The sequence below is a fragment of the Python bivittatus genome, unplaced genomic scaffold, assembly GCF_059951505.1.
Source record: "Python bivittatus isolate LINGU-HERP-01145 unplaced genomic scaffold, Pbiv_v1 ctg000480_np1212, whole genome shotgun sequence".
Lineage (NCBI taxonomy): Eukaryota > Metazoa > Chordata > Lepidosauria > Squamata > Pythonidae > Python > Python bivittatus.
In genome coordinates this window covers 60,864,927-61,153,284 of record NW_028277075.1, presented here as the reverse complement: position 1 = coordinate 61,153,284, position 288,358 = coordinate 60,864,927, and the positions used below count along the sequence as shown (strand labels likewise).

General features: G+C 39.5%; 5 protein-coding genes and 1 long non-coding RNA gene across 12 annotated transcripts; 3 read left to right on the top strand and 3 right to left on the bottom strand.

The window, feature by feature from the left end:
- Positions 1–55,378: 55,378 nt before the first annotated feature.
- ASCL2 (achaete-scute family bHLH transcription factor 2) lies at positions 55,379–58,489 on the bottom strand. Of its 2 annotated transcripts, none has more exons than XM_088146052.1 (2): positions 57,392–58,489; positions 55,379–56,265 (listed from the first exon to the last, which is right to left on the bottom strand). In XM_088146052.1, the coding sequence occupies exon 1, from the start codon at positions 58,142–58,144 to the stop codon at positions 57,401–57,403; it is 744 nt and encodes a 247-aa protein (XP_088002178.1). In that variant the 5' UTR covers positions 58,145–58,489; the 3' UTR covers positions 55,379–56,265; positions 57,392–57,400. The 2 variants fall into 2 exon arrangements, with proteins under 2 accessions (XP_088002178.1, XP_088002179.1); XM_088146053.1 differs by having other exon boundaries at positions 55,379–56,262.
- Positions 58,490–82,022: 23,533 nt separating this feature from the next.
- Positions 82,023–123,672, top strand: TSPAN32 (tetraspanin 32). Of its 2 annotated transcripts, none has more exons than XM_088145137.1 (8): positions 82,023–82,137; positions 86,667–86,784; positions 88,590–88,687; positions 99,867–99,941; positions 114,113–114,214; positions 117,336–117,428; positions 119,699–119,782; positions 122,915–123,672. In XM_088145137.1, exons 1-8 carry the CDS (start codon positions 82,045–82,047, stop codon positions 123,023–123,025), a joined length of 774 nt encoding a protein of 257 aa, XP_088001263.1. In that variant the 5' UTR covers positions 82,023–82,044; the 3' UTR covers positions 123,026–123,672. The 2 variants fall into 2 exon arrangements, with proteins under 2 accessions (XP_088001263.1, XP_007424297.2); XM_007424235.3 differs by having other exon boundaries at positions 82,039–82,110.
- A 4,856-nt stretch (positions 123,673–128,528) lies between these two features.
- On the bottom strand, positions 128,529–138,268 carry LOC148214989 (uncharacterized). The gene is made up of 3 exons (XR_015796901.1): positions 137,931–138,268; positions 134,729–134,924; positions 128,529–129,726 (listed from the first exon to the last, which is right to left on the bottom strand). It is a non-coding gene; the product is annotated as an uncharacterized LOC148214989 (long non-coding RNA).
- A 745-nt stretch (positions 138,269–139,013) lies between these two features.
- CD81 (CD81 molecule) lies at positions 139,014–217,305 on the top strand. The gene is made up of 8 exons (XM_088146051.1): positions 139,014–139,235; positions 173,199–173,313; positions 194,686–194,783; positions 198,833–198,907; positions 204,449–204,559; positions 207,966–208,037; positions 210,716–210,805; positions 212,666–217,305. Exons 1-8 carry the CDS (start codon positions 139,170–139,172, stop codon positions 212,726–212,728), a joined length of 690 nt encoding a protein of 229 aa, XP_088002177.1. The 5' UTR covers positions 139,014–139,169; the 3' UTR covers positions 212,729–217,305.
- An 8,363-nt stretch (positions 217,306–225,668) lies between these two features.
- Positions 225,669–231,202, top strand: TSSC4 (tumor suppressing subtransferable candidate 4). Of its 5 annotated transcripts, XM_007422228.4 has the most exons (4): positions 225,669–225,805; positions 226,877–226,988; positions 227,518–227,588; positions 228,780–231,202. In XM_007422228.4, the coding sequence occupies exon 4, from the start codon at positions 228,871–228,873 to the stop codon at positions 229,921–229,923; it is 1,053 nt and encodes a 350-aa protein (XP_007422290.2). In that variant the 5' UTR covers positions 225,669–225,805; positions 226,877–226,988; positions 227,518–227,588; positions 228,780–228,870; the 3' UTR covers positions 229,924–231,202. The 5 variants fall into 5 exon arrangements, with proteins under 5 accessions (XP_007422290.2, XP_015746477.2, XP_015746478.2 ...); XM_015890991.3 differs by lacking the exon at positions 227,518–227,588; XM_088146050.1 differs by lacking the exon at positions 227,518–227,588 and having other exon boundaries at positions 225,748–225,769.
- Positions 231,203–231,793: 591 nt separating this feature from the next.
- On the bottom strand, positions 231,794–287,484 carry TRPM5 (transient receptor potential cation channel subfamily M member 5). The gene is made up of 25 exons (XM_007422230.3): positions 287,458–287,484; positions 273,237–273,341; positions 272,328–272,508; positions 269,246–269,412; positions 268,882–269,053; positions 267,138–267,202; positions 266,232–266,423; positions 265,160–265,262; positions 264,114–264,232; positions 262,799–263,146; positions 261,146–261,256; positions 258,239–258,362; positions 254,671–254,816; positions 251,716–251,828; positions 246,824–246,895; positions 243,572–243,851; positions 242,388–242,506; positions 241,361–241,493; positions 239,975–240,149; positions 238,905–239,073; positions 237,197–237,375; positions 235,992–236,124; positions 235,118–235,190; positions 234,271–234,361; positions 231,794–231,951 (listed from the first exon to the last, which is right to left on the bottom strand). The coding sequence occupies exons 1-25, from the start codon at positions 287,482–287,484 to the stop codon at positions 231,869–231,871; spliced, it is 3,480 nt and encodes a 1,159-aa protein (XP_007422292.1). The 3' UTR covers positions 231,794–231,868.
- Between the last annotated feature and the right edge of the window lie 874 nt (positions 287,485–288,358).

Here is a 288,358-nt window from a genome sequence, read left to right as displayed (position 1 = left end):
CCTTTGTACATGTATGTGATGTTGATGACAGCAATTCTGCTGCCATGATTTCCTTCTTGTCTATTTTTACACATATGCACACATACTGTGTACAGCAGTAAAAGGGCCATTTTTTTCTCTAACTTTCTTTGTTTTATTGTTATGGGCTCTTGTAAGGTTTGTTTGTTTATTTATTTATTTAAAAGATTTGTATGGCTGCCCATCTTAGAGCACAATTCTGAGCAGCTCACAACAACAATTAATGCTTCTTGGGTCCCACTAAATGCCAGTATTTAAAGGGGACCTGGAGCGTGCCGACTCTATCCAACCTGATGGGGTGGGCAGATACTCTCAGGGTGAGGTGATCCCACAAATAACCTGACCCCATGCCATGTAGGGCTTTAAATGTAATAACTAGCACCTTGAACTGCACCCAGAAAGAGACTGAGACCCAGTGCAGCTCGCAGAACAGTGGGCTGACACAGGCCAATGGAGGGGCACCCAACAGTGGATGTGCCACTGCATTCTGGACCAGTTTTAATTTCTGGGTGGTCTTCAAGGGTAGCCCCATGTAGAGCACATTCCAGTAGTCCAACCAAGGATCCAAGAGTTAGATACCAGGCTTAGATATCTATCCAAGGATTACCTATCCAAGGGTTAGATACCAGAGGCATGACTTCTGACAGAGAAACATGGAATTTCACCTGTCATCTGCTGGTATTACAGAGACAAAGCTAGGAGCTATATCCTAATAGGTGGTCATAACTGTAACCCCCGCCCCTTTCAGAGGCCTGTTTGCCAGACACGCAAAAAAGGGCCTTTTCCTGCATTACTTCCAATTTATGGCATAGAAAATGTGTGTGTATTAGGAATAGTGTGTCCAAATGCATACAGCTGGATCAATGTATACTGTATGAAGATATAGTACAGTGGAACCTCGGTTTACGAACTTAATTCGTTCCATGACTCTGGTCGTGACCCGAATTGGTCGCAACCCAAAGCAAATTTCCCCATAAGGTTCAATGTAATTACCGTTAATCCGTTCTGGCGTGGAGGACAGGGAGGCGGCTATTGCTTGGAGGGAGAGTCCCCCTCCCTACGACCATGTGTCAGGGGCGGAAAAATGGCCGCGGACCATGTGTCAGGGGTGGAAAATGGCTGCGGACCACGTGTCAGGGGCTGAAAAATGGCCGCGGACTGGGTCACGGGAGGGAAAATGGCTGCGTATCCTGTTCGTACCCCGAGGCGGAGTTCGCAAACCGAAGCAAAATTTTGCGGCCGGAGCTGGTCGTAACCCGAAAAGTTTGTTAACAGAAGCGTTCGTAACCCAAGGTTCCACTGTATATGTAAATATTTTGTTCCTGCCTAATAAGGAAACTATTGTGTTGAGTACAATAAGAATATTCATGAAGAACATTAGCGATAGAATTTCATTTTCCTACTGTAACATTACTGGAGGGCTATAAGAATTATGAATCATAAAACCACAGTTTAAACAATTAACAAATACTAAATTCAATGCTAAAAAAAGCAAACAGGATGTACTTTATCAAATGATACCTATAAGATAGCAAGTTATGCCCAAAGAGCATTCTTGTTTCCATCTTGCTTGCCCTCATGACAATATTTGGGCCTGAGGAAGTGGACAAGTTTCTCACAGTTGTTAGCTCAACCACCTCTGTATTAAATCCATGTCCCTCCTGGTTGATTAAGGCTTCCTGGGAGCCTTGGGATTCAGAGTGGGTAATACAGTGTTGTGCTGGTTCTCCTCCTTCCTCCAGGACCAGTTCCATTCATTGTTGATAGGGAAGGAGAGGTCCATCTCCTCCCCTATCAACAATGAATCTACATGAAGCTGCTGGATGAGTTCGCTGTCAGTTCAGGGTGAGGTATCATCAGCATATAGGAGTAGGAATTCATCTGTTGACCTGACGGCTAAAATGGGTCTCAGTTGTTCATACCCTGCCCTATACCTGCAAGATTGCATAGCACGTCACTGTTTATGCATTTCACAGGACTTCTCCTGGGAAGCACTACACTACCTAAATCTAGACAGTTCTTACTTGATTTAAGAGATTAAGTTATATGTGATGAATGGGCAAGTATGGGCCATGAACCATATGCAAACATAATATCCAATTTGCACTCCCAGCACCCTAAGTTTTTGCTGCTGGAATTTGGCAACAAAATGGCTAATCATTGGCAGAACAATGTTGGCTGATTATTCAGAAAGTGGGTGGTTTTAAGGATGAGAATCGGAGTGGTTTGTCTCCTAGAGGCGTACTGCTCCCATCCCTCACTCTTAACATTCTTCCTAAAAGAGAAAAATGAGCCAAAAATCTTGGCCACAGTTCTTTTGTCACAAGAGCGTCACTGGCGCCCTTCAGAAGCTCAAGAGGCTGACTAACAGCCTTAATGCTTCAAATATTGTCCATCCCTGCTGCTTTGAGTCACTGTATACAACAGAATTTTGGTTTTCATTATATGAAATTAGCTCTTTATAAGAAAAATTAGTCTGTAGCCTCCACAGAGAAACAGAAGACTGTCTTGCATATGAGAGCAAGCCCATTCTACTTAACAAAATACTGTAGCTTATTTAGAAGAAATAAGGCTATAGTTCAAAACACAAAATGTAAAATGAACCCATCAGAAAAAGAAGATACTCAGATATGAATGGCTGATCTTTTATCTAGGTGCCTAGACCAAAACTATAATCAATCCTAAATTACTGTTGAGGATTTTTCAGCAATCTCTTTTGAAAACATTTTTTTTCCCCCTGCTTTTCAAGAGTCTTTGGTCAAGTGAATCATTTGTCATGTTCTTCCCAGGCAGGTGTCTTCATATATGCTTCTCCTGTTACCCTGTACATGTTCTTGTTGAAGTGTCAAGATGGGAAGGCGGGGTGGGGGGGGCTCATTTCCAGTAATGTAATAGAGACATGGTGTTGTGATTCAGCACTGCAGGGAGTGGCTATTTCCAAACAAAAGGAATAGTTCAAACCAAGTTAAAAGTCACAAAGGCTTATTATTAATACATATATTTGCACATGTTACAAAAGAGAAAATAATGCTTCCTAGTATGCTACCATAGCATAGAGGCTGGTGTACAATTTCTAATAGCCCTTGCACAGAATGGAAGAAAGCCTAATAAAAATGACAAAATGGGGCCTGCTGGGTGCTAGGAAAACTTGAGTGCTGGTGAAAAGTGCTGGGGATTAGTCTGAGTGTTGAGGGTAAATCTGAGAAATAAAGAAAAGAAAGGGAGAATAAACCACTATAATGACTTTATTCCAGAGTTAAAGTAACCACAACAGAGCTCTATTAGTGGTTACAGGTACTTGGAAATGGTTAAAGGTACTTAGAGAGCCAGTTTGGTGTAGTGGTTAAGGCATCAGGCTAGAAACTGGGAAACCATGAGTACTAGTCCCCTTTAGCCACAAAGCCAGCTGGGTGACCTTGGGCTAGTCACTATCTCTCAGCCCTAGGACGGAGGCCAGGGTAAACCACTTCTGAAATCTTGCCAAGAAAACTGCAGGGACTTGTCCAGGCAGTCACAGGAGTCAAGAATGACTCAAAGCCCCCCCCCCCCAAAAAAAACTTTGGAAAAACGGTACAGGTATAAGCTACTCTTGAATCTCCCAGGTTTTGATTATGAATTTTTAAAAAATGAAATGTAATATTAAAAGCTTTAGCACAGGAAAAGTTAATGAGCCTTGTGGAAAAGAGGCAAGAGAGTGCAAATAGCTAACAACTGATCCAGGAGGTTGGTAATTTGGCCATATCCTATGCTTGGCTCAAGACCTTTTGTAGCCATTTCCCATCTTGCTGTAGATTCTCTGACTGAGCCACAGCTGGCTTCTGAAACAGCAAATCACACTTAGTGTAGCTCTTCCAACGTGATGGAAGGCTTGCCCCTTCCATCACGTTGTATAAGGAGCCAGGGTTTAGATTCAGCAAATGCTTCATCAGAGGGCAAAGCTTTCTCTCTGGGTGTGCCCGGCAAAGTTTTCCTTCAGCTAAGTTGGCAGCAGGAAAAGAAATGGAGCCCAACGAGGACTAAAAATCATTAGCGAAAAAAGTTTTGGTGACGAAGCAAATTGGAGGTTTGGCTTCCCTTACAGAGAAGGAAGGAAAGAAGGCTAGGCACACTGCAAAGGAGTTAAGAGAAAGAGGCTTCTGAACAAAGATGAGAAAGAACCTAGTACTTTAAAAGCTGATTCTAGGTGCAGCCGGCCAAAAAAAAAAAAAATCAGTAAACTGCTTTTATAAAATGAAGAGAGATTCCAGGCTACTTGAAGAATTAAGCTAAATGAAAAATGTAAAAGCCATGCTTATTGAAGGAAGCAGTTGCCAGGAGATAAAGTAAAGCATACTTCCAGAAAAATGTCCAACGTATGTTTTAACCCACAGATCTTTTGGAAGAGTAGGTGTCAGGATTGGACTGGATTGTTTTTTTGGCAGCAGTTGGCTCAGCTGACCAATTTGCAGGTATCTTCATGAGTTAGCTGGCTGAACAGTGACTTGGCAATTGGGTAAATATGTGTATGTATCCATAGTTCCATGGGAGCATAAATAAAGGAAGCATATACTATAAGTAATTGGGCTCTGATCCCTCTGCAACTACTGGAAATTTATTCCCATCCCTGGAAGCCACCCAAGCATCTATTGTGTGTTTTGTTTTGTTTTATTTTTTGTTTTGTTTTGTTTCTGGAACAATATAAGATTACTGAGCCAAGGAGCCAGGGAAAAATGCAAGGCCTGCTTACATGCAAACAGAGATCCAGCACGATGAGAGCTGCTATCTTTCAAAGAGTCATGTATATTCTTGTTATTGCTTTTTAAATTTGAGGTAGCATTTGTTTCCTCTTCTGTCTGGAAATTAACATCACTAGAACTAATTTCCAGACTTATGCCTATATAAGCAATTATTACCAATGCAAGCTCTGAAATAGGAAAGCGATAGGAAGTGATAATAGGATCGATTATTTCCATCAGCAATTCATCCATGAAAACTTCTAACTGACAAAAAACAAGATCCTAGCAGGAAATAGATATTTAGAATAGAGGAAAAGAAATCAAAGGACAGAAAACTATTTTCTATAAACAGATTGGTCTATCAAGATTTCATGGACACACTCTTTGTAGTTTTCTCAGCAACAGGTTTGCCACCGCCTTCTTCCAGATCCTCCTCCTCCTCCTCCTTCCCCCATCCCGGTCTAACCAACCACCCTGGGATTTCCTGATGGTCTTTATCCAAATACTAATCAGGCCCAACCCGGCTTAGTCCTTCAGGCTGGCTAGACGCTGCAGTAACATATTTAGCTGCAGTGCAGGCATGCAAAAAAGTATCTGGATCAGGCTTATATAATCTCATCCTACATGTGTTTAAATCACCATAACAGCAGCACTACTACTATACCCCATAACTCACACCAAGGCATGTGCACATAGGATCACAATCTTAGTTTCCAAGTGGCCTGATAAGAATATGCTCACTCTGCAAATTTTGTCTCACACAAGCATTTGTTTAGGAATCTTTGGGGACGCTCACATTTTGCAACACACATGAGCAACAGCAAGCTTTGCCAGGGTAGCAGGGCTTCCCGGTTAGACATAAGTCCAGACAAATTATTATCACAATGATACAACCTGTTTGAATGGGACCCAATATAGATTAACAGATTTTTCGCCTGTCATCATCTCCCTCCTCCTCATTCAGTGAAGCCCATCTCTTTCCGGAGCCAGGTCCTGTTCTGAGGAATCATCAATACCTCCTTTGGGCCGTTTTTGGCTTCATGTATTTGCTGAAGTCCTTGGAATGCAAGGTTACTGACCTCCACGTGGGCCCACACCTACATTCCAGCACACAGAGTGTGCCCTCCAGCAAGCTGGATAAAAGAACCTGCTTGCAATTGGGCGTTTCCATTATACTAAGTGTTTGGATACATAGCTGGAGGCTTCATTTAAAAGAAGAAGAAAAGAAAAGCAAAGAAAAAGTACACACACCGATGACACCACTTTAGTTCTTATAAGCCATTGTGAAATATTTAACCCTCCAAGGCAAGGCATAGTGGCAAGAAGAGCAGAGCCATTAATTTTCTGTGGGATTTTCCTGCAGTCATTCCCTAATTATTGATTTTGCCATACAGAATATGCCATTCCAAACCACTTGTATAATTTGGTTTCTGAAATTATGTTTAAAAGCAGGGCTCAAATAAATGCCCATTTGCAGATAATGGATGCTCAGAAGTTATTTTTCCCATCCTAATGCCTTAGTCTGGATTTTGCATTCCCTGATCTTGGCATCTCAAAGACTAATGGCACAGAAGTGGAAATGGAACTTTTGCTGGCATTCAGTTTAGCATCTAGTCCCCAATTTCTGAAGATTGACAATGGAATGGTGATTCCTCTCTCAATTCTTTGGAAGGAATTGATGATTCATTTGGGAATCAAGATAAGCCCCACTGAATATCCATGGACTGAATGGTCAGACCCCTAAACCTTAGCCCCAGAAGCTGCTAATGATTGCATCAAAGAATCTTTGCCTACCAGATTTCAGTAAATTAAAGTATGACTATAAACTTTCAGTAGTTGTAACAAGCTAGTGCTGAGACGACTTACTCTTGCTTTCAGGATTGCTGTCCATGGCCCTGAAGCATATTGCCCTTGAACTTCAATTTACTGTAGAGTTCTAAGATCTGTCCAGGGTCCTGACCTCTTTCCATCAATGTGTGCTTAGGCAATCCTGGCCTTATTTCCCACCATCTTCTTTGGACTGGTGTCAAACAATATGTGTTATTCTCTATAGTTGCAATCCTAATCTCATTTACATGGGAATACACCCTCCCCTCCCCTGGATTATGTGATGTTCATTCTCTTGAATAAACCTGACTTTGATTAACACACACGCGCACACATCAGTGAAAATGTATGGGTGTGCATGTTCAGTTTTGACCGAACATTGTTTCTGCTCTAACCAGTTCCAACACATCTCTTCTAGAATTATTCATTAGATACTAGACTCATCCCAATCCTTTTTTGCACTTGAAATGAAAAGGCAAAATAATGCAAGACATATTCCACATTTGATTCAAATTAACCGCTCAGGGTCACTTCCTCGTGAGATGGGCAGTGGCTAAATTTGAAATATAAATAATGCTTAGGAACTGATAGTGATGGCATGCTTCTGTGTCGGCCCTCCTTTGCCACTATGCTGGAATCTCCACTATGCTCATAGAGTTTGCCTTGAGCAATTCAAAACAGAGCTGTGGTCACATCTGTTTTGCTATCATTTTCAGGCAATCTACCCTGTACTAGTTCTCTGGCTGCTATAAACTTGGTCATCAGTGCAGGCATTTTCACAACATTTCAGGCAAACATTTCTAGTCCATTCAACAAAGCATCCAACCCAGCAGAACATCCTTGCTACATATTATTCCACTGATAATGGAAGATGCATAAACTAAAGTGATGGAGTGTATTTTGCACAGTCATATTTGAAGTTCAGTTTGGAAGCAGTCATAATATGACCTTCTAATGATGGAAGAGCTATTCTGGAATGTTGAGCCATGTTCTTAACATTTGCAATGAATTGTTATACATTGTTTTCCCCAACATTCTTGACAAATTCATGGTTGTATTGCTGTATTTCTTTTTCTTTCTTTCTTTTTTACCAATAAAGCTGTAAATGGTTTGGTCTCTGAATGATTTAGAGACATGGGTCTTCAGGATGACATGGCTTTTGGATAGTATAATCTATTTTCAAGCAGCAGGTCAACACAATATGGAGAATGGTAGAGGAATTTTATTTTATTTTATTTTGTTTTGTTTTGTTTATATTTTATATTTTATTTTATATTTCAAACTTGTTGCTGCCCATCTCACTGTGGAGTGACTCTGGGTGGTTTACAGTAAATTTTACTTGGTTTTTTGTTGCAGAAGTAGGTAAGAATATTACACACATTAGTGCATGCTTTATTTTTGTTGCTGGTCTGTTTGGAATTTTTTGAAACCCAACACTTCTAGAATAGAAAGGAAAAGAAAAAGATACAAATCATAGAGTTGGAAGGCATATTCCAGTTACATAAAAGCAAGGACATGAAAATGATTCAAGAAAACAGCAGAGTATGTAGTATTTCCTATGGGATTAATCAAACTGTTTTGTAGAGAAATACTTGTATGTAATAAGGAATATCTGTACAGCTGCAAAAATAATAATTGTAATTGCCTAGGATTATGGCGGGTGGTTATATATGTGTGCAGATGTGCTTTATGAAATACTGCACAGCAATCTGGGCACAATCCAGGGACAGCAGAACTGAAATTTCTCCAAATACACCAAGACATATCCTGATGGAAATTGCATATGCTCCAAGAAGAGGGCCATGTACTGTAGCATCAGTGCAGTCCATACTTTGCAGGTCAAGCATCCCAGATTCAGTTCCTGGTACCTCCAAGCCAGAAGGATCAGGTGATGAACAGGAGCTAGAGAACCACCAACACAGCCTATAAGGTAATACTAAGCTAAGTAGACACATTCTATATTCCCATATGTGAAAGAAGAGCAAGGGAAGAGAAAGGGAAGCACCTAATCTACTTTTTTGTGGCCCATGGAGCCTGCTCCAACCCCTGCTGAATTTCAATAGTACAATTGCCCCAAATCAGTAGCACTTTCCTGCTGTTTTTAAAGTGAACAAAACACAATTAAAAAGCTGTGGAAGGCCTAGAATAGATTTAATTTTCTTGTAACAAAATAATCCCCCCATCCCAAAAATGTAAAACTCTATACAGATGATATGGCATTTTTCAGTCTGGGTCATCCTGACATTTGCTCACTCACCAAGATAATCAAAAGAGGGTCTCAATCATCAAACGTTCCTCCCCTTTGAGATGCTGACAACGGGAACCATCGAGACAGACTACATAATGGGGTCTAATCTGCATATATATCACTGCTATCTGTGAAGTTGGACTGGAAACCAGCACAAAGTAAAGCAGCCCTCATCCATGTGCTGAAGGATGGCTAGAGATAGATCAGCAGGAGCTCTGATCCCCTAGCAAATGATGGAGGCCAACTTTCTTATTTGGGAGCAGGCCTTGTATCCTCTACACCTCCCACAAACATATAAGGGCAGGGTTTCAAAGGACTTATCTGCCAGTGACTTATCCAGACCTTTCGTACCTTTGAATGTACAGCCACCTATCATTAAACCATAATTGTCGATTAAGATAAATACCAGCCTGTCATAAACCTATGTGTTGCAAATGAAGGAGGAGCACATGCATGTTTTCTTCAACCAGTTTTCTTTAAAAAAAGGAGGAGGAGGAGGAAAATAAATGTTCGTACCTTTTTATAGCCCTGAAGATAAAAACTGTTTTATGAAAATCTTGTTCGTTCTGAATCATACAGGCTCCAACCAGTAAAATTCATTCTGTACTGAGGATCTCTATTTGTATAGTCTTATATATATGTGTGGGTACATATACACACACACACACATGCACACCAAAAATGACTCTCTTAAGAATCAGAGAGAGAACTATACAAAAAGCCATGCAAGAAAACAATCCTTTAGTTTGGATATGAACTGAGCAGAATTTGCAGCCAGCATCTTTAATTGCCAAGCTGAACAGCAAACTTGAGATTCCAGTGAGCAGCCAGAGAACATGCAAATACTGATAGCCAAAATTTTTTTTAAAAAAAATGGAGGAAAATAAGCAGCAAGCTGGTTCTCTCCAGAAGTCAAATTCTAAGAAATTTGGGCAGATGAATTTAGTGATATTTTGCCAGTCAGATTAGGCAAGTATTAACTTCTTTGTGGTTTGGAATGACATTCTTAGAATCATTTGGTCTTGTCTTGTTAAACCTGCCATTACCTCTCTACAGAAAACATCGTGTTTTCTTTGTTAACTTGGTATCAGGGCTGAGCCAAGGGACAATCAGAGAGACAGAGTTGAGATTTGCATTGAAACATATCCAATCCTCAAGGCTTTGTGTTATAGGCCTTGACCAGGAGGGCTCAAAGGCCATTTAGGGTGAAGGGGGCCAGTCCCGGCCTGAAAGGGTTTTACTATCAGAAGACTGTTTCAGTCTAAACAACTGGCAGCTAACTACAGGGGGCAAATGTACTGCCTCTAAAGCTTTCAGCACCAGATGCTTACTGCTGTAATAATGACAGTGATGGTGGTGTCTTTCCCATTACTGGTGATCCTATTTTGTAACTGGAACTCCCACAGATTGAATGGGGAATGTCTGCATTCAAAGCATGGTTCTTCAAATGGGTCACAACTGGGTCACATATAATGGTATGCTATAAACTATGGTTCATACACCACAATGGCTGGCTTCATATAGTGTACCAACCCAGAATCACTGAAACCATGTTTCTATTAGTTATATTCCAAGTGAATCATCTGCCGTTGCAAAAAACAGGCACCCCAAACGAACAAATCACTAATGTGGGGAAGGGTGCAGATGTTTACTCCCAGCTTCCCTCTATGGGCTAAACTCCATTGATAAGACTGGTACTTTTGACTGCATAGATTCAACTTGTTAAACACAAGCTGGAACAAAAGATAATTTGCCCCTTGAAATGCAACCTTTAGCTTTTAATTAGAAAGACAAACAATTTTGGAAAGTAGTATTACCACTTAAACTGCTGGCATGAAGTAGGAACTCCACCAGAGAAAATGCAGATGACCCAAGCTCAGCATGATAAGATTTTTCATCATGTTCCTCTATGTTTATCCAATACAAACAGTTGTAAAACTCATAGCCTCTTTATCATGTCATGCACTTGCCTGAGCAAGAAGACCCCTTACATTTCCCAGATGCTCTAGCAGATATCTCACTACTCCTGCTCTGTAAAAGTGCCCAACTTACATTTCCCTACAATTCCCCTTCAGTATACTTCAGCATAAATGGAGTGTGGACTTAACCTAGGCCTCCTGCAGTTGTAGTATAAGGACTCTGAAGAGGAAGGAAGGAAGGAAGGAAGGAAGGAAGGAAGGAACCGTGCACACAGAGATCCATATTTTGTGTCTTATAGAATGAGCTGATTGATTTCAAGTGTTTACAAATGCTTTTGCAGTTTTAGAAAAGCAAAAACAAATACACAAAACAAACCATACAGCAAACAGGAATGAATCATAAGCAAACTGTAATAAACTTGCATGAAACATTAAGGAGCCTGATCTACAAAACAATGTGAAATTACGCTTCCTCCCTCCCTCTTTCTGCTTAAGGTGCTAGTCTCCAAAATGGGATGCTTTTATGTTCCAAATGAAAATCAGCAGAATGAACATTTGGCTAAATGAAATCATTAGGGGAACTAGGCAGTGTAGGTTTTAAATTAACTAGAACTCCCGTGATTTCCTGTGTTTCATTTTCATCTTGTTTTATTTATCACCACTTTTGCTTATTTCACAAATGGCCTAACCCTCCATGGGGAAATCTGCTGTATGCTTTCAGAATGGGAGCCACCATCAGATCCTGATCAAAGGGGTCTCAGTAAAGAAAAGGGAAGGGGGCTTTGATAATTGGCATGGAGAAAAATCTTTCCCAGTGTGGAATGGAGAGGAGCTCTGGTTTTGGAGGTCCTGGGGCAGCTGCTCCTTTATGAGGAACAGAGAGGGATTTGGAGGGAAAGGTTGTTGGAAAAAGCAAAATTCCTTTAAACGGGAGACAGCTGAAAGGGGAAAGGGAAGCACAAAGTGGCCAAACAATAGGAAGGTCAGAGCTAATGAGTTAAAAATATACATGCTCTCTCTGCAGTTTGAATCTGTTTCCTGGAAGAAGTTTTATTTTATTGCTGCTGAAAGGCTGAAAACTCTATGAAGCCCTTGCCAGCTGGAATAGCCTCTTTGCACCTGTCTTTTTGTTTACACAAATCCCTTCTCTAATAGAGCTAATCACTGAGCTTTGATAAATTTGCCAGAACCCCTGATAGGAACTCCATTCTCGTCCTGAGCACTAAACAAACAGACCATTGTCTCCACCCGGCTAGCCAGCCTGTTAATAGTTAAACTGGGGAGAGTGGGAGAGGGAATAGGGGGCACCCCACACAGGATGAAGCATCAGACAGTTGGACTGTGAACGGGCAGCTTGTTTATGCAATTTTATGATAATGCACCGAAGCTTGGATATTTGGGACATCTGCTTGCATCTTGCACAGGACAGAATGTGGCGCAAAATTTGGTTTCCTGCGAATTGGATTTTTCCTTTCTTTCTAACATAACGAACAACCAACAAGCACAAAAAGGGAGACAAGATTCTTGCCCTTCTGGCTGCCAAAGGAAAATACAGAAATGTTTAGGCAGGGTCTGTAGAGGTCTCAAGAGCAAGAGACAAAGCTTCCAGTGTGCTAAAGCTGAGCTTTGCCACCGCGTGCAGCTGCCCCTGGCTTACGTCCCTGTTCCCTGCAGCAAACCTCAGCCCATGCCTTTTCTCCTTCCTTGCCTTGAAGCAACCCCAGCCTTTGGCTAAAGGTACTGAATTAACCAAGATTGCGTGCCAACCTAGAAATGCAGTAGGCCAAATAAGCTGGGCCCTGCAAACGGCAAGATTGGCAGAAGGTGCTTACATAGTTCCTCTTTAAATTAAACTAATGAAGGGTACAGAGATACCATATAATTTTGAGAGAAGGAAAATGTCAGAAAAGTGATGCTAAGGCTGTCAGCGAGCCCTGTTTTCTCCCTGTTTTCCTCCCTAATTGGCAGGGCTGGCAGTTCAATGAGAAACTGAGCTACCTACCCACTAATAATGAAGCAGTTAGTCTGCCTTCTCTAGCAACATGCTGAGCCAGTTTCCCCAACCTGGGCACCCTATGCAGAAGTCTGGACTTCAACTCCCACAATTCTCAACAACAACTAGGTTCGATGGAGAATTTTGGGCATTGAAGATGATAAATGTGGAGAATACATGTACCTGGGTCATAAGCAGGTCTGCTTGGAAGGGAAAGATGAAGCTGGCCACTTATTAGCACATCTCCACCACCAAATCTTTCCATGATTTGCACTCCAGGCTGCCTCTAAAATTGGCAGGCTGAGGGATTGGATGAATTTTGAGGACATTCAACTATCCAGGATTGCTAGAGATGATATTTATATGGAATATTCAGGTTAAAAGGTAGAGTTTGGATCTGTGGCAGAAGGCAGGTTTAATCCTTTCCCTCTGTGCTACTTTCCCAAAAGAAAGTCCCTTTCTCCATTCTTTCTCCTATTTAAGTATATAGGTTTATATAGATGTACCATACAATATCTGCTTATATAATCCCCATGGCTCAAATATCCACAAGGAAGGATGTTTTAAACCAGAAAAATCATGTCAGGAAAAGTTAATGCATTCATTTTGCCATATGCAAAGTGGCCCCTAGAAATTTTTAAAATGGAAAATCCAGTTGTGGGTCATGCTTATTTTAGCCCTTTCAACAGGCTTTTTATCCCTACATAAGGGGGAAATGACAGCATGTTTTTTCTACCCACCACGTCTTTAAAAAATGCATTTAAATAAATCTGCTACCCACTTTATTGAGTCAATTTTTTAACTGTTTATCATAATCACAATGAAATATTATATATAGCTTTCAATAAGGACACTAACTTTATGGTGGACAACTGTTGTGTGCAAAACTGCCTGTGGGAGGAAGCCCTCATAACATGGCCAGCAGGAAAGGCAGCCTCTTTGCAATTCTTTGCGAGAGGCATGAATTTCTCAAACCCTCCACATTTAGATCTTTGCATGAATTTTGCCCCTTCCAGAGCAAGGAGTTACAGGTAACAAGAGTCTAAGATAGTGGTTCTCCACTGTCAAGTCATCCTTTCTCCCATTCTATCAAACTTCTTGGCAAAGCAGCTGTTATTTTTCTATTCTCCTTTTATTTGACAAAAAAGTTCATTTCAACTTCATCTGAAATATGTCCAAAGCAGCTTACAATTATATTTTTAAAAACATAAAAATCCACATCGCATAACATATCAACAGCAGCTGAAGTAATAAAAAATATATGATCAGAACAATTAAATCCAACTACCAACTAACCACCAAGTTTGCTTCAGTCAGATTCCACCTTGAGTATTGGGTCCAGTTCAGGATTCAGAGAAATTAGAACAGGTTCAAAGAAGGGCAATGAAGGTAATTGGGGACTAGAAATTTATGAAGAGAGTTAACAGAGTTAGGCGTGTTTAAATTACAAGAGTATGCTTCAAATACCTGAAAGAATTTCACATAGAAGGTAAAAGCTTGTTCTTTCTCACTCCAGAGTACAAGATATGGAATAAGGGATTTTAAGTTATGGGAAGGCAGATGCCACTTGAATGTTACAAGAAAATTCCTAAGAGTAAGAGTTCAGCAATGGAACCAATTACCCAGACAGATGGTAAATTCTCCTTCATGGGATGTGTTTGAGCGGAGACTGGACAATCACCTGTCTAAAATTCTTCAGTTGGGATGCTTACACTGAGCAGCGGGTTGAGCTGGAGGACTTAAACTGCTTCTTCCAACAATAATAACGAAGGAAGGAAGGAAGGAAGGAAGGAAGGAAGGAAGGAAGGAAGGAAGGAAGGAAGGAAGGAAGGAAGGAAGGAAGGAAGGAAGGAAGGATTTCTGACTCTCCCTGCCAGCTTCCCACAAGCAAAGTCAATGGGGAAGCTGGCAGCAAGTCACAAGTTGCTCACACTCTCACCGCTTTTTTGCCCCTAGTCATTCTCTTTCTCTGTTTACATTAGGAAATATCTCTGAAACAATGACCCAACGGGCCATGGGTTGTCTAGTAATAACATAAAATGCCTCATTGACCCAAAAGGCAACAAAGTAAAAGAAATCAGCATCGTAGTGTTATACAATAGCTGGAAATATGCCAGCCATAGTCATTCAACTCCTGTGGAAATTCTGGAGGGTGGATGGAGATGTTGCCACTCAATATCTGTAGAGCACAAAACTGAAGACACTGCAGCAGGAAGATCTGTTGAATACAAATCAGGGTTGGGGGAAGAGGAATATATAAAGAGAAAATGGTCAGTTTTATTAATAATTAATAATTAGAGAGCCAGCTTGGTGTAGTGGTGAAGGTGCTGGCCTAGAAAGCAGGAGACTGTGAATTCTAGTCCTGCCTTAGGCATGGAAGCTGGCTGGGGGACCTTGGGCCAGTCACTCTCTCTCAGCCCAACCCACCTCACAGGGTTGTTGTTGTGGTAAAATTGGGAGGTGGAAGTATTAGGTATGGTTGCCACCTTGAGTTATATATATAAAAATCTGGCTGACTGTGTGACCAATAACAACAACAACCACAACCACAAATATGTCTGGAGAGTAGACATTACAATACCTGGAGACAGCAGAATAGAAGAGAAAGAATTGGAGAAAATCACAAGATACAAAGACCTGCAAACAGAAGTAGAACGACTGTGGCAAAAGAAAGCAAAGATGGTACCAATAGTAATAGGTGCCTTGGGTGCAATCCCAAAACATCTGGAGTGCCACTTGAACACCATCGGCATTGACAAAATCATCATCAGTCAATTGCAAAAGCCAGCTTTACTTGGAACAGCTGATATCTTGCAACGATACCTTTAACACCATCAAATAACAACATCTGCCTATCCCAGGTCCTTGGGAAAGACTCGATAGGTGGGTAAAAATGCCAAATCCAGTCTAAACATCTGGCTGACTGTGAGATCAACAATAATAAATGACAGTTGTCACCAGGACTCTTCAGGGGCAACCTTCAATAACCCAAATAAGTCACTTACCCCATCTCACCTGTTTGTGACCTTAATTCAGGGGTTGGCGAATGACTGCCCTAGGAATATATGTGGCCCCATGCTCACTTCTTGCTGTCCTTAGAGATAGCTCTAGCCGTGATGGTTAAAAACTAATGGCATAATTTTTTGCTGTTTTGAGCCGAGAAGCACAAAAAACTCTAATGGAAATCCTGAAAACAACTATTTCAGAGTTAAAAAGCAAATAAAACCCCAAACTTTCCTCATAAACTAAATTCTGCTCACCCACTTTCCAGTCCCCAGGCTTCCCAAAATGTTAAATGCTGCCCTTTGTCATCAATCAATTGTCCAGACCTTCTCTAGTGGATCCTCATGGGAAAAGAAAGAAGTAAGAAACTCAGAAGGAGAAGGAGGAGGAGGAGGAGGAGAAGGAGGAGGAGGAGGAGGAGGAGGAGGAGGAGGAGGAGGAGAAGAAGAAGAAGAAGAAGAAGAAGAAGAAGAAGAAGAAGAAGAAGAAGAAGAAGAAGAAGAAGAAGAAGAAGAAGAAGAAGAAGAAGAAGCAGCAGCAGCAGCAGCAGCAGCAGCGGTGAAATGCAGCAATAGAGGAGGCTGGCAATACGGCTTTCTAAAAACACTTCAAACATGTATAGAGTGCAGCCTTGTTCTGATGGATGGTTTTTGATGGATGGTGATAAAAAGGCATTTTTGCCATCCATAAGTTATGACAATAGTCTGTACTTAGCACTGTTCTAACCTTACCACTAAATGGTACAGTGTACAAAAATATTCAGTTTGAGATTTACTATTAAATCTCTCAATGGAATTGGCTTTCTGACTTGAATCACTAATTCAAATTGAATTATTAAATCAAATTGGATCTATCAATTCAATTTGAATTACCTGAGACTGTTCAATCCAGTAATCAAAATCAAATCAATTCACAGTCCGAATTGACTTGAACAAATGGGGTTGACAATCTAAACTGAATCATTGATCAGACCGAGGCCAATTCATATAGCCATAGTAGATGATCCAGATTATAAAAGCAGAAATGAATGGGATTTTGCAGGTTCATCTTTTGTACAATTGCAGTGTATGCCCACTTTCTTTCTGTTTCTAATCTAGATAGAAATCTGTATAGTATTATCCTACTAACCTAGATCCCCAAAGTCATAGCTGGGGATGCCAATATTCCTGCAGACACTTCCCTTGGTATCCACAAAGTGCCATGTCTCTCCTAGGAAGTTAGCATGCAATAGTGCCAACATCTGATTTATTTCCAAGAATGCCTCTAGATCCCAGATAGACTCCATATGGACTCTTCGGCCATCTGTATCACTACCAAAACAAAAAAGGCAAAGGGAAGTTGAGGCAGTCAGAAAATATTGGGTGTGGGGATGGTTGTGTAGAGAAGATGGCAGGGATTAACCCTATCACTTTGACTTCTGCGTGTCGTAACTGTCCACACCCTCCATGGAAGCCATTCTGTGAGCATTTCTATTGAGTGTTCTTAAATTATATATACATGAACACATAAATAGGAAGCTTGTCTGCCTTGTGGAATCTTCTCCCCCCAGAAGTGAGATTAGCTCCATCCCTCTTAACATTCTGCAAGTCCCTCAAGACCTGGCTATGTGATCAGACCTGGGGGCCCCAGGGGACTGGGGAGATTTTGCGATGGCTCCCTTATTAATATTATCCCCTCCTGTTTTGTGTGATTTTATGGTTTTTTACTTGTAATTGTTTTTATGTATGTATTCTTTTAAATTGTTGTACAGGGCGGCTATTTTAATTGTTGAGATGGGCGGCTATATAAATACAATAAATAAACAAATCAATAACTTGCACCACGAAGTACCATGCTCCATCTTCATCTTCATCTTTTCTTGTCTTGGATCTCCTAAAATCCCCTAGGCATTCTTTCAAAACAAAGGCAGTAGATGGCTGTAGCCCAGAGCTTTGATTTGAAGTGTCTCCTCCTGCTCAGAAAGCAAGATAAGCTGGAGTGGCAGAGTGCATCCTGGGGGCAGCAGGCTAGAGGAGCAACTTCCCCTGTTTGCCTTCTGATAAATGTCTGATTTGCAACTGGCCACTCCTCCTGTTTTCTGAGCTCTCCTCATGTCCTCCCCTCAACACGTTCTCAAGATTTCCAGTGGCCTTGAAGGCTTGTCTGCCCTGACCTAGATCAGCCTTCTATCCACTGTTGTTCCGACTCAGAATTTCCAGGCACTGACCAAATGAAGCTGACCAAGTGAAATGCATACCAGCCAGGATGAGAGGACTAACTATAGCAACCAAGACATTTTTCCTTTGCTCCCCATTAAAACAGCCAGGCGGAGATATTGCATTTTTTGGCCCACACTTTTCTTTTCTCTTTGTGGGTTTTGTTTTATTTACAAATTGCTCCTAAAAAATGACTTGTGTTGAAATTCTTTCTTTCTTTCCCCACCCCCAATCTTATTAACATTCTTTGAACTGATTTTAGTACCTCAAGGGCTTTCCATGACAGGCCCAACTTGTGCAGGCTGCAAACTGAGCTGGTGTCTGAACCAGAGAGAGAAAGAGGCCTCCTCCTCTTCCTCTTCCTCTTCCTCTTCCTCCTCTTCCGCCTCCTCCTCCTCCTCTCCCTCCCCCTTATAGGTTCCTTGGGGGGTGAACAACTGCAGAAACATAGTCAACCTCACAGTGTTGAATGGGGACTCTCCCAGCAAATATCTGAAAGAAACCCTCACTCTTTGGCTTTTTCCTTTGAGCAGAGCTGACTGCCCCATTGTCTAAGGGCTGTGTCAAATGATCCCATCATTTCCATTTGAGTAGTAGGCTGAATGCAAGAGTCATCCTTAATTCTTCATCTTCATAATTCATGTCCTTCTGCAGCTCTTCCTGTATTTTTTGTGCTTCAATCTTCGTTTTTCATTTTACTTCATTTAGTAAATGGACTTTACTAGACTTTACTAGAGAGTTTAGATCTATCTATTGTGCCCTGCTTTGTACCAAATCTTTGTACCAAGTTTACTCATACTTTCAGAACCACCTTGCATCTTGTGAATTAATTGTTTCTTTCTAGCAACTTTAAACGTGCCTTTCTCAGAGACAGTTTTGAGAGTAAGCAGCAAAAATGGAAGATCTAACCAACCTATCTCTATGGTCTTGGAAAGCTAGATATGGAATGCTGATATCCAGAGCTCAGAATCCTAAAGTAAATAGCATGGGAGGGGTTCAGCTTGTTAGGGAAGTGCTGATTCATGTAATGTAAAGTATCTGTTGCACAGTGGCAAGTGTGTGATCCCTGGTTTTGTGACGGACCTATTTCTGCATGTATGACTTTATTCAAAACCAAGGCCAGTTTTCAAGTCACAGTAACAGAGTTGTTGTTTAGAACTGAACATGTATAGCCATCACCCTCTTTTAAAAAATATGGCTAATCAGATGCCTTCAGGAATAAAAGAGGGCCACCATTTGGAAAGCAGTTAAGAGGAATGGGCCACTGAAGATCTTATTTGCAACATATATTGAGCTACAGTGTTACATGAAGACTTTCAGTACCCACTGCTTGTACAATCTGGGAACCTGGAAGTAGCAATTATGGCAACAAATCAAAGGGATGAAAGTGGCTTATACTAAGCTGGATCATTCCATCAGGTCCAGGGGTCTCAAACTCATGACTTGCTAACCTCCAGCTCAGTTTGTAGGATCTGCACCTGACTCCCACACAGAGGAAAGTGACACAAGGAGTGGAGCAGCCACTTCTTATCCTCATATGACATGATATGAAAACATGCACCTAAGTCCTCAAACTTGTAGCTCCAGGCAGAGCAAGCCAAGAGGCAAGCTGAGGAGGGGGCAAGCCCAGGGTCAGCTGCACTTCCACCACCACAGCTGAGCATCTGCTTGCTGCCGTTTGAGAGAGAGAAGCATGGCTCCATGCCTGGGGTGGCAAGCTGAGGGGTGGCTGCCCTCCCAGCTCTGTACTGAGGTGCTGCCACAGCCAGGGCCGGGGCCTGGGGTGTCAGCTAACTGCCCGAGGGCAAAGCCACACCGCTCACCCTGAAACTGTAGCAAAGAGGAGCTTCAAGAGCACTAATGGCCCTGGCCTTGTGATGGCTGTGCTCCTTCATCCTCCCAAGGTGCCTCAAGAGGAAGGAGGTCCCACTGAACAAGCCCAGTGCAGAATAACAACCTAAGACTGGCTCTGGTATGGCAGGGAGAAGTTGACTTCGCTGCTCCTAGTTGCTTTCCACACGAGAGCCATCTACTGCCTCTCCACTTCAGTATAAATAGAAACCTTCAACCATCCCTATGCAGCCATCCACATGGGTACTTGGATTTGCTACCGCACATGTGTGACTTACTTTATCTTGCATCTTGCTGAACTCTGTGGGAATGAGTAGGTTCTGTTGGCATTGCATCCTGCATAGGTCTCAGTTGAGGTTAGTGCTGCTATTCGGAAAAGTACAGAGGCCGCCTTGTTGCTATTAGTTAGTCAGCAGTAGCCCTGAAAAATTGCAGCAATAGAGAGGAATAGCTGTATAATTCTGTACAGCATTCTTTTTGGTGCACATCACAAAAGTTTAGAGAATTTCATATTGATATATGAAGAGGCTTCATTGCTACAGCCCTCAGGCTAATGAATCCTCCTGTGGCCCTTGTGAATATTTGAGTCTAAGACCTCTCATCTACAGTATGTATTATTCTAACTGGAAATGAGTCTAAGAGATGGTCTTTCCTCAGCCTTCTCAAATCATACTCCTTGTGCTCAGAGTGAACATTCTTTTTCCTAGCAAACAGGGACCTGTGATAGATCATGCATAGAACCAACATCTCAGCTCACAGTGAGAGATAATTTTGTAGGAAACAGTTCTGAACATCCAATTCACAGTATGATCCTCCTTTTTAAAAAAAAAAAAACAGGTAAATATATGCCTTAAGGAATTACACAGTGAACAGAATTCATATTAATATAAAAAGAGGGATATCATCCTGAAAAAACGACCAGCCTTGGATTTTTTCACTCATTTAAAGGTGGTATTGTGTGTGTGTGTGTGTGTGTGTGTGTGTGTGACTGGCCCATGGTCACCCAGCTGGCTTTGGGCCTGAAGAGGGGCTAGAACTCACAGTCTCCTGGTTTCTAGCCTCTATTGGGCTAATGGAACCCAAATACGTCCTGCTGTGAATGTATTCCAGTTAGAAGCATAAGCCAAGGATGTTGGGATGTTAACCTTAGAGAGACAGTGCAGTGGACTGAATGTTGAACATAATATTTGGGGAGATATAGGCTGATTCCTATTCAGTCATTAAGCTCTGGGTTATCATTGGCTATTGCTAAGCTGTACCTACTTGGCAGAACATGGTGCCAGCTGCCTTGGGAAAATGGCAAAATTAGAACAACAGAGTGAAAAGCTTATGGTCCAATGAGCTTTCTCATCAAGATGCCTCTACTCCCAATCTTGAAATCACACTGATGATGCTATTCCCTGGAGACCAATGCAGAGGCATACCTCAAAGACTGATTCATTTAATAAAATTAACATTTATGTTGGCATGTGGTAGGAAGAAAAGCCACCATGACTTTATTAAGTTTGTGACAGTTATGATTTTATTGGCAAGTACTGGGAAATTAAAAAAAAAAAGCATCCAACTGAGCAAATGCATATTAAACTGGGAGACTGACTACTGAGTAAAACATGCTTGTACAGTTTAGATGGCTCTGTTCCACACTGAGTCATCTGGTCTGTCGGGCTTAATATTGTCTCTAATTTGGTGGCTTACCAGAGTTTGAAGAAAGAAAGCTTCATGTCTCCCTGCCCTGAGAGGTTGAGAATCAAACTTAAGACCTTTTGCACGTAAAGCACGTGCTATGCCACTGAACCTCTGCTCTTCCCACTTAAAAGAATTCCACGCAGACTTTCCTGTACTCATTATTTTTGAGAATGAAAGGTAGTGTCTAATCTTTATCAGAATGCTAGGCCAAATACATTATTTGGCACGCAGAATCATGGTCTTATTATTCAAAAGATATTTGTTTTTTGTCATTTGTTCCGTGTTATGAGGCTCTGTGCCTTTACAGACATGCATAGGTATGACTTGTTGAAAGAAAGAGGAGAAGAAGATGCACAGAATCAAAAATGATGTGACTCAATTAAGACTGTGCCTGTGAGGATAATAAAGTGTGGTCAAGAGGAAAAAAAAAAACTAGCAAAAAGAAAGGGGAAGGACAAGAGTGAAAATGAAGCTATTGAACCTGTCCTCAATAGGAGCACAATGGGGCCATTAGGCCTCTCCACAGTGCCCCATCCTGAGTTCCCAGCTCCTCTTCAACCAACTGGCTCCTATGATGTATCTGGACAGTAGTTTCTCCCATCTTCTCTCTTCATCCCTCCCCCCCGCCCACTTCTTGGCAGTTGTGATAGAGACACCTGACAGAAGGTTCCTCCTTGATTCCTCCTTTTCTTACTTCTTTGGCCTCTTGGATGCTGAAAATGAAGGCACTCAAGTCCTAATGGGGTATAGTGGACAGAGGGAAGGGCTTTGAAGGACAAGAGGAAGAGCCGCTACCAAGGCAACGGTCAGCTAAGCGGGCCTTGAAACTGGGCCAAGAAAATAACTTGAGAAAATGTCTCAGACAACGTCTCTGCTCTTGTGTTTGTTTTCCTTTGCAGTGTTCCTCATTTGTCCTTTTGGAAATGGGTGGGACTACATTTGCAGCATTCCAGAGTAGTAGAATATTTAAACACTAATAAAAAGTAATTTGAAATAAGTAATAAATTGTGCACTCAGGATGAGGTGGTTGATTTTAATCTTCATTACAGGCCCAAGCCAAAGTTAATTGAAAATAATTATTTACAATCCAGTCCTCTGTTCATGAAGTCCTGATTCATCATTTAGAAATGTTTTGGGTTCTTATGGTGTCACATGTACTACAAATAATTACAGGAGTAATCAACATTTTAGAAGTACTATCTATACATTTTTCTTTGCCTAGGTCCCTTAGCCTGAAGTAAAGACCAAGAATGTTTCTATATGTGAAGTAGATCAACCTCCATCCTGAGAAATCAGAAAGACCTACTTTAAATGCCATATATGGTTGGAGGTTGGTGTGTATAGGTTCCTCTCAGTTCCTTGCATATATGAGAAAATGCCTTGTGTAAACCTATTAATTGTTAATGGAACATTTAGAATAATAACTAAGGAAAACAAAATGATTGATAAGTTCAAGAAGCATTGTTCAATGGCAAAATGCCATTTTTGTCCTGAACTCTGTTTAAGTAACTCAATTACTACTCACCTTTATCTATTTTTATCATTGTGGGAATATTTTTGTTAGCCTAAACCTGCTAATGTCCACCCTCAAACATGTTCTCCAAAGGAATCTGTTATAGAATACTTTCTGAATATATGGGTGCATATTAGCATACTAATCAACTTCAAATTTTAAGATTATATAAATCATAGCATTTATGAATTAGAACTCTCTAACACACTGGAAAATATACAGATCATATCATAAATGTAAATAAAGTAACACTACTAAGAAATATATATATATTTATATAAATATAAATATATATATATATATACATATATAATACAATATACACACACACACATATTATATGTATAATATAATATACATATACATATATATGAATATAAACATATATATATTTTTCAAATTTGGTCACCAACCATCTCACAAGGAAGTGACTCTGGGCGACATGATTGAAGAACAATTGTTTCAACTGTATTTAAGTTTAAATCAGTTTAAATGTCATTGAAATGACATGACATGAACTTTAGGTTTGGGTCATTTCTATAATAGCAACTTATAGCATCTTCACAACATCCAACCGTCATTGAAGTAACATAAAGCCTGTCCATATATCTGTTATTTTGGTACAACGATGGTTGGGTCACTTTAGAAGACACTCAATCATTAGTATGGCAACAACCATTGGTCAGGCTCCATTAGAGAGTGGCCTCTGGGGTGCAGCTCAAAAGCCTGGTGTGGCTCCAGCCCAGAAAAAGCTTTGCACTCCTGCTGTAGAAGGTTATCTGTTGTAACATCCTGCTGATACTATGCTTTTGTAGATCTCTAAAATGCAATGAAAAGGTCATGCCTTGGTAGCTCTCCCCCTACAACTACAACTCCACATGTTGAGAAATCATCAGACAAATGAACCCAACATGAATAAAAATGTGGTAGGAATGAGATGAGGCCCTGCTTGAATGCTCTTTTTTTGGGGTGGGGGGAGGCAGTTCCTGATTGATCAGCTGAAGGGACCACTGTTTGGTGCAGGATTTAGTCTTTAGTGTTTCAAGAGTCAGAGGCAGTAAAGACCATCACAGGTCAGCTTTAAACTGCTTCTGAGGAATTAGGGAAGAGAAACAGTGGCAGGTAGGGAAATGCCTGTCCTTTAGATCAAATCTGTAAGATCTGTTTATTCCCACTGTTTGCATAGAATCTCTAAGAAGCACTATGCTATTGTTGAGTAGCATAAATAATTTTGTTTTACAAATCTCGGACTCATCATCTTTCCCAACTGGTGGATCTTCAGATGCTGCTGCCTTACCACCATTTTCAGACAGAATTCCTAATGCTCAGAAGGAATGAGAATTGCACCAACCCAGTTAAGCCAAGAAGAAAGGCTATGTGAGATTTGAGTCAGGAGGCTTGAGATCCTAGAGCACCAAGTCAAGGATTAGGTGCAAATCAGGACTGACAAAACTGGACTGATCATTGATTTTACTCAATCTATTCCTTACTCTCAGGTTTTTTCTGATGCAATGCTATATCTACTTACCTGGAAGAAGGTCCCACTGAATTTGATGGGATTTATTTCTGAGCAGACGTGGGCAGGATTATACTGTTAAATAATACCCTCTCCTTTTGCACCATTGTGAGCTGAATATTCAGGGGAAATTGTAGATCCACACACACATACACACACACACTAATAAAGGCCAAATACCTGTAAGGAAACAATAGAGATTTTAGGACAATGCTAGCTGAGCATTTCAAGGGGGAAAAAAGGCAGCTTTCCAAAGCACTTTGTAACTTGCGTCGCAATAATCCTTCTATGGGAAAGGCTGCCAGGCTTGTCACAACCTGTTTCAGGTGTATAAGCAATGCCCTGCCTTATGCATTTCACAGCTCAAAGCTTGAAGCCTAAGGGCAAGAGAAAAGAAGCTGGGGAGGGGGGAGAATGAGAGAGAGAGAGAGAGAGAGAGAGAGAGAGAGAGAGAGAGAGAGAGAGAGAGAGAAGATAGCATGTTCAGAACTAAATGGAGCAGAAAGAGAAATCTGGAATCTGCACTGCCTCCACCTGCCCATGCCGAACAGGTTCAACCTGATACAAGGGGAGCAAATGCATTGAGAGATTCAGACAGATAGTCTCTCCCCACCCCCCAACCCATCACCCACACGTCTGGGCTGTGGAGTTGTGATGGCATTCTTGAACAAGTCAGCCAATCAGCCAAGAAGTAAGCACAAAAACCAAGAGGAAATTGGAGGCAAGGAGTAATCTTCTGAGAAAACGGTTTCTTTCCTCAACAGTCCATCTGCAACTTTGATGACAGGGATCAGGCATTATCATGCAGTCCTGCCTGCCTTTCTCTGCCCCTCTTTCCTGGGGGTGTGGCTATAATCTCCCTTCTCCCTGCATCCACTTTGGGAACTGCATGGGAAAGGAAGGAAAAGGCAGCCTGTGGTTCCTGGCCGTGCTCAGCTCTGGCATAACTCAAACTTTGGAAAGTGTATTTGGTTTACTTGATTGCAGGTGAGGCAAGTGATATCAAGGCTGGCCTCAGGATTTCAGTGAGTGAGAAGTGCCAACACTGAGCACGCCTTTGGATCAAATGCTATGCGCTTAAAGAACTTGGAGTTTCTTGTGCATTCTTTGTACACTGTAAAAACTTGCTGTAAAGGGGGAGGGAAACAAATCTCAGACTCCACCCAGAGAATATTATTAACTCCTGAACCAAATCTGGAAGTCTCTGTCCTCTCTATTCATCTTCCAAATCAACCTGTATAGGAGATGAAAAGGGATCATATAAAGCTTGAAGAAGCACCTGCTGTGGCTCAGTGCCTGAAGGTGTGACTATTAAAGAACTGTTAAGTCCCTGCAAAAGTCCTGCTTGTGGCTGGAACCTAGATGATTGGAGAGAGAGGCTAGAAGTTAGTTGACTTCATCAAGAAATAAACTTATTTTTGAGTAGTTAAACAAAGGGGGTAACTAAATTGACAGTAAAGGTAAAGTCTCCTACTGGAAGTCAGCTTCAGATGACTTTTTGCACTCATCCATGTATTTTCTTGGCAGTCGTGTGAAATTGCTTTGCCACTGCCTTCTTCAGAATTTTTTTTTTAATTTCCCAGTCCTGCCTAGAGCCCTGAGTTACCTGATGACCCTCTGTTCAAGCACTAATCAAGTCCAACTTTGTTTAGCTCTTTGAAATCAGTCAAGGTCAGGTAGCCACTGCCATCGAGCTGGCTAAACTGTTTCATTATCTTTTCCTAACTGCTTTGGCTCACAGAGTCTCAAGGTTTACTATGACTGAGTAAATCAGCTGGTCCCATTTAGCTCCCCTTGGCCACTCCTAAATCCTACCCCCAGCCATCTAAGAAACACTTGCCACTTTACAGATTTTTTTCAACTTTGGAGTAGTAGACCTGGGGCACCATAACACCCATAATCCTGGTGTTGGTCTTGCTGGACAGGAATGATGGGATGTGCAGTATGGGAATGGTTGATGCATGTATAAAAGGTGCAGAGTTTCAATCAGATAGTCTTAACCATCTTAACATTTTTATCTCCTCCTGAGGACAGCCATGTCTGAGAACCCAGCCATGGAAAATTGCCCTTAAACCCCTTGGTATATAAGGGAGGAAGACAGCATAGAACTATGTTAAAGAAAGAAATAGCATTCATGTAGATTCAGGCGTGGCACGCTGTGATGCCCCTTCATTCCCAAGCATCTTTGAAGTGAGTCAAGGAGACAAGCAACATCCAAAGCAAAATCAATGAGCTCCTGTACAAGGCTTGCCAGATAAACAAGGGCCTGGTCAATCCCAGCCTCATACTTGTCAAAAGGTTCCTATTGTGGGTGTCAATAATAGTAACCTCTGTCTGTAGATCATCTCTTAATCTATTAGCTCTCAACATTGACCCTCTCTTGTGAGGTCATAATTGGCATGGCAAAAAGACTTGGAAGGGGTGCTGAACAGCATGTGGAATGATCGAATGCAAGGACAACTGGACAGGGTGGAGAGAGAGGATAATAGGGCCTCCCCTGCCCCAACGCTTCCTCATTGTGCTTGTGAAATTCAGTAGCCTTTAATTAATAATAAATTGCATTCATTCAGTCCAGTATGATCTATTTAGCAAGAAGCAACTTATATTTAAAAGTCAGCTGACCCGTTTTCCTAGTCCTCTAACTTTCTGCAACTTCTTAAACCTATTAGTCTTTTTTCTTTAAAAAAAACAATATCCATACCATTTGACCAGAATGGAAAGTAAACGCTAGCTGGCCAAGATAAAACTTTTCTGCCCAAAGCACAGCCCAAATTGCATTCTCCCAAGTCACTGCCACACTCAAATTATCACTTTAATAAAGTCTTCCTGTGTGGATATTAATCCTTGATTTCATCTTTCCCATCCTGGGGTCCTTCAGATGTGTTGCAACTTCAGCTTTCAGAATCCCCATTCAGCTGAGACCCAAGAGTAAAGCAATGGCAACTGTGAAGTACGATAGAGTTACAGCTAACTGGCTATTGATGAGGTTCACCTGGTGGTGTAATAGAAGTGTGAGTGAGCCCCCCAAGAAACAGGCGATACAGGTATGTGAAATAGAGAGCCATAATGAATAGCCACCTTTTTCCCTCCTCAAAAAAGAAAGTCAGAAGTCATTAACTGGCATACAGGCTTTGCATGGAGCATCTATAATGACATACAAACCAGGTCGTCATGAGCCAGGCATCATCCATGCATCCAGGAGGATCCCATTCTTTTTTGCTCTGTTTTGTGCAAGTGAAGTTTGGGACACTATTAAGACTGCATACTGTGACTTATGAGTGTTCCCTTCTTGAGGGAGAGGGTATTTGCTTAAATCAATGGAATTTACTTAACTAGGGTTGGGTTATATCCTGGTATTACTTAGAGGTTTATAACATGGCATGAGTCCAGTATCTTACCCTCAGCGTATATTTTAATATGTAGTCAGTGTAGAATGATGTATCACAACACAATTGTAGGAGGTCAGTTTTGCTATGCAACATTTATAATCTATCCAAAATTCTTGTTAGCGTATGGACATTAAATACTACCATTTCTGACTACTTGAGGAAGTAATCAGAATTGGTATAGATGATGCCACAATGGAGGGAGAGGTATATCAAATCATTAGCTCTATGTATCTGAAGTGACAAGTTAAGCATTTCTCATGATATGACATTCAGTGTGGTATTATGGTTAGGTGTAGTGGGATGAAGACCAGAGAGATCCCGATTCATCTATCTTTACTTATGGGAATTCACTGGGTGGCTTTGGGACAGCCCAACATACCTCACAGGGTTGCTGTTGTGGGATAAGGAGAAGAAAGGTCCCTATGTAAGCTACCTTGAAGTTCTGGAGAAAATACAGAAAGTGAATCTAAGAAATGAGCAAATGTTCAAAGAAAAAGAAATCCTGATATGGCTTCCATGAGTTTTATAATGCTATGCCTACTAGTAACCCTAGTGCACAGAGTTATTGCTGAACAGTTAATTAGTTAATTTGTTAAAACTGAACAGTTAATTTGTGTGGATTGCACTGACTCCCACATTAAGGAACATCATTCTGAGAAGAGTGTCAAATTTGCAATCCTAAACATTATGCTTGGTTCACAGGTCCATTGAAGTGTCTGCCAGATGTCTACCTGCAATAATTTGTTTTTCTGCATTGTGTGGAAGAGAATGTGTGCATTCATAACTGGATAGGATGAATGAATCGCTCAGTTTCAGGCCAATATCACTTTCTGATGTGTTCATCTCTAAGTTGTTCGGTCTCATCTCTACATTCATCTATGACTGAAAATGGAACCATATTTGCATGAATAATTAATGCATGTTATGAACACACTTTATATTAAAATGCATACAGACATTTAAAAATATATCTTAGTTTTTAAAATATATATTTAAGGAGCATCTCAAGTGCAAATTATCAATCAACATTTTTGCCTCAGAAAAGATCCAGTGATTAATATTGGGATCTGCAAAGATCTGATTTTTCCAGCTGTCCTCTCCTTGCTACTGTATACCTCTGAATCTTTTTTTTAATGTTGTAGGTTCTTTAGCTGCATGTCAGCACAGCATCCATTCACAGAATGTTGATTTCCTTTTCAAAGGAGGAACATGGTGTTGGGCAGATGAACAAAGTTCAGTTTTACCTGTTGCTTCATAAACTTCCATCTGGTTAACAACTCCTTCCTAGCATATTTATTGAATGTATAAAGGCTCAATCCTTGACCTCACTTAGCAGATAGAGAGAGTTCAGAAATGAAAACTTTTCTCTAAGTTGTTTGCATGAGAAATATGGGTGCTCTTTTTCTTCAGGGTACAACCTCTGTCACTTTAAAGAAATGCAGTTATAATCTTCACAAGGTCTTGGTGATATAGGCTCTTTGGGTACACAAAACCTAACTCTGTCTGGTATAGCTGCAATATTTTTCCATGCCAAGCCCCACCCTCTCTAAAGTAGCGAACTTATAGTAAAGCAAATGAATAAAGCTATTTGATTCACAGAAGAGACCTGAACCACGATGTCATTTGGAGCCAGCCAGGTAACTTCAGGGTTTTTTGGATCCTCCCAGCATAATATTCCCCAATGGCACTACAGTGAATTTATTGTTGTCACAGTAGCTGATCTCTCTCCCCAAAGGCACTTTATGCAATGTTCAACACTTCACCCTACAAGAAGCAAAGGATTTGAACATATCATTTAAAAGAGTCATTTTAAAGGAGAACCAGCTGGAATTCTAAAATCAAGATCAAATTCAACCTAGTAGTATCTCTCACAAATCCTCCTTAATCAAATACAGAAATAAGAAGCTTTGCTTCAGGATAATGATAGTATGTATAACTGCCAAAAATTGTTCTGGGCCTTCAACTCAGCTCTTTTTTCTGTGATTTCCTTCTTTCCCTAACCTTAGCATCCTTCAGATGTGTTGGATTATAAACCCCATGTTCCCCATTCAGTTTTGTGTAGCTGTAAGGTTGGTCTCCACAAGTGAACTTGTCTGGGCATGAAAGCTAAGTGGGCTCAGGCTAATAGATTGATAGATGACCACCAGAGAATCCCAGATCTATAGGCTGGATTGGAAAGTTCCTGGAAGATGGTAATGGCAAGGGAGTTGCATGGATATGCTCACAAAGTCACAAGAATTGAGCTCAATTTGAAGAAGACATCATTAACTTTCTTTAATCCAGATTAGAGAAATACACTCGTGCTAGAAGCACATGATACCAGGCAGAACAGACAGAATGGGAAGAAATATTTCATAAACCCTTATTAGTGAATCTGTAATATTCCCATTGTTTTTGGATTCCATCTACTTGGCAAGCATAGCCAATGATTGGAGATGAAGGAATCTGCAATGAAAAACTTCTGGGTGACCCACATTCGCACTTGAAAACAATAGTGGAAACATGTTGCTTAAAATGGCATGATCTCAGAGCCTAAATACTAGGTACGAACATACCCTTAATGCACTTAGGATCCAGATTCATTTCCATTTTCATTGTTGCTACTGTAGCAAGAGATTTCAATGTAGGAGTCTCAGAAAACAAAATATTTGTTTTTGGCAAACAAAATATTCAGATGGTTGCAGCTCTTCCGTATTGGGAATATTGTGATGGAGATTAGCTTTAGAAGAAAAGGTGACTTATAGAGGGATGTAGTAGTGATGCTTAATAGAGTGCATGCTATGGGGAAAAAGTAGGTAGATGAAGGCTGGTGTGGGTCTTCCGAGCTGTGTGGCCGTGTTCTGGAAGTTTTGTTTCCTAACGTTTCGCCAGCACCTGTGACTGGCATCTTCAGAGTGCAGGAGGGCAGACAGGAGCAGTTCTCTCTGTGCCCAGTACAGACACTGCTCCTGCCTGTGCTCCTGCACTCTGAAGATGCCAGTCACAGGTGCTGGTGAAACGTTAGGAAACAAAACTTCCAGAACACGGCCACACAGCCCGGAAGACCCACACCAGCCATCGTATGCCGGCTGTGAAAGCCTTCAACAATACATAGGTAGATGAAGGTTTTTCACCTCTTACATAACACTAGAAGCTGGGGCCATCCAATGAAAGTGATTGGCAGGAGATTTAGGACAGGCAAAGGAATATACTACTTCATACTGTGTGTAATCTGTGGTACATGTTAGTACAAGATGCAGTGACAACCACTAAGTTTAATTTCATTAGATGAGAATACATATTTCAATAGCTATTAGTTACAGAGGTTATAGGTGGTTAGACTCAAGTATCTCAGTGGCTTCAAATATCTCGCTTTGTCATAAAGGCAAAATAGAATCATAGAATCATTGGGTTTGAAGAGACCTTGAAGGTCTTCTAGCCCAACTCCTTGCCCAGGGCAGGAATCATACCTTTCCAGACAGATAGCTTCCCAATCTTTTCTTGAAAGCGTCCAGTGATGGAACACTTGTGAATTCCGGAGGGAGGCTGTTCCACTGCTTAAATGGCTTTCTCAGTCAGGAAATTCCTCCTTATTTCAAGTTTGGATCTCTCTTTATTAAGTTTTCATCCATTGTCTTACCCCTAGGTGCTATGGACAATAAATCTACACCCTCTGTCCTGTGACCTCCCTTCATGTATTGGAAGACTGCTATTATGTCTCCTCTTAGCTTTCTCTTCTTTAGGCTAAACATGCCAAATTCTTTTAACCACTCTTCATAGGATTTATCCTCTAAGCCACTTACCATTCTTGTTGCTCTTCTTTGCACCCTTTCTAGTTCCTCAGAGTCCTTTTTGCATTGTGGCAACCGGAACTGGTTACAGTATTCCAGGTGTGGTCTAATCAGTACAGCTTAGAGTGGCACTATCATTTTCCATGATCCTGACACTGTACCATCATTGATGCAGCTCAAAATTGCTGGGGCATATTCCTGGCTCAAGTTTAATCTGTGGTCTACCAAGATCCTTCTCACAAGTACTATTGCTAAGCCAGATACTACCTATCTCGGACCTCTGTATCTGGATTTTCCTGCCAAAGTGAGAACCTGACATTTCTCACCATTGAACATTTTGTTGGATAGGGCTCAATGTTCAAGTATATCAAGATCCTTTTCAATCTTGTGTCTGTCTTCTGGGGTGGTAGTGATCCACCCCTCCCCACCCCAGCTTTGTGTCATCACAAAGCAAATTTTATGAGCAAAGGCAAATTTTATGAGCATCCCTTCCATTCCCTCATCTAAGTTATTTATGAAGATATTGAAAAGTACTGGGCTCAGGACAGAACCCTAAGTTACTCCACTGCATACCTCTCTCCAAGTGGATACAGATCCATTAAGGACCACGTCTTGGCTATGGTTGCTCCAGCCAACTGTATGTAGTATATAAAGTTAGAGGTTGCTTGCAATGTGGGTAGGAAGCTCTACTAATACAGTAAGCTATTGCTCTGAATACATTTCTATTTACTTTTCTATCCCACCTTTTCATTCAGAAGCTCAAAGCAGAGTCACCTTGTGTGAGATGGGCAGCTGTATAAATATGATAAATAAATAAATAATAAATAAATCACACTTTCCTATTTTTCCCCACAACATCAACCCCATGAGGTAGATTGGGCTGAGAGAAAGGGACTGGTACAGAATTACCCAGTGAGCTTCCATGGTTGAGAATGGACTAAGACCTGGATCTCCCTAGTGTCCATCCAAACCCTATTTCTGATTTCTTATATTTATTCATCAGCTTGCCAACCTAGGAACTGAAAAAAAAGGCAGAGTTGTCTGAACTTCAGATACGGTCAAAAGTCCTCAGAAGGCCAACACAAGAAAAATTCTTGCTTCTTCTTTCCAACACTTCCTTTCCACCTGGAGCCAGATAAGAAGACTGAGGCTTGCAGTTTGAGCATTTTGTTTCTGAGATAATTGGTAACACCCCAATCTTCCTCCTAAGCTTGGAGTCAGAAAGATGGACAGGGTAATCTATTTTGCTGGCCCTACTGGCCCCAATGTCAGCAAGGGTGACCATCTATTAAAGAAATTTTCACTGGCTGCAGCATTCCCAGATCCATCACCACGACCACCATCACCTTTCAGTGATGAAAATTGATGGTGAAGATTCTCTTCCTCCTCCTCTACCTTGTCCACCTAGCCAAACTACCTAACCTTTGTCACCAGCCATTGAAAAGGCTGAAAATTATTATCATGATGAATGGGATGAGAACTGGCAAACTGCTGCTATGTTGTAGTGCTCCAATGTGTCGGTATGATCTTCCTTGTTTAATATTTTGGCTCCAGCCCCACCCACCACTTGCAGTGTAGCTTTAACAGATTACTCCTACAAAACTGTGGACCTCAGCAGAATAAAGGTTGCTTACTCCTGATTCAGTGTCTTTCAGAAACTGCTCTCGGATTTTCTGCAACTGTTACACCATATAACACGTCAGAATATAGTGGAATTTATTAACTTCCATGAAGATGTGCAAGCTCCAGGTTCAAGGGTGGCAATTTTAGTCCTGGGTGAACAATTATGTGAGACAGTTATTGCCTTTTTTGCCTCACCAGTGGGCCTTCCAAAGGTATCAGACTGGTCACTGTGGGAAGCAGAGGTTTAACTCACTAGGTCTGATCCAGGACAGCTCTTTTTTTATGTCTTCATTCTTTTAGACTTATTCAAGATTTCAAGGGAGACACATGCCTGAATAAGAAGGCATGTCTCCGTCTAATCACTATCAGGATGGTACCTACAGTGGGGCAAAAAAGTATTTAGTCAGCCACCAATTGTGCAAGTTCTCCCACTTAAAAAGATGAGAGAGGCCTGTAATTTTCATCATAGGTATACCTCAACTATGAGAGACAAGAATTTATTTGCAAATCATGGTGGAAAATAAGTATCTGGTCAATATCAAAAGTTCATCTCAATACTTTGGTATATATCCTTTGTTGGCAATGACAGAAGTCAAACGTTTTCTGTAAGTCTTCACAAGGTTTTCACAAACTGTTGCTGGTATTTTGGCCCATTCCTCCATGCAGATCTCCTCTACAGCAGTGATGTTTTGGGGCTGTCGCAGGGCAACACGGACTCTCAACTCCCTCCAAAGGTTTTCCATAGGGTTGAGATCTGGAGACTGGCTAGGCCACTCCAGGACCTTGAAATGCTTCTTACGAAGCCACTCCTTCATTGCCCGGGCAGTGTGTTTGGGATCATTGTCATGCTGAAAGACCCAGCCACGTTTCATCTTCAATGCCCTTGCTGATGGAAGGAGGTGTTCACTCAAAATCTCATGATACATGGCCCCATTCATTCTTTCTTTTACACGGATCAGTCGTCCCGGTCCCTTTGCAGAAAAACAGCCCCAAAGCATGATGTTTCCACCCCATGCTTCACAGTAGGTATGGTGTTCTTTGGATGCAACTCAGCATTCTCTCTCCTCCAAACACGACGAGTTGAGTTTAGACCAAAACATTCTACTTTGGTTTCATCTGACCATATGACATTCTCCCAGTCCTCTTCTGGATCATCCAAATGCTCTCTAGCAAACTTCAGACGGGCCCGGACATGTACTAGCTTAAGCAGGGGGGCACGTCTGGCACTGCAGGATTTGAGTCCCTGGCGGCATAGTGTGTTACTGATGGTAGCCTTTGTTACTTTGGTCCCAGCTCTCTGCAGGTTATTCACTAGGTCCCCCCATGTGGTTCTGGGATTTTTGCTCACCGTTCTTGTGATCATTTTGACCCCACAGGGTGAGATCTTGCATGGAGCCCCAGATCAAGGGAGATTATCAGTGGTCTTGTATGTCTTCCATTTTCTAATTATTGCTCCCACAGTTGATTTCTTCACACCAAGCTGCTTGCCTATTGCAGATTCAGTCTTCCCAGCCTGGTGCAGGTCTACAATTTTGTTTCTGGTGTCCTTCAACAGCTCTTTGGTCTTAGCCATAGTGGAGTTTGCAGTGTGACTGTTTGAGGTTGTGGACAGGTGTCTTTTATACTGATAACAAGGTCAAACAGGTGCCATTACTACAGGTAACGAGTGGAGGACAGAGGAGCCTCTTAAAGAAGTAGTTACAGGTCTGTGAGAGCCAGACATCTTGCTTGTTTGTAGGTGACCAAATACTTATTTTCCACCATGATTTGCAAATAAATTCTTTAAAAATCAGACAATGTGATGTTCTGGATTTTTTTCCCCATTTTGTCTCTCATAGTTGAGGTATACCTATGATAAAAATTACAGGCCTCTCTCATCTTTTTAAGTAGGAGAACTTGCACAATTGGTGGCTGACTAAATACTTTTTTGGTCCACTGTATCTGAACTCATATCCGATCGCAGAAAACCATCCTCTCTTTAATTTCTAGCCCATAGCTTAAACGTTTTTCTCCAGCTTAGTTTCTGCTGGACCCTGACAAAATTGTGCATATGCTCAGCTAACAGTGAAAGAATCATAGTGAAGGTGCAAAAGCCCTTCTGAAGATGAATTCTGGATGTATAAAGCACTCTAGTGTATAGATGCTGGAGCCAGGATTAATTCAATATATTGCAGTGGTCTACGTAAAGAAATAGAGCCATTCCATACCATTCCATGGCTCTGTTATAGTACTTACCCAATGAAATCCCCACGTCTGATGCCCTGCAAAAGCAAGGATATAAAGGAAGATTTCAAGCCAGACTTTGCTTGCTTTTCATTGCATCCAACAGCAACCCCATCAGTTTATTTGAAAGTTTCTGTGCAGATATTTTTGAGCTGTGTGTTACTTGCCTCACCAGAAGCCTTACAGTAAACTGTATGTTACATTACTGATGCCCATCTTTTCTCCAAAATTTAACTTTTTTAAACTGACAAACAGCTGCCAGTGGGGCAGATTTCAGCAGAAGAACTGTAGTAGGGTGAGGCTGCTGGTGCTTAATCTTTTCTTTAGGGCAATTCACCCGTCCCAAGCTGTTTTTTTCCTTTAAGAAAAATGAAGTAGAAATACCAGGGCTATGAGCTTGATTCAACAGGAATTCAACAACAGCAACAACAAAGGACCTGGAGGAAAGCAGTGGCAAACTCCTTCATATCTTGCTAAGAAAACTGCATAGATACCTCCTTTTATAACACCAGAAGTCAAGCCAAATTTTAAGATTTTACTATTTCTCACTAATTAAAAGAAAAGAAACCCAGTTTTGCTAAGATTCTGCATGATATAAGAGCCTAATAGTTCTGTGAGTGTCTCCTTTTTTCCTTTCCTAGCACAACTGATTCTTTTTTCAGTGTGATCCAAGTGCACTTATGTCTCATCACACCCATAATGATAAAGATGGAAGGAAGGAAGGAAGGAAGGAGCCTCCAAAGTAAAGGCTCAGCAGCTCACTATTTTCTGCAGAAACTGAATGGCCCTTCGTCACTGATTTTCTTAATTGATATTGAAAGAGATGCAAATATCAGAATCATTGCCTTTCTGTGAGAGGAAGAAGAATGAAGATGGAGATTTTGAGTGAAAGAGAGGAATGGCAGAGAGGAGAGAAAGGCTAGGCACTCTCTTCCCCATGTTCTTCCACTCAAAATGTATGCCTCAGAAAATCACTTTTTTTTTTTTTGCTTTAATATGATGCACTTGATAACATGGACTTTGACCTACAAAGGCTAACAAAACGCCATGCCACAGTTCATTATACTAAAGCCAGAAGTTACTTGAGTTTAGCTGGTTTTGGTTTAATGAAATGTGTGCTCCTGGCCTTTGTGGTTTAGCGTGTGTGAAACTGGCCTATATGCTTTAATCTTTAAAATGACATCAGATGCTTTTGCCTTTTCTCTGTGTAAAAGGAAGATAGAGGAGGAAGAAAAGAAGAATAAGTACTGACAGAAATTCCATGACAGATCCAAAACCTCATATAAGTGGCTTTAAAAACCACAAATGAATTTCCTAATTTTGCTGCACAGCCACTTCCAAGAGGTTTATCTTCCTCATGCCAGACAGTCTAGAGTGACTTGAGGCAAACTCATTGACCTGACTCCTGAAAGTATTGTGCTCAAAGGAGTGTTGTAGTTGCTGTAAATACATAATTATAGTCCACAGGCTGTTTCAGAAAGAAAAAAGAGCCACTGAGTTTATTGAGGGTAAAAGATGAAAGCTTTTTAGCTTAACTGAAGCTGGGTGAGCAATGCAAAAACTATCTCGAGTTATGCAAGGTTCCTTCTGACATCTCCAGACATCAAATCTCTAAGTTGGGATGATGACAATACCTGAATATCAGAAATGCTTTGGCATCAAAAGATGGCAAATGGTAATTTGAGGCAATTGTTTAGAACAAAACTATGCTGGTGGAAGGAGGGGTTTTCCACCTCTGTTTGGATTTTCTTTCTTTCTTTCTTTCTTTCTTTCTTTCTTTCTTTCTTTCTTTCTTTCTTTCTCCTTTTGTTTACAGCAAATGGAAGAGAAAAGTAGCTGGTATCATCGATTCAACTTTCCTTTCTGCCCCCCAAATATCCTGCAGTTTAATTTGACTTTACTCTGTCACCATACATAAAAACAAATATCAAATCCTAGATTATGAAAATGCTGTCCTCCTCCCTCCCCCTCCCTTGTTGTGCTTTCTCACTTTTTTATCTGCTGGACTATTTTGCCTTGCAAGCAATGAAGATATATTGGAAGAACAATAGCCCACCCTACATTGCATTTGCCTGACCAATCTGGTGTCAGTAACTATCTACCACTACTAGAATGTTCCTCTGCAATTATTTAAAAAGAGGTCCATATTCAGACTGATCTAATAACTATTTTCTGCTTCACACTGAGAGATAGATTAAAACTTCCTTGTAATTTACTCCAACCATTTCTACAACTTACAATTGTATCAGTTACATAAGACCTACCCTCACTCCACTTTAATTTTTAGTTCCTCTAATCATTTCCCACATAAGATCTGTTGATTTCAGTTGTATTTCTGCATTTCTTCCAACAATTTCTCCCAATATCCCCACTTCCATATTTATGCAAGGGATGTACTCTTAATCAGGTCTATATTATCTTCTTCATGCCAGACAATGCTCATAAGAGAGAAGGGTCAACAATCCTTGAGTGGATATGCATACATTCCATGGTAGAGAAAGCAGAACCTCCAATGCATTCCTGGTTCATTGTCATGGTGGGAAATGAAGGATTCCCCCACCTTTTTCCTTTTTTATGTTTCTCTGTAGAGACAAGGGAAATGGTTTTAGGAAAAATATCATCTCCAGATCTAGACCCCTGGAAGTCCTTCAAGATACATATTAGAGCAACTATGGGGCTTTGGATCCTGCTTATCAAAGGGTAGCTTGCCCTTCTCTTGACATGCTTCATTTTGGTTCCTGTTACTGCCAAATTTTCACTGGAGGTATGCCTGTGCTCTCCCCTACCTCTGTAGGCTTACTGCAAGATTCTTTGGGGCTTTCTATTGGCAGGAGGGAGTTGCTGCTTCCTAAAACCCTTAGCTGATAATTCCAAACAAAAGCAACATCAAAAAGTCCCAGGAAGCATTGATTTCAGTAGTTACTGGGCAGTCCAAAGAAAGGAGGGAGTGGTCAGTAGACAAGGAGCATCAAACACATAATACAGGAATCAAAACAAGGCGTAATTATACATATGGCACAAGTTGCTAACTGAATGTGCATTTTGACTTACCAAACTGATTATCTGAAGTCCTTAGTCAATGGCCAGTTTCTCATTCTGGATTGTTCTAGCACCATGAAGCTTATTTAGAGAATAGCATATGCCTTTAAAATAAAGATCAAAATATATTTATTATATTTGTCCTCTTTATTTCAAAGGCTCTGCTCTTATTGTTCCTAGCATTTATTTATTTCTAATTCCTCAAAACCTAAGCAGGCAGAACACCCCCATTTTTACCTATGATACTGAGTGCCACTTGCCTTGGGTGAGGTCAACAGGGTGGGTAACAGGTGATTGTAAAAGCAAATGTAGTCCTCAGCCTAATTTCAAAAGCCTGTTACCAGTGCAGAGAAAGGGAGGAAGGGGGAGGTCCAAAAGAGAGAGCGGGTTAGCTGTGGCTCAACAACAGCTGGCATCAAACACCCAACACACAGCCAACAAGAAAATGCGATCCTTGACCCCCAAAATATCACTGCTCCTGAATGTTTTGGGCCAAATACAGCTTATACTTTGCAGGCAAGTGATGGAAAAATATCACTGCTCCTGAATGTTTTTGGCCAAATACAGCTTACACGTTGCAGGCAAGCGATGGGAAAACTATCTGGGCATTATTTTGTGTAAGTAGGCAATGTCTGTGACCCAGGAGCACATTTGGGATGTGGAGGCCATGTGGTGAGAACACTCACACAATGGCTGCCATCAGAGATTTGCCAGTGCAACTCTTGTAGAGCCCAAAGGTATGGATGGAAATAAATATGATGCCAGAGGTTAGTGGCTGGTTTTTTAGCATCCCAGTTTCCTGGTTTTTCAGTGGCTAAATACTGTCCTATATGAGATGCTTAGACATCATCTCTGCAACCCCCACACAAACACTACACACAGCATTTATGCGAAATACTAAAAATACACATATCAATATGTATACAATGTGCATTCGTGTTGGAGATTTTAAGTTCTTATTTACTCCATCAGTATTTTTACATATTGTTTTAATCTTTTGGAAAATTCACATGTCTTTGCCATTTCTAACTTAATACATTGGAGGTCCTAGGGAACTGGAGATGTCCTTAGATGGCTCCATTGCAGTTGAACTTATACCCTCTCCATGTAGTTTGTATATTTTCAATTTTATAGTGGTTTTTTTTCCATTTTTAATAATGATTTTTATATTTTACAAAGATTGTTTTTATTTATTTGTTTTTATTTATTGTTGTATGCTGCCCAGAGTCACTTCTTGTGAGATGGGCGGCCATATAAATATGATTTAATAAATAATTAATAATTAATAATACATGGATCTTTGTATGTAATTTTCCTTAACATATGGCGATCTGCACCAGCGCTTCCAATGGACTCTTTATTGACATAAATGTCATCAATGTGCTCTTTTTAAAAGTGGGATTCTTTTGTATGCAATTTCTCTAAACGTAATCTTTCAGAGAGGGCATATTTTAGACAGGTAAAAGCTTTTTCACGTTGATCATTAGGAATCAAGTTCAACTTAAAGGAGGCTTTACTTTTTACCTGTTTGGAGAATAATGAATACAAAAGGTCCCATCCTTTGCTTCATTCATGCTTCTGTAAGGCTGGTTTTGGTGAATCATATCAATTTGCTTCCATAATTAGGTAGGATGGATTTTTTTTACATTTCTAATGGGAGATACCAAGTTTTACATGAGTCTCCTTTATCTCAATTTCTGAATTAAATAATATATATTTTAAAACCCTACTTGGTCTTCACAGCTATGAACATTTAGTAGATAGACCAACTGTGCTCATGAGGATGATTTCAGAGACAGCTCCATCTGATTTAATAGGAAATATTTGCTCAGGAGAGAATGAAATGCCTCCACTGTGCAGAGAATGCCCTTCAGTCATTCAAACCATATCCATGACTGTACATTGTGTGTACTACAAAAACTTCTTCATGCCAGCACAGCATTGGCATAGTACTAGGAACAGTAATATCTTAGTGAATATCTAGGATCTCAGAGACCAGATATCAACATGTCACATGTTTACTTTTTAGAATATGCATTTGTCATGGAAACTGTTATATAGTAATTAGATCACCACTGGTGACCGTATGGTATTAAGTTCTAAATGCTAAACTGACTGCAAGTGATGTGTGCCTCTCAGTCCAGGCCTAACTAGAGCATTTAGATACAGCGCACTGTGCTTTTAAAAACAGCAGTGCACAAAGGACATGCAAATAAGAGATAAATATTTGAGATTGATAAAAGATCACTCCAGAAATGAAACTCGGCAGGTATTGGGATGGTGCATTGAACTTATTTGAATATTAATTGGATTTTGTTTAATCATTTGCATGCTTATCAATGGAGGTACAAGCTTTTAAAATGTTCAGGAGGCTTGCAGGCACGTAATACCAGCCCATAAAACTTTGTTCCATTGTGAGTCAAAATATTTATTTGATTATAGGCAAACTGAAAGGCAGAGAGGAGGAGCAAGACTGAACATAGTAAAAAGTTATAAAAATACACATCCATTTCCCTCTACAGCCAAGCTTGATTGTATTCTTGAAAGAGTCCTAAAAGACGCTTCACTTCTCTTTAGCACCTAAAGAGATAATGGGGAGAGTTAAAGGAGGAGGAAGAGGAAGAGGAAGAGGAAGAGGAAGAGGAAGAGGAAGAGGAAGAGGAAGAAGAGGTGGTGGTGGAGGAGACTGCACAAAATAAAAAGAAATAGTGACTGAGTTGAACAGCATGGTAAAGATACGTTTAAACGTATGGCCATTTCACTGTCATACCTCCAGACCTCCAGACAATATCGTGAACGTACGTAGCAGGGAGAGAACCAATCAAGATATTTAATCAGGGCCATATGTAGGGGTGGATCAGCTCTGCTCAGACCCTTTAGCAAGGCAGGGCACCTTAATGCCTTACTAAACTGAAGCATCTCTGAGGCAAACTGGCTCTCTGTATTGAGGCAAAGCATCTTGCCAAAGCAATGACACACATTATTTCTGAACTAGCATCAGTTCAGAACAAACAACTGGGATCCTACTGTTACTTTCCTTCAATTGTTCCTGCATTGTCCTTCCTAATATCCTACTATAACAGGGTCTTTCTTTTTGTCCTGTTACTGTTGATTTTACTAAGAAGGCCTAAGTGAGAGCCTTTGTCAAAAGCTTCTAGAAGCCCACAAGGGACATAATTGTAGAACTAGACATTCTGAGTATCCTATTTCTCAAGATTGCTTAGCCATAAAGAAAGGCACCTTATTTCATAATTGTTATGAATCAGCTTGGGATTCCCACCTAATCCAATGCAAAGCACTTGGAAATTAGCCCCGCTTATTTCTTTCCCAGGCCACTTTTGGATCTACTTTGGCTCTAAAGGTAGCTTTAATCAATACAATAATCTACAAAATAAATGTAACTTAAAGATTAACAGAATAATGACCAACAAAATCAAACACATTAAAGCTTATATACAACAAAACAAATAAATATACATTGAAGCAGCAAATACAAAACACATATGGAGAAATCAAAGATGAAAATGTGCTAATGCCTAAGACTTCGACCTGTTCTCCTCCTCGCCTCTCTCATTTCACTCTACCACAGAAACCTTCTCTCGAGGATGTTTCCTGCAGACCAGATTTTGAGGGTACATAGGAGGCAGTTGAGGAAGAGGAAATAACTCCTTCACATTTTGCTGATAGAAGCAGCTCCATAATCAGAAGAAGGACATAATTAGATTTCAAAGCTATATTTTAAAACTACATGATGCCGTGATGTAAGGCCTATATAGGGCATTTCAGATGACAAGTTAGTGGCTGCTAATTGGTAGACTTTAAGAACAGCATAGGAAGGAAGGAAGGAAGGAAGGAAGGAAGGAAGGAAGATTAAGTCCTGAGTCTTCCTGAAAATCTCTCCTCAAAATAAATTCCTGTTGTTTTCTTTTTCTTTTTATATCTAATATTAAATTATACCTATCTAACCCCCCCCCCTTTCCTGCTTTAAGGAGAGGGCCAATAATCCAGTACTGAAGATCTGTGCATTTGGTCCAGCTGTGCAGGACTAAACCTCCATGTTGAGGCAATGCCTTAGGAAGAAATCAGAAGGGACGGTGTTCCCTGCAATTAGTCCCTCTGCACAAAGTTTCTTCAACATAACTTTCCTTGACATCCCCATTCGGTTTATTTATACAAGGCAGCATGCACAACATGCTATGGAATGGCATAGCCCTTGTTTACATTCTAAAGAGCTGAGCAATGGAAGACATGCAAAACAGCTTTCCTCTTGAACTGAGTGGCTCGGCTGGTGAAAGAGGCTGAGTGAGCCAATCTAATTAAAGTGAGTTGACTCAGATGAAATGAGCATGCAGTAGGCTTTGACATGCAGACCCACATATCACGAAGATCTTGTTTGGGGGTTCTAACATTGTCACACTACTATTACTGAAGTAAAAACGATTCCTTCTGAAAGTCCACTGGGAAGGTTCAAGAATGAGTGTCCTGTTCTAGGGCTAAGCAACTTTTCAACATGTTCCTTAGTAAGAGAACAGTTTCCTTTTCTCCCTTGACTTGCCATACTGGTTACTGGAGACTCTGCAACACACTTCAAAGAAGCTTTTGATACCCCTCTATTTCAATATGAAAAGAAGAAACCTGTTCTCTAGAGACCCTGAATGGGACTTGTTTTATTTCATGTGATAATCTTAGCATGAGGCTTAACAGGGGAAGGAGCAAGGGTTTTTAAAGGTTAATCGCAAACCAACTGCTGCATTCATTGCAGGAATGGCAGATTGATGATCATCATTAATCATTGACCACAGAGTGCAGGATAATATTGAACCACTGGGGTGGGAGATTGCGTAAGGATAAAGGAAGAAGGGCAAGGGTATCCAGACACGAGCCAAGATCCAATCGGTGAAGACTCCAAGCAGTAGGTGATGGAGAGACATGTGATTTAAACACCTGCTTGCTGCTGGAAGGGCAGAACACTTTTCTGATCTATTATACTGTGAAGTACCAGGTATTCTAGAGCAGCAACATGAGTTTGTGTCTGAATCATGGAAGGAAGGAAGGAAGGAAGGAAGGAAGGAAGGAAGGAAGGAAGGAAGGAAGGAAGGAAGGAAGGAAGGAAGGAAGGAAGGAAACTTTTACAAAGATGTTGCATGCATATAGTATTAGTACTGTTGTTTGTTTAAAATATTTGTACATGGCTTCCTATTCAAGGAATCTCAAAGCAGTTGTTCTTATTGTTGCTTGTACATAATAATTCAAGTGAAAGGCTTTATTCAGCAAATATAGAGCTTTGCTACAAGAAATAGAAGAAGCAAGAGGCCATTCTTGTTTTATTCTGTCAACATTTACAGTAGATGATTTCTCATTACTAAATAAACTGGTTTGGAATTTTATTTACATGGAGACAGAGTAGTAAACACATTCCCAAGCTAGCTTTCTGTAGAACGTTCAACATTTCCAAATGTGCTAATTACACATTTTCCACCAGAATCTTTGGTCTCTATGTCACATATACTGTATATTAGGTCACATTCCATTTTTATATTTTTATATTTATCTTTACTCCTCTCATTTTCTTGAACTTTGATTTTAGAGATGCATGATCATGAGAAATACTTATTTAGATCTAATTTCTTAAGTATTAAATGAAATATGGCACATTTTATGTACAAAATCTTAAGGCATTCTACATTTCATGTACATTGACCCCAACACCATTTTTGTGGCATCCAAATTCCTGTGATTGCACCACTGAAATTCAGCAGTCAACCATTTACTAAGGGCAACATGTTTTTGTGTATGTGTGTTTTCTTCAAAATTAGTAGTAACATTGGTTTGTTTTTAATTGGGGCTGCCCTTGAAGACCATCCAGAAGCTATAGCTGGTTGAAAATGCAGTGGTGCAAGCAGTAACAAGCGCTTGTCATTATACCTATGTGTCATCACTGACACACAAGCTGCAATGGTTGCCAGTCAGCTTCCGGGTGCAATTCAAGGTGTCGGTCATCCCCTATAAAGCTATTTATGACATAGGGCCTGGTTATCTGCAGGACTATCTATCTCCAATCATTTTTGCCCACCTGGTATGTTCAAGCAGAGTGTGTGCACTCCAGGCCCCTCAATTACACTGTCATCTGGTGGGACCAAGGAAGTGTGCCTTCTCTGATGCTACCCCGCCCTCTGGAACAGCATCCCCCCAGAGATATATATGGCACCCACTCTCCTGAGGCTCTGAAAGGTCCTTAAGACCCAGCTCTATTTCCAGGCCTGGGGCTAGTGTGCTGTGAACCCCCTGTTTTTTTTTTTATGGTTATAGTTGTTTTTTAGCCCAGAATATTACATTTTGCTGCCATGTTTTTAACCTCTTTTAATTGCATATTTTGTTGTTGTAAGCCACCCAGTCTTTGGAGTGGCTGGCCAAATTCAGTTTAAATAATAATAACAGCTTATTGAATGTAAGCTGTTCCTACACACAAGTTGCTATAAGTTCCTTCCCTCTGCAATCATCCCAATACACTGGACAAGCATACACAACAGTGATTCAAATGGTTGATTCAATAATCCAATTTCTCCTTTGTACATCACACACACTAACCAATCATGCTATGGGTACAAGAGCTTCTGCTGAAAACTGGAAGAACTGATCTCCTCCAATCTACGTCATGGATAAATAACTGCACTGTATGCAGCGTGCAACTGTGCAGGACCTGGACTGCCCAAACACTATCTTTCAATATGAACAATTTTGTAATTTGTGTACTTGTGTATTTGTATTTATTAACAATACAGTGGAGTATATATAGAAGGAAAACACATATACAGGTAGTCCTTACTTAATGACCATTCATTCAGTGACCGTTTGAAGTTACAATAGTGCTGAACAAATGGTACTTACACCCGGTCCTTGAAGTTACGGTCATTGTAGCACCCCTGTGCTCACATGATCAAACTTTGGCACTTGGCAACACCCCCCATTTACAACCGCAGGATGTGCTTCAACTTCCCCCCACCCACCTATCTCCCCTCCCATCTCTGCCCTTTTGGCTGCCCTGCACTCCACTGCCCCTGCTGCCCTGCCACCCTGTGCTCCACTACCCCTGCCACCCCAGCTAACCATCATCTTCTTCCTTCTGCTGCTGACAAGGTGTGCCTGGCCTGGCTCTTTGTGAGCATGTGGCCTTGGGAAGAAGGCATGGCGTGGCCAGCAGCCGCTTCACAAAAGGCCAGGTAGAGTGCGCCTCATCAGCAGCAGGAGGAAGAAGACGGCAAAGGTAAGTTGGGGATGGCAGGGCCGGTGGAGCACAGGGCAGCTTGCACACCTCCTCACCCCTGGCAGCAGCTACCCCTGGCCTGGCTGCGCCTGGGTTGGGCAGCGGCTTGTGTGCCCTCCCACCCTGGTAGCAGCCAACTTCGGCCTGGCTGTGCCCGTGCCAGATCACAGCAGCCACTTACCTGCCTGCTGGCCTGCTTGCAAGCCACCCAGGACTTGTAACTTCCCCATTGACTTTGCTTGTTGGAAGCCAGGAGGAAGTTGCAAGGATGTCCTCACTTAACGACCTGCGATTCTCACTTAATGATGGCAATATGGACTGCCAGGATTGCCGTCACTAAGGTTGTGGTCACATGATGTTGCACTTTACAACCGCATCACTTAGCGATGGGAATTCAGGTCCCAATTACTGTCGTTAACAGAGGACCACCTGTAATTTTATTTAATTAGATTACCTAGGAATCAGAACTTGGATAGTAGACATATGCCTTTTTTACACATAATTAATATATTTAAATCAGGTGACATTAAAAAAAATCATTTTATGTATTATAATAATATTGTCATCTTGACCATCTTAACCCTTTTTGAGGGGGGTCAATTTTTCCATTTGAGAGATTTTGCAACATATTTGCCATCATGTGGAAATATTCAAATCCTTTCCTGTTTTCCAGGATCTTGCCCCTACCTGTCCGGCTGCAACCAATTTGTTAAGTTTCAAAGTATTGTTTGAATTATCAAAGAATTTAGCAAAGCCAGCTTAGGATCTACTATAATAAAATTTTGGTCCAGAAGGATTTAACAACTTTATAGGACCACCACATACGATAATACAAACTTATTTCTTTACATTGCCTTTTACACAACTGAAAATGAGATTATGATATTATATAAGCAGCAATGATGATAGTGAAATGTTATGTCCTAGGTAAAGCTATGAAGAAATTCAGAATAAATTGAATTTGGCAAAAGACTATAAGAACAGAAAAGGTTTATTCAGATATGTTCAAAATAAAAGGAAGAGAAAGGAATCATATATCAACTGCTCATGGAAGACAACAAAATATTAACAGATAATAAAGAAATCACACTGCTGTATTCAACTATTTTGGGGCAGTCTTCTTGAAGAACAGGCTATGTATGAGGCTGACCAGGCAACTGTGACGAATAGAATGAAGGGCCAACACTAACACTGGAGATTGACAGAAATGTGGTCAAGGAATGCCTATTTATTTTGAATGAGTTTAAGTCTCCAGATCCATTGAATTGCAACCTAGGAACTGAAGGAAACTGCTGATGGTCTGGCTGAATGTTTATGTAGTATTGCTGAGAAAATTTGGAGAAGTAATGAAGGGCCAAATGACTGTTGTCCCTACTTTCAGAAAGGAGAGAACAGAGAATCTGGAGAACTACAGAATACTCAGCTTGGTACTGATGGTAGAATGTTCTAGAACAGATCATAAAGCCATCAATCTGTAAGCACCTTAAAGACAATGTAGTAATTATCAAAACTCAATCTGGGTTTCTGTCTTATCTCCTGTTTTGCTCAGGTAACTTCTTCAGTATATTGTCAAAATGCATCAGAAGGGGAAGGGGAATTTGACAATACTTTTTCTAGTATCTGAATGAAGGTTACAGAGAAGGGCAGGACCTGGTCTCTATCATTCCAGACTGCAGGACATGGACTGCAGGCCAGATTCTACTAGAAAGTTGGACGGTTGGAAAAAAAGAAACTTCCTAAGAGTAAAAGCGGCTGGACAATGGAACCCATAACTCAGAGAGTTGGTGGGTTCCCTTTCATTGGACGTGTTCAAGTGGAAACTAGACAGTTGTCTACCTACGTATTCCTCCACTGAGCAAATGGTTTGACTTAATGGCCTGAATTGTCATTTCCATCTCAGTAATATTATCAGATGGCAACTATTTCCTTATGAACATGAATATGTTGCTTTTTAAAGTTGTGGATATTTCATAAAGCTGTTGATTTATATACAAAGTGCAATCTTTGAATGGCAACAATACAAGATTGTTCTTTAATCATTTGCATATTAATTCTACACATAAATCATTGCAAACTGCTTTTGGCTTTTGAAGTGATTTATAGGCTGCGCTCACAGCCAGATCACACTGAACCACACATAAACTAGCTAATTATATTTAGCCTAGCACGTTGTGTGAACCAAGCCCAGTTTATGGTCCAGGTATATGACGCCGAAAAGTAGATTTAGTAAACTATAACTTAGTTACCTAGAGATAAGCATGTCTTGCAAACACAGCCTACAGGTTCAGCTATAGAGTAAGAATATATTTCACTTCTTATATCTGATCGAACTTTGTTCTTTTTTGAAGATGTCAGTACATGCAGACACACATTGGATATAGCCAGATTCAAGGGCTGGGGAAGGAATAACTTCCCCCCCTGCTTCATGAAAAATAAGCTGTTCAAAAATCTGATTCAGAGAACTGGAGGATATCCTAGAACAATAGCAGGAATGGTGCCAGGATATATAAGAAGAAAAATAGGCAAAATACTTGTACAAAATGTCTGAATAAACCTCCACTGGTAAAATAAAAGCCACAGTTTTGTGTACAGGTTTTCTTCCAATTTATACACATCATACAAGTTTTTAATTATTTCAAATAATTAAATAAACTTATGTTACAAGATACAAGTTTTTTTAAAAAAAAAGACATTGCCATGCATTTCATAAGTCCAGTGTAGTTGGACTTGTAATCAGGAAGGAAGGAAGGAAGGGAGGGAGGAAGGAAGGAAGGAAGGAAGGAAGGAAGGAAGGAAGGAAGGAAGGAAGGAAGGAAGGAAGGAAGGAAGGAAGGAAGGGTCTTTTTTCTACCTTAATGGCACAGAGTCATGTGGACTTTTATTTTCTGCATGTTACCCAGGATATTTATTTATTTATGAAATATTATAGATTTAATGTAAAGGCTAGACACCTTACTGATGACAAATACACTTGGGGCTTTGGTTCAGTCCTCCTATTCATGCACACATGCTTTGTAACTCATACAGTGAACAGCATATAAAAATCAATGCAACAAAGTCTCTCCCATCTATGTTTCTGATTGTCTTCTCAAGTTCCAGACCAGGAGGGCAAGTTCAAAGAGGTCCTCCACTGTTGTTTGTTTCGTTCTTAACAATAAGAGTTTTGCAAATGTCTACACAGGGGTTCTGAAGGAAAGGGAGCACTAACTCATATTTTTATTACCACTTAAAGATTAATGAAATGATCTGGTATTACTTAGATTTTTTTTTTCTGTATTAGATGCATGCCTTGTTTGTTCCATTATTGCGGAAAAATTGCTTTGATTGTGTGCTCAAAAGATAAAAATCAGCATTGACATGCAAATGAATGGATTTCAAAAGGCAACTATGAATAAAACCAGAGTTATTGTATAACTAGAAGTGTCTATAAAAAGGGAATTCTGCTGTCCTAAATTCAACAGATTATGAAACTCCTGATTTGTGGATTCTTATTACAGTAGTTGTGTTCACGCAGCATGCTCAACCAAGCCAGTTAAAGACTTAGCAGCCACATGAGCAAACATACTAAGGTTGTTAGTTTTAACCCTGGTTTGTTTCTGGGGCTTAGCATGTTATGCAAGCCTGGTCTGTTTGGTTAATCTATGGTTCCACGTATTATTCAAACCCAGCAAAGAGGTTCCAAGTTAAGTGTGTGTCTAATCAGCATCCACAAATGACAAGGATTGTACATTGTTCCCTGAGTCACTCTTTTGGGTGATGGTGTAATTCAGCACATCTACTCGTATTAAGAAATTATTGAGCATTGTCCGATGCACGGTACTTTCAAGCTTTTATGATTTTAATTCTGGCAACAAATCTGCAAGGCAAGCAACCATTTTAAAGCAATGAAATAAAATCTGAAAAACACGATCCATCTAGCTCAGTGCTGCCTCTTCTCATTTTGCAGCCTTTCCAAAAGTTTTACACAATTTCATCATTCAATTTAGTCTTCAAAACCCCCTAAAATTGTGAGTAAAAGTTATGGTACCAATTGTGCAATCATGATTAAAGATATGGTTCAAATTGTAAAAAACAATAAAGAATACTTTATCAGTTAGATTATTGGGGAGTAGGAGGTGCTCAGTTTACCTTCTCAAGTCATCAGTAACAATTATAGTATCGATAAACAGCTTAGATTAGCTGCAAATCTGAACCAACATCTGAGTTAGATGCTTGCATAGCCTAACCAGGACTAAACCAGCTTGCCAGCTTCTTTCTTTTCAGAGGAAATAGTGGCCCACTCAAATAATATCTTAGCAAGCAGCCTACCTATCTTGTAACTAAATGTGTGCAAGAGCATCTTATTTTGCCCAGGAGATTACTCTGAAATTCTCTTTGCCCTGAAAGCAATTTTTTTTTCATCCAGTTGAATGAGAACTGGCTGGAAAAAAATGCAGAAGAATGTCTTTACCCAGCACAAGCTGATTTGCAAATGAGGACTTTATATATTATGTCCTCCAATGACGGCTGATTATCCTGTGCAACTATCCCCCTGTTGCGGTTCAAATTCACCAAGGGACAGGTGAAAGGGAAAAAAGATTCTCCTCCTCCCCATTTGAACAGCCTCTCCTCTCCCTCTGCTCCCTTTCACATCTCTCTACCCATTCCCATTCTTCACTCTACAGATTTCATTTACAAGGAGTGGGTGAGGATAATGGGGCAACACAATGGGGATAATGAGGTGCAAACAGCCTTCACAAAAGGCTGCATTGAGCTAGCTCCAGAGAGGGAGGGGAGGAGAGCAAGAGGACCACTTGGATTAGAGAAGGAGAGCCAAAGGGGAGGGGAGGTGGGGCAAACAGGAAGGAGGGGCCAAAAACAAAACAAGAAAAGAAAACCTCTCCCAGCTGGGATACCAGTCAGAACCTTCCCTTTATTTAGATGGACAGACCCTGGCACAGTGGACAGGCTGAACCATTTCCATTGTTCCAAAAGCTGCTCTAGACAATTTTAGGTCCTCCCTCTCTCTCAAAAGGATATTTTCCTGCCCTTCATTTTGCTTTTTTCCCCTTTTAAATTTTTTTTCCATCTGTGAAGAAGGAAGGAAGGAAGGAAGGAAGGAAGGAAGGAAGGAAGGAAGGAAGGAAGGAAGGAAGGAAGGAAGGAAGGAAGGAAGGAAGGAAGGAAGGAAGGAAGGAAGGAAGGAAGTTCAAAGTGATACATGACATGAAAAGAGGAGATGGAAAGTGATGGTAATATAAATGGAAAGTGAGAAGGATATAGCAAAAGGACTCTCACTGCACAGTGGTCTTGTTTGGGAGGGTATCTGTAAAGAATGGTCTTGATCACCTGAAAGAAGGCCTAATTCTCATCACAGTCAAATGTGATGCCCCTTGTGCTAGTTTGCTGGTTTTGGTTGAACCCCAATGCACATACACTTATTAACATCTATTTTATAGCCAAAGCAGTGCCATATACTGAGTTTTTGTTGACTGTAGTAGTAATTGACCCATGTATGGATGTACACATTTGATTTATATGTCAGCCAGATGGAGAAAATACTCAACTGAGAATTTCCATCTGGGAAAGCAGCAGCTTGTTCAATAAGCTGAATGCCATGAATGGAATCAATTATGTGCCTTTCTGCATTCTGGATGTAGATGTCCAGTCAACTACATACTCATATTCAAATTGTGGAAAGATAGCCATTCATACACGCGCCACTGACTATCCTGTAAGAGGATAGCCAATTAATTGCTGGAAAGATGGGGACATAAATCGATATCCAAGGCACTTAAAATCGAAAGAACTGGGACCTCCAACTAGATGAGAGAGAGATGCTTTGATCATGGTCACCAGACTGACCCAGAAACTGGAATTTTATGGATCTAGGTAATATTCCCTCTGAAAACCCAGCTTTGTAGTTTGAGTTCTGTCTCAGATCTCAACTTGATCTTGACCTGGGAAGCCCAAGCTGAGGCAACCTCTGGCCAGGATTAAAAAAAGAAATGTTCCATCTGAATATCTGTTCCAATTAATCCAGCTCGTACTTCTGGAACCTACCTCTCAACTGAGTCTCCTTTGAATCAGGTTTGAGTACTGGTGACTTCAGAGACATGCCTGTGTTGTTTTCATTGCAATCATATAAAGCTAGTTGACAATTGTCTTCTTCTGGAATGCCTTTTCAACTTCTCAGTGTAGCTTGGCTTTCCTTAGCAGTCTTCCATCCAAAAATGAATTAATTCCATGCCTGCTTAGTTTTTTGAGATCACCAGGGTCAGCTGTCACCATTAGCTGCTGCCTATTGTAGATCCTGATCAGGATGCATATCCATCCTGCAATTGCCAAATTCATGGGAAAACAGAGTCAAAATGAATTTGCAGACAATGAGAAACTGACTGAAAATGACATTGACAGATTTACCCATCACCAGCTGGCCCAATAGTCCCTTTCTGATAGTCCATTTGAATTTAGCTGCCCTCATTTTTCCCCAAGTGAACCCATAACTGCCATGCGCACGTGACGTTTTTATGTTCAACAACGCATACAAATGAGTCGGATTTCTTTCCTTCCAATAGCATTGTCCCTAGATCAGGGGATGACATGCATTTGGTAACTGGGGACTGCAGTTAAAACTTGAGGGGCAGGTATGCAAAGGGCTGGACCAAACCAAGAAAAAAGGAAAGTCTAGGCCTTGCTCATGTGTGAACCATAGACCTATAGCTTATATACAAGCAGGCCTAAATTCTTTCTTCCCCATGTTTCATAGGGTTCATGTTCTGCTCTGTTAACATCAATTGAGAGGTAGGGCTCATGCTGATGTTTGCACACTTTCCCCATGTCAACATGGCAGGAAATTGCACCACCAAAATTGATATGGTAAAAAAAAAAAAGGGTGGCAAGTTCAAAGGAATGAACTATACATTGTCTACCCTTGCACTAGAAGAAAACTCCATTTAAGACACCGCTCAGTGCATGCCTTTTTACATTGCCATGCGGATCCCTTATCAAAAGAAAACATGTCCTCAATTTTTGCATGTTACTAGACCATGTCAGTAAGATAGTCATCAACATAGTGTTTATGGAGTTAATGATGAACTATGCCTCCACTTTTTCCCCGAAGGACAGGGAGGCTCAAGAAAATGGCAATACATAAAACTTTGTTCATCCTCTTTATAATCCCCTTTCTGTTGGCTAAAGGCATTTTCTCTGCAGATTTTTTTTCCTGTCAGTTGTAATAAAAGTCAGTAAAAGTAACAACAGTATTAATGAGTTGTTGCTGTTTGCTTTCAGCAAAGGCTGTGTTGTAAGACAACTTCCTGAGCAAGGCATTAGTAATTTTAGTGGCACCATTCAAAGCTTTCTGTCTCCTCTTCCATCCTTTGGATTTGGACATTGGCCACTCTTTTTCATGACTGGATTCACACTTTCCACTGAACTGTGATTTGTGTGATACTGTGATTTGTTTGGTTGAGCTAAGCACATAGTCTAGTCAGTAAATTATGATCCAGTCTATTTATTTAACAAATTTCTATACTGAAGTTTAATTTTAAATCACAGTTAAACCAGGACTTAGCACAAGTGAAACTGGCCCATGAATTGTGTGTGGTGCAACATCAGTTAAAACAGAAAAATAGCAGCAACTTGAAAAAAGAGACAGACTAATCCATACATTCTTAGATAATTCCGCCTTTGAGCAGGAATCTCACAGCCCTAACTCTTACCAATATGGTAAAAGGTTGGTTTTAATTTCTAAAGTTCCCAACAAAATATGTAGATGAGAGAGAAGCCTCATTTTCTCTTCCTCCCTCGCAGATATTTTTTCTTTTTATTGTATATTTGACCCACAGAATGAATGAAAGCTTGTTCTGTTCCTACCTGCAAACCTGATCAATGTCTGCCTTCTGTTTTACAGTAGATATTTCACAAGCATTCTTAAGAAGCTGCTTTTTAGGCAGACTTACCAGTAAACCAAATAACTAATGTTCTCATCCAAGACTCAAGACATGTAGGCTGGATTCACATATTATACAAAATCAAAGTGGCCAGCATTACAATTTGAACTGTGCATACATTAAATATGTATACATTACATTTTTAAAAACATTCTCTACTCCTCACATCATTGTCTTATTTTTGTGAGCATGAACCATCTATGTTCAAATTAGTGAGGCCCAGCTACTTAGGAAGATTCACCAAATAACACCTTACCGAGTTTCCTGAAGCCCATGGGGCATTTCCACAACTATTCTGGTTTACAAATGGTAAATTAAAAAGTTGCTGGCTAGAAAGGGGAGCTCAGGATTTTGAAAAAGAACGAACCTGTGCTACTTCCTCATTCTGCACACAAAACATGATTCAAACTTTTGTTTCCAGAGGCATTTGCAGGATCAAAGGCTCTTGCCAGAACAACTAAGTCAGCATCATACTGTCACGATACAAGCTCTACCCCTTTCGTACATATAATATCACAATGCACACAGAAGCTTTATCACAATGGTGCTATGTTGCTTTCATCCTACCTCCCCCCCCCCCCCGGGAACACCTTGTTTCCAAACAAGAAACAAATTATCTGTTAAAATTGTTCAGCAAACTTTTCCCATCAGGATTTTTCTTTTTTTTGGGGGGGGGGCAGAGGGAGAAGAGACATTTTATACACTGAAAAACATACTCAAAAGGAACCCAAAGAAAGACACTTCTCACACAGGGTGTCTAGATATATCTTTGATACTTATTCATTTGAAATAGTTCTAAATAACCTATGGATATATATGGAACAGATTGTTCATCTTTATGCTTTTCTCTGGTTAAGAATGAAGCAAATTCTGACACCCTTGGTTAATTTCAATTTTAATAAAAATTACACTGAGCATACCACAACAGCAAAATAGCATGTTATGACCACATGAAGAGATCACATCCGTTTTTACATTATTGCCAATCAGGACCTCAACTATTATTTTGGCAGTTCCCTGTAGTTTAATTCAAAATAAAGAAGATGATCTCATTCAGTTACAATCTAGATTCTGTTCTACCCAAGATTGAAAGTAAACCCTAAACTATCTTTGGTTAACCAAATGGCTCTTGTAAGTGTCTCTATTGTTGGATTCCTTTTGATAACTCAATGGATGGGATTACATTATACACCAAGCCATAGTTTGTTTTAATCAGGTTTTGAAGACAAAGCATAACGGCCTGGTTCACACATGCTAAGCCATAAACCTTGATTCACAAATAGCAAGGGCCTGATTTATATGTAACCTTAACCCAAAATGTAGCAAATCACATTATAGTTTTGTGCAATGTCATTACTAGTAGTTTAAATAATATACTGTGAAATGAAACGATTCATTCTATTGATAACATTTAAATCCTAGATTGTGAAAAGGCTGTCCATATTCAGTACTTTTCCTTTATCCCTTCGATATCTGCAATAGTTTGCCTTGTAAACATTGAAAATACCTAACAGTATAACAGTATAAACAATCTTGCTTCCTATTCAGCAATTATATTAACTGAAATGTAGAAAGAAACTTTCTCTGTGGCCTTACCTTTCCCACAAACCATGAAAACAGAAGTTGACATTTATGGAAACAAAGGCTATTATAAATAGATTTTATTTATAAAGTTGATTTACATAAAATAGGATACTCTTTAAAAACTGCATATACACAAGTCAACAAATCTAGCAAGTGCATACAAAAATACCTTCAATACATTAAAAAATAAAACTTCAGGGTTTTCTTTTTCTTAGATAAATGAACCTTCACACCAGACCCAAAACAAACAAACAAAATCCTCAACACCACATTTAAAATAAACAGCTCTATGCTTCCTTAGTACAAAATGTTAAGAAACTTGTCTAGGTTGTGTAAGTTCTCAAACGTCCTAGCTGATAGGGTTAAGAAGCCATTTCTATAAATCTTTCCTCTTGCATTATCTAAAGGTTGTTTTTTTTTTTTGCACAAAAATAAGTCTTCATATTAAGTGTTCCCACAGGCAGCTCAAGTTACACAAATAAAGTCTACTTTTGACGTTCAAATAGTCCCCTTCCCATTCAGAAAAAGGAAGCATCAAGTTTTAATTATTTCACCCCTGCCCGTATAAAAAGTAGACAGACATTATGTTGGAAGCCCAACAGATCTCCATCTGCCACTAGATTCAGAGAAAAAGCCTTTTCATTGGTTGTTCAAGAGTCAGAGGGCACCATAAACTGCTGTACAACAGCAGATAAAAACTTTGGCCCCTAGAATCTATTTACATAATTGCACTTTTTAAAAAAAGAAAAAGAATCAAAACCACCAGTCTTTTGTTTCATAAACGAACACTGAAAGAACGTGGTTAGAACGATCTGACTATCCAACATCCTTTGCAATGAGGCTTGAAGAGAGTAGGTGCATGCTAAATTAGAAGTTCCTGTTGCTCTTCTGCTGCATTGGACGGAGCCTGGGACAATGAGGTACTGAGGTTCTACACAGTGTTGCTTCAGTACTGCTGCAAAAGAAAAGAGAAAAGCCATCAGAAGCACGTGACTGACAGATCCAGAAAAGCTCCACAGAGCTGCGCAAGGCTTCTCCCTCATCCCAAAGCCAGACGAATCAGGGCATTGTGCCCACTACCAAGCTCTGTTAAAGAAATTTATTGTCCTTCATGCCTACGTATTCCAAAGCAGTGTTTTCTCCATATGTTGTTTCAGTATGTACCCCCATTTCTGTATGGCAAGCAGGTCTATAAATCTACCTTCCTTCTGCTTTCTTTCAGAAGAGTGGACGGGGTTGGTGATAGAAAGGGGAAACAATAGCAGCATTTTGGTGAAAATTCCCTTTTGTGTAAGTTGCAATGAAGTGAACAACATTCAAATGAAACCCATAGACCTTGCTTAATTCCTTGCTCTGCATTCAAAGTAAGGTTTGGTTTGTAAACATTAAGTATTAATTCTTATCCGCATTGTTCCTTCCACATAATACGTTACACGGAAGTGGGGGGGGGGGGACAAAAACTCTGCAACTGAAAACTCAGAATGTGAAATAGTTTCACATCATACAGTATTTTACTTGAGACCGCAAGAACTAAATTTATGCCGTCAATTAGGTATACAGTCTTAAAGTCACTTAGACACTGTGGCTTCCTCTTCACCGTCAGAAACATAACACCACCCAACATAAAAAGCCTCCGGTTCTCCTGTTCTCTAAGCCCACTGACCTAGTAACCTTTGCGTTTGAAAGGAATTTCGTTTTGCGAAGTTGGGGCGAGGGAAAGCCCACTGCATTTTAGCCCTCTGTGGCCGGACGCTATCCTCAATCTTCGCCGAGCAGAATTCCCACCATTTGTGGTTTCCAATCAGTGACGCTCCCTTTCAATTGCATCTGCTGGTGCTGAGCCAGTCGCGTGCGCAACGCCACCCGAAACGAAACCCAGCCCAAAGGAGACTCGGATCACTTGGCTATCTTTCTTTTCAAACAGACAGCTTCACATGAGAGTATGGGATTTCCCGCTCCCCCCCCCTTTTTTTTTTCTTTTGCAGTGGGATAGCATAAAAACGTAATAGGAAGATTCTGGGAAACTCAAGAGAGCGCAATCCTAGGGTGTTTAATCAGAAATCAGCTGGCCGGCGCCTTACCCTTGCAGCTCAGCAGCTCCCGAACCAACTGGTGAAATCGAGCAGCTCCTGTTCCTCCGGGCTGAGCGCCCCCTCGTAGCCACTCTCGTCCGAAGAATAAGCCGAGTGCGGGGAGCCTGGCACAGAACTGCCTTCGCGGCCGTCAAAAGAGGGCGAGGCGGAGGAATACGAACTGGAGCTGCTGCCTGCGCAGGCGGCGGAGACGGCGTCACGGGCAGGCGGCAGGAGACCGTCCTGGAAGGCGGCGCTGACGGCGTCGTGCTCGTCCAGCAGCTGTTGCAGGGCTCGAATGTATTCCACGGCGGAGCGGAGGGTCTCCACTTTGCTCATCTTCTTGGCGGCGGCGCCGTTGGGCACGTGCTGGCGCAAGGTCTGGAAGCCCAGGTTCACCAACTTGACGCGGTTCCTCTCCCGCTCGTTGCGCCGAGCCACAGCGGCCGCACCGCCGCCTTGCTGCGCTGTCAGGCCCGGGAATGCTAAGCGTCTCTTGCAGCGCAGCAGCTCTGGCGAGCTCGAGCGCCGCTTGGAGCCTCTGCAGCGCGTGGCCGAGTTAGACGGCTGAACTTGGCCGGGACAGCCCGTAGCAGCGCCCCATTGCTGGGGCATCCCGGACGAAGAGGAGCCCGCGCTCTGTCCTGCCTGCACCTTGATCCCCAAGGAGCCGCTGCTGCTATTGCAACTGTGCAGCGAGTAACTTTTGCAAACCGCGTGGGCTGTTGGTTGCATGGTTGTTCCTATAGCCCCGCTGTTCATCGTGGGGCATTTACCCCGGTGTTGGTCTTAGTGTAGATGCAGTTTGCGAAAAGCCAAAGTTTGCTGCACAAAATCAGTTGCAGTAAAAAAAAAAAAAAAATGTGACTGGAAGATGGATACTCCGCTCCTTAAGATGTCAAAGTTAGGTGCGCAACCTGCGCAAGAACTCCTTGCTGCGGTTGGGAGGAATGTCGGTTCCCTTCTCCTTTCTTGCAATCTTGTTCCTTGCGCTCTGTCAAGGCGCCTCTGCTGCGAGCTCCTCACCGCCGGCCCCTTATCAACACGCGCTGCTGCTGCCGCCGCTCGCGGGCCCCCGGCAGCAGCACGCGACGCACCGTGCGCCACACACACAATCCCCCGCCGCCCGCTTGGCTCCCGAGTCGCCTCCCACCCAATGGGAAGCTCGCTTGGCAACTTCGTGCGCCCGGCGCGTGGCTCTGGCGGAGGTTCCATAAACAATCCCTCTTCCTTGCGAGGAGCACGCGCTCCAGCTCATTTGCATCCCAATGCAACCTGGTCGGGGTCTGGGCGTGCTCCTTTCCTGCTTTCTAGCACCTGAAAAGTGTGCTGGAAAGGAGGCAACCTCTGCTTTGTCCTAATCGTGGCTTTCTTTGCCACAAGAACTTGAAACACTTTGCCCTATACTCCTAAATTAGGCTCTTCGGGTTGTATTTTAAAAAGAGAAGTACAGAAACGATCCTGTCTGTGGGTCTGGAGAGCTGCCTTATTTTGAAAAGGATGAGTCATTTCAACCCCATTGTCCACCTTGAGTGATAGAAGCCCGGGGCTTGCAATGCTTGTGAAGTCGATGCCACTGTTCACGGGGGCAACAGGTAAGATTACATGCAGCGTCCCTTTTCCCACCTTTTGTATACTCATTGCAGTGGCTGGAGGACTGGGTATATGGGGGTGGGGGCTCTTTTCTTGCAGCTAGATGCCCAAGTTGTGCAGATATTGACATGTGTTCAGCTGAATGCACCAAAGCTGTGTGGACACTTGAGAGAACACAGACTCATAAAACCCTAGCATTGGAAAGGGCCATTTAGGCCTTCGAGGCCAACCTCCTTCTCAATATGGGAATCTGAATTAAAGGATCTTTGACAGGTGAACACTTGGTGGTGGAGAGTAGAGGCAGGGTATGATACTGCTTTTTTGCACCCCATTCCTCTTTTTTTAAATTATTTTTATTGCTTTTTAACTAATTACCCCCATTCCTCCTAATGTCTGTATAGAATTCCCCAAATCCACTTAAAATGACTGAACTTGAAAATGTGTATTCATAAAGAAAGGGCTTCATATCTAAGTATACTGTGCACACATGGGGAAGGGGAAAGGGGGGTGGAGTTGTTGGAAACACTGAAAAGTATTGGAACAAAAACTGGTGAACTTTCAAACTGAAGCCAACAAGGAGGGAAGAAATTCTCTGTGAACACCAGAATTATTTTGCACCTATTACCAAATCCCATGCTTGCACAATAGTGCTGACAGAATACATGCATGTTCTGAATCGGACCACTTGGTCCACCATCTGATCTGCTGGGACTGGAAACAGTTTTAAAAAGAATCATATTCTGTGTGAGAGATTTGCAACCTGAGATCCTTTTTCCAACATTATATAGGAATTGGGAGGGACCAAGAAGAATGTTGTGCTGCTAAGATATAAGGCCAGTCTGCATTGCAGTTTTTAGCACCTTGACCCCTGTACATAAATTAGTTGGAAGTGAAGTAATCTTAAGAAATCCCTTTCTAGGTCCAACCCTTTCCTCCACTTCGACTACAGGGATAACCTGGTGTTGAGGTGTGCTTCTCAAGGTGGTGAATGCTCTGGTTTCTCTATCCCACTCACTGGTGCCAGAAAAGAAGCACCAACCACTTTCCTTTCAATGGGCAGGTTGAGGAGATGGGTTTCCATTGACAGACATTTTCTATTATTTCTATTGCTGATTCTCCATCTGGTACATCCAGCATAGGGCGGGGGAAAGAAAAAGAAAGAATTGTTTCAGCATTCTCCTGTCATTTGACTAGAAAGAGAAAGAGACAGAAGTCTTGTCAATTTTATCTAATTAAAGGAGGGAGGGAGGGAGGGAGGGAGGGAGGGAGGAAGGAAGGAAGGAAGGAAGGAAGGAAGGAAGGAAGGAAGGAAGGAAGGAAGGAAGGAAGGAAGGAAGGAAGGAAGGAAGGAAGGAAGGAAGGAAGGTCCAACTTTCCCCTCCACCAATGAAACTGTAAAAAAATTAAAAGAGTTTCAATCGCTTGGGCTGGAAGGGAAAATTGGCAGAACTCTTGTCAATTTCACATGGTGTAAAAAATTAAAGTCTGCATTGTTCCATCAATGAACTTGTCCAAAAATTTTTTTTTTAAACTGTATTTAATTTGTTTTTTTAAGAAAAAGTTTAAAACTTAGAAAAAACAAATTAAATGCAGTTAAAAAAATTTTTTTTTGGACAAGTTCATTGATGGAACAATGCAGACTTTAATTTTTTACACCATGTGAAATTGACAAGAGTTCTGCCAATTTTCCCTTCCAGCCCAAGCGATTGAAACTCTTTTAATTTTTTTACAGTTTCATTGGTGGAGGGGAAAGTTGGACCTTCCTCTCTCCCTCCCTCCCTCCCTCCCTCCCTCCCTCCCTTTTTTAATTAGATAAAATTGACAAGACTTCTGTCTCTTTCTCTTTCTAGTCAAATGACAGGAGAATGCTGAAACAATTCTTTCTTTTTCGAGCATTGCACTGGTTCACTTATGTAATGAAGGGAGAAACAAGCCCAGGTTCAGCAGCCCAGGCCCCTTAAGAAGGGGGCAGGTAGCACAGAAGCTCAGAATAAAGTAACCATGGACAGTAGTGGCCAGTGGGAAAAAGGGATGGTGTTCCAGCCACAGTGCACAGGAACTGATTGCACTGGAGACACGTGCTTACAATGAAATGAAATGCAGTAGGTGAACTGGACAGCATCATTTGTACTGGTGTGAGCTGGAAAAGGCTACTTTGGATGTGTAGCAGGAAAAGGCCACCAGAGGTTGCCTTCCCAGAGGGCTGAGGGCAGGTACAGAATGCTGTGGAGCATCCCAGCCTTTGAGAAATGATCAGTGGCTGTGCTCTGGGGTTACCTGGTCATGCAGTTTTGCCTATATCCAGTTCCTGCACCTTAACTCCCCCCCCCCCACACACACACACCCTAGTTGAAATAATGGAACAGCTTCTTGCACTACTGTGTATTTCACCACAGTCCTATTGCCTGAGTTCCCATATAGCATCAAGCTGTAGTTAGCAATGGGTGGTTGAATAAAGCACAGTTGATTGGCTACAGGCAGACTTGCTAAACCAAACCCAAACAGACTAGATGATGTGTTCAGATATACAGTAGTATAAATTCAGTAATTCACACCATATAAGGGGCAAAGTGGTTTCAGCTTAGCGTGTTGTATGAACTGAGCCACTGTGGCTTGTAAGCCATAGTTAATGATTTTGTGTTTTATGTGAACAAAATGCAGGCACTGTGAAGTAGAGGTTAAAGGTCAATGTGATTCGAGCTAACTGCAGGAATTGGGACCAATCTATTTCAACAACAACAAAAAAAACCCCAACATTTGTTAAGCATGGTTATTCAGAAGAAAATCCCATTAGTTTAGAGCAGTGTTTCTCAACCTTGTCAACTTTAAGATGTGTGGACTTCGACTCCCAGAATTCCCCAGTGGGAGTTGAAGTCCACACATCTTAAAGTTGACAAGGTTGAGAAACACTGGTTTAGAGGGTCTTATTTTTGAATAGGTGAACATAACACGGTGGTCTTCTCTTCTAAAGGTTTTCATACTACCTTGTTCATTTTTATTACATTGCCAACTCCTATTGGCATGAGTCGTCATTTGAACAGGAATAATTAAATAAATAATGCAACTGATACGCTTGGACTCTGCCTTTGAAAGGACTGGGCATTACTTCTCAGATTGTCCTTGCATTTCATATTATTTTCAAGAAATCATACTTGCATTATTGGATCCATTTGCAACTCAAAAACTATAAGTTGCCCCTTGGTTTCTTGAGAAATGTTTTCTCAAAGGAGGATTGGGGGAGAGAGAGAGGGAGAGAGGAAGAGAGAAGGAATTGTGACATTGCTATATAGAAAAAGAAACACTGTTGAATACCATTTTAAAGGTACTGTTGACTGCATCAACCCCCCACTCAAGTATATCCCACCCCCTCCTCTTCTGTTTTAAATGAAAGGGAGGCATGAAAAAGAGGAGACACCTGTTCCCTCAGGTTCATTTTCTCTTTGCACAGTAGAACCTTGTCTACTTGTTCTTTGCAAACATTGTAAATTCTCAATGTTACTGCACGGTCTAGATTTGTTTATACAATAACAAACCCTCTGTGCAACATTTAGTTAATTGCATATTCAGTTCTTTCATCATCTTTGGGCTGAGTTGCAGTTTTAAAGGAATAATCAAAATAATGTTTAAATACCATTTGTTGCCAAAACACACTGCTTTGTGTTGTAGAGTTTAAATAAATGTTCAAGATCAGGCTAAAGGAAGAAAGGAAAAAATGTCTCCATAGTTTTGTCTATGGCTTCACTTGTTTAATCTGGATCGGAACTGATACTGTGCCAAACCCAGTCTTCCAAACCTGATTTCCCCCTCACCCCCATAGAGACGTACGTTTTTCTAGGTCATCCTTAAACAGTTTTAGAAGGCTGCTGTTTAGGAATTTTTAGTCGGTATTTTTGAATTTATTCCTGCAGGTTGGATGAGGGTACTGCTGTTGTTTCCATATTCCAGAACTCTAGATCACTTTGCACTCTCTGTGGCTGCTCCTGCTTCTTGATCTCAAAAGGTCCCTTGTCATCTTTCTTTGGGGTGTAATTGATATGGGAGAAGCCAGGGAAGAAGCTATAGATTGTGGGGGAGCATTATGGGCTTTATAGACATGTACTAATTTATATAAACATTTGCATACCATTCCTTCACCAGACCCAAGGTGGTTTACAGGAATACAATTTAAAAAATAATAATAAATACAAAAAAATAAAATAAATAGATAATAAATATCTAACTAAAAGCCGCTCTGTGATCATGAGCACTCAAATGCTCTTTGAAATAAAGAGGTTAAAGGCACCACATACCTCAGGAAGCAAGTTATTCTGTCCTTGGGCCCCAATCACTTTACCTCACATGGGCAGGAGACCCTCAGCATACCCTCCCATTCAGGCACAGTCAAAACTTGCCAAGAGAAATTATCCTGTCCTGTAAGTACCTGGCAGTTGAGTCATGTAGGGCTATATAGGTGATATCAAGCACTTTCATCCCAGACACAGATTGGTAACTAGGGCAACAACCCCAGCACCAGTGCAACTTTGCCCCCAGTTACCAGATGGACTGCCACATCTTGGACCACTAGTAGCCGTTCATCTCAAATTTGAAGCAATCATGGAGTATTTCCTGAACAGGTAATCTTTATCTTTATCAATTTCAGTAGGTATCATCAATGGGTAATATCTATACAATCTAAAGGCAATATAGAGGTGCTGCCTGCAGAAAGCAAGGTTTGTGGTCTTGAAGGTATGTTTCTTTATAATGTGATGTTTTAAAACACAGATAAGCCAGTCACTTATTTTTTAATAGAATTGTATGACTTTTGCTATAGGCTAAGGGCTCAAAGCACTCTGATTCAGTAGCCATAATGAACTCTCCTCTGAGATTAGAAAGGAGGTGTACAGATTCTTTTCCCTTTCATTTTTCTTCTCCCTATAATTTTGTAGAGAAATCTGAATATTGTACCATTGTTTTTCCAGATACAAAATATGTGTACTGTGGTAGATCATTTAAGACCTTTCCTCATTCTCTTCGTTCTCTGAAATAAACATAGCTTCTGAATTCTTTTTGAGCTCTTCAGCTTCCAACCAAGGAGTTATAAAGCTTCAGTCTGCGGTGCAGACCTTGGTCTAATTTCTTACAACCCAGTGTCCAACTCAGGTGCATCCTGCCAGCTCTATAAAGAGAGGGAGAGGAAGGGAGGGTAGTCAAAGAAGGAGAGGAAAAAATTGGAGAAAAGAAATGGGGAGAAAATGGGTGTGTGCTGAAAGAGAGGTTAGGATTTTTACTATGGGCTCAGCCATTACTTGCTTCAGCCTCACCCCATCATTGGCACCAATCCCCAAATAGATTGCACCTAGGAGAATACCATCCTCAACAGAAAAAGGGTTTTTTACTCCCAACTCATTTGTTTTTATTGCTAGGAGATGAGAAATAATAGAGGTCTAAGAGCTAATAAAAGATAAATAGTCATTATTTTGTTTGTGTTAACAGCAAGGTTGTGCTGACCTTCCTTTATGGACACAGAATCTCTGCATTCTGTAATTATACAATAAATTGAAGTTCACCAAATTCGACTTTGACTAGGAAAAGCTGCTCCCACTGAATTTCTGCCTGCCATACTCTTGGTCAGCTCTGGAGAAAGAAAAGGAAGCAGAGCAGAAGCAGATTAGAATGTAATAATCTCCATCTGAATTTATAAGCAATTAAATATGTTTTATTCCTGTACAAATGTCATAGAGGAAAGTGTGACTGACATTTGGCAAGAAGTGAGAGTTTTTTTCATACATCCCACTCCTACAGTTTTTGTAGAGGAATCCAATCTTCATATGTAAACTATCCAAAGTAAATATTTTAATTCTTTGATATCAAATTAGCATTGATAATTATATTGGATTATTGATGCTAAATTTTGAAAAGTACAGAATGTACCAGTGTATAAGAAACTTTTCTATAGAATGGGGCTACCATTTTGGGGGTGTATATATCCAGATGATCATTAGCAGCAGAGTGAAAGTTTTTCTGTATCTTTTTGCTTCTCTCTAGTGGCCACCCACATTTTTGCAGCCTTCATTTGGTCCTCTGGTATGGAATCTCTCTAATATGTCTGGGCTTATTTATTTATTATGTACTAAGTGCCAGTTTTTCTCCAAGTTGTTCAGGACAGCACTTACTATTTTCTTTCCCCTCACTTCCATTTTTGTCTTCAAAATACTATATGAGGTAAGCTAACTGAGTTAGGATTTGAACCTGAACCTCCCGAACCTTCATTTGATGCTCTAACCCAGGATCACTGAACATTTATAATAAAAGTGAATTCACCATATTTCCATTAAAATGCCTCTAAATGTTCTTTGCTTTCTAAGCCATTCATAGGCATAAGTAGAAATTAATGCTAATAATTCCATCCTGGTTTATGTGAGTTCTCACTGGAAATTTGGGGGGTGAGGAGGTAAGTTTTCGGTACATCTGCACTCCTTGCTTTGAAAGAGAAATGGATTATTTTCTACAGTTTTAAATTTATTATCAGTGTGCTATGGGATAATAAGGGCACTATGAGTCCCAATATGGACTGACTGAGTCATTGGATTTATATGCCAGAGACACATCGTGCAAAGGTAAAGAAGCATTTGCTTTTTTAAAAAAAATATTAAATTTATATCCTGTGTTTCCACTCTAATTCCACATTTTTTACAAAATTACTTGAGCAATTCTACCTTTTGCAACACCAATGATTTATGTTATTATTTCTTAACTTTAAATTGCTTGAATTTTCTTTAACATCTATTTTTTTTCTCTATCAGATAAAATATCATCTGTCTGTCGAGAATTTAAAAAATCAGAAGAGGAAAAAAAGAAGACGACTTTATTTTCTGCTATATTAGTAGGCAACATTTTCTAAAGTTGAGTGGGTTTTTTCAAGCCATTTTCCTTGGCATCCTATTCACTCACTTTAAACTGTTTTGAAACTGTCTGGACACATTCCAAAAACCTTTTTTTTATTACCTCCCCTCTCAGCTTCCCCCACTGCCTTATTGAAGATGTGTCTGTATGTGTGTAGAGGGGACATTTCTCTTAGTTTAGTCTCTTTTAGGCTAGCCACAGTCAAACTTTGTTTCCATTCACTGTGGAGTCCCATCATGAATGTTAATCCTGGCAACCTCCAACAGTCTCTCTCCCTCCCTCCACAACCTCTTCCGCTTCTTCTCTTCTTGCAAAGGAGACGGGCCTGGGTTTAAAAGTTTATTTTAGCTTTGATTGTGCGAAGCTGCTAATGCATGTTAATCAGCGTTCACAATGCATCCTTGTGAGGCACCAGAGAATGCAGACTTGAGTTGTGGGGACTTTTTGTTCTCAAGTAATTGTGATTGTGAAGGGGAGCTTAGTCTAATTAATTTAGTTAGTGTATGTTCTGCTGAGGAAAAAGGAACTTGATGATTTATAGTGAATCACTTTTATTCTTTTTAGAAGGCAAACTCTAAAGTGCATATAACCATATTATAGCCAGTAGGTGAAAGACTGAATGCAAGGAGCCAGAGGAACACCCCCTGTAATGTTCTGCTCTATTCTGGGACTGGTTTCTGCAGGAAAAGAGGAGTTTTTTCAACCCTTGACTTCCTTAGCTGTCTACAATGAATGTCTGGCCATGAAATTATCTCCCTTCTTGTTTCATCTCAATTCCAGAAGAATTCCCCAAAGATTCAAGTCCTTAGTAATGTTGCCCAAGAAATGCAAGCTCCCATCAAATGGAAGAGGACATCTCCAGAAGAAAATGTTTACTCAGCTATGATTTTCTTAAAAAATTAAAGGCTAAGCCTTTAACGCAAAGGTAAGTATCACATCAGTTGTAACTTTGGTAACAAGAAATAGAATGTTTTCGGGCAGGGAAGGATTAAAAGACACGGAGCTTACTTTTTCAGGATAGCCTACATCTTTTATAGAGGGTAATCTTGATTTCTAGATACAATGGAAAGCATAAATCTTATTCTATTCCTATTCTGATATAGGAGGTTAGGGATTGACCCCTACCCCTACATTTTAAAACTAAATATTATAAATAGCCTTTTCTATAAAAGCCTTTTCTGGAAGACCAGGTTAGGGATAGATTGTTATGGAGAAATCTGTCTATGTGGTTGCTAGGAGTTGAAAACAACCTGATGGCATATAATCAATCAATCAATTTCTATAAACACTGTAAAATGGAATGCACAAACATAAATTGCTTGTCAACAATTATGTATTTATCATATAGTTGCTGCAGTTGCAAAACTCTCAGCAATTTACAGTAGTTACAAGCACAAAAATAAAAGGTCAATGGTAGGAACTAAAATATATAACATTCTAAAATCCTTATTAAAACCAAAAACATAACACCCACAGTCAAACTGGGCATCATATAATGCATCATATCTCAATTTTCAGGAGTTTTCTGAAAGCCAGGATGGGGGAGGGACTAATTTCTGAGGGGAATTAAGAGGACATTAGCCCTTTTTTCCCTTCATTTTTGACAGAATAATAAAGAGAACTTTGATTAAATATGTTAAAGTTATTTTGGTTTTAACATAACTTTCCAGTATTTTTCTTTCTCCTTTTTTTCCCCTTTTAAATTTAAAGTAATCTCACATTGCTTAGACTGTTATAAGTATGCACTTTTTTTGCTAGTTGGTTTGATGCAATAAAATATCGGCTACCAAGATTCCTGAAGAAGCATCTTGGAACCTTTTCAGTCAATTCTCAGCAAGGCTTCAGATATTGATCAGCCCATCAGTGAACTGAGGCAAGCCTAGAAAGAGGGATCACAATCCTCCTGGTCCTGCTCAGAGGCCTTCAGTGCCATTGACCTTGGTATCTCTTTAGATAATGTGCAAGGATTGGAGGGTTGCTGGGGGGAGGGGGGGAGTGCCATTTTATTATAGTTACAGTCTTTCCTGAGTGGACAATTCTCCCAAGTGAATGGGAAAGGAGGACTCTTGGGGCACCCCAGTATAAGGTACCCCAGGGCTCAACCCTCTACCCTATCTTATTTAACATCAACATGGAACTGGTGGGGAATGTCCTTTGATGGTACAATGGTACAGTACCTTGATGATATCTGATTATACGTGTCTTTAATCTAGACCAGTCAGGAGATGCACTTGAATCCTTGATCTGGTATCTGGAGGCTGTAAGGGTCTAGAGGGGGGGAAACAAGTTGACACTCAACCCTAGCAAGACAGAATGACTGCTAGTTCAGACATCAGCTGACTCCGGGACAATATCAACTTTAGCCCTTGATGGTATTGTGCCCCTCGAGAATGAACTGGTATACAATTTGGAGATTCTTCTGTGGTCTCAGCTTCTACTGAGAGGTGGAAGCTGTAGCTAGGGCAGCCTTTGCCCAGCTATAACCAATGCATCAGTTATAGCCATTGTAGGAACAGGAGATGCTGGCAATGGTCACAAGCCCACATCATCTGACATATGGAGTACTGTACTGCATTCTACAAGGGACTGCCTCTGAAGACCATTCAGAAACTTCAGTTAGTAGAAGATGAGATTGTGTGCTCATTAGAACTACAAGATACAGATAAATAACACAAATATTGTAGGAGCTACATTGGCTGCTGATTGGATTCTAGGCTTGATTCAAGGTACAGGTTCAGTGTGCCTATAGAGAGTACTTGCTCTGAATCCCCCTGCCCTCATCTTGAGGAATAGTGGGGAGAGGGAGGATTTTCTACACAAGCACTCCCTTTGTGGAATTTTTTACTACTGCAAATAAGATCTGGGTACTGGGCTGTCAAACATCACATTTAGAAAGCAATTAAAAACTGGGCTTTTACGAAGAGGCTTCAGGAAAGTGGAGGAGGAACAGATATATCTGAGACGTACATTAGTGCTATCAGTACAGAAGTTAGGTATTGGTATTTGCTTACTTATTTCCTGGGCTTATATTCTGCTCCAATTAATACTGACTTTGAACAGCTTATATATTCTATTTTCATAAACAAGGTAAAATAAAAATTAGTAACAACATAACACAAATTATTATTATTATTATATTTGTTAAATGGATTTAAGTTGGAGATGTTATAAGATTATGGCTTTGTTTATGTTGTTGACTATTTTTTAAATATTATTGTATTTGTTGTATTTTTTATGGTTTGCTATAAGCTGCTTAAATTCAAAAGGATTGAGGGAGCATAAAAGTACTTGAAACAAGTTCATAGCGGAAAATCAGCAATGCATATACTTTCATCAGACAGACGTGCATATACGGGAAATGCAGCCTTGATTGTGCTGTCTGAAATGTTTGGTGTTGCTATTGTTTTTTTTAAAACAACAACAACAACAACTCAGTTTCATATGTTTCAGTACCTCAGATCTAAAACAGGTGGCCTAGGCCTCTGAGCTGTGTTACTACTATGTAACTGCCTTTACAGACTTCAGATTGAGTCATATGGTACCATGTTACAGAATATGAATTCCAGGCAGGCTTCCATTTTTACTTACTTACTTACTTACTGTAGAAGGTGTTTTTGTCCAACATATTTCTCACCCTGTCAGTCACACTTGAGATGTATGGAAGGTTTCCATACTGCTCATAATCCTTTTCTGGTGGTTCTGAATTTTTCTTGCTCTTGTTACATCCTTTATAGCATATCCCTTGCCTAGAAGAGCATTAGTCAGATGCTGGATTTTGCTAGTTGCATCACTTATTTCGTCAGTCTTATTCATTAGTGACCTTTTAATGTTGCGGCATTAAGGTGATGGTCTGTATGCATCTCCTTTCTACTGTATATAATCCATTCTTTAAATATCCATCATTACCTCACTTCATAGAACACCCAAGAACAACTGTTCTCAACTTTCATGGTGAATTTTATGGTGTTATGCTATTGCTTTGGGTGAGCTAGAAATTTTATCATCTGCTATTGGAACTTGGTAACAGAGGTCAATAATAGTTGTCAAAATGATAGCTTGATTGACTCTCAAACTAATAAATATACAGGTAGTCCCTGGGTTAAGAACCCCGGGTTACAGACAACGCACAGTTAAGAACAGAGACTATTGTAGCAAAATTCGAGTTAAATACACAATGATTCAAGTTAATACACAATGGTTCGAGTTAATTACACAATACAACTTATACAGTATTATACAATAATACTGTTCTGGATTACATACAATTCAGTTTAAGGACAGACCTTGGAAACAAAACTCATTCTTAAACTGAGGACTACCTGTACATCTCTATTATTCATATCCAAGGCTTTAAGAATCTCTGAAATTGTTTTGAGGTGATGAAAAGGACTGTATTTCTCTTTAAGAAAAGGAAAGAGACAATAAGATATTGTGAGAAATATTTCAAAGGAAGAATCAATCTGAAAGGCTCTGATGAACCTCCGCTTTCCTTGCTGCTGTTTTATTTAAAGACAGAACAGATTTAGCAAGTAGATAGTTTTGCATATACCAGTGGGTATGACTGATTACGGGTATGAGTATTGCTTTCATTAGGTTTATTCTACTTCCTCCTACAGAATCAAAATGAAAATATGGAACTGTAAATAAAGCCAAATATATTGGGATGTAGAGTGCGGAAGGGGGGGGGGGAACGTATTGAGCTTCTTTGGGCAACAGCCTATCTGGTTTTAAGGTTTTTGTCTCCCCTTCCCTATATCACAAAGGGAGAGAAGAGGATAAGGAAACACAGCCAGAAGGCAAAGTTACTTGTAGGTAATTATATTATTTTATCTTCTCACCCCAGGAAACCTCCCACTTCATACGCCTAAGGTTTGTTCTCAGAGTTCTGCAGCTGTACGTTCTTTATTGTCTTAAGAAGATTACTTACTCCAAGGTACTACCGTAGCTTCCCACCCAGCTTGATACTGAACAAGGTTTTAGGATCATAACCTGCTCAGGAGCACAGACCAAGAGAATGCTTTTGAAATTATTCTTCAGCTTTTCTAATGGAACTCACCAATGAGGGCTCTAATTTAGAGATCTTTCAGAGTTAGATAATACTGCAGGTTTCTGAGTTGACTGGCATTCCCTCAAAGCAAGGGATGGTTTTTTGGATTGGATTTAAAGCAGGGGTGGGCAACCTATGACTCATGGATACACAGAATGTCCCAGCCCCATTCTTTTGGCCTGTAGAGCCATCCAAGATTATGTTGCTGAAATTTGTTGGCAGAAATTACAAGGGGTAATTTGGTGGATGAATTAAAGCACATTAAGCTTCTGGCAGGAATAGTGTAGGAATGGACAATGTGTAGAGCCAGTCTGCGTGTGGACTCCGAGTCCCCTCTTGTGACCTTCAGAGAACCTTCTGACCGTACTTGTTGAAAATTGACAGCACATTTCTAACCCTCTTCTGATGGAAACTACAACAAAAGCTATAAAAGTTTGTCTAAAGTTTCCTTTCAAATTCAGCCTCATCCACATTTATGACGAAGTCCCATCTGCTGTGAGGTCTTTAGCACCTCTCAAGCTGTTAACTGAAATTAATTGGCTACTAAAAGCTTGCCCATCCCTGACAAAGGGCAGTTACATTGAGTTTTAAAAACAAAACATTCAAAAAGCAAATTTCAGCTTCACTCCTTCCATGAGGTCACTGGGCCATCACCTTACTTCCTACATCCCTCAGAAGCCAAAAGGAAAAAGAATAATACAGGAAAGTACAGTGCCCCAATTTTTAAAAAAGTTTCTTAAAGCATCAGCTCCTTCCTTCCTTCCTTCCTTCCTTCCCTCCCTCCCTCCTTCCTTCCCTCCCTCCCTCCCTCTCCCCCTCCCTCTTTTTCTTTCTCTTCCCCAGGGTGGACAACAGAAACGTGTAACTAAATAAGTAAATACATAAATTGGGAGAAAAAAAATTTCAAAATGTAATAAACACAGATTTCTTTACAATATTTTTTAAATATTCACATATTAGTATAGGAGAGAATGGTGAATAAAATATAACAGTATTATGTAGTCTAGATACAGTAAAGGAGGGTTGTCCATCTCGTATCAAAATATTTTTGGAAATTGCAACTTCTAAAATACCTGCAACATACAGTAATGTTATGACAATCCTCTTTTATACACATATTAATAGTTAAGAAGCAAAGGCTCACTTACCACAAACATGATATGTTTTACAGTTTACTATTTTATACAGGAGTGCACTAGGTATCAAAGACCGTCTGCAGCAATTCTATAAATTTATTTGCTGCTTCTGGAGCAGCACATGAACATAATCTCCGAGGACCTCTAGTGGAAATACTCTGAAGTTTACTTTGTTACAGTTACTGGAAGGAAAAAAAGAGGTTAACTTATTTATCATCACTCAGTAACAGTAATTTAATAAGTTGTAATATTAGTATTAATACTGGACTGGTTCATTGAGAAAATATAAGAGGGTAAGGGATAAACATTTTTCTAATTTGACTTCTTAGTGAGACGGTTGTCAAATTCATTTCATAACCAAGATTTGTTTTTCTAGGTTTACATTCATATATAATTTACAAAGGTGGGGAATGCAAAGGTGAAAATTGTGTAAACCATTTTTTCATATTTGGAGCCCTTAATGGTTCAGTCTGTTGTCAGCTTATACCATACAATACTCCCTTCCTTCCTTCCATTCATTCATTCACTCATTTCTCCCTAGTAACTCTTTACCTCATATATACGGTTTTCAACACTCTCATTTTTTGTGCCTAGTCCTTTATTATTTCAGTCTCTTTTCCATCTATTTGCATTGGGTTGGGATTGCCTATTGCTATTATCTTAGGGGAGAACTATCTATCTATCATCATCTATATCCATCCATCTTTCTATCATCTTTCTTTCTATCCCTCTATCTTATCTATCATCTATGTCTTTCCATCCATCCAGCTATCATCTATCTATCATATCTATCTATCTATCTATCTATCTTATCTATCTACCATCTCAGCAAAGCAGCAGCTTTTACCTTCAACAAGAGACTCCTTAAGTCTTCCTCATTTCCAGGAATTATCATCATATTGGTTGTTCATGTTTCTCCCAGCAATTTTAATTCTAATTTCTGCTTATTTGCTTTAATTTTCTTTTGTGGGTTCAGTTGACTTAGGAAGGAAACCTGAACAGGTTTATTGTATTCAAATTATTACATCTCATTGCAAAATCACCCCAAAATAAAATGTACGTTTATAGGGCAATTGAGTATGCAAATAACATTGACCAAAGGGAAGCTGGGCCTCTGTAGTTGGACTTAATAAAAATCACCAAGAACCATCAAGGTTGTAACAGGCAGAGATAAGTGTGGTGGGAATCTGAGGATGGGCTGCACTCAGGAGGAGGAGGAGGATAAGAAGAAGGAGGACAAGAACAAAAGAACAGGAAGCAGCAGCACTGGAGAAAATCACAAAATATAAAGTGCAAATAGAAGTAGAACAACTATGGCAAAAGAAAGCAAAGATAGTACCAATAGTTATAGGTGCCTTAGGTACACTCCCAAAACATCTGGAGCAGCACATGAACACCATTGGCATTGACAAAATCACCATCAGTCAAATGCAAAAGGCAGCTTTACTTGGAACAGCTTATATCCTGAGATGATATCTTTAACACCATCAAACCATCAAACAGCATTTGCCTATCCCAGGTCCTTGAGAAGGACCTGATAGGTGGATAAAAATGTCAAATCCAGTCTAAACATCTGGCTGACTCTGTGACCAACCATCATAATGATAATAATATATCCCCCAGTGAGGCACTACCTTGATGTGGCTGTGTGGCTTGAGTGCTCCAAGGAGGATGAGAGCTATGCCAAAGTTTCAACCATACTGGACAGGTCTCATCAGAGGAGCCAGTTGAAGAGTGTCTCTTCCATAAACAATATGGTGAGACATAACTTACAGAAACCTATACCAGATCGGTCGTCACCTGGGTCAATAAGGGCCGTGCTAGGTGTTCTAGTTCCTGGACATCTGGCTACAGGACGCGGGACTGTTGGCTGAGCAGCCAGGGCCAGTAGTGTAGGACTACTGAAAGAAAAGTTGCTTATCACAAATATACGAAGACAGAAAACAAAGAAATAATGATTTGCTATTACAAATCAAGTCCAAAGAGAAGAGGATATCTGAAAAGAATGCACCAGTTCTGGAAAGAACAACATCCAGAATCGGAAATAACAGAACAGAGGCTAGCAGATCAACTTTGATTTATAATACAAAATAAAGTATTCACAGAAGTAGAATTGGAAGAACTACAAAGGTCTACCCAGGAGAAAGAAATCAAAGCCCTGCCAGAAGTAGCTCAGACACTAGAGACCAACCAGGTGGAGTCAGTAGTAGAGGAAGTCAGCATCGCTATTGAACTGTTTTCATTCCCAAACCAGGCACCCTCTCCTCTACCTTCTCCTCAGAAAGAACAAAGTCCTCTAACTGAAAAACAAGAACTGAAATGAAGAATAACTAAGCATCTAGAACAGCACAAAAACAATAGAATAAGGTTGCCTGCATTGAAGCTTGTTACAAAGAAACAGCTAGCACAAGTATTAAAAGATGCTAATACTGTAATATCAAATATAAGCACCAACTCACTGCAAGAAACAAACCAACTGATATACAGCACAGCTGCAGTTATAACTGAAGATCTTGGATGCAAAATCAACAAACAAGGAAGAAAGCCAAACAGTGCGTCATCAAAATAGAAGATCAGGTTGGAAAATAAGATCAGCATGCTAAGATCAGATGCAAGCAAGCTAGAACAGATGAAAGAAAAGAAGCTGAAGAACAAGAAGACCAAAGAATACCTGATCAAGAAATATCACTAGAGACAAGGAAAATCAAGGAAGCACTGGAAATAATAAAGCAGCAAATAACAGCCATAGTCAAGAAAATCAGCAGATACAAAGCTCAAATTGCACCCTACAGTCAGAATTTCCAATTGCAGTCAAATCAGAAATGTTTCTATCAATCCACCAATGGAGAGACTGCAACAAACCACCCAACACCTGACAAATACCATCAAGGCAATTAACACCTGGGGAATTCCAGTCATTAGATATATAGCTGGAATAGTGGACTGAACTCAAGCTGAACTAGAAGCCCTGGATGGGAAGACCAGAAAAATAATGAAATGAATCAAGCCATTCATCCACGCAGCGATATTGTCAGACTCTATTTACCAAGGAGCATAGGTGGGTGTGGAATGTTGTAAGTACACCAGACAGTTGAAGGGGAAAAAAGGGGCATTGGAAGAATATCTGAAGGACAGTGAAGAAGATGCACTGAAGCTAGTACATCATGAAGGCTTACTGAAGACCAAAGAGACCAAACTGGCCTACAAGAAAGACCAAATGAAGAACACAAAAAAGACATGGCAAGGCAAAGGATTACATGGCCAGTACATAAAAAAAACTACCAGGCAAAGCAGATAATAACAAGACTTGGCAATGGCTAAGAGCCGGAAAGTTGAAGAAAGAGACAGAGGGGCTAATTCTGGCTGCAGGGAAGATGCCAGTATGCTTATAATAAAGGTTTATTAAAATGGTCCCTATACTTACAGTGTTGGATATTCAGCCCCTCAGCATACCATGGTGAGTCTGGATTGTGATGACATAGGTAGTCTATGGACATGGCTCACAAATAGGGTCAGCATCTGGGGTAGTTCTTATAGTCCCCAACTCACTCTCCCACCCTTGGTATGTTCACTGCGACCTGGGAGATTAATAGGAAAGAAAATTATTATTAACCTTTACCTACTTTCACTGAAAGACAAAGAAGGAAGGAACACAAAAACAGAAAAGGGAGACAGCCCCATTGGAAGGAACACAATAGCGCAGGCTGATTCCCTTGCTAACCAGTAGTGGCAAGGCACAAGCCCACCAGAGGTGAAAGTAGTAATCAATTAACTGATTAGGGTCAGAGCAGAGAGCCTGTTGTAACAGACAGTGGTGTGGTGAGGCTCAAGCTGCTCCCGAGGTGAAAGCGGTAACCAGTTAACTTATTAAGGTCAAGACAGGGAGCTTTTAGTTTTGGTTTGTGCCTGTTAAGCAAGCTGCACACCACAGAAAAAAAACCACTCAGGAAGAGAGAGCTTGTTTAAGCAACCTCTCTTCCCAGCATGAAGGAAAAGAATAGGTCACTCGCAGGACAGAGAGGCATACCTTCTTGGACTTGCAGCTCCTGCTTGAAAAGCTGGTGACAGCTATGGCCAAGAAGGCCTTTGCAAGATCCATCTTGGGCACCAGTTGCACCCATTCCTACATTGAGAGGTTCTTCAGACAGTCGCTCATGCCCTAGTGACCTCATTTGCCTTGAAGACCAATCAGAAGCTATAGCTGGTCAAAGATGCAGTGGCACGGGCAGTTATGGGTGTGCTTTGGTATAGTTATGTATACATCACTGCTCCCTAATCTGCACTGGTTGCCCTTTGGTTTCAAGATGCAATTCAAGATGCTGATTACCCTCTATAAAGTCCTTTATGACATAGAGCCTGACTTTTTAGAGATTGTCCATCTCTGATACTTTCTATCTGTCCTGTTTGATTAGGCATAGTAGGTGCACCCTGGGTCTCTTTGATTAAACAATGTCATCTATTGGGACCCAGGAAGCATGTCTTCTCTGTCATGGCACCTGCCCTCCAGAATACATCCCCTCCCCCCTCCCCGCTCCCCCTGGATTGCTATGGCTTCTGATGTTCAAGAAGTCTTTGAAAACCTGTCTGTTCTCCCAGGCCTTGAGTTAGGATAGATACCAAATCGGTGTAGAATTTTATTTGGTTGAAGACCTGTTGTTTCTAGATGTGTGTTTCTGTTTTTATTATTATTTTATTGTTTTTAATATTTAAGCTGCCCAGAATCTTATGGAAATGGGTGGCATCTAAACCTCATAAGTAAATATTATTTTATTCTTAAGCATGTACTTATTTCTCATATTTCATGTTCACATTTGGAACAATAAAAGCTCAAATTACTCCAAGAAGGACTGAAGAAACGATTTCTGAATAAAATCCACTGAAAAGGTGTGTATGCTATGGTAATTTAATTCATACTAGCATTAACTGATTCCATTTATTTTTAGATGGAAGTTACAGCCTTTCTAGAAAAGTAGACAACTTTTTCAGAAGAATTCTATTTTTCTTTTATCATTAGAGGTCATTATCAGTTTATAGAGATATACATTGGAATATTTGGATATATGTTCAGGAGCACTGACAAAACATTTATATTTTTATTCTTAATTTTGTTTCTCAAGTGACCAATTCCATGGAATATATTACTATTTTTTTTAAAAAAAATCCTAGCTAAAAGGAGCATACCAAAAGCTTTGGATTAAAAGATTATTTTGATTTAACACTATAATAAAAACATAAAAGGTTTTGTTTTAGATTTTATAATCTACCTATATACAAAGGGTATCGCAACAATGCTTGCATTCAAATACCAACATTCTGTTAATATTGTTTACATTGTTCTTTTTAGTCTACATTTAATACTGATTTGTTCTATCATCCGTCTATCTATCTATCTATCTATCTATCTATCTATCTATCTATCTATCATCCATCCATCCATCCAGTTTGGTGTAGTGGTTAAGGCATCAGGCTAGAAACCAGGAGTCCCACCTTAGGCATGAAGCCAAGTGGGTGACCTTGCGCCAGTCACTCTCTCTCAGCCCTAGGGAGAAGGCAATGGCAAACTACTTCCGAAAAACCTTGCCAAGAAAACTAGTCCAGGCAATCAGCAGGAGTCAACACTGACTTGAAGACACAGTATGTGTGTGTGTTATGTGTGGGCACACATGTTTGTGTACACACACACACACATACATCAGTATATTAAACAATGAACAGCAAGGTGATTAAGTGCTCATATACAACAAATCTAAATTGGCTGATACTTTGAAACTCTGCCTTCTATACAAGAAGGCACCCGGGGAAGCTGCATCTCCTCAAATATTGTAATGCATTTTATTCTCTTTGAAGTTGGTTTTTGTTGTTTACACCAGAATCTTTCAGTCAATTAGACTACCCCGGAGGCTTCTGAAATACTTGGGCTGTGCTCAGCATGTACAGGGCTAAACAGATCATATGTCCGTTCCATGCATAAAAACAAACAATAATTGGTCCTCCTGTAATAGAGGATACAGTATTCTATACTATATAGAATACCAGGGAAATACTGCAGAGACTAGAACCCCTACCTCGCTTAAACAAATAATCCCCATTAGTTTTTCTTAGATAAAAATTATGTTGTTTCATTTTGCCAAAAATATTTTGTTAATTTCATGCAGAATCCTTTCTTGTTTTCTTTAATTTTCTCTCCTTTGTTTTATGAAGGGTAAGTAGGGTACTTGAAAGCAAATATATTTTACCCTGAATATGAAGTCAACATCTCTTAGCAGTCAACATCTCTTAGCACAGAGCTTGAGCAAAGAAACATGACCTGCCTTGGTGCCAAAAGTGAAGCACTGGAGGCAACCACTTTCCTTTGCAGACCAAGTACAGGGATGGTATACCTTGACCAGCTGCTTTGCTTTGAGGCATATGGCTGTGTGGATGCACAGAATATCATTTTCAACCAAATCACCTTCAAATAGATCATCCAGTTGAAGATTTGCACAACTCAATTGCTTAGGTTATGAATGCAGCTGCTCTTCTATTCACTGGGAGGCCTGACTCTTACCCCGAATCGACCAATACCTGGCATCATTATGAGGTGAAATGTGATCCAAGTTCCTTGCTGGTGACAGATCTGACCAGGGATATATGACACTATATTTACTTCACTTATGCAAGATACGTATAAGAACTTATGCATTACCAGCTGCATGTTCCTTTTTCAATATTTCATTCTGTGTCAGTCCAGGAAAGGGAATAGACTAGTCCCTGGTCAGAGAAAAACATAATCAACTCTCTCTCTCCCCCTTCCTCCCTCCCTCCCTCAATAAAGAAGCCAAACAGCTAGCACCCTTAAGTAGAATATAGAGCTTGGAGCTTGTGATCAGAGCAAGGCAACAGGAACAAGGGATTTTGTGTGAGAGATGATGAGTTCTGCCACTGATCTGCTGAGTTTTGGGTAGGGAGATTTGGTTGATTGTGTAGAGCTTTGGGGTTTCCTGGTTGAGGGTCTGTGTGTTTGCTGGAGTACATGGTTGAAGGGGAACATGTTTACAGTCGCCACTGATCTAATAATCAGGGCAGCAGCCAGTAGGTGGAGCCACATTGCTAAGCTACCCATTCAGTCTTAGCCAGCACTCTTTAGAAAGCGGACAGGAAGCTGAATGCTCAGAAGCAAAGAAAGTAAACAGGATTAAGACTATATGTGGAAAATAAAAACTAATACAAACTAATATAAAGGAAGAAGAAAAAAGAAAAAGAAAGAAACCAAAGGGAAAGCTAAAAGTGCAAGAAAGGAAAATAAAGAAAAAGAAAAAAGATACAAAGAAGTGGCTTCTTTCTTTACAGCAGTTATAAGTAGAATTACAAATTTACCTCTTACTCTATGGTTCCAACATGATTCTCTTCTTTCTATAATCTATCCTATCTAATCGTCAAAACCATAAATCATAAGTTCATTTTTTTTCTTTTTTACACAAAAAGTCCATAAGGGGTTTCCAAAAACATAGATATTGTCTTTTCTCTGATCAAAGAAGTCAATTTAGCCATCTCAGCAAGTTCCATCATCTTCACCAACCATTCCTCCATGGTGGATAATGCCAAATCTTCCATCTTTGTGCATACAATAATCTCGCTGCAGTAGGATTAAGAGTTTTTGAGGAAATTTAGTGCAAGGCAGAATAGAATGACCTAGTTCCTTCCAAAAAGATAGATACTGAGGGAGCAGCAGTGGTGACTCGTCAGGTTTGTGCTATGTTTGTGAATATGCTAATTACACCCATTGTAAGTACAGGCCTGTCTGCTTGCTGGAAGAGGAGGTAATGAAAGCCAGAGAGTTTAAGACACATTGGAAAAGGTTTTGCACAAAAAGCTCTCCAATAAGGCCAGCAGAATAAGACCTCTGAGGAAGAACTTGTTCAGAAATGAGACAGAGGGGTCCCAAAGAGAAGGAAGACATTTCCATGGGAGTAGTAAGTACTTAGAGGCATGTGGCAGAAGAGGGTGGACAAACCAGGAGGAGATCCATGCCACTGGAGCTGACCAAACAGCTAGAAGCTCTGAACATGGTAGGCAAGCTCCAATCACCTGAGAGAGTCCTATCATCCTTACTTCTGCCAAACAGTAGAATGAACACTTAAGCCTGCAGAGATTAAGAAAACCTAAGTTCTCCCCTGAGAAAAAAAGAAGAGTGGTGAGAGAAGACTCTTTAGTGAGAGGGACAGAAGTAGCTGCGTGGATCAGTTAAAGTATTGCAAGATCTATTTTTCTTGCACGTATCCAGGACATGGTAGAAAGACTACCAAGGCTTATCAAACAGACTGACAGGTATCCATTCCTGCTTACCCACACAGAGACAAAGGACACTGCTCAAAGAAGATAAATACTTCAGAGAATTTAAAAAACCCTAGTTTGGAAGGGGAAAGATTGGGGGCACAAATAATGTTATCATCCATTCTCCCCACTGGTGGTCAAAGGACAAGAACAGAAAGCAAGATCCTTGGCATGAACAACTGGCTAAGAAGATAATTGAGAATTGCTGATCATTAGGAACATGGGCCCACATAATAATAGAGAAGAGGATGAGGCAGGAAAGAGTTAGGGTTACTTTAAATCCTCAACACATGATAATAGGGATTATAGACACACACAGAGACCATTATTTCACTGCCTATCCAAATCACTGTGATTGGGCCATTTTGAGTTGAGTCCAGACCCATCTATAATTGTTTCCAACTTTCCTTCTTCTTTTCAAGGCACTTTAAGCGAGCCCGTTGGCTACGACATGCCTATTTGTAACACATTAGAATGAACAATTGGGCAGGTCCATCCCACCATCAGGTGAATTAAGAACTATTCCAGATTGTTTCAATCTGTACCATGTTATAGCTTTTCTCTGAGTCAGAGCATAGTTTCAGTAGTTTTGTTATGGGCCCCAAATTTATAGTTGAATATGCTCTTATAAGCGTTACACTGACCCAATTGTTTAGGCTATCACTGATGTAATTGTGTAAAAAGAGAAGATGCAAATAAGATGTAATATTCTAATATTCACATGTATCTGGAGGCCTAATATACTAATATCTGCCTACAGATACAGGGGTCATTTGTATTAAAGTAATATTTTCTGGGCAAATCAGTGAGTTTGTCTCTGCCTTTGGATTAAGGCTGCAATGCCTCATGGACTTTTCCAAATACATTTCATATGACAAGTATTTATTTACTAATGCACATTTATTGCACTTACACCCCACCACAGAGCAATGATTCTTGACAACTTATGCAATGTGTAATGGGGAAAACTATTTAAAACATCCACAGTATGATTAAAATGACTAATTTGATTTTTTTTTTATCCTAGTGTTTTTCCCACATGTGCACAGCCCACTTCTTTGTTTTTTCGGATCAACCAAATGTGATTAAAACAAGTAATTTGAATAACAGTCATAAAACCCCAAATAGAGAAACCACAAGCCTCTGGTTGAAAAAAAACAAAACATGTTGTGGAGTACTGATGAGATCCTTAGCACTGCTGAAGTTTAAGTAGAGACTCCCTATAACCACCTAAACATTCAGTACCATTAATAATTGTAGGTGGATATGAATATATTAGGGAACCAGATACTCACAGTTTGACATCGGCAAAGATAAGCTAAAAAGCCTTTTAAAATATATTTAGAGAAGTACATGCTGGTTAATTGTCCAGATAACTCTGTTATTCAATCAATGCCTATAGGGCCCTTATGCCTTGACAAAGACAGGTATTTGCCTATAGATACCACAGTAATTTCTATTGTGGAATGAATGCTATATGCACAGTAATTTGGGGGGGGGGGCGGGGTAGGCCCCTCTGGGATTTTTTTTTTCTAGGTTATTAAAATAAAACAGTCACATGAAAGTACCCAAAAAAAAAAAAAACACACACATTTCGTCATTATGCCATTTCCCAAGATGCAATGATGCGACTTTTTTCTGGCAGTTCCTTTAGCAACTTCTCTAGCAGTCAGTGGTAAGAAGAGGAAGGCATGGGAATGAGATCCTGGGTTCGAGCTATGAAATGCCAGCTGCTGGTGACCAGCCTCTTCATTATGGTAATAAAATGGAAAGCTGGGCAGAATGTAGGTTGAACTGTATTGATTGGTGCGATTTTAATAAGGTGGTCATTTCATTAGAAACGTTATTAGTGGTGCTGAACATTTAGGTAATTTTAGAGAGTCTTAACTTAAACTGAAGGATATTGCAGTGCTGGGGGTCTTATCAGGACTGCACAGCACTACATTGTTTTAACCAGAGGCTTGCGGTTTCTCTCTTTATCAGTTGAAATGTAGTTAGAAAAGATCTTGACATTGCAGCCTTCATGCAAAGGCAGATAAAGACTCACTCCTTATTTTTTTATGTGTGAGAAACATTTAAAGGCTTTAAAAAACTGGAAAGCGATGGAGCACCAGTTTTTAAAACAACTTTGCTCACTAATCTGTCTTGAGAGATGTAGCTTTGGATGACTTTTAGAATAACTTAGGTAGGGGAAGCAGCACATGGCTTCTGGAAGTCTTTCCAAGCCCTTTCTCATCAGTGGCCATAGGAAGCATCTATTCTGTGTAATGAAGTAACATGTATTACTTATAACATGTGGTATCTGTGCATGAGCGTGTGCACTTTCTCCCTAGAGACTAATCTGGATGTGCACATGTGAGTCGCGCATGTGTGTTCTGGCCCTCCCCTTGTGTTGCATCATTGTGTGTTCCCTCTGGGTCATGTGACCAGGAGGGAGGGAGCCTTAGAATGGAGCAATTGGCAGCATTCCATGCTACTATCCTCCTGCCTCTCCCACAGGGGTTCGTTGAGTGTATTTATTCAGCAATATTTTCTCTGCAGTCCTGGTTGGGTCAAGCTCATGAGCCCAAGCTAAGGGGCAGCCCTGGCCAGTAGGCGTGTAATGCATGTGACAGACCTGATGAGATCCCCAGCATGGAGCCCATGGGCCCCACTACACCTGTGGACATCTCCCCCAACCCCTGCTCAGCCCCCTGATGCATCTGACAATTCTAAAAATACTTAATGTTTGTTTTGAAAAAGCAAAATAGGATACTAGCATGTTGTGCATGAGGCTCACAGGCATTCTTAGAAAATGGGAGATGGAGACAGCCTAGTGCTTTGTTTCCAATGGTGCCCACATGCCAGGAAAAAAGACAGAACTATGCTTTGGTGGCAGAGTATCCTGCAAGACTAAAGGGAATGGCAGGGAACAACCTCAGCATTTTGCCTTCTAAGAAATGACTATGTGGTGGCTGGCTGAAGCCCATACGTAGCAGCCATCTGGTTAGCACACTCTCAAAACTCCTGATGTGCCCACCATCTTAAAATAGCTGTCCCCTGATCATGGACATACACAGGGGGCAAGAGAGGGGGCACACATATGCAACAAGACCTTTAAACAAATAGCTTGACTTACATACTTGTTTCAAATGTTGGGGCTGTGGTAGAAGGAAAACACCAGCCTCCTTGGGAGGAAGCCTTATTATCAAGGAGTGAGTATTCTCAGGGCTTGATGAGCATAAAAGCTGCGAGAGAGGACTTCTGAGTGGGGAGGTATCAGGCGGTCCTTGAATAAGGACCACCAGGTGTAAAGGATTATGGAGAGAACCCTGAAGAAAGAATACAAGAACCATTAAGTTAATGTCAACTTAACTCTGGAAGGGAGGTGAGAGTGAGAAAGAAACTCAAGACTGCCCTGCCTTGATTCTGTTTGGTATAAGCACTGGGAAACTCTGGCAGGCTTTTGAGATTTGATTATCATGCCCTACCACAATAAATAGTCCTTGAGGTATCTATTTCCTGACCTGGCCTAACTCAAGTGAAGTGGATGAAAGCCCCATTGCTTTCATGAGTAAAAAATTATGACCTTGAGAAATAGGCTATGCCACAACAGAATGAGAGTATTTGGCCAGTAAATGGCTAGCTCAAATCCCTACATTATTACCTGATAGAAAAGCAAGTGTGTAACAATGGTGTTTACATAATGATGTCATTGCCAACATGCCATCACTGTGGTGTCATTGCAGTTTGCTGTAGACACCGCTGCCCCCGATGTAGACTTTTCAAGAGATCTAAGAGTGGTGGATGCTGTTCATCGGGAATGGCGGGTAGCTAATGGAAGGTTAAGCTAAGTGATTCTTAGAATATAATAGAAAATAAGAAGATTCTTCTTCTATTGCACTGAGAAATTTTCTGGAGCCTGTGTAGAGCACCCTGAATAGATAATGTTTTCATGATACTGCTTCTGGCCCAAGCTTTCCATCAGAACTGAAAGACTAAGTTGAGGAACTGGCTTTTTGTCCTGGAAATTTGCTTCTTGAGATAAATAGTCATAGCAACTTCTTTCCCTGTAGACTTCATCTCCTTGTGATGGCCTGGCTTTTCTGTAGAGTCCATCCCATTCTGTGAAGTGCAAAAAAGGTTGCAGACTTCTGGATTCAGTCCTGGAAGCAGATTGGGAAGTTTCTTTACAGCCCTATTAAAAACTACCCCTCAGTATTTCCCAAGGCAAGTTTCTCTTAGCCCACAGCCCTGAACATCCCATGAAATAAAACTAAGCACATGCTTATTCCATCATAATCTTTCAGAAACAGCAGCAGCACTATTGCAAACAAAAATCAACTATATTATTTACTGAAATCAAAAAGTATTAGCAGAATGGTACTAGTTGGACCATTTCATACCTATCAATCCAGCTCAGGTACCAGTGTGATACAGGTGACCCTTGGGTAACAACCACTCGTTCAGCGACCATTTGAACTTGTGACAGCGTATCGCTAAACAACTGATACTTATGACCAGTCCTCAGAGTTCCAGCTGTTGCAGCATCCCAGTGTCATGTGATTGGGATCCGGGTGCTCGGCACCCAGCTTGCAATTATGAAACTGCAGCATCTCACAGTCACATGGTTGCCATTTGCAACTTTCTTTGCTGTCTTTCAACAAGCAAAGTCAGTGGGGAAGCCAGCAGGAGGTTGCAAATGGCGATTACGTGAGGTCCTCGTTTAACAATCTGCGGTGATTCACTTAACGATGGCAACCAGAAGTGCCAGAATTGATGTTGCAAAGTGTAACATTGTACTTTATGACCATGTCACTCAGTGACAGCAATCCTGGTCCCAACTGCCATCATTAACTGAGGACTACCTGTAGTTCAAAGGATTGTGTTGCCCTTCTGAATCATGTGTTGACTTTTTTTCCCATCTTGCTCTATTATTTTGTTAGGGGCAGAGATAAACTTTGCTCATTCTTCTCTGCCTTTAAGTGGGGGTTGGGAATAGGGAGATCCCTGTGAATCTACAGGGAAGAACTTTTTTGCTGAGTTCCACTGAGGCAAACTAAGAAAGAGGCAAGCAGCCAAACCCATTTTGTGAATTAGCTGTAAGTCTAACTTATAATCTGTATGTGAGGAGGCTGGTTAGAGGATGCTGCTTGACAGTTGATGAGTCAGTGCCAAGCCAAACACTGTTTATATTTCCTGTTTTGTTGAGTAACATCAATCTGGGGGAAGATTTGCTAAACTTCTTTAGAATTCTGAGAAGAGGACAGATCAGGGCTGCAATCATTCAAATGACCACTAGATGACAGCAAAGAACTTTCTGCATCTCTTTGCTGCCATACAGTGGTTATCTGGAGTTTTGTAGCTCTGATATGCTGACCCTAACTTAGTCCTACTTGCCTCTTGCTGCCAGCCATATAGCTAATACCAATAGAAGAGAATGTATGTAGCTCAGGGTTGCACTGTGGAGTCCTTGGGGTTCTCTGAGCTTGGTTGTTTTCTTTTTTTCTTTTCTTTTCTTGGTAGTTCCTTTATTAGGGTATTGTTTACTGCTTAATTGTTTGTCTGGTGTTAATCTTGGTGTTAATTTCTGCTTATCTGGGTGATGACTGCTGGCAAGGAGATGTTCTGGTCTTTTTTGCTTCCTTTTTATTGTCTCTTTTGAATAGTGTGTAGATGTTGTTTATGTGCCTGCTAATGGCTGACTTGTCTGGATACCAAGCTTCCAGGAATTCCCTCACATTTTTGGATTTAGGTTGGTCTAAGATGCTAACAGTTTCCCAGTTGAAATTCCCAGTCTTTCCATGAGTTGTGAGATTAAGGAGTTTTCATCATGTCTTCTGACTGCTAGTTGGTGTTCGTGGATGTGCTCTGCAAGCCTTCTGCCTTCTGTCCTACATAGTGATTGTTACAGTTCTTACACTGTATGTTGTAGATGACCCCTGTTTTTTCTTCTCAGGCTACTGGGTCTTTTGGTTTGCTTAAGATGTTTTGGAGGGCTTTAGTTGGCTTGTGTGCTACAGAGATGCCATGTGGTTGTAATAGTCTTTTGGTTGTTTCTGAACCTCCCTCCCCTACCCCCACCCCCGGCAGGACAAGCTACTGTATATAAACAGAGAGCAAACCCCGTTCCATTCTAGCACTGAAGATGTTACCTAGCCAGGTAACAAAACATTTGTAAGAAAACAACCAAGCTTAGAGAATTAGCCAGTTCTAGCCAATTTTTAATGACTTCATTATGTCATGATAAGTTTCCATGGCTGAGTATTAACTTGAGCCTGGGTTTTTCTAGTCCTCATCCAACTGTGTAAACATGCTTCTTTTCTCTTCTCAGCTACTCGGAGTATCAGTTGGCATATTGGCTATTATCACCTACAATGGAAAACACTTCACTGTCATAAATTCTGCCTCTTCAGAGACAAACTCCTATTATAGAAATTTCCACAATATTGGTAAGTGTTGGGAAATTCAAGGTTCATACTACAGTGCAAAATTAAAAGTAATCTATTCAGCTGATGAGATAGGAATTTGTTCTGTTTGGTATTTATTTATTTTAAAGCTTGATCATGATCTAAATTCCTATGCTTTATGTTCCTTATATGGAAGAAATTATACAGACTATTTCAACTTTTTATCATGTTACAGGTTTCAATTGGTTTAATCATAGATTGTTCAGCTAATGAATTGTTTGGTTAATGAACAAATGATATCCCTGAGGATAAGTTTAATTAGTGGAGTTAGTTAAGATGTTAAACTTTGCCTGGGGAGACCCACATTCAGAATGCTCCCCAACTTCAGAGCACATTGAATTCCTCTGAGCCCATTACACTCTCTGAATCCAAACCTAGGTTACAGAGAAGTTGTTGTAAGGATAAAATTAAAGTGATCTTCTCATATGCTGCCTCAAGAGGAAAGGCAGGATGTGAATGCAGTAAATCCATGTGTTAAGAATTATTAAAAGAAATGGCAGTTCTAAGGAGAGGTAACTTTGCAAGACAGAATACTTGATAAAGCCACCTATAACTGAATTTTAAAATTGAAGTTAAACCATTAAAAGATTAACAGTCAACTGTAATGATTTAATCTATGGAATCATATAGAGTTGGAAGGGCCCTTTTACCCATCCAGTCCAACCTCTTACTTACAGTTATAAGGGCACTAAGCAGCAGAAAATAAAATATAATGAAATGTAGACTTGAGAATTCAATCACCCACATGCAGAGAGAATTGAGAAGAGACTCCTAATTTCTGAAACGGAGATCAAGTATTCCACATATCCTGGTGGATGTTTAGTGTTCAGGGATCTCCTCTGTTAAAGAACAAATAACACTAATTTTCCACAACTTCACTAGAAAACGAATCTAAAAAAATTCATTAATAGCCTTATTGCTTCCTCATATACTATAAGTTTATTATGTGAGCCACTGAGGTCCTAGCTCAGGACCTCAAAAACAAAACATTTTCATATAATCCCTCTATTTACTAGTAGAATTCAACTCATTAGGAATTACCTTGGAATTAAAAAGTGAAACAAAGATACAAAAGTTGCTAGCAACAAATTAGCTTTGGTTATAACACAGATAATTAAGCATATGTCAGCATCTAGCTGAACTTGGCTGATCTCAAAAACCCAGGTAGGTCAGATTTGCTTAGTCCTTGAATGGGAGACACTGTCAGGAAGTTCTAGGTCTGTAGATTAGACTGGGAAGTTGAAGAAGAAGACAGTAGCAAATCTTCCATATTTCTTCAGACTTGAGGCAGGAACCAGCATTTCCCAGATCAGAGATAGCTGTTATATCAACCTAAAATAACCACACAGTGTCAAGGCCATCAAATGCCACACTTACAAATCCATTAATTCAGAAAGGAAGAAGGCAATAATTTCATCCCCAACAAAGTTATTTACATGCTCTCACGAGCAACAGCCAATCACCTCTTGGGTATAGCTTCATTCTTGGCTACCATAAAGATTCTAATCTAGCCAAGCCATGTCTGTGAATCTTTTACCAAGCCTAGCTAAGGAGACAGGCTAAGCCCTAAAATGTCAGGAGATCTGTAATTTACTACCAAGTCCTGGTCAGAGGACTCTGACGATGTTATTGCCAAGAAAAAAATATGGGCGTGACTTTACTTACTCTGATGTAGTTACTCTGATGCATAACTATCCTAACTGCTGCAGGATAGTTATCACAGAATTGCAGACACCTTAATACGACAGAGTTTGGATACCTTTTCCTGTATTACCTCCATTCTACAGTTTTCTACGTCGGGATATGTCTGAGCATCATTCTGGCCATGGCTGCTCTGATGAGCATTGTCGCCACAATAAAAGAATTGGAGGGCGCTATGGCAACTGTAAGTAGGCTCAGTAGTTGAATAATTTAAACATCGGTTAGAAATGCTGGACAGACCTTTCTAAAAGCCATTCTTGAAATATTTTTGTATTTAAAATGGGAATGACTTCCCAGGAAGGTTCTGAATCCCACAAGTGATTCCATCTTGGGGTACTTTCTTGAAATTATTATAAATATCATGATATATTAGAAAGTGCCTATGTCTGACATCTTGTACAATCTATATTGCAAAAGAAAATAATACACATGAAAATATATGTTAAAATCAATGTAATGCAACAGAAAGACATAACTGAATTAATATGGGAAGATTTTTTTTTCTTCCTCAGTGTTCCAAATCTAAATTATCTAAAACAAAATCTTATCTAACCTCATACGTTATTAGAAATTTACATACTGGGCGCTAAAAATAGCTTCCTTACTGTTAGCTTACATTTTGCTTACAATAATGCTTTCCTGTATGTGATAAACTTGAGATGATAAATTAGATTTCTGAGACTTGACTGTGTAAAGATTGTCCTTCAAGTTAAACGAATAGTCTCCAGTTCTGTTTCATAATGCCTTGTTTTTAGAATTTGCCCAGATTTTCTGAACCAAATTCTTCAGTTTCACTCATTGGTTCCACATATATATTATTTTTTCATTGTACTCTAAACTAGCCGTACCCTTTATAAGTATAGTATTATCACAACCAATGTGACTGATTGAAATGTTATCAATAACATTAGATAACTTGGGAAATGCTTGTTATATATTTTCACACAAGGTTAATCTGATATCAACTTTATATTTAGGATCAACTAGACAGCCCTGTGACCCGTTGGATCATTCTTTAAGAGAAAGGTAGTGCAGTCTGATGTGACCAGAATGAACATTAAATTGTAGGCTGACCAATCACGGATGCAGCATGCAGGAATGCCATGTCGTCTACAACGCTCCCAAAGGGCTCCTAGCCCAACAAACTATCAATCTTTTTTTTTTTTTATGGCTAAAATCTCATACTTCATCAAATTGCATGTGATTTCTATTTCTGCCTTAAATTTCATGAGATTGGGTGTGCAAGTATCCAGCCAGAGATCAGGTGAGAATACCACAATCTCATGGGAATTCATGCAAGAATGATGAAATCTTATGAGATTTGATGTTTTGGTGAGATTCTGGCATTTAAACACACTTCATTTATTTTTGGCACCCATGTTATCACTCAAAATCACATGATGGCTAAGGACTTGGACATATTGTGTCCAGTCCCAAGCATCATGTTTTAAGAAGAATTTGGAAAAATTAGAAAGCATTCAGAGAAGGATCAGGGGACTAGGAATTAAGACCAGTAAAGAGAGACTGAAGGAGCTGAGTATGGTTAGCTCTTAGACAAGACAACGGAAGGGGCCAAGAATATGTTCAACTACCTGAAAGAATGTTACTGGGAAGCAGGTCAAGGCCTATTCTCTCTCATTCCCAAAGTGCAGAACACACCCACACACACCCACACACACAACAATTGATTTAAGATGCAGGAAAGCAGACTACTATTGAATGTTAGAAAAAACTTCCTAACGATAAGAGCAATTGGCATTGGAATCAGTTACCCTGAGAGGTGGGAGATTCACCTTCATTGGATGCATTCAAGTAGCAGCTAAACAGTAATTTTTCTGGAATGATTTAATGTGGATTCCTGCACTGAGCAGATGGTTGGGCCTGATAACCTAAACGGCCTTTTCCAATTCTATGATTCTTTACTACAACAATATTAAATCCTTCCATAGCAACAGCAACAGGTTCTGGTTGGATTCAAGCATTCTTATCATGCATTGATGCCTATTTTTCTGGAAGCCATCTTAAACACTGGACTACATAGTACAGTTATTGTGTAGCTGTTTTTGGAAAATGGCTACCTATATAATTCATAAGGAGACATTAAAGCTCATGTAATGAAGAGTGAGTTGCAAATAAATGCACATGTTAGTATTACAAAGCAAGCAGTCGCAGCTTACAAGTAGGTATGCTAGTGTCACTTTTGTGTATGCCAGCTTTAACACAAGAATCAATGGGCTAAATGATCTCAAGAACGTGAATTTTGAGTATGGAACAATATTAAATTCAATATATTCCAGTCACTATGAAAAAGTAAGGAACAATATTCTATTCTAATGAGCTGCAGTACTGGTAGAACTGAACTGTGCTTGGGACTTTTTTTTTCCTGTCAGGGGATTAGTTAGTGGATTCTGTATCCAGTCTGAGGACTGGTAATTATAATTATGACTGCTAAAAGCTTCTTGCAAAAGAAAGGTAAACATCTCTGTTTAGCTATCTTTGTATGCACACCAAAAGTGTTTGCTACAGTATATGTACCAAAGAAAAATTAATCACATGCAAACATACACATACTGAATTTCCTACTGAATCCTATGATTCTGGCGAGCTAACGTGCATGTGCTTGGAACTGATAGCCTTCCTAGCAACGGCCACAGTTTTTTTTTTTTTTGGTAATAATTTTATTAAAGTTTACAAATACAAAGATAAAGGAGTAATACAAACTAAGAGAAATATAAAAAATGAGGAAAAGAAAAAGTACAAAGAGAGAGAAAGAGAAGAAAAAACACAAGGAGAAAAGAAAAAAATATAAAAGCAACTCCCCCTCCCTCCAAACAAGTAGAAACAACTCTCATAACTTAAGACTTTCTCTAGTATTTCAATAATAATAAAAAAAATCTCTTTTTCCCATAACTCATCTCTTACCAATAAACAAATTATAAAAAATCATCATTCAGTTCTGTTCAGCAAAACTCTATTAAGAGCTACCAGAAATTATATATGTGTGTGTGTGTGTGTGTGTGTGTGTGTGTATATATATATATATTATTAATATAATTATTAATATATATATTAACCTTAATGAAATAAATCCATTTTGTGCTCCAATCTATCACTTTCTCTACAGATAAAGCAAAAGAAATCTCTCCCCAGTTTTAAACAAATCTTTAAAGCATCGTCATTCAGTCCTGGTCATTAAAAAAAAAAAAAAATCCATTAACAGCTACCAGTAACCACAATATATATATATATTAACCCTGATCAAATAAGTTCACTTTGTAGCCCTTCCATTTACTTTTTAAAAGCTTGGTCTTTAATCCCAACAAATAGTGTCCACTAGTTGTTTTCTTATCTTTTTCTCTTTGTCTCCTCTCAGGAACAGTTTCAGTAGTTTAATAGCCCCCTATTATAAGTCCAAAATGAAAACGCTATGCAAGTCACTCTTCTGATTTATTATTTGTATGTCCTCTTTAGTTATTAAATCATCAGCCAGTTTCATTTGTAAATCCACTGTAGCATCTTTTTATTTATTTATTTATTTTATTTATTTATTGGATTTCTCCCCTGCCCATCTCCCCCACAATAGGGGACTCTTTTCCATGTTACTCTTACAGTCTGTCATTTTTAAATCTGCTTTCAAATCCACATCATCTTCTTCCATATCATTCTTGTAGTTTGTTTTTTTTTTAAATCTGTTTTGAAATCCACATTCAAATCAGCCTCAGTCTCTATTTTATCCTTTAAAGTCTGTTCCTCTTCTGTAACCTCTGTTCCATCCATTTCTATAATGGCAGACAATCTTCTGCCATTCAGTAATTACTGAGTATATTGTTCCCAGACAGCTTTCATTTCTTCTATACTCAAATAATATTGCTCCATTGTATTAGTAGGTCTCTTCTCCTTTAATTGTAATCTTTAGTTTTCTCTGGTTCCCTCTAGTCAACCTTCAAAGTCCCCTCTTATCATATGTTTATCCTCCAGTCGGCAGAACTTTCCCACAGGAAGTTTTCTTACAGTTAATTTCAAAATTTTCATATATACTGTTATAAAGTTTTAATCAACCCACAGGAAATCTTTCAAGTTCATCTGCTCCCATTCTTTTACAGAAGAAAAATACTAGTGACTTTCGCTTTTTGTTCTTGGTAACAAAATGGGATGAACTGAATCCCCTTTTGCACGATCATGTCCAAGTATTAGTCATCCCCACTACATAAATGCATTATGGTGGAACCATCTGCATCGCTGTTCCATTGTGAGGGGAATCCAGATTTGGTCTGATAAACATTGATGGTTCAAAACTTTCCAATCCATACAACTCCCTGCCTCCCCTCTGCTAGTAGTGTCATTCACCCACTATGCAAGCACTCAACTCTTCCCATCCTCCTTCATAATCCACTGTACCCCAACTGGCAGTTTTCCAAAGAAAGCTACTCAGTTGGGTGACTGTCTGAAGAAAAAACCTACTTATGTCCCTCACAATCTGTTAGCGGTAAACACATCACAGTCACAAGTGACGGCAAGAAGGAATCTTTAACATTACAGCATTCTTTAATCACTTTCTCACCTCTGCTGGGAAAGGGATTGTGCAATGACACAATGACAGCAGAAGTCCTTCCAAACAAAAGACAGTTAAAACTGGCAGAGGTTAACTGGGAGGATACATCTCATGGTCCAAAGTGGTTTGAGGGCCATGTCAGGTAAATAGTGTATAAATTTGAGGTTAATAAAGCACCTTCAGGACTGATGGATAGATGTATTTACTTACTAACTATATTTTTATATCACTGTACTTCTCAAGGACTCAGTGCACAATTAAAATCAAAATATGCCACAACAATTAAAATAAATCAACATAATTAATCAAACCCAATAGAATCACATATCAATAATAAAGTAAAACTAATATAAATAGACATCCAATAACCAGAAGTTAACACCCAAATGCACTCCTTGAATAGCCCCATTTTCAAAGCCTTCCTGAAGATCAGGAGTTGTGAAGGAATGGTTTGATGAAGGCCGCGCTCGGGGAGATAAGCATTCCCTTAGCCCCCAACAGGAGCCTGGGAAGGTTAAGAAGATGAGACTGGCACCACCCTAAGGAATTCGCAGTGTTTGCTTGCTGGCTTGGGAAGTTTAGATTCAGTCTGGAGAGATTTCTGTGTTTGAGGAAGAAGCTAACAAAGGGAACAGAACTGTATCTGCACTGTCTCGTGGAGTTCTTTGGGCTGAACCTGACAGAAGTAAAGGTATTTTCTGGATTTCTGGTAAGAGGTTGTCCCAAAGGGTGCCAGAAAAAAACTCATTTCTCACTCAGCCCCAAATCTCCTACAGGGGAGGTGCCCGCAACATGCCCACCCAGGGTGAATGTACCAGACAGGTAGACTAATCCAGTGTTATAATGAGTACTCATTCAGAAAACTCCAAGTCAGATTTCCAAATCACCATCTGATTTTATAGCCTAAATAGAGATTGCAAAAGTTTCCATTTTCATTTTTTGTAACGCTTGAACTGGCTTAAGAAGGATATTGCTGAAATAGGGATTTTGGAATGTCTTGTGGCAATGTAATGCACGTAATTCTGTAGCACAGTAGATTGCTTCATCTCTGTGATTTCACAATTCATGATGTCAGCTGGTTGTCATGGATACTTAAATCAGATTTTTTTTCAAGCGCTCCCTTTTTTCCATGCATGTACTAGGTTGTATAAACAAACTATGGCCTGAACAAACTGGCCAGGCTCTCATTCTGAAAAAGAGTTTTAAGAGCTTGGAAGTCAGCTGGATACCCCTCTGTTGGGTTTCCTACATAGAGATAATGATTTCATATTTATTTGAGAAACTGCCCTGGTTTTCCTTCAGTAGTTTTCACATTTTTACTTACTATTATTTTCCACATCTATTATAAGAAACCAAGTGCATCACAAGAAACTAAAGTGAATGCATTCCTTTATTCAGAAAACCATGACCTAATCCACTGAAATGGAGCCCTGCACAAAACCACTGAAATAAAAAATGAAGATTATTCTGAGGAACAGAAAATAGGAAAGCACCTAGGAAGAGCATGCTTAGAAATTGTTTGCAGGGCTGAAAGCTGTTATCACTGCACTTTACTTAATTAAAAGCATTAGCTGATTAAAACTTGCTCTCAGTTGTCACTCAGTGGGATTCAGGCTGGTATGTGGTTGCTTTGGGGGCTATTTTTGTTCAAATACATAAGCATCTGAGGAAATAAAAAATAAAATATTAAAAAAGTGTTTCCTTCTAATAACAGGCTGCTTGCGTTCCTTTTATATTATCAGATTTCTGCTTGCTTTAATGTATAAAATATAGAGGGGGGAAAAAAACAGAGCCAGTGTGTTGTTTTGAACCACAGAAGACCCAGGTTCAAGTCCCACTTCAGCCATGGAGGTTCCCTGGGTGACTTTGAGCCAATCGCTCTCTTTCGGCACAACCTACCTCATAGGGTTGTTGTTGTTGTTGTTGTGGGGAACAGTGGTAGGGGGGAGCTCTCTGCAAGCCATCTTGAGCCCCTGAAAAAAAGGTGGGATAAACAAATAAAATGATTTTAAAAAAAGAAAGCAAAATACATCCAAAAACACCTAACTTTGTAAAGACATCAATCATTTACCTCCCAGAGTAATATTGGGCAGTCCTTCAGTTATGTCAATACAGAGCCAATTCATAAGCAGAAAGCAAGCACATATCATAAATTGAGCACTCCAAGTGCAGAGTAGCACAATCTTTCCATCGTAATCAAATAAACTTCTTTGCTATGCCCCATGCTTGATAAATGCATTGTTGTTGACATAATGATAAATTCCATATTTTCAGTATATAAGTCAACACCACGTTGACATCTTCCTCTTCCCAAAACTGTATTAACAAACTTATGGATATTAAACCAAAATGGGAAGGTAGTGAGACAAGCCTCTGTCATATACCTAACTATTCCCACCAACATTTTATATTTCCAGCAAAATGAAGTTGACAACCAATCCTTTCTAAACTTATTATGAGGTGTCCAAAAAACTTGAAAAAATATTAATCTCATTGGAAGGTCATAAGAAACACATTTAATGTTCTTAAAATCCTTAACTATTTATTTGTTTATATATATATATATATATATATATATATATAAACAAATTTACAAACAAACAAATTTACAAATATACAAGTAAATGTTTATATGTGTGTGTATATATATATATATTTGTTTATATATAAACAAATGTATACATTTTGATATATACATTTTGATCAATTGCTGATGAATCCATATGGTATATTAACTAAAAAAGTTTCATTTATTGTCCTAATGATTTGGCATGTGATTAATCTGATCAGATAAACAGTCTTGTATTGTCTCTTGCAAAGCCTCATCATATCTAGCAGGCCCGGAGAATTTTGAGAACATTTGGATTTTCCCAGCTAATATCCCAGGAGCGACTTCGTATGCCCCCTGTCAGTCCTTTGAGGTAGCCCAGATAAGAAGCACAAACCATGAGTACTAATGCTACCTTTATTATAAGGTTACAATAACAGTCTCGCAAGTCTGAAAGTATTCCTCCCCTCCTTTACTTTTACTTTCCAGCAAACTAAGGAGGGTTCCATCTGAGATGCTTCCCATGGCCCTTCTGCTTCTGTGGGTTGAGATACCTTTTGCATGATAGTTGTGTAGTCTATGGCTCTTCCTCCTGTCTCCCCAGGACACTCCCACATACCATTGCCCGCCCAAAATATTGCAAGAAATAAATAAGGTGCTTAGCTTTGCTGTATGAATCTGAATATGGAGGAGGAGAGAACGGAAAAGGGATAGACAGTATGGGAAAAAATGGTGGGATATAGAGGAAGGTAAAAGTTGGGAAACTTAAAGAGATGGGTGAATAATATGGGTTGATGAGAAAGAAGAAGGGACTGAAAACTTAGGCCAAAAGAACAGTTGTTTCATACATATGTTGGAATTTATACGAGGAGTCCCCAGTTTAAGAACGAGTTCCATTCCCAAGGTCTGTCCTTAAGTCGGATTTGTATGTAAGCCGGAACAGTATTATTGTATAATACTATATATGTAGTATTGTGTGATGAACTTGAACCATTGTGTATTTAACTTGAATTGTTGTGCATTTAATTCGAATTTTGCTTCAGTAGGCTTCGTTCTTAACTATGGGTCATCTGTAACCCAGGCATTCGTAAGCCGGGGACTACCTGTATCAACTATATGTTGATATTATTTGTGTTGCACAGCTGGCAGCAGGCTAAGCACTTGCTTTTAACTTTGCATAATTTAGCTGGTGTGGGTCTTCCGGGCTGTGTGGCTGTGTTCTGGAAGTTTTGTTTCCTAACGTTTCGCCAGCATCTGTGACCGGCATCTTCAGAGAGCAGGAGCACAGACAGGAGCAGTTCTCTCTGTGCCCAGGATGATGTGACCCTTTTGTGGGTATTTATAGAGATCTGAAGGGGGAGGGGATGGGTGTGTGTATGGTAGGGGGGTTAGGGTGTGTGGGGGGGATGTGGGGGTGTGTGAAAACAGATGAATACAAAGACAAAGTTAGAGAACTACTAGACCCCACCACATACAGAAAACTAAAATGGGATCCGACCAGCAAAATCATGAAACAAACCAACACCCTGACGAGGAGCTCCTCCCTTCACCCCAACGTACTTCAACACATATGCAAGACAGAAGCCCTTACACCCAGACTATACGGACTCCCCAAAATCCACAAAGACTCGATCCCACTCAGACCCATTGTAAGCGCCATTGGCTCCCCGACATATGAATTATCCAAACATCTGGCCACCCTTCTACAGACCCACGTTGGACAGACTCCAGCCCACATCAGAGACTCAGGACATTTCATCAACAAAATCAGCACCCTAAAACTCAACCCCACAGACAAACTGGTCAGCTTTGATGTGGTCTCCCTGTTCACCAAGGTACCAGTGAGGGACACCCTGGCACTCATCAAACAGATCTTCCCAGAAGACATCACAGCTTTATTTCAGCACTGCCTAACAACCAGTTACTTCCAATGGGATAATGAGTTCTATGAACAGATGGATGGCATCGCCATGGGAAGCCCCCTGAGCCCAGTCGTAGCAAATTTTTACATGGAACACTTTGAAAAATGGGCTTTAGAAACTGCACCCGTTACCCCAACAGTCTGGTTCCAGTTTGTGGATGACACCTTCGCAATTTGGCATCAGGATGAAGAAGAACTAGAGAAGTTCCTGAACCATCTAAACAGCATCCACCCCAATATACAATTCACCATGGAAAAAGAAATGGACGGCAAATTTCCATTTCTAGACACGTTGGTCATACGCAAACCAGACCTCAAATTAGGACACAAAGTTTACAGAAAACCCACCCACGCAGACCGGTACCTACACAAAAACTCCAACCACCACCCACGTCAGAAAAGAGGCATTATCAAAACCCTGATGGATCGGGCCAATCGGATCTGTGAAACCCAATTCCTAAACTCTGAACTTAACCACCTTAATTGGGTCCTACAAGCGAATGGCTACTCCAAGAATGAAATAAAAAGAGCCATCAAACCAAGAAAACAACATGCGACTGAAGAAGAAAAACAGCCACCCACCAACAAAGTATTTCTGCCCTACATCAAAGGGGTCACAGACCGCATGGGAAAACTGCTGGAAAAACACAATTTCCAAACAATCTTCAGACCCACCAGAAAAATACAACAAGTGCTAAAATCAGCAAAAGACAAAAGGGATTCCCTCACCGCCGCAGGAGTATACCGCATACCATGCAGCTGCGGGCAAGTATACATCGGGACCACAAAACGCAGCATCCAGACCAGGATAAAAGAACACAAAAGACACTGCAGACTACAGCAACCAGAAAAATCTGCAGTAGCTGAACATGCTGTCGAGCACACTGGACACAAAATCCTATTTGAAAACACAGAGATACTGGACAACACCAACAGCCACTATACCAGGCTATACCGGGAAGCCATTGAGATTCACAAACACCAGCACAGCTTCAATAAAAAAGAGGAGAGTCTAAAAATCAACAAAACCTGGCTACCAATCCTGAAAAATACAGCCTGCAAAAGGTCAACGAACTCAGCTCAACCACCAGGACGTGTGAACAGTTCACACAATGAACATACTAATCACCCCCAGCAGCCACTCGTTAACAACTCAATAGAAGAAAAAACCCTGCCTAATCCACAGGAAGATACACACAGATGCTGACACCAAAACAAGCAGCCATTCGTTAACCCAAACCTCACCCCCCCCACATCCTCCACACACACCCTAACCCCCCCACCACACACAAACCCATCCCCCCCTTCAGATCTCTATTGTTGTTGTTTAGTCGTTAAGTCGTGTCCGATTCTTCGTGACCTCATGAACCATATTGCGCCAGGCCTTCCTGTCCTTCACTGCCTCCCTGAGTTTGCTCAGTTTCATGCTCATTGCTTCAGTGATGCTATCTAACCATCTCATCCTCTGCCGTCCTCTTCTCCTTTTGCCTTCAATCTTTCCCAGCATCAGGGTCTTCTCCAAAGAGATCTCTCTTCGCATTAGGTGACCAAAGTATCTGAGCTTGAGCTTCATTATCAATCCTTCCAATGAGCAATCAGGGTTGATTTCCTTTAAGATTGACTGGTTTGACCTCCTAGCAGTCCAGGGGACTCTCAAGAGTCTTCTCCAGCACCACAGTTCAAAGGCATCAATTCTTCGGCACTCAGCCTTCTTTATGGTCCAGCTCTCACAGCCATACATTACTACTGGATCAGATCTCTATAAATACCCACAAAAGGGTCACATCATCCTGGGCACAGAGAGAACTGGTCCTGTCTGTGCTCCTGCCCTCTGAATATGCCGGTCACAGATCCTGGCAAAACGTTAAGAAACAAAACTTCCAGAGCACGGCCACACAGCCCGGAAGACCCACACCAGCCATCGTATTCTGGCCATGAAAGCCTTCGACAATACACTTTGCATAATTTACATGCTCTAAAACCAACAGAAATGTTGGAGTACTTACAAACCCAAATAGGAGGGAGCAGGTATACACACACACACACACACATGCACACACACAAAGAGGCAGAAAAATCCATTTGCTCTTTGAGGAAAAAAAATACTCTATGGCTCAGTGTCTTTCAGTTTAAGTCAATTAACTACACTAAGTCTGAAATTAATTTAGGGAAATAGAAGAAATACTGTTTTTCATCAATAAGTAGATTTTTGTTCTGTTATGGCTGGGAACAGCAACCTTTCTATTTCTTAAAATTTGTATGTTAAAAGTATATATAAATCAGATACTTGAAGTAGCACTTACTAAGGTACTTATTTTGATGTTGTCTTTTGTTTATTGTAGTGTTTTTTCTGCTTTGCTGTGGTTCTCTGTGCTTCAGGACTGGCCACATATTGGACCATTACCAACAGTATTGTGGTAAGTGAACAATCTGAAAAGGTAAATAGTTACATATTGCACCATCCATCAACTGCCAACATTGTTTTGCATTTTCAGATATACAGTACTAATGATAACACTCTCATTAATGTAAATGTAGAACCATAAAACATTTCAAGGCATTCAAGTTTTCTTCATGCATTTCTTGTTTGTTTTTGTTAATTTACAACATTAACATTTGCAGCAGAATAAGCAAACTCTATGATCCTCAAGTAAAATATGCTTCTGAAATCTATTGCATGGTATTATCCCATGAGAAAATCCCACTGGAGCTTAAAGGATATTTGGAAGGCTAATTTCCTGGATTATGTGTGACATTGGTAGGATTGTTATCCTGAAAGGCAGAATATAAATAACAGGAACGAAGAGAAAGGATAAAGTTATAGAGCAATTCCCCTTGAGTTTTGCATGCTACTCCTGGCTTGGTTAACTGGAGGGAATACTGGTACTCTGAGGACAGCTCAAAAATGTTTCTAAGGTTTGGGGAGTGAAAATCATACCTGTGTGTAAGTCCTTCTACATGGGGAAAGTTCTAGAATTGGAAAGATTTGGAGCAAAGCCAGAAAGAACAGAAAGCATATTACCCCTGAAATGTACTTTGAGAAATAGCTGTGCTATTTGTGTGCATGGTTCCAGCCCACATGGTTTCTGTCTAGGCTCTTCTGTCAGCCCTTCTTTGCACAAAATATGACCTGCATAAAAGGCACTTGCATCTATCTTCTCTTCACCAGTCCTCCTTTACAGAATCCTAAACATATTCGTACATAAATAACTTCTGGGTTGTTGTGTGAACTGGATTGCTGAGCTCAGTGGGATAAAGTAAGTACAGTTTACTCATCTTACAAAGACTGGGTTTGAAGCTGCAGTTTTAACCCCAACAGGTAGCTTATTGCCCCTATCCTCTGGCAACCAGCAGCACTGGAAAGATACAGAAGCCATTGACCACATCTTGGTAGAATTTTTTTGGCATATCATAAGGTGGGGCTACGGGTATATTTAAATACACGTGATTCCTGTTTAAACACAATTGCCATATTGTTTACCAACAAATGCATAAAGTTATACAATCCTTGACATCCCAGTTTTATATTCCCAGCAATATATTCAGTTCAATATATTACGTCAAAATATAATCCCAAGAATGATTTCACTAAGCTGGACTTATTTGCACTATTGGGTTGCTGACTTCAATGGGAAAAAAAAGGAAAAGGTACCTTTACTTGGAATGTAATGAGAAGAAAGTGGGAATGGGTTCAGATGAACATTCTACCTCCTGGATTCTCAAAATCTTAAAAAGACTGTGGTTTAGAATCACTATTAATGGAAGAATTTGAAATTTCATGAGTAAGAATCTGGTTATCTTTGTGATGTCCTGCTCCCAGTGCTATCTACCCATCCAGTAAGATGGGGGAGGGAGATCTCTCTTCAGGTCCCTGTATTGAGACAATGACATCATCAGGGACATCAAAACCAGACCTTCTCTGTTTCCACCACTACCACAAATTCCCCCTGTGATTAGAGTAGCCCCAACCCTTTAGCAATTCAGATCCATTTGCTCCAAGAAACCTTCAGGGAGTGAAATGGGGATAGGCCCACCATCAGGTTGTGTCAGCCTTCCCAGGTAGAGGAGACAGGAAACATGACCAGATGAGCTAATTCTACTTTATTGTAAGGTTACATTGACAGAATCTTTCAAGTATGAAAGTATGAATCTCCTGCCATCTCTTTTACAACCTGATAAGTTAGGGAGATTCCTTTCTGAGTTTCTTTCCCTGCCCATTATGCAGGTATGGGCTATGCCCATTCTTATCTGATTGTTCCCTAGGCAGCTTCTCTTCCCCGTCTCCCAAGGTCATTCCCACATACCATTACAGGTTGTGACTGTCCTTTGAGAAGTAAAAATGATATTCTGATTTCATGCTTTTTAAAAAAGAACAACTCTAGCCCCATAGAATCCAAAATGTGAATACGTAATTTTATTAAAATAATCCAAAGCACCACTAAAACAGGTTATGCTGTTAAGCAGTTCAACAGATAACTAGTAACTAGAATTTGCAATCATCCCTCTAAAACTAATATGGAACTGGCAATATACGTCCCAGTGTCACTAGATCAGTTTTAGTTGACAAGAACCTTAAAACCTAATATTATTAATTATGAATTTTAGGAGCTGCTAAAATGCAAGCCAAGCTTATAAGCAGTCTGCTAGGCCATCAGTATTTACACTGCATCTGAATGAATAACAGCACAAGGGCATATATGGTCATAACAGCAGACAAACCCCCACAAATATCTGTATACAACCTATCATTGCATAATTGAAAACTGGGCTAGAATAAAAAGGTTTTATTAGAAGCGTTCATAAGCACAGGTTGTGTCTGTGCAGGCAAAATTTGAATAAAGTAAAATCAGTGAGTTGGAAAATACTGTAAATATCATCTTAACTATCAGTGAAGAAAATCCATATTGTCCCATATTGACAGACAGCTATCTAGTCTCTACTTATGCAGTCTGATGATGGGAAGTCTGCCACTTTCTAAGTCAGTCTATTCCTCAATCATTTAATTCATGTTTTTTGAAAGTTACATGTAGTCCTCATTTAGAGACCACAATCAGGACCAGCAACCTGATCATTAAGCAAAGTGGTCGCTAAGTGAAACTGCAACTATGCTTATAATCTTACTTCAGCTTTCCTTTGCTTTACAGACCTGCAAAGGTTGTAAATGCGAGGATTGGTTGCAAAGTTACTTTTTCATCACTATCGTAACTGCGAATGGTCATTAAACAGGCAGTCACTAAAGGAGGACTACCTGTATATACTAAGAGAGTTTATCCAGAGCTTAAGAAGGTGGTCTTACCAAAATTCTGCTTCCATGGACCCAATGTCATCTATCCATGATGCTTCAGTTTAAGTTCCAAAAACTGAATTTGTTGGGATGAGGAAAGCTAACAAGCATGAAGCTTAGCAAAAAATGAGAAACTTCATGATGTTTTGCACAGTCTTTGGCAAGTGAGTTTGTCTATGTCTGTTGGAAAAATGGAAGAGAGCATTGCTATTCAGGATATGAAACCAATTTTATTCATTTTTGTAGAATCAAAAGCCACGGCCGTGTTGTTTAAATCTAATAAACTGTCTGAACTGACTATTCAATATATTCTTTGTAAGCCACCCATGGTAAATCCAAAGCAGATATAGACAACTTTCAATGAAGATAAATATACTCCTAAACAAAGTACTGATGGGACAGATCAATAGTGAACCAGTCAGATCACTCTACTCAAGCAGACCTATGAAGGAACAGGGCTGCCCCTGTTCCTAAAAGCAATGCAAATACTTGCATTCTCATTCCTGCATTTCAATTAGCTGGGAGAAGCTTCTGGGCATGCTCTGCAGGCTCCATTGAAGTTTCTTGTCTGCTACTGAAAGTCAGATTAAGTCAGCCATTGGAAGTGAAGAAGAGGTTCCAGTGATGTGCAGAACATGTATGGAAGACTTTCCTGACCATTGGAGTGCCAGACAGAAGTGGAGAAGGCACCTTCTCAAGGCAAATTGCATTTCCTCTTCAGTTGGGTGGGAATTATATTGCCTCCATGGCATTAAGTCATGCCTCACAGCAATCCTAAATTATCTCTCACAGGCCTGCAAATTTCAGAGAATAATGATATTATTGCACTGTTTCCCAATTAGCTTCCAAGGATTCTGTTAATTGCCTTTAAATCCTGAAATGAGTAATTCCAAACTTTGTGCCAGGAGAAATTAGTATGTCACAAGAAATGCATTCATTTGTATTATGAAGTATCAGCCTTCAAGTTAGGCCAGGTCAGGAAATAGACACTGCAAAGATTCCAGGAACAGTACTTTATAGTTGTAAGGTATAATAACAAAATCTTGAAAGCCTCTCAGATTTCCTTTATGTCCCCTCTTATAAGAAACAGAATTAAGGCTGGATTACTTTGAGTTTCTTTCTCATGCTTTTTACCTTCTCAGGACTGCGTTGCTGTTTTTCCTCCCTTAATAGCTCATCCTTTCCTTCACTGGGTTATCTCCACATTCCTTTGCATGAAGTGAATATAAATAATGAAGTGTTGAACAGAAGAGGTTGCTTGTTGAAACCCTGCATGATTTAATGCTCTGATCTTTAACCTTTCAAATCTGCCTCCACTAGAAGCAGACAATACTTCCTGCTACCATTTTTGTGGATACTGTAGGAGCATCCAGTCATCCCCAACACAGAGTCCCAATTCAGAGAAGGCTGCATGTCCACAAACCAGCCACTCACACTTCAGCCTAATATATTGTGCAAACCCCACCAGTATGGTTGGTTTGCAATTTGATGCATCCTGCAAACCCAGAAAATTGGATTGCATAAACCATGGTTAGGCTAACTATGGATATGTGTGTCGTATAAACACAGCCACTACCTTCATGACTATGTGTTTATCCTGTGCAGAACAAAATTGTCAAGTCTAGACTATGCACAGTAGTTTGGGATGAACAAAGCGCTATAGAGCTGGACTGCAGTTAGGACTAAAAGAGTGAGCTTTTAGGACAAACCAGGATATGGAATCAAATAGTTAGGGATTACAAGGACACACCCAAGAAGTCCTTGGAATGTTCGACTGACAAAGGAAGTCCTTCTTGTCTTTATAGGGCGATGCAAAGTTTTGAAGAGGGGCTTCCCTTTGGCGATGCTTTGAGTGAAGCTCTCTTTCAAAGCTGTTTCCAATACAATATGCTTTTCCCACTCCAACTTCTAAAAAGCAAGTGAGGCTGCTATATTGCTTTCTTCCAATGGTTTATGGTTATTACAGTGAGCTACTGGAAGTGTAAGAAGATGGTTAAAAGTATACTCAGAAGCCACTTCTCATTGAACATGCCATAGAAAGTCATCAGAGCAATGCAAAGCATGAACTGAATTAACAAGGCTTCACAAGATGATTAGGGTCACCTCTGAAGTGTGGCCTTGACAAAATGAATTTCCCCTCATGCTGCCCCCTTATGCAGATTATTAAATGATCCAGTAACCAAACTGAGCTAATGAAGAAGCCACCACTTACAGCTGAAAAAATTATCAAAGGGATAGCTACAGACAAATTCAACAGTTCTTGAAAAACACCTCACTATAGCTGTAAAGGAAAGAATATCTGAGTCGGGACCTTTGCTCCAGCACTCAATCCTCTGGACTGCTACTGTGGAAACTAGGAATTATGGCCGTAATATGCATGCGTGTATATGGGAGAACCTGCAGTACGTTTAATTTCCTTTTCCTTTCTGAAGTCCTTTCTCCTTTGGTGCTTGGGAAGTGAGCCATGTTGCATGAGATTCTTCAGAGGATGTTTTCTCTTCAGGTGTCAGTATAGTAATGATGATAAAAGAATCTTTTGTGAAGCTGCCTTGGCCTGCAGTATTTTGATTGGAGAGGGGAGCTGGTAAACTCACCCTGTTTATTACATTGAAGGGCCCCCAGAATAGGATTTTAGTTTGCTATGTCTGACTGGCACCAGGTTGGGGAAATCTGACTTAATATAGTGTGGTCTAATGGATTGTCTGCCATTGCTCAGTGACATTTGTTAAAAGACTTCTGGAACGCTGTAATAAGAAACAACTAAATTTGATTCCAATGACAGCCCAGACTGAAAACACATGGTGCTGCTGTATTTTGAAAACCCACGGCATTGCTGTTTTAAAGCCAAGGAAACAGATAATCTGGCATTCTAGCTAATAGCCATATTTCATAGGCATTAATATGGGGTGTTCTTTTAGAACTCTTAGTTGAGGATCTAATTATAGCTGTTTTGAGCTATACAAGCACTATTTTACCACAAGTAGATTCATTATCAGAAAGAACTCTAGCTTAATAGGTTTTGAAATGCTCCCTATATCAGGGGAAGGTAGTCCTTAAAGCAGCTATATTCAGTACTGCTTGTTGTGACATGCCCAACCAGCTAGCCCACATCCCAGACACAATCCACACGTACAAATGAGACATGGCTCTTGGTCACATATGGAGTCATATTATCCTTGTTCCTCCCTCTGCTGGAGAAAGAGATTTTGGAGTCCTTTAAAATCAAAATGCAGAATTTGAGAAGGAATTCTGGCAGATTTAATCTCAGTGTATCCTTCTCCCTCCTCCATTTCTTAACTCCATTTTCAGCCATCCTTGCCTTTTCCTTCTCACTCAAATGACATTTGTTCCCCTTAAAGATGTTTTGGGCACCCACACATTTTAGGATTATCCCAACTCACTTGATATCTCTCTCTTACTCCTCAGTAGTGCTGCTTTGGCTACGTAAAAATGGGATTACTCAAACCCTTACAAGAGTATAATTGAGACCTGTGCCAAAATGTTACTGCGTGCTGTGCTTTTTTCCAGGCAGGCTTCCAGCCCGTCCTCACTTCCCAGTTTCCTGTTTTTCCCAACATATTCCACTTCTACAAAGCATGCTCAGTTTTTATTGTCCTACATGCCAACCAGTCATGCTTATGTGTTTTGCACTGAGCACTTGAAAAAGGAATATATCTGAAACACATTGACTGTGATTCATAAAGTTTTCCCCACTACTGCTTAGGGTTCCCTTCCCTTCCCTTCCCCACCCCCATCCCCTTTGGATTTTAGTGCCTATCTTCTTTTCCAGTTTTGATTTTTATTGCCCATTTTGGGGGGGGGGGTTAAATTAATGGTATTGACGCATAACATAATGAACACATTAATTTAATATATTTAGCTGACTTTTATTAGTTATTGGATCCAAAAGAATTTGAATGCAAGTCAACATAACTTTTAAAAAACATGGTTAGGATCACTTGTATTGAAGGAGTTAAAAAAGAAAGAATGGCTAAATAAAGGGCTGAGGGGGGAGGGAAAAGAGAGATAGGACTGATCTTTTTTGGTCTTCTCCTGGAAGTTTATCTCAACAATTATTCTGTCTGGCCGATTCTGGAGGAGTCCAGAAATGTGAAAACAGGCAACCCTTAAGGAGTTTGCCTTCATGATTCATTTTCAAAGGTTCCTCTCAGTCTTCTTTCTCTGGGACTATGGCAAGAGTAAGCAGCAATCCATTTTACCCAACTATTGATCATCTGAATGTACTGAAAGGGGAAATCAGTACGTTCATGGGAGAGTAAGCTTTCTCCTTCCACAATCCTTGCTAACAAATGTTTCTGGCATTTCATCCAGTCCATCTTGTTGGAAAGGGTAGGAAAGAGTAGCCTATTCTATTACAGAACATTTTACTGCTTGATTAGTAGGGAGGTGTCCCTGGATGCATCCCTTACCATTCTGTGATGCTTCTCTGCCAATAGCTTCCTTCCTGGCATTTCACTAAGCTGCCTGAATTAGGAGGATCTTGCTTGCTTTTCAGATTTTCCCCGTGAGAGGAGAAAGGCCTCGCTTTTAGAAATGGTAGCCAAATATTTCAAGCAAATATTGAAGGGAGCTAACAGAGTATGTAGAACTGGCTGCCCATTAATGGAAAATAAATCTGCACCACAGCTTTTATGAAACAGAAGTAAAAGGGCTAACCTGTTAATGTCAATAGTAAAGACAGCTCTTTCAAAAAGAACCCAGAGCCTATTTCTCTATTTAACAAATTTACACAAAGCATCATGCCTTGTTTGACATCCAGAGTGGATCAGCCCTTGAAATGTTCTTGCTGCCCAAGGTCATTTTTCACTGCGTTTGGTTTCTGCTTTACAAGTTCAATTTCTAACGTTATTCATCTCTCATTTTATTTTGATGTAAACTCAATTTTCTACCAGTTTTTGTCCCCCTTTTTGTATCTTTTGGTTGAATGTTCCCTTATGCACATTCATTTTAAGAACTGTATCAGAATATGCCATTAAGTATAATTTAATCATGAAACATATGTAACCTTATTTTATATTAGAGTTGTTTATTTAATAAATGCCCCTAAATCAGCCCTCAAATATAATACATTTTATATATGCATTATAATACAACTTACATTTCTAATAATTCTTCCAATCTGATAACGTGTGCATTTTACTGTTGCTATGGTCACTTAATACAACTAAGGAAATGCTGTAGGAAGGGAATGTAAGCCTCTCATAGTCCTGTTGGATTGAAGTGCCATATCAACCCCAGTAAATCAATCAATCAATCCATGCCACAATTCTCCCATTCTCATAATTATAGGAACTTCAGGTATTTGATAAACTCAGTATGTATTCTCCAGAAGTATGTTATCTGAGCTTTTATAATAGTGATTTCCTCTTGACAAAAATGTCTGAGGTCAATGGATGTAATAAGGTTTGGAAGGCACGAAGGAAGGAAGGGAGGGAGGGAGGGAGGGAGGGAGGGGAGGGGAGGGGAGGGGAGGGGAGGGGAGATGTATTCTTAACATAAAAGATGTCTCTTGTCACTGTCTACGTAAGTGGTACAAAAATATTGCATCCCATGCTTCCCCCACCCCCAGCCTTCAAAGTCAGAAGGGCTTTAAAATCTATTGTTTCTTTACATTAATTGTTTGGGGGAAAATGGATACTAGCCCCCACCAACTTATGGAATGTGGCTCTTTATGCACAGTGCAAAGTTTACCACTGTTCCTTGAAGCAACAGAAGTTGCAGCATCCTGATTTAAGTAGATTATGGTGTGGAGTAGAATGGTAAAATTATGTTTTGCTGCATCTCTTCATTGTCAAACAGAACTTACTGGTATAGATAATAAAAACTTTATTGATAAAACAAACCACCATCCCTGTTTGCCAAAAACAGAAATTATAAACATTGTATTAACTTAAGCAGCCCTGCTAAATTAAGCTGTGCACCATAAGTCTATGCTCTAGCACAGTGTTTCTCAACTTTGGAAGGTTTAAGATGTGTGGACTGCAATGCTGGCTGGGGAATTCTGGGGGTTTGTTTGTTTATTTATTTATTTTTCAGATTTGTATGGCTGCCCATCTCACAAAAAGTGAGTGGTGTACAACACTTGATTGAAAAACCAATAAATATATAAAAACATTCATTATAAAGACTATAAAAAGCACAAAGACAAGAGAGGATGATGTTAGCCAGGGGATCTCCCTGGTCCCCTGGGACCCCCAGGCCTGATGGCATAGCCAAGTCTTGAGGGACTTGCGGAATGTTAAAAGGGATGGAGCTAACCTCACTTCCAGGGGGAGAAGATACCATAAGGCCAGCACCACAGCAGAGAAGGCCTGCCTCTTGGGACACACCAAATATAGTTCCTGAGTTGAAGTCCACATATCTTAAAGTTACTGAGGTTGAAAAACACTGGTCTAGCATTTCGTGCAGAAGAACCAAGGTGCAATCTTTGGCTTTCCCAACTAGAGCTGGATAAACATCTGGTGAAAGCTTGAAGAACCATCGTTTCTCAGTACTGGCAATGCAGTACTAGAGGAATGAATGTTCTGATTCAATGTAAGATAGTTTCCTATGTTCTTAAGCTGTGTTCCTTTACTAAGGAAGATATATAATCAATGTACCCCATTGAACTCAGAGTATAGGACTGCACTTTTGGTCCATGGTATGAAAATCAGTAACAAGGAAATAGTTCTGTAATTATAACAACAGAAGAAGCTTTTTAAATTATGCTGGCTACAGAAATCATCCTTGGCTATACATTTAATGAAAGTGCAGAAAAGAATAAGGGAAGAGTACATGTATATGTATGTGCATGAGGGTGATTTTACATGCTGATTTTTTTTCTTTTAAAATTCTGACAAAGAAATTTTCTGAAAAAGAAAACTGATTATTTATTTCAGTTGAAAATTTCACTTTCCAAGCAATCCCATGCATGTTTTCATAAAATCAAGAGGCACTCTACTGAGTGCTGATGTAGGAAAATGTGCCTAAGATGAAATTTTATTTTAAATTAATTGTTAACAGTTAAATCATCTGTGATCAGTGGGAAAACTGTCATATTTAATTCTTAAGGAGAAAAATATTCTAAAATAATTTCCAGAATAATTGTAGTATTAAATTGCTGCAATAAAACAAAGAGACTTTTGCCATTTTAGCAAATTTATTATTGCAGAAACTTTTTTTGACCAGAGTTTTGTTAGATGTACCATTGAATCCATTCTTCCTTTGGGATATTACTTCAGCAGAAATCAAAGAAAGATAAATAATGCAGACTACATAATGAATAATGTACCAAAATCGCACATGTAATTGAAAGCAACTGAAGTTAAAAAAGAACTTTCTGTCTTTCACTACTCATCCTCCTAGCCAAAGCAGACTTTAATTTGTGTACTTCTCATTTGGCTAGCTTAGAAGTTAAGTACTTCTGATGTACCCCACAAAGTATCATTGGCAAAACAGTAGTCTGGAAGTTATATTCAATTAGAACAGAAAAGAACACATTTTAGGCTAACAGGACCTACTTTGTTTTTCACAAGAATCTCAAAATCCACCAGTGTTAGCTGTAAATTAGTGCTCAAGAATGCATATATGGATTGGCAGGCCTGCAAAGGGCTTCTTAGTTCATCCCAATTGTGCCCTTTCCTGGACTGGGAGGCCATTTGGATTACTGCAATGCACTGTCACTTGAGGCTGCCCTTGAAACCACTCAAAGTTACACTGATCCAGAATGTAGGAGCACGTGCAGTGTTGGGCACTCCTAGGTTCACCCATATTACATCCCTGTTGCATGAGCTGCACTGGCTCCCAGTTTCTTTCCGGGTACAGTTCATCACTTTCAAAGCCCTACATGGAACAGGACCAGGTTATCTGTGGGATTGCCCCTCCCTGAAAGTATCTGCCCATCCCCCCAGAGCAGATAGGGTAGACACGCTCCAGGTCCCCTCTCTTAAACATTGCTACCTCATGGGTCCTCAGAAGTGTGCCTTTTCTAATGCAGCCCCTGCCTTATGGAACATGATCCCCCTTGAGATCCGCTAAGCCCCCACTCTTTGAACCTTCCGGAGAGCACTTAAGACCTGGCTGTTCCACCAACTGCTGGGATAGGGTGAGGTCAGAGCAGGGTGAGAATGTTGTGGGTTCATCAGGGAAGTGTGGTTGTGGCGCCGGGTTTTTCTGTTTTTGGTTTTATTGTCTTTTTTGCTTTTATGGTTGTATATATTGCTTTTATTGGTTGTAAGCTGCCCATAGTTTGGTTTTAAGATGGGCAGCTATACAAATGTTATAAACAAACAAACAAACAAACAAAATGAGTTTGCATTCAGCACACAAATAATTTCCACAGAAAAGTCATACAATTTGTGGCCAACCTTTGTTGCATATGGAACCATAATGGGTTTTTTGGGGGGAAGTGGGGAGGCTTTGTTGTTAGCCTAAGTGTAGAGGTTAAACTGGAACTCACAATACTGTAGCCAGTTTCCTCCATAATTTAAACACCTATTTATTTGCCCACATTTTCCCTATATATGCTTTGGTCAGCTGTCCTAGTAATTATTCAGCTACTGTTTCATTGTTTTCACTCTACTGTTATTTTTATTGAATCTGAAAATATTTTAAACAAACTGCTTTGTAACTTCTTTGAATGAAAAGCGGTACATACAGCACAGAATTAAATACAGTGGTACCTCGGGTCACGAACTTCATTCGTTCCGCGACTCTGGTCGCGACCCAAATCGGTCGCGACCCGAATCAAATTTTCCCATAAGGTTCAATGTAAATATGGTTAATCCATTCTGAACCATATGTATTTTTTTTTTAACCACAAAAATATGACACAGAGTACAGTACGAAGAGAGAGAACACTAACCTTGCTTGAGGCGACTCTGGCGTGGAGGACAGGAAGGCGGGTGGGGAGGCGGTTATTGTTTGGAGGGAGAGTCCCCCTCCCCTCCCTACAGGAAGCCATGACCACGTGTCACAGCAGGGAAAATGGCCGCGGATCCTGTTCATCAGCCGATGCGGAGTTCGCGGACGGAAGCAAAATTTTGCAAATGGTGCTGTTTGTGAACTGAATTGTTCGTGAATAGAAGCGTTCATGACCCGAGATACCACTGTATAATTTTAAAATCTTCAAAAAGCAGCCTACAAACCAAGCTGATTGAACAAATGCACAACATTTAGAGCTTCACTTTAAAAGGTACCCCAGAGTTCCCTGCACACATAACCCTTTTAAAGGGACACTTTACAAATCCTGCAAATAGAGACAGAAGATAATGCAGGGACATGAACTGGTAAAATATGAGATAGAGTCTAACAAAAGGCTTTATCCATAAGTTTTAGTTGCTGAGTTCTGTGTAATGAAAGGAACTGGTTCATTGCTTTTGGGTTGCTTCAGTAAAATACTAGCTTCCTCTGTATTTTTAAACTGTTCTTGGAGTGATGCCATGCATATCTCCACAAAATGGTTTCATTTTAAAACAAAGATTTTAAAATCTCACTAAAGTCAATAAAGTTACATTTATTTTAATGGCCCTTTGATTAGTCCTTTATTGGACCTTTCCTCAGTTTTAATGCACTTTTATTGAATAATTTTCAACCAACCAGCCAACCCAACTAACATCAAGTTAATAAAATACTCCAAACTTTCCATATTCACTCTGTTTTAGCAAAATGTACATATGCTATTTTTATTAGTTGTCTTTCTATCTTTAAAATACTGAAGGCAATCATCTTGAAAACAAGCTCTCTCTGTGTGAACATAAATAATACCCGCCCCCCCGCCCCAGAATTATATCAAGCAGTCAGAATTACTAATGGTGTAATTGTCCACTGAATCCCATATTAATTAAGTCTGAGAAAACAAACAGGGTATGAGTTGCCTAAAACTGAGCAATAAACTACATTTAGCAGGAAGAAAGGCTGCAAAACATCTGGCGTGCAAACTGTTTCAAGCACAGAACCACCACTTTCAGATGGTTATGTTGAATCCAAAATGGGTGTTTCTTGGTGGAGAAAGTTGGAAAGTATTTCAGGGTGAGGAGAGCAGGAAAAAGGGAAGGCCAACAGCAGCAACACCCGGTGGCTAAGAGGAAGTAGAGGAAGACAGACACTGGGAAGATCAAGGGCAGGGTTGGATCTGGACTTTTGAATTTCAGGGGAGCAGAGACATGAGGCAACCTAGGGGAGGTGAAGAAAGGAAGGTGCTGCAAGATCAGAGGAGGGATGGGTGAACTGCCACTGCTTCCCTTGGATTCAAGCATGGTATGTCCAACCTCCATGGAGGTATGGAAAAAGTCTCTGGGAAAATCAGAGGTTTTAGGACCATGTTTTTGGATCTGGGAAGGTTCCAGTTTAAAATCTTGAAGAGTTACTCCCCAGGAAGTAACTCTATGTAGGCATTAAGAAGTACATGTGAGGTTATCAGTGCAGCAGTAATGAAAGAACAGATGCAGTTCATCTATTTCTTCCCAACATATCTGGGTTTTCTGTCCATCTTTTGGTATGATGCCTGAGGCTCTGAATGGGGAAGACTTGTCCAAATGTTCAGATTATAGCACCTAGAGCAACCAAACTCTTCCAGAGTTTGGCTGAACTGAACCACAACCCATCCAGAAAGGTTCAGTCAAACTTCTAAGCTGTGATACATGTGTTTCAGGTTTAAAACAAGACACACTTTTCATTTTATGCACACTCCTAGCAGCAGAACTTCTTCCAATACTGAGAATTTCATAACTGTAATTACTGAGAAATTAGTCCTGTGTTTATCAGTTTGCAGATGGCAGAGCTCAGGCTGCTAAGTACACTACCCATTGGCAGTAGCAGCTTACTGTATCATGCATGTGTAACCACTGTAGATGAATTTGTTCAGTTTTCCATCAGTGCAAGTCTCCCCAGTTCCCAATCCTTCCATGTGTAGATGACCTAGAGCACAGTACTATGCCCAAATCTACTGTTTTTTCTGGACTTTCCAATGACATATGTGCAAAAATACACGGTTGGTTGATTTTGTGCCTTCAAGTCAGTGTTGACTCCCAGTGACTGCCTAGACAAGTCCCTGCAGTTTTCTTGGCAAGATTTTGGAAGTGGTTTGCCCTTGCCTGCTTCCTAGGGCTCAGAGAGAGTGACTGGCCCAAAGTCACCCAGTTGGCTTCATGTCTAAGGTGAGACTAGAACTCAGGGTTTCCCAGTTTCTGCATACATATATGAAGGGAAAACATGTACAAAAACATGCAAAGACACACCAAACACCATGTTCTATTACCAAATTATTGACATCTATAAATTGTGATGGTAATGTCATCTTTGTAGGTTGAGAATGCCATGATGGATGTATATGACTTTGTTTATGAAGATGTGAGAAGCAACATTTCCAGCACCAGAAGACAGGAGCTATATTCCATTCACAAGATGGTAAGTAGCTTGCTGTCAGGCCTAGCCCAAGGAACTCCAAGAGACAATGCAAATTCAGTTCAGCTTTGTTTATTAGCTACAACCTCTAGCAAGAATCTTCCCAGACTGAAACTCCAGCTCCCAAGCCATCCAGCCACAACAGTGTGAATTCCTCAGGGAGGTGCCAGTCTCATCCTCTTGTACCTCCCACGCCCCTCTGGCGAGCTAAGAAAATGTTTATATCCCTGAGCCTGGCCTTCATAATTCCATTCCATCACACTTGCTGATTTTGGACTAGGTCAACTCTGTCCCAGCCTGGTTCTCTTTTTCCTCCGTCTTTTCCATCCCAGAACTGCCAACTGGGATAGCCATTGGGCAACTTATCAGTGGGGGTTCAATGTAGGGGACATCTGGTTGAGGCATTTTCAACAAAACCAGATCCAACGGCCATCAAATATTTTATTTCAGCAGGGTTTCTTTCACATTTTGAGTAATGTGAAACTAATAATGTTTTGGAAATGATCCAGTGCAGTATAAGTGCATTTCTCCCATTGATTAAAGTGGAGAAGGTTGAATTGCTTTCTGTAAGAGACTTGAAAATATAATTAATTCCTATTGAACCCAGTGGATTATTTGTTTCCCTTTCAGAGAGTGGGAAAAAGAAAAAAACACACAAACAAAATAAATATAAAATATAGTGTCGTTTTTAAAAAGAAAAATAATAGAAGCTTGGGAGAATACAATGTCATTCCTGGCACCAAAAAAAGGATGCTGGCACAGGCAAACCTCTATTTCAGAGCAATCAGCTTTGGCTTCATCGTGCCACTTTTTGTAACAGCTACAAGCCTTTTAGTTCTTCTCAGTGGCTTGCTGGGGAAAATAGATTAGCAACTGGCAAAACAATTATTACAGCAAACTTCAATAATCCCACTGATTTGAAGAGATACTTTGTTTTGATCCCCTACACAGTTAATTCATATCTATGATGGTCCTTATCTGGTGCCTAATTTGGAGTGGACTGACCTGCTTTCACTTCCTTGAGCCTTGAGAATAGAATTATTTTGCTCAATCATTAACTCCCTGATTCCTATTTTTTTCTGTACTATTCCATGTGCAGCATATTTCTAAATGGGGCGGGGGGGGGAAGGTTACCCTACGGAGGAATATACAGTAGAGGCTGAACTAACAGAACAAAGTGGAAGGAAAGATGTAACACGCCATGACTGGATGAAACTTTGCAACTCAGAGTAGTAACTCTGAATGTTATGGTAGCTAATTAATGAGGCATGAAAAATAGCAGTATTCTGAATATATGAAAGACATTGCAAGATAAAGAAAATATTTGTGGGAGAATGAGAGTTGTGTACATCCTCTACAGAAGATGACTAAAGGAAATCTTTCCCTATCAGATCTTTTTAATATGTATCTAAGGCGAGCTGTAGGAAATATCTGCTTCTTTAATTTATCATCTCTTGCCTCTCTTCTATACAGAACTCGGTTTTCTTAGAACTCAAAATTCATAGCTATATTTTATGTTTATAACTGCATGGTGGTGGTTGTTCTCAAAAATAACTGCAAATCCTAGATTCTGTTATGAACTTTGGCAACACACTGCTAAAACAGTGACAACTGATTTGAGAGAGAGAGAGAGAGAGAGAGAGAGAGAGAGAGAGCGCACGCATGCGTGCGTGCGCTAAGGAAACTTGCAAAATATAAACAGAGTTTGGCTCCAAGCTTGCTGGGAACCAGAAAAAGATACAGGGTTTCTATATGTTTTAATCCCTGAGAAATCTAGGAACAATCTAGTAGCAATTATCAGGCCACTGGGCTAATTAAGGAAATACAATAATAGAAAACAACCATATATGTCTACTCAACGAGGGCTACTCCTAAATAAGAGTGTATAGAATTGCAGCCCTGAACTAAAAAGAAGATAAACTTTGTTCTCCTCTTGAGTGAAGACTGAAAGAGGTTTTATTGAATTAAATAAATTAAAAACTAAAAATAAAGAGGTTCTATTAAATAGTCATAATGACCAAAATACAGTTAAACTGTTTCTGTGCCCAAGACTGATCAGGGATCTTGCCAGGCCTCTGTGTGTGTGTGTGTGTGTGTGTGTGTAGATTTATTCTGGACAATACATCTTTTAACATAAGCAAATGCAAAGACAAATAAGATAGCTGTACCCTCTGCAGTCATGTAAAAGGGGATTTTAGCACCATGGCAGGAGCCCTATTATGGTTCAAAATGTACCCAATTGAAATTCCAAGAGAAGTCTGAATTCATTGCATTGGGTCATCATGGCACCATTTTAGCCTAGGAGATGAAGCATGTGGCTTTTTTTGGCGGGGGTGGGGGTGGGGGAGAGCTTTTGTAAACACTTTCCATGCCCTGCTATCATGCAACTAACAAGATCTGCATAACATACCAAGGCCAAATACCAGCAAGGTGCATATTTACAGATGTATATTTCCACACTAGCCAAGGTGCTTTTAGTCACCTTCAAAGCCGTTCATGGCACGGGGCCAGGTTATTTGCAGGACCTTCCTTCTCTCACAAGATACGACAGGGTGGGATGCTCCAGGGCTTTCCTATTAAACAATGTCATCTGTTGGGAACCAAAAGACATGCCTTCTCTGTCATGGCACCTACTCTGTGGAACAGCATACTTCTCAAATACAGATGGCCTAACTTGCTGGCTTTTCATAAGGTGCTGAAGACCTGGTTTTTCCTTGGGCATTGGGCCAGAAAGTTAAGTGAGCCCATTTGAGAAGTTTATATGTGTGGATATATGAGTTGCCTTGGATTCAATGTGCTTTTATTTTTGTTTTGTTAATTTGATGTTTTTAACTTGATGTCAGCAGCCCAGAATTGTATGACAAGGGAGCAGCCATACAGATTAAGCAAATAAATAAATAATCTCATGAGTAACCCACTGGAACCAAGACCATACCAACCATAGACAAGAAGGAGCAAATCAGAATAACCCAAAGATTTGCAAGTAAAATAAGAATAATAAGAAACAAAATAAAAAGTGGGCAAATTCCTTCTCTTATTATATTCCTTATAATGCTTGATAAAACTCCAACTTATTCTATGTCTAAATAAATAATAATATGATTAGTGTTCTATTTTATTTTAGTTTCTTTGTTGTGGGAAGAAGTCACCCTTTGGAGGAACAAGCAGTATAGAAGATGAAATGTGTGCATCAGAAATTCCGGGAACAGCAGAAGAGGTAACAGAATGCTGGACTGTAAAGCCATTGCTTTCTCTTCAGGCACCCAGTGATAGTTACCCTACAGTATGGGAGTAACAGCAGAGTTTCCCCCCCACCATCTTTGTCCCAGAATCCTCTATCAAGCAGGTCCACTGAGCAACTCTCATGAGGCTAGAATACAGTGATAAAGACTCACTTTCATTGTGGCATTAAGATTTCTCTAGGGGTGAGGCACAGTTCCAAAAATATAGTGGCCCTGGGGATAACACTATAGAAAAATGGCATTCTTGCCACTTTTGAAGCATATAATGCTTGGGTGGGCAAGCTGTCTTTCAGCCCTAGGGTGCAAGATTTTAAAATTATTGCTTTCTAAGATAATTATACAGACTTATCTTTTTGGCTCCTTTCAGTCCCATACATTGGTTCCCTTTTAAATGGTAGCAGTATGGACCATGGTAGGCAGCTTGATTATATTTTATCATCACCAGAGGCTGAATTATCAACTTGCTTTTACTGCCTTTTGAGAAAGCTTAAGGAGATTTAAAAAATAAACAAACTTTCATAGCTTTATTAATCCTGGATTAAAAGGCTGGAAAGGGGCAATTGAAATGGACCAAAAAAAAAAAAAGAATAAAAATCAATCAAATTCCAATAAAAAGATTTGCAGGCTTACTTCCAGTTCTTACACATATTTACTCAGAATTTAAGGATGTGCTCAGTAGAACCTCTTCCTGTTTTGTAAGCTTAGAGAAACCCCGAGAAAGGAGAAAGAACTTGCTTTGCAAAACACAAAATGACTCTGCAATCCAAAGTGAGTGTTCTGTTCTTTGGGCAGTTAATTAAAAATATGCAGCAGTGAGAAAACACAGGGCCATTACAAATGAATTATGAGGGCATCTGGAGTCTCCATAAAACTTAGTGGTTGAGGCAGAGAGATTGTACAGAAAACGCTTTTGGAAGAACATTTGTTCTTCCCTTTTGAGAGAACATTGGTGGGAAAGAATATGATAGAAGAACCTCACTCCCTGAAAGTAGATGCCTACATTTGGGTTTTGGTTCCTCCTTTTGCTGAATCTGGAGGTGCTGCCATTCTTGTTATATCTGCTCTCTCCTTGTAGCATGTTGTAAGCCAAAGGTCAAGCATACTGACTTCTTGACCACAAAGAGATGCATACTCTTAGCTCCAGGTTATACAGAATTATCTTTTTGGCCCCTTTCAGTCCCATACATTGGTTCCCTTTTAAACAGTAGCAACATGGTATGTCATGATATTGTCCTGTAAGCCAAAATGAGGTATTGCAATTGTTGATTTGCCATTGCAAAAACAACTACATTGCATTCTTTATTTTCCCCTCTTCCTATTTAAGTGTTCAGCATAGCAAATTGTACAGCCTGGCTTCATTTTGTTATGAGTTTCCTTGAATGAAACAGGGATAGAAAGCACAAAATATAGTAAGACGACATCATGATTAATTCTGCATTACCTTATATGCCTTTCTAGCACAGAAAGGCATTTGAGGTAATGCAGAAATAATCATGACTGCACAGCATCTCACAGCTCCCATAAATTAGGTGAAACTTCATTTTTATTCTAAATTGTAGAATTTAAAGTACAAGCATATCCAGCAGTGCAGATGTAATGGGGTGAACATTACAAATCTCAGTGACAGCATCTTCCAAATGCTTCTTGTTTATTTTCAAAAACAAGCTAAAACTTTTTTGGTCAAAGTTTGCTATCTGTTATCTCTGCTGTGCACTATTTTACTTTATAAATTTATTTTATTTGGTAGGTTGTCAGGTAGCCAAGACTCTGGGGCTGACAATTGTTTGTATTAACTTTCTTTCCCAGCATGATCACAATTTAGTTTTTTAGCAGAAGTGGAGTTCCACTTAAGAAAATAATTTCCAATTTGTAACAGCCAAGCAATACATCATGCTAAATATAAAGCTTACAATCAAATCTATATTCTTCCTTAATTAATTTCAGGCCTAGGTCAGAGTTGTAATGAGCATCATTGTGCATGAAATGGAGAGAAAAGCTTTCCTTCAAACCATCCCACCATCCAGACAATAATCTCCTTCTTTCCACTCCACAGAGTAGCAATGAAGCTTAGAAAAAAATAATCTGAATCCTGATTAACAAGAACCTGATTAGGAGTAAGAGTAGGAAAGGTAGTATAGAGCTGAAACCTATCTATGAATGTTGACAGAGAAGTAAATCCCACTGTGTTTCAATAGGGCTTATTCCCACGTGAGTAGATATTAAGCCTATTTCTTTCACACTGCAGGATTGTCTCCAAGAAATCAAACACTTCCTGAAAAAACATATGGACATTGTCTCTGTACTGATGACCATCACAATTTTCTTCATGGTAACTCTTTGTGTTCTAGTATCCATGTGGATGTGTGTGTGTGTGTGTGTGTGCACGCGCATATGCTACCTATTGAAGCTGAACTGCAAACTGAGCATGGGAATGACACTAAAGTTCTGCAAAAGCTGCATTTTGTTAAGTTTTGGTTAAACCAAAATGACTGGGAAGCTAAATTATTTGTTTAGAACCCAGACTTGTTCTCTATGACCATCCACTTTGGATGATCCACTTTGAGGGCCAAATCCAGAGCCCCATAAATGACTCAATCTACTCTTAATTGCTCTTGGGATGGTCCAATCCAATACAATTTCTGGTTCTGGAGTGTGACTGTTCTTCCACTAGTCTTTGCTCTTCATTCTTATCCCAGCCAACTGATGAAAATCAACAGAAATAATTTTGGTGTCATGTTTACTATGGATTACAGCTTTCTCTCTGGAAAGATAAAATGCCAGCTCCATTTCCTGAAGTAATAACACCAGTAAATACAGTCCAGATTTGCTTACCAATAGTTGCTTTTGTAAATTAGTGAAGTAAAACAGCATTAAGTTGCCCACTAAATAAATACAGGTAGTCCTCACTTAACAACCATTTGGTTAGTGACTGTTCAAAGTTATGTCAGGGGAAAAACCACGTTAAACACTGGAGGCAGACAGACCATAAAACAGGTCACTTCAAAGTTCTAAAAGCTTTATTAAATGTTAGTTCAACAAGCAAGTAAAGTTCAACCAATAGCATACATGGTACTCACTTAGATTCACATTGCAGTGTCGTGACCATTTTAATTGAGCCCTCAGGTAAACAGCTTGACCAAAACAGTACCGACCCCCTCAGATGCAATCCCTTTTATCCTTTAAACCCACAAACCATAGACATGACTCCTAGGTTTAGCAACTGATTCGTAACGTCCTTGGTGCTAATTTTACCATACCTTCCTCTTCTATGCCCATCAGCAGTTTGCTTAGTCTTGCATTTGACTTTTCCTGTCATTGCCCTACAGGTCACAAGAAGCTAACCTGGCTTTATCAAATGCAATCAAAACTAACATTAAAACATATAGAAGGCTACTAAAATTTTCCTCTCACAGTTACAACGGTGCTGAACAAAGGGACTTACAATCGGCCCTCACACTTACAACCGCCGCAGAACCCCCATGGTCATGTGATCCCAATCCAGGTGCTTAGCAACCAGCTCACACTTACGATGGTTGCAGCATCCTGTAGTCACGTGATCACCATTTGCGACCTTCCCAGCTGGCTTCCAGCAAGCAAAATCAATGGGGAAACCACATGATTTGCTTAATGACCACATGATTTGCTTAATGGTCACAGAGATTCGCTTAATGACTGCTGCAAAAAAGGTCATAAAATTGGGCATGACTCACTTAACAACTGCCTTGCTTAACAACAAATTTTCCAGTCCCTATTGTTGTCGTTAAGTGAGGACTTTTTTTTTTTTTTGTCTGCGCTCAGTCATTACTGACCCTGCAGTGACTGCTTGGACGAGTCCTTGCAGTTTTCAAGGCAATTGTTTCGGAAGTGGTTTGCCAGAGCCTCCTTCCTAGAGCAGAGCCCAGGTGGCAAGCCCAGGAGGCGGGGTTTCCGTTGCTTCGCGCCCTTTTCAGGCGAGCTACCTGTATAGGATTTTTAAATGATCAAGATGTTCTTCTAATGGATTAATTTAATCAATCAGCCGGGAAGCACTGCAACTCCATGCACCTGTATGTGAAATTAAGCCTCAGTAAATTCAGCAGAACTTACTTGGGTTAGATTTGCATAGGATTGGACTGTAAATATTACATGCCAATATGCAAATATCATATCTCCCTCTAATACGTTGGGGTATACTTTCTTTCCAATTCCTAGTTTGATATAGGTATTTCTTTCCCAACTCAAATGTCAAGACAAGCTCAGGCCATGCAATTATACAATTAGAAATGAACTAATGAGCAATCTTTTTTTTAAAAAAAATTACTTGGATTTTGGCACTGAGGTCAGCTAAAGCTGCCCCCCACGGCAGTTTCTTAAGATAAACTTGCTTTTTTTTTTTTTTTTCCAAATCATGATGGCTGGATCAAAGTGTTGATCCAACACTTATATATTCTTTTTTGTAGTTGGTTTAGGATTAAACTGGATTTAAGGGCAGAAAGTCCACACATATACATCTAATTGCATCATCTGCATCTGCTTTATCCCATTCTGTTGCTCCCTCCCCTTTTAGACCTTTATTGCATTTTATTATTGATTTCTTTAATTGCCGGTAGCTACTCTAGGGTATAAAAGAAATGGGTTGCTGGGAAATTGCTTTGAGAAGAAAGATGGGATAGCAGGATAAGAATTAATATGAAAGATTACAACATTTCCTAATTATGTTTTAAGAACATAAAGAATTGATCTTCTCCTTTGGAAAGAACATTTGCCTCTTCCCCCGCATCTACTGTATCTTTCCATTTTTCATAGAATTATTAAGTGTGTAGCAATGCTTTGCAAGTCACTCCTTCCTGCTAATGGTATGCACTGTCAACCCATTGATCAGCATTTTTCTATTCATAAGGAGTACCTCTTCCCACTGAAACGGCTTCTCCAACTGAGATTTAGTCAGCAAGTGTTATTCTCTTGGCCAACCTGAAGCTGGTTTGAACAGCAGTAGCTGGTTCAGCAATTGCTTAGAATACCTTTTTGGCCATCTGCTCCAGGACTAGGGGGCCTTTTCCTGGAAGAGATGAAAAAGATCTCTCTGCTTACTTTTCTGAAAGGCTTCCCTTTTCTAAATTATTTCAACAATTGACAGTTTGGGTTTACAGAATAGATTGAGCATTTTTATATACTGAGGAAGGAGAGGAGATAAAATGCACGCGCATGGGGAGGATACATGAATAGATGTTGTGTGGGGTGTTGATGTGGCTTGGCCCCACACACTTCTGGCTTTGTCATGCATCCTCCAACAAGTTATCCATGAGAAAATGTGGACCTTGGTCTAAAACAGTACCCTATTCCTAATTCAAAAGGCTGGTTTTGTTTTAACTGCATTTTGTTTCTGCTGTTCTGATAGCTTGGAAGAATGGTGCAGAAATGTTCTATTTAACCTATATATTTTCAAATGTTTGTTGCCTTTTCATTTATTTATTTTTTCTAGATTTATGGGATGGTATTAACTTCATTCCTTTGGCACTCTATCCATCATAAGAGCAATTTGGATCAGAAGGGCAAATATGTTCTGGCGAGGCTATCAGAAACTGGCTTCTGACCTGCGCAAAAGAAGGACCAGGACTTTCCACAGATGTGAGTGGACAATGGGTGATGCTCACTCTCCTCGTTGCCTTTTTTCCCCTCTACAAAGGACCCATTCCAAATACAGTTGAGCAAATAGGCAAGCAAGAAGCCTGCGCTATTTGTTGATAGGCTGTTCAAAATGGTGCTCAGCCAGGACCTCAGAAGCACGCAGTATTGACTGTAAACATGAAGGCAGGAAAGAAACTGTTCAACCACAAGCACGCTTGCCAACTGAAAGCCATAATTTGGGACCCCCAAAATAGCAAGTCACAGCAGAACAACTATTTCCACAGAATGGAAATTGCTAAGCTCATTAACTAGCAAACATCTTTTAAAATTCAGCTGAATGAATGAGGGAAAATGCTCAGTAGCTGCTTTTATTTTATTTTTTTTGTCCATCAATTTTCACCATGGCCAGTTCTGCTGCAGTACCTGAATTTAAATCGTACTGGTATTTTTGTATGCTTTCTTGATTTAAATAAACTAAGGTTCTTTGGAGACAACCTATCTTTCTAATTTAAAAGTAAGTCTGGCAACTATGACAGAAATTGAGTTTTGTTCTATTTCATCAGATCCATCTAAAACTAATTGTTATTTAGGCTGGAATATTAAACAAATGTATGGAACCAAGTGTGACTTCCCATGCGTATGATTTTGCTCTGTGTCTAAGTGAAGGTAATGAAAAATATAGTCATTAATAACCTTAATTTTATTGTATTCAGTACAGTGGTACCTCTACTTACGAACTTAATCCGTTCCGTGACTCTGATCGCAAGTCAAGTTGGTCGCAAGTCGAAGTAAATTTTCCCATAAGGTTCAATGTAATTACCGTTAATCCGTTCCGGCGTCTGCGGACCACACATCAGGGGCGGAAAAACGGCCGCTGACCACGCAGCAGGGTGGAAAAAATGGCCGCGGACCACGTGTCAGGGGTGGAAAAATGGCCGCGGACCACATGGAACGGGCGGAAAATGGCTGCAGACCACGTGGAACGGGCGGGAAATGGCCGCAGACCACGTGGAACGGGTGGAAAATGGCCGCGGACCACGTGGTACGGGCGGGAAAATGGCCGCGGACCACGTGGAACGGGCGGGAAATGGCCGCGGACCACGTGGTACGGGTGGAAAAATGGCTGCGGACCACATGGCACGGGCGGAAAAATGGCCACGGACCACGTGGAACGGGCGGAAAAATGGCCACGGACCACATGGAACGAGCGGAAAATGGCTCGTAAGTCGAGGCGAATTCGTAAGTAGAGGTAAATTTTTGGGGCCGGAGCTGATCGTATCTCGAAAATTTCATAAGTAGGGGCGTTCGTAAGTAGAGGTACCACTGTACATCTTAGTCATAACTGTGGACAGATCAGGTCATTAGGATTTGCATTCTAAATATATGGTTATATTGGGAAAACATGGGCATGAAGAATTATGCACACCAAGCATTTTCTTCTCTCCTCTAATGTATTCTAAAGGCTAGCAGCACTTTGTCACTAGCTGGAGTGCAAACATATATCCATTACTGCTGCTCTTCGCAAGTGTTGGAATGCACAGCAGGACTGTGCCCTACTTTCGATTCTATGTCCAAAAGGTACTATGGAATATGCAAGAACGCAAACACAGTACCTGTCTCCAACATCTTAAAACACCCACACCTTTTCCTGGAATCCTTCCTGTGTGCCTTGAAATACTTTTTGGAGATCAAATCCAAAGCACTGCACAATCGATTGGGCCATTTCAATAATGGCCCAATAAATTCTCGGATTTCTACAGGAAATGAGAAATCTGTTAGCTATGAGGATGTATATCAGGCTATGTTTAATATGTGTCTTGAAAAATATTAGACTGGTCATTTGTCAGCGGTCAATTGATAGGGCAGTGCTGTGTCCGTGGAGTCCTTGGGGTTCTCTGAGCTTGGTTGTTTTCTTGCAAACATTTCATTACCCAGCTAGGTAACATCTTCAGTGCTAGTGTACACTGGCAGGACATGCCACAGTATATAAACAGAGAGCAAACCCCACTCCATTCTAGCACTGAAGATGTTACCTAGCTGGGTAATGAAACATTTGCAAGAAAACAACCAAGCTCAGAGAACCCCAAGGACTCCATAGTTCAATCCTGAGCTACATGTATTCGCTTCTACTGCTGCATCCCTTTGGATTCAAAGAGAAGATACTTCAGTGACCCATGGGCCCCTGCAGAGCAGCTGCCAGTAACTGTTTCACCAAATGTCTCTTGTCCAGCTTTATGCTGCAGCCCCAGAAGGGGGCCATGCAATCCTGGGAAAAGACATAGCTGCTTTAAGGGATTGCCAACGGGGACCATGAAGTTCTCCCTGTGCCCCAGAAGCATCTTTTTCCTATTGAATCCAAAGTAGTGCCCAGCCCTATCAGTTAATGATACAAATGTTTACAAAAAGTCAACATGTGAATAAATGCTTAAAAAAAACCAAGCACAGCAAGAAAGAGGAGATCAAACCCCAAGGCTGTCAAGTCAAGACTAGCCCACTGTCCTTTAATAGGGTACCTAAAAGTTTGAAGATTCCTACAAGCATCTCATTCTAGTAAGAAAAAACACACCCAGTATATTTAACCAGGGGTCTTAAACTGGGTCATGAACCCCCAGCAGTTGTGCGGGGGTCATAACATTTTTTTAAGCTGATCAAACTTGCCCAGGCAAAGTGAGAGCACTATCAAAACCTACTCCTGCCTTGCCTCTGCAAGGCAATATCAGGCTTACCCAGCAAAGTCCAGCATGAGTTTTGAGAGATGACTAAAACACTGGATCTAGCCATTTGTCAGAGCTAACTATGATGATGATGATGATGATGATGATGATGATGATGATGAAATATTATTATTATATTATTATGATTTCTGATGTAGCATGTAAAAATATGTCCATACCCTCCAGACTGCTGGGGAAGGTGTTCGTAAAGTTAATGACTAATCAGCTGATACTGCTAAGCTAAATCAAGAAAGTATGATGAAAATACTTTGAGGAAGTAGTGTAGCTGTTTCTTGAACTACTTTAATCCAAATGATATCATTCATTTTATCCACAATTTGTTCATTTATCATTTTAGGAGATCATGCTATCACAAAATTTGAGAACTCCTGCATTAAGCTATTATGGCATTTAATCTACATGTGGCTTTTTAAAACGTTTCTATAAACGGCCAAGAATCCTTTGGGAGTTAGTGGTATAGAAGTGATGTAAATAATAAATAATTCTACTAAGATACATAAATTCATCCACTTACTCTAGTTTTTCTTCACTTGTATATAACTTACAATAGTTTACTCCCTTTTCCCTGCCAAACTCAGCTATTGGTCTTTGATATGATAATTTTCAGATCCATACTCCTCATTGCATTATACAGTCTACTGAATTTTCAGTGCAGATTACTTGGGTTCTCGGCTAACAACACAGCATCAACTGCATACTTCAGTACACCTACATTCACACGCCTCCAAACACCTCTCGACTGTTACTACAAGCATTCCTCATAAATTTATCCATAAATATGTTAAACCATCAAAGAGAAATCACAATCCTTGTCTTACTCCCTGTTCAATATTGAACCATTTCTAATAATTCCATTTATACCATTTATAAAAGCACTACATTATGAAAGCATTCAACAACCAAACTTCAATTCCATTCTCATGCAAAATATTGTATAATTCAAGTCTATTCACTTTATTATATGGCTTCTCTAAACCAATTGTACAATAAACTTTCATATATTTTTCAGTTACCTGCTGGAGAGCAAAAATCTGGTTTGAAAACCTCCTGCCTGAAGTTCCATTCCCCAAATGTTGCTCATTGCAATTTTTCATACCATTTCAGTCTCTTCTTAACTGTCAGGTTCAGCCCAAAGAACTCCATGAGACAGTACAGATATAGTTCTGTTGCATTTATTAGCTTCCACCTCAAAGACAGAAATCTCTCCAGACTGAATCTAAACTCCCAAGCCAGCAAGCCAAAACACCGTGAATTCCTTAGGGTGGCGCCAGTCTCATCTTCTTAACCTTCCCGCACTCCTGTTGGGAGCTAAGGAAATGCTTATCTCCCCGAGCACGGCCTTCATCAAACCATTCCATCACATTAACAAACTAAATCTCCTGCAGTTTCTGTATGCATTCTTCCTACCTATAGGTTAGTAGGGGGCAACAGTACAGGTAGTCCTTCGGTTACGACGACAGTTGGAACGAGGATTTCATCACTTTTATTTTTAACTACATTCACAGTGTTGCAGGAAGCGACTTCTTTAGTCCACCTTATTTACTTCCAATGCTAACCATTTCTTGCTCTCTTTGACTGTATTAGCCAAAGAGAGTCTGACTAGACATGGGTAAGAGCCCATATTAGGGATTACTTCATGGCAATAAGGGTGGCGAAACATTTCTTTTTCTTGCTCTTACTGCATCCCCTAATAGCTACCCAGCAACTCTGTTTAGGGTGAACCAGTCCCTATTGGATAGGGAGGGCCCCTCAGAACATTGCCAGGCCATTGTGAGGATTATTCAGGCCATCTTGCCGATAAAGTCACTCAAATTCACTCCTTGGACTCTGGGCAAGGCAGACTCAGGTGCCTGGGGCATGGTCTGGAGGCGTGATCTGGGATGAGTTTGAGCCAGTGACTCCTGAGGAAATGGACGGGGCTCTCTGTGCTGTCAGCTCAGCCACCTGTTTACTGGATCTGGGTCCCTCCTCGGTCATGAAAGTAGCCAAGGAGATGACCCACAGTTGATTTCATGCTGTAGTATCAGCCACCTTGATGGTGGAGGTGGTGCCCCAGCCTTGAAAAAGGCAGTGGTTTGCCCCCTCCTCAAGAGGCCATTCTTGGACACAATGGTCTTCAATGCCTATCGACCACCTCACCTTCCTTTTTTGGGGAAGGCTGTTGAGAAGGTTGGTCTGCAGCTGATGAGAACCCTGGAGGATATGGATTATCTAGACTCATTCAGCCAGGTTTCAGGCTGGGATTTAGTACTGAGACAGCTTTGGTCGTGCTTGTTGATAACCGGTGGCAGAGCCAGGATGGTGGTGGTGCACCCCATCTTGTACTTCTTGATCTCTTAGTGGCTTTTGATACTGTTGACCACTGTATCCTTCTGAGTTTTGTTGGTTGGGGATTGGGGGCATCATTTTACAGTGATTGTCTTCCTTTCTCCAGGGCCAATTCCAGTTGGTGTTGGTTGGCAAAGAGAGATTGTCCCCGAGGCCCCTCATTTGTTGTATTCTCTCTCCCCTCCTTTTCAACTTCTACATGAAATCACTGAAGACAGAAGAAACAAGTAGCATAAATATGAATTTATGATTTTTTTTTTAAAAAATGAGCTTATATAAGCTCAAAACCAAAGATTTTTTCATAATTTTTATTAAAGATTTTAATTACAATAATAAAAGTGATTACAAACTAAACTCAGGAAAAGAAAAAGAAATAGAAAGAAAGAATAAAAAGTGCAAAGAATGAAAAAGAAAAAGAAGAAAGTAAGATAAAAAAAAGAAAAGAAATATGTAAGGAAGTGACTTCCAATCTTTATCACAAGTAAAAACAAATTTGACAATTCTTCACTCCCTATAAGCTTACAAACAAGTATCTCTTCTTCCCATAATCCATCCTTTATCTATAGGCAAATCCATAAATCAGTACAAAGAAAATTTTTACAGAGATAGGTTTCACTTTTCTCACATATGTGTGTTCTGTGTTGAAGTTCTGATTAATGAATTTCTAAAGCAGAATAAGCTAAAGAGGCAGCTTGAAGTTAAACACTTTTGCTGGCAATGAATAGAGAAACTTTGAAAGGAAAGAACAATGTCTTCAACAATAGAGACACGACACTCCAGCCAATAAAGCTGTGTACCCTGTGCAACAAGCTAATCTTTGTTCTTGTCATGTTGCTTGGCAGATTGCAAAGCAAAACAAATGACATACTGTTGGTGAGGTCCTGCTGAAATCAGGAGATAGAGACATGGTACACATGGCCTGTGGGGATGATCTTGCAAGAAAACTGAATAGATACTAATGTCTATAGATGACAGTGAGTAGAATAGACACTAATATTGAATAGATAAGAATGTTGATGACAATGAGCAGCTTGTCAAGGTCCAAAGTCACAAAACATCCAATTTTCAGAAACAGAATCAGTGAGTGTGTCACAGATCAAAGTGAGAAAAGAAAAAGCAGTGGTCGGAAATGAGGCTGTGAAAACTTTATTTCCTTTCTGTACAGCATAATTCTGCAAAGCGGGTTCTTCTGCTGAGCAGTGACACCATTTGAAACCACCTGCACCAAAGCACAACTTAAGACGCAGCCTTCCAAATTCACAGCCAATTTGAAGCATGTTCAAAGTTTGTACAAAGTCAAGGATTGCATTAATAGAATAAATAATAATAAAATCAAAGATCATATTAATGACAGCTATTTTAATGTTATGCTGTTCTGATATTTGTAAAACGATTATTTCCTAATAATAAAATAATTATTCAACATATTGCATTATTATATTGTACAGGCACCTAACTTCCTAAGGATTAAGTTATATATCAACAATAATAATAAAGTTTTATTTTTTTTAAGAGAACAGTAGAGTAATTAATTGAAAACATTATTAAATCCAAACTGAATTAGAGTGGCAAGAAAGCATTGGTTGTGTCCTTTTCTTCTACTCTGTAGTAAAAAAAAAAAAAAATAGACAACCATTATCTCTGGAATGAAAATTAACAATTGCATTCAAGCAGAAATCATCATTTTGTTTACTAAACAACTAGAGTTTGTTTCTTCTTAGGTAAGATCAAAATGTATCATAGAGTATAATAAAAATAGTGTCCCATGTATTTTTGCACTGGAAGAAAAAGACCAGGAAAGGTGAAAAGGAACTGTTTAAGGACTTTACAAGTTCACGTTCCAGTCTTTCACTATGATTGTTCTCAATGGGTTGTGTCTGCTCAGCTGTTGGAGGCAAACTATTCCACTGATAGAAGCCTCTTAGTTGCAGAAGACCAGGGCAAATGCTGGTTATTGATGATTTCCCCCTCCTTCAGTCCCCTGTGCTTGAGATGCAGGGAATTTCAGGGGAATTTTCCCCAAATCCACCTCTCCACCCCCTGGCTACAACTCAATAGCTGCAGCCACTTACTCTTCTATGCAGAGTTGCCAACCGGGAAAGAGTTAAATAAACCTTCCAAAAAGGCTGTTGGCTGTCACTGCTGTCACAATGGCAGGACCTAAGACTTTTGCCTGCTTCAAGGAAAATGAAATTAAAGAGCTTTGCTTTCCCTCCTTTACTCACACAGACAGCATTGTTAGAGTTGCCAAGAGTTTAGCATAACAGGTGCTAGGGACTAAATCTTCTGGAACTGGGAAGACACATGTACAGCTAGTAGTGGCTTTGACAGGGACATAAAAGACAAAAAATATGTAAAACTGTCAGGTAACCCAATTTGGCTCAGATGGAGGTATTTTCCTAGATTCTGACCTTGGTTTTCCCCTTTCCTCCTCATCTCCTAGTATATATAGTAAACTGAAGACCATTAGAAAAAATCAGGAGTGGGATCCTATGCCCCTTCAAATTCTGCTGAACTGCACCCTCACACTGTTGACCAGAGTGGTAATTCATCAATTGTTGGGAATATCAGGAAATATATTCTGAACAGGCTCCCCATTCTTGGGAGAAATGGACACAGGGAAGCACCAGCATAATCCCACTTGACATGAATTTCAGAACAGGATGTTGGTATATGGCTTGGTTTCCAGTGGTACAACATGTGAAGTTGACTGTCACAATACTGTAATGAATTGCTTTGTGGATTTGCACATTGGAAAATATGGCTGCCATCTTGACACAAACTCACCCCCATGAACACTCCTACACTAGGCTATCAGATTGACTACACTTATATTAGCCTATTCTGAACCAAAGATGGATGGCATTGTTTTAATCTTCCATTTTTGTTCAAGCTGCACATTCATGTCATTCATATAGTTGCTCACTGTATTTTTAAAAGAGAAATATTAAGTGTGAGGGATCCAATGGAGGTCAGGATACAGGCAGAGAGGCAGGAGGGGAGAATGCCACCATGCCCTGCCATTGGAGAAATGCCACATGATGGTATAGAAGGAAGCTTCTCTTCCTATGTAAATAGCAAATATCAGAGCTCTGATCAATATTGGGATCATGGGGGATGGAGGAACAAAGGGTGAAAGCCCACCAAATTAATATTCTGACCTCAGTAAGGTCTTCCATGTTTGTTATGTAGTTTCAAAAGAACACTCTACTAATTGTGTGAATGGCCTCTCAGAGTTTGGTTCTGATATTCTCATTTATATGGAGGGGGATAGGGTGGAATACAAATTCATCCCATTTGAATGACAGACTGGCTTCCCAGCAACCCTAGTATAATGCAAGCCATTTACTTTAGACTCTGGATATTTTGTTCTCATTTTTCAATGCAGAAAGAAAACGCTATGTACAACCAAGATAAGGTTTGGGGCCAAACAATAAATTGTTTTAAAATACTTTCCTGAGCAAGAAGCAAAAATACATAACAACAACGACCAGTTCCATATGTTATGTTCAATCAGAGTCTCTTCAGATTCTGAAGTATATTTAGCTCATTGCCTGAACAGGCGGTTTGTTTGCTATTTGGTCTCAGCAGCTGTCGGCCTGCAGCTAACTTTGTCTGGCTTTGGAAGCTAAGCAGTACTGGGGCTGGTTAATATGTGGAGGGGGACTGCCAGGAATACCAGGATTGTAAACTATACTGAGAAGTAAAATATAAACAAATCTCAGAAGACGGCAATAGTAAATCACTTCTGGATTGTGGTCAAGAATACTGTATGGACATATCCGTGCAGTTACCAGGAGCTGAACTCAAACTGAGGGTGTCTTCTCTTGTTTGTTTAGAATGAGTTTGACAGGAGGAGCGCTAGAACCATTTAACATAAACAGCCTCCGCCTTCATCTGGAAGAAATATAAAACATTTGCTTGGTCTGGGTTCCTATGTTGAAGGAATGCTTTAAAAGGCAGCCTGAGCTACCCAGCCAGAAATCTTCCGTTATACTGAAGCAGAGTTTCAAGAACTACAGCCAAACTCAGGCCTGGAAACTATTTGCAATGCTAAGAACAAATCTGGAATCTGTCTTTTTTTTTCTCAGGCACAGAAACAGCCAGCAGTGGAGGCTGTGGGGAAGAGGGGAAAGAGGATCAGATTCTAAATTCTCCTTTCCAAGATGAGAACCCAGCAGGGGAATCCAAAATATCCCTGTATGCAATTGAGAGGCCTAAGGATTGTACCCTAAGTAATCTCATGGTAAACACTTGTTCCCCCCAACTTTTGATCTTAACAAACTGTGTTAATCTAGGGCTTGATTGTGTAGTTTAGGTGCCAAAGAATTGGTCCTTCACGTACCAAACAGTTTGTTTACATTACAGGCTGAAATCAGGAGCAAGGAAAGGAAAGATCAGCGTAATTCTGCATCATGAAAAGGAGAAGCTCCAGCTAGCATTTGCTACTTCCATTCTTGAAAATGGACCTGGATTTCATAGAATTACACAAAAGCTAACCGTTGGAGGAGAGCCATGCTAGCCTATGGTAGCAAAACCTCAGAAGCAGTCTGGTAGCACCTTTTCCGGTTGATATACTTTATTAAAAGGCATAAGCTTTCATCAGATGCATAGAGTAGCTAGAGTGATTTTTTACAAAAGTTAATATAAACTGAGCTGTAGCAAACATTGGGTGAGAAGAACCACAGTAGTAGTGATGGAACACATTTAGAGCCTTTAGCAGAGCTGAGATGTTGGACTTTCCCCCAGGTTTGGGGTAGGGAATGTGCATAATGGTGGGGAGTGTTTTTTCTTTAAAACTACGCTTAAAATTCAATTTTAAAGATAGATGATGATTTTTATTCTTGTTTTTAAATGTGATTGCAAACTGCTTTGATATGTTTCAGAAGTGGTATGCAGATGCTTGTAATAAATAATGATTATGTTAAGCCTAGCCTAGTTTTAAATTTCAGCTTCCACATGTTACTGCCAAACGGGATTCTGAAGCTAAATGCAGCTCTTGGGGCAAATATTGCCCACCCCCTGAATTATATGATCTCCAGACACCAACTCTTTCCTGAGGCAATTCTTGTCTGGATTTGAACTGATTCTTCAGGCCATTAAAGAAAGGTAAGTTTTGATGCCAGGACTGATTACAGAACCATACATAAGTCTGTCTGTCTGTCTATCTACCTACCTACCCACTTAATATATTTATATCTTCCAGCTCCCAAGACTTGGTGTGGTTCCCAATAATCAACAATGAAAGCATAAATCAAACCACAAGGTACAAAAGAAATAATTATAGTAGCACATTCAGTCCTCTCCAGCCAAAACATCTTAATCCAAATAAGAAGTAACAGCCCAAGTTCACCATAAAATCCAGTCGATTTTATGATTATTCCAGTTGGTGATAGTTGGGAAGGAGAGATCCTGCTCTCAGCCCCTACTATGTACGCTGATGATATCCAATTATACATCTCTGCCCCTGGCAAATTAAGCGATGCTGTGAATGTCTTACCCTGTGCCTGGAGACTGTGAGGGTCTGGATGGGGAACAACAGCTGAACCCTGGCAAGACTGAATGGCTTTGGGTTTGGGGGCCTTCTAGGACCATGCCATCTTTGGTGCTGGATGGAATGGCGCTGCCCCAGACAGACCCAGTGCGCAATCCGGGGATCCTCCTGGACTCATGACTCCTGCTCAAGAGCAGGTGGCAGTCATGGCTAGGAGGGCCTTTGCACAGCTTTGGGTTGTGCGCCAACTGCACACAGGGGATCAGGGGGCTCTGCTCACTGTCACTCATGCCTTAGTCACCTCCTGTTTGCACTTCTGTAATGTGCTCTACATGGGACTGCCCTTGAAGAGGATCTGGAAGCTTCAGCTGGTGCAAAATGCAGTGGCACAGACAGTTATGTGTGCCCCTAGAAGAGTACATGTTACACCTCTGCTCTGCGAGCTACATTGGTTGCCAGTTTACTTCCAGGTCCAATTCAAGGTGCTGTTTTTGACCTTTAAAGTCCTTCATGGGATGGGGCCAGGTTATCTGAGGGACTGCCTCTCCCTGATTACATCTGCCCGTCCCATCAGGCCTGGCAGAGAAGGCACGCTGTGGGTCCTGCCTGTCAGGGTATTACATTTGGCTGGTCCCAGGAGGCGGGACTTCTCTGCTGTGGCACCTGCATTGTGGAAACTTCTCCCCCCACCCCAGAAGTGAGGTTAGTCCCATCCCTCTTAACATTCCGTAAGTCCCTCAAGACTTGGCTATGTGATCAGGCCTGGGGCTCCCAGGGGACCAGGGATATTTTGCCATGGCTCCCTTACTACAGTTAACATCCTCCTCTCCTGTTTTGTGAGTTTTTTATAGTTTTTATAGTTTGAATGATTGTTTTTTATAGTATTTATTGGTTCTGCTCATGACAACAACATCAATTAAAAAGTACCAATAAATACATATAAACAATCATTCAACTGCTAATAATGTACAGCATGATGATAAATACAGGATAAATGTCGTTCAAGGAGGTCCCTTCTGTTAGCCCATATTTTGTTAATCCACAAGACTGGCAAGCACATTATATTAATTACAGATAAATCAAAATATTCAGAAAGCATTGTGAGACTTACTTAACTTTTGTGTGCTCCTTTTCCAGCATGCAACCCTTGCTTTTTGCTGTTCTGTGCATGTACTCTTCTCATCTCTTTGCAAAGGTTCCCATGTTGATTGAGACAGTAATTATTCTTCCCGAAGAGTCTTCTAACTATAATCATCCTCCTTGTTCTTTATTCTTATATAGAACATGACATAATGGAGTCAGGTGGCCTATAAATTTAATAATATAAATAAATAAAAAATAAATGTCTGGGTCACCTTTCAAGACTATAAATCTTTAAGTCTGACAAAACCCATACTACACACATGGGAAACATTCCTAAATCTATTTTTTAAAAAGTAAGGAAAAAGAAACAGTAAATTCTAGTAACAGTGTTTCTCCTATTTGTCAGAGAACATACCCCTGTCAAAATTAAGAATTTTTCTACCCCAAAGATATCAAGAGAAAACTTAAGATCGTAAGTATTTATTTTTTTATTTATTCATCAAATTTGCCACTGCCCATCTTGTGAAATGACTCTGGGTGGTTTACAACAAGATAAAAATTCATTAAAATACAACATAAAAACAATACTAAAAATAAATAAATGTATCATGGTACTAAATAATTATATGTATCATGGTATTAAGATCATGGTAAACTATTCCATTAAAACAAGGGGCTTTAAAACTGCTTGATTTTGAAAGGATAAGCTCAAAGAATAGAAAGAAATATTGAGTGTATTCATCTAAAAAGAATAGATACTGTATATGTAGAAAATTGGCTAAATTTATTCTCATAAATTCAGAACTGAGTATGTGTGAGAGATTCAGAGACAGATGTAACTTCTATGCACCCTTTTACTTCACAAAAAGGAGGAAATAAATGTTCCCAGTGGACTAGACAATACACTTTAGAAATGCTTCTCAATCAGACATGAATAATTTTTTCCACTCTAAAGAGCACTGCTAGCTATAATTAACATATGACACATTACTTCTGTTAACTCTATGATGCTCTTACTTTTGCAGTCAGTGTCTTGGTTCAGCCTTTTCCCAACTGGTCTGTGCAAAATCTCATTATAATACTGAATGAAAATTTCTTCCATAGGCAGTCATCTGCCAAGCCAAATGAAGGCAAGTATTGCTTAGTTGCTCCCTAAGTTTCTGTTTCACTTCAACATGAATTCTTTATTTTCAGCTTCTCGTAAAGGTGCTTATTTGAGCACCTTTAGAAAGGTGCAATGATTTTCCACACATCCAAGCCTCAACCCTGATGTTTTATGCTGAAAAGCCATGGCTTATTATCACTACAAAATCGGATTAGAGGTGAACAGGAACCTATTGGCAAAAATGTCAAAACATGCTTCCATTTTTTCAGCACTTCTTGTGAAAATACTAATTTATGTTGGTCTCACACCTTCATTCTCTTATGCCGCCACTAATATTCAGTAGTGTCATCACAAAGCCAAACCTGTTTCGTGATCTTCAGACATCCCACTCACTGTATAATTCCTAACTGGAGATATTTACATATGTAATTGATTCAGGGAGAAAAAAAGGAGAGGAGCCTAACAATGATCCAGTCAGGTAAATGAATGTATCCATAATATTTGGAGGGAAGGGGATTTAAAACCTCCAAAATTACATGTTCTTTTTTTCTTTCTGAAAACCAGGTAAGTAAAGAGTACCATTCATACCATTCCAAATTAATTATACTTCAGACCAGGTGTATTGAACCCATATCTCTCTAGCTATTGCTGAGCTTCAGAACATCCATCAGAACCACTTAGGGCTGGTGTGAGCTGGGGCACAACAGCCTCTGGAGAGCTACATATCCTTCATCCTTGCCTTAGCTTTCTCCAGCTTTTGGATATGTGGTATTGAACTCCTAAAATCATTAATAATGACCTTGCTGGCTGAAGAATTCTGGGAGTTGAAATCTGCATACCTGGGTGATACCCAGTTTGGGGATGGCTGCCCTAGACAAATTTTACAGAGGCATAGAAATTACAAAGTAATTCAAATCCAAAGACTTGTATCCTTGGATTAGAGGCGAAGGGTCCTATTTTTGTCTTTTGTTTAAAATTAGACACTTCAAACCACTGAATTTCTAGTCCCAACTCCCTCACTAGCTAGTTTGGAGCCAACCTGGGATCATTTTCACATCTGTTGATTTCAAACTGCAAAAAACAGATAGGGAACACCATGAGCCAATCTGTGCTTTTCCTCCAGATGACAAATAGGAGAACCAAAAAAAAAAAAAAAAGGACTCTGTAAACAGCCTGACCAATTGCACAGCCAGATCTTGGGCTCTGGAAGTAGCCCAACTCATTTCCCACTTACTTAGATGCTTGTCTGTTTTAACTTGTGCCAGTTCAGAGGCATGAATTTGGAAGTACTGAGCTTCACCTGCATTAAGTAGTTTACAAAATAATAATAGTCCCCAGGGTTTGTATTTCTTTCTCCATTTCCTCTGTTCTTTAACTTCCTTCTTTCTTCCCCACTCCTGGCAACAATACTTCAGAATTTTTCAGAAAGTGGCAAACTTTTGATGGCCAGAGGTCATATTTCACACACACACACACACACACACACACTTGGATGGCCAAGGACTAAGTGGGGGAGTGAACAGCCAGTGCCATGATTTTCCAAGGTGGGATCTTTGGAGAATTTGGAACTTTTTTGGTTTGGTTTGTTTAAACTATGCAAAGTCTATTTTAGGGGTTCTATACTGTATTTTTAAGCATCTCCCAGCTCAAAATGGCAGCATCTGCAGCAATAGATAACTCTAGGCTCACAAAGAAAGGGTTCAGGACAGCCTGCGTTCCTGGGGTCCTAGGTTGCCCACCCACCTTTAAAGACATTTCAGAAACAGGTATAGGCCAAGACTTCTTTTATAGGCCACCTCCACCACATGGCTAGGAATTCATAGGAGCCCAAGTCTCTGCAGAGAAGAGAAAGTTGCCATTTGTATACTGTAGGAAAAAGGGGGTGGACACGTTTCCAAAGCCCCACTCCAATACAAAGTTATTTTGGCATGTGTCTTGGCTATCTTTCAAGCCAAGCCCACAAACTGTAGTCTGAATCCAGCATAATCCATCACAGGTTCTATGTTTTTGCTACTCATGCAGGGACCTGAAATTAAGCAACTACTTGCTCCGACGACGTCTGCAGCATTGAGAAATAATATCTCAGAAATCCCTGGGAAAGAAATTTGAATGAAAGATGCCTTACCTTTGCCTATCTTCACTCTGTTTGATCATGGTCAGATTACAAGGCCATTTTGATTTTAGGACAGATTTATCAATGCAATATGCCCCCCCCCCCCAACATGGTGTTTATTGGAGCTCCTTCGTTCTCCCCTTTCTTTTTTGGCACAGTTGCTGTAGGTTGCTGTAAGTGCCATCTGTTGCAGCGCTGGGGAGGAGCTCCCAAACAACATCTTGTAAGGGAGCTTTGCAAAATCTGCTGGGCTGGTCTAGGAACATCTGTTTTGCTTCTGAGGGATGAAAACTATCGATCATGGTCCTGTTCTGTACTAGAGTCATGCCACAGGCCAATTTGGAGCACAGTCCTAATATCTATTTTATTAAATAGAACAAAAGGGTAATCCTACTGGTGGGGGGGGGAGTGGGGGGAAGGAAAACAAAACAAGATGGGAAGGTGTTCACTGCTTTTTGCTCCCTAGAAAAGGCCCTGGCTCAGAAAATATTTGGTGCATCTCTGAACAAACAAACTTCTTGTTTGAATCCTAGAGGGATCTGCCTTTCAGTTCAGAAAAGATCCTCTATGGGTGAAATAACAGAATTAAGGACTGGAGGCAACCACAGATTATTTTATTGCATCAGCGATCAATCCTTTTGATTGGTTCACGCCTGTAGGAACCTTTTCGTCACCCATACTGCCATCAGGACGTCGGGCAGCGGAAGGCTTATTAATTAAAAACCTTTAAACGGATTTTTTAAAAAAACTGTAGGCGGGTAGCAAGTCTGCTTCTCTCCTTTTTTGGGGCGGGGGTGCGTGAGAGGAGGGAGCTCTTCCCTTGGTTATAACCTGTGATTCCATTTCCATGCAGAACCAGTTCCGCAGTTTGGCTTCCCCCAAACCCGCATGGGGACAGCCTCCGACAGCTCGGACGGATTTCTTTCCTCTTCCTGGGGGACGCCCGCAAGCCTCCACCCTCGCAGTTGAGGCGGCGGCGGCGGCGGCCAACTGGAGCCACGGCCTCTAGGCGGCAGTGTGCTGTTGCTTTCGCCGTCTTTCGAGCCAGTGGGAGGAGCAACTTGGCTGGGGGCCAGGGACAGAGGGGAGGGTGTCTGCGAGCCAAGCAAGGGAGGAGAAATAACGGGAAAATAGAAGGGGCGGCTCGGCTCGGCTCTCTGTGGTCCTGAAGGGAAGACATATCTCCGATCCCGCAGCAGCCGGACGCGCAGCTCCTCCTTTCCAAAAAGAGGCCAAATCCTCGCCGCAGCGATGGGAGTAGAAGGCTGTACCAAGTGCATCAAATACCTGCTGTTCGTCTTCAATTTCGTCTTCTGGGTGAGTGGCGTCTTCCCGGGCCTTCGCTTGCTCCGTCCCGGGTTGGCGGTGTCTTTCCGTGCTCGACGTCGCGCGGGCTCGCGGCTTTTCTTCTCGCCTTCCTCTCCCACCAAAACAAAGCGGCGGGCTCGGAGCGGAGCCCAGCCTGGCGCCTCTGCGCACCTGGTGCACGAGAAAGCCCAGCCGGGCGAGCCTTTTCGCCCGACTTCTCCTCGGCGCGGCGGAGGGATGGCCGCCTCATACAGGCAGCAGGGCACGCTCTCCTGCAAAGCGCTGCTGCATCGACTAAAAGGGATGTCGCGTGGAGAGAGAGAGCAGCAGAGCTCAGGACCCGGGTTTCACTGAAGGCGATCCAGGCATGGGGTGGAAGGGAGGAAGATCGAGAGCCGAACGGGCACCTACTTCCAAAAAACAATTCAGAACCGCTTGTTTGTTGCTTAAGCCTCTCCCTTTACCTTTTTTAAAAAAACAACATACGAAGTAGAGCAGCCTCATTTGGCTTTGATGCCATGTGATGTTTTGGGAATCCTGTACTTACAGCGTCTTGAAACTTCTACTTGACCAACTTTCAAGTTAGTGTCTTTGCTAACTCCTAACTGAATGCAGATGTAATAGGAGAGTGTTGTAAGAGCTTTGTTGCCTGGAGCAGAAAAGATTTGAATCTCCAAGAGACTTCGTGTCCCTTGGAATACATGCCAGCTACACTCTAGAAATCCAGTGGGAAGCATTAGTTTCCTGTTTGGTAAAAACATTTATTTTTTAAGGGAGCTTGTGTCCTGTAGATTTTTGGGTGGTGGTTTTGGAACAATGTCTAAGTGGGTATGTCTAAGTGGGATTTTATTTATTTTCCAAAGTAACATGTTGGGAAAAAAATGTAGCATTTTGCTTCTTTCGGTCTATCATTTAATGAATTATGGAAATTATTGTATATCTCGGCCTGAGAACTAAAGTGGTTGGGAGGAGGAGCATTCATATCAATGTAAGGAGAAACTGAACATATTCATGTGAATGTTGTTTTAAAATGGATGGCTTGCAGCATTTTTTTAGACTGCCTTTCATGATCTCATCTTTCCTCCTTGGTTGTTGTGCCAACCACACCCCAAATCTTAGAAGGTCTTGAGTTTCTCCAAGTTCCTGTGGTTTCAAGTAGAGAAGAAATTCAGGACTTCAGAGATAATTTTTGCTAAACATTGGGAGTTGAGTTATAGGAAATTGTTGTTTCCTATTGACCTGGTTTTTGTTTGCTTTGAGATGGGATTCTTCAGGATAGACATGGATCCCTTTAACTCTTAGTTCCAATGTTCCTCCACAGAGCTGCTAACAAAACATGTATCAGGCATTGTTTTGAGTTCTAACTCCAATTTTGAATTCACTTAGAATTCATATGGGTAGGGAATTAAGTTTTCACCATCAGGCTTCGAGGCTTGCCCCTTGATAAAAAAATAAAAAAAATAATCTGTAGGGATAAAAAAGTGTGAAAATAACATCTCTAAACCTAATTGCTGTACAGTACTATAACTAACTGCATAACCAGCTGCATAGATCAACTTCACTGTTTGGATGGCATGACCGAACATTCAGACAATAGCAGTGCTGAGTACTTGTTGAGGAAGAGGACTAAGATATCTGTATCTGCTAAATGCTCATCTGAAACGATTATGTTTGCCCCAGTTAATTGTAAACCACTTCAAGATTTTTTTTTTTTAATGAGAAGCATTATAGAAATGTTTTACATGCCATCTTCTCAGATAACTAAGGGTTTGAAAGTAAAGAGCAAGATCTTTTATGCTTGTTTCTTGAATTTTCTCTATTTCCTGGGAATAAACACTGTTGAACTTACTTCTGAGTAAATATGTATACTATGCTAAAACTCTTGTTCATAGGGATTCTTCTGGACATTTTATTTTGAAGCTCATACAATCTTAACTAAAAGAATTCTTGTGTATTTTCTTTTATCCTATGCATACTAGAATTACACTGTTTCCAAGCTCTGCCATTTTGTGATGCTACTCACATCTGTGCCCTGTGCTCTTCATTAAACTATAAAAAGAGAAAGGGATTTAGAAGAGTTAGTAGATTACAGCTGGGTTCATGTATTACATTATTCCCAATGTGATTAACTATCACTTTTTGAATAACTAAACCATAAGTTTATTTGTAGTGGTTTGTGTTTTAATCCTTGTACACCACCCAGAGTTATTATTGTGAGATGGGTGTCCTTATAAATATAATAAATAAATAAATGTGTAGTTTATAAATCTCAGTGGCTGGTTTCACACATAGCTCTGTTTTCCAAATTAGACACCCAGTGTTTTGACTTAGTACAATATATGAACCCATACAGTTGACCAGATCAGCTTTCCCCAACCAGGTTTTCCTACAAATGTCCCAGAATTCACAGAACAGTGAAAGGAGCTAGATCTGGTTTGGAGTCTCTTTAAATTCTCTATAATCAACTTCTGAAGCGCTGGGTCAATCAAGATCATTTCTCACCATGATTTTATCTATATAGCATGTGTGTGTGTGTGTGTTATACACACACACATTCCCATACAGTGGCAATTGGTGCACCATTGGAAGACCTGAAAGATCAGGTTAGGGAGAACTCATCATAGAGAAAATCTGTGTAGTTTATAAGATTGTGTCATCAACAACTTGATGACACAATCAATACCTATATATAATATACTTAATATGCTTGAAAAACTGAAGTAATCCTGGAATCTCATTCTTAAATGGATTTTTTTTTTCATGGTTAGTTAGATAAAGAGTAGCAAGAATACATCTGTGTACTCTTGGCGTACCTGTCCATCCATGGAATCCTAGGTCTGAAGACAGAAGAGAGGGAGAGGGTAGAGAAAGGCTCTCAGATTAGTCTTCATGCATGCACCAGCTGGAGTTCATGAATTATCCTTTAGCTCCACTTCAGAAGCTCGTTCTGAATTAAGGAGACTAACTGTAACTCTGCCTCCCAGCCTGTCAAAATTCAGTTCGAATTTGGGGTTCTGAGAATTACAGGGGTCTGGACTTACAAGGATTCTGATCAGGTTCCAGGAAAGAGGTAAAGGACAGAAAGAAGGGATAGCTGCACATGAAGTTATAATTGTTGTTACAATTGACATTGAATAGAGGGGAAGAGATTTGATGAATATATATGCATAAGGAAGAAGATAAGATTTGCAATATGTTGAAAATTAGGGAATGAGTCCCTGAATGCTTTCCAAAATTGAATTGACTAAAGCAGTGTTGTCCAAACTTGCCCACTTTAAGATGAGTGGACTTCAACTCCCAGAATTGAGAGTTGGCTGGGGAATTCTGAGAGTTGAAGTCCACTCATCTTAAAGTGGCCAAGTTTGGACAACACTGGACTAAAGCAAAATTGATAAAACTGCTGTAATCTCAAATCATTCCATTCTTCCTTCCAAAATGGGGGGGGGAGGGGAATCTCCCTATTTTCTCCTTTTCTAGAAACCTTTCTTATCTTTCTTTAGGTGGTGTTTGACAGTACTTTGACACAGTATATATAATGGTAAAATCTGTGAAAAAGCTGAAATTTTAAAAGAAGGATATATAAGACTTATTGGGCAACCAATCACTTCATTTTTTCCTTTCGTTGTGTCGCCCAAGTATTTGTTTTCAACGTATTGTAACTGTTTCTTAAATGTTCCTCACTGTTTTGACCATTCTGTTCCACATATCCTTGTGACCGATTGCTTAATATAAAAGTATTTTCTACAATATAACTACCATTGCCATTACTATTGCCTTTTCTGTTCTCTCAGCCTCCATTAGTCCACTTCCAAACACCTTAAGAAGATTAATTAATGTATGAATGTTCATACATAACTTGCACGCAAGGGTCAGAAATCTTTGCATTCAGAGAAGGTCTAATGAAGATGTATTTATAGGGATTTTGTGGACTAAGTATAAGAAGGCAGAAAGTTTACTATCTCTCTTATGAAAAAGATTTAGTTTCTTTAATTTCCTTAGAAAAAATTATAATCTTATTAATGACTACTCATGTTTAGCTTCTTGGCCACAATACAGAAATGGGTTCCCATTGCCTTCTTCTGGAATGTATTTTGGACTTCTCAATCTAGGCTGGGGTTTTCTGATGGTCCCAGCAGCAGAATCATGTAGAAACAAATGCGGGGGACGGGGGGTAGTGAAACTTACAGCATCTCATGTTAAATGTTTCCTCAGAATAAGAAAAATAAATCTCATGTTCAAGAATAGAAGCAAGGTCATTGGACTGATCCAGTCAATTCTCATAGCAATTTTATGAGTTGTACAAACTTAAAGGTCATTCTGTGAGAAAGAAAAGAAAGCAAAACATACTGTAGCCTGTCATAAAATAGTCGTGGGATGGGGGAATATCTCCATTCTGAAAAGTGATGAAAGAAAAGGTAGCCTAGAATTAGCTTGAAATGTAAAGAAGCAACACATGGGAAAGGCAATAATGGAGATCATTTTGCATTTCTTCAGAGTAAGGAATTATGGAAAATGATCCTATTAATGAATATTAGCACACATGTCTTCTTTCTCTCACTTCCATAAAGTCTGCTATTTCAAATGCAGATGCAGAGCAACTGTGATTGGTATTGGGCACCATGAGTTAGCAAATTCTTATAAACAACCACTTGCCAAAAAGTGCTTGCCAATGGGAGGGAAGCAGAAATAAATTATATTTCCAGCTGCACATGGCTTTGCCGATACTAGTTCAATCAAATCCATTCCATGGTGCTCTTATGCCAGTTGGGATTTACATCTAAATAAACATTTACCTCTGTTCTTCCTATAATAAAACTATCTTTTATCAAGCAGTAGTCCCCAGGAACGGTGCTGGGCGTGTGATTTGCTAAATTTCACAGTTGGAGGAATCACAGAAGCAAGAACTTTTATCCTGACCAGCAAGGGAAAAGGGAATACTGAGGACAAATGAAATATTGAGGACATAGAAATTAACCCATGTTGCAAATCATGATTAAGAGCTGAGCCTCTTAAGATTCTATTTAAAAGTATACCCAGATATTCTGTGGCTTCCAGACAAACAAAAGTGTAAGGGGGTCAGAAAGATTCTTAGAAGTGTCCCCAAACCCAATAGTCAGTACGCAAGTCTGTTCTCTTACATTCCCTTCCCAGTTCTCAGTGATCATTGGCTTATCTGTATACTGGCATTGAAGGCAACAAGAATTATGAGGCTCAACAATAACAACAACAACAACAATTGGCTGCTTTGTGAAGTCAGTGAGAAACTTGTTTGGAGTATGGAAAAAGAAAAGCAGTATAAATGTTGATTATATAATCCTTTAAAAAATCCTCATATTTTTTAATTTTAATTTTATATTAAGCTCCAGTGTAAATAAGCTAGATTCTTCTTCAGAGATATACAAGGATGCAATTAAATAGCTTTGCCCATCTATCAAGTCTTTCATTATATTAAACTGACCTTTCCAGTCCTTTCCGATGTAAGCAACCTGTAATTAATTATGACAGTCTGTACTTGGAGGTAAGGGAAATGAGGGATGCAAAATAAAGTTTAAATGCATACGGTTCTTGCTGCTGTACAGGAATTAAAACTGGCTTAAAAACTTGAGCACTCTTTGGGCAGAGTAAGTCAGCTGTCTCATGGCAACTGCTGGGTGATCTGAGAACTAAGGTGAGAGGTTACAGAGCAGTTGGATGTCCCACCTGTATTCTTGCAACTAATCTATTATTTTCAGATATGTTGAAGAATTTCTCCCATCAGCAGAGTTGAAATAAGCATCAGCTACAGGTATGGCCAACATCTGGATATGAAAGTAAGAGGAGCTGCTTTTCCTTAGCTTTGGAAGACAAAATATCTTGATGTGGTCACACATGCTGCTCCTGCTTTCCCTCTGTTTCTGGATTATGCCAACAATAGTTTGCTGTGAAGTCCAGACTGGATAAACTGTTTAGTGCTAGTCTTAAGACAGTGAGCTGAAGAGAGTTTGTAAAACAATGGCTTAGAAATTTGTTCAGTTGGACTCCACTGCAGCATATGGGTTTTCGTAAGGACTCCTGAATAAAGGAGACGATTGATGAGGGTAAGGGAGAGAAGGACATATAGGCTTGTGATATAGCCTAATCCTCCAAACCACAATTGGGGCAGCATCTGAATTGAGTCACCTCCTACTGTTGTGTCACTTCTGCATTGTTTTTGAGAACTCCAGAACTCTCTCTTAAATCTCATGAACATCAGATGTTCCACTGGGGATTCTACCATCTTTCTGACTCATAATATACTTCATAATATAGCATTCATAATATAATTCATAATAAAGAATTAAGGTCAGCTTTATCTTCTTTACAAAAATCTCTATACTGCTGCTAACATTGTCAACATTGTGCTTGCTCCCATAGCAGTTGAATTGATGCAACTGCTTTTGTTCTTTGATCTCCATTAAACTGAACATTATTAAGGTTAGCTCACATCTGTGCTCCTGAAGGCCAGTTTACTTGTACTTTAGACAGTGTGTGAAGAAACATGGGCAGAATTCCTGCAGTTCCATCTCCCCCCTCTTTTTTTTTTTTTTTTGTAACTAAGGGTCATATGTGACGATCAGGCTACAGGAAGCTTCCCCCATGCTATAACCCTTTACTGTTAAACTTAATGTAGTATTCCTAAAGTATATTTGACAAACAGCAGTCAAAGCATTTATTGAAGACTCAGAGAGATGTGATCTTACTTGGTGGCTTGCTCTAGTGCTCAGCTGCTATTTAGTAAATATTTACTCAGCTGTGGCTTCCCATTTATTTAGTCTAAATCTGTTTCTCTACTACAACTGTTAACTTAGAGTGAATAACTAATCCTGTTAACAACTTAAAGCTGTTGTTATATTCATTTTTTCCTCTAGGCTAGGTATCCCAATTGATAATCTTAATCTTGTTGGATTGCTTTATATTTTATTGGTCACCTTTGGAACTTGGAAAGCTAACTTGGATGTTACTCCTAATGTGGCTGCATTGTCTTTCTCTATTTCTTTATCCCTACTTTCAGGATAAAAATCCTCCCTTATAAATAATAGGAACAATTCAAAATAAAAAATACAATAAATAGAATTTTAAAACAAATGTTGAAGGGTTGGTGACCCAGCAGACTTTGCCACTCATGGAAGGAGAAGGACAAGGTCTGATCACTGATTCTTTTCTTGCTAACACTGATGTTCCAAGCAGATGGTAGAAGAAAGAAGGATGACCGAAAAATTATTTTATTTATTTATTAAATTTGTATGCCACCCATCTCCCCCAACGGGTGACTCTTTCCAATGACATGAGGTTCCTTAAATACCATCATCTCTATACTCAGATTATTATTTGTGAACATCAAGACATGATGGTGATGGGCATTCTAGTACCCCAAGATTTTGTATTGTCCATGTTCTTTTGGAAAATGGTTCACTTAATAAGCTTCTATGTGAGGCATGGCCATCTGTCTTTGCTGGTATATTGAGGAATAGATACTGTACAAAATAACTAATGAACTAAGAATGGGTTTTCTCATTTTAGATGCATAACTTTCTGAGCCCAAGTTTCATAGATGCCGTGATTTTAAGGGGATATGAAGGAAAATCCTATTCTTATATCTGAGCAAATTTTACTTGTGTTCACATAAAGAATTCTGCTGAACAACAAAGATCATCCCATATCATTTGTATACATCATCTGTCTCTGGGAGGAGCCATTTTAAGATCCCAGGAGCACTTGGGTTTTAAAAGCCTTTTAAATGGTGCCATGCCAGGATAGGAGCCTTTCAGATATCTAGGGGGATGCTATCTCAGACAGCAGGTACTGTGACAGAGAAGCCCACTTCCCAGTTAATGTCATAACATGACATTATTTAATCCATGGGACCTGGACCATGCCAACTCTGTCCAATCATATAGTAACTACTTAAAAACTGACAATCCCTCAGATAGCCAGGACCTGTGCCATGAAGAGCTTTATAAGTGGTAACCAGCACCTTTAATTGTGCCCAGAAGCCAACTGGCAGCTGGCACATTTCTTGAAGCAACATTGTAACCTGGGCATGCCATGGTATGCCTATGCCACTGCAGCTTCTGAGTGGTTTTCAAGGCTTGCCCCAGTAGATTACATTATGGATGTGAGGTGACCAGGGCATGAGTATCTGAAGGATCTCCCAATCCACAAACAGGCACAGCTGGTGCACTGGATGGATCTATGCAAAGGCTTTCTTGGCCACAGTTACCACCTGTTTTTCAAGCAGGAACTACGAGTCTAGGAAAACTCCCAGATTGCACACCACTCCCGAATAGGGATGTGCTACCCCATCCTGGACAAAAAAATGGAAAATCTTTGTCATTGGGTGGCATATATCCACAACCATTTGGTCTTGTTAGAATTGAGCTTGACTTCGTTACTCTGCATCCAGACCTTCATAGCCCTTGGACACTGGACAAGACTTTGACTGCATCACTTGGTTGGCCCGAAGTCAAGACACTCAGCTGGTGATACCTGATCCCAAACCAATGGATAACCTCACTTAGTGGCCTCATGTAGATCCTAAACAAAAGAGGCAAGAGTATCAATCCCTGGGGCACCCTACCCTCCTAAATTAAAGGCTTCAGTCTCAATCCCCCCTGCTAACGTTGACTAGAGTTACCCACAGAGAAAGCAGAGTGAGTGAAACATGGCACTCCCCACTCCCAACCCCCATAGGCAGTCCCAAAAGATATCATGATCCATGATATTGAAAGCTGCTGATCAAGGAGAACTAGGACAGTTGCATCACTGCCAGAGGTTATCAACAAGCACGATCGATGCTGTCCCAATACTATGCTTCACTCTGAAGCCTGACTGAAAATGGTCTAGGTAATCTGTTTCCTGGGGGACCCTTTGGAGCAGAGCCTGACCACCTTCTCAACAACCTTGCCTAAAAAGGGGAGATTGGAGATTGGATGAAAGTTGTCTAGGACTGTTGGGTCTAGCAGTGGCTTTTTGAGGAGGAAGCACACCATCACCTCCTTCAAGGAGGCTAGCCCTACCATAAAGACCCAACCACATATCACCTCCTGGGCAGCCTTCATGATCCAGGAAGGATTTGGATCTAATTATCTGAGGAACCGCCTCGCCCTGGTTACTTCAGCCCGTCCCACTCAGTCCAGCAGAGGGGGCAGGTTGCAGACCCCACTGGTCAGGGAATTTCGATTGGTGGGGTCTAGGCAGAGAGCTTTTTCTGCTGCAGCGCTCGCCCTATGGAACATCCTGCCTCCTGAGGTCTGGTGTGCCCCCTCCCTCATGGCCTTCAGGAAAGGTATTAAATCCTGGCTTTGCCAGAAGGCCTGGGGGCTAGAGGGGGGCCCGCACCTGTGGAGATGGCTGGTGGGATGATGGGTTGCCCCCCCCCAGCATCTTACAGATTTTTATAGGGCCAAAATTAGAGGAGGTTTTTTAGGGTATTTTTAATATGTTTTTTAATTATTTATAGTTTTTAGCCATCTTGGAGAGAATTGTATTTCTTCTTTTTTATTGTGAGCCGCCCAGAGTCACCCGTGGGGGAGATGGGTGGCATACAAGCCAAATAAATAAACAAACAAACAAACAGGTGGTTGGGTTCACAATCCTGAGGATTTGGTCCACTTTGTCAGGAGTTACAGTTTCAAACTCATCCCACCTAAACATGCAAAACTATACCTCAGCCCCCTCAGCAGGACTTGCCTAATCAGAGTCCAATTCCAAGGAAAACCAAGCAACTTTATCTGTCAGATAACTAAAATATTCCTCACACATCTCTGTCTCTAATTTAAGCTGGGGCAGCTGTCCAGGTCAGGAGCATGCATTTAACACTGCAAAGTGGGTTATATAGTTACAAGTAGTAATTGTCAATGTATTTCCATTGTGTCTTCCACTCCCAGACTTCACACATCTATTTTCTTTCTCATGTGGTGGCTGTAAACATGATGTGGCCCTGAAACAAGAGTTTGAGGAATGTATGGTGGCATTTTCATTTCACTGTGATTATATACATTCTGATTAGCTATTGGCAGTTTCCTGGTCAAGAGCTGTAATTAGGATCCTCATTCATGATCTCTGTAGTAGTCAATTTTAAAACAGAAGGTTTTCTATTACTATGCTGTTTTAATTGCTTATCTACAGTATAGTCAGATGGATTACATGTTACTAAATTTTGCAAGTTCTAATCTACTTTATTTAGCTGGCTCCTACAGCTTTGTTACGCACACAAGGATTTTAGAAGATTTGGATGTTGTCTTTTGTAGGAAGAAAGTCTTGGTTATTTGGTAAAAAGCTGTTTTAGAAGTTAAAACCGTCAGCATGGGATTGGGGGAGCATTGGAGAGAGGCTAAACTGCTGTCTTGATCACAGTCTCTTAACTTTTTTCCAAAGCTGCCACTAACTCTCCCTGGGGGGGAAAACAGATCTTTCCAGAGATCTAGTGGGCACCAAGAATTCTAGTAGTTTTTTCAAACTAGTTTGTACTGAAGAAGTTTTTCAACAGAATTAAAAACAGTACAAATTGTGAATTAAAGAAGAATAAAGAAAAGTAATAAAGTAAAAAAAGAAATATAGAAAAGAATTAGAAGAAAAAGGAAAAGAAAGGAAAGGAAAGATTCTAAAGGAGCGGCTTCTGATCTTCTTGACAACAGTTAGATATATTTTATCCTCTCAAGCATTCTAGTACTTTGATGTTGGGAGAAGGCCTCATGAATGCCTACCCCTGCCATTGCAAACCATAACACTATCCTAATTTAAATATTTAAAACTACAGAAATAAAATCACAATGAGAAGACAATATTGTAATAACAGCAAGGGCATAGTTTTTCCTTAGAGCTATCACAAAGAATTATTTGTTTGTTTGCCACAATCACTATGTCTCATTATAGGTTGTTTAGTCAGGATTATCATAATTTTTGTATTTTCAGAACAACCCTTTCTAACCCTTTGTTTCATTTTACTTTAACATTTTATTTTCTTTCCAAATGATAAATGTTTGATTGCTGCAGTGTGAGAGTATGCTTATTACTATAATATAAAATTCAAAATTAAAATGGGATTTCCCCCCCCCCCCCGAGCTGGCTTACAGAGTAGAACTGTTCTTCATGCCCCCCCCCCCATGCTTTTCCCCCAGAAGCTGAATGAATTTGGGGTCATTTCTGGGAAAACATAAAAATTAAAAGGAGAAAGAAAAAACAATGCAAAGGTAGCACGTTGGGAGGTTAAAAGAAGGGTCAGCATTATAGCAAGGAGGACATTCACAGTAATTCACAACTCCTCTTATGAATATTATTGAATTGCACAAAACTATAGTTGCCACTGAAATCATTTTAAATATTTTATTTTATTTTATTTTATTTTTCTTAAGGGTTTTGTTTGTTTTTGGTTTGGTCTCAGTAAACATGAAAGTCAATTCTGGGCTGATATATGGTTATAATGTGACTTATAGGTAACTTAAAACACCTTCAGTTTTCTTCCCTCTCTACCTGTAAGAAATTCCTCCTGCTTTTTCATTGCTTCTATTCAGAGGTACATGTGGTTACCAATAACCTGAGGGAAAGAGGATTAATACATGATGATTAATTCTTAAAATGGAAGGGAAAGGGGGGCAAAAGAATCTATAAACATATAGTGTTTCCATTAGTCTGATAAGGACAAAATGTTACTCTGTATGCACAGAAGATGATTGCAATGGTGACGCAAACTTTCTAACTTGTCCTGGTTGACTTCATGCACTAAGCATGAAGCTAATTTCTTTCTACCATGTGAGAAAATAAAGCCAGGAGGTCATAACTTACTATGATTCCAAACTTGGGATCCTGGTTTGTGGCTCCAAAATAAGCCTGGATTTGACAGGTAGCAACCAACCAGGATTCAAGTTTAGAAGACACGATAAAGAGAAGGAATACATTACCTGTTTGCATGAAAGGAGGAGGAATAGGCTGTGTCTAGTAGCATGCTACTCTTTCCCAGTAAGCTAGGATACATATAAAAATAATCACACTAAGCCACAGTGTTTGTTTTTATCTAAAAAGTGTGGTTTTGGTAACCCTGTGTGTTTAAACAAGCTATGACTTAGTGCAGTGTATAATCCAATTATGGTATCTTATGACAGTATGTTAAGTATGAAGTATCTTAAAGCTCTGTGCAGATGTATTTTAAGATGTCCAGTCTTGGGGCTGCTAGGTTTTCTCCATTTCACAGATCCATAAGAATAAGGCAGAGAGAAATATCCTTGCATGATAATTATAGAACCTATGTGTAGGAGTCTTAAGTTTTTTCTTGCTCATTTCTGTCTGGAGCCACTAGCTCTGTTTGGCTGTTACCTGTTCAGAGGGTAGATCCTAACAGCCAAATGCATCTCAAAACTACAGTTTGAAACCTAGTTTGATTATATTTGGTTATGCTGACAATGTTCTAGGGCAGTGTTATTCAAACTTGGCCACTTTAAGACGTGGGGACTTCAACTCCCAGAATTCCCCAGCCAGCAAGGCTGGCTGGGGAATTCTGGGAGTTGAAGTCCCCACGTCTTAAAGTGGCCAAGTTTGAACAACGCTGTTCTAGGGATACATATTATGACATTATTCTAGGGATACATATTAATGTTTGCTAACTTCCAAACATAACATTCTCCTCTGTCGATTTTTTTCTTTTAAGAATAATTCATGGGTTTGCTTATCTTAAATGTTTTATCCATGTTAGGAGAAAGAATAATACAGGTCTTCTCTTCAAACAACTTGAGTTAACACAGCTTGTTTTCAAGGTTCATTTCAAGTTCAGTTTATAGTAATTCATAACAACCCAAGCAAGAGATTATACTCCTTAATGTATTTTGTCAACTGAATATTTCAAGTAAAATGACTGTAGTGACTGTAGCTCAGTACTGTAATTAATCACGTTTGCTTGCAGAAGATCCCAGATTCAATTCTGTGAGAGACCTCTGCCCAAGACCCTCCCTAAAAACTTTTGCCTATCAGAGTCACAATATGGGCATAGATAGACACATAGTTTGATCTTAAGATAGCTTAATAAAGTAAAATATCAATATTTCCTTGAGTTAAGCTTGACTTCTGGTGACAATGTGCATGTTTCTTGGCAGCAATACAGAAGTGGTACTGGCAGTAAAGTGGCAGCAATACAGAAGAATGCTCTTTCAACTTCCCAATCTTGCCTATAGCCCTGAGATGACTTGGTATCTGTCATCAAAGTGATAGCCAGGTCTGATCTTGCTTAGCTTTTTGAGATCAGCCAAGGTTAGCTAGGTGCTGTCACCTGCTGGGCTAATAGAAACATCTTCTATCTTCTACCCTTGGTGACTTCGTAGACAGAAGCTGTTTTGGAACAGTAAGACAAAAGTGGTTTGCTGTTGAATACTTCAGTACAAATGCTCTAAAACAGAAATGTGCCAGATTGAGCAGTTGTGTTTTCAAGTCACCTTCGATTTGATTACAAATAAGTAACCATATCATCATTTTAAAAGAATAAGATTATTTTATATTTTATGTACACAAATATGCCTTTATTAGTAGCAGAAGTAACAACATTTGTTGCTGAATTTCTGGTGAATGAATTGTTTTCTTCCCAGGGAAAAGCTTGCCTCTGTGTATTTGATACGGTTTTTCCTGTATAAATCTGTCACAGATGTCCCAGGGAAATGTTGGAGTCGGCCAGGTCAGTTGCAGTTTTGGCCATGAGCCCAGCTGCTCTAATGTGGAAGGTCAAATTATTTCAATAGAATTATTACCATATAATGTGTGCTTATCACCATTGCTCCTTCTGGTTCGCTTTGCTGCTTTAATTATGATTTCTGGTTTGCATTGTAGGACTTGGTTTTTCTTTTAGTCCAGGGAGACGCCCTTCCATTTGAAAGGATTAAAATTCACATCTATTTTTAGATCATATTGCATGCTGTTCTTTGCCAATATTGAAAGTGGTCAACTGGTCTATTCCTAGATAAATGTTCCATTCTCCTCAGAGGCTTCAGTAACAAGAACTGTTGCTTCCCTCCTGTCCTCCATGCAATTCCTTCATTCTGTAAATATCAGTATCCACCTATTTATAATATACTCAGCATAATTTCTTGATGTTCATATTATGATCATTTATTTCCTTGAAAACCCCGTAAGGTTTAATGAGATTTATCTTCATGATGCTACTATTTTCTGTATATTATGACTATGATTATCATCATTATCATTATTATTATTCCATATATAGTAACTCCTGAAAAGAAGTTTATTAAACAGGAGCAAAGAGTCTAGATCATGGGAGGTAATTGCCCTATTGCCTCGTCATCTTTCATTTGGAATACCATGTCTAGTTCTCAGCATTAAAATTCAAACACGATAGTAACAAATCAGAGCAAATTCAATGATGATGAAGGATCTGAAAACCAAGCCCTGTGAGGAATAATAAAAGTGTCTGGATCTGTTAGCTTGCAAAAGAGACAGATGAAGGGTGATGTGAAGGTTTGTTACACAGAAGACAGAGTGGACTTACTGCCCTAGATGGAAGAAACAAAACTGTGGGTTAACACTATCAGAAAGAAGGTTCTGGCTAGAAGGAACTTCCTGATTGTATTAGCTGAGCCTGTGGAACAGGTTGCCAGATGAAGTGATGAGTGCTAGAGGTCTTCAAACAGAGCTGGATGGTCATCTGTCAGAAATGCTGTACTGATCCAAAGTGCCGTTTTTTTTCTTTCCAGTTCCTTCATTCGCTAAGTTATACCAACTTGTATTACCTATGCTTGTCTTTTCTCTTCCATTTAATGCTCATATATTAGAAAACTATTCCTTCCTCCTCCTCCAGAGGTAGTTAAATAATGAATGCATGAAACTGTAAGTCTTTGCTTGCTTCAGTGAAATGTGGAGGAGGAATCTGGAGATACCAAGCAGAGTTTCACAATGCTGTATTTTCAGCAGCACTGATAACTGTTCTGGTAGATCAGATCAGCCCTTATAAGACTTGTTGTATGCCTAGAATGTGGAAAGAACAAGCCTTGTTTTGCATTTGAAAAATCTTGCCCTTGTTTACATTTCTGAAGGCCAGATTATTCTTGTATATTGAAACACTTTCTTGTGGGAAAACTCTTAATTGGAGTATGAATTTTGCCAGCATTCCTTAGCATAGTAGTTATAAACTGTTGAGCTTAACATTGCCTTCTACAACCCAGTGTCCTCCAGTATTGCTGGTCCAAACACCCAGACTTCTCAACCCAGCCATGCTGAGCAACATCTGGAGGGTGAGTGGTACAACTTTTATGGATTGGTTAACTTGTATGACCCAGTGTTACTTTCTAGTAGACAAATATAAAATATTGAATATATTTATTTATTTATTTTTCAAATTTGTATGCCGCCCATCTCCCCCAATGGGTGACTCTGGGCGGCTCACAATAATAATAAAAAATACAGGACTCTCCAGCCATAGACATAAGCTATAAATAGTTAAAAACATATATAAAAATGGCCTAAACGCCTCCTATAATTTGGCCCTAAAAAACCTGTAAGATGCTGGGGGGGGGGACAACCCCTCACCCCACCAGCCATCTCCCTAGGTGCGGGGCCCCCTCTGGCCCCCAAGCCTTCTGGCAGAGCCAGGATTTGATCTCTTTCCTGAAGGCCATGAGGGAGGGGGCACACCGCACCTCAGTCGGCAAGATGTTCCATAGGGCGGGCACTACAGCAGAAAAGGCTCTCTGCCTAGACCCCACCAATCGAAATTCCTTGACGGGTGGGGTCTGCAATCTGCCCCTTCTGCTGGACCGAGTGGGGCGGGCTGAGATGACCGGGGCGAGGCGGTTCCTCAGATAACCCCAGATAATATTAGCCTACGTTCTAGTAACAAGAATGAAATAACTCATATCCAAGGCCAGTCCAATGTAAATTGAAACCTACAGATAAGATAAATAGATGGCGTGCAAGTCTTCAGCTGTCAGGCACATCAATATCTATTGTGTCTAGATTTTGCTTGTTATTACAACAACTAGTATTTTTGTGTGATTGCAAGGAAGGTTTTTGTGGTTTTGTTTTATTGGTATGGTAGCACAGTTCTTATGCTTTAGAATCATTCTACATACCTGCATTGTTCAAATCTTTCTAGTGAGTAATGTGGCTATGTGCTGCTTAGAAAAATTGGAAAGTATTTATTTTAGTTTATTTCTCTGCTGCCCTACTCATATGACTGGGCAGTTTAGGACAATTGAAACAAAACTAAAAAACAGATACTTGCAATTAAAGAATAAAATTAGTAAATTAACTCCATGTGATAAAATATAAGAGCCCCTTGCATCATCAGGCAGTCACAGTTAAGACTTGTGATAAGGTACTCTAGATCCAAATTGAGCTGTTGAATCTTTTAAAATCAATGACAAAAAATTCTACTCAATCCCCTTCTCCTCTCTCTCTTTGGTGTTGACTCTTGGACACGTCCCTGCAGTTTTCTTGGCAAGATTTTGGAAGTGGTTTTGCTACTGCCTCCTTCCTAGGGCTGAGAGAAAATGACAGGCCCAAAGTCACCCAGCTGGTTTTGTGCCCAAGGTGGGACTAGAACTCACAGACTCCAAATTTCTAGCCTGGTGCCTTAACCACTACACTAAACTGGTTTTACTCTAATTGATTGTAATTCCACTCTAATCCTCAAAATATTTAGTTCTGGTTTGATCACATTCAGATCTGTCTTTCTATAATAAACCCTTGATTTAACAGACCTCAGTTTAACAGACTTTAGATTTAAGAAACAAAACTTGCTGATTTTGAGTTTTATCCAAAATTGAGAAAATATCAGGCTTTGGTCTGAACAATCTATGTGCTTCTACTCAATATGGGTATTCACTGACATCAGCAAAGTAGTCTTTCTCTTGTATGAGTGATCTTGGGTTCAAAAAGCCCATTTGCTTTTTTTTTTAATGTTCTGTCTTAATGGATGTCCTTTTCCCTTCTGCCCCCAACATTAGCCTATGAAATTGAACGTGTAAAGTAATTTCTTTTTCCAAGTAATGTGTTGCTACTTTTAGATGAAAAACAGAGGTAAATAAGTGAGATAACTGCTTAATTCGGGGCCCTCTGAAACTGCAAGGCAACCACCTTCTCCCCTCTCCAAGGGAAGGTTGGAGGCAGGGCAAAAGTAATCTAAAATGGTTGGGTCTAGTAATGGTTTCTTGAGGAGGGGGTGAGGACCACCACCTCCTTAAACTATGAAGAAACTGCTGCCTGTCTCAATGATGCATTCACTGCCACCCAGAACATGTCATCTCCTGGGCAACCTTGGCTAGTTAAGATGGACGTGGATCCAACATTGAAGTGGCAGAATTTACAACCTTGAAAATCCTGTTTAACAGAATTAACCTCAGTCCAGATAACTGAGTTAGGACATGGTTCAGTCAATTCCAAGGGGCCTGCACCAAAACCAGAGTCCAATTTGGAGCAAATCTGAGTGACTTTATCCACAAGATGCCTAGTATATTCTTCCTCACAGCCCTGTAAGTCAATCTCTGGCACCCAGAAGGGACCAAGTCATCCAAAACAGGTGTTGGGTAGCTATCAGTAGAAAAGTAGAGATGCTCTGCTGCCTTATCGTAACGAGATAGACCTTAATAGTGACCCAAGATAGTGTTGGTTGGATTTGCTTCCTGTTGCCCTCTAGCAGTGCTCCAGGTGTTTCTTCCTCCACTTCATCTCCCTAGGCTTCTCCATGAACCAAGGGAAGACCCGGATCCACAGAAGGGAAGAGGCCTCATTGGTGTGATCCAATCCAAATTCCCAGTCGCCCCTCTCATTACAACCAGCAACTAAGGCTGCAGCCGGGCCATTCACCAAACCTTTGGGTCCATCAGGCACTTGATGTGGGCCAATTGAATAGGTCTTGCCTCCCTGCACCAGGGAGCAGCCCCAGAACACTCTAAGGTAATCAGAACTTGATTTGACCTTGACAAGGGAGTCATGGAAATCTCCCTCAACTTCAGATCACACTGCCATTGTTCTGACAACAAGATCAGATCCAATGTGTGATCACTGCTATACATCAGACCCTCAATTACCTCAGTCAGTGTCATGGCAACCATGATCTCCTGAGCTGCTTCTGACTCCATCCCCATAGAAGGCAGATTAAAGTCTCCCAAGACTATAAGCCTGGAGAACTGGATTTGGTTGCAATTCAAGGTGCTGGTTTTTATCCAATCCAAATTCCCAAATTCCTATATGGCATGGGGCCAAGATATTTGAGGGACTGCCTTATTCCCATTGTTTCTACCCATCCCATTAGTTCATGCAGGAGGAGCATGCTCTAGATCCCTATTTGGAGTGTCATCTAGTGGGACCCAGGAAGCATGCCTTTTTTATTGTTGTATTTTTAAAATTATACATGTATTTTTAGGGTATTTTAATTCTTGTTAGCCACCTAGAATTCCATTGGTGAGATGGCCAGCCGTATGAATCAATATAAATAAACAAACAACATACACTTTTAATCTCGCATACAAATCCTAATGTTTCTTTCTGCATGGTTGAATCAGTTTAGTGTTTAATTATGTAGATTGCTAAAGCATCTAGTTTAGATGGGAAGAAAAGATAGGGTGTGGTAGCAATACTATTTCCAAGTGGTTTCCTGAGTTAAAATGAGTCATGGCACCATTAGTTGTGCAAACATTGCTGTGGATAGAGTTTGTCCCTTCCTTCTTTCCACTCTCCCTCAACTACGACTTCTAAATACAAATGGGAGATTGTTGTGGCTGAGAGATAAGGATCCCAGATAGAGAATCTAGCAGTACCGACAGAAGCAAACATTTTTGTGATACTGAATGATTTCGATTTATTGCAGAGAAAAGGATTTCAAAACCAAGAGTTAGTTTCCAGCTTCGTTTTCAGTAGCCTTCTAAATCTCCTTTTTATAGGTTCGTTCTTCAGGTTGATGTAACTTTCATCACAATTTGGTCCAAGTACATTCTAGGTGGACTACTTTGTGCCGTATTTCCCAATTTGCTTCCCAGCCCCTGCCCAATTACTCCATAAGGATATGAGGCAGGGGAAATAGAACCAAAGTAGAGAATTTTAATATTCCTTCCTAGAAACAGTATCTCTCTGGCTGGAGGAAAAGGAAGTAAGGAAGGGATCCAAAAGGCTGTGTCTGTGATCTTGTGTACACAGGAATTTGCATGCATTCAGGGCTTTCCTTCCAAGGTCAAAGCCTTCTTTACGGCCCCCCTGAGGCTGTGTCATCTGAACACTGTGAATTTGGTTTCCTTCCTTCGTTTTCCCGTCTGAGTTTTCTGTAGGATTTCGTCATAGAATTGGCTAAACCTTCACTTCACTTCTTGATTCTGCTTCCCAAAGCCATTTTCAAAGGACTATATCCCTATTAAATACCTAGTGAGTATTCAAAAAGGAAATCCCGCAGTCTCCTTAGAGTAGGGATACACAGATAGTAAATTATGATCTATAAATAGATATCCAAATATTGATTTGCAATAAAGTGGACCAGGATTTCTAGCTTGCAATAGCAGCAGCAAAATGACACTTCGCCAGATTAATTTAGTATTGTTTCTTACTCCATTTCAGTGATATACAGTGTTTGTGAGTCACCAAGGGAGCATCAGTTACAGAGCTGCCATATTAATGCAACAGTGAATAAATCAGTTGAAATGAAGACAGCTTGAGGTTAGCAGGAGGGGATATTTGTGTGAAATGACTGTGTATTTTAAATTATTATACAGTTTAGAACTGACTTCATTTGGCAAATTACTGGGTTCTAGTTAAAAAGATCTCACAGACCTGTAGCTTCCCTACCTGTCCCTGAGGCTCTGATTATAGTGCATATAATTATAAGATATTTGATTTCCTATTATTTTGAAAGCAGCTTTTAAAACCCATCACTGGAATAAGACATCTTTTGAAATATTTGGAGAGAGTCAGACCCATTATCTAAGCCTTTTTTAAACTGCCTACCCTTGTAAAATATTTTCTTTTTCCTCGGCCCTTAAATTCTTGGGACCTATTGAGGTAATAAAGTTTCAGCTCTGAAGTATAAGTTGTCATGCCTTTCCGTGATGTACTATCCCATGGTATGAGAAGATTCTGTGTCACTGAGTTGGAAGGGTCCATTTAGGTGATTGAGTTCAACTCCCCACTCAGTGTAGGAATCCAGATTAAAGAATCCCACAGATGGCTCTTTCACTTCCATTTGAACATATCCAATAAAAGGGAGCCCATTATTTCTCTGGGGTGAATGGCTCTGCTTTTGAACTGTTCTTCCAGTTAATTTTTGCTAACATTCAGTCAGAATCTGCCTTCTTGTAACTTAAATTCCTTATTCCACATCCTGCACTCTTAAAGGACAGAGAATAGGTCTTGGTCTTCTAGGTGGCACCCTTTCAGGTGTTTGTGGTATAACATATTCCCCCTCTGTTATCTTTTCTCAGGACAAACGAATGAGCTCTTTCAATCCTTTTTCACAGGTCTTAGCTTCTAGTCCCATGATCATCATGGTTACACTTAAAGATTCAGATAAATCGAAATCAGAGAAGAGTAACCATGATGATCATGGGACTAGAAGCTAAGACCTGTGAAAAAGGATTGAAAGAGCTCATTCGTTCGTCTATGCCCAGAATTGGACACAGTGCTCAGAGTGGGATCTGATCAATGCAGAATAAAGTATTCCATAATAATGCTTTCCATTATTTGGAAATTAAAACTCCGTTGAGACAGTTTAAGATTGTGATTGCCTTATTCGTAGCTACATTCAGTTTGCAATCAGTTACTATTCCCAGATCATTTTCACATACCTTACTAAGCAGGTATTGACAATCCGATAAGTGCATTTAATTTTTCCCCCCTTAGGATCTTCATACTTACCTCTGTTAAATTTAACGTTGTTACTTTCAGCTCATTTCTCCAATTAATTAATATCATTTTGAATGTTATTTCTGTCCTTTAGGATATTAGCTGGCTTACCCAATTTTGTATTAACTGCAGTTGACAAGCATTCTCTCCACCACTTCATCAGAATCATTAGTGACAGTATTGTAAAGGATGCTGGCCTTACCCTTGTGGCACCCTGCCTGATTCCTCTGCCCAATTTGATGAACATTCTTTGACTATGATTTTTGAACAACCTATGTATTCATTTAATTGTCAAGCCATCCAGCCCACACTTAACTAGCTTGCTGTTCAACATGTCATGAAATACTTTGTTAAATGTGTTGCTGAAGTGAAGAGATATATTATAAAATCCCAACAAATGACATAAAATTAGTTTGGTAAGATTTCTTCTTCCCAAATCCACAATACTTTTGGTAATTGCTTTCAAGAGACTTTCAGATTGATCTCCTCGTGAACTGTTCTGGAATCTTCCCAGCTACTGATATCAATCTGACTGGTGTGTAGTTTAACAGATCTTCCCTTTTCCCCTGTTTGAATATAGGGACATTTGCCTAATTCTAGTCATCTGGCATTTCATTCAGGGTTTCCCTACAATAAAAAGAGCAAGAGTATAGCAGTGGAGGACAGATGTGAGCTAAAAGTCCATTTTCAGTCTTGACTTTATGTGCGCTTAGACCCTGTTCATTGGTCTTCCTGCACATTTAGACAAATGGCTGAAGAGGTCTTAAATATATACAGGTAGTGGAGGGAAAATCAGTGTAACTTATCTTTAACAGGGATAATGTTATAGCCTGGTCCTTTAAACTTAACGAAATATTATGCTTATACTGAAACATAGACCACTACATGAAATAATAGAAGTTTGCCCCTAAAACTCTATAGAAGTCAAGCAAGGAAGAATGCTCTGGGAAGCCATGTGCTGTGAGTGATGTTGTGTTATGTTAAGTAACTGGTGATTGTAAGGAATGTCTCCTGAGCTGCTTGATTGCCTTTTGCTTCCTGTCTGGCTAGCAGGGGCTGTGGAAAGGCTATAAACAACCCATTTGCAGGGAGTAAGCTCTTAAATCAAGTTATCAGGAGTTTAGCAGCAGAGGTGGTGAAGGGAGAGATCCCTAATGATTTTTTTTTGTATAAGCAGCCCGTGATTGTTCAGCTAACAATAAACAACAGCAAGAAGAAATAAAATAAAAACCCTTGTACAGTGGTGCCAGGGTAAGAAAGGAAGAAAAAATCGATGAACATAACTGTTGCTGTGATGTATAATAGTTTGGGATGTTTTATTTCTTGCCTAAAAGCAACTTCCATGTATTTGCAGCAGGTGCGAGCTTGTAGCAACGCTTGAAGGAAAAACAAAAGGATTGTGCCAATCAGTGGTTACAGCATATCTTATAAGAAATTACAGAGATTTCTTCACAGGAGATGACCCAGGAAATGATTCCCCCTAAGGAACAGATCAAAGGGAAGATTAATCTACATGGTGACACTGACAGAAGAGTTTTAGAAGGTATTTTGCAATGCTGGAACTCATGAAACAGGCTCTGAACTTTTGGAGAAGAAACAAAGACCATACTGAACAGGAGGAAAGGGACCCGAGCCTTGAAGAGAAGAAGGGGTACACTTTTGCAAGAGGACAAAGAAAATAAGTAGCATTTGGCTACTCTGCTATAAAGAACCTAACCAAATATGTGCTAGCTAGACCCACTGGCTTGTGAAATGTGCTATCTCCTGGGAGTAGAGATTGAGGATGTGATAGAGCAAATGACAAAGCTCAACAAATCAACTGAGAATTATCCCTCTCTGCTCATCAAAACAGGGACAAATGATAACAAATGTTGATGCTCCTGAATGGAAGCTTACAAACTTAGAAGCTCTGGTAGTCTTCTCATCTGTCCTTCCTGCCCTTAGAAGAGAAGGAGAAAGAATACTGCAGTTGAATGGTTTCCTGAACCAAGATGAAGGACTACGAGCATGAGATGGACTGCTTTTCACAATGACTGGGAAGAATGTCTGGCTGAAGTTTCAATCAGAGGAAATGGGAGGTGAACATTCAGAAGTAAGAATTATAGTGGGGTCCATTAAACAATTGAATAAAAATTCAAAAAATGCATAATAATTTATGAATAACATCAAAATACCAGTATTCAGAATAGGACCAAGTTCCCCAGTGTATATTGTGCTCAAATAAAAAAAAATGGAGGAGGATTTATATCAGATGATACAAAAATCCATGGGAATAAATCTGGTGGCCCTGTTGCAAGCAACTGGAACAAAATAAGTATGATATTGAAAGAAAGCTATATTATTGTCTGTGTTCACTTCCAACCAAGCACATTACTATTTCTTGCTTTGCTGAAAGATTTGCAAAGATGGAGGACTAATTATCCTGACATCCTGACAAATTCTACCAAGCACGTCTTCTCCAGGAAATTCCTGACTTGCTCGGCTGACAGATTTCTCCTTAAGAGGGTAGAGGAGGGTGTAAGGGGATCAGCTGTCTTTGATTTTATCCTAAACAAAGAGAAGGTACAATAAAGTGGAAGTAGCAGCATTTAAAGAGCAGATGCAGACTTTGGCCTTCCAGCAAGTGGATTTTAATAAACTGGCAACAGTAAGTTAAATTCCATGGCAGGAGAAACTAATAGAAAAAGAAACAAAACATGGAGAGAGATTAGAAACTATTCTAATGAGGAGGAGATAAAATAGAGCACAGTAGAGGAAACAAATGAGATAAAGTTAACAGTGGATGCTAAGAACAACAGAAAGGGCTTCTTCAGATAGGTGTAATAGAAGGAAAAGAAATAACTATACCAGCTGCTTAGTGAAAACTGCAAAATGTTAACTGTTATCAACAGGTAGAACTACTCCGCTCTTCTTTTAACTCAGACTTTGTGAAGAGTTGTAGTCCTACAAGGTAGACCAGACTAAGAAACCAGTATTATGTAGGTCAGTACAACTGTTCTTGTAGTAGCAAAATCTTGCAAGTCTGATTGTGCTTCCCCTATCCTCCCTTTATCTTTGTGTAAACTAGGGAGAGGCTATTCTGAGACTTTTTCTCAAGTTACTTTCTTGGCCTAGGCTGTTATCTGACCATTGCCTTGGTAGTGGTTCTTCCTCCTGTCCTTCAAGGCCATTCCCTTATTCCTCTACAAGAATTAAGTGTTCCATGAGCAACTGAGAAGAGTAGATTGAAGGAATACAATTACAGCTAGAGCTTGACAGAGTCACAGTCAGGATTGCCTGTGCGTGTTGAAGTATTTTAAACCTCCAGTGACAGACTGAATGTGTCCTGGGATCCTAAAGGAACCTGATCATTTGCCTCAATCTTTATGTATTGAGAAATTTTGGAGTACAGAGATGCTTGGAGGAGGGCAAATATTCCTATCTTTAAAAGATGAGAAAGGAAGTTCTGGCAAAATAGAGAATACTCAGCTGATTACTGATAGCTGGAAAGATTCTAAAGTAGATTATAAATGATTGTTCTATAAGCATCTTGGGAATGATTTTGTGATTATGAAAAGTCAGTATACATTTGTGAAGAATAGGCCTTAAAGCTAATCACATTTTAAAAATGTCTGTAACTGATTGCAGAAATAATTTGATATTACATCTATAGCATTTCCACAAAACATTGAATAACATACCTAGTGATCTTCTGATTAATAACATGGTTATGTCTGGACCTTTTAATCATCAACATTTTGCTTAAAGATTCAAAGAGAAAAAGTTTAACAAGTTTGTACAAACTTTAAAATGGAGTGCATCAAGACAGAAACAACATTCAAAATTACTTTGATAGATCAGAAAAGTTCATCCCTCAGGAAAAAGTATTCATGACTGGACAATAATCTTTATGGAAAAGATCTTGAAATTGGAATTAGAATTGATTATGAGCTGAGTTAGTTAGCAGTGAGACGTGAGCACTAAGAAGGTAAATGCAATTTTAGTTGACATGAATTGAAATGTAATTTCCTAAACTAAGTTCTACTCTATTCTGCATTGGTCAGTCCCCACTTTTCTATGAGAAGGACCCAACTGGAACAGGAGCAAAGAAAAGCAAGAAGGATGATTAGCAGACTAGAAACTGTTCTACAGAGAGAAGAGAATTGTTTATGTTCAGCCTTAGGCACAGACATCTGAAAAGGTGACTGAATTGAGGTTTCTAGGGAAATGAATGTACTGTATTTACAATTCAATTTTTTATCCCAGCCAAAACACCAGTCATCTTTTTTTTTTTTTAAACCCTGGCAATTTTTTGGTGGCATAAATTTTTGTAGGCTACCTTATTAAGTGGAATGGTCCTCCTCTTTTGCAGTTATCTGGGTTAAGCCTCACAGATGCTCAACACAGCTATTTTACATTTGTTTGCTTTTCCTAAATTTGCAATAAACCACACTACCAAAAATTGGTGGTTTGGGCAAAATCTGAAGGTGTTGTGGAAGCCATATAAGATTGCAAGGCCAAATGTGGAAAATGAATTGTCTTCCTCTACTGTAGGTACTAGAGAGCCCGTTTGGTGTATTGGTTAAGGCACCAAACTAGAAATGAGACTGTGAGTTCTAGTCCCGCCTTAGGCACAAAGCCAGCTGGGTGACCTTGAGCCAGTCACACACTCTAAGCCCCAGGAAACAGGCAATGGCAAACCAATTCTGAAAATGCTGCTTAGAAAACTGCAGGGACCAGTTCAGGCAGTCACCAGGAGTCAAGACTGACTTGAAGGCACCTCCTCCCATAAAACACTTGTAGATATATGGGGCATGTACATTTGTAGCTGTATTGAAATTCTGGGAACAGCACGTGTGCCTGTTTTTGAAGGAAATGTTTGATGTAAATATAACAAATAAATATATAGTGTGGACAATTTTTTTTCCTGTTGAAAAAATCACACATCACTTAATCAGCCCAGACAAAATTAAAGGATTCCCCTTGTGTGATTCCATATTAATTTAAGGGAATATGCCATTTCAAAAGGATAGAAAGGCCATTATAATAAGAAAAACAATTTACCACTCTGATTCAATATCAAAGGACAGCTGGAGGAAATACATGTTGTCTTTACAACCTCATATACTTCCTTCTCCCAGCTTGACTTTACAGTGATATGTTACACTTGATAGAAGATATGTTTAAAAAATAAAAGATCAAGAAGGACTTTTTTTGAATCATAGGTAGGAGTAGAATTTCAGTCTTAATTATAACAAGCAGATTGATATGAATGATATTCCCAGCAGCTATTTGAATTTACTGTTTGTACTGTATTCAAATAATGTAAGGACCATTTTTGGATTAAGGAGATAGAAGTGGAAAAATGAAATTGATCCAGTCTCTCTAACACCTTACCTAGGGGCCTAATGGAGTGCTGGCTTCATCTGGGAATCTGATGTAAGAATCTAATTAGCTTTCCCAATAAAAATTTGGCATACTATGGCACTTAGAGATTAAAAACACATCTTAGAGCCTAGATGCAATGCATTTTGCTGGAGATTGAATTCTTTTGACATTTATATCCAACAAAACATTTTTTTTTTAAACCAAGCTTTTGATATAGCATGCAACAATGCACTTCTAAAACCTCCTTAGGGATCATCAAAAACAGATACACCAACTAAATTGTAGTCTTCCCGACAGGTACTTATATCTTCTTTTTACTCCTGTAGGGAAAAAAAGCAATTTTGAAGGCTGATTTAGATAACAAAAGAGACTGCAAAGAACAAAGTCCTTCACTCACCCTCATACATGCATTATACACTTCCACTACAGATCACATTTTGCTGCAGTTGGTTCTGGTTTAAACTTATTGCCAACATTTTAGTTTAACCCTAAAAATAGCCTAAACAAAACAAAAACAAGCAGATATCATGTACTTTTTTATTACAAGCTGGAATTACAGCAGCTGAATATGGAAGAGGTAGACATGATCATCTGTGTTTCTAGCATTTGAAATATAATTTGAGCAGTACTAGCTTAAAACTTGTTCAACATCAACCCAAAATTTCATTATGAAGTAAACATTATCCACTCTGCATGTAACTTCCATAAACAGCAAAGCACTCGTGTCTAGCTTTAAAATTTCAATGAATTATAGAATGCAGGGGTCACAAGGTGTGTTTATACATACCCACAAGCATGTACACACACATGTATACACATGTATGTATACACACAGAGAAAGAAGACAGGCCTCCACTGTTTTCATGTAACATATAATATATATATATTAGCACATATTATATCTGCTCCATTTCACCTCCTGGGTTTCTGTGGGAAGGAGCTCAGCAAGTTGCTGATTGCTAGAAAAACCCAATTTCTGCAAGGCTGCTCTAGACTTTTATCTTTGTCTCCAGTAGCTGAAGAGAAAATTAACCTCAAGTTAGGCCTTGTAGGGAGGGAGGGGGGTGGGTTGTACAGTGTGGCTACTCAGTTCTTTGATTGATTCATAACAAACCCAGGGCAATTTTGTGTAAAAACTGATTTATCACTCTTATTTTTGTGTTTGCGTGATAGCTAATCCTACCTTTGACCCAGTAAAGCATGTTGCATGAATGTTGCTCCAAAAAAGCATTGCAGAGAAGTAGAGGTGGAAAATTAAAAAGTGATAATCCAATAGCTGAGACTCCAACAGGTTATATGGGGGAGGGGGGCTTAGGGGAAAAAATCAAATTGTATTATGTGTACTTTTTATTGCTACATACTGAATTCTGAAAAGAGGTTAATGAACATGTTCTTAGTTTATGATTAACTTTTAACAATCCCACTAATATGCCCACACACCAGAATCTTGCTACCAATATTTGTTACGACCAGAATGTTTAATTATTTTTTTAGCACAAGTGAAATAGAGGCTGTTATTGGCTCAGAGTAGAGGATGCTGCTAGGTTATTTCATGGCATCTCTCCCAAATTCTGAAACTTTCCTTAATCTTAAAAAGCCAGATACAGATAGATTCTAAGTTTTTCTGTTCCTATGGCAGAAGTTGCTCTGAAGCTGACAGCTGTGTGCAAGCCTTCCATGTCTACTTCAGCATTTGTTGCTTATTAAAAGAATCAGTATTTCTGCCACTGGTGAGCACATCTGGAGGAGCTGACCTTCAAAAATAAGCATCTTAATGAATGCAAAGGAGCTGCTACATCACTGATTTGAGTGTATTTGCTGATAAATTATTAAGTGCTGCTAATTAAATGTCCTAGTTCGGTGAATTTTCTCTGGATAACACTGGACTTCCATAGGGAGCCAGTAAAGTGTGGAGCCATCCCATCAACTACAAATGACAATCTAATGACTGGGTTCTGTTTTTATCACCCTTTTTGGAGCACATGGTTTCCTTTGGTTTTAAAATAAAGTATTATAAGTAGGAGAAATTCTGATGTAGGTGGACCTCCTAAATAGATTGGCTTCTAAGTGAAGACAACGAGGCTCAGTTTTCAGCCTACAATGCTGTATGTGTTTACTTGGAAATGCTGCTTTAAATTCAGTGAAACGTGGAAATGAAGTCTCTGTAGAAAATTTACCTCTGAAATAATGTTACGTTTTGATAAAGTACTTTATTTAACAATAAGGGATTTTGAGACTGCAGGCCATGCCAAGCTGAAAGGTATAAGTAACTGGATTTAAAGGAAGCTGCCATATCCTTTGCATTTCTTGGATTTCAGTAGGAGTTTCCTTTGCTGCATTTTCCTCTGAATCACTTGAATCATCTCTCTGGGTGCTTGGTTCCCATGTATCTTCTACAATTTTGTATGAGAGCCCCGTCATTTGCATTTCATTATCTTAAACATCATTGTGATACTATTGCATTATCTTTCTCATAGCATTTTATAAGATATAATTCTCTCATTGGTAGAGTTTCCTGTTGTTGTAAAAAGTAACTCAATTTTACTTTTACAGTTCATACTGAAATATCTTCGTATCACAGGTTTCTGGCAGTGAAAGGAAGCATTTGGGAACTTAAACTTGGAGAACATGCAGCAATGGCAAAATTAACAGTGTATATTCACCACAGAAGCTAACCAAATTTAAACAAGATATATATCACACAGCATGGCAAATACAAACACTTACAGTCTGGCTTTTAAGGGGGCCCAAATGTTTATAAAAAATTATAAGTTAGCAGAAGCACAAAAAGGGGGAAGTCAGAAACTGAATAGTCTTTTTTCCTTTTATATTTGGTATTTTAATTGTCAAATTTGCTTTATATTCTCTTTTCCTTTTTCAATATGCACAGACAACATTAAGTAACAAAACAGTGGAGATCTTAATACTAAGTAATCAGCTTAAGAGTGAAACCTTTATTGTACAATAAATACTTTGACACAATCTGCCGTGATTTTTTAGTATTATATTCAATTCTGGATGAAAAAGCTAAATAGTCTTACACTCATTAACACTGACATTTTAAACCATAATTAAGATTGATATAATATTTCTTTCCTTTTTTGTATTCTCAATGGTCTCAGTTATTTAAACATTAGAGTGTTAATCATCTTTAATCAACCTGTATAAATAACTATGGTATCGAAGCAATATAATGCATTATGTTGTATAACAATATAAAAAATTACTATTAATTAAAAAAAGGAAGCATTTCACTGTCTGATTAACACATACAAGCAAATAATATATGACATCTAATACATGAAAAACAGTACATATAACATGCATTGTACATGATGTGCAAGAAATAATGATGATGTGCCACAATTTGCCAAAAAGAAAGCATGGGTTTCTAATTTATTTATAAAGATTTTAAAATCTTCAGGTTTTAAAAAGCACTGTAAGAACAGTGCCTATGATGAACTTTTCGATTCTGATATTGATAATTTAAACTTTTTAATAGATGTGTCTTTCCTAAAATTGAATACAAATAAAGAGTATACATGTTTCCATTTGAGATAAAGAATAATTCAAGTTACTTTTTTCTGAAAGAGAACCAAAGACTGAACAGGAAAAGTTTCTTTAAGAAAAACCTTTGACATCTGTAAAATCTGGTGAAAGTTTTGGAACTCAGCAATTAATGCAGGCATTTTTCGTCAACATGCTGAACGTAGCCCATTGCTTTAGCCATGTGGTGTAATTGCAGAGGAGAGCTTGTAATCTTCTGAAGGGCGTTTGGAACAGTTTGCTAATTTTGAATGGAAAAAGCAATTTTCCAATTTGTGAGAGTGTTTTATTTTCTTCCTCTTTGTGGACAGCAAGGCTCTTTCCTTATTTGTCTGATGATACAACACAAACCAGAATTACTGTGAATTCTGAATTACTAAATAGTTTCTTTAGTTCCAAGCAGGAGCCTAATAAAGTCCAAGTAGATTTTAACATTTCTGCTGATTGCCTGATATACAGTACTTGCCACCAGGTCATGCTTAGTAACAGAGTGCAGCCTGCAAATGAATTTGCTGATTTTATTAGTCTTCTTTTTGTATCCATAGGTTTTAGCCTTATTTCTCCTCTTGACATGAAATCTAACTTTATAGGTCTTCCACTTTTACAAATGTGTTAACGCCTTTAAACCTTTGAACTGCTGGTGTCATTTGCTGCTGTTTTGTCAATTTGTAACTCTAATATTTCTTCAGTCTACCCCATAAAGAATTTCAGCTGTTGTATAACAGTGTGATAACTATACATTTTGGGGAGGGAGCTTAGAAATGCATTTTTGTATACTTTTCCTTTGGCCAGACTTCCCAAAGCACCAAGTCAATCGAATGGCTGGAAATAACATGTGTATGTGTAAGTATGTTGCAGATTCCTTAGATCAGAGTAGGCAAGCTTTTTGGTCCCAGGAGCCACACTGTCCTGCAAAACTCTTGCTAATGGAGTTGTTAACGGTTCTGTTTGATGCTTGGACATTTTCTCCCGCATATTTGCAACATCGCTTTCATTTTTCTATTCTAGTGCTTAGACTCTAAATTTGCATGTTATTTATACTGGCAAGTAGAATTAGGATTTGGTTCCATTACCAAAAGCAGCCCTTAAAAAGTATCAATCCATTTCTTATTATACTTATTCTCCAGAATATGAAAAGTTGTACAATTGATCTGATCTTGATGCCTAATGAGTTTTCTGTAAAGAAGTAAAAACTAGGTTCTGGGGGAAAGTTTTGGGAGATCTTAGATTTTGGTATTTAACCTTGTTGGTCCTTGCTATTATACATATTATTTATTATTGGGTGGTTTTTAATCCTCTGGTTTTTCTGCATATGCCTCTCTGAGCATCACAGAAATGTTAGTAGTAAAAAGTAATAAAATGCCATTGCTGCTTAATCACCATTCATGCTTTCCTATTTAAATCTGTCACTGAAAGCATTAGTATTTTAATGTGCGTTCTTCTCTAATGACCTAGTTTGTCTGCGCTTTCTCTGCATTTCCATGGTCTTATTCAGTTCCTGTAACTGTGGCTAATTATTGCCACTTCCAAGCTAGCAAAATGAGTTCACACATACATATTCATTACTTCACAACTGATATGTACAAAAGACCCTTCCCAGGTCAAAAATAACAGATGGGACTTTTTTGTCTCTTTATGAAACACTTTTCACCATGTATCTGTTTCTGCTCATGTTATTAGTCAACTGAATGGGTATTTCAGACCTTTTTTAAACTGTATTTAAAATAGTGAAATACCAAAAAAAAAAAAAAAGTCCATATCACCAACCCAAAAAAGGTTAAATACTAATTATATTGTGGGGGGAAAAAAACCAGAAACTAAATATAGTGATTAAAATAAATTTAACAAAATTACCTGTAATTAACAGGGAAAAGATCCATATAATAACTATAAATAACTATATAAAATTAATTCAGTTGTTAAGCTTATCATTACATCCAGACCATACAGCAGCATGCTGTGCCATCTTATTTTTAGAACACAGAGACTTTTCCAAAATAGGTAACAAATTCATATCATGGATTCATTCCTTAAAATGTGGAGAGTAACTTTATTTCCAGGTCCATAAAATTTTCCTCTTTGCCATATTCCAGGCTTGATAGAGCCATAGTTCTTAATAAGGTGACAATTCAACATCACACTGAGTTCCTTAATTTCCCACTTCCCATTTCACAATTTAAATATATAACAAATTTTGGCTTTCATTTCATATTTTAATACCTTACAAAGTTGAATTGTTGGTTTCTGTTCAAGTACTGAGTTACTGGAGGTGAGTCAGACTCAGAAAGTAATCTCTCAAAATCTTTGAAACAGCCATTTGAAATCACCTGATTTAAAGTATTAATCCTTTGTCTAGCTCAACCATTCCAATAAAACATCTTCTCCGCTGTTTTCAGATTTTGAATTATACCACAGCTTCTGTTTCTCATGTAATTTGGGATTAAAATGTAACCACTTACTTATTAATAACCAAATATATCTAGTAGCTTTCAAAGCAGGAAATGAAAATCTTATTTTAGTATACTTGTCAAAATTTCAGAGGTGTTACACTTGCTCTCCAAGTGGGCCCGAAGAGGAGAAATCTTATTCCAAAAAAATATGGATGTTAAAATAAGAGTCCAGTGATACAGCTGAAAATATGATTAATATCACCATCATCATAAGGTAGCCACAATTTAGCCAACAATATTCTAGAGGTTTTAACCTGCCATAAAAATGTTTCCATTGAATGTTTCAGACTGACCCTTAGGCATTTTGCATTTTATCTACCTATATCTATATAGGTAGATTAAATGCTATCTATATCTATATAGGTATATATCTACAATTATATCTATATCTTTGGTAGTCAAAAAGCTATGTACAAACTAGTGTTGGGTACAAAAATCAATTCCTTGTCCTGTTCTGTATGTTTCTTCGGAAATAATGCTTTGGCCTTCATTACTGAAAAAAAATTGAGCTTGAAAAAGTGTGCACCAAGCCTGGTGGAATTTCAGCAGACACTCAATCTATGCATTAACACCATTTACTGAATGTAAAATAGAAATTAGGAGTCTCTTTTCAACTCTAGCAGCCATTAAATACTATTATTAGAGTTTTGTGTATCTTGTAGGCTTAGGCATTCACCCTGATGCAAGAATTTTAGTGCTGTATTTATAAAAGGGAAGTCAAATCAGGTGGCTTGTAATTCATAGGTAATTGATTAAAAAAGGAATTTTTAAATGTATTTGTTTATTTTACACAGCTTCCTGTGCAAAATCTTTTGAAAGACAAGTACACAATAAAATCAATACATTAAAACAGTATAAATGTGTATAGTAGAAAGGAAGGGGAATGAAAATAAATGCGGAAACATAATTCCATCCATCCAACATCTATATACATACTTACCTGATTGTAAGACAGGGCAAATGCTAGTCAGAAATTAGAGGTGGGGAAATAAATCCTACTTGCACTGCAAGAAGTTTTATTCTTTTGAGCAGCTTATTGCTGTTGCAATTGGCTTTACAAAAATCTGGACTGCATGGCAATCCCTGCACAATAAATGCCTTTAAAAATTATGCCAAATGGCCTGGAGAATCTATTTTATCAAATGTGTATTTCACTTTAATCAGTTGCATCTCTGTATTAGTTGCTTAAGACAAGCCTTAAGGTAATGTCTACTTCAAGTAAAATTTGATTCCGGTGACTGCATGAAAATATCCATGTATTGTGAAGAATATAGAAGTGGTTTGCCATTAACCTCTCTTCCAGGATGTCTTTTCAGCTTCTTACAATTGCTTAATAGTCTCCCATTCGAGAAGTAATCAGGTCCATGCTTGCTTAGCCTTTCTGAAGTCAGATGGGTGCGGTCATCTGCTATCATCCATGTAAATTGAAATTGGTGGAAGGTACTTAAATGTCTCTTGACAATTTGATTAATGTTCACTAATACAAAAGCAAGAAGTTACAAAGATAGGCTTCTACTTAAGTAGCTAAAAGATTCCTTCATAATTATATTAAATGAGTTGTCAATATGGGATTTTATTCTTAATTTTGTAAGTCAATTATTTTTATGGATATGATGATTGATCACATTCTCAGAATGTAGGTTTCTATATGCAGTAATTGTCATATTTTAATGAAATATTTATAGTATGAACACCTCTTTCATTTATTTGATGGGATCCCAGTTGTACTCATCTGCTTTCTCCCTCTCCCCCCCTCCCCATTTCTTTTCAGTTGGCAGGAGGAATCATTCTTGGTGTGGGATTATGGCTTCGTCATGATTCACAAACCTCGCTCATCTTGCAGTCGTCACTAGATGACCAGCACGCTCCTAACACATTCTACATTGGTAAGCAAAAAAGGTTGTGTAACCAATGTTTGCTAAAGTTATGGGAGGGAACTGAAATTAAGGACTGTTTGGTCTTTTTTTTTTTTTTTTTTTTGCATCTATGGAGCCTCTACAACTGGCCATCACTGGTCTTTGAGTCAAAAAATGCCCTTGAGAGAATAATGTAATCCTACTTTCTTGCTTAACACCTCTTGTTTATTTATTTGTTTATATGATTTATATAGTTGCCCATCTCACACAAGCGAATCTGAGCTGTTTACTAGATAAGAACAGAAAAACTCATCAAACATAACCCTCCCGGTGCTCCAAGATAAACAGTTGACCCCACTCACCATCAGCAGTACTCACCTGGCCTAAATGCCTAGGGAATCAGCCAAGTCTTCAATGCCTTGTGAAAAGGTAACAGGATTGGGGCCATCTGGAACTCCAGGGAGATGTTGTTCCATAGGGCAGGTGCTGCCCCTGAGAAGGCGCGACTCCGTGTTCCAGTAAGATGCCATAGTTTAATAGAAGGGACCCAAAACATGCCCGCTCAGCTAGTTCTGGTGGGGTGGGCAGAAACAATAGGGGAGAAGTGGCCCTGCAAGTAGCCTGGGTGTATGCCATGGAAGGTTTTGTAGAACTCTTCCTTGTGACCTTGTGAAACTGATACATCTTGGTGGCTGCTGCTGCTTGTTTGGGACAGAGTTCAAATTATTTTGAGAGTGTGTTCTAGAAATACTGTTTTGGTTACAGAGCATGCTGTATTAGTGCAAACAACTCTCCGATACTTGTTAGTACAATTATTTTGTTGTGTTCTTTGTGCTAAAATTGTATGCAAAATATTGTACAGTGTTAAAATTTCAGAATCCAGAATCTTATATGTATATAGTGCCGTAATAGTCAAACAAGTGAAGAGATCTATTAGTGAAAAATATAAATTTTGGAACCTCTCAGTAACCTAGTAGAGGGTCTATCAGTTTGAATGCCATTGTTGTAACTTATTCCTGACAATCTCACCGTCCCCTTCTCATCAGCCCATTTTTGCATTTTCAAGTAAGACGACTACTTCCCTTTGATATTACAGACTGATTTGTTTTGAAGTCAGTGCAGTTGTAGCATTGTGGTCCCATAATTGCTATTGGTTAGACCAAGCAGCCTGGAGTCTGGCACAAGGAATTATTTATTGACTACTTGATTGGTTTATTGTAATTTTGATTGATTTATGTGTGTGCACATGCGTGTGTGCCTTTGAGTCAGTATTGACTCCTGGCGGTTGCCTGGACTAGTCCTTGCAGTTTTCTTGGCAAGATTTCGGAAGTGGTTTCTCTTGCTTTCTTCTAGGGCTGAGAGAGAATGACCGCCTCAATGTCATCCATCTGGCTTTGTGCCTAAGGCCAGACTAGAGCTTACAGTGTCTCAGTTTCTAGCCTGGTGCCTTAACCACTACACACCAGACTGGCTCTCTTCATCAGTTTAGTCCAATGTAAACTTAGGCAGCTGGGTCAGACATTTTCAGGTGGATCCTTTTCTTTTCTTTTTTTTTTTTTTGATTCAGATTTTAAAAGGAGGACATTCCCCCCAAAGAAAGGGATGATTTGTGTTTATGTATGATAACATTACTGCATGTATATTGTCTTCAGACAACCTATACTAATAGCCCCATTTGATAGTGATAGGATACCGACAGCAATGTATTTCAACATTCTTGAAGCAAATAGAATAGAGAACAGTTGGACTGAAAAAGAAAAATCTGATTCTGTGATACAATGCTCTTTCAAATGTTTTCAGCTAGCACTGTTTTGTGTAAATATTTGTCCACTACTGAGCCTGAAGGCTATAGACTGTGGGGTAATATATTCTATACTGGCTTAAGAAGAGTAAAAGAAAAAGATCTCTCTTTCTGACTCCCCCACCCCACCCCCAAAGTCAGCCACAGGAAAATACAGTATAAGAGCAAAGCAACAATCCATAGCTGGTTAGATTCTCAAAGGTCATCCACTTAAATCCATGACTGATGCAGAAAATACATTATTGCAAACCTGATAGGTGTTCATCCCATGCAACCTAAAAACACTTATGAAAAGAGATTCCACAACATTTCAAGACAATCTGTTTCACAGTTGAGTTGCTTATATTATCAAGTGGCTCATTCTTAATGTTTAACTTTTATTGCTGTTACTGCAGTTTACTACCCATTGGTTCAAGTTGGATTTTTCCCCGAAACACAGTGGGATAAGAGGATAGTGATAGAAAAGCAACTGTGTTGTCTGCCAGTTACGCCCTTTCCTGGACCAAGAGGCTCTTTGAACAGTCACTCATGCCCTGGTCATCTCCCATATAGACTATTGTAATGCGCTCTACATGGGGCTACCCTTGAAGAGTATCCAGAAGCTTCAACTGGTCCAGAAAATGGCAGCACAGATTATTTTAGGTACATCAAGATCAGCACATATAACACCTTTGCTCCATGAGCTGCATTGGATGCCAGTTTGCTTCCGGGTCCAATTCAAGGTGTTGTTTATCACCTTTAAAGCCCTACATGGCATGGGTTCAGGGTACCTGAAGGACCGTCTCATCCCCGTTACATCAGCCTGTCCCACCCGGTCATGCAGAGAGGGCATACTGCGGACCCCGTCTGCAAGAGAATTTCATCTGATGGGGTCCAGGGGGCAAGCCTTCTCTGCGGCAGCCCCTGCCCTTTGGAACATCCTTCCCCCAGAAGTGAGATTGGCCCCCTCCCTTTTAGACTTCAGAAAAAAACGGGGGCCAATCTCAATCCCCATGGGGTGGGGATGGGAATAGTCAGTTTTGGGGATGGCTGGTTCCCTAGTCTTACCTTTGACCAATATTATCTGGTCACAGGCTGAAATAATACCACCATTGCTTGGATTTTATTATATTTAATAATTGTATTTTATACTGTATTGTTTATGTTTTTATTGGTTTTAAACTGTTTGGTTGTGAACCATCCAGAGTCCCTCCTTGTGGGGGAGTTGGGCGGTGATATAAATTTGATTTATAAATTAAATAAATAAATAAATAAAAGCAACCCTCTGAATCTCACCATTTCACTGAGATTTCGGTGTCAGAACTAGTTGCATACAAGAGGGAGTGGTTTGTTCCCAGAACGTTCTGTTTTTTCCTAGAACATAAGGTTTTATCCCAAGAACTGATATATATGAACATCCCAGGGAAATTTATGTCTCTTGAGGCAAAACCGCAACACCGTGAACCACTTCCTTGTGTGCTGAGCTGTGCAGTGTGAAAAAGCATGATGTCCTGAGAGCTGCTGCTTGCCCATGTGGATAGCTGAGAGCTCATTCACACAGACTCCTCATCTCAGCTCTAAAAATCCCTCTTACCATAGCTTGAGAACCTTTTCTCACAGCAGAACCTCAATCTCATTGCTAGCCTGCTGCTGAGGCAGGCTGAAACTGTTCTTCCAAGGTGATCTGACACAAAAGTAGTATTTTCCTTGGCAAACAGAAAAAGACTTCCTGAGGAGACAATCTTAGTCATGTGGAGGAGGGAGGTTGGCAATCTGCTGGACTCCAACTGGCACACTGCAGGGCCGCCCCTTCCCATTTAGCAGAAGGGTTCTGTGCCTCCATGGCCATTTGTGCTGTGGCTGCCGGAGAGACTGGATAGTAAAGAAGGTTTTAATAAATCAATGATAAGTAGGATTTTGTGGCAAGAGAAGCTAGTGGGAAAAGGAGCCCAAAATGGGAATTTTAGTTTTAGTTTTAACCCTCTTTTAGGGAGTTCCTAAAAATGAGCAATCAAAAGCCGTACACTATTGGAAGAGTTGGAGTTAACACTTCAGATAGCCAGCCCACTCTTCTCTGGAGCTGAGGAACCTGAACCTGAGTTCATGACCCGTGATGGTAGTGGTGGACGAGACACATTCACCAACAAATCAGTCACCATAACCAAAATAGGTAGGCCACAGAGCTGAGAGCATGGTAGATGAGCACATCAGGGCTGTTCTTGAAAACTTATGCTTTATTGTATAGGTTGGAAGCAGTCAGGACAGCAGGTATAGTTCAACCTCAGAGGTGTTTAAGCATTATCAAGGTGTCCTTCCCACACTTGACAGCACTAGGCAGAGACAAATGCAATTGCTGATTTTAGAAATCAGAATCAAAATTTCAGGCATAGAATAGGAATACTTGTCTTTGTACAGAACCTGTGAAAAAGATCCTGGAATAGTAACTGGTTGCAAACTGAACACAAGTCAGCAGTGGATGTGGCTGAAAAACGGCAATATAATTTTAGGCTGCATCAAGATACATTACTCCAGAAAGTAATTGTTCTGTTTTATTCTGCTTTGGTCAAACCCCATCTTAGGTATTGTATCCAGTTCTGGCTTTCACGTTTTTAAGAACGGTCCAGAGAAACTGCAATAATAAGGATGATCAATGAACTAATCCTATAAAGAGTGAAGGAACTGAGCATGTTTAGTCTGAGAAGAGAAAGCCAAGGGAAGTGTGATAGCGCATTTTAAATACCTGTAATAATGTAACACGGAAGAGGGTCGAATTCTTCATCATTAGGAAATATAGGACCTGCAGTAATATGTATAAGTTAAAGGAAGACAGGTTCAAATGGAATGGTAGAATGAGCGTTCTCTCAGTACAAGCAGTTAAATTACAGTGGGACCTCTAGTTACGAACTTAATCCGTTCCGTGACTCTGGTTGCAACTCGAGTTGGTCTGAAGTCAAGGTAAAGCTTCCCATAAGGTTCAATGTAAATACGGTTAATCCGTTCCGCCCTCCGAATTTGGTCGCACCATGAGGCAAATTTCCCCATAAGGTTCAATGTAAATACGGCTAATCCGCCCTCCAAATTTGGTCACACCCCGAGGTAAATTTCCCCCATAAGGTTCAATGTAAATATGGCTAAACAGTTCTGAAACATATGCATTTTATTTTTAAACCTCAAAAACCTTCCAAACGCCACAAAAACCTTCCAAACGCCACAAAACACACCACAAGCCTCACCGAACGTCTCCTTGCTACCGCGATCTCGCCCACAGGAAGCCGCAATCGCGTGGCAGCAGGGAAAATGGCTGCGAATCCGGTTCGTAAGTAGAGGCGGAGTTCGCATATCGAGGTAAATTTTTGGGGCTGGAGCTGGTCGTATCTTGAAAAATTCATAAGAAGGGGTGTTCGTAACTAGAGGTACCACTGTATTTGGAAAGGTTGTGTGCAGTTTTTCACTGGATGGATAAAGGCAGAGCGTAGACAGCTATTTGTCATGGATGCTTTAATTTGGATTCCTGCATAGAATTTATTGTGTAAACTACTCATTCTAACTCTGATTCTAAGACACAGTTCCAGAAATGCTCAAATTGCTCCTGGAACACTGTTCAAGCCATCCTAGGGGAAAAACAGAAAGTTCTGACAATGAACCTTTTTGTTTTGCACATCCTTAATTGAAAAATTCAGTCTATCCTGGATTTGCTAATGGGAGAAAGAACATCACTTTCCTGAACCCTAGGTTTCAAGTGCTTGAGATCCCTTAGTGAGAGCTGCTGTTTTACTGCAAAAAAACTTGGAGCAGTTGACTTCAGTTGAAAATCAACAGTGGTGCCTAGGATGACTCATGCTTTTCTGAACCATTAATTTGCTTGTCTGTTTCCATGTATCTTTATTAAGGTCTCATTTCTACAAGTAAATTGGACAATTTACTGGCTTACTTAAAACCCTGAGGATCCTTTATTATTCCTTCATATCTACTGCTTACTTTCTATGAGTATTATATGTTGGTGGCGGTGTGGAGAAGATAAAGATTTGTTTGATAGTTGTGGATATAAAACTACAGGATAAATATAAACAGTTAGCCTGCACTGTTTTTGGGTAGAGGGGATCTTTGTAAGGAAGACCAAATCATTCTGAGTATATTATACAACTTAGAATGTAAATTATGCTGTGACCTGCTTAGTAGATTATTTAGGTATTTCTGCCAATTTTTCTGGGGAGAAACAAACACCCAATTAAACATCCAGCATTCTGCTTTCTGGTTCATAGTAACAGTGAGTAAAGCTAATACAGTGATACCTCGGGATACGAACGCCTCTGCTTGCGAATTTTTCGGGTTACGACCAGCTCTGGCCCCAAAATTTTACCTCGGTTTGCGAACTCCGCCTCGGGGTACGAGCCATTTTCCGCCCGTGCCACGTGGTCCGCGGCCATTTTCTGCCCGTGCCACGTGGTCCGCGGCCATTTTTCCGCCCGTGCCACGTGGTCCGCGGCCATTTTCTGCCCGTGCCACGTGGTCCGCGGCCATTTTTCCGCCCGTGCCACGTGGTCCGCGGCCATTTTCTGCCCGTGCCACGTGGTCCGCGGCCATTTTTCCGGCCCTGCCGCGTGGTCCGCGGCCGTTTTCGCGCCGCGCCGGGCTGTTTTCGCGCCGGGCCGGGCCGTTTTCGCGCCGGGCCGCGCCGGGCCGGGCCGTTTTCGCGCCGCGCCGGGCCGTTTTCACGCCGCGCTGCACCCAGCCATTTTCGCGCCGCACCACGCCGCGCCCGGCCGCTTTCCGTGTGGTCCGTGGACGCCAGAACGGATTAACGGTAATTACATTGAACCTTATGGGAAATTGCCTCGGGTTGCGACCAAATTCGGGCGGAGGGCGGAACGGATTAACCGGATTTACATTGAACCCTATGGGGAAATTTGCCTCGGGGTGCGACCAAATTCAGAGGGCGGAACGGATTAACCGGATTTACATTGAACCCTATGGGGAAATTTCCTTCGGGTTACGACCAACTCGGGATACGCCCAGAGTCACGGAACGGATTAAGTTCGTATCCCGAGGTACCACTGTATGCCCCCCTTCCTGAATTTTGAAAAATAGAAATTTCAAAACAGCAGTAAAACTAGAGAGAGCCAATTTGGTATAGTGGTTAAGGCACCAGGCTAGAAACCAGGAGACCGTGAGTTCTAGTCCTGCCTTAACCACTATACCAAAGCCAGCTGGATGACCTTGGGCCAGTCACTTTCTCAGCCCTAGGAAGGAGGCAATGGCAAACCACTTCTGAAAAACTTTGCCAAGAAAACTGCAGGGACTAGTCCAGGCAGTTGCCAGGAATCAACAGTGACTTGAAGGCATCAAAATAAATAATAGTAAAACTAGGAATCTAGAAAACTTATCCATCCTTTTTTTTTTTAAGCAGTCTACATTTGGCTGTTTAAGAAATATTTTTAAAAGGCTCTGCTTAGCTTCCTTGAGATATTTGTCATTTCCATTCAATAACAATGCCTTTTCTGTACCTGCTCCTAACTTTGATGACATACAACTGAGATTCTCATCACACCCAGCTTGCTCCAAATTCTTCTCCCCATTCTAACATTCCTGCTTCCTGGAGGAAAAAAGGTCATCCCTTAAGCATATGTTGCTGCATTATGCACTTCTGCCCCCTAGTATATTGTATCTCTTGGTTGTTCTAAAGTCTTTCAGTCACATTGGAAAGTAAAGCTGCCTTATCCAGGAAGCATCCTAGTGATTGGAACACATTTTACACACACACACACACACATATACATACATACATGCATATACACACACACACACACATATACATACATACATACATACATACATAATGTAACTCTGCAAATTTGGCATAAAGCATACCAGGGTATGTATGTATCTATGTGTGTGTATGTACTGTATACACACACATACTGGTGTGCTTTATGCCAAATTTGCACAGTTACATAATTTGAAAGGGGAAAGTTTAATATATATATAGCATATAGTGTTTGATTTCTCTGGGAGCCAAGGAATGAGGGACTCTGTGCCCAATATATAGATGAAATAGCATGAACAGTAGCTTTAAAGAGTATGTGACAATTATGCTAAAATTCTTTCCCTCATACTTTGCCGCATACCAAAATCCTTATTGCACATCTCTAGAGTCTTCCTTTGCTTGTTATTTTTGTAGAAACTGCCCATCGACATGTGATACTCCCCACTTTGCCACCCCCCCCGTGTCTAGCAATTTCTTAAAATAAAAGTTTAGGGCTGAGATTCCCAGGGTTGTGTTCAGTTTGCTGAATTCAGCCAAAAGTTCCATCAGAGCCCTTAGATGGATAACTCTTAGAATTTGCACCAAGGTTAGGGGAGGTGCTCAAAGCCAGACTGAATGTGGCAGTTTTCTCAGCAGCCAATTGGTTATGTATTAAAAAGGTTATCAGATGGTTAATTATTTTATTGTATTTTTGCTGCCAGAGGGAGAGACTCGGGTGCCAGAGTAACTGAATGGACCTAGGGCTTTCTACCCCAGAAGAGCTGTGACATGTCCTGGCCAGTCCTGAAAGCATTAGGACTGTTCATGATAGAATGTGCAGAAAAGTCTCCCAAGGTTGGGCTTTGGAGCAGAACAGGGCAAGGAGCTAAGAGTCACTGGTTGCAATCACGTTTACCAAAGGAGAGCTTAAACTGGACTTGGGGATGCATTGCATGGTGAGTGGGAAGCAACAGGCAGCTGCAAAGGATTAGGAGCTCAGAAGAACAGGCATGTTGGGCTTACACGCTTGGCCCTCTGTGGGCTGGATGGCTTCCTCTCCCTTCCCTGAACTGGAGTTCCTTGCCTCCTAGAAGAGATGTCTCCCTCCCCAGTCCTCTTTTTCTCTGTTTGTTCTCTAGCAGCTTTCATTCCATCTTGGGAGAGTGAGTGAAGCAGCTGTATGTCTGTTTCCATGATAGGAGAAGGGAGGGCTTTTTCCCTCTCTGTTCCAGCCCTGGCTGGGCCTCCAGGCTGTAGAGCCTGTTTACTGTCAGTGAAAAGAGAAGAACTCCTGAAGTGGGACAGAGGAGAGCCATTTGGTGATAGGAAATGGAGGGGCAGGAAAGAGAAGAGGCATCTCCCTTGTAACAGTGCTAGGATCCATCCAAAGAGCAAACGCAAACCTGCAACCTGAAATTATAGGATATCTAGAGTGGAGCAAGTTTCTTTGCATAGTTTAGGAAGAAAATTGCAATGTTATGCTTATGCGTATTTAAACATTTGCATATCACTTTTCAAAACTGAGTTATTCCAAGGCAGCTTACTATATATTAAAAATCACAGTATAAAAAAGTTTGAGAATAAGTAATAATTACAACCTTGATATATAAACAATGAAACCAAAATAGCAGACAAGTTAATTAAACTAATTTAGTATATGAAATGTTTTGAACTGGAACCATTTCACATTCAAAGTGAGCAATTTTGGGTTGGATGGGCTGTTTCAACCATCCTGCAAGTATTTTGAGCTATTCTGTCCTGCTGTAAAATTTCTGTTCAGTTGAAGAAAATTCTGAAACAACCACAGATAAACCTGAACTTCAAGAAATCTTGAGATTCAGTTTCATTGCAGGACCTGTCATTGTTTCCCACCCACTGGTTTTCTGTCCTCTGTATAGTACGGTACAGTACAGATCATTCCGTCCAATGTTTAATTCTCTCCTGCTCTCCTTGCAATCTTTTTTGTTAATTATTTACTTTGGGAGACAGGAGGAAGAGCCGCAGCCTAGACAACGGTCTGATAAACAAAATCTGAGTCTGAAGGAGGGGTGGAGGGAGAAGTGCCTCAGAAGAGACCCTCCCTAGGTTTTGGGAGAGGGAAGGGAAGGGAAGGGAAGGGAAGGGAAGGGAAGGGAAGGGAGAGGTACTTTCAAACTTGCAAGATTCTGCTACTGTCACCTTACAATAAAGATAGTGTTAGTATTCATGGTTGGTGCTTCTTGTCTGGACTACCTCGAAGGGCTGGCACAGCCCTAAAGTGATGCATCCAGTGCAAAATAAGGTTTTCTATTTAATAACTTTAAACGAACTAATTGAATTTACTCTACTATAAATAGGTGTATTTGTTTTCCATTTATTTTGAAAACAAGTGAACGCCCCTGTGGTAGGTATCCTGTCCAGAAAAATCTCTCACTTTTGATCAAATGTATGTGGCATTTGGCTCTTGGAACAGAATATAAATTCTGTTCGTCTTCTTGATGTCTGTTTCCTTCCTGGCTTGACAGGAATAGTTGTGAGATGTTGAGAACCTCAGCCTGGGCTCTCTCTCTCTTTTCTCCCCTGCACCAAACCAGGTTACTTGCAGCTCAGCATCTTATGGTCCTCTCAAACATTTTAGGTCTGACTTTTCATCTTAGCCAGGTTGTATATTTGCCTTTGCCTTTTTTTAATGTGTGAACGAAGTTATTCATGAGTTGATCTTTATTATTCCTTAGTATTTGAGAAAGAATTGAAGTTTAGGCTATAATTTAACCTCTAATTAAGATGCTCTGCCCATATTTAACCTTTATTTTGAAGCCTGTATACCTTCACAAGCAAATTTAATGTGATTCCCTTTCCATCTTTTTCTTTTCTGTTTTTTTTTAGTTTTGTTTTTTAACTCTTTGAGTTGCCTTTTTTAAAAAAAATATTGCTCCGCCTTTGGCTTGTTCAGGATTTAATAGAAATGTGTCCCATGAACATTTTTCCTATCAGATACAACCTTAGAACCAATAAAAAGAGAAGGATGTGTGTGGGAGATAAGCTTACAAGGAAAGCAGCAGAATCAACCCACTGCAAAACTAAATAAAAGCAAAGAAAAATAGAGGTCCTTAAACAAGGCTGCATTTTAGTATTAGATGCTTGCTCGTTTTTACTCTGCTGCCCTGGGAATTTATCAATATGAAGCAAAGCAGATCTACAGCACAGGCAGCAAATGACCACAAATTCCAGGGTGTTTCCATCCCCATGGAAAGTTCCTGCTTCATTCCAGATGGATAGGAATGACTTCTAGTCATTGCCACATCTGGATAACCCTGCTCCAACTCTAGACTTGTGCTTATCCCATCTCTGCCAATAATTGCCATGGTTAGAAGCCCGGCGCACACCTGCTACTGGTGAGGGTGATCAAGAGTTTCAAGAAAGCAAAAGAGCTATCCTCTCCAGAAGGTGGACTGGAAAGCAGAGCTGAGTAGCAAAGCAGGAGGATGAAAACGTTGGTCCTCTGCTCAGAGATGTGTATGAGAAATGTTCTCTCTCTCTAATGCTTTTCTGATGGCAAATATGAGTCTTGTGTATTAAAGGTACAAAGGAACTCTCTATCAAAGAACTAATAGTTTATAGAATAATCTAACTAACCTGAGGTCTCCTCTTGTTCTTGCACATTATGCTTTGTACCTTGGAAAAGTCCGAGCATGTGCAAAGAGGGAGAGTTACAAAACTTCCATGGTGCTTTCCCTCTGAACAATATAGAAACGGCTGTCAGATGCTAGATGAAATGTCTGTGACTTAGCCTCTGGAAAAGGATTTCCCAAACTATGAGGTGTACCTCCCTTGTGGAGCTGCAGATAGGATTCTTCCAGGGGAGGTGTAAAGATTCTTCCAGGGGAGGTGTCCATTGTTACAAAAAAATCCACCTTTCCCAAAGTTGCATTGTATTGTTTTTGTTGTTATTTTGGTGTTTGGATTTTTAAGGGAGGTGTACACGTTAAGATTACGCTAAAGGGAGGTGAGATGGCAAAAGGTTTAGGAACCCCTGCCCTAAAAGGAGCAGGAGAGCCCAAGAGGCAGGCGAGGCCAGAGTTCCTGACAGTGGGAGGATGTCTTGACCACAGAGCTTCAGTGTTTTAAAAAAACAGCTAACGGTGTGATTCCTGACACACTGTTGCTGAGCCAGAAATATATCTGCCTGTGGCAGCATGGAGATGTGGAGCCGATCCATGAGCAGAACAGCTGCTGCATAAAGAGGTTCCCTTTGCCTTAGTTGTCTCCCTCTGTAAGCTTGGTACATTCCCCGAACTCTGTTTGTGTGACTCAATTTAAGGAAGTGAGGCCATTTGCTTAGTACATAAAATATTTTTGGATATCCTGTATGCGGGGGTGGAGGGATGCAATTATGTTGGTCCTGCAGGTATGATATGTGTTTAAAAAATGTGTGTGGCCCATCACAGAATACCTTGAACCGACATGATTTGAGTAAGATCGTGGACAATCCACGTCCTAGATTCTGTAGCTGCGGTGTTAGCTGCTGGTGTTGTTCCGTGAAGAGCAATCTCATTCCGTACTGCTTCCCAGTAACGAAGTAGAGCCAGAGGATGGGACTTCTACTCCTGGCATTCCAAGGGGCGAGCCTTTCTTTCCAAGCTGAGCTGCGTATTTATTTAGGCAACCTTCAGAAGCACAATTTGGTTTGGAAATTCCAGCCGGGGGTGGGGAGTTTATGCTTGGCTGCTTTTGCTCAAGAGGCTTTTTCTCTGCTCCCTTGCTCGACGTTCTGTAAAGCCTTAGCTTAAGCCACAGAAAATGGCAACACCACAAGTGAATTCTGGTATTCGTTTCATTAAACAGGTTTTATTAAACAGAATCTTGCAAGACTGGGAGTATTTCTCCCCTCCTCTCTTTTTTATTCTCCGGAAAACTGAGGGTCCCTTCTGAAATGCTTCCCAGGCTTTTCCCCCACCTGCCGCTTGAGCTGCCTCTTATCGGAGCATTGCTTAGGCTGTGGGTCTTCTTCCTGTCTCCCAAGGTCATTCCCACGTATCATTACAGAGGTAGAGTGAGAGTGTTTGGGGTCAGTTGTTGGGGCATCCAGCAGTTGAGATGCCGGGTTTTGGGTTGGGTTTTACTGTTTTATGTTTTTTATAGTTCGGGGCTTTTATTGTTATGAGTTGCCCAGAGTTGTGTTTTAAGATGTGTGGCCATACAGATATTTTAAATAAATAAATAAACTCATCCTCCTAATACAGTAGTTCTGGATTACATCCTTGGTCACAGTGTTAACGTCTTTAGATGGCTGCTTTCAGTTTGATAATAAAACACCCAAAAATGTAAGAGTAACTGGATAGGCTGTTGATAATAGCTCTATTTGGCCTCTAGAAAAAAGTTTCTTCTGATCAGGGCATTTCCTGGGCATTCACTGTGGCTTCCTAGGAACTCTAAATCCCTGTGAGACATTTCCCATGATTACACGTGGGTTAGTTAGTATTGCAGCAGCTGCAACTTGAGTTCATCTGTGACTGCAGACTTAAGAAATGTGTTCTTGGGAAAGAGAAAGAAGTAGGGGCTTTCCACCACCTTCTGCCAGCATCTGCTTTACATGATGAGAGATGGCATAATAGCAATGTGAGCAGAACCAGCAGCTAAAAGACACACGCCATTTCTGAGTCTAGCTACAGGTAGTTCTGTTAACAACAGTAATTGAGACTGGAATTTCCATCGCTCACCAATGCAGTTATAAAGCACAACATCATGTGACCACATTGCTTAGTGACGGCAATCCTGGCAGTCCCCATTGCCGTCATTAACCAAATGCCACCAGTCATTAGGGAAGGACCCACCCCAATCCAGCCCGTTCCCAGCTTGGTCCCTCCCAGCCCTGAGCCTTGGGAAGGCAAGAGGCTACCTCCTCTTGAACTCCCCCCATCCACTTATCTCTCTCTCCCATCTCTGCCCTTTTGGTTCTCCTGCATAGCAGCACTCCTCAACGGCGGTGGTGGCACTGGTGCTGACACAGAAGCCTGATGCCTTCAGCAGTCTCAGCCTGCCGCCACCTCCCCGGGCTTCTTTGTCAGCTCCAGCACTGCTGCTGCCGAGGAATTCCACCTCAAGCCCCGTGCCATGGCCAGCCACCCCAGTGCCTCAGCGCAAAGCCCCAGCCGCCCCCGCTGCCCTGCACTCAGCAGGCCCTGTCATACCCGGCTGACCTTCATTGTCTTTCTCCTGCTGCTGAGGTATGCCCAGCCTGGCCCTATGCAAGGCAGCTTCTGGACATGCCAGGCCTTCTTCCCAAGGTCTACAGATAGCTCACACTGTTCTCATGATGCTTCAGAAAGTTTCTGAAAGGCCTTTCTGAAGCATCACGAGAAGGCCGCCCTCACCTTTCTCCAAATCACATGTGCCATTCTTGCAATGATTTGGAAAGCCTTTGGAAAGCTTCTGAGGCCTTCTAAAGCATCATAAGAACAATGCATGTGATTTGGAGAACAGTGGGCATGGCCTTCTCGTGATGCTTCTGAAGGCCTCAGAAGTTTTCTGGAGGCTTTCTGAAGTGTTGTGAGAATGGCGTGTGAGATTTGGAGATTGGCACATGCTATTTGCCTTGCATAGGTCCAGGCCGGGTGCACTTTGTCAGCAGTGGGAGGAAAACAGCAAAGGTCAGCTGGGTGCAGCAGTCAGTGGAGCCCAGGGTAGCAGGGACAGCTGGGGCTGAAGCTGGGGGGCGGGGTGGCCAGTTGAGACTGCTGAAGGCCCTGGGCCTCTACTTTAGCCCCAGTGCCACTGGTGCTGCCAAGGAGTGCCACTGTGCACGGTGGCCAAAAGGACACGGGGGGGAGATAGGCAGGGGGGTTGAAGGGCACTTTGTGGTCATAAGTGTGGGTGGGCTGCCAAACGCCCAAATTTTGATCACATGACTATGGGGACACTGCAACAGCTGTAATTTCGAGTACCGGGCATAAGTACCATTTGTTCAAACACCACCATACTTTGAGCAATCACTGAACAAATGGTCATTAAGCAAGGACTACCTGTACTCATTTTGCTGCCTCCCTATTAATATACTGCCCAGACATCTTGAATTGTCTGGTATGATTATAGATGGGCTGTTACAAATTCTTCACTTAAGTTTTTTGAGTTTTTTAAAAAATCCAAGTTGTGTTTCATTTCAAATTATTTTCTTCCTCCCCTTTATTGCTTCAAGAAAATATTCAGTAGTGGTTATCCAATTGCATTAAGATTCTGTAATATAAGAGGGTGGGACGCATTTGCTTAGTTTTCGGTATAGCCAGTTGCTTTAGAACATTTACTTGTTTGGTCAGAAATCTGTGGAGGGAAGAGTTATTATGAGTGAGATGCAAAATATGAGACTTCCTGTACCATAACCGAAGTGATTTCATGATAGATGAAATCTGGTATCTTTAGACTTTCCCTTTCATATTGTTTTTAAGCCCTTTTTAGTACTTGAACATGGAGAAGGCCTACATCTTACAAATGTTGGAGATCAGAACTATATACCGAATTTCTGTGTTTTGCCACAGAGGCTCCACAATTTCAACAAGAAATCAGATATAAGCTACACTTGTCCTCTTGCAACCTTATATTTCCCTATCTTTCTGAAATGAAGTTCTGTCTAGAAACACTGCATGAGAATAAGAAAAGTGTTCTCCCAGACTTTCTCTTATGATAGCTCTTACTTCTTTGACAAGACTAAGGAGTCGAAGTGGCAGTCGGAGAAAGAATAAGCCTCTCACACATTTCTAATGAGGCATCTGTTGCCTATTTGTCAGGGTCTCTGTTTTTGTCATTTTATAGTTCTGGCTGTAGTTCTGAAAATTCAGTTCAGCATTCTAGACATCTGATTCATAACACTGCTGAATTTTAGTCCAATTCACCTGAAAAGCCCCAGGTTTTGGGAAGCTGGTTTGAGCTAATTCAGATGCTTCACACTCACAGATAGGATGACTGTGATAAATGATTGTCCAACACAGGCTCCCAGGAATTGGTGCCTCAGAAGGGACTTTCTGGTTTCTTCCACAGAGCTGGTTGTTTTGACTGACACTGAATTCCAAGAGAAGCTTCCACATACAGTACGTTGCAGGCTAAGAAAATACAGGCATAAGTGGTTCATTAACACTGTTAAAGATCTACGACACTCTCTTTTGATTTGCTCAAATAGCGTAGTCTGATATAGAAGGTCACTGTATGCTTGGGTGTTTTGTTACTGTTTTTGTTTTAAATTAAATTGCACAAAATAGTCTCATTTTATTAGTCTCCAGTTGTCTGCTTGGCTCTGCTGTCAGGGACAAAGAGAAGCTCAATAAAGGCTATTTGTCTGTATTTCAGAAAAATTCTGGCTCTACTCCCAATAGCTTCTCAATTATTTTACTGCTTCCTGCCTACTGTTAAGTGATCAAATCTCTCTCTTTCTCTCTTTCCATTATGCTGTATCCTACCCACTTCTCTCCCCTTTTCCTTTTTGCGAGCTATGCTGAAAATTTGGGAGAATCAGTGTGCTGATGCCTTCCAAAGTGAACACTTTAATTCACCCTAGAGCTCCTCAGATTTCTTGGAACATAAATCCTGTCCCTCCCACCCAACATAACAAGGGGTGTTAGGTGTCCCTCAAATTTAACACGTGAGATTTTTAAAGATAAATGAAATGTTGCAGCCTCAGCAATATATTGATTTTTCTTTACTTGTGATAACCAGCAGTAAATTTGTATTTTATCCTGTAGAATTCTGATGTGAAGTCGATGAGTTTTGGATTGCAGAAGTAGAGCCCATGTGATACTGTTTTCCTTTTATGGTTTTTGTGATTTTATAATTGGCAGTACACAGTTATCTTATGTTTCTGGAATTCCAGTATATAAAAAAAAAATCACATATAAACACAATTATGCTTACCGTGCATATAGTATTTTATATTTCTACCATTCCGATTCCACAATAGAAATATGTAAGGAGTTGCATAAAGCAACTGCAAGTGTGCTTGTAATTATAACGTTGTTGGGAATGAGAGATTGAGATGGGTGCAACAAACATTTTTAAGTTTGCTTAGAGGTTTGCTTAGAGGAGCAAAGGATACCGTTTTTTAATTTATTATGCCTTCAAATAAGTGTTGACTCTTGGCGACTGCCTGGACAAGTCCCTGCAGCTTGGCAGTATTTCAGAAGTGGTTTGCCATTATCTGCTTCCTAGGGCTGAGGGAGTGACTGACCCAAAGTCACCCAGCTGGCTTTGTGCCTAAGGCACGATTAAAACTCACAGTCTCCTGGTTTCTAGTCTGGTGCCTTCACCACTACACCAACTGGCTCTCTTTTAAAGGATACTAATTGAAGCAAATAAATGAACAGGAAAGTAATATGTTGAAAAGCAAAGAGGGAGAGGCTACATTAACTTGTTTCTTTATCCAGTTCTGTTCCTTGAAAGTATTGTTAGGTTTCAAACAAGTGGATCTATATTAGTCTCAAATGTAAAATAGTCAGTGTCTTTCTGGGTTTCACCATAGCTTGATGCAGGAGAGGATCTGCCTGTTACCAGAGGTTGGCTGAAAGATGAGTCTGTTTCTTCAGTTTAAAGAACTTGTGCCCCTCTTCTTTTAAATCCATCCCAGCCCACTGCTCTGAAACACTGAAAGGTTTCAAATGAAGTCTTTGCAAAGGGTTTCTTGTTGCTCTTCTGGCCTCCAGCCAGTCTACTTAGCACATCGTATTCATGGCAGCAACTCCCAGTCTTTTTACTTTATGTGCATCACTCTGTCGTCAACAAAAGCTTTTGTGGGTCACGAGGCGCCATGGTCCACCTAACTCTCCACATGGTGTCTGTGGGACTCCAAGCTTAACTTAAAAATACTGTTGTTGTTCTTGTTGTTTTTAATGGCTAAAGTTACCGTTAGGTTCTGAGCAAGAATGCCAACATCTCATTATCTCTGTTCCTTGGTCCCTATCAAGCATTAAGTTCTCCTCTGCCGTTATTATCTGTTGAATAATGTTATTTCAATAACTTTCCAGTGGACAGGCATCTGCATTCTGTAACAAACTGTAAGATTTAGGCTGTAGTTTGCTACAAAGGTATATGGCATCCCTGATTATCAGTGCTTCTTCCACATTTTTGTCAGTTGTGAGAAGTACTTTGTAAAGTTTCTGTTTAAAAAAGTCATTTCTGTAACAGTCTAGATTGCTTCCTGGTTGGTGTTTTGTTAAAACAAGATAAATCTGACTGTAGTGCTTTCAAATTACGCTTTTTCCTTCATATTCCAACAGTATGTTCAATACGTTCAAAATATAAACCCCACCACCACCATTCCTTCCACAACATCCATGCTTTTTTATCTAATTATTGATTGGTAGCCTTTTGACACAGTCCAAAAAGAAACAATGTCATAAATTACTTTCTTTCAGAAACTGACTTTCTTGCTGCCATGAAGGCTTCCAGGTTCTAGTGTAGAGCAGATACCCTTCTTGTTAGCCTTGCAAGATAGTCCAGACAAGAAGCACATCAAGAAGTACTAGCTCCAACTTTACTGTAAGGTTACATTAACAGAATCTTGCAAGTCTGAAAGTACATCTCCCCCCCCCCCACACACACACCCCTTTACAGTCCAAGAAACTAGGGATGGTCCCTTCTGAGACATTTGACACTCCCCCATTCCTTCTGCGGACTCAGCTGCCTCTTATCTGACCATTGTCTAATCTGCAGCTCTTCTTCCCATCTCCCAAGGTCATTCCCACATACCATTACACTTCTAGAAGGATTTTGAGCTGCCCAGAATCATTGAGAGTTGGGCTGCATACATGTTTAGATATTATTATTGTTGGTTGTACAGTCAGCCAGAAGTTTAGACTGGATTTGGCATTTTTATCCACTTATCAAGTCCTTCCCAAGGGCCTGGGATAGGTAGATGTTGTTGCTTGATGGTGTTAAAGGTATCGTCGCAGGGTGTAAGCTGTTCCAACTAGAGCTACTTTTTGCAATTGACTGATGGTGATTTTGTCAATGCCAATGGTGTTGAAGTGGTGTGCCAGATGTTTTGGGATTGCATCCAAGGCACCTATTACTACTGGTACTATCTTTGCTTTCATTTGCCACAGTCGTTCTACTTCTATTTACAGATCTTTGGATTTTGTGATGATATTATTATTATTATTATTATTATTTTTTTTTTTTTTTTTTTTTTCAGGATTGCTTCCAAGGGGAAAGGATTATTTACTTTTTTTTTTTTTTTTTGGTTATTGGTTTATTAACTCACAAAAGTATCTCTGGGCAACTTAACAAAGAGTTAAAAGCATAAAAAACAAAGGAATGAAAAAGAAAACATAACAGAGATCCAGAACAGAATGAACCAGGCCAACCACAATTTATTCAGTTCATGTCCTTTCAATTTTGAATGGGCTCATCCCATACATTGGCCCAGTACCTGGGGAAGAGTCAGGTTTTTCAGGGCCGTATGGAATGCCAGCAAGATTGGGGTATGACAGAGAAGGCGTGCCTCCTAGGTCCCACCAGGTGACGTTGTTTTGAAGAACGGACCTCAAGTTTTCCCACTGTCCTGAATCTCATGGGATGAGCAGAGCTGATTGGAGTTATGCAGTCCCATAAATAACCCATCCCTGTGACATGAAGGAGCATTATATGTAATAGCCAGCACCTTACATTGCACCCAAAAGTCTATAAGGAGCCAGTTCAGCTCATGAAGTAGTGGTGTTCCATGGGGGCACCATGGTATGCCCATAACTACTCGCACTACTGTATTCTGGACCAGTTGTGGCTTTTGGATAGTCTTCAAGGGCAGCCCCATTACAGCACAAATGACCTCATCCAGCAGTTTTAGGTAGATGTCAAATAGGAGTGGGGAGAATGTGGCACAAAGCAGGGGATCTCAAGCTAGATCTCTTCCCCCACTACCAATACCAACTGGAACCAAACCTGGAGGAAGAAGGAGAACTATTACAACACTGGGTCTTCCACTCCCAAACCTGAAAAATGTTCCAAATGAATACCATGGTCAGTGGTATTGGAAGCCACTAAGAGATAAAGGAGGGCTAGGATAGATGTACTACCCCCATCCTGGTTCCTCCAAAGTGTGATCAGTGCTGTCTCAGTACTCAATTCTCATCTGAAACCTGACTGAAAGGGCCCAGATAATCCATTTTTTCCAGGGCTTTCTGGAGCTGCAAACCTCTCAACAACTTTCCTACAAAGGGGAGGTTGGAAACAGGATGAAAATTCTCCAGGAATGCTGGATCCAGGAATGGCTTCTTGAGGTAGAAGCAGACCATTGCTCCTTTAAGAGCCATAAAAATCACCCCCTCCTTCAAGAATGCATTTTTCATTGTCTCTCAGGTGGTCTTAACCAACTTTGAGGGATGAGGATCTAATACACAGATAGCTAAACTCACAGCACTGAAGACCCAGTCCACTTCTTCAGTACCAACAGGTTCAAACTCTTCCAAGGTAACCATTCTAAATCATGTTTTGGTCAATTCCAAGGGACCTGCACATCCAGAATCTAATTCAGAGTGAATCTGTGCAATTTTATCCAACGGATCCTAGAGTAATCTTCACATCTCCCCTAAATGTTCTTCCAGTCCCTCTTTCCCCAAAGAGACTTGGCTATCTTAAACAAGGTCATCTGAGAATGCAGTAGAAATGAAAACATGGCTGTGGTTTGCTGCTCTTTTCACCAAAGGCTTTTACCTGTCCTTGATCAGATTCACTCTTCATCTTCCTCTTGGCTCTTGGCAACTTTTCTGCCATTTCATCTCCTGGAGTTCCTCAGAAAACCAGGGAGTTCTTTGAGATCTATGGCAGTGAGAGTGCACAGATGTGATCCAAGGCCATAACCTTACATTCCAGGTGGTGACCAAGCCCTTCGTCAAACCATGTGTCAGAGACTGAGGAACAGCCCTAAGTTCTCAAACACAGTCCATTGATTGCTTGGGGTAGACCAGTCAAATAGGTCCTTCCTTCTTCAGGGCAAACAGAGAGTGATCTGTCCATGGCAGGGGACTGATGGTGATATTCTCCAACTCTAGGTCACATCATCACTCTCCCAAGACAAAACCCAAATCTAAAGTGTGACCACTGCTATGAGTCAGGCCCAGAACTTGCCCCTTCATGCTTGCTACAGTCTTGAAAAATACTTGCCTCCCTCAGCTGACTAACTGCTAACTGCAAGCAAGCAAGCAAGAAATCTCACACAATAAGAAGCATTTGACTTTCTCATGATAGCATTTGATCAACTATTCTTTTAGAATTATATTAGAAATAATGCCCAAGAATAGCATAGTATTGTCAGACTGGATTGTCTCTAACTGAATCTCTTCAAAATCATTCGATGTTGTATAATTTAGGAGAGGGATGTTTAACTATCTAAAGTTGTTCAAAAAAAATTCCAATTATCCCTAACTTTGGTGATGCAGAATGGAGCTGATATACTGTATATGGGAGTGGGCAGTAGGGTTCTGTGCTACTTACAATGCTTAACTGACATATAGTTTTCATTGCTATGAGCTTCTGTGCCTTCAAAAAGGTTTTTGACCAATTTGTGGATAATTGCTGCATTGGAAGTGATAATTTAGAAGCTTCCATATGCAGAAGTTATCTTGATTTGAATATGAAGTGCTGGGAAACTCCCTTCATGCACATCTTTGTGAGCTACTCAGAAGCATCTGATTTACTACTTTTGGAAACACAATGTGGTCCAAGGCATAGCTTTTGTTTGATCCAATTTGAATCATATTATTTTCTGAACATAACTATGTATGTGTGAGGTGGGTTGTTGTCTTCCTGGCACTACCTAACTCTGTAATCCAACTTTCACAAAATAACCAGGCCCGTTAATCACATAATAAAATGTTTTCATTCTAAGTTAATGAACATGCGTGTCTTTCATCTTCCCCTCCAGGAATCTACATTCTGATTGCAGTTGGAGCAGTGATGATGTTTGTGGGTTTCCTAGGATGTTATGGAGCTATCCAGGAATCACAGTGCCTTCTGGGAACAGTAAGAGACCTTTTGTATTCTTGTTAACATTTTCAAGTATTTCCAATAAGATTTTCATTGACTTTAATAATCACTATTATGATAGCTAGCAGTAGAAGGAGTTGATGATCACAAAGGCACTGTCATTGTTCCATAGCAGAACTTCCTATGGTATAGCAGTAATTATGATTTATTTTATTTTATTATTTTCCTACATCCAATAAGCTGAAATTAAATCTGAGAACATGGAAGTGCTATGGTAAGAGTTCAAATTTGGGGATTGAGGTTCAGGTTATTTTGAAAAAGGTTATACTTCTGGAACAAGAGGTTTGTAGTCTTGGAGTGCTCCTTGATCCTTAGCTATCACTTGACTCACAACTGTGGCAGTTGTGGTGAGGGCCACCTTCTCACACTTATATCCAGTGTGCCAGTTTTCTCTCTTCCTAAGCTGGTCAGATTCAGCAGTTATTAGCCACAACTTGCTTACATTCTGTCTTGACTATTGTGATGTGCTTCATGAGGAGCTACTCTGGAAAAGTGTCTAGAAATTGCAGTTAATGGAAAATGCTGTCATTAGGCCAACCAGTTCAAGGTGCAGGGATCATAGTATATGCCCAGAGCAGTGCATGATTAGATACTAATTTGATGAAGGACTGAGATCAGAAATGATAAGGAATAATTATGACTTTCCATCTCTGTTTTAAAACAGAGGTAGCATAATCTGATATTTGGAGTAGGTTACATGCCATTTTCATTAAGTGTGATGAGATTTGCACTGAAAAAGGTCTTTGCTTGTATCCCATCTGATTATTTTAAATGATGCCAGCACAGTGTGAAAATAAATGCAAATATCTACTAAGGAAAGACCAATCTGAAGAAGGAAAGCAAACATGGCTGAGCTCCAGAGAATTAACAAGTATCAGATTTCAGGAAAATTGGTGACAGTTTTCCTCCTTTGATCATTTAAAACAGAGCTTTTTGAAATATGTTGGACATAGTCCACAGAACATATTCCTCACTGTGAAAGTTGCTTCCCTGTATAGAGTAGCTTGTTCCATTTCATTCACATTCTTCTGTTAATGATTCCTCTGTCTCCACTTTCCATTGTGCCTCCATGCACTCTGTCACTATACTCCAGGGCCTGGAAATAATTATCTTCATATTGAATGACATATTTCAGTAAAGGGGCTTCTAGATTATAACATACCGAATATGTATCTTCATTCATCATTCTTCATTCTACCTGCTCTTCTGTTCCCTTCCATCCATTTTCTTTCATTTCCCCCTTTGCAACTTGTTTTTATTGGCCTACAATAGTGAATAGATCATTTTTTTTTAAATTAACCCTCTCATCAAAATGATAACTTAATTGTATTTAACATAATTAAAATTTTGACATTCTTGTACACCACCTAGGGACTTTGGTAATGGGTGGTCTAAAGTCAAATAAAATATATACAGTGGTACCTCGGGTCATGAACTTAATTCGTTCCGCGACTCTGGTTGCGACCCGAATCAAATTTTCCCATAAGGTTCAATGTAAATACGGTTAATCCGTTCTGACCCCTACGAATGTGGTCGCCAACCGATTTTGGTTGCGACCTGAATCAAATTTTCCCATAAGGTTCAATGTAATTACGGTTAATCCGTTCTGAACCATATGTATTTTTTTTAAAACCACAAAAATATGAAACAAAGTACAGTACAGTACGAAGAGAGAGAACACTAACCTTGCTTGAGGCGACTTCTGGCGTGGAGGACAGGAAGGTGGGTGGGGAGGCGGTTATTGTTGGAGGGAGAGTCCCCCTCCCTACAGGAAGCCACGACCACGTGTCACTGCAGGGAAAATGGCCGCGGATCCTGTTCGTCACCCAATGCGGAGTTCGCGAACGGAAGCAAAATTTTGCGAACGGTGCTGTTCGTGACCCGAATTGGTCGTGAACAGAAGCGTTCGTGACCCGAGGTACCACTGTATATTGAAACATCCTTACCCAATAAGCAAGAGTTGGGTAAGCACTTTGACTTAATTTCAGAAGTCCTTTGCAAGTAGGCCATTCCAATTTCTGGCAAGAGCAATGTGCTATGAAGGTCTGAATAGAAAGTGTCAGAAGAAAAAAGGGAGAGAAAGAAAACGGAGCACCAGAAAAATATGTGACCTCATCTAATTTTGACTCTATCGCTGCCCATCATTGGTATGCAATGCAAGACCCAGTAGATCACCTAAGAGAATGTGACTCTCAATTAAGATTGCCCATCCTGTCCCACATTGTTCTGGTGTAGGGAGCACCTACCCTGTGAAGCAGCTGTTGACTTTGTTTTGACTTCCCTACTTTTTTCCTGCCTTTTTCCCTGATTGTGTTTTTAAATATTTACTAAAATAAATACAAAAAGGAGTAGCAGCAGCTGTTGAGGACACCGAGAATTGTTTGGAGAAGGCATGAAAGCTTCTTGTATAAGACTAGTCTGGATTTAACCCAGTGCTTTCTGGTGAGCCTCTTGCTTTATTTCATTCTGTCAAGGCTAGATGCTTGCCCACGATGGAATGTGTTCTTACCCTAAACATTTGTTATAAAAGGGATGGATCCCAGTCTACCCTCTCCTGTTAATGCTACTTTCTTGATTTTTACTTGTGGATATTACTTTTGATCAGAGCATGGAAGGAGCGTTACATCAAGATTATAGCTATGACTGAGAGGTTTGGCAGGCCCGTGGTAAAGTTGTGTAAATGGCTGCAGGTTGCCAGGAGTTGCATGGTTGAGTGATATGTAAATGGTTATAACAAAAAGGAAATGATAAAATGGTATATCAGTCCTGAAAGAGTTACCCTGACTTTCTTTCTGATACTGAGTACAGTTCAGAAGGTTGATTCTGCCCTTGAAAGACTTGATGAGCTGGAAGAATTTCTTCTCCCATGTCAGCATCTCCATGCATAAGCTCATCCAAAGATGGCCTTCTCTTGGTTGATTCTGTATTTATTTGTTATTTCCATAGCACCCAGGAACATATAGGAAAAATTCCTTTCTTAACTGCGACACCAACAGCCTTCCCTAAAGTGGTGTCCTGGCTTTGGGATGCTACTTCATGGAACATTCACCTGGGGCCAATATTGAATTCTTTTTAGCACCAAGTTAAAAACATAATAGAACATACAGTTAAATAGACTATTCTTATATATGTAACTCTGTTTCTCTAAACTGGTTGATCCAGATGCTTTAGACATCAACATTAGTCCCAGCCATCACAACCAGTAACAAGGCATTATGGGAATTACCACCCAAAGCACCTGGAGGGCACCAAGCTACTTACCTCTGTTTTATTGTATTGATTTCTTTTTCTGCATACAGTGCCCATAGATCCTTTCTGGGATGGAAGTTCAGAATATATGTTAAAGAAAAGGAGAAAGAGAAAGCGAGAGAGAGAGAGAGAGAAAAGGGAGGGAGGGAGGGAGGAAGGATAAATTTGGAGACTACAGCAGAGAAAGCTTTTTTTACTCTAGGTCCTCAGGATGGAACTGTACCATTCTCTGCAAAACTTCCATTGGCATTTAAATGAGTATAAAATATTTATGACTGAACCTTAAATGTTTGGAGATTAATGTTTTATTTTTCAGAACACACTGTTAGGTTACTTTTAGCATCTTCAGAGGAAGAGAATGAATAGGTGAGATATGCATCTTTACAGATTTCCTTTGAGTAAACCCCTTCAGCCACACCAGCATGAAAGGATGAATAACTGGCCTTTGATGCTGTGATACAGCTGGGAGATACGTTCCCTGCTCTTTTTCATTCCAATCCTCCTGTATCCAGTGTGAATAAGAAACAAACTGGTAGCAGTCTTGAATGGAAGGCTAAGTAGAATATATCCCTTATTAACTGAGGGCTAAAACCAATAACTGCTTTAAAAACACAAATAAAAACATTATTTTGTTGTTTGGGGCTCTATTTATGAAACCACTAGTTGAGTCTTCTTTATATCACTGCTCATACGTGCATGCTTGCACCAAAGATCTTTTCTGTTAATGGACATGCCTCTAGACCTTCCTTAATCTAATATATATCTTTTCTTTTCAGTTTTTTACATGCCTTGTCATCTTGTTTGCTTGTGAAGTGGCTGCTGGCATCTGGGGATTCGTTAATAAGGATCAGGTAAACATTTTATTGTGATGATTTATTATATGTATTTATGCACAGCTTTTATGTTTACAGTGCATCATGAGGTTTAGCACGTTTATTGTGGCACGGGTTTTCCAGGTGTTCAAAGTGACCTTATTTTCCTCTTCCCAGTCTCCTAGTAGGTTGGTTTGATTGACTGCCAGACTAAACATTTAAAGAAGATACGGTAGTGCTGCTGCTGCTTCTTTACTTGCTTTCTTCTTCTCGTGGGTAATATAAACAACTTCATGAGATATCAACCTTCTCAATACTTCTCTGCTCAGTGCTAGCCAACCTGGTGCAGCAGAGAAAGATTATTGCCACAGTTTCCATTTCATGGAGTACAAGAATATTTGATGTACTGTATTACAAGGAAAGGTGGGATAAGCAAGAGCTCTAAATCCTAACTTCTCACCGAAAGCTGGTGGTAGTACCAGTGGTTCCCAGTGAGCTTCCTGATTAAGTAGGAACTGAGTCCTGGATTTATTGCCTCTGAAACCAATCCTGTAGTCATGTGACTTCAGCAGCCATGAAATGGTGTCAGTTTTTACATGTGCAGAGTGATTGGTGCCTGGACAGCACCACAGTGCCCCAACCTGGTGGTGCCATGACAAACTCTTGGCCTGCTGCCCTCCCTTCTTTTCCATTTTCTGTAGAAAGTAAGCTCTGATTCTGGAAGCTGAGTCAAATTAAATACACTGCAACCATTTAACCATTGCCGGAGCCGCTACAGTGCGTGAATAGATGATGCTTTTACAAGTATCACGGTAGGCAAAAGACAAGTCCTTGTCCACAGGAGTTTAGCAATCCTGATTTCAGGATAGGGTGAGAAAAAAGGCTATTGAAGAGGTGCGTCTTAGAATGAAAGGTTGCCATGTAGAGGGCTGCTGTCCCCTATATTAACCTGCCAATCATTCCCTTCTGGATTCCTTACTGATCTTTCTTCAGCAGTCACTTGTCAGTTAGTGCTCAATCCCTCCCAACCTCCTAAGGATGTGTTTGCATTTCTACAAACCTTAGGATCCCTTGGGTCTGCTATTCACTCTCTCTTGAATGTAAGTTATGCTGTTTTCCTACCTAAGAGTTGGTCTTTGGAGAACTGAATTTGCAGATTTTTCCACGCCCTTCTAGTTTCCAAGCCACATGGGTTTTGCATGCTTTTGTAGTTCATCAAAAACATCTTTGAACCAAGGCACTAGTGAGATAGGAGAAAACCCATGCACTTTTTTGAGTAACAACAACATTGTCATATTTTCTTTTATTATGTCTCTCAAAACCTATGTAAAGTGAATGCCAATATAACAAGACTAGAACTTGGGGAAGGATTTCTTTTGCTCTTTTAATTCTTGCATTGAATGGAGTAATGCATTTTCCTCAAGAGTATTTACAGTGAATTCAAGGATAAGGAAAAATGAACATCTGTATGTTACTCTTATGTGTAATCTTTAAAAGAATGATGAGACTGGAGAGGGAAAGAGCTAGAAAGATCTTCCAAATAAGATGCTGATTGGGTAGTTATAAAGTAAATAAACTACTGGCCTCAGATAGAAAGAAGTATGCAAGACAAAGGAGGGTTTTTAACTCCAGCAAAGACAAATATAGCAATGAAGGGTGAGAAATGAAAGGTAATAGATTTCTTGATACCAGTTATTTTTAGTTGAGATTGTGGATTATGCTGTTATAGCCTTGAGATATATTCACCGATTGATTGATTGATTGATTGATTGATTGATTGATTGATTATGTGGCATCAAGTCAGTGTTGACTCTCAGTGGAGATAGATAGATGTTCTCCAGGACAATATATCCCTAACTTCAGGGCTTCCAACAGTGTACCCATCACCACTGTAACTGAGTCCAGCCACCACCTTGCTGCTAATCATCATTTTCTTCTGTTTCCTTCCACCTTTTCCAGCAATAGAGCCTTCCCCTAGTGAGCTAGGTCTTCACATAATATGTCCGAAGTAGGATAATTTGAGCCTGGTCATTTGTGCCTCAAGTAACTCTGGGTTGATTTATCCAATGATCCACTTGTTTGTTTTCTTGGCTATCCATGGTATTCTCAGGAGTCTTCTCCAACACCTAAGTTCAGAAGTATCAATATTCTTTCTATCCAGCTTCTTCAGAATCCAACTTTCATTTCCATAAAGTGTCATAAAGAATACCATTGCCTGTACTATTCTGATCTTTGTTGGAATAGACACATCATAGTATCAGAATATCTTTTCTGAGGTCTTCGTGGCTACTCTACCATGCAGGGTACTTCTTGACTGCTTGTTTTTTTCCTATTGATGGTTGATTCTAAAAGGCAAGAGCTGTCTGCAGCTTCAATATCTTTATTGTCAATTCTAAGGCTGGTTGTTGTATCTGTTGTCATTAATTTGGTCTTCTTTATATTTAATCTGAATCCCATTTTTTCACTTTGATTTCTGTTACTACAGCTTGCAGATCCTTTGCATTTCTGGCTATCAGAATAGTATCATCAGCTTAGTGCAGGCTATTGATGCATCTTCCTCCAGTTTTAAAACCATGCTCATTTTTTTCCAGGCCAGCTTCCCTTGTATTCAGCATATAAACTGAATAAATTAGGTTAAAGTATACAGCCTTGTCTCACTCCTTTTTCAGTCTGTTTTGCCATGTTCTGTGGCTTCCTTACCTGTATTTAGGTTTCACTTGAGATGTTCTGGGATTCCCACTTTTCTAAGCACCTTCCACAACTTGACATGCTTGGCATAGTCAATCATATTCTCCTAAGAACCACATTAATACTTATTTGCACAAATTGGTAGCAATAATATTCATCCAGTGAATGACAGGATCATTAATTTATCCTTTTTTGGAGTGTGTGTTTGGGGTTATGGCAAAAACCTAAGTTGGTCAGTAGTACTGTTGTTTCCTTTTCTGAAGGCAAACAAAAAGTCTCTTTTGTCCTCCTCGTTGCCCTCTGGCTGAGTTTCTCCTCTCTTCGCTGTCTTTTTTCCCCAACCTCACTCCTTGCTCCAAACTGACTGCACCAATGAGCAGACAATAACATGATCCTGATATTACTCCAGTTTCCATTCATCCTACTGCCAAGAGGTATAGTTTCGGTTTTGATTATGCAAAAAAGAATGAAACAATTCTGGTGTGCAAGAATAATTTAAATGACCCATACCCATTTTTCAGTATCAAATGGCCACTTTGCTTTAATTAGTATTGCTGTCTTCTGAGACCTTCAGTATACAAATGGGTGAAAATTCTATTGTGCGTTTATCCAGTAGTCAGTTCCAGATGGCACTTTAGAAGTGGCATATGGGCATTATGTAGCACTTAAATCTCCTCCCCCAGGGCAAATTATTCCATAATAAAGTCCTCATTCTCTGTTTTTAAATGAAATCAGACATGCTGCTTCTCAGCTTCTCATGTCTCAAGGGGGAATTTAGAACAGGAAAAACCACTTTACCTTAGCATGTTAGTGGACAGCTGGCTCAGACTTCTAATGGTCCAATTTAATTGTTCATTGTTGGCATTTTGGCAGAAGCAAGAGAATGGGACGAATTTCTTTAAAAAGTTTCAGCCCACTGTCTTATTCGCTCTACTGCAATGCCCTGGACTACTGTATAAAATGATTACTTTGGAATTGTGGATTGCAATATTCAGGATGGTTTATAAACCATTAGTACCTCTCTCCCTTTTTAAAACTCACAAACTCTTGCTTACATATTTGAGTTTGGATACATAAAAATTAAGGAGATCAAACCAGTCTCACAGATGCAAAGGGAGAGAAGACTTTTTCTGTTTGTATCTTCTTCCAGATAGTGCCTTTTTATTTTTCTTTGATGTTTTGTTTATTTCTCCTGTTTTCTTATACAGTACTGATTTAATGTTAAACAGTCTTACACATCTTAGTGCGATCTTTCTTTACTGATGCCTTCTAGATGTATTGGACTATATATTCTTTCTAAACATTATGGAAGGCACCAAGCTTCCTTTAGTAAGTTCTTTGAAAGTAGATGCCCTGGAAAAAGAGAAAACAAAAAGAAACATATTGTATAGCCTTTATAACTTGCTTTTAGTTCTGAAAATTAGTTACAACTGGATTCATAGCAGAAATAAGATAAAACAAGAGAATTTTTTTAAAGTAGTTCCTCTGGAATAATTTGTATTCCAGAGTCATATCCTGAAAAGTTGTCAATATCTGTCCAAGAGGACCAGCAAAGTCTACATGTTGTGTTTAAGGTGAAAAGATGTTTCATAGTGCAGGGCATCTCTAAGAAAGTCTTACTACTAGCGCTGGTCAGTCTTCTCTTTTTATGAAAAGATCACTCCTTGCAAATGCAAAGGGTCAATCCATACTGATCTCTAGTCAAAGCATTGTTGAAGTTTAAAGATGAAAAATGACACTCCAGAGTTTGTCTAGAAATGATCCTGGTAATAGGTAGAGAAAGAGGTACCAATGTGTTGCGTTCCACATGGCTGTTTTTTAATACAAATTCTGCTGCAGAATGGAGTAGCAGTTGGAAACTCTTCAGAGGCTCTCCCAGACTCATTCTCATGGCCAGGGCAAGTGTCTTCAGCATACACACAATAGGAACAATATCCTTATCTCCAGTTGTTCCCTTTCCTAAACACTTTCTGAAGCTGGTATATATAACTACAGCAACCACTGGAATCCAATATTCTTCCAAAAACGCTACATCTTTTCTTTTAAAGGAAATATGATCCAATTCACCCTCTGCCAGTGCTAGTCAACAGGTCACCTTCCTTAAGCATCTTACTTTTGTCCAACTGAGCTTCATTTGAGTACGTCTCTTGCTCACTGCTTCAAAGCAGCAGCTGTGCATGTTTGACCAGGAACACTGTATTGTAAAAACAGCTTTTGGTGGTAAGGAAGCAGCACTTAGGACATATGCATTGTGTATTGTTTCCTATTTTAAGGCGTATGGATTACTTCTTCAGTACAACTGAACATTGCCCTAAATTACTTAAGAATTGGGCATAGAGTCCCTGCTTGTCAATACCATTGAAGAGGAACACTAAGATTCATGTCATGAATCTTTCTCATCACTATTAAACACTTCCTGCTAGAGTGCCCACAATTCTTGAATGCTCAGTAGGCTTGTTTTACACCACAGCCACAATATTCAACAGTGAATATTTCTTTCCCACTTCTGCTGGAAGCAGAGTAAAGAAAATTCTAATATTGCCTCCAGTGACATGAGGTGTACCCCATCCCCCCCACCCCCCATTTTAGAATAACAAGGCAGAATAGAAAGTGGACCTTTACAGTAAATCCAGTGTACTATTTCCTGGATACACGGTTCCATGTTCTAAACTGGCCCTCAGCTGAGTGGTGATTATAGATCTGCAAATTCAATTCAGGTGCCTGAGCTTTGTTGTCTGGTTATCCAATTGTTAAGATTATTGGAATTAATAAGATCAAATCTTATTATGAAAAAAAAAAAGATTGTCACTTAACAGACTAGTGGGGGGAAGAGTGCCTGTAAAAGCCAGTGTCTATTGCATTGAGGGTATACTGTTCCCTGGTCTTTTGCAGATTGCCAAAGATGTCAAACAATTTTATGATCAGGCATTGCTTCAATCGAAAGACAAGGATGAGAACAAAGCAAAAAAGGCACAAGCTGTTGTGAAAACCTTCCAGGAAACAGTAAGTTGTACAGCATACTTCGTTGGGAATCAAATTTAATCTTCACAGTTTTTTGCTTCCTCGGTTAGTTAGTTAAATATCTGCTTGAAATAACTATAGATTACAGGTAATCCTTGTTTAGCGACCACAATTGGGACTAGCAACTTGGTCATTAAGTGAAGTGGTCGTTAAGTGAAACTGTGACTGTGCTTATGAGCTTACTCCAGCTTTCCTTTGCTTTATAGACCTGCGAAGGTTATAAATGCAAGGATTGGTTACAAAGTTATTTTTTCATCACTGTCATAACTGCCAACAATTCCTAAACGAGGCAGTTGCTAAACAAGGACTATCTGTATGTCTGTTGAAGCCCAGCTGTATATTCTGTAAAAAAAAAAAAAAGGTCTTATTTTTTTCCAGTACAAAGGGTATTTCCACCATTCTTTATAGCTACAGCATTTGTAGTTTTCCCGGGAGACATCTCTAAGTATTATAGTCAAGTTGAGACCAATGGGTAGAGTTTCTACAGGACATACTGTATTTAACATGGAATTGTTATTGATCATTTACTCAGTTTAAGGGGCACCCACATGATTGCCTTATCTAAGCATTATTGTTCTGTATTTGTGAGTCTTTCCATTTTTAAAAAAGCAGAATATCCAATTTTTTTCAAAAGAATGAAATGATAGCACAGCCTTCAGAAATATATGCTTTTATTGCTACTATTTAAAAAAAATGTTATAAAGTGACATTAGTGTCTCAGAGAATGAATTTCTCACAGCTGAACATGAGTTCATTGTAACTTACCAAAGTTGATGGGTCAGTCTTTCCATTTTCTTAAAAAAAAAAAGAACTCCCTCTACAGTTCCTATTAACGGCGATGATCAGAGAAGTATATGTTAGTATTGTAGGAAATTAGGGTTGTAACACATAGCATTCTTTTTTATTCAACCAAATCATTATTTTATTCTCAACCAACATGCAATTATTACTGATGCACAATGAAAGAAATTATTTTAAGACTACTGTATCACAAGACTTGTGTAGCTTGATAACAGTCTAAACATAAAGTGTGAGAAGAGCTATGGCAGGCAAAATAAACCCCTCTGGTATTCATTCTTTCATTCTTTTCAAATTTATTCATTAATTTTGCAAGTGCAATCAAAGAAAAAACTGGAAAAGAATTTTTAAAAAATTTAAAAAGATTTACAAAGATTATAAAATGAGCTTTAAAAAGTTCAAAAAGACATTAAGGTAAATCTGCATGTTGAAATACCTTCTATCAATTTGAAATTGTATATCAGTACTAAAAAGCCAATATTTAAATTGGGCTATTATGCAATAATTAACAACTACAACCAGTATAACTAAAATTATAAACGAAGATAAAGAAATTGGAATAATTATTGTTTAATTTATGAAGTTTAATCATTTTATCAAATCATAATTTTAAAGAAAACCTAAACTTTGCATGTGGTACAAACCTGTTTGTAAGATTATAAGCCAAAAATGCTTTTCACATTGTGTTAAATTCCATTTCAGATTTGTTTTTCAGTTATGAAGTTAATTTCGACTTTGAAGCATGCTTCTGTAACTTAATTTGCCATTCTTCTACAGAAAGAGTTGTTTATAATTTCCATGAGAAGCATAAAGGATTCTTACAGCTATTACCATTTGCAAAGCCCATTCAGTATATTTTATAGGACTATAAGATTTCGTAAGACAATAGTATTTAAAAGTAGCATTTATTTGACTAATTTATATCTCACATTTATTACAGAACCTCAAGTGACACACATCTGTGATATAATATACCTTCCTGTCTTTAAGAAATAGAAAAATACTTTAGCACTTATTAAAATCTCTATTTAAAAGCAATAGATTCACAAAATGACATTCAGCTACAAACTAAAGTGCAAGCTAAATTACAGCTACCATAATTTACAGTGAATGTTTACTTGGAGTCACATGTCCACAAGGAACCCAAAATGCAAGAAGGACAGTGTAATTTATAAATGGTACAATGAATCCAAAGGAGAATATCAAAACAATTCTCAGTAGGGATGTGTGGTTCTGGGGCAATCTTTTCTAGGTCATTGCCGTGGAAAGTTCATTTTTAAAACAACTGAATATGTGTAGTTACTACTGGGTTTTGTACACTTTTCAGTAATTTATAAATTATTCTATACAATTTGCATGATCAACTCAGCATTGCTAACCCCTATATTTATGCATATTTCTCTAATACATGTTTCATATAAGAACAAGCTGCATTTTCAAACTATATTACATTTTTAGCTGCAATGAAGTGTACACAAAACTTCCATATGTATTCTCATGTTATTAACCTTTCCAGATGAGAAAAATGGATGGCAGCAGACTTTGGTCATTGCTTCCTTGGGCTGGTAGGCTTCCATGGAGCACAGGATTTTGACGTAAAAGAAACTAGTGACAGATTTCTTTGACATACTTGACCCTAGCTGTTTTTCTTCCCTTCAGAAGAGTTCTGCAAAAAAGAAATGGATCATATGCAACAAGAGTGATTGAAATGAAATCTGTATCATGAATTCCAAATCTTTATTGCAATCATTAATCAGCCCAAAGCAGTGATAACAGTAGGCCTAAAAATGAGACAAAAAAAATGTTTTAAAAATGACAGGGAGTAAAACAGTAATTTCAACTAAACAGAATGTAAATATTAAAAACCTTCACATGACAGTAGACCTAAGAATAAAACTAAAAAGGTTAAAATAAATGACGGGATATATATAAAACATAGATTTTGACTAAAAGGAAAAAAGTTCATTTAAAATATGAGTGGTCTGGACTAATAAAAAGTCAGCCAGTCCTGACAGTGTAAGGAATAAACCACATCTAGCACAGCGTGTTCAAGCAGGCTCAGTTCCTTTTATTTAGGGCATGTGTTATTTTACATGTGCCCATCCAGAACCGGGCTAATCACAAATCATGCTTTTTTACTAGACTGCCTCTAATGGAACAGTGATCTGTTTATAAAAAAGGAAGATGGAAATAATTCTGCTATTCTTTCTTTATGGAGTATAACTCTTCACTGAGATCTTAGCTTCTACAGAACTTCACTGAAAAATAATTTTCCAGAAAAGGATTGCCTGCTTTTGAACCTTTTGAGACTTTCAGTCCAGTGATTCGGTTTCCTTCCTGGTTGAAAACTCTCTTTTATAATGGTTCTGATACTCTATCTCCCTTTTATCCCTGCCTGTAGTTGAATATATTCACTATAGATGGTGAGTAACAGGAAGAAAGTTCAGGCATCAGACATTGTGCACCGCAAGATACAAACTGGGATCTTTGAAAAAAATGTAATTTAAAACTGGTACAAAAATCTGTAATTAATTTTCTCTCTCTCTCTCTCTCTCTCTCTCTCTCTCTCTCTCTCTCTCTCTCTCTCTAGCTAAATTGTTGTGGTGGAGGTCTTTCAGAGTTGATGACTTCTACCTGCAGTGCCACAGAATTGTTTACAAAAGTAAGGACACCATCTAAAAATATATTCATTTTCTTCAGCACAGCAAGTTGATGGGGGCAAGTGGGCCAGTGCACCTTTTTATTCTTTCCAACTCAACAGATGGCTGGAAAGAAATTAGGTAAAGGGGCTTAGGGCTCTTGTCTGTTTGGCTGCCTGTCCGCAGGATAGCTCTCTGACAACTGAACTGAATGCGACCAAATTTGATATGATGGGAGAAGCTGACAAAAGTAAGACTGAGTTTGAAAATGGCCTGATCCAATCCCCCAGCACATCCCATGGCACAAGCATTTGGGGAGCTGCTAGGAATTTGATGGCTCCTCCTTTCTAAGTCCTCCCCCACCTCCAAGTTATGTGACCCAGAACTTCTGCATCTGCATTCAGACACAGAAACCCACGTACAGTATATAGACATGCAGCATGTTACTTCATTATACAGAGGAAAATAGAGACACCTCCTGTGGCCATTGCTGGTAGAGGAACTGGAAAGAATTCCAGAAGCCATCTTCGGTGTGTTTTCCCAGTCTTGTTTACTATGTAGCGTTAGTTGCTGCTGTGGGATGACTTGGTTGCCTATCTTCCGTCCCAAGGTTAAAACGTTAAGTGAGTCTAAAGTGGCAGAGTTCTGCGAGGTTCTGGATTAAAGTTGCGGTTGTATAAAGTAGGGATGTGCAGAACGGTTCAAACTTTAATTTCAAGAGGTTCTGACTCAGAACAATGTGTCTGGTACACATTGAAATGAAATGAATGTGCTTGGTTTCATACTTGAACCAAAACTCTTGAAGTGTACCACATTTCATTTCACATTTCATGAGTTTTGGTTCAAGTATGAAACCAAACATACTCATTTCATATGGAATTGTTTTGAGTGTTCCATGCTATTTTAGGTGATGTGATTTATCAAGCTGCAAAAGTGGGTCTGAGGGCAGGAGGAGAACAATAAGATCATAAACTTTTAAATACCAAGATGGAAAAAAACAATCCATGTTCATGTTGGCACACTCCAGATTAAGTTTAGGTATGCACCAGTTAGATTAAGAAGAGGCTTATTTTAAAGCATGTTTGAAAGAAACCCCATTTGTGTTAATGGTCTGTCTAGAATTTATTTTCTTCCAAGATGTCCTCCTGCCCCAAAGGAAGTAATTGACTTGAAATGTTTTGTTGACATTAAGGTCCCTGTCTTCTTTAAAAAAAGAAAAGAAAGAAAAGGGTCCAACCTAGTAATGTCTCTTTGTATTCCTTTCAATTAGTTTGCCCCATGGCGTAAGAAGAAGGATACACTTATATCTGAATTCAAAGAAGGCAGGATAGGAAAAGGATGAAACAAATGCTTCCATAATACAAGTTTTCAAAAACATTTTAGGGTTTCTCTCTCTTTCTCTGCCAATTTTTCTGTAATCTGGCTTGCTGTTAGCCCTCAGTTTGAAGTGCTACCCTGTCCTTCTGATCCTGGGGTAGGTGGGAAAAACAGAGAGTTCAGTCTCCATCTCTTCAGTGTGAGTTAATCCAGAACTAGTATGGTGGCCAAGAAATACATATAAGCATTGAATGAAGTCATCTGCCAATTCAGGGTTCAGTGTCATCAATATGCTGATGATACCCATTTATATACCTTGGCCCCCAGCTAGCCAGGTGATGCTGTTAAGGTCTTGTCCCAGCACCTGGAGGCTAGATAGAGAGAAACCAGCTCCAGCTTAATCCTGCTAAGACTGAGTAGCTGTGGATATTAGGGCCACCCCAGATCTGGGGGTTCCCCATCTAGTCTTGGATGGGGTTGCCCTATTCAAGATTAGTGCACAACCTGTAAATTGTTTTGGACTCACTTCTCCTGCTCAGAGAAGAGGTGGCAGCTGTGGCCAAGAAGACCTTTGCACAGCTTGAGCGCCACTTGTGACCCTTCCTGAATCAAGAGGCCCTTCAGACAATCACTCATGCGCTAGTCACTTTACTGCCCTTGAAGACTACCTGAACACTTCAACTGATCCAAAATGCAGTAGCAGTGATGGGCATACCCATCATTATGCCCATGTGATATCACTGCTTTGTGCGCTGTACTGGGGTGCTTCCAGGTGCAATTCAAGGTGCTGCTTACCACCTGTAAAGCTCTACATGACATCAGGCCAGGTTATCTAAGGGACCACATATCTCCCATGGTTTTTGCCCATCTGGCAAAAGCTGGCAGAGTTGGCACACTCCAGTTCCCTTTGATTAAACAGTGCCATCTGCCAAGAACCAGGTTGTGTGCCTTCTCTGTTGCAGGGCCTACCCTCTGGAATGAAATTCTCCAGAGATTCATGTAGCTCTTAAAGCAGTGTTGTCCAAGCTTGGCCACTTTAAGATGAGTGGACTTCAACTCCCAGAATTCTCCAGCCAGCCATGCTGGCTGGGGAATTCTGGGAGTTGAAGTCCACTCATCTTAAAGTGGCCAAGTTTGGACAACACTGTCTTAAAGTATTTCAGAAGGCTTTGAAAACCTGGCTGTTCTCCCAGACCTTGGGGTAGGATGGATATAGTCCCCTTGCTAGATGTATTTCTGTCTATATGGTGTATTTTTCAGACAGATGTTAATTTTGTTTACTTATATTGTATTTTGTATTATTGTTGCATGTTTTATATTGTGAGTCACCCACAGTAAACGTAGAATCTAATCTAATAGGTAAATCTGTACTCTTTTACCTCAGGAAAAAAATTGTCACTATAAAATTGACGAACTATTCTCTGGAAAGCTGTATTTGATTGGCATTGCTGCCATAGTGGTGGCCGTAATCATGGTAAGTGCTGGATGTGGTTGTGCACAATGGAAGGAGGAATGTTCCCAAAGAGCAGAATCCATTGCCATCCATGCAGGAATTGAGTGTAGCTGGACATTGGGAGATAAAAAATGGAAAAGCTTGTCCTTCCAAGCATGTATTGTCCTGTTCATCAAATTTCAGGTCTTGGATGGGGGAAGGGAGACTGCCAAGATGAAAGGAGATAGAGAAACCTATGAGTTTGTTGCCAAGCATTGGCTTGGAAACCAAGGACGCTCAAAAGAAATCTTCTTTCCATCTCAATGAATAATATTCAGTCTTGCTAAGGAGGAAAAGCAGATATGCCACTCCTCAGTTCTTTTGTGATGGCTGTGCAGATAGTTCCCCACACCTATCAAGACACCTTTTGACCCTGGGAAAGCTATTGTGCATTATCCCAAACACAAAGGAGGCCCTGCCTACTTCCTCTGACTTTCCCTCATTTGCTGCTTCTCAAGGAAAGAAAGCTGCAGGTTATCCCATGCAAAAGCCTTCTTTTTGGACCTCCAGGCAGCAAGGCTGAAAAAGGGAACCTTCTGGCTCAGCCTACCCCCATGTTGGATGCTCTTCACGTATGTGGAGCTCAACTCTCAGTATTTCCCAGACAGGACAGCTAATGCTGAGAATTCTGGGAATCCATATTAATTCATCTGGAAGGGACAAAAGTTGGGGAAGACTGTTCCAGGCAAGCAACTCACACAAGCAATTGGGACTCAGCATCCTTGAATCTGGGAACATTAAATATTCCTTTCTGCCTTTTCACTGAAGATGATGGATAATGCTATCATTCTGATGTCCTTCTAGAGGTGACTTCTTTTATAGGTAGTCTTGGGGTTACGACAGCAATTGGGACTGGGATTGCCACTGATAAGAGGTCTGGTCATAAAGTGTGACATCACATGACTGCATCACTTAGTGACATTCCCAGCAGTCCCAGTTGCCATCGTAACCCCAAGACGCACAGGTCGATATGTGGGCAGCAGCGGGAGCCCCAGGTAAGGAGCGCAGGGGGTTGGGGAAGGCCCAGCACAACCCATGCACAAGTTGGGGGAGGCCAGGGGAGGGGATGCTTTGGTAGTGTGTGAGTGCAGGAATGCCATGGGGCGGAGGGTGTGGTGCCACATGAGCACTGGAAGGTGCAGAGCCACTTGAGTGGCCAGGGGGACTTACTGGAGTGACTTGCGACATTCCCTGCTGGCTTCCCCATTGACTTTGTTTGTGGGAAGCTGGCAGGGAAGGTCGCAAATGGTGATCATGTGACCGTGGCTCCCTGCAACATCATAATTGTGAGCCAGGCACCCGAGTGCCCAGATTCAATCACATGACCACGGGGGTGCTGCAGTGGTCAGAACTTTGAGGATTGGTTGTACATCCATTTTTTCAGTGCTGCTGTAACTTTGAATGGTCACTGAATGAATGGAGGTAAGCCAAGGATTACCTGTAAATCTGTTTTGGTTTTATCCAACTGAAGTTAGGCTTGGCAGCATTTAATTTCCAGTACTATTAATTTTGCTGATGATGTGGTTGAAATGTATTTGCGGCGAAAGAAAATTTAGAAATCCAATAAAGTTTTCAGCAATCCCATCCAAAATTCATGTTTGGTCTTCACTGTTTTGTATTTAAAACAGTTAGATACAGATTAGATTTTTGCTATATGATTTTAAATATTTATGTTAGTGACAGCGTAGATTCCATGTGCATTAAAGCCCATTTCAGACTTGCTAACCAGAACTTACTTATACATTAGGCTGTAGCTGCTTGAAAATAAGAATAAGGGATGTGTTAGCCTGCAGTCAGTGTGGCTGGACGCTCATTGTCCTTGTCTGTCTTCTTGGCCTGCAGATCTTCGAAATGATCCTGAGCATGGTGCTGTGCTGTGGCATCAGGAATAGCTCTGTCTATTGAGGAGCAGAAGAACAGGGCAAAGCAGTGGTGCCGAAGCAACCCCAAGTGCCGCTGCCTGATCAGGAGATGCTTGTAACAAAAACAAAGAAAACTATGTATATACCTATTTCAGATATTATCATACAGAGCATATCATTCTTACTTGGAAGTCTTCTTGTTCATTTTAAGGGGTGGGGGAAGGGGGAGTTTTCTGTATATTTGTGGCAGAGTTAGTTACACATCAGTTTATGGGGTAAAAAAAGCTATCATGCCAGTGGTTCCAGGCCTCTATCAGAGATAGCCTTTCTCTCCCTCTTCTCAGCCATTGTTCCCATTGGACCCAGATGGAATTTAGGAGTTTATTCTTCAAGGAGTGTATCCTTATGAGGAACATGGAAAGTGTTTTGCTTCCCAAGAGTGGTTATTTTTTTTTCCCTCTGGAGGAGATAAAGTAAAATCTTCCTGTTCCAACTTTTTTTGTCTTGATTATAAGAAATCTTGGATTCTTGGACTAAATGTGTGAGCATAAGTGTACAAGAGTCCCTGAGCAGAATTAAACTCTTTTGCTGTTCTGTTACTAAACATGCACATTTGTCAATATTTTTATAATAATAACATCCCTTTCATTAAAAAGACTTGTTTCATGAATTTGCATAAATCTATTACCATGATTTCCATTATGTTTCCTGGAGACAAAGCATGGATACAAGTCACAGCCAAGTCTTCACAAGATACTAATTTATAGAAAGGAAGACTTAACCCCCAACCTGGTTTCTTAATTTTGATGTAACTCTCTTTTTTTAAATGTAGATCTAATAATGGAATATACACTCTTTTAATATCTTAACACATTGCTTACATTATTACTTTTGCTGCAAATATTGCCTAACATTGTTTGCTCGGTAAATGTGAAATATTCTGATGCCAAAAATAACTGTTGGGAGAAACCAGTTAAACAATTTCTGGAGACCTATTCATCAAATATGGTTTGTTGAGAGAAACCAATTAAATAATTTCTGGAAACCTGTTCACTAAATGTAACTTGTTGGTTTTTAAGGAGGCACCTATTCTGTGTCACTGAAAAGCCTTTAATAAAGCTGGATAATATTCCTCAAGATACCTAGGGATATGACCCCACAAATAAAACTTTGAACCTGTTCTCCAATAGGCATCCTGTACAGACCATGATGACAAATTATTTTTTTATTGCATAGTCACAATGCCAACCTCAGCCTTTCATACTTGTGATCTGGCATCAGACCACAAGTACCCAAATCACAAGGTTTTTGCATCATGACATGCATTTCATCATTTATCCCTACAGATGCCTGTGTATTCTCATTTCTACACACCAGAAATAGAACAGAAAAACTATAAGCTGAGCAATTTTCCAGAACTCATCCATCACAGTTCCAGACAAATATCTCTTTCATATCTGTCCAGCTGATAGCTCAAGAAATTATTTTCTCTTTGATTGGCTTATGATTTCTGACCATTCTTCCCCACTTATCTATCCTTTGTGCAAAATTGAAAATTGTCTTGTTCTTTACCCCAGCTCCACTAACTGTATCTTCTGTTAGTCTCCAGATGTTTGAAACCATCATCTGGGACAGTTGGTATTGTTGTCCAATATATCTGGAAGGTCCCAAGTCAGGGAATGTACATTGCTATGTCATCTGTGCCATAGAATGACCATCTGCATAGTGCTTTGTTTTGTTTTTGAAATAAAGAATTCACTAGTACAGATAATCCTATCCTGTTACCACCTCTTAGTTCCTCAAGTTTAGCTTCTCTGCTGTTTTCGTGTTGTTCTTGCAGAAGTCATTTTAATCTTGGTTTCTTCTGCTGTGGTCATATCAGCTACAGTGGATTCAACAGTAGTTGGAACAGGTGACCTGGACATGAGCTGGATCTAGCCACATTTACCCAAAAGGTAGGCAGTCCTAAAGTTAAAAATATCAGTCTCTTCCCCTTGAAAGAGCAGAGAGAAAAACTCAACTGCCTTCTTTACCATATTCTTGTCTTTCTTTAAGGTAAATTATTTGGGGTAAAAACTGATCTTCCTTTCAGGCAAGTGAAGCAAATCTGTGTAAACTAGAATCTCAGGGTACACAAGACACATCAGAAAATTAAAGTGTTGATTAGACTTTTATTTCTCTGTTTCCCTCTCTCCACACTGCCCCTTCTCCTCACTTTCTGGTGTAGGCAGCAACCAGACTTAATTCCTCCATAGGGAGTCTTTAAATATCTGTCCCAAATCAGAAACATTTTGTTTCTGGCATCCTTAGGAAACTATGTCTCAAGAGTCTTGCTGATTATGTTTGCAGGAAATAAGGAAAACATCTTTTAGCCTTAGAAATAGCCTTAAAGCTACCCTGCCCTGAATGTCAAGTTTTGCATGCACTAAAAACAAAAGCGATTCTGCCAGTCGACCCACCTTTCAAAGGCTTTGGGGTTACATGATCCAGTACAATAGACTACAGTATATGTACAAATCTTAGGTATCAGTTGTGCATGTACGTTTTATCTACATACATATATTGTGTGTGTGCATGTGCATTGGAGTTACCAGAGTACCAAATGGATATGTGTAACTCACGGCCTTCTATTGAGTGTCCTTGAGAAATGTGTATAAATGTACCACTAAATAGTCTCTGTCTTGTTTTTCCTATACTGTATTTGAATATTGTTCAGCATTCAGTCGGTAACATATAAGCAGCCAGAGTTCTCTTGAAAGTTACTTACTCTGTCCTCTAGCAGCTGAAATGGATCAAGTGCATTATTAGGAAAAAAGGTTAGCTTTAAGCAGAGGCCACTTTTTTAAATAGAAGGTGTGGTGCTATAGATGATTATTGGATATCCTGGCTCGATACAAGTTTTAATAGGGCAAGGGGAAGCTGAGGAAAGCTTTTCCCCAGATTGTGGGCAAAACCTGCCTATTTGAATGAAAAACAGATACAAATAGATATTTTAAATGGAAAAGAGAAGGGGGTGCTTAAAAGATATCTGACCATCTAGAAGTTCTTATGAGGAGCAAAATGCTTTTTGAGCAAAAGATTGAATGTGCACGCTGAGTTGCTCTTCTACTCTAAGTCAGGGGATGTGGAAGCTGCTGGATTTTTTATTTATACCTTTCATTAAAAAAACACACATTGGCAAGTATGTTGCTTTTCCTCCTGGGAGATTAGCAGAAAGAACTAAAGTTTGACAAGTAAAAGTTCTGATAAGTTTGAAGTCTGATTGGTAGAATCAGATTCCCATTCTAAAAAGAGAAAATTGAGCAGCAACTGAGTCCTAAGGCCAAGAGTATTAAATTATTGCATCTTTAGCAAAGTAAGGGTAGAGTAGAGAGCATTTCCAAAAGAAGGAGATTGTAATGCTTAGTCAACAACAAAGATAGGTAACAAGTGTCTTCCAGCTGTTTTGAATGTTTACTGCCAAGATCCTTTGTTTTTCTGCTGGGGCTGATGGGAGTTGCAGTCCAAAACATCTGGAGGGCATCAGGCTGATTATTCCTGGTCTAGAGAAATTGAAGATCACATTGGAAAACAAGTTACCCACTCTATTACTTCAAGCTGCAGCTGACAAATGATGAACAGAAATGAAATTCATGTATTGAAAACCAGCTGATGGGGGAGCTTCTTCTTGATATATTGGGGGTTTTTTTTCTGTACGTAGATTTTTTTTCTCTCTGTCTAGCAGAGCACACACATGCATGCTGTCTGAAGTGATACAGTCTGACCAGTCCTGTTGTGTGAGCTGCTGTTTCTGTAAATGTGCCTAAGTCCTTTTTCAGTACCAGTAATGACAGGATCTGTTTCCACTTTTCTTTAGCCTGTCTGCAAAGAGCTGAGGAATTAGCAAAAGAGACACAGATGCCTTCCAGATTCAAAAACTGGCTGATAAATTGGTTAATGAAGTATCCCATCTGTGGTACCATCTGCCATAAAATCAAGCCATAAAAGTGCCTATGTTGAGATTGAAGGAATAGAAGAATTCTCTTTCGGTACAGCTGTAATGTTTGAAAGCAGAGGAATGAAAAAAGCTCATTCCTAAAATGAGATGAAAGGCTGATAGAATGAAGGCTTCGTGCCAATCGGAGCTGTGTTCAACAAACTGTGAAGTTTTATCTTCACAAGAATTTATGTTAGATCTAAGAAAATTCATACTGGTTATGGTTCCCAGACAATGTAAGTTGGCAGAATTGGGATATGAATATGCCCCAGTCTTAATTTTTTAAGATGCTTGGGGGAGGGTGGGAGGGAGAGAGAAATTATGATAGAGAAGAAGTCTCTTATGAAAAGACAGTGGAAGGACAGTGTTCCCTTTTAAGGCTGCTTATTTAAGAAGGAGAGCAGACTTTCTCAATCCTTTCCTCTCTAGCGTTTGGGGAATTCTAAGAGTTGAAATCCAGTATTCTGGAGGGGACCACGTTGTGGAAGGTCAATACAGTGGGAGGCCAAACTGAGCTGCTGGCAACATGGAACTGGATGCTTTATTTTATTTTATATAAGAGAACCTGTCACAAGCTATGTTAACTTTTCTTCTTTGGCTTTTTTTTACTTTTAAAAATTTCAATAAACATTTTCTCTAGTGTGTGTTGTGCTAGGAACCTGTTTTTTTACAACCAGTCAGTCATAACACCTGAATGCTTCAGCTGTCACATCTCCATAGCAATAGCAAAGCCAGCCCTGGGAACAAAGAACAAGGGGGTATAGGCCAAGAAAATGTGGGAAGGACACCATAGCTGTTAGCCATTTGAATCTTGCTCATTTCATATGGAAGATGGAAGAAAACTCCACTTACGGTCAAAACCAATACGTGTAATTTAGAGGGATAAATGCGACATCTACTTTTCCAAAGTGGCCATTCTTCCTCCACTTAGGTGGTAGACTATAGGTATTCAGAGGGCTTTCTGTTATTGCTAGGTACAAATAACAGCAAATCTGCTTTCAAGTCTAAGGGTAATGCATAGAGTCATGATCCTGCAAATTGAGTTTATTCTCTTGCAGGGCAGTCTTGCCATTTATTCCCAATACTCTCTAAAAATCAAAGTAGGGATATACTAGGGACAGTGACCTGGCATTGCAAATTCCCATTACACTTTTCTTATCCCTTAGCTGGTCTAGTGCCCCCAAATCACATCTGTTTGCTGTTGTCCTACTTGTTTATTGAATGTTAAATGAATTTTTCAACATAACTTTAAAAATACATGCTACATGAAAATAATTAAAACAGCCAAAAAGGTAGTGATGTGCTGTAAAATTTATTCCTGGCCCAATATGGAGTAAGTGTGCTAACTAACACCCTGGATAAAGTTGAGTTTCATTTTGCTGCTTTCATACTTTTTTTTCTTTTCCTGTTTAAAAACAGGCCACTTCCTGTTCCCCAAAATATATGTGAAAATTGAAATTACATTGAAACTCAAGTATGCTTCATCCTGGTATTGTGTAACACGACTCCGGCATGTCCTGTGTCAGAAAGCCCAGTTGTGTTAAATATCTCTAGCGGGATCTCAAGAACAAAATAGATACTGTAGAAAGAAATTAAGGTGATATGTGTAAGTAGGAAGGGTATTAAAATTAGCTTTCTACTCAGCTTCAGAAATCTGAATAACCTGAAATGTCAGAACCAGAAACTTTAAATAAAAAATAATTACTGGATTTATACACTGCCTTTTTGCCCAAGTACAGATATACCCTCAGGCATATAGGTACCACTACACGTCATGATTCTCAAATCCTCGTTCTGTTCAGGTAAGTGGCCTGCTAATTCTGTTCAGCACTTCCTTATGAAGTACAGTAAACTTCTTTAATAATCCTTTTGGGAGTGTCCGTTAAATCCAAATTTATATCATGCATCAGTGTGTCATTTGCATCCATTCATGTCATTTGTGGAATTACATAACAAAAATGTCATCTGAAATAATTACAAATTATGATTTAATGCACAAACCTTTGTGAGGGTGAAGTCTGAACAAAAAAAAAAATCTGTTGTATCCAACATTTGCTAAACCGATGTGTATTAAATTTAGGGGGGTGTAGTTTTTGAAAATTATACATTTCCAGAGCTCTCTCAAAAGATGAAGAATTTTAATCTGCAGTTCTGAAGTGCGCTCATCCCTACCTTCCCTTCCTGAATTTTTTGAACGGTATTTCACATCTAGTTCTCTGAAAAGCATAAAGTTTTGGTATAATATGTTCTTCAAAGAAAAACACAGTGCTGTAAAAATATTTTCTGAAGAGCAAGTCTTTGTTGACTCGGAGTAGAGGAAAAGGCAAGTGAAGTGGAAAGACTGAGTCTAGCATTGTCACTGCTGTATTGGTTTTGACATCTCCATAGCAAGGGACAAAGATCATCAGTTCATTCCTGAAAGGTTTGGGCTACATTTATGGAGAAAGGATTTTATGAAAGTACATGAAAAATCAACACTTGAAAGGTGGGGGAAGGAAAATAGGGAGGGGAAAAAAACAAGCATTGCTGGAATACATAAGCATGAAATAATCCTATTTCTGCCTACATCTGAAGCTATTTTGCTGTAAATGAACAAACAACATCAAAATGAAAAGCCTAGTATGTAAATCCTATAGGTTTGTAGGAGTTCTATAAAAAAGGAGAGGATGGGGTTGGTGAGGTGTATGGAACTGATCTGACGGAATGTGGAAGGACGGAATCTTTAATATATTACTCTGGGCTTCATGCTGATCAGGTGAGCAGTATCTTCCCCTTTTCTCTTCATTTGGGGATTTGTGCATCCTGTTCTTTCTCCCAGTAAGGAAATTCCATGTTCTTAGCCATGGGAAATTTTCCAGATGGCTGTGACTCAGCTTTTTGCAGCTGTAACTATAAGAGAGGATTCCCTTTGGTCAGGCCAGATGGTTTGCTATCATCATCGTCATCTTTCTATATAATTTCCTATGCCAAGGCATCTCAAAGCTCTTTGTAAGAAAAACTCTAATGCAACCAGCCAGAGACACTGGGAGTCGGGTGACATATACATTTAAGCAAGCAAGCAATATACATATACATTTAATCGAGCAAGCAAGCAATACATTAAAGGAGGAAGAAGGAAAAACATAGATTATTCATTCATAGCAGGCAGCACAAAGAACTAAATTGTCAGAAGGTGACTTCAAATTCTTACAAATTTCACAGGGGAGAGTATTATAGAACATGCACACCTCCACAGAGAAGGAGCTTCTGCCTGGCATTCAACTATTCTCAGGAAGCATATCATGGCCTTTCATAATGATCCTAGTGATGAACTAGGCCCATAATGGCAAAAGTGACCTGACAGGTGTCATTCCAAGTTGCTTCAGACCTTGAATGTCAGCTTGATTTTATTTATTTATTTATTTATTTATTTATTTATTTATTTATTTTCAGACTTGTATACCACCCATCTCTCCCGACGGGTGACTCTGGGCGGCTCACAATAATAAAAAAGAAGGAAAAAAACAGGTCTCTCCAGACATGGATACAATCTATAAATAATTAAAAAAATAATTATATATAAAAACATATATAAACATATATTGCCATTTTGGCTGGCAATCAAGGTGGTTGCTTCAAAAAATATGCAATATGTGTATTGCCAGGTTTCTCAGCAACCTGGCCACTGCCAGCTGCCAGCTGCAGCTTCTAAACCATGTGTTGAGGTAGCACCATACAGAGTGCACTGATCTAAACTGTAGCTAGGCTGTCCCCATCTGGGAAAAGGCATACATGCATTGCAAACCTAAGCCAATAGTAGGTATTCCTAACCATGGAGGTCATTTGGGCCTCCAATGGCAATGAAAGCTTGAAGAGCACCTTCAAACTATCAACCTGTTCTTCCTGAGGGAGTGTGACTCCATTTATAACAGATAAACTCCCCAGTTCCCAAATCTGGAAACAGATGGAGAATTATCATGGGTAATTTCCAATTAAGTTTGCACCCAGCACACTCCCACTCAAGCCTTCCATCCAGATCAGACCAAACACCTATGCCATTCAGTCCAGCTAGCAAAAATATAGCATGTTTATTTATTAAACATTAGTAAACATTTGAGTTAATGGCAAAACAGGATAAAAGACAGGCAAAAACAGGGAGAAAGAGAGAGAGTTGAATTTATATTACCTATGTAGCTATATCGAAAGACGCAGATCTTTCCAGAGCCACTGGAAACAATACAGTGGGTAATTAGCATGGACAGTCCCAACTGAGATGGCCTTTGGTTGTTCCAGCTTTAACCCTTTTATGTACATAACAGCAGCAAAATAGAAATGGAGAGTAGAAATGGAGAAATGGCATTCTGTACTATATTCCACAGAATATTCTGTACTATAAAGGGAACAATTTGGTGGGTGGGGATGATGTACCCAGCAAAAACCACATGTCCCACCCACATGTTCTTTGACTTGTTAGGATTCCCGTGCCTTCTTTCAGGACTTTTGCTATCTTCCTTATCTCATTTATAGCTCTGGAATTCCCTGGTGATTTCCCACTCAGGAACTAATCAGGCCTGACTCTGTTTAACCTCTGACCACATGGGTCAGTAGTTATGACAGCCCATCTCAGCCAGGAGGACTTTGGGCTCTAACTTTTGCTTTGCTTTCCTCATTGAAATATCATTTGGAGGAAGTGACTTCTTGCTTCTTTCTGGACATCCCCTTGCATTGTTATCACAGTAACAACCCCCCAAATATTACCACTGCTAATACTAAAAAACATTATACTTATAAATCTGTGCTATTGTGTCAGTTCAACATTAAATGTCCTTATTACTCTTGAACCCTTAACCTTCTCTTCCTTGATTTAGGTCATCAAAAAGAAGAGAAATGCAAAAGTAAGCAAAATGCCAAATCAGAATGAAGGTTGCAAAGTGTGGTGTGATTAATTTTCACTTCCTACTGAATTGCTAAATTAGGGAAAGAAATGGGGTTGACACCTTTGTCTCAACTGTTAAGACATTCAAGCAAGGCTGTTTGCTTAGTGAAGTTATTAAAGGAGATTAACTACCCTGGAAACAGTTCAAAAGATCAAGTGTCTTTTCTGGTAGTGGCTTTTCAACATCAAAATGGCACGGATTGAGAAGGTGCCCACATCACTTAGTTGATTTCACAATGGAGCAAGGGGCATCTCTACATTTTAAATCAGAAGTTCAGATCAATTAAAAGTTTGAACTTGCTGAGGACTCAGCCCAGATACTAGAGCCTCTTTATCTAAGCTTCTTAAAGGCTGTTAGTCTCTGCCCCTCATTGCATTTGCTTGTCTTTGCCATGCATCCTTGTATCTTTAATAGCTTATATGATACAGAGAAAATTGCTATATCCAGAAGAAGAATGCCATTATCCCCACTTATAGGCTTCCATCTTTTAATTGCAAAAAAGTGAAAAATGTTGGTTGTCATGAAGAACAAAACCTCATTTTAATAGGTTTGTCAAGTTGTCCAATGCTTCCATTTATCTTTTACTTTTACTACTGATGGTTGTTATATGAGCTGTTTAACTAAATCTGCCTTTCTATCTGTCCTGCAGGTATATAAGCACTGCAGTGCTGAAGTTTCCCAACCAATGCAGTTTTTAAATGTTGGTCCAGGAATTCTTTGGAAATCTCAAAATATGTGAAGGGCACCAGGTTGGAGATGCTCATCATTTGGGCTAAAGGGTTTCCAAATAGTACCATTATGGCTTAAAAGACCTGTGTGGCAGCAGTGATGCCCAGCCCCTAATCTTCCTAATAAAGATGTTTAAGAAGAGGGCAAATCAGCTACAGAAGATTTGTATTGGAATCTTCTCTCAGAATTCAGGTCTGATTATGGGACAGAGATGGCAATAGTTGCTTTGACTGATGACATTCATCGGGACCTAAATGGGGGGAGTGTGGCACTCATGATGTTGGTGACATGTCATACTATCAACCATGGTATTCTTTGAGACTGCCTGCAGAGGCTGGAGTTGGGGTTTGTTTTATAAGGTTCTTTTCCTCCCCGAGTCAATGGTTATGGGGGTTCAGCACTGAAAACTCTGGGAACTCCCATAAGGAGTACTTCAGGGCTGCATGGTCTCCCTCTATGTTATTTAAAATCTACATAAAACTGCTTGGAGTGATCAGTTTGGGGTGAGCGGGTCATCAATATGCAGATGACACATCATCATCAGTGGAGATGTCACCAAACTGGAGACATTGAAGAAGTCCTATATCTATCCCTTGAGACTATAAGAGTCTGGATGGTGTGAAAGAAGCTCACATTAAAACCCACCAGGTCGGTATTTCTAGTTGTCAGTAGACATCTGGAAAACTTACTTTGCCGGAAGAACCTGTTTTGCATCATCTCCATTTTGCACCCATAGGGCAATTCTAGAAAGGCTGATTCAAAAATAAGGAGAACTGATTTTGGTGTGACCAAGTAAGCATGCTTATAATTGCTGTCTAAACTTGTTTTTCCCCTAACCATACTAGGAGCAGCTATTGCACTTAATGAAGCTCATGTTGGTATAGTACATCAGATTTGGTTATCAAATTTTCTAAAAAGAATATAAAAGGGTCATGGCACAGTGATCAGCAGGCTCAGCCACAGAACATCACAGGCTGCAAATGAATTCCGGATACAGAATAAATTGCTTCATTGATATCACATGATTTGGCCTTTCATCGCATTGCAGGAGCAGAGAACCTTCACTAACCCATCTGGTTTATATATCCTGCTGATGTATATCCAACTCTTCACTATACTAAATATTCAGCAGACTAGATCTCCTGGTTATTTTTAAAGCTTTGGTCCACAAGCTTTTCTCTTTCGGAAAAAGCTTCATAGGACCACGTTATTTTTGTAGGGATTTTCCAGCATTATCCCTGCCTTTAAGAAAAAAGTAGTACAAGAAGAAAAAACAGAATATTGTGTATTTTCAAATTTAAATAATTGAGAGCAGAGTATTGAAGTTGCTATGAAGACACTGTGTTTCTCTGTTGCCCAGCTCACCTGGTGCATCAGTTGTGACCCTACCTGGTCCAGGGGGACCCAGCTACACTAACTTATGAATTTATTACCATCTGGCTAGACTACTGTAACACACTCTACTTGGAGCTGCCCTTAAAAACCGCTCAGAAACTACAATTTCTGAGAAGACACCAGTTTTGCAGACCCTGCATTGGTTTGGCATCTGGATATCTGCAGGACCACCTACCCCAACCTGACCAATGAGATCAGAGAGAAATTGTTACTGATCCCACATTTAGGGGGCTAAAGCAAAAAGGCACTGCTTTTCTGTGACAATATTGAAACTCTGGAACAGCCTCCCAGCTGAGATCAGGCTAGCCACCCCTCTGTGTTGACATGTTGGATCCTTTCAAGGAATTGTTCCAAAGAACCTTCTCCTAATCTTAGTATGCCACTTTCATTTCTTATTTTTATTGTTTGTAATTTTCTGTTCAGGTGTTGTTGTTTTACTGTTTTTATAGTTGTTATATTGTGGCTATTTTATCTGGTTTTACACTTTATATAAATCATTAAAAGTCTCTGGATTGCAGTTGAGTAGAAATGTGAAAAATCAATCAATATGTTTGCATTTTAAAAATATGTAAAAATTACATTAATATTTCCTACACTTGTGAAAATTAAACTATCTAATAAAACTATGTGAGCAGAGATTGAAAAAATATACCATGAAGGTGAGATAGTGGTCTACAGTGTTGCACAGATTGGAGTTAACAGAGAACAGAGCAGAACAACTTGATGTTATAGTGTATTATTATTTAAAATCCTGATAAAAGATCTTGAGGTAGAGATTACAACCAGTATGTATTGGTGATCTCTAAATTTTGAATGGGGGTTGCATCTGACAGTGACTTATTTCATAAGGCTTTAGAAGCTGACTCAAAATCGTTGATGCTGATCTCCAGAATATGAAACATGCATCAATTATCAAGATATAGTATGACAACACAACATAGAAATTGATGTCGTGATTGAACTTGTATTGCCATCAGTCTTCTTCATCCAAAATCCATAATTATAGCAATGTCTTTATCAGGACAATCCAAAGGTCACAAAACCATATTCAAAACTTTTCAATCTTCAGAACTTTTCACCATACAGTTGCCAAACAAAATAAAAAAGGTGGAAACCTTCTTCCAGGTTTTTCATCTTCACAGTCTCGTCCACAGCTCTGTGATCTCCTGATGTGATCTCCCCCATCCAATCATTAAGGAGGTCCATCTTGGCTTAGCTCTTTCAAGATCAGCCAAGGTCAGCTAGGTGTTGCCATCTACTGTGTCCCTAGGGTTTCTGAAATGAGGAAGCAGTGAGAAAATTGTATTCTGCCTGTAGGAGTCAGGGCAGCGTATATGGCATTTCCTCTTCCCATTTCCCCCCATAACAACGCTGTGATGGAGATTGGGGAGGGGGGCTGAGAGAGAGAGAATGTCTTGTACAAAACCAACCATGAGTTTCCACAGCTGGACTCAAATTTGGGTCTCCTGGTGCCACTCTAGACCATTACACCACAGCGGCTTTCTATTTTCCAGATCTGAGTCCTCGGTTGATGAAATCCATAGGTAAATTCCTGGATAGATGCTGAAATAATCATTAAAGAGAAATATATCCTCCACTGAACCAAGACATTTCTATAACCCTAAATCTAATTAACCTATCTCTCCAAACACTAGCATAAAATGAAATGAAATAAAATAAATTCAGCAAACCACATTTGTTGTACCCTTATTTTTAGCTAAGCTGTACAAACTTTCCAAAAGCTATGACAGTTTTCTCTGCACGGTTAAGGGACTTCGTCGATACTCCGGCTGGGTGATAATAAAAAAAATACTACAACTCCCAGAAGTCATTGGGAAAAGAATTGAAGGGAGAGCTTTTGTTGGATTTTGGTTTAGCTGCGAAATGGCTTCTGGGATATGTCGTTCAAGTTTTTCGACAGCGACGTAGGCTTCCACGGGCCTCTTCGGAGCGAGAAAACTTCTCAACCCATCAAGCACCGGGAAAACGAAGCCGGAAACTGCGCTCCGAGTCCGGAATTGAACGGTGGGGCTGCGCGCGCAGGCGGGAGAAACGGAGGTGCTTGCTGGTGAGGAGTTTCGCGCACGTCTGAAAGGACACCTGCGTAAGCGGCCGTTGGTCTAGTGGATATACGGGGTGGAGGGGAGGCGTCCTCGGCATGTGTGGGGAGGAGGATACGCGAGAAGAGGATCTGTGGCCGAGAAGCCCTAAGAAAATTTCCCAAGCAACCGCTGTCTTCCGGCCTTTGCCTGCAGCGCCTGGCCATCCGCGACGTCGCCTGGCTTTTAATAGCCCTGCCCTCTACGATGTGGGCCTAATCCCTCTTTAAGCCTGTGGCTCGGTTGCTAATAAGACGTATTTAAAACAAAAAACAAAAAAACCTAGTTTCTCTTGTTCTTCCTGCCTCTTGGGACAGTGAATTTTTCGAAGCTGGTGGATTCAGATTTTTTCCTGCCGTCACTTCTAAGACTGAAGGGAAGGAAAGGCCACCTGCTTTGAATTATATAGTCAGTTCCCAAGGGTGAAAGGCAATAATTTTATATGAGAAGAAACATCCCCTTTCTCTAGGAAGTCATGATAACCATAATGCTTTGCCCGTTGAAGTGTCCAAAGCGTCTAACAGATCTATGGTAACATTCATATAGTTAGGTGGCCCTGCTCATATAAATAATAACTACTGCATAACAGATCCTTAACTCGCTTTTCATTTATTTTATATTTTCCCCCTTGTAACTGGTATGGTTTTTAAATTGGGGAAGGGCTGTTTTTCCCATTATAAATAGCTTTTTTAGTAGAATTCTTAGTGATTGATCATTGATTATCAAATGCATATTCATATATGTCTGGCAAGCCAGCCTGCTTTCTTCTTTTAGATTTGAACATTAATATCTCTGTAGCAGAGGATAACTGATATATAAACCTCATTGCCTTAAAAAAAAATTTCCTAGTAAGAAAGACATGCTTTGTTCCCCCATTAATGTTTTTCTCACTTCCTCTTACCTGCCCAAAATGACATGAAAGCTGTGGACATGTTGCAGTCATGGATTCAGGCCCATCAGAAATATATTTGTTAAGTCTGTCTTTTAAAATAAGGATAAAAACAGGAACTTAACTTACTTCAATAACAAGCTTGATGGGAAAGAAAAAGATAATATGCTCTTTGGCTTTCCCACAGTTGAGATAGCAAGGACCAAGACAACTATGGAAGATTTTGATGGGGACTTCTCCAGTCACAGAAAAGCCATTATGTCTGAATTATGTTGCAATCAGATTGCTGCAAACATCCTGTGAGTCTTTTCTCTCTGGAACAATTTTATTTACTGCCCAATTGTGGGGAGGAGGTGAATGGATCAGAGAGAGAAACAAGAAGCTGTAATGTGCATTTCTTTACTCTACTTTTCTTAGTGCCTGAAAAACAAAGCTCTTAAGTTGGGTTTGCTTCTTTTCTTTCTGTTCTCCTCCAATTATATTCTTATGCTTGGGTGGTTTAATTGGGTTATTTTGTTGTTAGTGATGCTTTAAATGGTCTTACAGATCAAGTAGCTGTGTAAGTCAAACACTGAGGTACAGTACCTGATATCGGTGCCTAATGTGCAATAATATATAGCTACCCAAAAATTCCACTGGATATAAATTGGATTAATAAATAAAATAAATATCTTTGCTTTCTAGTTTTAAAAGGATTATTTGCAGATGATAACATTGCAGAGCTAGAGACTACACTTACCAAAATGACAAGTACTATTGATATACTAGAAAATTGCAACTCCACATTTTTTGATTGCGCTGATGATATGTCCAACCTCTTACTGCCAGGGTACAGGATCTCAGAACCTTGGTGGCTTTTACTGACCCAGAGGATGGAATACTGGTTCAAACTCCAGATGGTGAGTGGCTAGAAGGTTCTTCCATGCCTGTTTACCATCACCATAAAGTACATTCTGGTACAGCTCTTTGTCAAATATAGTTTTCCCATGTTGGGGAATCTGTCACTAAAGAATAAGAATTAGTGCTGTTGGGCTACTAAACATGCTTAAGTACCTGAAAAAGCCTTCAGGCTTCAAGAATAGCGTGTAGCTGTCCCAACAAACCTAATGTTTGTCTACACACAAAAGTAGTACAGAATTGTAATTAATTTGGAGCACCAAATATCATTTTGGAAGCCATTTTAGAGAATTGTCAAAACAAAATGAAGCCATTTTATGTTCCGGACTTGTGCACAATCCTTCTAAGTGGTAATGGCTCCCACATCAGCGCAAAGAAATTATTGCATTACAGGTGCAGAAAACGGAACACATAATTTACCAAAGAAGCCACTAGTTTATACTAAATATTATCTCTAACTTCAAACAAAAAGCAAAATATGATAACTGTAGATTATTTACTATTATTAAGTTTTTTTATTCTGTCTCACAGTTTTCGATAGTATTCTGCAGTAGATCATAGTTTTCCTCAGCTTGTTTTTTACATTTTATTTCTTGTAAGCAAGAACTTTGCTGTATTTAAGGCAGCTGATCTTTAATGTAAATTCTTGGTAGGTTGGTACTGATAGGTAGCCTACTACTCTTAACAAAATCTTAATTAAAATTAAATTCTGTTCTCTGGGCTGAAATCTAAAACACTAAAAATTGACCAGCTGAGAGTTGCTCCAAAAGTATGATTACTGGATGTTTGCACTTTGTAAAAGGAGATGCACTGATGGCATTTAATCTAGAAAGAATAGCAGAAATAGGCTAGAATTTGTACTCTATCTTGGAAAACCATAATAATGTGGCAGGTTACAGGATTACAGATTCATTTAAAAATAAATAGAAAAAAATCACATAACATCACAAGAAATCTTATAATAGAATCTACATAGACTCTACTTATACAATATCAATGTTGTTTATAAAAACAAGAGTGATCCAAGCTGATATAATAGATTAAATTAAAATGCCTATGTTAATTGTTTTCTCTCTTCTTTTTGTTTTAAAGTCTTGGAGCTTTTGGTCTTGAATCTCTTGATGTAAATAAAGGAGCGGTTGTGAATAATGTGTCTTTACACATTTGCATTTAACTGTTCCTTTTTGTTCTAGGCTTTAAACACCCTCTGAAAAACAGCTGAAAAAAAATATTTGGCTGCAGAAAGACCCGAGTCAAGGTAGTATAAACAAGTAATTACCAAGAATGGGAGATGAAGGTGCAGGCGAACCCTTTGTGGGTTTAGTGACTGGTGGGGCCACAGATTATGAAGGCATCCTTCCCTCAGATACAGTTTCCCTGAGTGACTCAGATTCAGAAGATTTTGAGTTTGCAGGCAATGCTGAAGTTGATGCTGAATCCCCTGAGGAGCCCCTTTCTTCAGATGATGTGGATTATGAATCAAATAAGAGTGGTGACGCTTTGCACAGCAGCCAAAAATCATTTGTTCAGCCATTTCATTTGAAAGGCATGAGTTCAAGCTTTTCACAGCGCAGCCAGAACATTTTTGATTGTCTGGAAGGAGCAGCCAAGCAGGCAGTGCCGTTGATGGCTGAAGACAGTGTCATTGATAGAAAGTTTAAACGCCCTCTGCCGCCACCCAGCATTTCAAACAAGATGCCTGTGGAAAGCTTTGGAAGACAACATGAGCCAATTCAATCTAAAAAAAGTTCTCCAGCAGTTCCTGATTATGTGGCCCATCCAGAACGCTGGACCAAGTACAGTTTGGAGGATGTTGCAGAATGTAGTGATAATACCAACAGATCAGTTGCTATGGAGTTCCTGAGTGGCCTGAAGAAGGGTAGAAAGGAACAAAGCTCAACATGTCCTGAAAATTATACACCATCTTTCAACCAGGATGCTTCTAGCTCTGGTGCAGGAAGAATTGTCTTTACCAAACCCACAAAGGCAGGCTTAGACAGGTCAGAAAGAAAAAGAGTAGCTTCAACAGAGGAAAAGGAGGAGGCCAACATTATTAATGCAAACCAAGAGGTCAAAGGAAGGCCTTTGTGTAACTTGGATGCCCAGAATAAAGGTGATATAATGGTAGTAGATCCCTTAGGGAGCAGAGTAAAAGAAGTGGAAGATTGGGAGCAGCTGAAATTAGAAGAACTAGGTCCTCAAACAGCCAACACAGGTTTTCCAGAGGTGCATGAAGAGAATGTGATGGCAACCGTGGGGTTCCATGGTAGCAAGAAAAGGAGTAGGAAACATTTGCGACCCAAAGCTAACCATGATGAAGAAGAAGACGAATCCTAAAAGCCAGAAACATATTTGTCTTTTCCCAGTGATTGCTTATGCAAAATATTTTCTTCATCATTTGCATGAATTTGGGCAATTTGTTTCCCTTAACATGCTTGGAGCTGTGACTTAAAGTACTTGTAACTTTGCCCTTTCCAATGAAACCCTTTCCAACAGTAAAAATTATGAGACATTTTGCTTTGAGATAGTCCAACAATACCTGCAGAGTTTCTGCCTATGAAGTAAGTCTCGGCTATTAATACCAAAACTTGTGACTAAATATTAGCATCTCCATGAACTCATAACTGACAAAACATGTCCTGTGGATGAGATGCAAGATTTGTCTGTTTACTGTAGCTGAGGCAAAGGTTTAACCAATATTATTTCACACCATGAATTAAGAGTACGAAAAATGACAACTCATATGTTGCTTGGGTAGAGATGAGGAGATGTAAACATACTATATGTTAAGATCATAGGAAAAGTTTTACAGAATTGGAAGAGATGATTTCTAAAATTAAATATAGCCAACAAATCCATACCTGGACTTGATTGGATCAGACTGTTGAATTGCCACAACTTCCCTGACAACTAAAGTTTTTTTTCTCCATTTTGAGAGCTGCTCCTAAAGTACAGGGATTCGTGTCAGCCTAATTGGGTTTGTGAGGAATAAAGGAGCTTAAAATAGGCTTTGTAGCAGAACATCCTTTTCATATTTTTTGGTGTCAATAAAACTTGGGAATGACTGCTTCACTTGGTTCAGAATTTTGTGTCTCTGTGTTAACAACTAGCCATTTGTGTCAAGAGCTAACTATATTTCCCTCTCTACCCTTTTATGATACCCCTCCATACCCTTTTTCTGTTCATCATACCTTTTCTGTTCACACTTTCTGCCTTTGCATATAAGGAAACAAGATGTTCATCTTTTCATTGACTAATGCTAACCTTTGATGGTTAGCCACTTTAGTGGGTGAAGTAAACCCGGTCTTTATTTAGCAACTGCATTCTGTTCCAACGACTTGGTTGTTAAGTGAAATGGTTGCTAGGTGAACATGTGACAGAGAGAGACTACAAAGATTACTGGCTGCTGCCATCTCATTCAGATAAAGTTCTCTTGTACAGCTATGTCAGCGTTACTCTCACTCTGGCATGCATTGTTGTCAAGGTCATAAATACACACATTGGTTTTTATTACTATTTACAGGTAGTCCTCATCTAGTAACTACAGTTGGGAGCGGCAACTCAGTCATTAAGTGAAACAGTTGCTAAGTGAAACCACAACGGTGCTTATGATCTTACTTCAGCTTTTCTTTGCTTTACAGACCTGCAAAAGTTGTAAATGTATGGATTGGTCGCAAAGCTACTTTTTTATCACCATTGTAACTGCAGTCGCTGTTTGAGGCAGTTGCTAAACAAGGACTACCTGTATAGTTGGATTGAAACTATTTTGCAATCTAATGGCACTAAAGAAATAAAGGTAATGAAGCTGTAGCACTGTTAACCCATGTGGATTGATCAGTGGAAACTAAGATCGGAAATTCTACACTAGTAATAGGGCTAATTTCAAGAAGAAAAGCACAAAACGGGAAGAAGATCAATGAATGCTACGTACAACTGTATCCAGGAAGTATAATAATTTGAAAATACACAAGGTACATTATATAAATGTTGCTTGGTTATAAAAAATATTATTGGAAGGGTCTGGTCTAAATGAATTTGCAGAGTCATACATAATGTAAGATTTATTTTAATGGTGCAGATTGGAATTAGAAACACAGGTAATATTTTTGAGATTCAGGTAGATGGGTTACTGAAAATGAACAGTCTTCTAAAGCACATTGGATACAATGTTAAAATTAGGAAAGTTTTATGTAGTTATGATGCAGCAGTACTCTGACATTAAAAAAAAGATCCATTAATTGAGCTGACAAAATTATACAGAGAAGTATCTGATCTGTTACAATCAGCTATCTATGTACATCACATTGTCAAACTGACTGGTGTCTACCCCATCTTCTTTTTCTGGTACAGCCATTTGATCAGTGCCTGTATTTATGAAACATATGAAAATTTAAATGAAAATATTGGTTATTATAAAAAGTGAGCAGCAGAACAAGCTTTGAACAAGTTACATCTTGTAGTTCCTCTTATCAAAGCTAGCTTGTCTTTTATTAAAAAAGAAAAGCCTTTCTTATATGTTTTCTATGCATTTCAGTAGAGATGTTCAATAATGGGAAAACAATAGATGTACAATCCTTGAAGGTTAATCTGGCATGTTTTTATGGACCAAATTCCACTACAACAGATGCATTTAGGATTGCTCTCAATTTGCCTGAGTATCAGGTTGAAAACACCTATTTTTATCTTAATTTACATATTCATTAATTTTTTGTTACAAGAAAGTCCATTTGTGCTTAATTTTAACATGTATTATCAAGACGTGTTTATTTTTACCTGGCTTAAAAGAGAAGTAAGGAGGTTTGAGGCCTTCCGTATCCAAAAAGAGGCAAAACTTTGGGAGCTTCTGTGCTAAGCTATCATAATACTCATAACTGGGTGTGAGGTTTTTTTTCCCCCTTCTCACTAGCAGGTATTAAATTAATTAACTGGTATGGCCAGTTCCTGCTGTTGTGTCTGGGGTATTTCTTGTCCTGCCTATATGCAATTCTTAAATATCCCAAGCTTGATATTCAAGTGCCCCTTCTGTGCCTGCTGAGACTGATACCTGAGGGAGCCTTGTGGTAAGTTAATAATTGTATGGCATATGCATTTTAATGCAGAAAAACATGTAGCTGTAAGAAATTGGGTAAGTTTTAAGATGTCACAAGACTGTCCAAAGGTGGTAGGGAGTGTTTGTTTTGTTTTGATACCTTCAGGTTAGTTTTGACTCCTGGCAACTGCCTGGAGCAGTCCATGCAGTTTTCCTGGCAAGATTTTCAGAAGTGGTTTGTCCTTGCCTGCTTCCTAGGCCTGAGAGGGAGTGACTGGCCCAAGGTCACGAAGCTGGCTTCATGCCTAAGGTGGGACTAAAACTCAGAGTCTCCCCGTTTCTAGGCTGGTGCCTTAACCGCTACACCAAACTGGCTCTCCTTCCAAAGTTACTCCTGTGGAAACAAGCATCTGAAAGCACACAGTGGAAGAGCCTTCCTGAAGCTAACCAGGCCCCAAGATGGGCTGTACTTTCTTAGACCGCTGTAATGGGCAGAAGGAATAACATTGAGGAACCAGAGGATGAGCCACAACCAAGACAAAGGTCAGATAAAAGAAACCTGAGTCCAGGGCAGAACTGTAACCTGAGAATGTATCTCAGACAAGACCCTCCCTAGTTCACACAAAGATGGAGGGAGGGAGGGAGGGAGGGAGGGAGCACATTCAGACTTGTAAGATTCTGTTAGTACAACCTTATAATAAAAGTATTTGCATGCATGACTTTGGTTTCCTAGTCTAGTCTACCTTGCTGACAACCACCATCAGATAAATTGTAGAAATGTCGAAATTCAACATTTGAATGTCTCAGTCTTTCTTAAAATGAGTTTTTAAAGCTAGACACTCGATTATGTTATTTGTTGTGCTGTCCTCTGTTCAAGTTGCTTCGGTGGTATATGCGCCCACCTCTCCCCACTTAATTCTCACCACGCCCTTGCAGTATGAGTTTGGCTAATGGGAAAGTGGCTGGCATGAAGAGGTCACTTTGTGCTGCATGCCCACCTTCGTCCCATATTTTCACATGGGAGGTTGAGGTGGAGTAAAGCGGGTTTGCTGTGAGCTACCTAGCCAGGCAAGAGCATGGCAAGATTTTAAGTTCCTAACTATTACATCCTTGTGGCTTTTTGTTATAATATAATGATTAAGGAAATAACAAGGTCTACACATTCCTAAGGGCCATGGCTTGTTTACCCATAGTTTATTGAATAAAGTATAGTTTGTTTTGTTGGCACAACTTTGTTTAGATTTGTTTGTTTAGATTTGATTTTTAATGGATTAGTTATTTATGGGGGATTTTTAATTGTTGATGGGGTTTCTGATTTTAATTGTGAGCCGCTCAGAGTCACCCACTGGGGGGAGATGGGCGGCATACAAATTTAATAATAAATAAATAAACAAACTTGTTAAGCATGAATTAAAATGGTGCATTCATAAAACACAGCCCAAACCAAGCAAACTGCATTATGATTTAATACAATATGTGACAACTCACAGCCAATGTTGTTCTTAGCAGTTATGGACTCTTCTACAGCAATTTGGTATAAGTTGTGTATTAGTTTTTATGGACTTTGCTATCTAGTCTTTTTTTTTTTTTTTTTTTACTGTTTTGCCTTCCTCCCCCACCCCCACCCACGAAATCTTTGTCAGCACATTACTCACATGTATAGTTCAGAGTTGGCTTGTTGAAAAATAAGCTGTTTTTCACTAAGGCATCTGCCACTGAAGAAAGCATAACTGTGCAATAGCTAATCTGCATAATAAAAACAAGTTATTTGGATCCCATTACTATTCAAATGACATACCATAATTATAATGCTAATTATAGAAAAGATCTGTGGAAGCAAAGCTGACGGCATAGCGTTTTTCTTTTGTGATGCAGTCATAGAATCTGAGAATGCGGCCATAGGCTGGACTTTGAAACCCTCTACCCATTTACTAAGGGTTGACCCTTCAGTAGGTTTACTTCTAGATAGCTGCATATACAGTATATTTGCTTTTGCAACATTTCTTCTTAGCTCTTTTGTTACATTGAGACCCTTGAATCTATGAACTGTGCATTGGGTTTACAATCCAGAAGTGTCATTTGAATGGAATATAAGAGATTTTGAAGGTATACCTGTTATTCTGCTTCAACAGAGCAAAGAAAGTCCTTAACAAAGTCAAGACAAATGAAAAACAATCTGGAATTATATTAGAGGTTTCCCCCACTAGAGAAGGGCAGATGATTATATGCCACAGACTACATTTTATAGTAGTGTTTTCATAATGTCTGTAAACTTCAATGAAGTCTCCTCCTTCCAGAGAAGGCCATAAACTATTGTTTATCCCCCTCACCTAAACATGCTCCAAACAAAAAAATATTAGGGCATGAAATCCTATCCTGGCATGATTTCTGAAAGTTAATCTTGTAAACATATACTGTACAATTTAATCCATGATATATATGTTACTATGTATGAAGAAATAAAAAATTGTGCTGCTGAAGCATGAAAAGTAGAATTCTTACTTGTGACTCCAAAGATCTAAGCTGTTTCTCTTGCTCTTTTAGGCCACTAAAATTCTTTAAAAGGTTGTCCACCCTGTTTTAAAATAAACAAACACCAATAGAGTCAGAACAAGAAAGTTGTCATTAGAGGAGGTCCTGAAGAGCTCATTAAAGCATACACAAAAAACATCCAAGACATGTTCAGGATAGTTTCTACTGCAGATAATTTCAGCGAATTAATAATTAGTCATCCTTCTAGGAAATGGACAGCAAGATTGAATCCATCCACCTACTAACTCCTATCTTCTTGCAGATAGTGTTCTTGAGTGATCGCTATCTGCTGCTCAAATTCCATGTACATAGATTCTACATGGAGGTAACAGTTGACACTTCTGTGCAATCCTGACCTAGTCAGAAGTCAACCTATAGCCTTCAGTGATCCTATGGGAGACATTGTGTGTCCGAATTGGAATAAGACATTAGAATCTGTGTTGTTCATCTCTACATCATAGCTTAGGTAAACACAAAGAATGACTTGTATTAATGCCATTCCTGTCATTCTCATGCAAGGGCTCTATTCCAAATAACGTGTGTACATTTTTGAATGCTGGAATTACCCATATCACTTAGGGAAGAATCTGTTTGTACACATCTGCAGTTCATCACTAGCATGGGTTGGATTGAAGAACAACAATGTTGGATTAAGTTGCATGTGGGGGGGTGCAGTTAACAACTCCAGAAGAAAGGGAAATGAGCAAAAAGTAAGAGAATGATAACAAAATAAATAAAGCCATCCTTCCATTATAAAATGTTTGCTGCTGACTATTATAAATACGTTGCTTGCTTTTTAATTACTACCAAACCACGTTTTACTTGCTGAACCATGTATACTTACTTGTCTGACATTTTCTTCAGCTTTTCCTCATTGCTTTCTTTTTTCTTTGTTTCCAGATTTGCCAGGTAATTTTCTTTCTGTAGCACCTCCCAGGTTATTAATTTTTGATCCAGACCTTCTGGAAGATCTCTTTCTGAAGGAAGGGAAGGTTAGATCAGGGGCAGGGGAGGGAAGCGGTTGCCAAAGGGGGTGAGGGTGGGGGGACAAAACCAGAATATAGCAAAATTATCACTATTATTGGTTTTCTATAGAGTTTCAACATGAAGCTACAATCAAAAGAACATTGAATACACCCCAGTAATGCTGTATGCCCAGTTTAGCATTCCTAGAGCTCTCTTAAACTTGAAGATACATTTTAAGAATGGGAGTATGAAAGGGACCTCTTAGTCTAAGTGTAATGGCTGACATGTTGCTGTTCCTTGTAAGCTGAGAAGTTCAGTAAGACAATGCATGCATGATACAGGACCCCACTCCTGCATCCCCAGTTTAGGAAAAAAGAGTTGTTTGCGTCAGTGGTCGAGCTGTTTCCACACACAAATTTCCATCCCTACCCTGGAGGATTTGTGGGCATCCTTAACTTCCATGCTGAGTGCTCCCTCACAGCCCTGATGTAGACAACTGTCCTATGTTGATTTAAAATGTGGAATCATGTTTTTAATCTACTTGCAGTAGAACTGGAGAATCTCCTGGAGAGGGATACAGCAAAGTAGTCTGCATGTGTAACTTTGGATCTTGCAGATATTCATCATTTGTTCTCTATGCTACAGCAGTAATAGTTGCTATTGACTTTATATTTTTAAGAAACGAGTTTTTATTTTTTTAATTAGTTAAATTTAATTTTTAATTCAATTTTGTTTTTAACACTAATTTGTTTTACTGTAATCACAAATAATGCCATTTTAATGCAGTTTTCAACAATTAATGACCCAGATACTCTGGATTACAAACCATCTGGAAGGCACCATATTGGAGAAGGTTATTCATCCTTACAACATTTTAATTAAAAAAAATACTAACCCACAGCTAATTATATAGAAATGAACTATACTATTGCATGAAATTGATTTTCAAAACACTATTCAGAAGCTAGCCAAACTTTCTATCCTTTCCCATGCTAAAAGGGTAAAAGTAAGCACTGGCAGAGAATACTCTCATATATGCATGAATTGGCCTCAGCTTGTTCTTACCCTCTGCCTACACCTTACCCAGATGTTCTTTCTTGTGTTCTGTCTTCTTAAAGATCCATGTAAGAAATAGTTTAATGTGGTCAATAATGATAAAAGGAGGAGCAAATGCAGGACGACCATGGTATTCAACAATCAATTTGTATCGCTGAAATTTCCAGAAGATGTCTGCATTTCCTTGAACAACCTGAAAAGTGTAACTTAAAAGGAAGAAGGGTTGTATCAACATATCTCATTCTCTAACAGTGAACAAGTTTGGATTCTGCTGACATAAAATGAATTTGATAAATATGAAACATGCTAATCTATTATTGTAGTTATTTGGAAGGGCAGTTCTGGGTACTGAGTTTGATCTGAATTGAAAATGAGTCTTGTATCATGCCTGAAAGCAGCAAAATATTCCTGTGAACCTTCAAGCATTGATGTAGTTGAGGCATAGGACAAATGAGACTACACCTGAAACAATTTCACCATTATTTATTTTTTGTTAAAATCTCTCCCAATACCTGTGTGAACGTTCATCAGCTTGTTTTATATTTCAAGTGCCATTTAGGGAATATCCAAGCATTTAACATCTTTAACAAATACTTCCATTTGCTAGCTGAGAATAGCTATTTCAAGTGACTATAGAATATTTTAAGCTGAATTTGGTTTAGTGTTTGTTATGTCTGTTGGTTTAAAATAGACAAAACTTTATGTTTTCTTTCTTAGGCTTGGTGAAAAGGTGCTCTGTGTTTCAAAGGTATATCACCCAATTACTGGAAGAAACATGTTGAGCATTTAGGACTTCCAGATCGGCAGAGATCATATGATCACATGAATAGACCAGAAAGATCACATCAATAGCCCTTCTGTCTGTCTGAGGAAGGCTGTCCTGCTACATTGCATTGTATCTCTTGGCTGGGTGAGGTCATGGTGAATATTTTCAGTGGATTTTGAAAACTCCCAAGATGGCAAGTATGTTTCATAAAAGGTCTTATGAAGGCAAATGTCTAGAACTCCACATAAGCTATAAAAAATTCTTGCTTATTAATATCCAGAGACAATAAACTTAAATAGATTATTTCCAGAGATAGGACTATTTATTTAACTATCTGCACAATTAGCTATTGTACAACATGTGCAACATTATTAAGAACTTAAACTTTGCAAATGTAACATTATATTTAAACATATTAATAATATGCTCAATAATATTAGTGTGATAGTGCTGCTTAGCAAAGAGATTTTCCCTCTGAAGGTGTTGCTCTCTGTTATATTAGAGCATTTTTGTATACTGAACTGAGGTGTGTAATAGAAATCAAGAGTCTGCTTTTTTAAAAAACATATTTCTGGCTAAACATTTCATTAATGAAAATCTTTATTTTATATAGCTCAAGAACCACACTCACTGTATCAGCAATTCTTTTCATGAGAAAGTTGGAACACCCAAATTCCATTGAAATGAGTGCTAAGCAAGCAGACCATTAATGTGTCAGTCCAACACACACTTATCTTGAAGTAAATCCCATTAAACTCAACAGGAATTATTTCAGAATGGATATATAACTGCACTATCAGTGTGTTTATTTTTCTACTGCTTGTCTGCACAAAACCTTTTCTGAATTCCATCTATTACACACAAAAGAAAGACAACCCCCAAGGAGTGTGCATTCTTCATATATTTTATCTGTGGCCATTGCACAGAAGGCTTCTTATATTTCCTTGCATACCCTCATTTTATACTTGCCTGAACATGGCGATTAAGAGATTCATAAGCAGTACATTTGTAACCAGTAGGAAGATGACTAAGAGAATTATGACCAGCCAATTAGCGTAGACATTAGGACATGAAAAGTCATTCACTGTCTGGTTCTTCTGCTGACCAAATGTACAGTTTCCAAAATCCATGCGAGATGCTGTAGTGGAAGGGGAGGGGAGGGGAGGGGAGGGGAAGGGAAGGGAAGGGAAGGGAAGGGAAGGGAAGGGAAGGGAAGGGAAGGGAAGGGAAGGGAAGGGAAGGGAAGGGAAAAACAAAGCAAATGATTGAAATTGTTAAGGCTTCAGAATGATTTGCTAAAACAGGGTTTCACTACATTGAGTTTACCAAGGAATCAGGTGAACTGAGGCAGCTGACCCTGAGCAGCAGCATCTGTAAGGGACAGGCCTAAGAATCAGAGCCTCCAAGTGGAACAGAATTTAACAGAGAAATAAAAAGTTGTAGCAAGAGGACAACTGAACACATACATTGCCATTCCTGTCAGAACTTCTGAAGAAACACACCAGCTGAGACAAAGGACTCAGAGGAACCTATCGTTAATCACATTGATATTACTGAATCTAATCTAAACCTGAATCCAAACTTTTAAGACTGATTTTCAAGGTGAAGGAATAGGGCAGGCTATATTTAACATTGCCATAGCTCAGCCAAAATGCTTTCACATTTGCCTCCTGCTGCTGCCTTTATCTTATATAAATGATGGCTATACCCACATGGGACCACGTGTTTTTAGCTGGTTGGTATGATTCAGAATGGGACTTATAATAACTGTGCAAATCAGCACCATGTTAAGTTTTGAATTGCTCCGTGTTTAATCACAGTGGATTATCCCATTAATCATGATGAATGCAGTAAAAGCATTACAGTACAGATGACTTCAGATACAGTGCAAAGAGAATGCTATTGACTTCTTCTTCTTCTTCTTCTTCTTCTTCTTATTATTATTATTATTATTATTATTATTATTATTATTATTATTATCTGACAAAGCCCCTTTAATCAAAAGGGAGGATTGCTGAGGTACTATAAACTAAACTCACCATCTATTTTATCCAGTGGAATTTGTCCAAATATTTGAAGGTAGGGACGATAAAGGACCCTCCTGAAAATCCACTCGGCACGACTGTCATCAGGATGAAGCAAAGCTTGTGTGGCCACACCATATGCAATAAGCCACACGCTCAGGAAAAAAAGGAAGAAAAAAACATCCTTCATCTGTAAAAGAAATGCAGAACTGAAATCTGAAGCTGTCTTCCCCCAACGTTGTGCCCTCTGGATGTGCTATAGTCTCAACACATCTGGATGAGCCAGGTTGGGAGCAACTGGATTAAAAACATTCAAAGAGAAACACAATGGATTCAGCATGTAATAAATCACATGGAGGCTTTAACTGAAGCCTGAAAGATGTTTTGGTTTCCTCTTGGAATAAGTGAATATATTCAGAGTGCCTTTTATTCACCATTGGAGATCACAGCCAGTCCACAGGTCCCAACACATGACCTATTTTCAGATTAGATTCCTCGAAGAACTTGACAAAGTGTAATCCAAGAAGGTATATTGGAAAGGAGTTTGGGGTAGTGGTTAAGGCACCACTAGGCTAGAAACTGGGAGAGTGTGAATTCTATTCCTGCTTTAGGCACAAAGTCAGCTGGGTGACCTTGGGCCAGTCACTCTTTCTCAGTCCTAGGAAGCAGGCAAGGGCAAACCACTTTTGAAATCTTGCTAAGAAAACTTCAGGGACTTGTCCAGGCAGTCACCAGGAGTCAAGGCTGACTTGAAGGCACCAAAAATAATTTTAAAAAAATAATAAAAATGTTGGAAAGAGAAGTTAATTTCCTGTGGCTTTTGCAGGAGAAGTTCCTTCTGCTGTAATCAGGGCTTTCTCTTTCTTTTAACTTCCAAACAAGCAGAAGTGTCTTTAAATATATTGTAAGCATTTTATATTGTATTGATAATATAAATGTAAGCATTTCCCAAATGTATAAATTATTTTTATTTCTTCGACATTATATACTGACTTTCTCTCCAAAACAATATTCAAGATGGCTAACAACAATTCAAATAGAGTTTTAAAAGTTAAGTTGAGATAAAAAGTAAAATGAAGCAATCATGAAAAGCAAGAAAGAAGCAGCTTGGCAGTTTTCTAAACACAGAGTGGGAGACATGGAGCGTGGGAGGGGAAGGGCTTTTTCTGTGTGCCAGGCAAGCAACACACTGACAGCAAGGAAATCTTCAGGGGGGCCTCTTGTAGATGTCTTAGTAAGTCAACATATTAATAAAGGCATTTACTATATCATGGGTTGGATTTAACAATACTTAGGAGACCCATCCAAAATTAATAGGACATTGCATAATTTTCCCTGAGCTGGATTGAAAACCAGGCCAACCCAATTTGTTTTCATTCCTCTCTGAAATGTTGTACTTACCATCCTTTCTACAATGATGATCTTTGGGCCCAGTTGCTTATGAATGGCAAAAATGTGAATTAGTCTCAGAGTGAACACCATAAAATCAATTGCTAGTACTGTTCGACCATCATGAAAGGTTGAATTAAACATTCTGCGGGGAAAAGAAACATTCCTGTACTGATATTTAACTTATGCCTTCCTTTTCAATCCTGACAAGAGGATGAAGGCAGCTATCATGAAAACAATGCAAAAATAAAGTAAAATAAAATAGGAACACAATAACAAGGCCCAATGAAAACACAAACACATAACTATTAACATCAGAGTAAAACAGCTCAAACCAACTCCTTTTCTAAATACAGGTATAAAGTTCTGCTCCCAAGCGTCTAGGCACCATAACTTGCAAATAATGCTCTCTCCATATTCCCAAAGAACAATCTTCTGAAAGTGGGGGAATCCTTACAGGACTCTCTTGCTAATCTTGCCCAAGTTCATGACAAATCACCAGTTGCCCAGAAAATAACTAGCAACTAGTGTTGGTTTTTTAGGCATGATAAGTTCCTTATTGTGCACATTTATTTATTTGTTATGCATTTATTTATTCCATTTATATGGCAGTCGATCTTGCATAACAGTGATTCTGGCTGGATTAAAAACTCAGATAAAGGCAGCTAAATAATAACAAATAGCCTTGTTGCCCCTGGAGAAGAGCTTTAGCAACTATATCATGAAGAATAACAGTCATCTACCATGTGTTACTGCTGATAATTATAGCTCTCCTGTTATGATTTGCACTGATTGAATTTCTCCAGGTATCCTCCAATTCTTACAAGAATTGAATAGTTATTTCTTGTTTTACCCCCAAGGCATCCGTGATTCTGAACTGGTGATCTTTTCGGATTTTCCACTTATGGTGGATATCTCCCATGCTTGGCCACTTAGTGTCTTTTTGGACTTTTTCTTATCACAGTATTATTTCTCCTCTTGTTACCTGGAATATCATTTTTTTTTTAAAAAAAGGGCAGGGACATATGAATCCACATACCTGCAAGTGATTCCAATGATGAACAACAAAATAGCCAGCACATCACACTTGTTCCAATTATCTTCTACGTACAGCTTGAATTTTTTTATTAGAGTCATGCCTCCATCAGTAAAGAAACTCTGCAAGTTAACAACTATTATGTTAAACACTTTCATTTCCTCATCACTAGTTTAACATTTCAAACATAATTTGAGTATGAAATATGTGACCACTGCAATGTATTTGTTGGTCAACTAAGGACCCTTTTTTACTAGCCGTTTCTGTGTGCATCTGAATTACTAAAAGGCCTTTCATTCATGAGTGTCCTATTGCCTGGAAAGTCATTTTTATGGGCTTGGATGGCCCGTGTGCCATAGCCATGTGGATCACACCAACCTATACTTGACACCCCTAGATGGAATCTATGGCATCCCAAACTCAGTTAATTAATTCTGAACTATACACTGGAAAACACATTATGAGGCTTTGTGATTTGTGGCTTTTGTGGGGGAGAGGGAACCTACCACTTTAATGCTCCTGTGTCCTGACAAAGTCTTCATTCACCAGTTTGATACACCATGGGAATACTTGTGGATCTATATTTGCAGTAACAAACCCAGGAGCAATTCATCACTGAAGCTACCGCATCCTCACAACTATGATGGCATGGTTGCTGCATTTGAAACTCAGCATGGACTAAGCGAAGCGCCTGCATGGGATCACTACTTGCTGATGTGTTCTCAGCAATCGGTCCTAAACCCCTTTCTATTTTTACTTTGCCAAAATTGATTGTATTTAATGAATTAACCGTATTAAAATATTGACTGTGGCTCAAGGCTTTTGCACAGCTGCAGTTGTAAATGGGAGATATATACAGTTTCCCTTCAAAGGAAAGGAAGAGGAAAAGATATGAAACAGTTGAAGTAATGCAATAATTTAGTCTTATCGGCTACTTGCAGATTTCTGCTTCCGGAAGCCATTAATAATCTAGACGGACCCATGATACACATTTCCCCTTGGCTGTATAAATCTTTCAGCACAGGAGCTCCAGTGTGGATCAGGATCATAGCGTATATGGCAAAATGCTGGCATTTCTCTCCTTGCTTTTCCTGCTGTGATCTTCACTTGTTTAGGGTCAGAAAAAGGGTCTGGGCTGACCTGATATATTTAGCCACACAGCTGACAGTGCAGAGTAAATTACCAACCTGTCTGATTTCTTCCAAGACTAGTGTAAAGACCCAGAAGTAGAGTACATTCTCCTGGACAGATGGACCTTTAGGTGGAGGTGGTTTAAAATCCACTAAGAGGACATAGGCAAATAGAAAGAGAAACGCAAAGTACATAACAACATTCCCCATAAAGACTGTGACAGGAGCGGTCCAGAATTTTTTCCAGCGTGTAAACATAAATGTTGCACGTGCTATATTCTCAGAAGCAGATTCTGTTTCTGGTTTGGCATCAGCCCTGCAAAAGTGAAAGAATAGACTGTAGCAGTGCGTTTCTCAACATGGGTCTGCAAAGTACAGTTATATTGTAAGATGCTCGGATTGGCTTTAGAGAAATGTTGATCATTCTATTTTCCCAAATTCTTCCATAAAAATTAAACAGCAGAATCCAGATAGGGTTTTTTTCCCCCTTTCCAATGCTCTGTAATTACTATATGTAACTTACTTTATTCCCCACCTTATCAAAGTACGGTGATATTTAATACATCTTTTTAATAAGGAAAACCAATGAAACCTTGACTTCACTGGAAAGACTTAGATTGTTCTCATTGATTCCAGTAGTAAGTTGATCAGTACATACTCAATACTTTTCCCTGGGATTCAGATCATATTGACACGAGTTCATAATATTTCAGGGATGAGTTCCTATGATCCATCTATTAGGAACAGCAAATAGCATCAAAAGATTTGATGAGTGCAAATCTCACAGCAGGTCAAATTTACCAATCTATGTATCTAGTGGTGGCATCACATTCTTTCTAAAGTGACCCTTAATTAATTGAAAAATGCTAAACAGCATTTCTAAACTGCATTTATGATAATGGGGCAAGCATAATCAGAAGAGATTTATGATAACAAACATCTAAGTAGGTGAGTAGCTCATTTAATGAAAGCTTTGTGGGGGCCAGTAGCATTAACATTTTAACCCTGTAAATCGATTTCCAGAGTAACTCTCACTGAATGCAACATAGCTTACTTCTGAGTTGACAGGCACAGGATTACAACAGGGTAGAGAGCTCTCTGTGTGAAAGAGCCTTCCATCTTTTTGTCTTTATTGACATTGGAACTCTGATGCCACAGCATCTTCTTCAGAAGAAGCCTCATCTATTGAAGAAGCCTCTGTAGATGCATCTGGAGGCTGAATGACTTCCACTTTCAGAAGAGAAGATCCAAATTATGCTATGGTCCATGGAGTGTTCTCCAATGGACAAACAGCTTTAATGATAGCATACTTTCATTAACACACCTGGTAATGGGGCTTCTGCTGGATTTCATCTGATATAGCATCTCTTCTGGTTATTTTATATTTCTATTGCTCTTCTGTAATTCATAGTGTGACTGATGATGAATGATAATGAACATTAGGAGTTGATTCTACATTGAAGGGCGTGTATAGAAAGAAAGCTTTCATATGATGCTCAAGACAACTGACTTCCACCACAGTTTTTAAATTTCCCCTTGGCATGCTTATTAAACATTAACTATAGCCATGATGAAGTGTTCTTCTTCTGAGCTCTGTGTGAGCAAGTCTGCAGTGAGGTTATATATACATCTGATATGAGTCCTCATCCCAACCATTCCCATAGCAACAAACTAATATTAAAAGACTGCAGTTACATTTCACTGCAGGATTCTCAGAGAGAAGCAAAGGTGGACAGGATGGATATTGTATTAAAATTCACCATTAAAGAAACAGTAAAGGAAGCAGAGTTCAAGCTACCTAGAGACTATTAAAGCTTGATTTTTTTCAGCATGCTTAAAAAAACACAAACCCTCTCTTTGTACATGAATAATGGATCCAAGCTTCCCAAGGTGGTAGATTTAGATCTTGCTATTTATAAGAAAAATATTTAAGTGATGCACAAAGAATGTATATATTTTAGCCAAAGTAAGCCAAGTATTTGGAATCCTAACTAGAGGCTGAGCCCAACAATCTCCTTAATTACCTATTTGCTTGGCTGCACATCCCACTGATTTCAGTGGAGCTTAGGGACAATGGATATATGTCATAAAACAATGCAAAAGTTTCTTGAATTTGCACGTTCACTGAGAATTGGAGTTGCAAAGAGAATCATTCCCAATGATCAAACTTCTATAATCATAATATTGATTTTGTTCTCTTTGGAGGAGAGCATTAATAGGACTGGTTCAAAAAATTTTAAACATCTAGATCTTTGAAAATAGATTTCTGCAAAAAGGCATACAGTAATTTAATACTGAAAACATAATGATGGAAAGCCCTCCTGCCCTATGAAACATTTCAATATATGCAGAACAGGAAGCAACACATTTATGACTTGTGGATGTGTGCTGACATGCTGTATTTTTCTCCATATTCTACAGCATTTGTGCAGGTAGATTTTCATACTCATAAAAATAACTCTTAAACCATATCACATTGGGCAATTCAAATGTCTAGTAAAGTATAGCTTCTCCATTATAAGAAAAAGTACATCCTTCATCAATTTTAAATTGCATTCTATATTAAGATGGTTGGAGAATCATACAATTATGATTAATAAATCCATCTTTTAAAAAATGTTTCTAGAGACAAGTATTTTACAATGGAAGAACTATATCACTATCAGTCATTTTATATGTGGTTCTTTCTTCAAAAAAAATCTGTTTGCTCCCCAAGCAATGTTCTTCCAGCATCTTTTGAATGGTACCTAACTTCACTTTTATCACTTCATTCCTTGCAATTACATTCTGCTGATACAGGATCAAAGAGATGTCATATACCATAAGTGACCCTTGTTTACCATCACTTATATTCATCACTTAAAACAAAAGGAAAAGGAAAAGGTATAACTCAAGTAATAAAATTGTTTAACAGGCCAGCCCAGGTTATTATCTGAGTTTTCTAGGGACCACTATTTAAGAATCATTTACAGTACTGTAGGTCTCATTCTTTGGCCTCATTATGTTCTAGTAAGAAAATATACCATTCCTTTAAGTCTCAGTAATGACTGAAGTTATTGTTCTTTAAAAATGCTGTGCTGTTTACATATTCCATTTTCTAAGAAAACAGAGATACAGTCTTGATCTTACAGTCAGTTACTGCAGTGCATGTGAATTAAAAATCTCCCAGATAGCTGCCTTTTGGGTTTGTGTTTTCTCTAGTTGTTATTGATGCCCAAAATGTGTAATCTGTTTTTTTTTTCTTGTTCTAAAGTAAACTTTCCAAATTATATTAATATGTGACCTTACTTCTTTTTTGCGTGGGACAGCAATGTCTTTTCCATAGCAAGGCTGTCAAGATCTTTGAATGATTCTGGGTCCTCCGCTGATTGTGTCTCTTCTCTGCAAAGAAATAGATTTAGTGCATGATATTGAAAACAAATTTGTTTTTTCACAGTTGAAGTGAGGACACCATTTTCATTGTTGAGATTTATACAGCTAAGCAACAGTAACAGATGCTCTCTGCACATTTTTGAGCCATACTTTTAAAAAAATGCACACACGAATAACAATATTATAAAAACAAATAACGAATTGTCTTATTAAAAACCTAGATTTACATCAGCATAAATGACAAATCCAAATGAATACTAGCAGAATCATACTTCTGAGATGGTTAATAGGCAAATCAAATAAATCTCCGTAGATCATACTGCACCTAAATAGCCTGGTAGATAATGTACGTGTGGAGCTGGCAGTTATGGTACACTTTTGTCCAAGGACATGGGGGGAAAACAGCTGTGAGGTCCTGGAACTGCAATTTAGATTGTTAGGTGTGGAAGCTCAAAGCAAACATCTCCAAGACAGTTTTCTGTTGAAGTAGTGGCATTGGCAAGGGCCAAAATAGGCAAAATGGCAGACACCAGGACAAAGGAGCAGGGCTGGAATTGTAACACCACATCTGCCATCTTGCCTGTTTGGATACCACCATCAACACCCGTGTGGATGCTGCACAAAGCCAGTTAGCCCCAAGAAGCTGGAAGGTCTCAAGATGTGGATGAGATGATACTCTGAGCAAATGAACCTTAGCTTCACAAGGCGCAGGGAGATGTTTTGGGACAACCAGGTCTCTATAAAAGGAATGCATTCCTTCTGAGCCAACTTCAAACCAGACTGCTGATACATAGCTTCAAACAGAATATATAAAAAGCTTTCTACTGGCGGCGCCCTTATTTTTTTTTAATAATTTTTATTAAAGTTTGAAAAGACAAAGATAAAAATCTAATACAAAATAATAAAAATATAAAAAGAAAAAAGAAAAAGTGCAGAGAAAAAGAAAAAGAGAAAGAGAAAAAGAGAAAAGAAATAAAGAGAAAAGGAAAAAAGATACATAAAGAAATGACTTCCCTCTTCATCAAGACAAGTACAGTTTCAGTATCTTATCACCTTCTCTAACATTTCATCGAAAGATCTCTTCTTCCCATATCTCATCTCTTATCTATAAGCAAATTATAAAGCCTCGTCATTCAGTCTTAATCAGCAAAAGTCTATTAAGAGTTACCAGAAATAACATATATATTTTAACCTTAATCAAATAAATCAGTTTCATATTGCTTTTGTTTGCCTTTAACACAGTAACTTACCATTTCCTCTAAAAATATAGCAAAAAACCCTCTTCTTCCCATATCTCTTATCTTTAATCTGTTCAAACAGTGTCCCACAATATGATTTCTTATCATTTTCTTTTTGTCTCCTCTCAGAAACTCCTTCACAGGTTCAACAAGTAGGAGAAATAACAACATCTATATTTAGATAAGCCAACTTTGTAATCCTTTCCTTTCCTTTTAACACCATAGTTTATCATTGCCTCTGAAAATATAACAAAAACTGTCTCCCATATCTTATCTATAAACAAATTTTTAAAGCCTCGTTATTCAGTACTGGTCAAGAAAAACCCATAAAGGGCAACTAGAAACAACATCATATATATTTTAACCTTGATCAAATAAGCTAACTTTATATTCCTTTTTTTAAAAAAAATCTTGATGTTTATTTCCTTTAAAAAGTTATTTCATTTCCTCTTTTTCTTTTCTCAGGAACTCCTTCATGAGCATAACATATCTCTTTTGTAAGACCAGGATTGGCCAAGACACTTCTGATTTATTATTTGTGTGTCCCTTTTGGTTACTAAGACATCAGCTGATTTCATTTGTAAATCCAGTGTAACATCTTTTTCCATATCATTCTTATAACTTGTCATTTTTAAATCCAAATCCAAAACAGCCTGATTCTCAGTTGTATTCTCTTCTATCTCCTCTTTTAAACCCATTTTTATGGTAGCAGACAGTCTTAAAAGAAATTTCTGAGTGCATTGGTCCCAAATATCCTAATAAGCCTATTTCAACGACTTCTGGCAATGTTACATTTTGTCTTTCCAACTGCTTTGAAATTTCCAGAAAGGAACCCCTAAGTTCCTTGCAAACATTTCATTTACAACTTTGAGCTCTTGTTGCAGAATTGCAACATTAAAAATATTTGAGAAGTTATGCTGCTCTGCTGAAACAGTCCCTGCAATGTATTGTAAATGCAATGTAAATATATTTTGCAATATGCATATCCATAATGTTCATAAGTAGGGAATCACATTCAGGATTAGATGTCCCGTGATTTTTATGTTTACAAAATCCATTCTTCTTGCTTTTACCTAATTTTTGTTTATTTTTGTTTTTCCAGCACATGTGCTACCCTAAGACTATTCAGCAGCTTTTTCATTCAAGGAACCATCTTCTGTCATTTAGCAACTGCATAGAATCAGCTCTACTTGCTGGATGACTGGTAGCCATTCTGACTGCTTAATTTGCCTACTTAGCGGACCAATAAGCATTCTTTTATATATATATATATATATATATATATATATATATATATATATATATATAATCTCTTTCTATCTAATCTTTAAATCTCTTTCTGTTCTGGGCCAAATAACCTTTGCTAGATACAGATAGTTTTATACAGCAGAAAGAATGTGCAGCGAGAGAAGTTAGGAACACAACCATTATGAGAAAGCATTCTTGAGGCTGGTTCTTGCATGAAAACAAATGGAGTTTGATTTACGAAATAACATTATGATAGGAAAGTCTAAGTTGCACAAGTCTATCAATGGCAAAGAACCTGCAGTGTGTTCTCCATTATGGAGACAGAGCAAATCAAGTGAGAACCTGAACTGCGTACATCACAAGAGAAAGAGGCAACTAATCTGAGAGAGGATGGAAGTGATGAAAGCACTAAAGATATCAGTTTAACCCACAAAGGCAAGTTACACAGGCAAATGCAAAAATGTAAGACTTCTACACAAGAAAAGCAGATAAAAGGACAGAGTCACTCGGCTAATTATCTCTACATCAATTGTAGTGATCTGTTGCCTAGTGGCTGTTAGGTTTATACGCTCAGAAAAGTGGTGCCTGTAAAGTTCGCCCCTTCCAACTGCTTGATTCTATCACTCACATAGCATAGCTGTTTTAAAGCGGACAGATGGAGAAAGCAGAACTTAGACAGAATCCAGCTTGAGATCGCTTGGCCTAAAAGGAAGGTCTACTTCTGTGTATACGTGTATGTTCATGCCCCGTCCAAATGCAGTAGAGGGGAAATTGGCTGAAAAGGCAGAGTTTAAAATACGATAGCTAATCAAATATACTAAAAGGCCATTAGGGAGTATGTATGCACTGCAGACATTTGCAAAGGAATATCATCTATAACAGTTTCTATGCTAACCTACCTCCCAAAATCACCATGAGTTGAGCAGCCTATAAATTTGATTCATAAATTAATAAATAGCATAGAAAGCAGGGTAGGAGAGTTGAATGCTTGGTTTCAAAGGAGAATACAATACAGGCATAATGAAAACCTGGTGCAATGGAGAGATCTTGTAAAATACAATCATCTCTTAATATGATAGAATTAGGAAGGCTGTGGTACCATATCCTGGAATAACATTGTTCTAAACCTTGGGAGGACATAATGTTTTGCCAGCTGGAATTCTGAAAATTGTGAACACTCGCCCACCGCCATATAATAGGTAGCAAGATAAGGGATCACAAATAATTTAGTAAAGGTAGATGATGTTTTTCCCCTGACAAAAAGAGTTAGAAAGGAATCTGAAGAGGAAAACTTCCATTATCCTTGCACCAAGTACATAAATGCATGCTCCAGTCACAGACAAATAAAGAAACTTAACTGTAATTCTAAACTATAACCCAAACTTATCCTTGGCCATTTTCTTCCTTCCTAGCAGAAGCTAAAAGAACAGCATAATATGCAGAAATTAAAACAACAACATCTTTTTCTCTGGTTGCATCTGGAATGGCAGGAAGAAATTCATTAACCATTTCTATCTGTCATAAAGATCAAATAACCTGATTCCTGTCTGTAATAACTTGGCTCAGTGATAAAAAGAGCTATTTCTAAATGCTAAGAAACAATTTTATTTCTAAGTAATCTGAATCTGGTATCTCACTCTGACCCCCACCCAACTCTTGATTCCCCAAGCTCTTCCCCTTCCATTGCCAGTCAGATACAGCGGGGGTGGACTCTTGCATCAGTAATTCACCTGGACAAAATGTTCTCATGGTCTTTTGGAGCTATCACTTTCCCCAAGCCCTCTTCACTGATGCCTTGGTCTAATAAGTAATCTTTAAAGGGGAAAGCAGAAGTCAGGAACAGAGGGCTAGATTGTGTGTGACAGAAAGTTTGGTTTCTCCAATTTTGAAATATACTCTAATTACACATATAAAGAGCAAAGTTGTCTCTATAAACATTTCTTAAATGGGGAAAATATAATATTTTATTTTCAGACTACAGAAGGAACATGATCTATTGTCACTTCAGTGTTTGGAGGTCACTGTTAGCCTCGCAAAGTAGTCCAGACAAGAAGCACATCCAGGAGTACTAGTTCTATACTTATTGTAAGGTTACATTAACAGAATCTTGCAAGTCTGAAAGTACCCCTCCTGTCCCTCACTTTTACTCTCCTGAAAACTAGGGAGGGTCCCTTCTGAGACTCTTTCACCACACCTCCTCCTTCAGACTCATTTATCTGACTGTTGTCTAGGCTGTGGCTATTCCTCCTATCTCCCAAAGTCATTCCCTCATACCATTACAGTCACTATGTTTACATTCACTTTTTTTCTTTCTCTTGAGACAAAAGAATCTATGGTTCATACCTGAATGAAATCAAGTTAGTGTAAATCAGGAAAGGGCACCCAAATCCACAGATCAGCTTCAAAATTGGAGTGGATGTTGACATGTCTCCCCACCAAATTTTTGTCAGAAACGCCTGAAATTAAGAGAAGATAGATCTGAATGGGTATAAGAAACAAATGATATACAAATACATTTGATTTTGCTCAATAAAAACTTATAATAAAAAAGAAAACCTTAAAATAAATCATGATGCTTGGCTCTTTTATTAAACCCAAGAGACTAAAGCTGTTCAATTTGAATGTGTTTTTCAACTTTTCATCTCATGGGTTCCTCACCACAAGAAGATCTTCAGGAAAACTCTGGAATGAGTACAAATAGTTTTGCAGGAAAGCAAGACATACATTTCACTGTCAGAAGCAAAGCCAAGGTATCTGTTTCTTCCCACCTATTTCCTCTAAAACTAGCTCGTGAGGCTAGCCAGTCCTTCATGATCTCTATGAAGCTTTTTATTTAGGAGAACCAGACTTCTTTTGTGTGTAGCTGAGGACTGTCCCTGCTTTTTTTTTTTTTTTTAATCAGCCTCCGAGAGTCTTATACCTATTTTATTGCTTATTCCTTTTATAAAGTAAAAAACCAAACCACTATAATTTGCAGCTTACTGCCATTTTTGGATGACAATTTTGGAGGGCAAAAAGTAGGATTGGGAGTTCATACCTGGGGCTGCCCACCTTTACTGTGCAGTGACACATATCTGGCTGGTTTGCTGAGTCTATTTCGGTAGAACTTTTTTCTATTTAAGAAGTCACTGTTGTGAGATGGGTGGCCATAGAAATTATTTTTAAAAATAACATATATAAAATAAAATAATGACTCCTGCTGAGGTTAGATTCTTGAAATGGCTTCTCCGTTGCTTTGTATCTATATTTATGTAATTTGTAAAATCCTCAGTACAGTAGTACCTCGGGTTACGAACGCCTCTGTTAACGAACTTTTCGGGTTACGACCAGCTCCGGCCGCAAAAATTTACCTTGGTTTGCGAACTCTGCCTCGGGGTACGAACAGGATACGCGGCCATTTTCCCTCCCATGACACGGTCCGTGGCCATTTTTCCGCCCCTGACACATGGTCCGCGGCCATTTTCCGCCCCTGACACGTGGTCCGCGGCCATTTTTCCGCCCCTGACACATGGTCGTAGGGAGGGGGACTCTCCCTCCAAGCAATAGCCGCCTCCCTGTCCTCCACGCCAGAACAGATTAACGGTAATTACATTGAACCTTATGGGGAAATTTGCTTCGGGGTGCAACCAATTCGGGGTGCGGCCAGAGTCACGGAACAAATTAAGTTCGTAAACCGAGGTTCCACTGTATTGTTGCATTTAAACATTTACTATATGTGTTTGTCAGCCCCACTAGACCAGACCAGAAAATCAACTCTTCAGGAAGACTAGAACTACTACTACTACTACTACTACTACTACTATTATTATTATTATTATTATTATTATTATTATTATTTCAACTTATATTATATTATATTATATATTATAACTATACTGAGATAGGCTCTGATCATAGAATCTTGCAAGACTGATTATGCTTTTCTTCCCCTCCTTCTTCTACCCCAGCAAATCAGGGAGGTGTTTGCTTGCCTGAGTCTCTTCCAAACATTATCTTGCTTCCCAGGACTTCAAGGATGTTTCAGCCCTCTTTGCCCAGGTAACGGTTCTTGCATATTTCTTCAAAAACATCTCCCTTACTCTCTATGGTGTTTTAATTTCTATCAGGCTACCTTAGGACTCTTGATGAGCTGACAAGTCGTAGAATAATGTTACCTTGCTTATTTATGGTCCTTATTAACAAAGGGCAATCTTAATTGTTACCAGGAGTGAGAAAGCAGTCAGCCGTTGAATGAAGCACTAGTTGTAATGACTTGCACTCCTTTAAAAGGTACAGCGGTTGTGGTTTTTTCCCTAAATGCCACAGTGCCAAATTACATTATCTCTTACATCCCACTGAGAATATTTTCTCCTGGCGAGGTTATCAATTGTTTTTTTATTCCCAGATATCATTGGGTGGAGAGTTTTAGTTCTTGTTTTAAGAAAACAGTGCATCACAATGGCATTGCCGTCATTTATGGGCTCGCTTCCACCCAGCCCAATAGATGTCTTTAATTCCAAAGATCAGAATTCCAGTATTCCTGATGCCTGCAGGCTGCCCTAATATCTGATTTCACTGTTCAGAGGGAGATATGTGAAAATGTGAGACTAGGTTGAAGTTGGCATAACCTAAAAACGGAGGAGATCTGTATGGAGAGAGGACAAAAGCCAGGAAAACATACCTTGGGGAGGTAGATAAGAAAGAATCAAGTTGTTAAGGATCAAAGGAGGAATGTCATCAGAAGACAAACAAAGGAAGGTGGGTGCTGAGCACATGGAAACCACCCTAATCCCATTGACAGCTACCAGACTTGTGAATCAACAAAGCAAGGGTTTGGAAGATTAAAGGGGTCCTGAAGCCTGGCCACTCTTTGAGTTGTTCTGGATCTGGACTTGGTGGCTTCTGTCCCTCTAGCTAGTGCCCGGACAGCCTAGTTGAGAAGGAGATGGGTTAATGGGGATGACCATGTGAAAGAGCAAATGTACATTGTCACTATGAAAGATTTGAATTCATCGGGGCTCTGTGTATTTCATCAGAATCTTACATGCCTCAGTGTTTAATTGAAAGTGATTTGCATGTGCTTCTGTTTCCTGGCTGTTGACTAGGGCTGTTTCATATGCTCTAGCTGCACCTATCTGGAAAACCCACATAGAGCAAGGGGGGCAGTGAGATCCATGTGCCTCTACAGCCTACATGCGCATGAGTGACCATAAGGGAAATCTGGGTACACATGTAACAATGCTCTCTCCTCTTTCTTCTGAAATGTTGATTATCATTTTGCAACACCTTCCAGAGAGGGACACCTTGAACTGTACTCACTTGGACCCCATCGTGTGCAAAAAAAGACTTGGCATCTGCTTCTGTGGCCAAGTGGAGACAAGTAGTTTTGCTCCAATATCGATTCTTCCTCACCAGCAAAGCAAAAGCTCGCTCTTCACTGTCATGGTAGCATTCGCTGAACAATTCTGCCAAAGCAACAGTAAACATGCAGATCAAGAAAACAGAATGATGTACTAGGACTATGTTTTGAGTCCAAGTACAGATGTTTTAAGTAGAGATGTTGATCCAGACTAAATTACAGAGTCCATTTATGCCCTTTCATATATGTGCCTGGCACAGACATCTTTCATTTCTACTTTAAGTGGCCTGGTTCCAAGATACCAAGATACATTACAAATGTTCCTAATTATTTTAAGGCTTTTTCCCCAGATCACCCATTCTCAAATTACAGAATGAAAGGTAAAAATGAAGCCCGTGAAAAGTGAATTATGATAATCAAAGCATACTGGTTTTATTTCTATGAATTATTTTACATACATATATTTATATTTATATTATATTTATATTTATGCTTTACTTTTTTTTTTTTGTTCTACACTAATTGGGATAATGGGGCTAGATAGAATAGATACAGTAACTGTGTTTCCCTTTGGAATAAAACCGCTAAACTGAAATACCGTTGGAAATACAGAGATAAAGGAGATCTTAATCGTCATCTAATCCAGCCCCTAATTCCCAGTTCATACAGACTATACAGAAAGAGGTGCCATGGTTAAAAAGAAAGAAAACCACCCATAAACCCTGGAGAATTATTTTGGACTATTTTCCCTATCCCTTTGAAGACACAGATGACCCAGCTCAGTTTCACTGCAACATCTAGACTGAAATGGAACCAGTTTTAGTCAGGATTGATGGGACTTGCAGAGCATCTAATCACTCAAATACCTTGCCCAAGAAGAAATAATACTACCCCACTACCCAACCACTTTGTTATCAATCTAGAGGACCAATGTCACTGTCACTTCTTTCAAGACTACTAATGCTATCTTTCTTACTTGTTGAACCTAAACAGACAGTTCTTTTCCTGGTAAAGAATGATGGGATTGTAGTTAAGTTCTCACCCCTTTGAGGTTGCCCAGATCAAGACACAGACTCCACAAGAAGAGTAGAACTAAGCTTTATTGAGGTAGGCTATATTAACTCTTGCAAGTCTGATTGTGTTTTGCCTGCCCTCCCCCTTATACTCCAGTGAATCAGGGAGGACCCAGCCTGAATCCCTTCCTAATACTATCTGCTTTCCCAGGGCTTAAGGAATGCTTCTGACCTTTTTGGTTTTGTTACAGTATCTGAAGATTTTCCTCAAGGTCATCTCCATGGATGTCTATAAGTACTTTGAGAAGGCACCTGGTTGGGAGAGGCTGAAATAAGCCACAGAGAACAAGCAAGCTAGATGGTTGCACTAGGACAAGGCTATCCAAATCTTTAGAACATGACAAGCAAAATTAATTCAACAAATTAAAGGCAGTAAATGGCTAAAGCTGGCTCTACCAAAGGGCCGTATTCACTGCAGCCCTTCTGTGGCATGATTGAGTCCATTTTAATAATTATGCCATTTTGTTCCCATGGAAATTCAACAAATTCATTTATTTTTTAGATTTATATTCCAACTTTTCTTCCATTCTTAAGGAACTTACATAGCACTGTTTCCCCTAACAATCCTGTACATTAAACAAAGAGATAGCAACTAGTAGAAAGTCATTTAGTGAATTTCTACAGTTGAGATGGGATTTGCACCTTGGTCTCTCCTGTCCACTCTGGCTCTAAAGAGGAAACGTGGTTCAATCAGAATCTTCCTTAATAAAGACAAGTTCTATGAATGTGCATTAGTGTTCATAAGGAGACCTTTACTAGGTCTCATGTGAATATTCTACAGAAAACTCTTTGACCATCTTATCATCTAAAGAAGTAAAGTAAATAAAATAAATATGTTGAAGATTGTTCATTTCATACTGGATACGATAGAAACTACATATAAAAAAGAGAAGTCAATGATTTTTAAAACCTAAACTTCAGCTGCATCCTCCCTGGTAATTGAGAGATTTGTCTGTTTTGAAATATTACTTTCACACAATTCTTCTTACTTTATAAAGAAGGAAGTTCTCAAAGTATTTGCATTCCAAACCTAGAATGAACAATGGGAGGAAACAGTGCTTATCTGGAAGAAGGGGGTTTCTTTACTTTCATTGAGGGGCAGAAAGAATGCAGAGGAAAGGACAACAGCTAGTCCAGAGGAAGGAGAAAGAGGCAATTTTTGTCTCGTATTTAGAAAACTGGAAAGATTTCATTCAAGCCAGGATCCATAAGTACAAATGAACTCATTGAAGTATTTCACAAGAAGAGGCAAGTGATGAAATGTGTATTGTGATGTGATGACATAAATTCCTTAATTTACTTCCATACAACTTCACAATGAAGTGTGGCAGGGCAGAAAATTGTCATTTTGATGTCATCCTGCTTAGGAAGGGATGCTTATGGCTGGAGGTATTATAGCTTTGCAGTATAACACATGTTTTGCACAAGACTTCTGTTTTCATTCCCTGGATCTCTAACCACAGATGGAGATGGAAACCCAGGAGACCTTCTGCTAGAGGTAGACAGTATGGTATCTTCCAAATTCTATGTCCCACCAACTCATTTTTAAAAAGTTATTTTCTAGTTAAATAAATAAATATGGCTTCAATAAATATTCTTTAAAAAGAAAAGCTGGGTTGGGGACTACAGCATACTGCTTTGTTTGGCAATGTGCTTACTTGCCAAGAAATATGACAAAGGTAAATGAATATACAGAGTGTATCATGTCAGGGTAGAGTGGAAGATAGAGAATAATCTCCCCAGGTTGTCTTCTGGAAATTGTTTTTGGACCTGCCACCTCCGTCATCTTAATGCCATTTATTGAATAGACAAACACCCCTTGGCAGCCATTTTGTAAGATTACCACAGCACGCTCTCAGAATTCCAGATATGCTCACCAGCCTCCCAAATATCCCTACCTTTGGTATAAAAAATGCCATTTTAGCAATAATGAATGGCTATTTCTTGATTTACTGTGGTAACTGATAGCTTTCAGTTCAGATGACTCAATAATATACATTTTTATTTACTATTGCACAAAATGGCGATAAAGAACAGACGGTCAAATACAACAATGGAATCTATATTTCAAGAGTCCTGAATCCCCCTGTACCGTTGGTGTCACACTGCAGGAAAAGCACGTACTATGGGTACAGAAATCTCATTGCTTCCAAAGCAAAATGAGAATAACTTCTCACACTGATTGGAACTCTAACAACAGTTACTAAAACCAGCAAAAGCAGAAGCATGACAGAACAGACCAGAATGTTGCCACCTTAGATTGCCTATATATAGGTTTCTAGTTTGAGAATAAGGTACTTACTGGAATTCTTCTATTGTAACCCTAAGTATCCTTCTAATGAATATTGCTAATTGGAATTCTGATATACCAATCCTGATGGCGGGAAGGGAAAAGTGACAGATTGTGACCTGTACAGGCTGAGCATGAATCTCTGGGAAGGCTGCATCCACCTACCCACTGCAATCTGGTCATATTTTGCGTCTTTCATTCTGCGTACCACTTCCGCCTCTGTTTCCAAGCGGGACATTTCTTGCACTATTTGGCAGGCAGCCAGAGCTGCAGCGACTCCTTCTTGACCCTGAAGAAGAAAACATGTAGAACTACTCTGTTAATGTCCTTAAGAGGTAGGTTTGGTGTTTTGTTTTGTTTTGTTTTGTTTTGTTTTGTTTTGTTGTGTTGTGTTGTGTAGTGTTGTGTTGTGTTGTGTTTTTTTAAATGTATTGCCTACACTAGTGTTTCTGAACCTCAGTAGCTTTAAGCATGCTGGCTGGGGAATTCTGGGAGTTGAAGTCCACACATCTTAAAGTTGCTAAGGTTCAGAAACACTGCCCTACACTATTCAAACCCAAATTCAGTCAAATGTATAACTGTGGAGATTCAATGGCCTGCTTTTTATTAAGCAGAAAGCATTGTTACATTCACATGATAAGTACAGCAAATTAGGTCTTATGTGTGTGTGCCTTTGAGTCAGTGCTGACTCCTCGTGATTGCCTGGACAAGTCCCTGCAGTTTTCTTGGCTTGATTTTGGAAGTGGTTTGCCCATGCCTGCTTCCTAGGGCTGAGAGAAAGTGACTGGCCCAAGGTCAGCCAGCTGGCTTCATGCCTAAGGCGGGACTAGAACTCATGGTCTCCCGGTTTCTAGCCTGATGCTGTAACCATTACACCTAATTGGCTCTCTAACTAGATCTATTATGGCCCTTTAAAGACTTATATATAGCATAAGCTTATGTTCAGCAGAGTGAACTTGGTCAAGAGTTGAAAAGGAAAGATGGGACCTATAATGAAAATTCCCTAAATGGTTTCAGCTTGAAATGACCATAATTAGAGACATTTCAGCTTGGCAAACTGTAGCCTTGAAATTTTTCAAAGGCTGCATCCCAGGCACATCCTTCATGTAGGAGAACAAGTAGGATAAAGATCACTTTAGTCAAGAGCACTTTTGGCCCAGTCACCCACACCATCTGAAGCCCTCATGCTAGACAAGGCTCACGCCAAGGAGAAAGTTCACAGGAGGCAGTGTTAAATCAGGCAAATAAAGAAACGGCGAGGAAGAGCATAAACTCTGCTACCTCAGGCCAAGACCCATTTTCATCCAGCATTTTGTTTCTCATCGTGACCAACCAGTTGCCTCTGGGATTCTCACGGACAATTATCCAGGTATAAATGGTATTTAAACTGCTGAAAGGTGGTTTAAGCCTCATACATAAACCGCTAAAAAAAATTAAGGGGGGCAGCACTATGCAGAAGGAAAGAGACATTAAAAGCAAAATCATCTACTAGTATTGGTAGCTTTTAAGTGCCTTACTATACAAAACAAATCCCCAGAGTCAAAGCACAGCATCGGTTGGACATTTTAAGATGCCTCCGACTTGGCGGCGTGGCTTTGCTGGGGTTGGGTTTTAAAACCAATGGCCACAGAAAGAACAGTTCTCGGTGGCTTCTTTTTACTACGCTACCCCATCACGATGCAGAAGTCCTATTTTGAACTGCAATTTGTTTAATGTAGCCAATTCTTTTTTACCACAATTTCAAAAATGAAGTTGCAACAGCCTTCTTCTTTTTGCTCGTTTTTTAAAGACTCTCTCAGAGATTTTTGCTTCTGCTGTAACTGTAAATCTAAACTCTGGTCGGTTTCTGCTCAGCCATGACAAAAGCACTCAAGCTTTGCAACGAATCTGAAAATTAAAGTACAGGCAGGATAGGACTTCTGTTTTTGGTTTTGTGTACATTGTGTCTGCTTTTTGTTTGGTTTTGTTTTTAACTAAAGGAAACAATGTGTGTAGACCTTTACCCTTAACTGTGCAGAAACAGAAATACCCGAAGATTTCCTGCTTGGCCATGAAATCACAAAAGAAGCATTCTCAGGTAACTTTCACAGAGAAGTGAAGTTTTTAATCTAGTTAGTTAATTAATCAGGCTGCTATACTATGGCCTTTGGGAGAAGACAGCATCTCAGGAATTGTCAAAGAGAGAGAGAAAGAGGGAGGGAGGGAGGGAGGGAGATTTTGTCTTCCCTTTAATTGGGTCATCCTGGGATTGATTCATTTCATTTATTGATTTCAAATGCTTTTATGCCATTTTGGTCTATACAAACCTAAGTGGCTTACAGAAGAAACATCACCAATAATATACAAATGGGCTAGAAAAAGATCAATAAATGATAAGTCCTTTAGAGCTCCTCAGGCACTCCGTGACCTAATGTGTGGGCAATCAAATTTGGGGTCGTGCTGATTTCTTCTTTCCCATGGGTTCAGGTAAAGCACAGTGAATTAAGTAAATGAGTTTGTGGGTTTATCAAAAATAAACCACTTACTGCATTTGAAACAAATATTTGCATGTCACTATGGTTCCCATACTGTTCATAAATAGTTTTTATGTAGGATGACACAGAGAAGGGGTTCAGCCAGCCAAAGTACCTGAAAGAATTGTGAGTTTTGATTTTTAAACATATTAAGAAGATTTTCAGCCATGATATTTTGTATGCTGTGATTTTACAGCTTTCTGGTTTTTCATTTGCAGCTTGTAAAAGTTATAGACTGTCTTATCAAGAGTTATCCTAAAAATCAAGTTGTAGATGAATGTTTAGATCAAAGTTACAATGGTTTAACCTCCCAATAGCCATTATATGCCCCTCAGAGGAAGATACAGAGTGAAATATGTTCCAAGTCCACAGGTGAGATACAGAGCTGCGTGACATTCTTTTGTGCTCTTTTGGTTGGTCCCTCTAAAAATATTGCCCAACTATAAATGTTGAGATATTGTCATGGACAAACACGATTGCTTTTCAAGTCAAACACACATGCACAAGTATACATATACACACAGAGGGTTGAATTATCTGCCTGCCTCTTGCAGCTTACCATGGCCCAGAAGAGGTGCGCCATCTTGTGCCGGTTTTGAAGCACTGCCCATAAAAATAAATCTCTCCAAGGATTTTCACTTTTCTGATTCATATCCAAGAGGCTTGGGAACTTTCTTGCATTTGTCTTGTCCTAAACAAATCAACAATTTACCACTTCAAAACCTTTTTTTTTTAAACCTGAAAATGCCACAGCTGGCTTACTTTAAGCATGTAATTCTAACAGACCAATCAACTGGGGCTTTCACACCACCTTTTTTCTGAACAGAACTTCTCTGTTCTTGAACAATCCTTGGTAAGAACCCAAGTATACAATGAAGTATACAATGCTATGCTAAAATACTTTTCTCCTGATTTTTTTTTTATTTTATTTTTTTGGCCATTCTCATTTATGTTAAACCGTTTTTTTTCCTCAGAAAGGGTGGGGATGGGGAAACATTTTGGTAAAATCCTCGTAGATGTCTTGACATGTATGGTGCATCTGTAGATGCCCATGGCTATAGAGACAAACCAGGCATATCTATATGTTTGATCTCCCTTTATATTAGGTTAGCTGTCTAATATAGTCATGAATCAGTTGCAAGCCTCTCGCAGCACTTCTGCCTGCACCAAAATTAAAATGCATTCACAGACACAAAGGTCTCCCAGCTCCCTTAAATCTGGTGTTGGCAAGATTATGAGACAATTCATTCCACTAAATTAGGAGGGCTGTTGTATTAGGATACACAGGAATAGGTATGGGAACATCCTGTATGGTATATCATGTAAAGCAGTGTTGTCCAAACTTGGCCACTTTAAGATGAGTGGACTTCAACTCCCAGAATTCCCCAGCCAGCATGGCTGGCTGGGGAATTCTGGGAGTTGAAGTCCACTCATCTTAAAGTGGCCAAGTTTGGACAACACTGATGTAAAGGATTGGAAATTAACTGCAAGACCTAGCTTTCTGGAACATCAGCTTCTATTTTGGGCTGGCAAAAAAAAAAAAAAAAAAGCAGTTTCCACCAGACACTAATTTATTACCTTCATTAAAATTCAAGCAAGCTTCCACAAGGCCTAACATGCAAAGCATGGGCCTAAACCTAACTGAGAACAAACTATTCTTCCATCTCTTCTTTTAACCACTCTAAAAATATTTCAACGCTGGAATTTGGAGGGATGATTTACAGGTTATTGTTTTCCAATAAAAATACAGCATCTTCCTGACACATTCTATTCCCTGCAGAGTATTCTCAGCTCCATCTCAGCAGCAGTAGCAACGTGCCATGCTTGAACATAATGGAGGGAGGGACAAGGGGTGAGGAACTATGCTGTTGATTGTCATGGCCCTTTTTGAAGCCTATTTAGGTTAGGATGTCATTTGTCAGTTCGCTTTTCCAATATCTGCCTACTTATCTACCCAATCATTGAGAATTGGGCAGCATACAAGTTTAATAAATTATTACTGCTGTTATTATTTCCTAAGGACCTTGACTCTAGAAGCTAGCCTTGAAGACAGGATTTCAAGGACACACTGGGACCATTTCCCCTGTGGCTCTACTTTTGACTACACTAACCTGCCATTACTTGCTTCTTGGTTCTGACAGTACTGAAGTTGTGCCAAGTGCCCTTAGAGTTATAAGAGGCTTGTGTTCACGTATCATTAAAAACTCACAACTTTCTTCTTTCCTCCAGGCTTTTGGTCATGGTAAAAACCTCTGCAGGCATCATGTAGAAAATCCTTCAGTACCCTGGAAACTTCATGGAGAGTGAAGAGAGGGCAAGCATCTACCACTTCCTTGTGAGGTTGTCCACTCATTCCAGCCAAAGTAAGTCTGTTTTCTTCGTGTTTTTTAAGTAAGAGCATATAGAGGAGACACTTCGGGGAGATGTTGCAGTATAGTCTCTGAAGCCGGCTGTATGTCAGGAAGTCATATATGTTCGCCCCATTATCAATAAACAATTTCACAAATTCTGGCTTATCATTCACCAGGGCATCCATCAACACTTCCTCTAGATCACATGACTAGAATAACAACAAACGGAAAAAAAAACAATAAAACTGCTAGATATTACAGGTAGGAACTATATCATCCTTTCCAACATACTACACTGCATAGAAACCTGAAGACTATAGGGGCGCAAAAAAGGGCAACCAACCTGGGGGTGGCTAGCACCTTGAAGATGCTCCCATATGTTAACATCTTACTGACCATCAACATCTTGGAAGATATTATTTGTGTATGTGTTTGGTTTTTCTTCTATTTTTATTGTATTTTAGATTGTTTTATTATATTTTAAGATGTATTGCTGTTTTATTGTGAATCGCCCAGAGTCACTTTTTGTGAGATGGGGGGTATCTAAATTTGAAATATAAATAAATAAATAAATAAATTTAAACTTTATACTGCAAATCATGTGCTCTGAACTGAGCTACAACTGGACAGGTACAAGCACGCAAGCAAAAGAAATTCTCTGTCCGACTGCCATTTTTCAATCCATTATGCAAGAGAAAAAAAGTTCAGTTAAAAAGCTTATAAACTGGACAGTACTACCATGCAAAAATTGTGTATTAATGATGCCACATGCAGAGAGCATCCCATGTTACAGGTGACTAGGCAGTCTTCAAGGCCATGTCTTGCACTGCATCTTGAGAAACCCCACTACATGATTTACTGTATTGTGAACACATTCACCCACAGATGATTAAGTTAAGGATATGAGCCATTATCTGATTACATTTGCTATATGGTGCAGCCTGTATCTCCTGGGTGAAAATCCCCAAGTTGTATCAACTGGTATAACTAGCAAAATGCATTGGAGCCATCACAGAGAATTTCCCAATAGATATCAAAGACATTAAAATGTAGGTGGACTCATTATGCAATAGCTCCAATTCATAGATTCCCAAGTCGTTTGGAAGCATGTGACAGACCTATATTGCTGAAACTTTATAAAGAATTGAAACATATACTTTAAAAAGAAGGACCTACCTTCCATTCCACATCTCCATTGAATAATTCACTTTTAGCTATGTCCACTCTGTTCCAGGCCACAGCCAGCTTGAGTTCATCAAGATATTCTTGGGCTTCCTGACTATGACTCTTACAGGCTGTCACAAACATAAAATAAGAATAAATTCACAATGGAGGTTTACTCAGACTTCATGAATTCAATGGCTTTACTTCCAAGTAAGTGTACACAGCTTTGTAGCCTCAATCTCTCAAGGAAATAATGTGCTTCAAATATACATTGTATTGTACATTTTGATCTGATTTATTTTAAAATGGTTTGCCTTATTATTTCAGGTATCCTTCATTTGCCAGTTATGTCTTAGATCTGCCAGTTTAGCCTGATTTAAACACTTCAGAGCCCCATAGATTTTCATGGGGAAAAGTTGAATAGGTGCTTAATTCTCTCATAAAAATTAATGATTTAATTAAGTTAGAGAAGTAATTCATGTGTAAAAGCGTTCAGCTAGAATTGTGCATTTTTAAAATTTCAACTTTCCTGTTGTATTTGGATGATTTATATATTAAAAACATGATTATGCAGAAGAAAAAGTTATCCTTTTTAAAAAATAGACCCAGGCGTGAGCATGTGCCTTTTTCCACTTTCAAGTATGAATTTGTATCACATATTGTCCAACATTATTTTTATGTTGCTACAGCAAAATGACATAGTATAATAGGCGGTCAGCTAATTAACCACTGCATGGAAGCATGCAACGATTTGATGTCACGTAATCAATCAATCAATTATCACAGCAATGCTCAAGGTTCTTTTGGAATATAAAACATGGCTATGTCACTTTCTATCTCAGCAAGCCTTTGATTTTCAATTAATCATTTTTAATAGCATTTTTATTTTATTTAATAAAATAGTTTAATATTTTTGAATTGGAATTGTTTTCTATATTGATGGATTTTGTGTAGTTCACTATTTGGACTATCTTTAAGAGAAGAAGTCTATAAATAAAGCAAGTCAGATTTTTGTTTGTGTTTTAGCAAACAAGTAGCATTGATTAAAAATATATTACCTTTTACCAGTGCTTTCAAAATAACTGTATCCAATTCTTCTGAACATTCTTGTTCAAAGTAATGTATGGTTAGAAGCTGCTCCTTGACGATAATGCTTCGGAACTAAAGGGTTAAAGCAGACAACTGCTTTCCAACAGTTAAAATTACAGATTATTCATGCCTTGATTATATTCCACACCAAGGGATAAGAGAGGCAAAACTAAAGCAAGCCATGGTCTCTGTGGCCCACTTAAAGAAGAATAAGTAGTAGCCTTGTCTGGAAATACTCGGAGTATGTAACTGAGTCAAGCTCTTTGAAGTTTACTCTGATGACTTCCAAACTAGACTGTTTAAATATGTTCTGCTTACAGCTTCCTTTAAATCTAGTTCAGAAAGCAGTTGCTCAGATGCTGGTGGGAGACAAGTGGCTAGTCTATATAGCAGACTAATTAGATTAATTGGCAGCCAGTTAGATGGGCAAATTGGTAATGGACTGATGGACTGCCCATACCCATATGAACCTTCCTGGGCCTTGGAATAAGCCTCAAAGGCCCTGCTCTTGAGTTCATCATCACAGCAGGTCATCGCATGAAAGAGATGGGGTCTTTTTGTCTCAGTTGCATAGTGGTGGAATTTTCTCTCCTCTGAGGTATGCATGATCCCTTAGCTGTTGGCTTTTTGATTATGGATAGAGAATACAGTACATAGCTTTCACATAGTGCCTAAGCTACAGCTCCATATTGGCTTGAATTTTAGTTTGGCAATATTTGGAAGGCCATAGAGAGGCTCCTCTTTTTCTTTCTCATTTGTTTTCAAGATGTGGATACTCTGCAGCATTTTAGCTTATGTTCTTTTAAGGCTGTTATATTTTACTTGCGTATGGTGGTTTTATTGATATCGTGTATAATCTGTATATTTCCCAAGATAAGGTGTCTTGGGCATGTTGTTTCCTGAAAGGCCATATTTTTAGGGGAGAGAGAGGAGATTTGGAAGATTCAGACAGACAGAACCAAGAACAGAAGAAATGGAGGTGTTCACCAAATACTTTTCACAGCCCCTAAATGCATTTAATGCATCAAGAAATAAACTTACCATTCCAGTCCACTGAACAATGTCATTCCATGAGAAATTTTCTGTGGGGAATTTCTCTCTTAATTGTTTTTCTACTACCTGTGGCACAATTAGGTGTGGCTCACTCATCAGTACAGCTAAAATATCAGCGATACCACCAGATCCAGCCAAGATAAGACAGGGGACAGAATTTTTCAGCCCCTTGCAAATTCGCTGTGAAAAACAAAAACAGATGGGGTCATATGTGTTCAGACAAAAAGAAAACCATATAATTGTATACAAATCTACTCAGAGGTAAGCCCCATTGAATTCAGTGGAACTTATATCAACCCCATCCAGGTGGCAGCAGGGCCAGATCTGGTCAGTAACTTGGATGGGAGACTAGGAAATTGCAGAGCTGCAGGCTGGACTGGGAAATTTTTTAAAAATCCCAATGAACTTAATCACAAGCAACCTGTCAAGATCAGGCCAAACATTACATGAAGTAAACTTTAAAAGAAAAGAAAAAAAAGGCTTGGCAATGATAATCCCTGCTAGAACTTAGTACCCAAGGTTACTCTGTGCTAATGCTTAGCCAAGACTAAGTGGAATATTAAGCCTACATAACATTTCCTGCACTCCATATTTAGACAGTTACTAATGGCAGACTTTGGGCCTTGATCAACATAACCAGGCTTATTTCTTCCTCTTCCATTATTTTATTCAACTAAATAAAGACCTGAAAAAAAGGTTCTGGTCTCTTGTTTTGTGATGTTCTAACTGGACCTTACCCAGGAATTACACAACTGGATATATTTATTTCACTTTGAAGCAGTCCATCCATGTAGGCACCTGTGCTCAGAGGTCTCTATTTCTTGCCCAGCACTAGAATCTTTGCACAGTCAGTCCCTCAGAATCCTTACTGAAACAAAATTGTCCATGTCTTACCTCAAGAATGTGAGGTCTTCCATTCACAAGTAAGCAGAGTACTGGGATTTCAATGCTTCCTGTTCCTGAGTTAATATATTATAAAACATGTAATAAATCTCTCACAAAATTAGAGTACATGTTATTAATTCAGCTGATGATTTGCTTCTAATTGGCCTGTACCCAATATCATTTCTACTTGATCATGCTACAAAATAGCAGAAGGGCCTATAAGATATTTGTAGAGTTCACACATAGTTCTAAGCTGTAATTGGTTTTGTTGATTTTGGCTTAGTAAGATAGATATAGATACAGATATAGATAGATATAGATATCGATGATATAGATGATAGGATATAGATATAGATATAATCTCCAGTCATGAACAGTGATGAGATCCACTAATAAAACTTAATGCCCAAGGATAACATGTGCTGGTGCTTAGCAAAGACCAATATAATCAAGTGACTGGTTCTACTTGAACGATATCTTTGGAGAGGAAATGCATTTTATGGAATATCTAAGGTAAGCTTTTCCTTCCTACATGCAGCTACCAGAAATGATATCTCATCCCTTACTGTGTCCCTCCTTATCCGTTTAGCTTCTTCATACATATAAAACAGTTACATTTTGCATGTTCATTACTGCATTGTCTCTGTGTGTGTCTACAAGCAAATAAGCATAAGTCTATGAGCATATGGACACACACACACACACACACTGACTGAATATTGTATTTTTCTAAACCAAGGAACTCATACAGGTACCTTATTAGCTGCCTATATTAGATGCACTGTGATGGTCTCATGTAAAACTCTTACATGATGGATCTATAAAAGTAGAAGATCTGATCAGATTCAGAACCAGATGCCTACCCAACTTGTTCAACACTCACAGTCATCATCAGTGCAATTTTTACAGATAATATTATACATTTAATATTAACTTCTTCTGATTGACTATGACCTGGATCTTCATTAGATAGACTTATTTACTTTGTACAAGATGGTGACACCATTGCCACTATGTTTTATCTATGCAGCCACCAATTATTTTTGTCTATGGTTGGGGGGGGCTAGTAAAATATTATGAGTTACTATTTCTTGGCAAAGTAGGAATTATTAACCTAATGTTGTTGAAATTATTAGAATTTATTTCTCCCTTCTTATATTTTTCTACTGTATATTTAATCATAATAACATGCATTTAATCTTAAACAATTATTATACATATCCACGGGGCTGATTCCATATTTAGCACCATATTTAGAATAAATTCAAGAGAGCAAGCATGGTGTAGTAGTTAAGGTGCTGGACTAGGAGAGGAGACCCAGGCTGTAATCCTCCCATAGGCATGGAAGTCAGCTGGGTGACTTTGGGACAGTTACTTCCTCTCAGCCCAAATAGCGTTAGGCTCTGAAATAAGCTGGTGGATAAATAAAACCCCTAATCACATTATGCACTGGTAAGTTTTGCTGCTAGAATTTGGTAAGGGCAGTGCAAAATGAGTGGACCCTGCAACCCTATGAGATCAATGCTAAGAAAAACAGCAACAGCAGCTACTTACAATAAATCCACGAAATGTGCCAAATTTACATTATCTATGAGTTGGTCTCACTGATTTCAATGATTCTATTCTAAGCAAAGTAAGTCTGGCCTTGTCCCATCATTAAGCGGGGTGGGGGGGGGGGCTTGAAAAATGTCAGAAATCCAAGCAGCGACCAAATAGCAAATAAGGCCCTTTCTTGTTTGCTTTTTTGTCTCACCTCCATAGCCAATATGCTGTTCTGAAATATATTTCTCCAAGGTGAGTCGTAGCTTTGTTGTCCCATCTTGCTCACTCTCTTCCACCAAAATGAAATGGGAATGATGGTTGTCAAGAGAATACAAAGGCCCTTGGATGTTATTATCAGTTTTGTAGCTTATGAGAATGTCATTCTATGAAAAAGAAGACATTACTTCTTGCAAATCATTCTTCTGTCCCATGTCTGGTTAATATGGTTAAATCATATTGCATGTAATCGGTTCTATCAAATGAAATCCTTCTTAGCAAGATTCCACAGCACTACATGTTCTTAGGCATCCTCTATACATATCTTTTCCATACTTTTACCAATGAGAAAATGATACCTTGACATTGTCCAGAAGATCTTTGTGTTGAATTTTCTCCAGGGAAGTTATTCCAATTGCAACTACTTTTACTGTGGATGAAGTGCTTGTCAGCATACGATCTTGGACTGCCTGCCCGATGTGTCTTGTTACTCCAACGTGCAGGGCACTTGTAAAGATCCAGGCACCTGAAATGATTTATTTTTCAACCGAGATATTAGATAATCTTAAGAATTAGGGATATGTAGCATTACCTAATCCAGTTCAGGGATTAAATCTGGAGCTTGGGGCAGAGTTTCATCAAATACGGATCACTCTAGAGATAGCCCAGTTTAATTCAAACCAAAGTAAGATTCAGGAAAACAACTCTATTCCTCCATAGTGTATCACAGGAAAAACACAAGTGGCTATGTAGTAAAAGGGGAGAAAATGCTCCTAGAGGTACAGATGTGAAAGAGTTAATCAAAATTAAAGTTTCCAACTTAGCTAAGAAGCAGAGACCAGCAAAGCCTGGGAAACTCAAACTTTGAGCCATTCAATCAGAAGCAGAAAGTTTTCCCCTTTCTCTCAGGATCTTTTAAAAAGGGAGGGACAACTCCCTTTTGCATTTCTTTTTTGCTGTTCTTCTCTTCCTTTCCATCCCAAATAGATGGCACCACTCCTAGTCTGGCTCCTGCTAGGTACAAAACACCCCCCCCCCCCCGTCTGAGAATCAGAAGGAAATAGCCATCCAGAGAACGTGGAGCAAGATGAGAGTCAGGATTTTTTTATATATATAAATGTCATGCATCAGAAAAGATGCAGAAAGGAGTTTGTAAAAAGTGACAGTCAGCAACAAGTCAGGCCTACACAGCAAAGATTGTGGGAGGTTGTCATAGCAGACAATGGTTTAGGGCCCCCATTTGATGGAGCCACAAGGACTGACCCACCATATGCCCTTTGTGTGTGCATGTAAAACTACCCATTTCATTGCAGGCTATACACCTTTTTTTTTTCCCAGCAGAGAATGAACTCTGCAGTTAAACTAATGGGATGAAGAGTACCAAATTTTATTGGAATGAGTGCATTTGAACTAAGCTCCTTTATTTTTTTAAGTAGTGGTATATGGGATGTTCTGAGACAGACTGTGATGAAATGTATTGCAATAGTAGCTCTTATGCTGGGAAACAACTTCGTCAAGTTTCAGACAGATATCATCAAACAAGGTTGTATAAAAAGAAGAGATGTGCATGAGAAATGAAGATGTTCCTTCCTGAGCGTAACAAAGCTTACTGTTGGGGGTTGCAGTACAGATATAAGGGACATATTTGTCAGTTTAGACAAGGACAGCTAACAGAGGCAGCTTCAAAACACCATCATATGACTTCTCTGATAAGAGATTGAATGAAGGATCGCAAGGTGAAATCATAGACAGAATGATAAAATAAGGTTCTCTATTTGTGCCTGAAGATCTCACTAGCATCCAAGGTGCTATGATTAGGGTCAAAAATGGTGACCTGAGTATAAAGGTCACTGTGCTTGGATCCCTTCATGCTATTTTTTTTTTAAAGAAATGATAAAAGACTTTTAATTGTTGCATCTCTATATTGCTACTCTTTGCAGTAAACTGGAGCTCTAGATAAATAGATAGGAATCAGAACTTACCAGAAGCTAAGAACATCAATAAAATCTATTTAGTTTTGACTTCCTCTAAATTATGGCTTTATGTTTGTTGACATCAAACCAGGTTATAACAAAAAGTACCATGTTCCAGCAGTTCCAAAAAATATGTAATGCATGGCAAATTTGAAGGGGCAATCCTTACTTGAAAGCAAATCCCACTGAAGCCATTGGCACTTTCTTCTCAGTAAATGCCATTGGGTTGGATTGCTTTACTATATCAAATATTTCTAACCTGTACTCTTTCTTTATTAGGTTACTATACTCTCACATAGGAGGATAGCAGAAAGTTGTGTAAGTTTTGCTTTTGCTCTTTAGTTCACACTGCATATGATAAATAGATAATATTTCTCTCTTGAGTTGATATTATGATTTAGCACTTTTTATTTGTTATAATTTTATTAAATTTTAAAAGAGAAAGATAAAATCTAACAAGAACTAATAATCAAGAAAAGGAATAGAAAAAAGAAGGAATAGAGAAAAAGAAAGAAAACAGTGCAGAAAGAAAAAGAAGAAACAGAAATACCAAAAAAGAATGACTTCTGACTTCCTTTACAGCAGATATAAGTAAAACTTACATTAAACTCTTATTCTAAGATTAGAACATAAGATCCATTTTTTCTATTATCTACTAGTATTACTAATCATCAAATCCATATATCATGATTTCATTTTTTTCTGTTTCACACAAAAAGTCCAAAAGGGGCTTCCAATTAGCAATGATTTAGCACTTTCTAGATATATGCAATTTTCAGATTGTTCAAGGTTGACATGAGAATATATGAACATACTAATATTGACATATAGACCAAAATGGTTGTGACTCACATTCACACACCCTCATGACTTTGGCCCAGTTCAGATGCTGTGCTCCAGGTTAAAGGTCACATATAAGAAGGGTGAGACCCTTTTCTCAATCTCAGCCACAATGGACCACCCTCTAAATCATCAATTCCCCTTTTTGAGTATGAACATCTGCAGTGGGCTTCTATTCAGTGGTTGTTGAATGTACAGTAAATATGAACTTTTGTGGGATTAACAAATCTTAATTTCCAGTCAGGTGGGTGGCCTCAGTGCATTCATGCAAATGCAAAGCCAAGAGAAGCCAACTGCAGGCCCTGTTCAGCACAGAGAGTGTTAGGAATATTTGGAAAAAAACTAGTATACAGTTCCCCATCCCTTGGACTCCATGTTCTTTTTTTTCTTTTTTTTCTTTTTCTGTTAACACACAAAACATGATTGGGTCTTTGCTATTGAAATAATCCCATTTCTCATAGGGTTGAGCCTTCTCAGAAAGCTTAGTAAATTGAATCAACAAGAACTGAAAAGTTTGAAAATTCCCAGTCTATTTTAATATGTAAAATCTTTAGGAAATCTGGTCCTTTAGAGTCCTATTGAACAGTGTCATTAAAAGCAACGCTCTTCTTTCAGGAACAGAACGAACCTGTGCTTTGGGCAGCCTTAACCAATCCTTTTCTCAATGTATCACGTAACCAAGGTTTCATCTGAAAGTGTTCTTCTTCTCCAACAAAAGAGACAATCAGATTGGGAGCAGGAAGGTTCCACTTGCTACTCATGATGTCAAATATAACTCCAGGATGGATGGCACATGGAACCTTAAGAAACTATAATGAAGAAAGAACATCCAGACAAAACACATGAAGAAAGAATAGGATTGTAGAAACCAGAAGCCAGCTTCTGTCTCATATATCAGTGTAACTAGTAGATTGTGGGTATTTTTTTAAGGGATTGGCTTCTAATATTTTGTGACAGTGACTGAGAGATTGGGAAAGAACAGAAAGGACTATTCTAAGTAAGGACTTGGGAGCAAGAGTGCTGTGTAACAGCCTCATGCATTATTTACCCTTTTGAAAAACTAGGACAAGCTCTATGGAGACTAGCTTTACCCACTCTGGTGGCTTCCAGATATGTTGTCTTTCAGCTCCCAGAATTTCCAAACTGCAAGACCAAAGTCTGAGATCACACTGGCTGGGAATTCCAGGGGTTGATCCAACACATGCTGAATCAAACATCAAATTGAAGAAGACATCTGCAGATATAAAGTAGCTGTTTTGCAATTCCATATTATTTTTCATCAGTCTCCCAATAGATCCATCATGTAAGAAAATAATTTCCTGCAAAGTGATTTGATATTCCCTTCCCTTTCTTATGTGGGATTGCTACTGGATCTCAGTCTCTTCCATGAATAAGAGCACCCTGAATGAGCTTAAATCATGATCATTGACACAAAACACTGTTTAAGGATCTCTTTTAGAAAGATTCAATCAGTCACAATATAGAATAGCAATAATATTCCAGTGGATATCGACCATGCTGAGAGGTTTTGTGGTACCTTTCCCCGTTTCTTTCCATTAGCCAAGAAGTCAATTTCTCCAGTACAATATGGTAATTCTCTTCCACTTTCTTCATTATTGTACAGTTTATTCGGTGTATTCTCCTTCAAGAGTGATGCAGAAACATTGTTTTGACTCAATTCTCTAAAATAATTGGATTCAGAAAATCAATGACTTGTACTTTGATTTTTATCCCCAGACTGTAATAGAACTTTTCCAATGGTATTTTTTTTAAGTGAATGTAATTGTAGGAACAATAACAACAGTAGGGTGGCTTGCAAGATTTCTAGATTATTGATCCAAGCTGGCATAGAATAGTATAAGCATGCTTAGTGTAAAACTGAGTTTAGCTGAAATTTGGCAAAATTAAATGATATCGACTTTATCACAAGTAGAGAATGCTGTATGTGGCACAAATTTGACTAAGGCTAGTAACCTAGTCTACTTTTTACTTCTCTTACCAAGCATTATGTGAAATTCTCAGTTAATCAAATCCATAATGGGCTGCAGAGGTCAGTAGCTATTGGCCCATCTGGTGACAACCATAGTGTATAGAAGATTGCAACTTGAAAAGTAAAAGGGGTAAATGAAGTTAAAATGTCTGCATATAAGATTTGTTTCTGGCTATTTTGTAATGTGACAACTGAGTATTGCCAGAGAAAAACAAAAATAAGTTGAATATAATGGGGATGGGGCCCATTAAAATGTGCATGATAACACAAGAAGAGATAGAGTCAAGAATGAATGGGCATTGAATGAATGTAACCATGATCTTTATTATAGTCACTGAACTGTCCAAAACAAGAACATAACAAAACCAAAGAAACATCATCACAAAAAATGTAGCAGTATGAACCAGTTAAAGCTCTGGGCCTAATTAGGTCATCAGTGAACTAGTTTTTAAATACCATTTGGCAGACATTATGAGCCAAAGCACAGAATTTGATCATATTATGTATTACAGCTGAATCTGTATCAGCCAAAAGAAAAAACTACCTGGTCTTGGTCAGAAATCAAGTAATGCAATTGGCATGGATACCTAAACAGAATGAACGATATTATAAAACATGAGTCTGAGACACACCTTCTACTGTGCCACAAGAGTAATCAATGAATGATTAAATCACAAAACAAAGATATGCAGGATGTTTAAATGGATTGAATGGTAGAAGAAGACAGAGAAAGTCATAGCTAGATGGATTTGATAAGATCCTCAGAAAGAAAGAGGTGAGAACTTTAAAGAACAAAAGACAAAATATGAAGCCATGTGTGGAAGTGGGGGGTGGAAAGAAGGATGTGATGCAAGGATAGAAAGCTATGACAAGATAGTTAGTGAACTGTAGTAGTGTAAACTAGATTTAGCTTTCCTTTTTTCCCTTTTCTACTCCACATCTAATTTCTTTTGTCTAGTACCTCACAGCCTTTTTCTGTGTTTTGCATAGTGTTCCTGAAAGTGAATTCCAAGATAGATTATGTATGTATGTGTTCATGTGTGTAAAACTGTAAGGGTGTTCCTTTTTTATTGTATTCTCTCAGACCATCACAAAAAACTTACAGTATATTCCTCAAGACCAACTGTTCATCTGAGATGCTTTCTCTTCTTTTAAAGGTTTGGAAAACAAACTTCTGGGAAAAATGGAAAAGAGACAAATCAGGTTATAGCAGCATAAAATATTCTGGCAATTGTTATTCCACAGTATCAAAAAGTATCTGGCTACCAAGAAAAGAAACACCTGTAACAGAGTAAATTCCCTCTCCATGCAGAAAATCCCCTCTCCATGTAGGCTCTCATGCATGTCCCCCACCCCAAAAAAAGGTTGGAGATCCAACGTATATAGCAGATCTTCAGCAAAGGTACATGACGCTAAAGGAAGAAGTGGAGAGAGACACTTCCCAATTATTTAATTATAGCAATTTTTAATCCATTTTTCTTTTAATGCATTCCCAAAATGAAAAATTACTATGTGCAATCTCATGCATGTTTAATTGGAAACTCCTAAATCAATTGATCTATCTATCTGTCTGTCTGTCTGTCTGTCTGTCTACCTACCCATCCATCCATCCATTCATCCACCCACCCACCCATCTATCGTCTGTCTGTCTGTCTGTCTGTCTACCTACCTACCCACCTACCCATCCATCCACCCACCCATCCATCCATCCATCCATCCATCGTCTGTCTGTCCGTCCGTCCGTCCATCCATCCATCCATCCATACATACATACATACATACACACATCATGTGTGGCACTCTAAATGTCACTGAACTGTATCTCCCAATATTCCATCTCACTGATCACACTGGCAGGGATTTAGCGTGAGTTGTGGTTCTGCAACATCTGGAGGGCCCTTGGCTTTCTACTCCAGGTCTGGCAGTTAAAATGCTGAATACTCCCTCCATCCTGTTCTTATTTATGTATGTGAGAAGCCAAATGCAATAATAAGTTGGATCCAGGCTTAGTCATTCTAAACCTAATGTAAACACCCTGAAATCAATGGGAAGTACTTTAACACTATCTTCTTTTACATCCCCCTGATTTCATGGCTCTGTCTTATAAATGACTGTCTGGATCCAACCCCCTGAGAAGGAAGAATGTGGCCTGCTTTTCTTTAGCCCCTACAATGTCAACAGCTTGATCAAATGTTCAGTTAACTTAAACTATTAAGAATTGCATAAATTTTGCTCCATAAGTGGCAACTTAATATTTGATTTAATTCACAGTGTTTCAGCCTCTTCATCTCCCATTCCCCAACACCTCTTTCTTTGGACCATCAATGCTTAATGTGGATAAGAATTACAGAGTTATTTTGTAAAGCTGAAGGTCTGAACAGAAGAAAGGAAGCCAAACATCATGAGGGTAACTCCCGGCCATGTCCTTTTTTTAAGGAAATTGCAGGTAAATGAACCAAGAAGGCTAGGAGAGGCCAGAGAAGATGACTTATTCTTATTACGAGGATTTATTATAAATACATATAAATAGTGTGGCCATCTATTGAGGCCCTGAAATTACAACTCTGAAGCAGTGGATTTCACTGTCTGCTGGAGAGTTTTTTAAACTATGCCTCCAAATTATTTATGTGTCGCATAATCTAAACACTTTAAGCTTCCAATGATTACCTTCCAAATGAGTCAGCACCCTGGAACTTTTTACTGCTCTGAACGGTAGGAAGGGGGGAATTACATTTTAAGGCAGGGTAATGAATAATTTCGTCTTTAGGTATATTAGAATGTGATTGGGTGGGGTAAGGTACTGTACTGAGTTTTAATTAAAGATAAAATAGGAATAATCTGGCACTCTGCACAAATGACAGATGACACCAAATCATGGTGGATGTCAGTCACAAGTTTTATTTAAACACAGACTGAAGGATCCTTAATTTCCCTCCCCCCCCCCCCCACCCTTTGGTAGAAGATTGCATACACATTTTCCCTCTCAAGGGAGAAATAAATCAGCAGTGTTCTTGATGTTTGGAACTAGAGATTACATAAATTGACACTGCCAAATAACTAGTTAAACATTTCCGAAAGACACAACTAAAGTGACCCTACATGTTCTTAGCAGGCAGGTTTACAAGTTGGCCTTTGAAGGAGCTTTTTTGTTGTTACTGTTCTTCTGTCATTTTCTCTTAAATTGATGCCTGTTGAGAGGCATGCCATAATCCCATGATCTGACTAGGCTTTGGGGATGGCCATATGATTCAAATCAAAGCAAATCACAAATGAACACAGTGAGATACAAGCCAAAACCGGGGCAAAAAATAAAGCAGGATTTTCCACTAAGTCAACATGTTAACATTTACGAAGCAATGTTAATGTTAGCAGGTTGACTTAAGGGGAAGGGAACTTCTCTCCACTGGACTTGAATCTAAGCACTGATTTACCATAATTGCATCTGAAGCAGAGCCTACAGCCCTATAAACTATATAGAAGGTATATATCACAATACAGACCTTGTGGTCTGTTAGTACCTACTATCCACTCAAAGAACACAGCTTTGTATGAAGATCCCAATATTAGCACCATTGTTTTTATTCAGTCAGTGTACTGCAATATTCAAGAATAGATAGTAGGTGGCAGCACAGAACAGCACTTGCTAAGATGATAATGATAAGTCTACCCAGTAAATTACTTTCCATTTAATTTATAAAAAGTGTTCTTCCTCATGACTGCATTCATGTTTATTTCCCCATTCCCTGAGTCAGCCAGAAAAATATGCCAACATAAATTGTACTACCCTGATTGCTGAATTCTGTTCTGCTTCAGTTAACAAGGCCAATGAATTTTGTTGTCCTTATAGTTTTAATGCAGGAGAAGTTAAAGAAAGCGATTGGGGAGTTCCCATGGCTTTGTATGCCTTTCCACTAAGTGTCAGCAGCCAGTGGGAAAAGTATCAACTCTCTTTAAGGCAAGATGGGGCTGGGACCGGGGTAGATAAAGTGGTGAGTTTTGACAGATGGCTATACCAGTGAGTATAGCCATCTGTCAAAACCTGCCCTGTTTTTGCATATGCTTTGTGCAAATGTGTTCAGCATGGTTTATTGCAGCCACCTTCCCCCCTGATCCCAATCATCCTGTGGATCAAACACTGGGCTTGCAGCTGATCCACGTAGTCATAAAGCCAACAGCTTAGCACACCAGTTTGCCAGTCCAAGAAACAGCTGACATGCACTGATAGATCAGTGCAGTAAAATGCGAGAGATCCTACTTCACTACATGGCCCCCACAGCCTCTGTTAGATAGTATTCAGATGAACACTAAATATATCTTTAAAAATAGTTCTAAAAACAGCTGACCGTAGGGGGAGAAGCTGTGAGGTACAATGAGATAGCTCCTTATCTCTTCACCTTGGTACTACTGCTGTGAGTTGTTCTTATACATATGTTTAGCTCTCTTCTAAAAAAACACTAAACCCGTATTTAGAGTATCCCAATATATGGCAGATCCTGTGGGGTCACCCCTGCATTTTACACCACCCCAACAGAACTTGTGAGCTGCTTCTAAGACTAACAAGTACTGACCACAGGGAACTGACACTTCTTGCCAGGTCTCCTATCTCATGGTTCAGCTTTGTGAGATCAGAGACTTGAAAGAGAGTTGGCTCCCCACCCTTGTCTTGACACCCTACCCAGCCCTTGGAGCCTTGGGGTCAGCTGTCATTGCTAGGCAAGATGGCAAGAGAGGGGAGGGAGTGATCTTCCAGGTCTCTGAACCCATAGAGGAGCTCTGGGTACCAGGAGACCTGCTGGGGAAAGAAACATCTCTTCCTCTTGCTTCTTTTGCCTCACTGTGCAGCCTGGAAGCCTTTGGATTTGGTTTCATGTCTGTTGGGGTAGCAGAAGTGGGAAGAGCTGGCCTTTTGGTACAGGGATATTAGCAAGTTAAGAACCAGATTGTCCCACTGCCAAAAGCAAACTGCCCCCTGGGAAACAGGGTACTGGAAAGAAGGCAATATGTCCACAGCAGCCTAAAATGGCTTAAGGGGAGCTGGGTAGATCCCAGCCCCTGACCATAAAATCAACTACATAGGCAACAAGGAGTTGTACACTATTCATCAAGCAAGACTTGTGTCAGGTAAAGAGGCGAAATACCCATTTAAAACTGGGACAGCTAAACACAAATTAAATTACCTCTATGGTGGGTTGAAAATGAGAAAAAGGCCATGTCATGATATGTCCTTTACAAATGGTTAGCCAGATGTCTTTATGCCATAGTTAGCATGTCATAGAAGATGTGCCCCAAGACAGCCTAAGTGCTTTCTTTCCTGTCTTCCACTGGCCAAGGGATCTGTGTGTTTCTGATAGGATGGAAAGAGTTTTGCCTTGAGAGCTGGAATTTCTACTACTGGAAATGGGAGGCTGTCAAAATTTGCTTATTTCTTCTTCTGTACCATTCTGTAACTGGTAAGATACAATTTGAATATCTGGAAGCTCTCCTTCCTGCTATCTACAAATACAGTCTGGGACAGGACTGACCACATTCTTTTATTTCCTCCCACCTTGTTTTTCTATCTAAATCTTTCAAATATTTTCAACAACTTCTGCTGGCCAAGTCTATGAATTTCATTTCCTAGAAAAGTGTTGTATTTCAGTTGCAGGTATGTTCTGAAAAGTTTTCTTGGGTGCAGAATTGCTGGAAATTATTCTGGGATCATTAGGGCTTTCACAATCTGAAGAACTTCAAAAGAGTAATCTTTAAAGGGGGTGGGCAGGTGGAATTAATGTTTGACTGAATGTGTGCATCATTCAAACCTTAATATAGTTAACCTTTTCTAAGTTATTAGAGGAAATGTGTGACTACTTTAAGAAGTAATATGTCCAAGGAGCTTTCATCTTCATTGCATGTGTAGAATCTTGTCATGGCAGGCTCATACCAAGTAAAGTGTGCAGAAATCTGGAAATTCAGAAAAGAGCTAAGCCAAAAAAACAAAAAAACGCCAAGGTTTATACATGAAGTTCAAGCAGGAGATGAGGCAGAGTCCATGGTCAATGAAAGAATCAAAGCCCAGCCGTTTAACCAAGCATAGATAAACCAGGAACACAGCAAAGTTGGAAGTTGATAGAAGGATGCAACTTCCTCAAGACTTTTAAGTCTGAGTTTTCAGAGCCACACAGGTCCATTCTCAAGAGGTTCCATCCACCATCTTGGCAATTTTGACTCCCCTCCCCATTATATGGCCATCACTGAGTCAGAGTGGGCATTCTTCTTCAGAGACTTCAAGCAGAGGGCTGGGGAGCCAACAGCTGAAAGCATTCTAGCTGTACATTTCTTATAAAGATGTACTACTTACACATTTGCCTCTGGACCCAATTCAGTAGGCTGGTTCTTAGTTTTAAAGCCAGTAAGAATCTGGGACCCAAAATACATGAAAGGATACCTCTCCTTATAACATTTTAATTGTAAATTAAGATCTGCAGGCTTAAAGCACACATTGACTCTTTTGAATAATTCAAAAGATGAAGTTGGCTGATAGGACTTCTAACAATCAGCAACTTTCTGAGCTAATAGGGATGGGAGATTTTTTTTTTTCAGGATTTCTGTCCTCCACAGATTCCATCCTGTTTTTGAACCTGAGCTGTTTTTTGTTGGTTTCTCTTATCACACCAGATGTGGGTCTCTTCTGTTTTCAGAGATTTATCTTTCTGATGGATGGACGAAATTCTGAGCATTTTTCCATAATTACATTCCAACACTCAGGTGGATAGAAAAGAATAAAAAGGCTATAAACAATTGAAGTAAAAAAATCTAAAACCCTAGCCATCCCACACTCCACAAAAAATTCATGATCTGCAATGATTGCTACATTCCGCCTGCTGTAGCCCTTAGCCCCTGAAAGCCATTAAGTGTGCCCCTGTGATCATGACAAAGTTGCTCTGTCACAACCAAGCCTTGACAATCAACTTTAGCTTAGTGCAATGTCAATTTTTCTATGGGAAACCAGCTTTTACTGTAAGCGCTAGTATGCAAAAGGACTCAGATTTCAATGGTTTTCCTCCATTTTAAAAACAAAGCAGATGAAGCTGCCCTAACAAGGCTTGTCATCTTAATGCACACAGTCTTTCTTCTTCATGCAAAAGGGGTATTGCATTTGTATATACTTCCTCTTCAGACTTGCTTATGAAATATAATGTATCTCCCTAGCAATACAGGTTTGTTGTTAGGCTCTACAGTACAAGCTGTTGTTTTTTTAGGTTGAATTATTCAAAAGAGTCAATGTTGCTTTAAGAAAAGTCTTCCCTGCAGATCTTAATTTACAATTAAAATGTTATAAGGAGAGGTATCCTTTCATGTATTTTGGGTCCCAGGTTCTTACTGGCTTTAAAACTAAGAACCAGCCTATTGAATTGGGTCCAGAGGCAAATGTGTAAGTAGTACAACATCTTTTATTTCAATACAATGCAATACTATTTAGAAGCAGTCATTGTTGTGAAACTAGCTAAGACTGTAAAGAGTTATGTGAACCACTGAATCTCCCTGGATCTACAAATGGCAAAGCAGATCTTCCAGAGGAAATGCAGCTGTGTGCTTCTCACCAGTAAGACTCTCACCCTAAAGCTGAGTTTCCCTTGAATTGAGCTTGACTTGTAGTGACTTGATGGACATGTTCTCTGGGTCACCATACAGATGTATTTTGCTACTCTGTGATTAGTTTTCTTAAGGCATTATCACAAACTCTTCTGTAACTTAACTACAGAGGAAAGGAACCCAGCAGCATGGGAATGCTCACAAAAGCACAACTTCTGTGTGTACAAAGCAAATGTTAACTCATCAGAAAGAAAAGCCTGATCCAATAAGAGAAGAACTGAGTGCTGCTGAGAAGGACAAGGAGGAAGAGGAGGGAAGGAACTTGAATAACACCAAACATGGAAGAATTTAAAAACTCAGAGGGAGTGCCTGATAATTGGTAAACAGGGCTGAGACGGAAAAGTATACACAGGTGAAATCCTGAAGGGAAGAGTGATAGAGAAAAGATAGTTCTGAGAAGAAACAGAGGGAAGGAGAAAGTTAAAATCCCCAAACCCAGCATGCTTGTGTAAGGCCACAGATATTAATTTGCACTGAGTACATAAGTTTGGATGTCTAGTTCTGTATTCTGTAATTGTCCAACTTCTATGTCCTCTTTATTTTCAGTTTCCTGGCTCTTGTGGACATTTAGTCAGGTGACCCACACTTCCGCACATGTCTTTTATGCTCTACAGTTCAGGACAAGAAGAGCACCTAAGCAAATTGTTGTGCTAAAACAACAATAGTCAAATATCTACTTTTTGTATTTGGTGTTGAGTTGCTGCTCTGAGAAATGAAGAGGCCAATTGGGTTTACAATATTTGGATATTTATACTGTACACCTAGGTATACCAAACAAACACAAAATATTAAAAGAAATAACACCCATGCCTCTCCCAAGTACTCCATGAAACAGATGGCCAATGCCAGGGAGGGCTGGTCTGGTCCTGGTCCTTGCTGTCCTCAATTCTTCAGAAGGAGCAGAAAATGTTCTGCTTGCCCAACACTGCTGAGGCAGCCCAGCCAAGCTGCTGATGGCCCACGGACTGCTTGCAGAATCCTAAGTGAGAATGAACAGTCATCTCTCAGGATCCAGAGTACAGGGCTCATGAACAAGGGCAAAGGAATGCTGTAAACATTGGTTTGGAAAAGAGCTGCTCTTCACATGGAACTTTTGAGAAGAGGTGGGAGGATGGAGATCAAGCTTGTTGCTTGCACAGGAAGGTTAGAGGAATTCCTATTTCAGTTGGGGTTTAGGAGCTAACTGGCACTGCCCTCCCATTCTGCCAGCTAAAACTAAACAATTCAAGACAAATTAATTCCTTCATGGGCAACTAATAAAGCACAGGTTTGTTCAGGTTGAGTTCTGAAAAGGGCAATATCCAAGGCTGGTTTCATTTTTCACCTAAGCTGAATATTTATTAGAAAGTTTGAAAAAAGTATTGAGAAAACAAGGCTGGCTGCATTTAAAATGCCATATTCAGTAACTGGAAATTAGTTTTATATCCCGTGCCCAGAACAAGTTGAAGGGGTCATTCTGTGATACTTCTGTTACTCTAGTAAAGAGAGCTAGCTGGTTTTAACCCACATGAACTTTTGGTATTGATTTTTAATAGCCAGTCCATTCAAAATGGAAGTCTCTATCCTCTCTCTGAACCAGCTTAAGGCCAACTCTTGTGCATTGATTGCTACTATTAAGCTAAATATACACAGTGCACTACAAGCCTCTATAGCATTTGTGAGAGCAAAGTAAAACGAGGAAGCCTTGAGATGTGTTAGGATAGTATTATCACTTAAAGCAGGATATGAAAAGTTAGGTCTCTCCCCAGCTGGAAATTAAATTAAAATAACAAGGTATCTCACACAAAGAGATATAACAAACTTGGTTTATTTTTTTATTACTTACTGTCTGCATGATCATTACTGCCAAATGGCCTATTTCAAAATTATAGTAAGCAAATCACCTAAAGACTGATTGAGGTCATGATTGGGTCTGACTTAGGCTGAGTCATGTCCTTACATGTAGGTGGTGTTAGTTGCTGTTTTCCAGTTGATGCCAGCTTGTTAGACTAGTTTGCAACAGTTAATAAGTTATTATATTTTAGTATCATGGTACAATTACATTGCCCCATAGTTGTTGAGGTTATTAATGTTTGCTTTCCATTCATTTGCATTAATTTCCGATTAAACGAATTTTAAGTATCCAGGACAATATAAAGTATTGTTAACCCACTTTTTAAAAGAACCTGATTGGAAATTTTGTTTTAAACAAGTAAATTACCTGAATTGTGTGCAGGATCTTCTATTAGAAATATTAAAAAAAAAAAAAAAACAAATAGGAAGGGATTTTTAATGGAAGGGGTTTTTTTACTGCTTGTTCTTACATCTTGTATAATCAGATAATGCTATCTTAATATTAAAAATTGGAAACATTTAAATCTGAGTACTTTCTGGAAGTATTCCAAACAATTTTGAAGGCTTTTAGTTTAAACTGTATCTCGTACCTCACTACCCATATCTCTTACTTCATTTTCCAGCCACTGTTCCAAAATCAGTTTTTAATGTAGCTTATTAAAACATTAATATCTTATCTATCTGGTAGAAATGCATTACTCAGAAAGTTGCATGGTATTTAACCATTACCATTTCATCAAAATTACAGTGTAAATAGAACAATCCATTAGAAATTCCAGGTTAACAGTTACCAAAGAAGCAAAAAATATCTGCTAAATTATCTTACATTCTCCATGATAGATTAGTTTCAGCACCATTGGACTATACCTTCTGTGTTTTTAGAATTTTTCCTTGATGCCAGGAAATGTCAAAAGAGGAACAAATTGGGAGAATATGACTGTATTCACATAATATGCTAAGCTGCTGGGCTTGGTTAACATGACTATACACGCTGCCATTTTATCCCTCTTCCTATATAACCTTTTAATCATAATCTGTGGCTTTTCTAAGTCTGTTGTCCAAACCTGAGAAGCTACGATTTCTGGTTAGCATGGACCATTTTTTTTTCAGTTAAACTGGTTGTTAAGGTGATTCATGGTAGCAGATTTGGAAATTACAATCTGAACAGCATGTCACAAAGCCTCCTTCTTTAAAAATGAGATATAAATGTTTACAAAATATTCAGTGCTGAATAGATTTAGTTGTTGCCACTTCAATAAATGTTCATTAATTTTAACATAGTTGACTGTTGTAGTCAACTCTAGTTGACTCTTGCTCACAAAGTATAAACAGATTGTATTGCTAAATGCAGTACAGTTAACATCCAAAATAAACATCCAAAACATCAATCATGAGGCCATGGGGCTGGGTATTGTTGTTGTTGTTGTTGTTGTTGTTGGTTGCACAATCAGCCAGATGTTTAGACTGGATTTGGCATTTTTATCCACCTATCGAGTCCTTCCCAAGGACCTGGGATAGGCAGATGTTGTTTGACCGTGTTAAAGGTATCGTTGCAGGATGTAAGCTGTTCCAAGTAGAGCTGCCTTTTGCAATTAACTGATGGTGATTTTGTCAATTCTGATGGTCTTTAAGTGGTGCTCCAGATGGTTTGGGATTGCACCCAAGGTGCCTATTACTACTGGCACTATCTTTGCTTTCATTTGCCACAGTCATTCTATTTGTATTTGCAGGTCTTGGTATTTTGTGATTTTCTCCAGTTCTTTCTCTTCTATTCTGCTGCCTCCAGGTATTGCAATGTCCACTATCCAGACTTTTTTGTCTTTCTTATCAACAGTTGTTAAGTCTGGAGTGTTGTGTAGCAGGTGCCTGTCTGTTTGAATTCTAAAGTCCCAGAGCACTTTAGCTTCTTCATTTTTTATTATTTTGTCTGTTTTGTGGTCCCACCAATTCTTGCTTGCAGGCCAATGGTATTTCTTGCAGATATTCCAATCCATGATGGTTGCTTGGAATATCTGCAAGAAATATTCCAGATATTCTCTTTTGTTTGTAGTCAGTTTGTGTGATCTTGCAGCAGCTAACTAGGTGGTCCACTGTTTCTTCAGCTTCTTTGCAGATGTGGCATTTGCTGTCTGTTGCTGTCTTCTCAATTCTGGCTTTGTATGCATTTGTTCTTAAGGCTTGGTCTTGTGCAGCCAGAATTAGCCCCTCTGTCTCTTTCTTTAACTTTCCTGCTCTTAGCCATTGCCAGGTCTTGTTGTTATCTGCTTTGCCTGCTCATATTTTTGTGTACTGGCCATGTAATACTTTGCCTTGCCATGTCTCTTTTCTATTCTTCATTTGGTCTTTCTTGTAGGCCAGTCTGGTTTCTTTGGTATTCAGTAAGTATTCATGGCATACTACCTTCAGTGCATCTTCTTCATTGTCCTTCAGATATTCTTCTAATGCCCATTTTTCTTCTTCAACTGTCTGGAGTACTTGCAACATTCCATGCCCACCTATGCTTCTTGGTAAGTAGAGTCTGTCAATATCGCTGTGTGGATATTTGAGTCTGTCAACATTGCTGCATAATTGTCATTCTTTTTTGGTCTTCTTGTCCAGGGCTTCTAGTTCTGCTTGAGTCCAGTCCACTATTCCAGCTGTGTATCTTTTAGGTAGAGGGCTTTGTTCTTTCTGAGGAGAAGGCAGAGGACAGGGTGCCTGGTTTGGGAATGAAAACAATTCAATAGCTGTGCTGGCTTCCTTTACTGCTGACTCCCTGTGGTTTTCCTCTACTGTATGAGCTACTTCTGGCAAGGCTTCTTTCTGGGTAGACCTTTGTAGTTCTTCCAATTCTACTTGTGTGGATACTTTATTTCGTATTATAAATTGACGTTGATCTGCTAGCCTCTGTTGTGTTATTTCTCATTCTGTATGTTGTTCTTTCCAGAACTGGTGCATTTTTTCAGATATCCTCTTCTGGTTGGACTTGATTTGTAATAGCAGATCGTTATTTCTTTGTTTTCAATCTTTGTATATTTATGACGGGTAAACAACTTTTCATCCAGTAGTCCTGCAGCTGCTGACCTGGTTGCTCAGCCAACAGTCCTGAGTCCTGTAGCCCACCTGTCACCAGATGTCCAGGAACTAGAACACCTAGCGTGGTCCTTGTTGACCCGAGCAACAACCAACCCAGTATGGGTTTCTGTAAATTACGTCTCACCATATTGTTTATGGGAGAGACACTCTTCGTCTGCTTCCCCTGATGAGACCTGTCCAGTATGGTTGAACCTCTGGCATAGCTCTCATCCTCCTCGAAGCATGTAAGCACTACAACCATGTCAAGGTACAGCCTCACTGGGGTATTATTATTATTATTATTATTATTATTATTATTATTATTATTATTTTAAATTTATTGGCCATACAACTCCAGTGGATTCTTTCAAATCCCCTGGGTACACCTAAGATTGGAAAAGATGTGTTGGAGTGTTGTTTTAAAGAGTTGCAGACAGGTGCTTCAAGCAAGGCAAAGGATCTTTTTTGGAATTCAGTTCAAAGCACTGCAGAACCATATGAGATGGTATTCTCAAATTCAGATGCTTCAACTGAGTATCCAAAGCAATGGGGGGAAAAACCCAAGCATCAGAAATTGACACATTTATTTTAGAAAAGCGTTTGTGGAGATACATGGATGGACATTAGGTAACTGGCCACATTCACTAGTCTAGATCTGTGTTTTTAGAGATTGGTCAGGCCAACATTAGCATTATTATATAGTGCCATTGGATGAGAGTTAGTCTCTGTGCAGGACAGATAATATTAAAACATAGGCCATCTATCATTACAGTGCAATGTCCTATGAGGACAGCTGCTTTCATTATATACCTCCATGCTTAAAGAGTTATCCCAAAAGGTTGGATATATTCTATGTCTACTACCTTTTATTAGATATGACTGACACAATAGCATGAAATATTGCTACATTTTGTGTAGCAAGATGCAGCAATTGATTGATTGACTGAATATGTGCCATCAAGTCGTTGTAGATTCTTAGCAACCACATGCCCTGAGTACTGGTTTGGTCTAGTGGTTAAGGTACCAGGCTAGAAACCAGGAGACCATGAGTTCTAGTCTTGCCTTAGGCACAAAGCCAGCTGGGTGACCTTGGACCAGTCACCCTCTCTCAACCCTAGGAAGGAGGCAAGGGCAAGCCACTTCTGAAATAATCTTGGCAAGAAAACTGCAGGGACTCAAGCAGGCACTCACCTGGAGTCAACACAGACTTGAAGGCACAGAAAAAAATATATTAAAAATATTGTCTTACCTGTTGACCATCCTTTTTGGTAGCCATGATTTGCAATGCTGCAGCTGCACAGGGTAATTAAAGCATAATTGGTTTTGCTTTTTCTATTATGAAAGAGGCTGCTCCTGCTTTGCTCAAATTTTCTTTGCTTCTGAATCTTGTGGCAGGGATGGTGGTAGAAATAGCCAGCATCTGTCCCTGTGAGAAAGGAATCTAATCAAATAACTGGTTTCAAGGTGGGGAGAGAACCAGTCAAATAAGTGAACATGCAAAACGTAGGCAAATCTTTTTTTTTTTTTTTGTAACCAAAAGTATTTAAAAGGCAAACAACTATCAAAAGCTGTTTCGCTGCTATTGTCAAAAGCAGTTGAATTGCTACTGCTCTGAAGAGCAATAACCCAAGTTCTCATGATCACAGGCTTTGGGTCTTCCAAACTTTGGGTTCAACCCTCAGAGCCCTCCAAAAGTTGCTGCTGAACTGTAATTTTAAATGTGACAAAAGACAAAACATATTTTATCCATGTTGCAGTGGACTAAGAAGACAGATTTTCCAAGGAGCAGCAGGGGATGGGAAAGGTGGGTGTGGAAGTTGAGAGTTGTTTGCCCAAATATCCAGATAGCCCAAAACTCAAGTATAGACGCATGTGAGAGTTAAGACCCCAGAAGGGTGTGGGTTGGGATCTCACATACACACACACACACACATACACGCCTCCTCCACGCTGTATAGGTTATATTCTGGATTTGCCCCCTTTATTCTTCTGAAATAGAAAACTGTTGCCTACCCCTGCTGTAGGTCCACTGCAGAGGACACAGAAAATGTAGCTTTCTGCCTGCTTTGCTTATTTTACCTTTCAGTTGTCACTCCTCCTGAACCAATTTGGGGTCACCGTGTAAGCCATTAGCCACAGTCATATGGATA

Excerpts from the sequence above, each read along its gene's own strand:
- CD81 (XM_088146051.1), top strand. The coding sequence starts at position 139,170 with ATGGGAGTAGAAGGCTGTACCAAGTGCATCAAATACCTGCTGTTCGTC. Across the intron at positions 173,314-194,685 it reads TCCTAACACATTCTACATTG|GAATCTACATTCTGATTGCA; the intron begins GTAAGCAAAAAA and ends CTTCCCCTCCAG. Across the intron at positions 194,784-198,832 it reads CACAGTGCCTTCTGGGAACA|TTTTTTACATGCCTTGTCAT; the intron begins GTAAGAGACCTT and ends TTTTCTTTTCAG.
- TSPAN32 (XM_088145137.1), top strand. The coding sequence starts at position 82,045 with ATGGGAATGAGATCCTGGGTTCGAGCTATGAAATGCCAGCTGCTGGTG. Across the intron at positions 86,785-88,589 it reads TAGAAATTTCCACAATATTG|TTTTCTACGTCGGGATATGT; the intron begins GTAAGTGTTGGG and ends TCCATTCTACAG. Across the intron at positions 114,215-117,335 it reads TATATTCCATTCACAAGATG|TTTCTTTGTTGTGGGAAGAA; the intron begins GTAAGTAGCTTG and ends ATTTTATTTTAG.
- TRPM5 (XM_007422230.3), bottom strand. The coding sequence starts at position 287,484 with ATGGCTACCAAAAAGGATGGTCAACAG. Across the intron at positions 265,263-266,231 it reads TTGTTCAGTGGACTGGAATG|TTCCGAAGCATTATCGTCAA; the intron begins GTAAGTTTATTT and ends TTAACCCTTTAG. Across the intron at positions 251,829-254,670 it reads TTGCACACGATGGGGTCCAA|GCGTTTCTGACAAAAATTTG; the intron begins GTGAGTACAGTT and ends TCTTAATTTCAG.
- TSSC4 (XM_015890991.3), top strand. The coding sequence starts at position 228,871 with ATGGGAGATGAAGGTGCAGGCGAACCCTTTGTGGGTTTAGTGACTGGT.
- ASCL2 (XM_088146052.1), bottom strand. The coding sequence starts at position 58,144 with ATGAACAGCGGGGCTATAGGAACAACCATGCAACCAACAGCCCACGCG.